The sequence below is a fragment of the Bubalus bubalis genome, chromosome 12, assembly GCF_019923935.1.
Source record: "Bubalus bubalis isolate 160015118507 breed Murrah chromosome 12, NDDB_SH_1, whole genome shotgun sequence".
NCBI lineage: Eukaryota > Metazoa > Chordata > Mammalia > Artiodactyla > Bovidae > Bubalus > Bubalus bubalis.
This window is the reverse complement of record NC_059168.1, coordinates 30,746,378-31,034,735: the sequence shown is the minus strand read 5'-3', so window position 1 is coordinate 31,034,735 and position 288,358 is coordinate 30,746,378. Positions and strand designations below refer to the sequence as shown.

General features: G+C 40.8%; 1 protein-coding gene and 1 non-coding gene across 8 annotated transcripts; one reads left to right on the top strand and one right to left on the bottom strand.

The window, feature by feature from the left end:
• Positions 1 to 80,731: 80,731 nt before the first annotated feature.
• FSHR (follicle stimulating hormone receptor) lies at positions 80,732 to 268,392 on the top strand. 7 transcript variants are annotated; one of them, XM_025260561.3, is made up of 10 exons: positions 80,733 to 81,065; positions 153,984 to 154,055; positions 200,866 to 200,940; positions 203,305 to 203,376; positions 240,646 to 240,717; positions 241,918 to 241,995; positions 247,577 to 247,645; positions 247,757 to 247,831; positions 262,415 to 262,600; positions 267,115 to 268,392. In XM_025260561.3, exons 1-10 carry the CDS (start codon positions 80,914 to 80,916, stop codon positions 268,346 to 268,348), a joined length of 2,085 nt encoding a protein of 694 aa, XP_025116346.2. In that variant the 5' UTR covers positions 80,733 to 80,913; the 3' UTR covers positions 268,349 to 268,392.
• Positions 206,147 to 206,229, bottom strand: TRNAS-GGA. Its single transcript has one exon. It is a non-coding gene; the product is annotated as a tRNA-Ser (tRNA).
• Positions 268,393 to 288,358: the final 19,966 nt, after the last annotated feature.

Sequence of the window (288,358 nt, the reverse complement as noted above, 5' to 3'; positions counted from 1 at the left end):
AGGTGGCCAAAGTACTAGAGCTTCAGCTCCAACATCAGTCCTTCCAATGAATATTCAGGGTTGATTTACATTAGGACTAACAAATTTGATCTCCTTGCTGTCCAAGGGACTCTGAAGAGTCTTCTCCAACATCACAGTTCAAAAGTATCAGTTCTTCAGTGCTCAGCCTTCTTTATGGTCCAACTCTCACATCCATACATGACCACTGGAAAAACCATAGTTTTGACTATATGGACCTTTGTTGGCAAAGTGATGTCTCTGCTCTTTAATATGCCATCTAGGTTGGTCATAGCTTTTCTTCCAAGAAGCGAGTGTCTTTTAATTTCATGGCTGCAGTCACCATCTGCAGTGATTTTGGAGCCCAAGAAAATAAAGCCTGTCACTGTCTCCATGGTTTCCCCATCTATTTGCCATGAAGTAAGGGACCAGATGCCATGATCTTAGCTTTTTCAATGCTGAGTTTTAAGCCAGCTTTTTAACTCTCTTCTTTCACCTTCATCAAGAGGCTCTTAAGTTCCTCTTCACTTTCTGCCATTAGGGTGGTGTCATCTGCATATCTGAGGTTACAATCTTGATTCCAGCTTGTGATTCATCCAGCCCAGCATTTCACATGATGTACTCTACATATGGGTTTCCCTAGTGGCTCAGATGGTAAAGAATCTGCCTGCAATTTAGGATAGATAGATTCAATCCCTTAGTTGGGACGATCCCCTGGAGAAGGGAATGGCAACCCACTCCAGTATTCTTGCCTGGAGAATTCCATGGACAGAGAAACCTAGCAGGCTACAGTCCATAGGGTCGCAAACAGTTGGACTGAGTGACTAACACACACACACATACTTTACATATAAGTTAATTAAGCAGGGTGACAATACACAGCCTTGATATACTCCTTTCCCAATTTGGAACCGGTTTGTTGTTCCATGTCCAGTTCTAACTGTTGTTTCTTGACCTGTATACAGGTTCCTCAGGAGGCAGGTAAGGTGGTTTGGTATTCCTATGTCTTTAAGCATTTTCCACAGTTTGTTGTGATCCACACAATCAAAGAAAGGCTTTAGCATAGTCAATGAAGCAGAAGTATATGTTTTTCTGGAACTCTCTTGCTTTTTCTATGATCCAACGAATATTAGCAATTTGATCTCTGGGTCCTCTGCCTTTTCTAAATCCAGCTTGAACATCTGGAAGTTCATGGTTCACATACTGTTGAAGCCTGGCTTAGAGAATTTTGAGCATTACCTTGCTATCATGTGAAATGAGTGCAATTGTGCAGTAGTTTGAACATTCTTTGGCATTGCTTTTCTTTGGGATTGGAATGAAAACTGACATTTTCCAGTTCCGTGGCCACTGCTGAGTTTTCCAAATTTACTGGTATATTTGGTGTAGCACTTTAACAGCAACACCTTTTAGGATTTGAAATAGTTCAGCTGGAATTCCACCACCTCTACTAGCTTTGTTCATAGTGATGCTTCCTAAGGCCCACTTGACTTCACACTCCAGGATGTCTGGCTCTAGGTCAGTGATCACATCATCATGGTTACCCAGGTCATAAAGATCTTTTTTGTGTAGTTCTTCTATGTATTCTTGCCACCTATTCTTAATATCTCCTGCTTCTGTTAGGTCCATACCATTTCTGTCCTTTGCGCGCCCATTTTTGCATGAAATGTCCCCTTGGTATCTCTAATTTTCTTGAAGAGATCGTTAGCCATTATGGTAGAAATTTTGAAAACTGTACTGTATACTTAATGAATCTTCAACTCAGGTTCACAAATTTTTTTTTCAGAAAACTATTAGGTATAAGAAGCTGCAAAGGTTAGACATATACATATCACTCAGACCCTCAGAAAGCCCTGCTATTCTGAGAGAAAAAAGAAGTATACCAATAACTATGAAATGAGACAGAAATTGTGAAGAGTAATCAGAAAGGTAACCAACAAGCTTCTTTATGATTAGAAGAAAGATAAATTACATCTGATTGGGCAAATAAAGAGAAGCACTAAGGCAGGGTTGGCATTTGTGATGATTCTGGAAGGATGAGTAAAATTTAAATAAGTGGATTAATGTGATGAGGTGATGAAGGAATTGATTAAAGAAAGTTCACAATGTAGGCATAAACCAAGGCAAAGGTAAGGATACAGAAAGCACAAAGTTGAGCAGGGACTGGTGAGTTTACCCACTGTGGTTGATGGATTCCTTGAGATGAACTAGGTTATGCTGTAGTAACAGATTAGGAGCTCAATGTAACAACACACCAACACATCAAAGGTTTACTTCTTGCTCGCAGCCCTACATATCTGTCAGAGATCCGTGGGGACACTCAGATGCCACAATTTTGTACTTGCATGATCTGAAATATGCAGCTTCCCCTGTTGCTTCCAGAGAATAAAGTATGGAGAACTCCCACCTGTTCTTCTACATTCTAGAACGGAAGCAACACGTGTCTTTTCTACTCCTAGCCAATAAACCAGGAATGGTCATTGGTCTTGGGGAACTGCAAAGAGCTCAAACATGTAAATGGAAAGTAGGTTGTCTGGTGAGCATTAGTATCCCTGTTATGGCTGGAATAAAAAATATGTACAACTGGGAGTAAGGCCTGAGATGGGAAATGTCCATCACTTTTAGCCATGAATGTCAGGGCGAGGAATTTGCTCTTCTCTTAAAAGGAACTGGGGAGATCATTGAAAGTGTATGATCAGCAGAGTGACCTAATGGGGTTTGATTAAATCCAGCTATTATCTGTAAGTTAGCCTCCTGGCTAGGGAAAGAATTAAACACTAAATTGGTACCATGGCCATGATAATGGAAAGAAGGGGGAATGAATAAGAAAATTATAATATACAAATTGATTTGATTTGACAATTAACTGGGACCAGAAGGAGTAGGAAGTAAAGGAGGGAGAGAGTCAGTGGCTTGGACAATGCAGGGCCACCCCACAGGTAGGCCAGCGGAGAAGTCACATTGGAGACCCCACATCTGGGAGATAAAGGTTATAATGATGAGAATCAAAGTGTTGAATAGAAGTACAGCAACTACAGTAGAAGCCAGAGAAGTGAGTCGGTCTAGTGGGCCCTGAAATGGATTCAAAAATTGTCTAAAGATTTCTAATCGGCTACTCTTCTGTCTCATCACCACCAATATTACAGCCACACACATCAGCTCTAAGACACCATGTATCTCATATATCAACAAATATTATAGTTAAAAAAATCAATACATTTCACCACTCATCATTCATTACTATTAATAATTATAAACATAACTCTAAAAGTTTTATTTATAGCATAATGGAATCAGAGTGCTCATGTTCTGCCTCTTGTATTAATACTAACTGGGTGCCAGACCTCAGGGAAATGATTTCATTACTCTCTATTTTTATGTTGTCATGGGATATGAGCTATTTAATCAAAAGTTATCTTCTCTGGGAGGTCACTTTCCTGGTCACTCTACATAAATTTCAATTGTCACCCTCCTGCCAACATTGCATATGCTTTATTTTTTTCTCTTTAACCACTAATATGCTGTTTTCCTTCTTTATTTTCGCTTATAGTCTGTCTCCCCAACTAGAATGTAAGCTCCATGACAACAACATATTTGTCTATTCTGGTCATAAATACTCAGTAATAGCAGGCTGTCTCTAAATGTTAATAATAAAAAGTAGAACTTATAATTACCATAGAAGAGCTTATAATTGGACTTGGCAATAAATGGAATACAGGAGCTGTTGTTCTAGACTTTTAGAACTCACATAAAGCCTATTTCCCTGACCTTCATTATATGGTTACATCATCTTTTGTAATATATGCATCACACTCCACTGCAGATGTCCCTTAAAGTTGTAATGCCATTTCCTCCAACTTTGAAATTTGGACTATCTTCTTACTGTGGACCACACTTTAATAAATATCATTACAAGTATAATTTTGCATCTTTCTCACATCACTTACTATATTCCTAAAAGAATTCTTGGGTAAAAGGATATGAACGGTTTAACAACTTTTGCAATTGAATTGGGTTTTGCCAAATTGCCTTCCAGAAAGGCATTATCAATTCATATCCCCCTTAAACAGAGATAACCTCACACTGATGAGTAAGATGATGGTCTCTGAGACAGACTTAAGGGTCCAGTCTTAGCTTAATGATCTCTGGTTGAAAATACTTGGCAACTTGCTAAATCCCTCTAGGTCTTAATTTCCATATGTGAAACATAACTAAAATAATGCTATTATTTTTTAGAGTTGTTCTGAAGATTAAATGTGAAAATTTAAAAATATAAAATGGAATCTTATAGACTAAATAAAATTTAACCACTGTTATTTCAGTGTACTGAAATAGGACTATCTTTCCTCCAGATCCTTACCAACACTGGGTATTTTTCTTTGCCAAGCTTAGTGTTTTTCTTACTGCTAATTGCATTAGATTTATTTCACTACTAGTTATGATGAACATTCTTTCTTATGGTTATCATTTCTTTTTTTCCATTGGGATTTTCATCGCTCACTGACCTATAAGATTTCCTTAAGTATTGAGGAAATTAATCTTCCATTTGTCAAATGTATTATAAATACTTATCCAGGCTGTGATTTGCCTTTTAATTTGGGTCTGTGGTTTTATTTGCTTTACCAAATTTAAAAATTTTATGTTATCTAGTCTATCAATATTTTCCCTTATGAGCTTTGTTTTGGGGACTTTGCATAGGCAATTCTTCTTTATCAAGTATAATTATTCACTTATTTCGTCTAGTTCTCTCAGGCTTCTGTTATTTATGTTTAAAATTTCAATCCATCTGGCATTTAGCATCTCAATTTTTTCACATGCTAATTCAATTGATTGGGTTTCCTGCTCATAACTTCTAGTCTTTGATTTTTTAACTGATGAGCTATTAATAAAACAGAACCAAAGGGACCAAGAAGAAAAAGTAAACCAGATTAATTAAACCCAGATCATTATTTTATGCAATAATTTAATTAATAGACTCTGGCTTGAATTCACTAAACTTATTAATGAAGTTAATACAATTTAATAAAGTGAATAAAGTTTAATAAAATGAATGGGCTTTGTAACAACTATTCTGATTGTGTTCCCTTTTTTGCTTCTGCCAAACCTGGTCCTAGGCTGAGGCTGCTATAAGGGGATAGGTAGTCATTTTCTTTTCCAGGAGATCTTCCCAACCCAGGGATCAAACCTGTCTCTCCTGCATCTCCTGCACTGACAGGTGGATTCTTTACCACTGAGCCACCAAGGCATTACCTTTGCAAAAATGGGCACTGATACCCCAAGCAGGAATGTTGGTCTCTCTGGGGAAAGCTGCAGACAGAATTACTAAATTTACATGAGACTACCCTGTAGATATAGTCAAATCAATTACTTCGAAAATTCAATTTTATTTCCCTAAGTCTCTCTTGTTATCTCAAGTAGTATAGGATGAATAGTCTCCTATAACTATTGGAAGTCAAAATTTGATATTTCAAAATATAATTGATCTTAGTCCTATGGCAGTTCTATTCCCAGTTTTTTAAGGAATCTGGGCATATAACCCAAAGAAACCAGAATTGAAAGAGACATATGTACCCCAACATTCATTGCAGCACTCTTTACAATAGCTAGGACATGGAAGCAACCTAGATTTCCATTGGCAGATGAATGGATCAGGAAGTTGTGGTATATATACACAATAGAATATTAAATCAGCTATAAAAAGGAACACATTTGAGTCAGTTCTAATGTGGTGAATGAACCTGGAGCCTATTATACAGTGAAGTCAGAAAGAGAAAGACAAATACTGCATATTAATGCATATATATGGAATCTAGAAAGATGGTACCAATGATCCTACATGCAGGGCAGCAAAGGAGACTCAGTGGGAGAAGGTGAGGGTGGGATGATTTGAGAGAACAGCATTAAAACTTATACATTACCTTATTTAAAATAGATGACCAGTGTGAGTTCGATGCATGAAGCAGGGCACCCAAAACTGGTACTCTGGGGCAACTCAGAGGGACAGGATGGGGAGGGAGGTGGAAAGGAGGTTCATGATGGCAGGGGCAGGAGCGGGGGGAAACATGTATACCTGTGGCCGATTCACGTTGATGTTAGGTAGAAAGTTAGACATGAGTAATGAGGGGAGGCCTGGCTGAAAGGGATGCAGTTCAGTTCAGTTCAGTCGCTCAGTCATGTCCGACTCTTTGTGACCCCATGAATTGCAGCTCGTCAGGCCTCCCTGTCCATCACCAACTCCCGGAGTTCACTCAGACTTACGTCCATCAAGTCAGTGATGCCATCCAGTCATCTCATCCTCTGTCGTCCCCTTCTCCTCCTGCCCCCAATCCCTCCCAGCATCAGAGTCTTTTCCAATAAGTCAACTATTTGCATGAGGTGGCCAAAGTACTGGAGTTTCAGCTTCAGCATCATTCCCTCCAAAGAAATCCCAGGGCTGATCTCCTTCAGAATGGACTGGTTGGATCTCCTTGCAGTCCAAGGGACTCTCAAGAGTCTTCTCCAACACCACAGTTCAAAAGCATCAATTCTTCAGTGCTCAGCCTTCTTCACAGTCCAACTCTCACATCCATACATAACCACAGGAAAAATCATAGCCTTGACTAGATGAACCTTTGTTGGCAAAGTAATGTCTCTGCTTTTGAATATGCTATCTAGGTTGGTCATAACTTTCCTTCCAAGGAGTAAGCGTCTTTTAATTTCATGGTGGCAATCACCATCTGCAGTAATTTTGGAGCCCAAAAAAATAAAGTCTGACACTGTTTCCCCATCTATTTCCCATGAACTGATGGGACCGAATGCCATGATCTTCATTTTCTGAATGTTGAGCTTTAAGCCAACTTTTTCACTCTCCACTTTCACTTTCATCAAGAGGCCTTTGAGTTCCTCTTCACTTTCTGCCATAAGGGTGCTGTCATCTGCATATCTGAGGTTATTGATATTTTTCCCAGCAATCTTGATTCCAGCTTGTGCTTCTTCCAGTCCAGCATTTCTCATGATGTACTCTGCATGTAAGTTAGATAAGCAGGGTAATAATATACAGCCTTGACATACTCCTTTTCCTATTTGGAACCAGTCTGTTGTTCCATGTCCAGTTCTAACTGTTGCTTCCTGACCTGCATACAGATTTCTCAAGACGCAGGTCAGGTGGTCTGGTATTCCCATCTCTTTCAGAATTTTCCACAGTTTATTGTGACCCACACAGTCAAAGGCTTTGGCATAGTCAATAAAGCAGAAATAGATGTGTTCTGGAACTCTCTTGCTTTTTCGATGATCCAGGAGATGTTGGCAATGTGATCTCTGGTTCCTCTGCCTTTTCTAAAACCAGCTTGAACATCAGGAAGTTCACGGTTCACGTATTGCTGAAGCCTGGTTTGGAGAATCTTGAGCATTACTTTGCTAGCATGTGAGATGAGTGCAATTGTGCAGTAGTTTGAGCATTCTTTGGCATTTCCTTTCTTTGGGATTGGAATGAAAACTGACCTTTAGGGATGCAAGCTGATCTCTAAACTTCAGCCCAGACACACCCAGGAGAGCACACAGATATGCAACAAAATAACCAGAGACTTTTCAACTCCTGCACATGCATTCTAGGCACACAGTGGATACAAAATAACTACAGGGGCTTCTCCAGGGGAGGCCTGGTTGATCTCTAACTTCCAACCTAATAATGTATGGCAAAACCCATCACAATATTGTAATTATCCTCCAATTAAAATAAATTAGTTTATTTTATATATATATAATGGATCTTAATTATGTTTTTCCTTCCAACCTATAAAGTCAAATCTTCCCAAAGATTCCTTTAAACATATTGGTATTAACAATTCAGCTAAAATCAAATAAGAAGACCTATTTAAATCCTCTTTCAGGTTTCATGATTCTTCAGGCTTAGTAAGCATCAGCTTTCTTCCTATGACAAGGATCTTAAGGGAACAGGACTGCAAAGTAGAATTTGATTATTGAAAGCTGTTACTTGCACTGATCTAAATGGCCTCCTGTCAATTCCCCCAACCCTCAGGCCTCTGAACCAGACTCCTGAATGTCCTCTGTTAGCTCATAGAAGCAAGCCCCGGTGACCAGCTGGTCTTAGAGGCAAAGGTTCAAGGCCCTCTTTTCTGAGCTTTCTCTAGACTCTGCTCTTGTTTGACCTCATCTCTTTGAACTCTTGATTCTCTAACTTGACTTTGACATCTGTTTCTGACCCTTGTTAGATTTGGTCCTTTCCTTTTCATTTGTTCTTTTGTACTTGAAGTGTTCTCACCATTTTCAGCTGAGCCTTGTTTGTCTAGGATCTCTGTCATCTTTCAGGAAGGTTCAGACATTTATACATTACATGAGCTACTGAGTTACTGTTTGGTATAGGTATTAAATGCATGACACCTTTTGGTGAGAAACTTTGCCATAGCTGCTTATGTATGTAGGAACTATAAACAAGATTTATAAATCACACTTTAATTAACATAGCCACCTCTCTTTTCATCATAGTTATTGTCTCCTCTACACTTTTATTCATTATGTTCCCTTCTCCTGAAATAGCTAAACTGTTTCCTGTTTTCTACTTTCAAATCTTAACATTCTTTCAGTCCCACTCAAATCCTGGATCCTCCATTAAGCCTCTCTAACCTGTTCTCTTCTTCTGATTTTCTTCTCTTTTTTGTGACTTCAACTTCTACTGACCTTTAAACGTGTACTTAACAACTTATAAGTGCATATTTTCTTGTCCAATGGCATAATATCTGGGTCTTGTTTATTCAGCTAGATTATGGTCCCCTTAAGAACAGAGGGATGTTCTAATTCCCACAATGGCCATCATAGTTTTCAGTGGCCTGTAAGTGCTCAGAAGTGTCAACTGGTGGCTGACCAGCTCCATTCCCATTGTGCTGTAGCCTAATGGAGTTTTTCTATTCTGATTAGCATTATCTCAAGGAGATAACATTTCCCTTGTGCTCTTTTTTGTGGATGCTTTTTGTTGATCTCCCTTAAAACTCACACTTCTTTAACATTCTTCCAGCCTTCATTATAATTTTATAGATGGCTATAGTGGATACACATCTATTTATTTTTTACTAAAAATATTTACTAGTTAAGATTTTAACATAAGTCCTCAAACTCATTATTTTGCAATTTTACAAGTGTTTTAACAATCCTGCAAATTAGACAAGGGAAACATTTATCCTCAATATGTTGAGGAGAAAATGGAGATATTAAATTTCTAAGTGGCTTCTCCAAGTTCATATATTTAGCAACGAGCATAGTCAAGACTAAAATAGTTCATCGGGCCTAGAACCGGTGATCTCCAGAATGAGACCAGGACCCATTCTACTAAGCTCCACTGCCCTTCAATTACGATAAGGCCGAATTCCAATTAAGAACTATTCCACTTGAAAATGTATATAAAATTTCAACAGTAGCAATGTCTCAAATCTTGTTAACGGTTACTCTATCATGCTTTACAAAAAAAAAAATAATAATAATGAAAGACACTTCTAGAATTCAAGGGTATGATTTATTCATCTATTTTACCTCCTATTCTTTCTCTCTCAGAACCAACTATTCCCTCAATTGAATCAGTCTTTAAACTAGAAAATACTTTCATTTTTTTCTGTCAGAGGTATTTCAGTTCCCTTTTAGTGAACTGGTTATGAGGATTGTGTCTGAAATTAGTTAGGGAGATACAGTGGCAATTGTGTACCACGGCTACTTGCAAAACGCAATTAAGCACTGGGATGCTGGCCAAAGCCCTGGCAGGCAAAGACCTGAAACCAAGGGAGGGATTATACTGGAGCCACATTAGTACCATCTAATTGCTGTTTTAACTTCCTCCTTTCAGCCATACTGGTTGTCCTGGCAGGGACTGGATGCTTCCAACACAAGAGCAAGAGCCAAAGTGAATTTATCATCAGATTGAATTTGTTTTGTTTGAGTTAGTCTGAGATTTGGCCATGAGACATCATTCCCTTTACTCCTATGATGTTGTTCCAGATGTTCCAGCTGCTTGTAGGTTGTCATGCTGCTGATTCAGCCCTGGCCCTGGGAAATGATAGCTGATCAACCGTTGGATGTCCATTCCCAAGTCAACTGTTAGTAGGTTTGTATGCATTCTAGAGATGGAAGCCTTAGGGAAAAAAATACTTAGATATTACATTGAGAGAGAAATAAGCATTTAAATTCCTTTTGGTGGTAAAGGAGATTTAAAGTGGATATAAACAGGGTATAAAATGCAGTGGTTATTTGGAGGAAGAAAATCCTCTCTCTCCCAAATATCTTATCCACTTTTACAATTCTTCTCCACTTTTGCAATTCTGTATTGGTTATAGTAGAAAGTATCATTCACTTCAGATTCTCTTTACAGCAAATTTCCTTAAAATGGGGAGCACGTCTGCTCTAACATGTCTGTGTGAATGAGCAGGGGAGCTGATGTCAGTCTGGATGAGGTAAATAGACAAAGAAGAAATCATACCGGCTGAAGCAAATTTTACATTGTATCTTCAGATATTTTTTTTCCAGAGTGGAAGTATTAATATGCAGCATCTTGAGACTTAAATACTTCTTGTGAAGGCAATATTCCTCAAAAAGTGTTGCTTTAACTGAGTTCACCAAATATATACCAAGATCTTAAATGCAATAAACAGATACCCAACTCAAAGAATATGTCCTTAGCTGAAATTAACTATGTTAAAATTCTCTCAGTATAAAGAAACTTATTTCCTTCAAGTTACTCTGCAAATGCCTGCTATCTCTTTATCTTACTATTTGCCCATCTATTTGCCAGAGGCTAGAATTACATGTATATCTTTATTCCGAGGGCTTGATCTAGTAGCCTCAAAAACCTCAGCATTTTGTTATATATGATAAATAAGTTCTGGATATCCATTATATAGCAAGCACCTATAGCTAACAATACTGTCCTGGATGCTTAAAATTTGTTAAGAAGGTAGATCTTATGTTAAGTGTTGCAATAATAATAATAGAGGTGGAAGGACATTTTGGGAGGTGATGAATACATTCATGACCTGGATGGTGGTGATGGTGATAGTGTCATGCGTGTATCTGATCACCAAATTCATCTGGTTGTATGCATTAAATATATACCTCTTTTTATATTTCAATCACATGTCAATAAAGTGGCTTTTAAAAAACAGCGTTGTGCTGTAGAATTTTGCCTATGCTGCAGAATCAGGAGGGGAAGAGTAACATCAGGTTTACAGTCCAATTCTCGTAGGTATTGTTCACATGGAAATATAGACACTGGGATAGGTATACTATAACAACCTAAATCATTTTCCACAAGTGTAACAAGTGTTTTGCTCTTTACCCACTTAACTTCCAAGTCATGTGAGCAACAGGAACAGAGTTGGAGGTGAAATAAAAAGGATTGCTTGCACTCCTCTATCACCTCCAATCTTTCCTGTATCAAGTGCCCACACCACGGGGCCTCCACCACAGATTCTGACATTGTCTTAAAGAGAGAAAAGCAAGCAAGAGGAGAAAAAGGAAAGTAGGGCTTTATTAAAAAGCGAAGCATGGAAAGACATTTGGTGCTCCACTGACATGCTGCTCTAAGCTTCTGGCCTTCTGCTGTCTATACTGTTCTTTCCTAGTAGACACCCTTTTCTCTCCACTGCCTTTAAAAACATCCCTCAAGTTCAGTCAGAATGAAAAAGGGCAGTGGACTGAGATTCAAGCAACCACCAATTCAGCTCCAACCCTTCAACTCATTTGCAATGAAAACTTAGGAAAGTCAAGCATCCAAATGCCATCTCTCCACCACCCAGAAAACAGGTAAGGTCATCTCCATGGCATGGCCTCCAGGCAGCCCCTGCCCTGCTATCTGACCATGTCTCCATTCATAGTACTCCAACAGGATCGAAGAGTTTTACAGAGATGATGTCTGATCATCATAGGTGTGTCCCTAGTGAAGACTTACTGAGAAATCTCTGTGGGAATTTTTCCTAGTTGGTGTTCTGCGTCGGTACAATAGGCAATGATTCACGTTTTGAATTTTGAAACGTGCTGCAGGTAGCAGTGCCTGAAATTTCACCATTAGAGCTTTTTCCTTTGGAGTAACTGTTTCTCTGTGTTTTTCCTTAAAATAAAAAGACCCATTTTTATATTTGGCAAAACTAATACAATTATGTAAAGTTTAAAAATAAAATAAAATTAAAAAAAAAAAAAAAAGACCCATAGTATGGATTAAAGCAATCAGTCCTCAACTCCCTCTCCCTAGCCCTTGAGAGCTGAAAGTCTGGTATACCACCATCACTGAGGCAGGCTGAATAACGCCTCCCCCTTCCCCAAAGATGTTCATGTCCTAACCCCACGAACATGAATGTGTTATCTTCTCTGTCAAAAGGGACTTTGCATATGTGATTAAGCGGAAGATCTCGTGATGCAAACATTACTTTGGATTGTCCAGAGGGACCCAGTGTAATCAAAAGGGTCCTTTTAAGAGAGAAGTAGAGTCAAAGGAAAAAGTTGGAAGGATACAACGCCGCTGACACTGAAGCTGTAGGATAGAATCAAGCCAAGCGATGCCAGCAGCCTGTAAAAACTAGCCAAGAAAGCATATCCTTTCCTAGGGACTTGAGAAAAAAAAATGCAGCCCTGCCAAAACTTTGATTTTAGAACTTCTGATATCCAGAGCCATAAGATTATAAATTTGTGTTGGTTTAAGCCAGTGCGTTTGTGGTAGTTACAGCGTCAAAGGAAACTAATACAGCCATCCAACTTATACTCTTTCATACAGATCTGTGCCGTGTTGGTCACTCCTTGCCCTTATTTCTAATCAGCATGACTTCATTCAAATTATTCACATTAACACATTATCCTATAACCAGCCATGCCTGGTGGAATAGGTTGTACTTCTAACATGGGAGATTACAAGGCAAAACTCCGGCTCCAAGGCCAGACAGACCTGGGTTTGAACCCCTTCCCTGAAATATTATAGCTCTGTCACCTTGAATAAGATATCCTTATCACTCTGAAGCTAGCTTCTAATAATGTTATACTAATTGCATAAGGTCAATGAGAGCATTAAATAAGATAATTAACATAAAAGAACTTAACAGAAGTCCTGGTACATAGTAGGCAGTCAACAAATAATAGCTATTTTTGTTACCAGAAGGGATGATTCATTGAACTAGAGTATTCAGCAAAGACTTGATGGATGAAGTACCATCTAAGTTGGGCCTTGAGGATCTAGGGAGATGCAGACAGGTCCTTTCAGAAGTGAAGGTATCATGTTGGGGATTACAAACTTTGGGGTAGAGGCTTGGGTTTGCAACTTACTAGCCATGTCATTTGGGAGAAGGCAATGGCACCCCACTCCAGTACTCTTGCCTGGAAAATCCCATGGATGGAGGAGCCTGGTGGGCTGCAGTCCATGGGATCACTGAGGGTTGGACACGACTGAGCAACTCACTTTCACTTTTCACTTTCATGCATTGGAGAAGGAAAAGGCAACCCACTCCAGTGTTCTTGCCTGGAGAATCCCAGGGACGGCGAGGCCTGGTGGGCTGCCGTCTATGGGGTCGCATAGAGTCGGACACGACTGAAGCAACTTAGCAGCAGCAGCAGCAGCAGCCATGTCATTTTAGGCAAGTTACTTCACTCCTGACCCCGAATCTCTTCAGCTAAAATATGTACAACAATATCCACCTCATAGGATCATGGTAAGGATTAAATAGGATTATATGTGAAGGCTTCCCTGGTAGCTCAGCTGGTGAAGAATCTGCCAGCAGTGCAGGAGATGAGGGTTCGATCCCTGGGTTAGGAAGATCTCCTGGGGAAGGAAATGGCAAACCACTCCAGTATTCTTGCCTGGAAAATCCCATGGATGGAGGATCTTGGGGGCTATAGACCCTGGGGCTGCAAGAGTCAGACTTAGTGACTAAACCACCACCACCATATGTGAAGCCTTAGGAAAAGTTTATCTCAGAATACCATCGGCAGAGTTAGGAGAGCAACAGGGGCAAAGCTGCAGGGCATGTTTTTGAAACAGATAAACTAGCAAACAGTTTCTAGTGGAGTCAGCAGACTGAAGGAGAAGAACCGACAACACTAGACAGTGGATGGAAACCAGGTTGCAGGGAGTCCTGAGTTTCTGGCTAAGATTTCTTGGACCAAAGGACTGAGTGACTTTTGTAAGAGAAGCTAGTCAATATAATCCACAGAGGGTTTTCTGAAACACTATACATTCTTGTCAGTTTGCCCATAATGCAAATGATGGAAGAGCTTATTGAGAGGTATTCAATATTTTCGGAGTTTCTTAGCATGAATTACACGTATTTTCTCAGCATGCATTACAATGTATTTCATTGTAAAAAGTAAGATATTAATGCAGAATCCCAATATATAAATCACAGAAGGGCTTTTTAAATATAAATTTGTATTAGACTTCAAATTTAAACATTCATTAGGTGGATATGTACCAACCATCTATCATTTAAACAGTTGGGAAAAAAGTAATGAGCAAAGAACCCAATCACTGTGTTTATAGAGCCTAGTTTCATGAAAGAGACCGAGTCTCTACATATGCATAGTATTTCATATGATATCACTTCAGTTCAGTTCAGTCACTCAGTCATGTCCGACTCTTTGTGACCCCATGAATAACGGCACGCCAGGCCTCCCTGACCATCACAAACTCCCTGAGTCCACCCAAACCCATGTCCATTGAGTAGGTGATGCCATCCAACCATCTCCTCTTCTGTCATCCCCTTCTCCTCCTGCCCCCAATCCCTCCCAGCATCAGGGTCTTTTCAAATGAGTCAACTCTTCCCATCAGGTGGCCAAAGTATTGGAGTTTCAGCTTCAGCATCCGTCCTTCTAATGAATGTCCAGGACTGATCTCCTTTAGGATGGACAGGTTGGATCTCCTTGCAGTCCAAGGGACTCTCAAGAATCTTCTCCAACACCACAATCCAAAAGAATCAATTCTTTGGTGCTCAGCCTACTTCACAGTCCAACTCTCACATCCATACATGACCACTGGAAAAACCATAGCCTTGACTAGACAGACCTTTATTGGCAAAGTAATGTCTCTGCTTTTGAATATGCTATCTAGGTTGGTCATAACTTTCCTTCCAAGGAGTAAGCTTCTTTTAATTTCATGGATGCAGTCACCATCTGCAGTGATTTTGGAGCCCCCCAAAATAAAGTCTGACACTGTTTCCACTGTTTCCCCATCTATTTCCCATGAACTGATGGGACCAGATGCCATGATCTTCATTTTCTGAATGTTGAGCTTTAAGCCAACTTTTTCACTTTCCTCTTTCACTTTCATCAAGAGGCTTTTTAGCTCCTCTTCACTTTCTGCCATAAAGGTGGTGTCATCTGCATAGCTGAGGTTATTGATATTTCTCCCAGAAATCTTGATTCCACCTTGTACTTCCTCCAGCCCAGTGTTTCTCATGATGTACTCTGCATATAAGTTAAATAAGCAGGGTGACTATATACAGCCTTGATGAACTCCTTTTCCTATTTGGAACCAGTCTGTTGTTCCATGGCCAGTTCTAACTGTTGCTTCCTAACCTGCATACAGGTTTCTCAAGAGGCAGGTCAGGTGGTCTGGTATTCCCATCTCTTTCAGAATTTTCCAAGTGATCCACACAGTCAAAGGCTTTGGCATAGTCAATAAAGCAGAAATAGATGTTTTTCTCGAACTCTCTTGCTTTTTTGATGATCCAGTAGATGTTGGCAATTTGATCTCTGCTTCCTCTGCCTTTTCTGAAGCCAGCTTAAACATCCGGAAGTTCACAGTTCACATATTGCTGAAGCCTGGCTTGGAGAATTTTGAGCATTACTTTACTAGCATGTGAGATGAGTGCAATTATGCGGTAGTTTGAGCATTCTTTGGCATTGCCTTTCTTTGGGATTGGAATGAAAACTGACCTTTCCCAGTCCTGTGGCCACTGCTGAGTTTTCCAAATCTGCTGGCATATTGAGTGCAGCACTTTCACAGCATCATTTTTCAGGATTTGAAATAGCTCAACTGGAATTCCATCACCTCCACTAGCTTTGTTCGTAGTGATGCTTCCTTAGGCCCACTTGACTTCACACTCCAGGATGTCTGGCTCTAAGTGAGTGATCACATCATCATGATTATCTGGGTCATGAAGATCTTTTTTTGTACAGTTCTTCTGTGTATTCTTGCTACCTCTTCTTAATATCTTCTACTTCTGTTAGGTCCATATAATTTCTGTCCTTTATTGTTCCCATCTTTGCATGAAATATAATATGCCTAGCCACTGTTAATGAGAAGGCAATGGCACCCCACTCCAATACTCTTGCCTGGAAAATCCCATGGACGGAGGGCCTGGTGGGCTGTAGTCCATGGGGTCGCTAAGAGTCGGACACGACTGAGCAACTTCACTTTCATTTCACTTTTGCATTAAATATTCCCTTGTTATCACTAATTTTCTTGAAGAGATCTCTAGTCTTTCCCATTCTATTGTTTTCCTCTATTTCTTTGCATTGATCGCTGAGGAAGGCTTTCTTATCTCTCCTTGATATTCTTTGGAACTCTGCATTCAAATGGGTATATCTTTCCTTTTCTCCTTTGCTTTTCACTTCCCTTCTTTTCACAGATATTTGTAAGGCCTCCTCAGACAGCCATTTTGCTCTTTTGCATTTCTTTTTCTTGGGGATGGTCTTCATTCCTGTCTCCTGTACAATGTCATGAACCTCCATCCATGGTTCATCAGGCACTCTGTCTATCAGATCTAGTGCCTTAAATCTATTTCTCACATCCACTGTATAGTCATAAGGGATTTGATTTAGGTCATACCTGAATGGTCTAGTAGTTTTCTCCACTTTCTTCAATTTCAGTCTAAATTTGGCAATAAGGAGTTCATGATCCCCGTAACAAATATTACAGAAGAAAGTAAAAAAAAATTAAAAGTTGAAACAGGGCCTGAAATAGTGTTAAGAACTGATTTCATCCCCCCCAAATTAAGACCTAATCCCCGATGTTATGGTATTTGAAGGTGAGGACCAGGGCAGGTAATTAGGTTTAGATGTCATCATGAGTAGGGCGCTAATGATGGGATCAATGACCTTACATAAGGAAATATACCAGAGACATTGCTCTCCACCATATGTGGCCATCTGCAAGCTAGTAGAGAGGCCTCACCAGACAGCCATTATGCTGGCACCCTGATCTTGGACTTACAGCATCAAAAATTGTGAAAAAATAAATGTCTCTTGTTTAGTGCACACACTCGATGGTATCTTGTTACAACAATCCAAGTTGACTAATAGCAGTCTGTTGTTGTTGAGTTGCTTGGTCATGTCCAACTCTTTGTGACCCCGTGGATAGCAGCATAGCAGGCTTCCCTGTCCTTCACTATCTCTGGTGTAAGTAAGTGTTAGTCGCTCAGTCGTGCCCAACTGCAGCCCACTAGGCTCCTCTGTCCATGAGATTTTCCAGGCAAGGATACTGGAGTGGGTGGCCATTTCCTTCTCACTATCTCTGGAGTTTGCTCAAATTCATGTCCTCTGAGTCAGTGATGCTATCTAACCATCTCATCCTCTGCTGCCCCTTTTCCCTTTTGCCTTCAAAATTTCCCAGCATTTAAGGAGTTTATATCCTTGACATCCATTCTTCTCTCCTCCCTGGGTAGATATTCAGAAGGTAGGGCAGGATTTGCTGTACTCATACGCTCTGGAATTGAACCCTGGTTATTGTAAGCTAGTTCAAAGCCAACTCTCCTCCAGCCTGGAGCGAGTGCCTCCTTGTCTCGCCTTCTAGTTTACCCACTGACTGCACTCTCCTTTGGCAATCATAATTCTCATCACCAGGTGGTTTTCATGTGTATATTGTTAATGATGGACATGATATCATCTCCTTAATCTTACAAGGATCATTTCTTCTCCTGGTCTGTACACAGTATAGACTGTGGTCATAATCTACATTTTGACTGGACTAGGATGACTGAGAATGTGAGAAGCCTCTTCTTTGAGCTGGAAGGAAGGAGAGTAAGTGTGGCATGAGATAATAAATATTGCTTGGAGGAATCAAGGAGGACTAGGAAAATAATAATAACAGCAATAACAAGAGGAAGGAGGAGGAGATGAAGTAAGAGAAGAGGCTATTGAACATCTAGGAGAAAAGACACCACTGTGAATTAAACTAGACACTGGCTTTGAAAATTTATTGAGTCAGCGATTCCCCAGAGAAAAGCTATTTGCCACTGTTGAGTTGATTCAATATCTCTAAACCAAAAGAAGAATAAGTGCTTCAGACAAATGGAAGGCAAAATTACTGGCTGTATTTTTATGATCTGCTAGTTTTGCCAAGTGAAAAGCCTGTGATATTTCCACCTGGTCTGTAACTAAAGCCTCCTAATTGTTTTTCATCTTTAGTCCATTCTCCACAAAGTAGCCAAAATAGCATTTATAAACATGATTTGGACCACTCTTTGCTTAAAACCAATCAGCAACTGCCTCTACATTGAAAATAAAATGTATTTATTTTCATACATAAGTTCTTTATCATAACTTCCAAGGTACTGACAGTGATCCCTGACCACCTCTCTGTGCTTGGTCACTCAGTCATGTCCAATTCCTTTGTGACCCTATGGACCATAGCCCACCAGGCTCCTCTTTCCATGGAATTCTCCAGGCAAGAATACTGGAGCAGGTAGCCATTCCCAGGGGATCTTCCCAACCCAGGGGTCAAACCTGGGTCTCCTGCATTGCAGGAGCCTGTCTGAGCCACCAGGGAAGCCCAGCCACCTCTCCTACCCTATAAAATTGCCACCCTCACTCCCAATGCACCTGCCAAACTGGCCTTGTTTTCATTTTCTTTATACATGCTAATTTCACTCTCCCCTGCATCCCTCTGAAAGCTGAACGCTGAGCTAGCAATGCTCCTCTTTCACTTCTTCACTGGTCTGCCTCCTTCTGAGGCATCAGGTTTCAAGCATGAATGTCATCTCCTAAGAAAGGCCTTTTAATATGTATCCTGTCAAGTAACTCTTTACTATTTTCCTCACTAGTACTTTGCAACATATAAATCTTCCCATGAGGGGCAGGGCTTACTCTTCTGTTCAAATATATTGATAAGGCCCAACCCATTATCCTGCATGCAGTAGGCAGTCAGGTATATGTTGAATAAATTAATGAGTGAGTGAATGGATGGACGGTAGCAGTGTAGTGTCTCTGGGGAAAAGGATGCGTCGGTCAGACATCAATTTTAAGAGGAGTCAGATCTTTTTAATTTAAACTTTAGACTCTTTGAGAAATCAAAATCTGCCTCTATTTGGGCAAGTGCAAATTTCCCCAAACATTGTACTTTTCCCTTCTTCTTTATGGAATCATCAAATTTTAGAAGTCTGTACACTACATCTAGCCACCTCCTCAACTATTTAATGTCTTTTGTCTTCTTTTGTATGAGTTCATTCACTGCTTTATCTTTAGCCTCTAAACCTCTCTGCCCAGTATCCAGTAGGTACTTACTAAATATTTGTTGACTGAACAAGAGTAGAAATTCTTGATGACAAGAACCATGCCAAACACCTTGTAGACCTTTTTAAAAATTAAGCAACATGTCAACTAATGAGTTGACATTAGTGGAATGAGGTGCTAATATTTAGAAAAATAAACATATTAAAAATCTTTCTGAAATATTAGATGCATACTTTGCCTGATTATATATGGGGCACTGAACACAATTTGACATTTTCTTGATGTCTCAGGGTTATTAATATGACCATCAATTATTGTTTGCTTCTGTTTCTAAGGATGTAGTTTGGTCCAATATTTGCAGGAAGGAAAGGAGGCGCATGAGCAAATATGGTCCCTCATATTAAGTTCCCTTAAACCATCTATGCCAAGTGGCCTGGAGCACTCAAGACAGAAATTTCAAGATAACTAAGCAAACAGTTTCCATGGGAAAGAAAAACTGATCCAATCGCAATCTCTCTAAAGGCAGTAACAAGCATTTCATTTCTACTGCAGGATGGCTCTCTCATTTTCTCTTTCACCATACATACACTTAAGGAAGTAAGTTGCCAATTCTATCTTTGGGGCTTCTCATCTTAAATTCCAGAATAATTTTGAGAAACTGTGATGAAACAGCACTCACTTTAGAGTCAGACAAAGCTGAGCCTGAATCGCAGCTCTGCCCCTTCTAGCCATGAAGAGAGATATGAGGATGGTTATCTGATGGACATGTGACACTTTACACGGCATCTGACACACAAATAAATGCCTTATTCATGAGGTGTTCTGCCACCCTATGCAGTCTGTCCTCTGTTCTTCCAGTGCCCTAACTGCCTGGTGGCCCTTACTATCCATCCACTTGCCTGGGAAGACCCTTGGCTTACTGCTGTCCACATTTTGCCATCTATCAAGAGATTTCCTATGGAAAGAATCTGACTAATTTACCCAAAGGTATATAGTTCTGAAAATTACTTACATGTTTTTCCTTCTGGAAGCATTTACATCTGGAAAGGGGACATGATTCACCCACAGCAGTGACTCTTAGAATAACTGGCATCCTAGTCAAACTGGAAATAGAGTTCGCCTAAGGTGTTGGTTTGTCACTTGCTCTCCGTATCTACCACTTGGGTGATACTGCCTCCGCCCTTGTGCAGGGCAAAGTCTCATAGCAAATATTTCATGTGTGTATTTAAAACTTGTGTGCTTATATCTCAGATATCTGAGATTTATATAAAAACTTTATTCTTCAAATGTAATATGGTACAGCATAGCCAAGACATTTTCTACCTGGAAAGTAACGTAACTGCTGAGTCTTTATATAGCTGCATCTCATTCTGACTTATGGAAGGATTTTAACTTTTCATAGAGAGGGTTTCAACGAAGCCACTTTAAGCCCCTTTAGATTTCAAATGATAAAAGCACTGGCAGGACTCCTGAGAGAGAGCACAGGGTTGCGATGTGAGCATCTTTAATAGCAGAAACCTGCCCCTATTCAAACAGAACACTTTGTTATTTATCAGGATTTAAGGAAGAGAGCGAAGTGCGAGCATGATGCAATGTTGAAAGATCCCACTAAAAGTAGACATTTCCACACCCTCTGGAAATGGGAACTGGTTTATCTGAAAGTCTGCAGGTGGCACATTTTTCATTTCTGTGGCCATTAAAGGATGTATTCCAGAGTGGAGGTTGAGTTGAAGATCCTGAAGCTCTCTTTGTAACTAAAGAAAATCTTTCAAACTGGTAAGAGCTAAGGTGATTCATTTATGTGGTGATCTTACACAACATACAAGTGAAAATTAATAATGTATTAATTGCAGTCTCAAGAAATAAGTGTATAACCCAGGGAGAAAGCAAGGTGAGTCAACTTGTTTGGCTACCTTTTTCTATTGCTAATAAGTTTATATATGCAGTCACCAAAACCAAAATAATTAGGCTGTCTCTACACTACATAAAAGCCCAACTTTCATCAATATTTTACTAGGCTCTGAAGCAGAAATCAAGAAAGGCACTGTTTCTTTAGGAAAGCAATGTGTTTGACACCTTCTGAAGTGGTTCTAAATGACCCCCACCTCCCAGGATTCACATGCTTGTATATTCCCTCTCCATTTGTTTGTGGACTGGATGTAGTACCTTACTTCTACCAAACGTAAAAAAGTGATGGGCTGCCCCTGCCAAGATTAGGTATAAAAGACTATGTTTTAGGACTTCCTTTGCGGTTCATTAGTTAAGAATCTGCCTGCAAATGCAGGGGACACAGGTTTGAGCCCTGGTCTGGGAACTAAGATTTCCACATGCCTCGAGACAACAAAGCCTGTGAGCCACAACTTCTGAGCCTGTGGCGCTGCAACTAAGGAAGCCCAGGCGCCTAGCGTCTGTGCTCTACAACAAGAGAGGCCACTGCAATGAGAAACCCATGCACTGCGACTAGAGAGTAGTCCCCACTCACCTCAGCTAGAGAAGGCCCGCACTCAGCAACAAACACCCAGTGCAGCCAAACAAAAATAAATTTATATATATATATATATATATATATAGTCTCAGAAATAGCCAGCATACCATGCTGTGAGCTCGTCTGATGAGAATCCAAACAACCATTATGTGTTGGCAGATCATCTGCTAGTTGAACCTTCAAATGAAGCCAAAACACCCACCAACACTGTGTGGTCTTGAGAGAGATTCTGAGACAGATGACTTAGCTAAGCCACACCAGGTTCCTGACCTGCAGAAACCATGGGATAACAAGCTTTGGCTTAAGCCACTAAGTCTTGAGGGACTTTGTTATGCTAACAGTACAACAGACAATTAATTCAAGAACACTTAAATATATAACATACAATTGAACAGTAACGTGTGGTACATTCAAGCCATGTGATATAGGATAAGGTTAAAGACTATTTGATTACCCAGGGATAATATCCATGTAGTTACATCTACAACCTCCAAGTAAGAGTAGTGTCTTAAGAAGGGCAAGAGTAGAGAAACCAGAGTATCAGACAAATATCCAGAAATTACAGAACAGTTCACTAAAAGACAAGAAAATCCTGATTGTAATTTTAAGGGATTCTGTTCTTTATCAGCCAGTACCCAGGGAGGTAAACAGAAATCAATCTTTATAGCCTACAGAGAGAGAGAGAGAGACACAGATAGTCAATACAAAAAATTAGGTAGAAAAGTGTTGAAAGTTCTAGGGGGACGAGGGCAAATGAGGGAGGGTGATATTGACCAGAGACCAAGGAGCAGCCAGTGCCCTTGTAAGATCCCAAGGGACTATACTCGCTGTTGGTACCACCCAATCCTGAATAAGAGCCATGAACTTCCTGCTATCCATGCTGGTTCTTCAATCTACACTTAAGCAGAAGCAGAATGGCTTCTCCTGCCCTCCTGACCCTAATTCTCCTAGAAGGTCTCCCATTGACAAAACCTCCTTTGAGCCCAAAGTGTGTCTGGGAAATGTAACACCAGTTCAGTTCAGTTCAGTTCAGTTGCTCAGTCGTGTCTGACTCTTTGCGACCCAATGAATCACAGCATGCCAGTCCTCCCTATCCATCACCAACTGCAGGAGTTTACCCAAACTCATGTCCATCGAGTCGGTGATGCCATCCAGCCATCTCATCCTCTGTCGTCCCCTTCTCCTCCTGCCCCCAATCCCTCCTAGCATCAGGGTCTTTTCCAATGAGTCAACCCTTCGCATGAGGTGGCCAAAGTACTGGAGTTTCATTCTCAGCATCAGTCCTTCCAATGAACACCCAGGACTGGTCTCCTTTAAGATGGACTGGTTGGATCTCCTTGCACTCCAAAGGACTCTCAAGAGTCTTCTCCAACACCAATTCTTCAGTGCTCAGCTTTCTTCACAGTCCAACTCTCACATCCATACATGACCACTGGAAAAACCATAGCCTTGACTAGACAGACCTTTTTGGCAAAGTAATGTCTCTGCTTTTTAATATGCTGTCTAGGTTGGTCATAACTTTCCTTCCAAGGAGAAAGCGTCTTTTAATTTCATGGCTGCAATCACCATCCGCAGTGATTTTGGAGCCCAAAAAAGTAAAGTCTGACACTGTTTCCACTGTTTCCCTATCTATTTGCCAGGAAGTGATGGGACCAGATGCCATGATCTTTGTTTTCTGAATGTTGATCTTTAAGCTAACTTTTTCACTCTCCTCTTTCACTTTCATCAAGAAGCTTTTTAGTTCCTTTTTACTTTCTGCCATAAGGGTGGTGTCATCTGCATATCTGAGGTTATTGATATTTCTCCTGGCAATCTTGATTCCAGCTTGTGCTTCTTCCAGCCCAGTGTTTCTCATGATGTGCTCTGCATATAAGTTAAATAAGCAGGGTGATAATATACAGCCTTGATGTACTCCTTTTCCTATTTGGAACCAGTCTGTTGTTCCATGTCCAGTTCTAACTGTTGCTTCCTGACCTGCATATAGGTTTCTCAAGAGGCAGGTCAGATGGTCTGGTATTCCTATCTCTTTCAGAATTTTCCACCAGTAGAGGGTGGTATATAGCTATCTGCCAGTAAACGGTATCTGCCACACATATTAAAACAGCTTAAATATTTCCCTTTGAGTGATGGCATATATTTTTCAAGACTAGAACTATCACAAAAGAATACACGGTACAAAATTCCTTGAGTATTTTATACTAGTTTTAAAAATTAAGTCCCAGACTACCACTGTATTCACATAATGATAAGATAACTAGATGAAACTAAGGGATTCTGGGTTTTAACATGTCACTCAAACCTAAATAGGAATGGGTTTTTCACTGAGCAACTTGGTTAATCTAGTTAAAACAGTCTATTCAGAAATGCTTTGTATACAATATTTATGAGCCTATGATACCCAGATCTATAGCCTCATTTCACTGAGAAAAAGAAGAAAAAAATGTGGAAGTTAGACATAAGTACTTTAAGATCTAATGTTTTCCTTGCACTTGTTCTTTCACAAAATTTTGAGGGAATTTATACATGCAGCCCTGACATCTCCAGGCACATCAGACAATATTTAATGCCTTGGCTATTTTGCACAACATTTTATCAAGCAATTATATCCTTTCCCCTTAACTTGATCAAGTTTTTCAGGCACTCAGGGGAAGAGAGACAGGTTAGTAATAAATTGTCACCAGACTGTCACTCTAGTTTTCAGACCTACCTCTTTTTTTTTTCTTCTATGCATGCTAACTAAATACATTTGCCTCACTATCTAGAGAACATACTATTTGAAAACAAGGTCCATGTTTTCACTTTAACAAGTATTTATCAAGAACCAAATATCCCAAGCGCTGTGAGAAGTGTGACACACGTCTCTTTTTAGTTTCAACTGCATAAGAGTAACACTGTGCCTGGCCTGAAGCTAGTGCCTAGTGAGTAGCCTTCTAATAACTGAGCAGCCCAAGAACAAGTACCGATTCAAGGGAACTAGGGTTTTCCCATTAAACCACAGTCTGCCACCTATTACTGTTACAGTAACTATCTGCCTTCAGAATCCATGGTAACCTGTCAATGGCATGGTTACTTCTGAGGAGAAAAAAAAACCCTGGACGTCTTGCTTATGTGCTCAGATTTACACAGGTAATTGGATTTTTTTCTTCTTGAGGGAATACAATTAGAAAGACTCATCTCTGGTTCTCTTTCTGCAAGAGCTTGGAGAATACTCAGCCACAATTTCCACACTTGTTGGAGGATCCTTTGCCAAACCGAGCTAAGCGGTAGCATTGCAGCTGCTTCTGAAGGTTATTGTTGGGGAGGAAATGAGGGTGTTGATATTTGCATCTGGAAATCCATACTCCACACCAGTGTATTCTAGAAGGCCCTGGAGTATGCAAAGGTCTTGTGTATTGCTCTTACCCTTCATCTTTATTTGTTCATCTGAATGAGCAACTCAAGTGAATGCCTACATTGATGGAGTAGAGCCTGAAAGGACAACATGCCTGGATCAATAATGCAACTGGATCAGGTGCGAGCGAAAGACGGCAGACGGCAGAGCGAGCTAGTGTTTACCTCTGCTCCCCTTCAACATCTACTGAGAAGATAGAAAAGCAGTTTTTTCAAGTTTTTCTCAGAGACAAGAGAGGAGGCAACATCAACAACACAGAGACAGTTGGGAAGCAGATGCACAAGGGCAAACCCCAGAAGTTGAATCTTGAATGAAGTAGGGAATGCTGAGAAGCAACTTAACTCATGAACCTCATGGAAGGCTCAGAAAGGGGCATTGCCTGCCCTCTCTGGATGTGGGAAAGGTGGGGCTGCAAATAGGAGTCAGTTTGAAATCTGTTTACAGACTTCTGTTTACAATCCTCAGGTGGACCTGAAGATCATCTTCTTGATTTACTGAACACTTCTACTCCATCAGAAGACTAGAGATGTATTCTCCCAAGAAGAAAACAGGGAGTCTTTGATCTGGAGGGCAGAAAGCCCTGGTGAGAGTAGGGCTGTGATATTATACCAAGAAAGGGGAGAAAATGTGAAAGCCTGCATATAGAATCTTGAGATACCCACTCCCAACCCCCACCACCAGCAGCTCTCTTTCCTTACCACAACTTCAGAATGCTATTACACTTGGAAATTTAACCAGCTCTACAGAAAATGCCTATACAACATTGACGAACCCCCCACCCATAACACCGTGTAATGAAGCCCACAGCTATACTACTCCAAGCAAACAGAACTGCCATTATTTCAAATATGACCCAGAAATCAGCAGAAACCTAAGAAAAAAAATCTACTTGAAGACCAAAAAACCATAATAGAGAAAGCAACTTGGGAGAAAAAAACAAAAAAAACACAAATAGATCACTGATCTCTTCATAAAAGTAGTAACAATATTTGCAGTTAGCAGAAGGGAACTCTAAAGGTGCTCATGTCCTAATACCTGGAATCTGAGAATATATGTATTACATGGAAAGAGAAACTTTGCAAATGTAATTAAGAAACAGACTCACAGACTTAGAGAACAAACTTATGAGGTAGGGACGGGTAAGGAGAGGGATAGTTAGGGAGTTTGGGATGGAGGTGTACACACTGCTATATTTAAAATTAATAACAAACAAGAATGTGGCACGCACACATATGCATAACTGAATCACCTTACTGTACACCTGAAACTTAGCATAACATTGTTAATCTACTGTGCGTGCAAAATCACTTCAGTCATGTCCAACTCTCTGCTATCCCATGGACTGTAGCTCACCAGACTCTTTTGTCCATGGGATTCTCCAAGCAAGAATATTGGAGTGGGTTGCCATTTCCTTCTCCAGAGGATCTTCCTGACCCAGGGATCAAACCACATCTCTTATGTCTCCTGGATTTGCAGGTGGGTGTTCTTTACCACTAGCAACACCTGGGAAGCCCCAATCTACTATAATCCAATATTAAATAAAAATATTAAGGAAAGATTACTAATCTTAAAATAGGGAGATTTTTCTGGATTATCAAGGTGGCCAAATCTAATCACATAGGCCTTAGAAGCAGAGAGCTGCCTCTGGCTGGAGGCAAGAGAGAAGTGGTCTGAGGGAAAGTCAGAGACATTGGAATCAGGAAAGGGGCTCATCCTGCCATGTGTAGGAGGACCACTTGCAAAACATAAAGAAGCAAGCAAGGAGCCTCCTGTCTTGTTGAAGCTCAGCAGAGGACCTGGTCATGCCCATCCAGACTTCTGACCAACTAATTACTAAGTTTGTCTAAATACTAGCGCAGCATAGAAAACTAACATGCTGTACAACAGGTCATACTTCTAGTAAAGTCACATCTGACTCAGAATGGGTAATCTGATCCACCAGACCCAGCATATTTTCAGAAATTTTACAACATAAAAACAGTATATTGTAGCAGCTTGTGTTTGAAAAGGGGACTTTTATGTGGAAAATTCTTCAAGAGATGAGAATACCAGACCACCTGACCTGCCTCTTGAGAAACCTACATGCAAGTCAGGAAGCAACAGTTAGAACTGGACATGGAACAACAGACTGCTTCCAAATAGGAAAAGGAGTATGTCAAGGCTGTATATTGTCACCCTGCTTATTTAACTTCTATGCAGAGTACATCATGAGAAATGCTGGGCTGGAAGAAGCACAAGCTGGAATCAAGATTGCTGGGAGAAATATCAATAACCTCAGATACGCAGATGACACCACCCTTATGGCAGAAAGTGAAGAGGAACTAAAAAGCCTCCTGATGAAAGTGAAAGAGAGTGAAAAAGTTAGCTTAAAGCTCAACATTCAGAAAACGAAGATCATGGCATCCGGTCCCATCACTTCATGGGAAATAGATGGGGAAACAGTGTCAGACTTTATTTTGGGGGGCTCCAAAATCACTACAGATGGTGACTGCAGCCATGAAATTAAAAGACGCTTACTCCTTGGAAGGAAAGTTATGACCAACTTAGATAGCATATTCAAAAGCAGAGACATTACTTTGCCAACAAAGGTTCGTCTAGTCAAGGCTATGGTTTTTCCTGTGGTCATGTACGGATGTGAGAGTTGGACTGTGAAGAAGGTTTAGCACCGAAGAATTGATGCTTTTGAACTGTGGTGTTGGAGAAGACTCTTGAGAGTTCCTTGGACTGCAAGGAGATCCAACCAGTGAGTCAGTTCTTCGCATGAGGTGGCCAAAGTATTGGAGTTTCAGCCTCAGCATCAATCCTTCCAATGAACACCCAGGACTGATCTCCTTTAGGATAGACTAGTTGGATCTCCTTGCAGTCCAAGGAGAGATGGCTGGATGGCATCACTGACTCGATGCACATGAGTTTGGGTAAACTCCGGGAGTTGGTGATGGACAGGGAGGCCTGGCGTGCTGTGATTCATTGGGTCGCAAAGAGTCAGACATGACTGAGTGACTGAACTGAACTGATGACACAAATACTAAGTACTTTCATCTTCAGGACATCAATAAGGCTGTACAGAAACTACATGCTTCTGCATATAAGATGGGTTCCAATAGCTGGATAAGAAGCCAGAAACCCATGATATTTCTCAGTACTAACTGCCTTTCAAAGGTGATTTGGTCATTCAGTAACTTTACAATGAGCTAAAGATGCTAATATACACCACTAACTGTAACTTGACTTTTTTTTTCTGTTACTGCTATTATATTATTTTTTAGCCTGCATTAAAAAGCAGTAAAATACATTATAGAAGATTACATAATTCATATCTTAAAAAAGAGAGTTTATATTGCTTTTTTCTATTGAAGTGTAGTTGATTTACAATGTTGTGCCAATCTCTGCTGTACAGCAAAGTGACGCAGTTTTACACATATAAACATTCTTTGTAAAATATTCTTTTCCATTATGGTTTATCCCAGGAGACTGTATATAGTTCCCTGTGCTATACAGGAGGACCTTGCTGTTCATCCATCCTAAAAGCAATAGTTTGCATATATCAACCTCAAATTCTCAGTCCATCCCTCTCCTTCTGTCCCCTTCCCCCTTGGCAACCACAAGTCTAATCTCTGTGTCTGTGAGTCTGTTTCTGTTTGGTAGATAGGTTTGTTTGTACCATATTTTAGATTGCACATGTACATTGTATCATATTTGCCTTTCTCTCTCTGACTTACTTCACTTAGTATGGTAATCTATAGTTGTATCCAATGTTGCTACAAATGGCATTATTTTATTCTTTGAAATGAAAGTTTAAGTATAAAATGAATTAACATAATGTGTTGAGTTTTGTGAATTAAGACCTTGTCAATTATGATATCGGAGAAGGCAATGGCAAGCCACTCCAGTACTCTTGCCTAGAAAATCCCATGGACGGAGGAGCCTGGTAGGCTGCAGTCCATGGGGTTGCTACGAGTCAGACGCGACTGAGCGACTTCACTTTCACTTTTCACTTTCACGCAATGGAGAAGGAAATGGCAACCCACTCCAGTGTTCTTGCCTGGAGAATCCCAGGGACGGCAGAGCCTGGTGGGCTGCCGTCTACGGGGTCGCACAGAGTCGGACACGACTGAAGCGACTTAGCAGCAGCAGCAGCAGCAGCAATTATGATATATTACAGAACCTTGTAAAATGCCCATATTCTTGGAAAGGTACCTGGGTTAAAGGGAACAACAACAAAAAAGATATGTCCCAAGCAAAGTCTTGGGGCCGAGTGTAAATTGCAGACAATGAAAATTACGGATGGTCAATTAGATAAGACTAAAAAAGATAACATACAGTATTTGTCTTACTCTCTCTGACTTATTTCACTAAGCATGATACCCTCCAAGTCCAAGGGCTCTGGAAGAGGGCTACAACAGTGTCATTCATTGTTGTTGAAGCTCCTCATATCCCCCACAAGACCAGACAGGTCATTAAAAATCCCCAAACCCACAGATAACTTCTACCTCATGATTAAGTGACAAGACAGCATCCAGGACACTATGAGAGACTGCTTTATGACCTTGCAGATCAAGGGAAAGCTCAGCTCTTCACTATTCCTAATAACTTGGGAGATGACATAGGATATTCATAGGAGCATGGCTTTCTGGAAGACTATGTGCAAGAGTCCATGGGCTGATTTCAAGATTATAAGAAGATTCCCTGGGATCTGGTATTGAATCCTTTTGCCCAGGTGGCAATCAGGGTGAAGAATCACAGGTGTAGAAATATGAGAGTATAGGGCATGTACAAGATTAGGTGAACAGTCTGCTGTGGCAGAAACAAAGAACTGACTGGAGAGAAGGTGAAGGAATGGACGTGAGGAAGGGTCAGAATGGAGGTGAGGAAGGTTCAGACTGTAGGCCAGGGTTTCACCTGTGGACCAAATCTGGTCTGTCATTTGCTTGATATGGCCCATGTACTGAGAATGATTTTAACATTTTTAGTTTTTGAAAAAAAATCAAAAGAAAGGTACTATTTCATGTGTCCTTCTAATGAAGGATACTATCTCATGCAAATTATATGATATTCAAATATTAGTGTCTATAAATAAGATTTTATTGGTACACATCAACACTTAACTGTTTATGTATTATTTATGGCTGCTTTTGCACTAAAGTGGCAAATCTGAATAGTTATGACAGAGACTTTATTGTGAAGCCTAAAATATTTACTGACTTTTTATGGGAAAAAGTTTGCTAACTCCTGATACAGGTCCTCATATGCCATGATTACATAGTTGAACATTTCTGTTATGAACACTTAAAATAAAAATAATCAAATAAAATCATAATTGTAACTCTGACAGCAGTGTAGAGGATGCATTAGATGAATAAACATCTGTATCCAGATCAATCACTTAGAAATTATTGCAAGAACCCAAATTACAAATGAAAAGAGAATGCACTTGGAGAAGAGGGTGGTGACGGTGAAGAGAAGGCTTGTGTTGTGAAACATTTACCAGGTAGGATTGACATTTGGTCGAAAAGGGGGAGATAGAAGAGAAGAGAGGAAAAAATCGCTGTTAGTTCTCTTGGCTAGAATGACACTATTTGAAGAGGACAAAAAGAGAAGCAACATTTTTGGTAAGAAAAATCTTATCAAAAGATTTTGGTAATGTATACCTGTGGCGGATTCATTTCGATATTTGGCAAAACTAATACAATATTGTAAAGTTTAGGTTCGATGCACGATACTGGATGCTTGGGGCTGGTGCACTGGGACGACCCAGAGGGATGGTATGGGGAGGGAGGAGGGAGGAGGGTTCAGGATGGGGAACACATGTATACCTGTGGCGGATTCATTTTGATGTTTGGCAAAACTAATACAATTATGTAAAGTTTAAAAATAAAATAAAATTAAAAAAAAATAAAAATAAAATAAAAATTTTTTTAAATCAGTTAAAAAAAAAAAAAGAAAAGCAACATAAAAGTATATGAGTTTGGCACTGGGCATGAAAAATGTGGCATGCCTGCAAAATAGCTAGACACTCCTTGTCTCTGAGCATTTATAACACACCCCATGTCATTTTTTTGCACAAGACATTGTATTGTGTTTTGTATATAACTAATCTTAGTGTATTGTGATCACTCAAGGAAACAGCCCACATTTTTCATTTAATACCTTGGCATAATGTGTAATGGGTATTAAAGGTAATCCACACAGATTCTTGAATGGATTAGACTGTAAACTCCCTAAGGGAAGGAATATGTCTTGAACAACTCCAGAGCTACTCAGCACCCAAGACATTGAAGAGAAGATAGTAGTCATGAATGAGTAGCTTGTGACAGATGTCAAGAGGGTGAACCTTCCAACCTTCAGGAGAAGAATGCATTGAAATGCCATCAGACTGTCCCTTTATCTTTAACTAGCCAAGGTTGTATAAGACTGCTTTAAATGGGGATGTGATCTGGTCAAGAATTCTCTCAGCAGCTGCATGCTGTAGAAGCAGAAAACTCACTTTTTAACATTTCTATCCTCAGGAGACACAGAAAGGCAATAGGGTGTTATTTAAAAGACAGGTTATTGGCAAAGCTGATGGTTCAGATGAATGGGAGAGCACTTTGGCAGTGAAAAGAATAAACACTGGGGCATTAAGAGGGCCATCAGGAGATGCCATCCCCAGAGGCTGAATAAACCAATCTGCCAGTGACATTATTCAAAACCACAGTCCAAGCTGCAATTGTTTGGCAAATAGACTTTCACATCATTAGATGAAAACGATAGGTAGTGTCCAGGTAAAATTGGACAAAAGGTACCCTGTTCTGTATAGTGTATGCCTGAGGGTCATTTTTGAGTGTGTAGATTACCATTTGAGATCAAATCACTCACCAGTAGTTGCCAGAAAATAAATAAATAAATAAATAAAAGGGATGCTAGGTGAAGGCCAGATAGATGTGGCTTCTGCTAAATCACCTAATGAGGCAAATGGCAGTCACACATGTGGCCAGAGCCACAAAGGGGAAGGTCAGCAAACAGAACAGAGGAGAGAAGGCTATAACTCAAGATAATTTTGGTCTCATGGTGAACACCCGCTAACATGGACCTTTTCTCCTTATCTCTTTATCTCACAGCCACTACCATCTCATTACAAATTATGGTGCATTTTCAATGTATGGTAGTTAATGGGTTCTTGGGTAGCCTGAAGAGAATAAAAGTATACTCCTTCCTTTTCCCCATCTAATATCTATAGACACTCACCCAAAACCACCTTCTCACAAGCTTTCCATACCACTTAGAATCCTAAATTATACTCACTCTGGGATTAAAGATGTTAGGCCTCTAACACACCCTTATTTTAAAAAAATTATTGGGGTACAGTTGCTTTACAATGTTGTGTTAGTTTCTGCTGTACAGCAAAGTGAATCAGCTATATGTACACATGTACCACCCCTTTTTTGGATTTCTTTTCCATCTAGGTCACCATAGAGCATTGAGTAGTGTTCCTTGTGCTATACTGTAGGTTCTCATTGGTTATCTATTTTATACATACTAATATGTATATACATATATATATATATACACACACATATATATATGTCAGTCCCAATCTCCCATTTCATCCCACCCCCTCTTACCCCCCTTAGTAGCCATATATTTGTTCTCTATGTCTGTCTCTATTTCTGCTTTGCAAATAGGTTCATCGGTACTATTTTCTAGATTCCACATATATGCATCTAACAGCACTCCTGTTGAATAAATTTACCCTATAACAGTGGCATTAACAAGTTTTGGGGGCTACATCACCATAACGTGTCACAAGGGGCATCTCATCTAATAAAGAGAACTGAGCAAGCCCAGAGGGAAAATCGCCAGGCTCAGTAAGAGAAATGTCTGAGAGACAGAGGAAACTGACACTAGAAAAAGAGAACCTCTTGGGTTGACCAAAGCCCACTGTAGGTACCCAAGTCATTGTATCTATGCACTGTCCAGAAGAGTTGTTGTACAGTGTTGTGTTCAGGCAGGGAGCAACTCTTCACATCAGTCTGGTCTATGATGGACCCTGACCCCATTTCTGTTCCTGCCTATCATCATGCAGAACTCACCCACTGAAAAATAAGATGAATCGCTCTTCATATTTCAAGAGTAACTTTTAACTGAAGAGTTCCAAGCACCAGCCAAATTTCTCACATCTTTCTCTAGAGAGCCAAAGCATATGGCATTATTTGTAACCTAGGAATTTTTTAAATGATTGTGAACCATTAGAAAATAGAGTCTGTGAGATGGATTATCCTTGGAAATAGATCATTGAAGTAAGCAAGGTTCATAGAGACTTCCTATGGAAGACTTAGCCATCAATCAAGCAGAACATTGTGATTGATCATATACTGTGGCCAAAGATGGGTAAAGGTTGGTGGAAATAAAAGAAAAAAGACTATCTCTGCCTCAAGGAGCACGATATGGAGAAAAGAGAAAGGAGATACACAAGCTTTTGAGTTAGGTAGATCTATATTTGAATATTCCTTAACTGCCTTCTGTGTGATCTTCAGCAAATATTTTAACCTCTCAGAGTCTTCCCTGGTGGCTCCCTCCTGACTTCCCTGGTGGCTCAGACTGTAAGGCATCTGCCTACAGTGCAGGAGACCTGGGTTCAATCCCTGGGTCAGGAGGATATCCTGGAGAAGGAAATGGCAACCCACTCCAGTATTCTTGCCTGGAAAATCCCTTGGACAGAGGAACCTGGTAGGCTACAGTGCATGGGGTTGCAAAGAGTCGGACATGACTGAGAGACTTCACTTTCACTTAATTGCCTTCCGTGTGATCTTGGGCAAATATTTTAACCTCTCAGAGCCTTAGTGTCCTCGTTTATAAGAATAAGTATGATACAATATCTCACAGGTTATTTGTCACAAATGCAGTTGGTACATGACACCTGCCACATGATAATGCTTCCCTCCCAACTTTGATCTCCCAGCTCAAACTGGGCAGACAAGGCTTACAGAGAAGGATAGCAATTTGCTAGAGGCAGCTTGATTTAACAGACGGAGTGGGAAGGGGTCAGAGAACTTATCTCCTAGACATAGCTCTGCCACTTTAAGAATAACAACTATTTCTACAGCAATTTCCAGTTTATAAACATTAACATATATTCCCAGTGGATGGTCTGAAGTCAGTAAGAATATGTCACTGAATCTCAGTTGTATAATCTGAAAAATTGAAGGGAGGTGTAAGTGTCCTTCCAACTCTCTGATAGTATGTTTCTAATCTTCTCAATCTTATAACTAAACTGCATAAAACAATTAACATTTGAAAATGGAGTGCAATGAACACTGAAAGATTCTGGTGAACTTGGGAACCTGAAAAGTTTCACAGATCATTATAATTTCATGTCCCCTCCCAAAGCATGGATAGGATATGAACAGATGAAGGAAAGAGGAAAGAATATCCCTAAGTGAGGGTGACAGCTGGAACAAAGGCAGGGAGTCACAAGATCAAGGGAGAATAGCCAAAATGAAACAAGAGTACTGAAATATAACATGAAGAAAGACCTGAAAGACCAAGGTCAGCATTTAGATACACTACAAAGCCAAAAAAATATATCAGTTCCAGCAGAAAACAAGAGCAATTCAAGTCCTGTGTAATATAGAGTCTTTCCTCACAGTTATCACCATAATGAATGACCAACATCTCTTTGTGTGTTTCCAGTCTTTTGTCTTTCCAGGTAAATGCCTCCAGGGCTCATACCACAACTTACACTTGTCTCATAGAAGGCAGAGAGTAAACACCCAGCTGTATATATAGATTAGCCAACTGGTTAAGCCAAATATAATGCTTATGGTATTGTGATCCATGTGGTTTCACACCAGAATGGTACCATAGTCAAAGAATATGGTCCATGCAAGCAAAATAATATGAAAATAATTCAGCTCCAATTATTTTTAATTGGAGAATGGTTGCTTTACAATGTTGTGTTGGTTTCTGCTATACAACAACTTGAATCACCCATAATTTTATATACATATATATAGAGAGAGGACATATATGTATCTGTATATATACACATAAAATCTCCCCTCTCTCGAGCCCCCTCCCCTCTCCTATTACCACTCTAGGTCATCACAGACCATCATGCTGGGCTCCCTGTTTTATGCAGCAACTTCCCACTAGCTATCAGTTTTACACAATAGTGCAGATGTGTCAATGCTACTTTCCCAAATCGTTGCAATCTCTCCTTCCCCAACTGTGTCCACAAGTCGGTTCTCTATGTCTGTGTTTCCATTCTTTCCCTGCAAATGGATTCATCAGTACTATTTTTCCTGGGCTCCATATATATATACATATATATGTGTGTGTGTGTGTGTGTGTGTTAGTAAACAATATTTGCTTTGTTTTTCTAATTTACTTCACTCTGAATAACAAGCTCTACCTGTTCATCTACCTCACTACAACTGACTCAAATTCATTCTTTTTTATGTCAGCTCCAATTCTCACCTGTTCTCTAACACCTCACACCATGAAAAGGACTTTAGTCAAGAGCAACACTCGTTAATGTCTCTTTCTTTTGTGTTTGAATTTCACCTACTCTTGGGCCTCTCCTCCAAATCACCTAAAGCCACCCCTCAAAACCTTCTTGTTATCTCCCTCTGGTCCTCCTCCCCGACAACCACCAATTCATTATCCCCTAAGTCCTAGGATGAATCCAGGGAGGAAGCAGAGACAGAGACATACTGAATAAACCCACTTAGAATTTTTGATAACCAGCAGGAGGAGGGAGATTCTGTAGCCATTCTCACATTCATCATTCTCACATAAATTCCAATATCTCTATGTTGAACCAAATGTGATCAAGTATGTCCAATATTGTGTATCTCATCTAGATTATACTGGAGATGAGCTTCAAAGAGCCAAATTTCATAGACTTAACAGAGCCTGATGGGCTGCCATCTATGGGGTCACACAGAGTTGGACATGACTGAAGCAACTTAGCAGCAGCAGCAGCAACAAGAGAGAAGAGACATACCTCTTGGAGTGGCAGAGTCAGCTCTGGAGAGCTGAGTATACGTGTTGTATCTAGGCTGGCTGTGGAGTTAGGGAAATGCCTGAGAGTAGGATCTGACTAGAAAGAAAGAAAAGAAGGTCATTTGGGCAGCCCAAATATCAATATAATACACAGACTCCAAAGTTTCTCAGTGGACCTTTGAGTTTCTGTCTTGTCTAATCTTAAGGAAACTACAGGGTACCCTTGAACAACATGGGTTTGAACAGGGCAGGTCCACTTTACATGGATTTTTTTCCAATAAACACACAGTCAGCCGTCCATATCCTCATGTTCCACCACCTCATATCCTTAGATTCTCTTTTGGCATATTCAACCAAACACAGATGGCAAACCCAGTACACGATCTGCAGTTGGTTGAGTCTGTGGATGAGGAACTTGTGGATTAGGAGAACCCACTGTGGAACTCAAACACCCACAGATATTAGTATCCATGGTGGGTCTTAGAACCAACCCCGTGTAGACACCAAGAGAGGACCCCAATCTTCTCAGGAAGAAGTTAACTTTCCCCAGTTGCTAACAGTGAAATCCCTCTATCAAGCCTCTAAACACCACATGCCTCTTCTGTTCTGACTGAACATGAGTGACAAGTTCCCTGTTTTTCTAAAGTTTGCTTTATACCATCTCACTACACAGTACCTACTTTTGCTAAACTCCGATTTTCATTTTTAAAAACAGGCAAAAAGTGAAGATAAATATTCACTGTTTTGCTGAGAGCGGAGCCATGATAGAGGCATTGGGCATCCTGAGTAGCAAGAGTAGCCCTGCCAAGCTGCCTTCCCAGAAGTAGACTCTGCATCAAGCTGCCACGGCTCTGAACTATGTCTGTGAGCATCTGTGCTCTATCTCAACCTATTGTGTACATTCTGTTAGCAAGATGTGTCCTAAGGTAATTATTTCTTTGCTCTATGCCATTTCAGTTTAGAAAGGTTTCATAGGACAATCCACTTTTCAGATAGCTGGGGAGACCTGTAACTATCATCACAAAGAGTTAAGGAGACCTGCTCTGGAGTCTTGGGCAGAATTCCTGCAATTCTTCAAAGAGCCCCAGGAGAAACCAATAGCAAAACTTAACTCTCCAGGGTAGACAAGGATTCAATATATTCTTCCAATATCTCTTTCCCTTCCTCTCTGCTTAGCTCACAAGTCCCTTCCAATTAACTGAGGGCAGCTTGGGCCCAATTTACATATTTCCACATTACCAAATCCTCATCTACTTTTTATGAGGAGCCTACAAACCTCTCCCAAAGTGTATGATGAAACATCTAATTCCTGGGAGCTGCGTTTCTACAAGTCAGAAAGATGCCCTACATACTTTTTTAACTGATCAGTCTAAAAACAGCTTCAGCCAATTTAAACCACTTTTTATAAAATATCATTTGCATCAGGTTTGACAGCCCGCCTGCCACTTTTCCTCCCCATTATGATTCGAAACAGCTGAGCTACCAACTCTGGGCGAAACTTTCTGCTGGAAACTGCAAGTCGACAGGAATAATGGTCAGAAGCCTGGAAGCCAGTCTTAGCCCACATTGTGGGGCTCAGCTTGGGAAATTTAGGAAAAATTAAATCAGTCTGAAGGAGAGGGGGAAGGAACTAATTTTTCTGTGTTATATAAGGGGAGAAAGAGATGCTGTCAGCTCTGCCCTCAGTGTGGTCTCAGTTAATCTGACCAGTGCTCCTTCGAGCTCTTTAGGGGCTCTGTGGGGGGACAGAGCTTCCTTCACCAGGAAACAACAAAAGGCCAGCCTGCCGAATGAGCCCCCACCAGCCCCAGGAAACAGTCATTAACTAGAAAACACCGTTTAAAAGTTCCCCAGAACTATTGTGGAGATTCCTTAAAAAACTGGAAATAGACCTGCCTTATGATCCAGCAATCCCACTGCTGGGCATACACACTGAGGAAACCAGAAGGGAAAGAGACACGTGTACCCCAATGTTCATCGCAGCACTGTTTATAATAGCCAGGACATGGAAGCAACCTAGATGTCCATCAGCAGATGAATGGATAAGAAAGCTATGGTACATATACACAATGGAGTATTATTCAGCCATTAAAAAGAATACATTTGAATCAGTTCTAATGAGGTGGATGAAACTGGAGCCTATTATACAGAGTGAAGTAAGCCAGAAAGAAAAACACCAATACAGTATACTAATGCATATATATGGAATTTAGAAAGATGGTAACAATAACCCTGTATAAGAGACAGCAAAAGAGACACTGATGTATAGAACAGTCTTATGGACTCTGTGGGAGAGGGAGAGGGTGGGAAGATTTGGGAGAATGGCATTGAAACATGTAAAATATCATGTATGAAACGAGTTGCCAGTCCAGGTTCGATGCACGATACTGGATGCTTGGGGCTGGTGCACTGGGACGACCCAGAGGGATGGAATGGGGAGAGATGAGGGAGGAGGGTTCAGGATGGGGAACACATGTATACCTGTGGCAGATTCATTTTGATATTTGGCAAAACTAATACAGTTATGTAAAGTTTAAAAATAAAATAAAATTAAAAAAAAAAAAAAAAAGTTCCCCAGAACTAAACAATTGCGGCCCAGGTCTGCAGTATGTTTAGCTATGCTAGACGGCACATCCCAACCCTGAAGGGCGTGGTGAGCTGTATGGTTTAGACAACTACATCCAGGCAGGGCAGGCGTGCTCTCTGCTGCTGCTGCTGCTAAGTCACGTCAGTCGTGCTACCTCTCCCCAGATAGGCTGGCAGATGCTTCTGTTCAGAAGCTGGAACCCACTTTTGGGGGCAGAAATCCATAGTCTTAATTGTTCTTGGATTAAGGGTGTCATGTACCTGGATGTATCCCTGTCTAGTTGCAACAAGAGGGCTTTGTTCAAGCAACCAGCTCTTTCTGCCCCCAGTCAGTGGGCTGACTTATTCAGAAGAACTGAGACCTTATTCAGGAGCAGACCTAGGTTTGTGGAAAGGCTCTGAGAGCTGTTCTAGACACTAGTCACTCACTTCCGGTTCTGTGCTTGAGCTGGTCTTGTTCTCCTGAGTGCCCTTCATCCTGGTACTCCCTCGATCGCTTGCTCTACCTTTGCTTACTCTCATTTTGCTCTGACCTTGACTGCCCCCCTCACCCTATTCAAAACAGATTAGGATTCAGATTATTCTCCCAGATCCTAACCACTCCTTGAGGGTTTATAATCTCTTCTTACTATCAGCACATTCTAACTCTGCCTCCCTTCATGACCAATATAGAGCAGCATTCATTCATTCATTCATTCAACAGTGTTTCTGGCGCACTTGATATGTGTCAGGCACTGTTCTAGGGCTTGGAATACAGCCCTCAAGAGACTAAACAAAAATCTCTCCCTTCTTGAAGCTGATGTTCTGATACGAAGGAGTTAGACACTGGTTTTAGATCTTTTAAAAATGTCACTTAATCTGTTCCCCTTCATCTCTCATTTTAGCCAGCAGCACCCCTCCTACCCGACCCTTTTTACTATTTCTATTCCCTCACAATAAAAATAAAAGTCATATTTTATGTAAGTATGATACTGGATACTTTTCTAGGTGTTTTCAAATATGTTGGTAGAAGTTCCTTAAACAGCATCATGAGGTACATCATTTTTTTAAACTTTTGATTCTGACATAATTATAGATTTTCAGAAAAGTTGTAAAGATAGTTCAGAGAATTCATGCAGCCCCTTTACCTCACTTCTCCCAATGTTAACATCTTACATAACCAAGGTACATTTGTCAAAACTAAGGAATTGATTTTGGTTCAATATTTTTAACTAAACTACAATTTAGATATCACAAAAACTTCCTCTAATATCTAATAATCCTTTCTCTGATTTCCTTTCCAAGAGCCCACATAGCATTAACCCTCTTTAAACAGTTCCAGTACGTGACAGTTCAGAGGCTTTTATTTTTTATGATGGGGACACATTTGAAGAATGCTAGCTAGATATTTGCAGTTTGGGTTTGTTTGATGTTTTTTCATGATTAGGCTGCAGTTATGAGTTCTGCGGGGAAAATACCAAAGACGCAATGTGCCCTTTTCTTTGCATTATATGAGGTACCTGATGTCAACATAATTGTTTTTGGTGGTGTTAACCTTGGTCATGTGATTAAGATAGGGTCTGCCAGGGCAAAGTGGTATTTTTTCCTTTCTGTATTCTCTTAGAAGTAGTCTGAGTTCAACCGACATTCAAGGAGAGGAGAATTAGCCCCATTTCCTAAAAAGAGGAATATTAAATAATTTGTAGATGTGTTAAAACCACCATAGTGATTGATAAATATTTTGGGATTTGGGGGAGATACTTGGTGGCAGTGCAAATATGCTGTTTCTCCTTTAAGTCTTATCCAGTTTTTAGCATTTACTGTGGATCTTGCCTGCAGCAATTATCTAAAGGTGATTTTATTTCCATAATTCATTCCACATGTATTTTCTGAATTCTTCCGATTTGCTCCTTTCCTCTTATTTATTTGACCATTTATTTCAGAATTTATGCTGCTAGATCATCTTGTAATTGTGGGGTACGGATTTTAATCCCCATTCCACAAATAAAGAATTTGAGATACATAGCATTTTCATGACTCACCAAGGATCATACAGTCCGTTGCAAAATAAGACCTACAATTCAAATTTCCCCACTCTCAGCTTGACGCTGCCTCTAATATCATCTGGTTCACAACTTTCTACATAGCATGAGTTTAAAATACTTGATGAACAAACAAATAAAAAAAAGAATGAATAAATGAAATAGTAAACTTACAAATTCATTTGATTATGACGGTTGACAGTAAGAGAAACAGGAAATGTGTAGCAGGGAGATATGAATGTCAACCCCTCTGAAGAAACTTTATTCAACAGTAAAAAAGTTGCATCCTCTTCACAATGTGATTCTGTAGCTTTGGCATTTGTCTACGTGTTCAGAATATATGATAGTTTCCTTTGGCTTGATTTTAGGAAAGAATGAAAACATAATTCCTGAAGAGGGAAATCCAGCATCTTTTCTTGATAATATACAATGATCCCAATATACTGACTTAACACTATTCCCAGGAATCGATCAACTCCCCAAAGTCAGAAGTCCCATCTAATTTGCATGTGGGCACTCAGTTAATGCTGCTGAATGTGCATCTCCTTTTTTGGGGTACCTCTTGGGGGTGAGATCACATAGGCTGGAACTTTCTCATTGAACTGCCATAGACTTAGGGCTCTGAGTTATAGTTTTAAATGACAACTTTAAATCAATAAATAAACTGCATTATTAACAAATCATATCCTGGAAACCCTAGGACCAGTAGAAATGTCTGGCACCTTGCCCAATTTCTGGTACTCAATAGGTGCTAAAGAAATATCTGCAACATAAATGCAAGAAGAATGGAATGAGAGGGCTGGAGTAGTTGGAGAAGTCCTTCTGCAGGAGGTGAAGCTTGAACAGGACCAAAAAGTATGCTGATGGCAGGTGGAAAGAATTTATTATACTAATACTGATCTCTGTTCCTTTTGTAGCTTTAGTAATGTCAGCTGGTAATAAGACTCTTCTCTTAGTAGAATCCCTCAATGACCATAACAGGAAGCCAACACCTTCTCCTATCCCTATCTTAGTCTTCCAAGCTCTTAAAAGCTCTCTTGGTATGTGCAATTGATCTACAACCCAAGAGATGACAAGAAAACATTATGTAACAATAATTACATTGTCAGTGAGATTACAATAATTCCATTTTCCCAGGCCAGATGAAAGCAATTTTATTAACCACACTGTACCTGAAATCAACCAATTCTGAATTCTGATGCCTGATATTTGCAATGCTCTACTTCCAGTGATTAATGTCTGTTTTTCAGAAATCTCTACATATGTAAAGGAAACTGAGTATGAACTTGCTTGCACCAAAAGGAGCTTATGGTCCCATTAAACTGAATGAGCTCCCAGAAACAAGAGTATAGCTAAGAAGACAACAGCAGCTCTGGGACCATCGAGAATCAAAACAAGGAGTTGACACAGATACAATCTTCTCCTTATTCATCCAACTCTCAATTCTGACTCAGATTTCATTCTCTCCTGCTGTAGACAATGATCTCCTTAAGGCAGGAGCATCAAACCTCAGCTCATACTTTTCCTAGTTCATGAACTCAGAGGTAGGGCCCCCTTCCCTCTTTGGTTCAACCAGGCATGATGGATACAAGAAAAGATATGTAAACTGCTGGTCTTGATCACATGTCCATCCCAATGGCTAGTGAGGCTAGGTGCTATGACAGGAAGGCCCACCAGGATCATGGAATATAGTGGAAACAGTTTTCCCAGGGGGAAAAAAAAAAAGCATCAGTGCAGGCCAACCCCCAACAAAAGCCCACAGCTTTGCTGAGCTGGACAGGGCCGACATGGACAGACATAGATATCCAGTGTCCACAATCTTAACATATGACATGTTTATCATTATGGGACTCCCAGATGCCTATTATCTGACTCTAAAGACTCACAGCCCAAATTCTTTATGAATTAGACACAGAAGGAAGAGCAATGAAAGTGAATTTTAAAATAATCATTTGAGAGCTAGCAGATGAAGAAGAGAAGTAATGATCTCTCCTTACTAAGACCAACTTCCTGCTAGTATTCTGCTTGGAGTATTAAGACATGACCAAACTAACAGCAAGTATACAATCTATCTCTGAGTTGGAAGATGAGAACCATAGACTGGCATTTCTGGGTAATCTTCCTAGCTCAGATGGCTGGCCCCCATGGTATATGAGTAAGGCAAGCAAGAGAGCTAGTTAACTCTAGTTTAAAAGCTGCCATGACCTAATTCTCTAAAACCTGAAGCCATATGTCAGAAGGTCAGTGGGAAGCTGTATTGGGTCATAAGGTACGGTGAGTGTGTTTGGTTGGGTCTACACTGGAACCAGAGGAATGAGAGACCACAGCTTTAGAAGGTTCCAAACACATGTGTTGTATCACAGCATGGGGGGATGAGGACAAGGAGGCAAATGGGGGGCACAGTGAGTAGACCATCCTGGTGAATGTGAGGAAGTTTATCTTCTGTAAAAATAGGAGAGGAACCTATAAAGGAACTAGATCCTCTGTAGGCACAAAAAGATACATTAGAGAAGCTTTTGAAGGTGTCAAAATTTGAGTAGAAGATAGCGATCGACCCCCACTGCAGGAGTTCATCTGGTACAAATGTTCCATCTATTCTAGCTAGGTCTACTGTGCCTCCTTGGTTACTAACGCCATGAATTTTCACTGTGACTCGCACGCTACTTGCTTACTTACTATCTATAATTAGTCTTGTCTCCACCTTATGCATTTCTTTTATTTTCTGTGAAACAGAATTGAATTTTCCTTAAATAAAAGGGAAAAACTAAACTCATAGTGGCTTCTGGGATATCTTCCTACTGGAAGCATGAAAGGAAGAAAAGAAAGGCAGGATAAGAGAATAGCATCTCTTCTGTTCTGTCCCCAGGAGCCAGGATACCCACTGCCAAAATATCTATCTCACCACTGAGATATTCCTGAGGCTCAGTGAACCTCTGACTATTGACACCCAGGTAAATGATCAGAGTTATTCTTCCTTAAAAGCAGCTCTGAAGATTGAAATTCCCCAGTTATAAATCTGGGGATCACTTATATAGCCTCAACCACCTCCATTTCCCTCAAACTAAAACCTGGGAAATCATTCTTTTTTCTTATGTTTCATTTATCTATTTGTTTAGGGCTGTGCTTAGTCTCTGTTGCTGCGTGAGAGCTTCCTCTGGTTGTGGCAAGTGAGGGCAAGCTTTCTCTAGTTGTGATGCAAGGGCTTCTCACTGTGGTTGTTTCTCGTTGTGGAACTCAGGATCTAGGGCACACGGGTTTCAGTAGGTATAGCACATGGGCTTAGTTGCTCCATGGCATGTGGGATCTTCCTAGACCAGGGATAGAACCGGTGTCCCTTGCATTGGCAGATGGCTTTTTATCCACTGAAACACCAGGGAAGCCCCCTGGGAAATCATTCTTAAATGAGTTCAACTGCCACAAGGTGAGAACACAGGGCTTGCTCAGCACACAGCTTTGTCACTTGGACCTGACCACACTGACCGTGAAGCACAGAGAAACACCCAGGAGTCAAGCTGACAAGCACGAAGTAGGAGAATAAAAGAAAGCATTTTCCAAAAATCTAACCATGTGTTAACTATGCATAGATTTAGCCCCTGACCTTCCTTTTTAGGAGGGGCTGCTAGGAAGAAAACCAGTCCCTCCTATATTTCGGGAACAAATAAGTGGACACACGGAGATAAAGGGAGAGGGAGAGAGCGAGATTTTTTTTTTCTTCTTTGCAGTTTGGAAATGCCAAGGTTTCTGGCCAGAAGGTTTCTCACTTTATGAGAACTGGATGGCTTTCTAACAGTTGTGTAGAGGCATCGTGGACAATGCCTGGTCTGCAGGACTAGAAATACTGTCGGCAGTTTAGCCACAGCAGGGGTTTCTGTTGTGCGCCTCCTCCAGACAGTGTCAAAGTACCAGCACATCACCACAGAACTGTCCGACTCCTGCTGGCCTCCCGTTATGTGTGTGACTGCCACAGTACATCCATCCAGCTTCTCTTCTCTCCTTCCAGACAGACAAGCTCCTGCCTCACTTCAGCTGGAGCATCCCCGAGAACTCAGTGGGGGAGGCCAAGGAAGATGCATGAAATTGATCCTAAGCCAGTAACACTTCTCAGGCGACTGACACAAACAAAAGAAACCCCAGCCTATGAAGACATATTCTCAATTCACATCACACAGGGATTTCTACAGAAAAACACTCCAAAATGAGGTTACAATCCCAAATTCCAAAATAAATGTTAACAATGTATAATGAATGAATCAGCAAAAATAGAATCAGACCCTCTCAAAACTTCAAATAATTGAGAGATCAAATATAAATTAAAAAAAGTATTTTCAAAAAAAATATAGAAATAAAAGAAAGAATAAAATATGAGAAAAGAATATGACAGATTTGGAAAAAAGCAAAATTTGTAAATGCAGTGATAGAAATTAAGATTGCCACAACGTAAAGAATCCTTAGTTTCTCTGTGTTCCTTTAAGGTCAATGCCTAATTACAAGATTATCTGCTATTAAGTGTTTTACTTTTTCATCTTTACCTCCTTCTATAGTCTTCAAGCAGAGAAGGCAATGGCACCCCACTCCAGTACTCTTACCTGGAAAATCCCATGGACGGAGGAGCCTGGTAGGCTGCAGTCCATGGGGTCGCTAAAAGTTGAACATGACTGAGCGACTTCACTTTCACTTTTCACTTCCATGCATTGAAGAAAGAAATGGCAACCCACTCCAGTGTTCTTGCCTGGAGATTCCCAGGGATGGTGGAGCCTGATGGGCTGCCATCTATGGGGTCACACAGAGTCGGACACGACTGAAGCGACTTAGCAGCAGCAGCAGCAGCAGCACAGTCTTCAAGGGCTTCTTAGGTGACGCAGTGGTAAACAATCCATCTACATCTCTTGCAAGAGACTCAGGTTCTATCCCTGGGTTGGGAAGATCCCCTGGTATAGGAAATGCAACTTGCTCCAGTAGTCTTGCTTGGAAAATTCCATGGACAGGAGCCTGCTGGGTTACAGTCTATGGGGATGCAAAGAGTCCGAAACTACTGAGTGACGGAGCACAAACACAGCACATGGTCTTCAAAGTTGTAAACTTTATTACTGTTATACCTTGGAGCAGGAGAATTGGAACCAATTTTTGTTGGTTTGAACACATTGGTGCTTCCTGGGTGAAATCTAAAGCTGGCCTCCATATGTGGAGGGCCAAGAAAAACTCCAAAGGGAGAGACAGATGACTCCAGACTGGTAGGTGGCAGGTTTAATAAGCAAGGGAACTTACATAGGAGACTTGTCTTGGGTACCACAGGACGAGTAAATCTCCACACCTACCTGCCACAATTTTAAAAGTTTATATAGAAGACTTAACTGGTTTCAGTAACATTACTCTCCCCAGGCTGTGTCCTTAAAACAACTCCTAGTGTGGGAATGGTGGGTGGAATATATTAATACATTCCAAGGACAGAGGAGAGGTGAACAACTTTCAATTGTCTGAGTCCAGCTCACAGTCAACCTGTGGTCACATCCTCTAGATGACCTCATCCAACAATCTTTTCAGGAGCTCAGTAAATAAAATGCAGATCCGTTTTCTAATACAGTGATAATAGCTGGACTAAGCTAACACTCTTTGTTTGCTTTTCTTTATGTGGGTTTTCTAAAGATTATAGCTCTGCCTTGAACATCTGCTCTTGAAGACAATTCTCAGACAATTTAGACACAGGATGTGGCTTCTATTCTGCCTGTATCTCTGGATCATTCTGGTAATTAGTATCTGGAAAAGGCTATCAAGAAAGATTGTTCCACAGTTTTGTTTCCGACAACATATCAGGAATCCTACAACATACTGTTACAAAAAAATCTTAGAGTGTTAGTCAAAATATTTTAAAATGACCTTTATAATTTGATGAGTGAAACAAGAATAAAGTAAATGAATTCCTCTAACTTCAAAAAAAAAAGAAAAAAATGAGACTGTGAGTGTGGGGAGATGAACCAGCATGCAGCTGTTGCGTATCAAGGCACATCCAGGGATCCATTTGGGCCAAAGCATCAGCAGATGCTTTTTTTCCTTTTCAATCAGAAAAAACCCAAAATGTTATCATTTTAATTTAAAATAAACCTGGTTCTGTAGTGCACCCTTAGATGTGCCTGAAGAATCAAAAACACATCCCTCAGAGGAACACACCTCACATAGGTCTCTTATAGTCTAACAATGAAAGTCAGTAGAAATACAAATAAAAGAAATCAGATGTACAGAGACCTCACATGTAAGAAATAAAAAAGGAAATAAAATAAGAATAAAGAGCAGGAGACAATCAAAAAGGAACAAACTAGTTTGATAAAGATTCAGATAAACTTTTAAGATTAAAGAAAATGATCACCAAATAATTTTTAAAAATGCAATTGAAGGGTTAAGCATTAAAAAGACATGCTTAAAGAGAGGCTATGTAACCAGAAGATAGATATGATGCAACTGAACAGGATGAAGCACAGAGAGACGAAAAAAAAAATGAAAATAGGAGAGGTTAAGAACATGGGGAATGGAGCAACACACATCTAAGTATAGCAGTGCAGGGAAATAAAAGAGAAAATGGGGAATTAATAATATTCAGAGATACTGTCCAGAATTTCCCAGCCTCTATGAAAGACTTGAACATTCAAATCAAGGAATTCATTAAACCCCAAGAAGTATAATACTAAAAATCCATTTTTAGGTAGAGCACAATCAATTACAGCAAAAGTAAAGAGAACATTTTAAGAATAACTACAGAGAACAGATAGACTACATACCAAGAACAGTATTTAGACTGACAGCTAACTTTCTGATAAAGAAAAGCCAGAAAGTTGAGGAAGAGTATCTTCCAATATTTTCAAATTATGAAAGAACTGTCATTTCTGTCCCATCTCAAATCTATATTTGCATCCTATTAAAAACTGTCTTTCAATAATAAGAATGAAAAAATATATACTCATATAGACAGTAAATGAAAAAGTTTGCAACCTACAGACCTACACTAAAGCTTATACAGAATATTATTGAAGAAAAAAGAAAAGAAAAATGACCCTAAGGACATATAGTGGGTAAGGAAAATGCTAAGCACGTCGATTAAACAAACAATTCTTATACAGAATAAGAAAGTAATTAAAAATAGTGAAATCAATATTATTTTAAAAATAATAAAAATAATTGGTGAGGTTAAAAACAAATAAGAGCATTAAAAAACTAAGCAATTAATTTTACATATGGTAGTGTACAAGTTTCCATGCTACTCTCTCCATTCATCCCACCCTCTCCTACTTCCCCCCTCCAGCACCCTAGCTTGTGTCCATAAGTCTGTTCTCTATGTCTACGTCTCCATTGCTGCCCTGTAAATAGGTTCATCAGTATCATCTCTCTACATAGCCAATGGGAATTAGCTGTATGACTAAGGGAACTCGAACAGGGGCTCTGTAACACCTCTGTAACAACCTAGAGGGGTGGGAAGTGGGAGGAAGGTTCAAGAGAGAGGGGACATATGTATACCTATGGCTGATTCATGTTGCTGTATGGCAGAAACCAACGCAATATTGTAAAGCAATGATCCTTCAATTAAAATTAAATAAATTTTAAAAAACTAAGCAATTATATCCATAAGTCAGGAGTGTGTGTTTGCAATTGAAGCATTTGTTCATTCAACAATACTTGATGAGAGCTAACTCTAAGCAGGAACTCTCTGACCCACTGAGTAGACAAAAGTGAATAAAAGAGTTGAAAATTCTTGTCCTTGTGAAATCCACATGTTAGTATAGAAATGCTGGCAATAAACAAATGGATAAAATCAGAGGATAATAAATTCTCTAGAGGAAAATAGAGGACAGCGAGCAAGTGAGCTGAGGGGCATTCTCATTCCATCTATCACACAGTCCATGGATTCTTCCTATTTATTTATCTCATGATAAACAGAAAAGTATTCTAGGGCTTTATGGTTTTGAAGCACAGTAAAAAATCTGTGAACTTTAGACTTAAGTATATAAAGTGTGAATGTTAAATTTTTTATAATGAGAAACAGAATTAGAGTAAATATCTTCCAAATAGTTCTAAGAAGAGTAGAGAATAGAATTGGTTGGGGGAGTGGGGGGGAGGTGGGGAGGGGGTGTGGATTCGGTCAATTCAAAAGAAAACAAGAAAGGAGGAAACTCCAAGACAGGAAGAGTGAGACAAACAGAGAGCTTAAAAATAAGCTGATATAAGTAAATCAAAATATTTCAGAAATTATAGTAAATGAGGATGGACTGAGCTCTCTGGGGAAATGTCATGAATGATCAGACTTGATTGCAAAGAAATTAAGTATTATGTACCCTTTAGATGAAGCAAGCCTCACATAGAAATATCAAGTATAAAGAGGTGAAATAAACATACTAAGTGAACATTAACTGAAGATTTCTGGTCTTTAGTACAACTGTACCATTCCAGTCAAAATAGGTTTTTACATATATAAAACTATGAAGAAGTTCACACCACAGTGAAAAAAGTTTTCCTGGGTGATGTAATAATTCTAAATTTGTATTGCCCCAAGACCTTGAAACAAGTAGAGCAAAACTGAAACAACTATGAGGGGGAAAAAATGACAAACCTACCATTCTGTGGGCGGTATTAAATCCGTTCTTAGTGATTCACAGATCAAGCAGAACAAAAATCAGCAAGCATAAAGATATGAATATTACTATTCCCAAGCTTCAGTAATGAATATGGGGAGCATGTTGTCCCAAACACTTGACTTTCAGACACACATGGAATATTTACAGATATTAACAGAGACTACCACTGCATGGAGCGTATATTCTCTTGAAAGAAGATAGGCATTAGATAAGTAAATAAATTATATAGTATATTCAGTTCAGTTAAGTTCAGTAGCTCAGTCGTGTCCGACTCTTTGCGACCCCATGAATCTCAGCACGCCAGGCCTCCCTGTCCATCACCAACTCCCGGAGTTCACTCAAACTCACGTCCATCGAGTCGGTGATGCCCTCCAGCCATCTCATCCTCTGTCGTCTCCTTCTCCTCCTGCTCCCAATCCCTCCCAGCATCAGGGTCTTTTCCAATGAGTCAACTCTTCGCATGAGGTGGCCAAAGTATTGGAGTTTCAGCCTCAGCATCAGTCCTTCCAATGAACACCCAGGACTGATCTCCTTTAGGATGGACTGGTTGGATCTCCTTGCAGTCCAAGGGACTCTCAAGAGTATTCTCCAACACCACAGTTCAAAAGCATCATGTATACCTGTGGCGGATTCATTTTGATATTTGGCAAAACTAATACAATTATGTAAAGTTTAAAAATAAAATAAAATTTAAAAAAATTAAAAAAAAAAAAGCATCAATTCTTCGGCGCTCAGCCTTCTTCACAGTCCAACTCTAACTTCATACATGACCACAGGAAAAACCATAGCCTTGACTAGATGGACCTTTGTTGGCAAAGTAATGTCTCTGCTTTTGAATATGCTATCTAGGTTGGTCATAACTTTCCTTCCAAGGAGTAAGCGTCTTTTAATTTCATGGCTGCAATATGATAAATAATGAGAAAAATAAAACTAGAAATGAGGAAAGAGAATAGAGGGGAAGAGTGTATCAATTCTAGGTAGGTTGGCCATGGCAAACCTCAGTGAGAAAGAAACATTTGAGTACAGACCAGGAGGTAATGGAGGAGACAATGTATCTGAAGGGAAAACATTCCAGGCAGATGGAACAGGAAGCGAAAAAGGCCTGAAGCTGACAAATGCCTAGATTGTTCTAATAAGGTGGACCAGTGTGGCTGGAGCCTAGAGCAGAATAAACCTGAGGGAGAGTAGTAGGAGATCAGTTCAGAGAGATAAAGGATACCAGACAGGGTGGGGCTTCCTAGCTATTGCAAGAAATGCTGGCTTCTATTATGAGTGAGAAATGACAATATTAGAAGATTTGATCTGATCTGTGTTTTAATAATAACACTCTATTATGCTGTGAATAGACTGCAGGGGCAAAACAGACAAGTGAGGAGGTTACTACAATAATTGAGAAATCACAGTGGCTTGGAACTTGGTAGTTCTAAAAACTGATGAGAAAAGGCCAGATTCTGGATTTATTTCAAGGGAAAACCTAGGGGATGTGCTGATAGATTGGATGCAGAGTATGAGAATCCAGCAAGGTGCCAAGGCGTCTGAACAACTGGTAGGATGGAATTATTATTTCCTAAAGGGGCGTGTACGGCAAGCATGGAGAAAAAGAGTGTAAGCCAAGGCATTCAGACCAAGAAAAGATTTATTATTGGAAGAGAGAAAGAAAGTGACTGGCTTTAGAGAGAAACCAGTGCTCACCCTTTACAGCCAATCCTTCTTATACCCTATCGCTGGGAAATTGTGCCCTCAAAGGGAGAGGGCCTTAGTTTATCTTTAGCCTGCAGCTGGGTCTTGTGATCACGTAGTCGAAGGCGTCTCACAGTTGGGTGGTCATACAATCTTGAGAAACAGCAGGGAAAAACAGGTTATCACCTTAAGAAGAAAACAGGATCCCCACCAGGGCAATGTGGCCACTGTGACTTCAACCCTTGTTTGTCAGGTCACCACAATGGGCCATTTTTAAACTATATGCCAGGAGCCCCTTGTGAACCCTAACAGGGAGAGCAGTGGGAGGAGTAGATGTTCAGATTTAGAAACATCAACCTTTAGATGTCCAGTGGGCATCCAGGGGAGAAATCCAATAGGCGGTCAGACATGAGTCTGGAGTTGAGAGGAATGGTGCAGGGGAGAGCTAAGCACTTGACAGGGTCAGTAAATGGATGGTTTTTAAAGCCATGAGACTAGAAGAGATCACCAAGAGGGTAAGTGTAGACAGAAAAGAGAAGAGAAGGGTTGAGTATGGGGGTCAACTCACATTGTGAGTGAGGAATCTAAGGAGGAGCTAACAATGCTGACTGAAGAGTGACCAGGCATGAAAGAACAAACCCAGAGTGACCAATGGCATCAAATTCAGTTGATAGGTTAAGCGGAATAAGGACTAAATATAGGTACAAAAGCTTTAAAGAGTAACTGCAAATTATATTCAGCAGTGGCATACACACCGAGGAAACCAGAATTGAAAGAGACACGTGTACCCCAATGTTCATCGCAGCACTGTTTATAATACAGTTTATAATACAGCCAGGACACGGAAACAACCTAGATGTCCATCAGCAGACAAATCGATAAGAAAGCTGTGGTACATATACACAATGGAATATTACTCAGCCATTTAAAAGAATACATTTGAATCAGTTCTAATGAGTTGGATGAAACTGGAGTCTATTGTACAGGGTGAAGTAAGCCAGAAAGAAAAACACCAATACAGTATACTAACGCATATATATGGAATTTAGAAAGATGGCAATGATAACCCTGTATGCGAGACAGCAAAAGAGACACAGATGTATAGAACAGTCTTTTGGACTCTGTGGGAAAGGGCAAGGGTGGGATGACTTGGGAGAATGGCATTGGAACACGTATAATATCATATGTGAAACAAATCACCAGTCTAGGTTCGATGCATGATACAGGATGCTTGGGGCTGGTGCACTGAGATGACCCAGAGGGATGGTACGGGGAGGGAGGCAGGAGGGGGTTCAGGATGGGGAACACGTGTACACTCATGGCAGATTCATGTTGATGTATGGCAAAACCAGTACAATATTGTAAAGTAATTAGCCTCCAATTAAAATAAATAAATTTATATTTTAAAAAAAGAAAACAGGAAAAAGTAAAAATAAAAATGAAACCATAAAATGATCAAGACTAATATTTCATTAGAAAATTTGTGAGGATGTTTATCATATTAGCATTAAAAGACAAAAATCAAGTGATCACATTAAGGGTGCAGACAGGTATTCAGTTTATAATAAGTGTTTCCAGCAAACTGGCAGAAGACTGAAAATCTCTTAACTCAATTAAAGGTGTCCACTTAAAAATCTGGGCTTTCCAGGTGGCTCAGTGGTAAAGAATCTTCCTGCCAAGGCAGGAGACACAGGTTCGATTCCTGATCCAGGAAGATCTCCTGGAGAAGGAAATGGCAACCCACTCCAGTATTCTTGCCTGGGAAATCCCATGGATAGAGAAGCCTGGTGAGTTACAGTCCATGGGTTGCAAAGAGTCGGACATGACTTGGCGACTAAACAACAACTAAAAAATCTACTGCCATGATCCACTGGATATTCAAATAGCAGAACTATCTTTTAAAAGCAAAAAATAAGGCAATGGTCATCACTAGTCAATATATTCTATTAAGCACTGTATTGAAGATTTTAATGATCTTAGTGAGAATAAAATATCAAATGTATAAGAAGTGGCATAGAAGAAACACATATTATCTTTCAAGAATTATTATATAACTGTCTACAATGAAAACCAAAAGAAGTCTACAGATAAAATGTTAGCACTTATAAGAGTTTTGAAATATAATTAGGTAAGAGATTGATATATAATTACATTTGACTGAAGCGACTTAGCAGCAGCAGCAGCATACAATAAAAACAATGAGAAAATGTAATTTTCAAAAAAACACTTTTGTATATTAACAACAGAAATGTAATACATGTATTTTATCTAAGAATATGATTAACAAACAATGTGAAAATAATTGTAAAAGGCAATTATAGGACTTGATTAAAGAACTAAATAAATGATCTCTGAGTTCAATGATGTACAATGATTTTGGATTGGAAGACTAAATATCATGAATATATATAAATTATCCCTAAGTTGACCCATTGTTCAAATACAATTTCATCAAAATCTGAAGAAGTTTTTTTTTTTTTTTAGCATTTCCTTTTAGTTTTATTTTAATAGGGTCTATAAAGTTATCTGAACATTTAAAATTAGTAAAGGAACATTGAATTGAAGTATTTTTCTTCAGCAGAGCCAAGTTAGAAATGCTTTTCTTTCAATCTCTTTTTTTTTTTTTCTAATAGACCAAATCCAAGATGAGTCAATACTCATAAGAAAGGGAGGCCTTACTCAACCAGAGAAAAAATTCATCATAAATCTGCAATTATATAATAAGAACTGTCTCAATGATAGACAAATACAATAGAACAGAAAAAAGAATCCATAAACAACATTACATGTATGTGATTTGCTTATATTGATAGATATGAGGAAATGAGAAACTGTTTAATTAGTGATGCTAAGAAAATTGGCTATCCATATGGAAAACTTGACATTTTACTTCCAAGGTCATATTACACACAGAAATCAATTTCTATTGGATTGAGACTTAGATATAAAAGACATCATTTTGAAACAATTCTATGACTTCAGGACAGAGAAACAAAAATTGACCATTGAAAGAAAATATTTTAGTAGATATTTTAAAAATTCAATGCCTGCATTAAGAATTTTTTATTCACCAAAAGATTCCAATAAGAAAATAAAAATACAAGCCATAATTTGTAAGAAAGAATAGAACAAAGATTATATTTTAAATGCCTTTAAATAATCAACAAGTGCAAACATACGAATCTTCAAAAGATATTGACAAGCCATTTCCCAGAAGAAGAAAAATAAATGACTAATAAATAGGTGAGGGAAATATTCACACTAAATAGTAATCAGAGTAATCAAAATAAGACAATGAAATGTGATTTACAATCACCAATCTGACAAACATTTCAAAAATCTGACAATACCAATTATGACAAAAATGTGGAACAAAGAAGGAACACACACTTAGGATGTAAATTCAAATTAGTGTCACCACTTGTAAGTCCAATTGACATCATCTTGTAAAGCTGATGAGCATAACCCTATGACCCAGAAATTCCTCTCCTAAGAATACCCTAATTATACCCTATAGTAGCACTGTCCAACAGAAATTTAATGTAAGTCACATATAATGTAATATAATTTGTTCCAACAGCCACATCAAAAATAGTTTTCAAAAAAGGTAAACTTATTCTTAACAATGGATTTAATATATTTTAACACAATATATCAGTTCAACATGAAACTAATATAAAAAATGTTAACTAAATATTTTATATTTTTTTGTACTAAATCCTAAGCCATACATCAACTAAGACTAGCCACATGGCAAGTGCCCAGTGGCCAAGAGGATAGTGCTTACCGTATTGGACAGCATAACTCAGGGAGTCAAAGTAACATGTACATTGCCATTGCCGGTTAGTCACTAGGCCATGTCCAACTCTGCAACCACATGAACTCCAGCCCACCAGGCTCCTCTCTTCATGGGATTACCCAGGCAAGAATACTGGAATGGGTTGCCATTCCCTTCTCCAGGGGATCTTCCTGACCCAGGGATTGAACCCAAGTCTCCGTGGCAGGCAGATTCTTTACTGCTGAGCCACCAGCGAAGCCCATATAAACATATACAGCTATAAATTTTACCCTTAGCACTGCTTTTATTGTGTCTTATTACTTTGGGTATACCATAATTTTTAAATTATTTACTCAATTCCATTCAACATGAAATTGAATTAGTAATTTAAAAATCCCCAATAAACAAAAGTCCAGGACTAGATGGCTTCACCAGTGAATTCTAGCAAACATATAGAGATGAGTTAACACTATACTTCTTAAACTATGCCCAAAAACTGCAGAGAAAGGAACACTTCCCAGCTCATTCTATGAGGCTAGCACCATCATGACACCAAAATCACACACACACACACACACACATTACAGGCCAATATCACTGATGAATATGGATGTAAAAATCCTCAACAGAATACTAGCAAACTGAATCCAAAAAAATATTAAAAGGATCATAGGACATGATCAAGAGGGATTTATCCCAGGGATGCAAGGATTTTTCAATATTCACAAATCAATCAATGCGATGCACCACATAAACAAATGAACAAATCCCAGCTCCCTGCTTCTCCTTCCTGGGGCCAGAAGGAGGTGAACCACACATCTAGTGTTTCTACATTTCTGGGAGCTGCCCAATGGACTAACTACTATTGCACCTATTTCAGAGCACTGACAGATTCTGGAATACTTAGATGGCTGGGGCCACTAGGACTGAAGACAGAGGTTTAAACTAGCCTGAATGTTTGAAAGGTTACCCAAAGTCTCTGGCTGGACTGATCAGCAAGGATCTCCTCCTGTATGAGGCCAGTCTGTGAAGACTGGAAGTGGCTGTTTTTCCCACTGTGAAGATTTCAATACAAAACGTCAAGAAAAATGAAGAAACAGGGAAATAAGTCCCAAAGGAACAAGTTAAATCTCCAGAAACCAACCCTAATGATACAGGTATGTGATTTACTTGACAGAATTCAACCCAACCATTGTAATGTTGCTTATTCAGGTCAGAAGAAATGCATGAATTGCAGCCAAAGATAGAAAAGTAAACACATACAGCAATGTTTATATTCATAGCAGCATTGTTCTCAAAAACAAAACAAAACAAAACATTGAAATAGTACAAATACCCATTGACAAAAGAATGGATAATTTAGTTACAGAGTGTTCAGATAATGGAATACTATGCAGCAATAAAAATGAAAAATAGCAGCCATATGAATGAATTGTAGAAAAAATGCTAAATGAGAAAAGCAAGTTTCACAGGACTGTGTACAGTATTATATCCTTTTCATAAAGCCCCAAAGAAAACAAAACTAGACAAAAAGGAATATAAGGAAATAAAAACATACAGCCAAATACAGTAGTTACCTTTGAGGAAAAGCAGGGAAATACAATCAGGAAAATTCATAGTGTTGGGTTGGCCAAAAAGTTTGTTCCATAACATCTTATAGAAAAACCTGAATGAACTTCCTGGACAACCCAATAGGGTCAAGGGTTTAGGTAAATTTTGATTTTTCATGGTGTTAGTATTCTGATTCATATCTCATGTATGTTATATTTATTATTGTGTATGTATTAAATTCTTCATAATAAAATGAGGGGGAAAAAATAACAAGATTGTTCTGGAAAACACCAGATCACTTTGCCTCTTCCCCTTCACACATTTTTCAACATTTCTCTGTATCTTGGATAAAGGACAGAATGGCCAGGGTTCACGCATTTAAGTTGCAAAAACAAATATTTATCAATGTCAAGCACTGAACTAAAGACTTTTTATCCAGCATCTTATCTGATGATCACAAAAACAAATTGGTTTTTGGGTTGGTACTTTTATGGTTCCCATGTCACACATGAGGTAATAAAGCTTAAAGAGATGAGAACACTCACCGATGAAATATATTGCCCAAAGTCACATGGTCAAGAAGCCAAGACAGGATTTGAACTCAAATCCGACAAACATCAGAGTCTGCACTCTTAACATGTGATTTCTGGACTGGCTATAACTGCTGGAACCTGAGGCTAAAATATCATGAACTTAGATTATGTATAGCAAGTAACTGCCACTGATTAAGTAAATTACACCATTATTTAAGTACTTCCTTTTGGTGCTGAGTATACATCAGATCTTTAAATTTCACCTTGTTGCTAGATCTTCTCTGGCAGATAAGGAAACTGAGGCTCCAAAAGTTACATTATTGACAGAAAGAAAGCTCATACATTTAGGTAACCACAATGCCAGAAAGCAAACTCAAGCCGTGGGCGCTTCCTAAATATGAAAAAAACTAAAGACATGCAGGTAGATGGTTAACACCTCAGTCTGTACAATTTGTAGCTGGGCTGACATTGTGTGAAAGAGATTACATCTTGCCACTTATGATCATGAAGGTCTTTAAAATGAAAATGATGACATTTACATGGAACATGGCTGTATGTGTAAACCACACCCTTGGGCAGGATATGCCTGAGGCAAGACAGGATGAGGTTCCGGGTTGAGGGGAAGGTAGGAAGGGGAACCAAACCAGCACAACAAGATGATAGGAAAGAAGGTAGGTAATGATTCTGAAGATGACCAGCCAGTTAATGACAGTGAAGACAGAGGCAAAGCCTTGGATGGTTTAGGCAGTTTTACTTTTTAAAAAGTATACTTTGAAGCCTGATGCTATATATAGTGAATAATTCATGCTCTCTGGGATCACAGAAAGGCTTTGAGATGCTCTAGGAAAAAGAAGGAGGAGGAAAAAAAACCTGTCCAGAGGGGTTTGTGGGTTTGGGAAGACAGAGGTATGTGTGCTACATGTTAATGTAACTCTAGCCAGGTGTCCTGATTAGCGAATCTTGCTATAGATCACGTGATAAGGACTCAGGCTATCTCTCTTCTGGGAGTTCAAGCAGCTTTGCAAATGGTTTTTAAAAAATCATCATACAGCAAACATTCCGTGTGGTCTGCAAGGCTGAAACCGCCTGGCTTTTTTCTTCTCCTCCATAATCCTTATAGGTTTCTGCCTCCTTTCTCTCCAGGTCAGCTTAACCCATTGGTGTTTACCTCACCTTTCTGCTTTGCAGAGCAGTAGCTCTGGGGTATCTGGACCAAATCCGAAAAACTTGTGACCTAACAACTGCAGGGGGAGCTGGAGTTGGGAAGACCCCACTGGATCACCAATCAGGGTCTTGGACTCATAGATATACTTCAATAAACCTGCAGACACTGAAGGAGAACAGTGGAAGAAGATAACTGATGCTATGAAATGTTCCCACCAGCCACCTCACACCCACAGAAAGTCTCTGGTTTCCCCAATTAGGATCCGGGGGAACTCACAGTGGACGACAACTGCAGGGGCCCCAGACAGCCCAAGAGGTGAGGCTGGGTGTCCCGTGAATGGTCACAACAAACACGCTCTGAATAGAATCGAGAGCCAAAACCAGAAAAACTACATAATGGGTCAGATGCTAGGTGTGACAGTGAGAGCACAGGACAGGTCAAGAAAGTTCAGGAAGCAACAAAGCTAAAACAGGGACTGAACTATGGTTTTCTTCCTCAAAGGTGAACCAGACTCTAGGGTTGTTTGAGAGGGTAGGACCTCCAAGCAATAAGGTCTCACAAGACCGATAGCTTCAGCTGCTCCCAGAAGTAGTGGTCATATCAGGCTGCTACTTGAGTGAAAGCTACTTCCTCTGGGAGTTACTGAGCCTGCTTCAGCCCATGACTCCTTAAGGCATCAGCTTTGTTGACAGTAATGGTTCATAACAGCTGCTCCCACGGCCACTCTTATCTCCCTCCTCTAACTGGGTCTGCCATCCCTGGGGCCCTTCAAATGGAAGTTTTAAAAAATAATCATAATGATGATGATAATGACTAACTTTTTCTAAGCACTTACTATATGCTAAAGATCCTATACTGAGAAGCTATTATTTCATTTATTCCTCACAGTAACCCCCATGATGAAGTATTTTTATTATTATGCCTTTTTACTAAACCAGGGGAAAACAATTCAGTTAAATAATATGCTCAAGTTTACAGTTTTTAAGTGACAGAGCACAGATTTGAACCCAGGTCTCTCTCTCTGATTGTGAATGCTGTGCTCTTAACTGCTGCAACGATGTCTCCTAAATTTGAAGGATGCACAAAGCCCTCTAAAGAAAAAAAAAAAAATCTTGTGCACTTCTAGTATTGACTTAAATTACTTTTATTACAATTTTATTAAAATGTAAACAAATATAAAACTAAGTTCTAAACTCATTCTAAAATAATGAAGCCAAAACCAAACATATATATTAGAAACATTTAATAACTAAACTATAAGCCCCATAACACTCCAATTAAAAACATTAATTCAATGTGGTGAAGGGTGTTCTTCTGCTGAAACTAGGTTGTCAGTGTGGGTTTTAATAGAAGAGGGATGAGCCTCAGGTCAGGTTCTGCATTTAATACATTTTTTGAATGTATTTTGGCTTCAGTTAATTCAGATAATGCCTGTTGGCATAAGTATGTTGTTAATTATTTCAAGGCTTTGCTTGCTAGTTCACAATAAATAGACCTCAGATATTTCTGAAACACTGCCAACAAACAATCTTCAAGTGTCAATTTTAATTAAGTGTCATTTGATAACTCTGTAATGCTGTCTTGTTTACTTGAAAAGAGGGTTATGATGGCAGCATTACTGAAATTTTCATTAAATAAACCCTGATTGCCAGAAGCAGGTCTCATTTCATGTGTCTGGTCATGCTTAAAGTGAATGAGTATGGACAGTCTGGCTTGTTCAGTGATGGATTCTGTGCTGGGCATCTGTGTCATTGGGGGAGTACTGCCCAGGAGTAGCCTGCTTTGACAGTGAGGTGCATGTAAGCCCCTGCACTCCCTGATGGCTCCGTTCTCCCTTTATGTTTCTTTATGATATTGGGCTGGCCAAAAAGTTTTGTCAGGTTGAATTTTTTGGCCAACCCCATAGTTTTATTAGTGCATCACTCCCTGAAGTCAATCTTCACTTAGTCAAAACGGAATTTCTATAACATATACAAATATCCACATGGACATTATGTGGCAGTTCTTGGAATGCACAATCTTAAAATAATTCAGAGTATGCCTGTTAATTTATTAATTATCTTTGACATGCCACACCAACTTTCAAAACTTGTTTTCTGAGACAGTGGCCCGTGGGTTCCACTCTGAGAAACTTGCACCAAAGTTGCTGATTTCCCAGCATTCAGTGCACAGAGAGGGACACAGCTCTTTGAAGGATTCTCTGCTATTAAAAAGTCTTGATCTTAGAGTCACCTTTCAAATATATGCAGAGGCTCCATTCTCAGCCCCTTTCTACTGAACCCTAAACGCAGTCCCACATTCCTGTTTCTATAAGGCTCACCCTCAGACAAAGAAACTCCCATTTCTCAGCGCTCAGGGCTCCCCAGGGGAGGCACACTGGTAAAGAGAGCAATGGCCTTGAGCCCTACATGGATTTCTTTGGCTTTTCCTTGTAGGGAGACAAGCCTCATCGCCCTCTTTAGATTGATGAAGAAACTATAGCAGAAAGACCTGACTTGTTTGACATCACTGAAGGAAGTTATAGAACCAGAATGTGAACCTATGATTCCGGGGTTCCTGTTTCCTGCTGTTCTCAGTAAAACATATGGGCTCATCTGACTAATAGACCTACCCACTTTGCAGCAGCAGGGTCCCCTGCATTATTAATAGAACTACAGGAGACCCCAGTTCAATTCCTGGGTCAGAAAGATCCACTGGAGAAGGGATAGGCTACCCACTCCAGTATTCTTGGGATTCCCCTTGTGACTCAGCTGGTAAAGAATCCACCTGCAATGCAAGAGACCTGGGTTTGATCCCTGGCTTAGGAAGATCCCCTGGAGAAGGGAAAGGCTACCCACTCCAGTATTCTGGCCTGGCTAACTTCATGGACTGTATAGTCCATGGGGTCACAAAGAGTCCGACAAGACTCAGCAACTTTCACTTTCACTAGAGAGGAAGGAGGGTGCACAGGAACAAGGGAAGAATCAATAGCCTTTATGGGGGTGTGGGAGAGGTGGAGCAGATGTTTGGGACTAGAAGATGCAAACTAGTATATATAGAATGGATAAACAACAAAATCCTACTGTATAGCACAGAGAACTATATTCAATATCCTGTGATAAATCACAATGGAAAAGAATATGAAAAATAACATATATGTATAACTGAGTCACTATACTGAATGACAGAAATCAATACAACATTGCAAATCCACTATACTTCAATAAAATATTTTTTTAAAAGGAGCCATTATGCACTTCTATAAGATATAATACTGGAATATCTTATTTTACAAATAGTAACAAAAACAATACTGTTTATGATGCAGAATTTTAAATTAACTTCTCTGACTATTCCCATTCACTCTCTTTGCCATTGGTTTGAGATGTAATTATGAACAATAATTTTTTTGTATCATAGGACTCTAAAATCCTTTTTATTTTTTTTATTTTTTGGTAGTGTCAGGTGGCTTGCAGGATTTTAGTTCCCTGACCAGGGATTGAACTCCTGCCCATGTCAATGAAAGCACTGAGTTCTAACCATTGGACTATCAGGGAATTCCCTAAAATGTATTTATTAGTTCAACAAATACAAATGTAAAAGGGTACCCGTAAAAACAAACTTTAAATGTTTTAATGTTATTTTAATTGGGAAAACTTCTATTTGGGAATTTTTAGAATCTTTTGACACAGCCTTCCTTGGTTTGGGAGAAATCAACAGGATAGACTCTTCAGTTGCACATTGACAATACACAATTGTCAATGCGAACAATTGTTCTCAGAGAAAACTGGTTTCCCTACATGTGTGAATGCAGATGATGTAGGCTGAAGTTTGCATATTTTTGATTGGGTAAATTGAGTACATTCATTGTAAAGCAGACCAGGCCCTAAAGATTTAGATAATTATTTTAAAGTAAGATTAATAATTAATGTTTCTTAAGTGGTATCACTTAAATTAGGATATCTCAGACTTGAACAAATATATCATTGACTGTTTTCACTGCCTTTTCTAGAGTTCCCCTGAAACTAATGGGTATTTGTATTAGAGAGATGAATAAAACCCTCTTCAGGCTCAGGTATTGAGGGGTGGGGATAGGTGGGGTCCCAGGAGTGACCACTATTTATAACAGTATATATTAAACTTGGAGAAATCTATAAATGAGGCAATTCTTAGCTGTGCTGTTGAAGATCTAATGGAGGAGGCAATGTTCACCCTTAGTGGAGGGAGAGCAGCAGCCTGGAGAAGGGAATTATAAGATAATGTGATAACATGGCAGGTGAGGGCAGCCTACTTTGGAACTGAATTGGTGGACCAAGTAACCAGCAACTACCAACATTAGTGTGAGGGACATGTAAACATTCATTGGAGTCCTCCTTGATAGAGAAACTTGGAAGAAAGATTAGCATTTCTAAAATTGAGATCATGAAACAGACTATTTTGTACCCATTTCCAGAGCAAAATAAATGAGACCTTCCAGTTACATTTATCATTCACAAGAGACACACTAGGTAGAACTGGAGATACAAAGGCAAACAAAGCAGGGTCTCAGCCTTTAAAGCTCTTAATATCTAGAATTAGGAAAGACTAGAGATCTCTTCAAAAAATTAGAGATACCAAGGGAACATTTCATGCAAAGAGGGGCTCAATAAAGAACAGAAATGATACGGACCTAACAGAAGCAGAAGATATTAAGAAGAGGTGGCAAGAATATACAGAAGAACTGTACAAAAAAGATCTTCATGACCAAGATAATCACAATGGTGTGATCACTCACACTCCATGGAGCCAGACATCCTAGAATGTGAAGTCAAGTGGGCCTTAGGAAGCATCACTACGAACAAAGCCAGTGGAGGTGATGGAATTCCAGTTGAGCTATTTCAAATCCTGAAAGATGATGCTGTAAAAGTGCTGCACTCAATATGCCAGCAAATTTGGAAAACTCAGCAGTGGCCACAGGACTGGAAAAGGTCAGTTTTCATTCCAATCCCAAAGAAAGGCAATGCCAAAGAATGCTCAAACTATCACACAATTGCACTCATCTCACATGCTAGCAAAGTAATGCTCAAAATTCTCCAAGCCAGGCTTCAGCAATATGTGAACCGCGAACTTCCAGATGTTCAAGCTGGTTTTAGAAAAGGCAGAGGAACCAGAGATCAAATTGCCAACATCCGCTGGATCATCGGAAAAGCACAGAAAAACATCTATTTCTGGGTTATTGACTATGCCAAAGCCTTTGACTGTGTGGATCACAGTAAACTGTGGAAAATTCTGAAAGAGATGGGAATACCAGACCACCCTGACCTGCCTCTTGAGAAACCCGTATGCAGGTCAGGACATGGACATGGAACAACAGACTGGTTCCAAATAGGAAAATGAGTACCTCAAGGCTGTATATTGTCACCCTGCTTATTTAACTTATATGCAGAGTACATCATGAGAAATGCTGGGCTGGAGGAAGCACAAGCTGGAATCAAGATTGCCAGAAGAAATATCAATAACCTCAGATATGCCAGATGACACCACCCTTATGGCAGAAAGTGAAGAACTAAAGAGCCTCTTGATGAAGGTGAAAGAGAAGAGTGAAAAAGTTGGCTTAAAGCTCAACATTCAGAAAACAAAGATCATGGCATCCAGTCCCATCACTTCATGGCAAATAAATGGGGAAACAGTGGCTGACTTTATTTTTTGGGGCTCCAAAATCACTGCAGATGGTGACTGCAGCCATGAAATTAAAAGACGCTTACTACTTGGAAGGAAAGTTATGACCAACCTAGATAGCATATTAAAATGCAGAGACATTACTTTGCCAACAAAGGTCCATCTAGTCAAGGTTATGGTTTTTCCAGTTGTCGTGTATGGATGTAAGAATTGAACTATAAAGAAAGCTGAGCACTGAAGAATTGATGCTTTTGAACTGTGGTGTTGGAGAAGACTCTTGAGAGTCCCTTGGACTGCAAGGAGATCCAACCAGTCTATCCTAAAGGAGATCAGTCCTGGGTGTTCATTGGAAGGACTGATGTTGAAGCTGAAACTCCAATACTTTGGCCACCAGATGCGAAGAGCTGACTCATTGGAAAAGACCCTGATGCTGGGAAAGATTGAGGGCAGGAGGAGAAGGGGATGATAGAGGATGAGATGGTTGGATGGCATCACTGACTCAATGGACATGGGTTTGGGTAGACTCCGGCAGCTGGTGATGGACAGAGACACCTGGTGTGCTGTAGTTCATGGGGTCTCAAAGAGTCAGATATGACTGAGTTGAACTGAAATATCTAGTGGGTGGTCATCTGTGTGTGTATATTGGGAGAGTGAGGGGCTGATAGGCAGGTTGGGAGGGTTACCTTTTAACAATAGGAGGTCACAGTAAGAAAAGTCATTTCCAGGTTTGTAATCTATCTGTATAAAAGGAAAAAATTTGGTGCCTCAAAATATTCCTTCTCTGTAAAAAGCCCTAGCTAACCTGGAGCAATGACTCCTCAGTCACAGCCCCTGGGAGGCAGGAATTGCCCATGGGGACTATGGTTCATCCCACTCTTTATAAAGTAAATGAATAGATTTAACAAAAGAAGAAAATAGCATTTTAAAAAACATCTGGAGAACAGAAAGGAAAAAAAAATTAATCTCTGTGAGCTGAATGCCAAAAGGAGCAAAGACAGTCAATGAAAGTGAAAGTCACTCAGTCATGTCCAACTTTGCGACTCTATAGTCCATGGAATTCTCCAGGCCAGAATACTGGAGTGGGTAGCCTTTCCCTTCTCCATGGGATCTTCCCAACTCAGGGGTCAAACCCAGGTCTCTTGCACTGCAGGCGGATTCTTTACCAGCTGAGCTATAAGGAAAGCCCAAGAATACTGGAGTGGGTAGCCTATCCCTTCTCCAGCAGATCCTCCCAACCCAGGAATCAAACCAGAGTCTCCTGCATTGCAGGAAGATTCTTTACCAACTGAGCTATCAAGGAAGCCCAGAGATAGTAAGAGATATAATTAACTTACAGTTAATGTATAATCTGCTAATAAGGAAGAAGAAGATTGTACTGTGGGTTTCAGGCACATAGTGAAGTAGCTTTAACTTCCTCCTCAGGTCACCTGGGCTACACTAGAAATTGATGGATAATCACTTCATGCACTTTGTCTTACAAAGAAAGATGATGTCTTAGAGAATCTAAAAATGTGTTTTCTAATTGAAGAGGGAAAAACAAAGCAAGTGTCAAATTTAGTAAAAGCCATCTCATTTCCCATCTCTCTCCCATCATCATCTAAGTTATTGAAAAGTTATTAACAAGTTTGAAATGGTCTATCGTTCACAAGAATCAAAATTGACTTTTCAGAGGGATAGTGGGGGGAGGTGGCTTCTAAGACCTTGATCAGCACATTTGCTCTTACTTGTGGTTGAGCCAGACTCTGTGAACCAGGGAAATTAACTGATCACTGGGGCTAAGACTGCTTTGTTCCCTTAATTTCAGAAGTTCACTATACACATAACACAATTCTCTCAAGAGATTCTGTGTCCAGCAAGCTAGTAAAAAAAATAATAAAACAAATATAAATTGGACCTATGCTACCTCATGGTTACCAATAATGTATATATGGTTAAAAGGCCGGGGGGGGGGGGTGGGGGGCAATGTCCTGTCCTTCCAATCTCTTTATCCTGTTGACCACTTCCCTCTCAGTGTCCTCCCCTCCTTTGCTCCCACTATTTTCTGATTATCCTACAACCTCTCTGATCCTTCCTCATCAGCTTTTTTCACAAATATCTTCCCTCAGCCCATTATAGATCTAGGTACCCTCTTCCTGTGGGAGCATCAACGAGCCCAACTTGTTCTGTTACATTTTTGTTGTAATGTGTTCTGATGCAACTGTCTCCTTGGTCCTCTTGCCTTTAGACTTTCTTCTGTCCAATACAGCTTCTGTGTAACTGCCAGAGAAATTTTCCAAAGTAAATCTCACCAAACTTTTCCTTGTTTAAAAACACTCCAACATTTCCCATTATCCACAAACTCAGAAGCTGTGGCCAGGCACAAAATGATTTTACAATGTGGATCTTACCTAATCTCTCCAAATATACCACCTACCACACACCTCTCAAGTGTGTCTTATGATCCAGAATTACTTGCAGCTCCAAAATGTCCATGCCATTTCTATGCAATGCCCTTTTTCTACTTTGCCTGGCCAGCCCCACCCAGGTAGGCCTCCCCTGATCATGCCTGCAGCACCGCCTGATCTAGTTAAGAGGCTACTCCTTTCTGATCTTCCTTGGTGCTCACTACTTTCCTTCATTATAGCATCCTCTTGTAGTGGTTTGCACAGCATTTGGACAGGAAAGCGTGTATACTGTAAGTATTATAAAAATAAGAGCTTTAGTATAGGAGTTAGACTTTACACAGATATGCAAGGAACTGGAGATGAGATGATCTGGTAGGGGAAGTCAAAAAAACAGTCATTAGCCAGGCTCCCTGCAGCAAAGCTGTGGGGACATGAGGAGAAATCGAAGAAGCCACCAAAGTGGGATCACAAAAGGAAGAGTTGATGGGGAAGTTTCTGAAGACTGCCCCCCTCTGCAGAAGAAGTCACCTCTGCACAACTGCTGGCTTGATATGTCACTAGCCAAGCACCCGGTGGTGAGCCTGGAGCCACTTACTTAAGACAAGCTGAATGATGAATGGAGAAGCCCACCAGTACTTATGCCTCTGTCCATCGCTGTTTGTGCCTGAAAGCAATGGATTTGGCTCCATTTCTGATGGCCAAATCATACACGCAATTTTTTTTTTCTTTTGGAAAAGGAGTCAGGCAAGGTTTTCCTGGGAAACTTAGATCCCAGATTTGGCTAAGCTGACCTCGCATGGTCCAGCACACCTTACCTGCCTGTCTCTACTCTGGACCATAACATCAGAAGACAAGGAGTATGTTTCAACCCACTTTCAATTATTCAACATCAACCATGGGGCTTAAGAGAGACTCAGCAGAGGTCTGGACAATGAATGAAGGGCACTAATATAGCCAAGAAGGCATGTGTGCATGCTAAGTCACTTCAGTCGTGCCTGACTCTTTGAGATCCCATGGACTGAAGCCCACCAGGCTCCTCTGTTAAGTCCAATTATTCTCAGAGCAGATGGTGGGAATGGTACTAGCTTGCTGGGCTTCTCTGTCGGTGGAATTTTCCAGGCAAGAATACTGGAGTGGGTTGCCATTTCCTGCTCTAGGGGATCTTCCTGACCCAGGGACTGAACCCTCACCTCTTGCATCTCCTGTGTTGGTAGGAGGATTCTTCACCACTAGGGTCACCACAAAGTCCGAGTACTAGCCATTCTTGGAATCAAATCTCTCTTGTGATATGACTGAACTCTAGAGACTAAAGAACTACATAAGGAGTCTACTGCGGAAGATAAATTTTATTATCTACATCAACACATGTACTTAAAAGGTAAAGAAAATGGGGAACTATTTTCTAAAATCAAATTGATATTTTTCCCCTGTATTGTTAGCAACATCTTCAGTGTTTATGGCTTTGTTTTGGTTTTAGGGATGTCATTCATTTTTTGTTTGCCTGTTCTTGTTTTTAGGATACTGACAGTAATGTATAGGGAAGGACTATATATTATGCCATCAGATTTATCCTGAGGTTAATAGTGTTCTTATTAAAATATCAAAAGAATTTGAAAATATATCTGTTTTTTAAGTCTATTCCAAGAATACCAAAGTACATACCCATTTGTTCTTCCCTCAGAAAGGACAAATACATCTCCATCAAAAAAAGAGAGAGAGGGAAAATTCAGAGTTAAAGTCTGAATTTTCGACTTTATTTTAATCCTACTATGCCCTGAAATTCCAAATTATAAATTCTACTTCTGATTAAAAAAAACAGCAACAACAACGAACTGTTTATGGGTAATAAAGTCATGCCCCTAGAGAAGAGAGGCACTGAGGGTTTTATTTGGTTGGCACCAAAATCGTGTTATGCTATTTCTCTCCATGTTTCCTTTCCTTGGCTCCTCGCAGGTCAATATTGTGTGCAATAACATGGTCAGGGTAACTTGTTTATCTGGTACTGTATTTCTGACCTTCTGAAAAATTTTGGGGAAAAATGTTTTGTTATCAAATTAATATGTCCAGTTTTTATTTGACTTTCACAGGTAAAACTCTAGATCTTTGACTCCAAAAATAATCAACCCCTCCCTACCCTCAGTTCTGTGGGGAGGTTTCATTAATCCTCATTCTTACAATGGAGGATGTGGTCTTATGTCAGGGATAATGTGAAACTGCAGAACAAAAATGGCACATCTTTGCATATAATGTTTATTAAAGATATTTTGACAAATTCTATAGCAAACATGGCTATGTTATAAAATGGAATGTAATACTTGCATACTTTTATAATGTAAATGGGGGGTTTCCTAGTGGCTCAGATGGTAAAGAATCTGCCTGCAGTGTAGGAGACATGAGTTTGATCCCTGGGTCGGGATGATCCCCTGGAGAAGGAAATGGCTACCCGCTCCAGTATTCTTGCCTGGAGAATTCCAAGGACAGAGGAGTCTAGTGGGCCACTGTTCATAGGGTAGCAAAAAGTTGGACATGACTGAATGACTAAAGCTACTACTGCTACTATAAAATAAGAGACTCAAAGCAATGTTGACTTTATTAGGAATCTCTTTAGAGACTCAACTCTCCCTCTATTAGGAGTAATTTCATAGAAATTCTTTTGAGGAGCCTAGTCTCTGAGCAAGCATTATTTGGGGGCATTAGTGATGAAAAGCACTCATGTTTTGGACAAAAGGAATTTTCTGTCATCCTCAGAAAGATTTAGGACTAGACGCTACCATCTAAATGGATACTGTCAAGTTAATCGGAAAAGCATTTTTATGTTTCTTTATTACCAGACATGATATGAGACAACATGTCATTTGATCAATGATGCTGTCATGAATCAACATCCATCTGTCAGCCCAAAGAGAACAAATGACAAGAGGCTTGGGGATTGAAAAGAGGAGGAGCCTGGGATAGAAGTCCACTGTCACAAGATATTCCTGGATGTTTTTGGCTGAAAGCCATCTAACCTCTGCTCCCTCCCTTCCCTCCTCCTATCTTCCCCCGCTGCCCCCTCTCCATGCCTCATCTCCCCTCCTTTAGAGTCCCAGACCAGCAATATGCAATATGTTCCAGATTCTTGCAATGCTTTTGGTTAGATGATCTATTAAGGAAACCCCAGCAACTCTTGTTACTCTCTAATTTATACATTTAAGCAAAAATGTTCAAAGATCTTCAAGAATAAGAAGTTCTTTAATTCCTGTAAGTTAGAACAATCCAGATTCACTAAGTTTGGCAGGAAGCAAGAGACCTCCTCATAACAATGTCACTCAGACATGGTAAATCAGTGCTGCCTTGACTTGGTCCAGGGTAGGTGAGGGTTGAGGGACTTAAGATGTCCAAATTCATGCCCTAACATCAGACAGAGGATCACATTGCTATGGTAGAAGAAGCTTACTTCCATTTGACTGTTCCCTATCCTGAAGATGTTCCTGTCTGAATAATATAGATCTTATTTCCATGGTAACTATATCCCTTGATCCCATTTTGGTAGGGTGATCATAAACCCTGGGCACCCAAGATACCCCTGGCAGAACTACTAACTGAGTTCCCTTTCACTCTTAAAATTGTCCTAATTTACATGACAAATAAAATGATTTCTTTTAAAAAACCTCACTCTAAAAGCTGCCATTAAATCCGAGCTATTTCCAGCTAACTGAGAGCCACAATAAGCAAAAATAGAGCGTTAATGTAGGTAAGCTGGCCACAGTGTGGTTAGAATGATTCAGCAGGACTATAGGGCAGAAACAAATGAAGGTCCATGCCTTTCAGGGTCACCAAGGAACAACAGAGGGAGGGGCTCCTCTACCCTGGAAGGTGGCTGAGCCCAGCCTAGCAGAGGAGCTGCCTGCCAACCAGCCCTGCCTGCTGCTTCTGGTCCCCTCTCCTGGGCCGCCTTGCTTTCCAAGGCAGTGCAGCACCTAAGCAGAGGTGCGCTGACTTCCAAGGGATGCCATTTACATTCCCATTCTGGGCTGATCAGCTACCAGCTGTGGGACCCAGGGCAGATACACCTAACCTTTCTAAGCTTCAGTTTTTCCATCCTCAAAATGAGAATAATCAGAGCTGCCTGGCAGGGTTGGTAGAAAGATCAGAGATTATGTAAGTATTTATCTTGGGGTCTAGGGCAAAGTTAGCGCAAAGTAAACAGAAGCTGTGTTCTGCATTCTGCACTATTTAGTATAGGATTCCCCATCTTAGAAATGGATCTCGATTTTTAAATGCCCAGCTCCCATCAATCCTGTTTGTCAGCCATCCCTCAAGAACAACCTCTCTACATTCTACCTTAGCTTGGCTCACAACACCCATTGTTCCAGAAGGCAAGGCATGAAGCAGGCCTTCAATACACTCCTGATCAATTCATAAGTTGCCTCCCAAGTCCAGTGAATATTGACAGCTAAGGTCTACCAGTTCCTCCTCTCACCCTTCCAGGTCTGCCCAAGGTATTGACAGGGAAGGGGACATCGTTGTGAGGCAAAGGCCCAGGGCCCTGAATGGAATCAAAATAAACTATCCTCTGAAAGCAGTGAAATTTCATTACCTCTCTTTTCTCTAACCATGTTCACAAATAATGGAATGTCAGTATTACCTTTTTTCATTCCAACAAATAAAAACAGAAATACAGACCTTAGTTTTTTAGCCTGCAGTACTATGTTGCTGGCAATTGACACTCATGCTTTCATAAACAGCAGAACCTTCTCTGCCATGCCATTATTTTGAATATGTCTATATATTGGCATATACATTCATATTTAAAATATTTTGTTTAACTAGGGCTTTAGTTGAGACATCTAATTGGGTGTGCAAACCAGCTATGTTAGAAAATTGCCAAAAATTATTTATCCTCACTGCTATGGAGACTCAGCTCAAAATCAGTGTTTCCTGGAATACTGCAGCCTACATGTTACATGCATGCTAAGTCGCTTCTGTCATGTCCAACTCTGCAACCCTATGGACTGTAGCATGCCAGGCTCCTCTGTCCATGGGATTCTCCAGGCAAGAATACTGGAGTGGGTTGCCATGCCCTCCTCCACGGGGTCTTCCCAGTCCAGGGATCAAACCCAAGTCTCTTGTGTCTCCTGCACTGGCAGGTGGGTTCTTTACCACTAGCACCACCTGGGAGGCTGACCTACTTTGTAATTAGGTATAACACAATACTTTAATTTTTGGTTATAGTCCTGCTAAGTAAAGAACATAATGTGTTGTATAGTCCTGTCATTATAAACAAATGTTTAAACTCCTTGAGGCAAAGGGAAGGATCCTAGACTTTGGTATGCACTGGCTCCTGGGGCTAAACTTTTTGAAAGATACCAGATATAAATGTATATTAACACTGGTTTCTCTCTAAGTATTCCTGAAAACATTCATTGGCCTTGAATTTTTTATGAAACCTCCCACAATCAAACCAGGAACTAGATGTAGCCACCACCCTCCTTACCACCAGTCCCTGCCTGGTATCTGAACATATGATATATGTGACCCTCATATCAATGCACCCCAAATCTTAAGTGCTCCCTTGCAATTTCCACTTCCTCTGAAGTCTAGAAATGTTGAGAGTCAAAATACTGACCCAAAGATCACTTTCAATGTCTAAGATGTGATTTGAATCCTCTTTACTGTGTTTTTAAAAGAGCCTGTGACTTTGTCTATGAGAAATTAAACTAATACAAGAATTTAAACTCCACTTTGTTCAAAAGCAGCACCGATTGGCCATCAAGCTTACAAAAAAAAACCCCTCCCTCATTTCTCATTAGTATTCATTGTAACATTTTTGTTTTGACTGTATATTTCATTTGTTATCCAATCAGTCAAGGACAAGTCAGGAGGCTATATCATCTTTCTGCCCACAACAGGTTGGCCTTGAACTCCCCAAGTCATAAGTGGAAGAAAGGGTCCAAGAAGGGGAGATAAGGGTCAATGTTGCCAATAGCATAATTGTGATGCCTGGCGAGGCAAGGTCAGTGGCACACAGGTTTAAACAATTGTGCAACCAGAGTTGTTGGTCTACCACTTCACCAGATAAACCAAATGGAAAATCATCATGAAAGGGACTCACTCTTTCTGTGATGAGATGTTTATCTTTCCTTTTTACTAAAACAGCCACAAGGAGAAGAAAATCACACACTGACACCAGACTCTGACACGGTGCTTTCACGTGTGCATTGCATTCTGGGCTGTCTTCACAACAACCATGCAAGTGTTTATACTCACACTTTGGAGGAGAAGAAACTGACTTCCAGATGATTAAAAATCTCTGGGGCTTATAGTTGCCACTGGAGGAAAGCTTGGGGAGAAGGGATAGTTAGGGAGTTTGGGATCAACATATACACACTGCTATATTTAAAATGGATAACCAACAAGGTCCTAGTATATAGCACAGGGAACTCTGCTCAACATTATATGGCAGCCTGGCTGGGCGGGGAGTTTGGGGGAGAATGGATACATGTATATGCATGGTTGAGTCCCCTTGCTGTCCACCTGAAACTACCACAATATTGTTAATCAGCTATTTTCCAATATAAAAAAGAAAAGTTTTTTAAAAAATCTCTGGGGCTGCAACAGGAATAACAGTTATGCACAGAGCCTGGGTCTCTCAATTCCAGTGTCTACTTCTTCCTCTGTTGACCTTAGGAATAAATAATGCAGATGATCAACTGCATGGTGTCCTATAGGATGCTCCTCTGGACCAGCACCCAGGCACTTTGAGTACTCTGTCACAATGCCTGTCCTCAGCCTCCATAAGCTTACCCTCACCAGATCAAGCATCCAGCACTGACATCCATCCTGAGTCCCCAGCACAGGGCTGTCAGGCACAGTTGTACAGGTTGTGCACTGCTCAACCCGAGGAGGGTCATTAACACTGTGGCCTACATGACTGTTCTATCTCAACATGCAAAACACGTGTTATGGCCCATCAGGCCAGGTATGACTGGCTGTGCAACTGGTGTGCCAGGCTCCTATGTAATGCCCTACAAGGTTTACATAACCCCATCTAATTCTTACTATAAATTATATGACAGAGTAACAAAAAGTCAATAAAGAAAGCTTGTTGTATAAAAAATAACTAATAGGAACCATGTTTATGACTATAAATTGAGAATAATGCTTCCCAGGTGGCTCAGTGGTAAAGAATTCGTCTGCAATGCAGGAGACATGGGTTTGATTGCTGGGTCAGAAATATCCCTTGGAGAAGGAAATAGCAACCTACTCCAGTATTCTTACCTGGAGAATCCCAAGGATAGAGGAGCATAGTGGGCAACAGTCCATAGGGTCACAAAAGAGTCAGACATGACTTAGTGACTAAACAACAAATTATAATAATGTGGATTCAAGGATGCTACTTGAAAGATTTCATGTCCAAATATCATGTTTTACTGAATATTTATAAACTATACCTTTATGCTCTGGTCATATCACAAGAAATTTTTACCCCTGCCGTAAGTCACACAGCATACTTCACTAAGGCCACCAGTGTTAGCAAAACTGCATTATATTCATAGAAACAAATGATATTACAGCATGAAAATGTAAAAAAAAAAAGAGAGAGAAAAGCAAATTTTAAAAATAAATGTAAATCTACCAAATATAAACAGAGAATAAATATCTTTGGTCATTTTAAAACACCATAGAATTCAAAAAATGATACTGCCTTTCTTAGGGTAGCAATATATTTAAGTTAATAATTGAACAAACTACTAAAGGCTGAAAATGAATATTCAACATTACCATCACCAGTGTCTCTATTAGTTGGCCTAACTTGTACTTTGGAAAACATTAAGCAAAACTAGCAAAAATTAAGCATAAACAATGATGTCCTCTTTAAATGCTTGGATAGCTGTAGTAATACTGGCAGAAGTGGCTGCAATTATTCTCCTTCCGTGGGCCCACCAATTTGCCATCCCTTTGTGTTCCTTTCAACACGAGTAGGACTCTATTTCCCCAGCCTTTGAAACTGATCTAGCTTTGTGACTTAGCATGATCAACAGATTGCAACAGAAGTTCTCTCCATCAATAAGAGAGATCTCTTTCCAACAAGCAGACACACAGACATTCTCCCAGTGGCCCTATCTCCACATGACTATCTGAAAACAAAAAGAAAATTAGTTTCAATTTTCCAGATTTATTTATAAGCCATTTTGAATTTCCAACCTGTTGACAAACATTCCTTGGTGAAGAACTGTACAGAGTTTTGTGAGATCATCAGAAAATCTGCCTGTAGCAACTGTATTAAGTCCTCCAGTCAAATGGTACAGACAGGCTACTATCTCATCTGTGAGATTCAAGATCTTTGTAACCTGAGAAACTTTAATTTATGAAATCAGGAAGCTAAAAGAGACCTTGACTTCCTAAGAGATAGATTTCTAAGAGAACGTTCTTTAGACAACCATAATCATAACCACTATCATGTGATGTCTGCATAGTTCTTTAGCAAATCTACAGAGAAATCTGAGCAACCTGTTGGCAGTGTTGAATACAAGGCGTCCTCTGATGCAAGGAAGAACAGGGAAATGACCTCAAGAGAAAGCTCTTCTCGAAATAGAATAAGTGAAAGAAAAGGCAAAGGGAAGCTAACGACAGCTAATGACAGGATAAAAAGAATGCTGAGGGTCATGTGGGAGATTTACAAGAGTAAAAAAAAAAAAAAAATCTGTATCCCACAGAATTTTTCAAGACTGAACACTCAGTAATAAGGCATTTAATTCAGACTTATTACCACTAATCTCCTGGTAAGCTGTTAGGGTCTCATTTTCTACATTTTAGATTCCATTTTATGTTAGAGAAGGATTTTTTCCTTCTGTATCCAGTACCAGAGCCAAACACTGCTGCCGCAATAGCTATGCCTGATTCTCTGATTATGGTAGAAGGAGCCATTTCTTTTCATTTGAGGAGAAGAATCAAATCCATACAGTGGCTTCCAAGAGCATGCCTATATGTTCACACTTCACAATACTTTCCATCTAGCCTGACTCTTGCTAACTTCTTAGAACTCATGATGATGTTGAACAACCCCAAGAAGCACAGCAGGCTTTGGCACCTGAGATAAAGCAACTCACGTTGGAGATTATTCCAAAGTGAAGTTCCAATAAAACTATTGCACACTCAAAGCTATGAAGCTGGAGATCATCTAAACAAGTAAGATGGTTCAAGAAGAACAAAATATCCAGTGGTATGCTAGGACCAGATCTCACCAGCTTATAAAAGCAGATTGACAAATGTTGAAAATTCTGTAAGCTGGTTGACATTACACTGTTAGCTTGATAGAAGCTATGGTAGGCAAATTCATTCCAAGGAAGTTAACAAATGCTACAAATAAAGATTTCCCCCCCTCCCCCGAAAAGCTGGTTGTTAAACATTTCCTAGCATATCCCTGAAAATAGCTGTCTTCCATTATTTTGAGGCTTATCTTTGGAAAGAGATTATATTTGATAACAGGCAAAGCTTCTCAAAGCTTTCCAGTGCCGTACTGACAAAGGCAAATGAGAGTACAAACTCCTCGGAGATCCAGTTACATTCCAAAGTGGCAGAGAATCTAAATAAATATTGAATGCATAAAATAATGAGGATGTATAATAATGACTGAACTAAAATACCAGATAACAAAAAACACATTATATCTGGCTAGTGTGTAGGCTTAAAAATTTAAAGTCTGTGCATCTTTTAGGAGGGGATTTTGAACACTGTAAAATTAAATTTTTAAAATAAGAGGTATAAGCTAAAAGTATATGGTAAAAATTTGAGAGTAACCATTAAAATTAATGAGAGTATGTGCTGTGTCCTTAGTCGCTCAGTCGTGTCCGACTCTTTGTGATCCTATGGACTGTACCAGGCTCCTCTGTCCATGGGGAGTCTCCAGGCAAGAATACTGAAGTGGGTTTCCATGCCCTCCTCCAGGGAATCTTCCAAACCCAGGGATCGAACCCAGGTCCCCCACATTGTAGGCAGATTCTTTACCATCTGAGCCAGTAAGGAGAGTATATAACATCCAAAACAGTAGATGGAACAAAACAGAATAAGAAAACAAAACAAAGCAATAAAAGAAACAAACACACAAAAATTCAACAAATAAAAGATAAAAAGGTGAAAAATGGAACATGTAAAACTAGAACAAAGTAGACAGCAAATGGCATGGTAGAAAAAAAAATTCATGTGGATCAATAATTAGAATAAATGTAAATTATTAAGGTCATCTGTTAAAAGAGATTATAAGAATGTATTAAAACAAAAAATTCGGCAGAGTGGTTATAAAATTCTACCAGTGGTTATAAAAGACATGCCTAAAACAAAGACACAGAAAGGTAGAAAGGACAAAGTGAGAAAAAAATACTAGAAAAATATTTATTAAATGAATATCAGACAAAGTAAATTTTAAGATAAAAGACAGTATTATGGGTACAGTAAGATGCTACAAAATTAGAGAAAGTTTGATTCACCATGTATGTATTCCATTCTAACTTGTATGCCCAAGTAACATTGATCTGTAAAGAAAATTATAAGGACAAGATTGAAATGCTGTATCAACTGTATCATTCTGATCATGTGAAATTTCAACAGAAATCCCCTCAAAATGTTAGCAAATATATAGACATTTTAGGAAAATAATAATATGCTGGATTGATGGAACAAATACAGAAGTTGTCACTATTGATTGATTCTTCACAAGCTCACATTGAATATTTACAAAAATTAACCATACTAAGCCTTAAAACATATATCAACATGGTTGGGGGGAAAATCAATACAGACCATACTCTGTATTATATTAACAAAGAGATAAATTTAAATATCTCTATTTTGTGGATTTCAAAACTGTACATCTCCATTATCTGTGAGTACAGGAAAAAATAACAGAAAATTGAGAAATACTTAGAACTCAGCTATACCAAGAAATTTACCTATCAATATTTGTTGGATAGAGCTAAGGCACAGATTTTGGGAGATTCGGAAAGGAAGATGGGCTGAAGAACTAGTTAACTGACACCCAAATAAGAGGTTAAAAGAAAACAGAACAAAAATAAAAATAGGAGAAAATAAGAGCAAAAATGTGGAAAGTTAAAATAAAGATAGAACATGATCAGCAAGGCAAAATCAGGCCTTCAGTGTGCAGTTAAATTGAAAATAATCTGGCAAGGTTGGCTAATACAAAGAAAATGGACAGAAAGAAACAATATTAGAAATAGTTTTTAATAGATTTAAAAGGTGAATACCAAAAAACATTATGACAATACACTTAAAATCTTGAATGAAATGGAAAATCCCTAGAAAAATTATCAGAGATCAGATCAGAAAAATTATAGTGTAAAACTTTAAGAAATAGGAAGCTTGAATAGCCGGAAAATGAAGAAAGCTGAATGAATATTTTTAATCTACACACACACACAAAATACCAGGCTAGGATGGTTTACAGGCAAGTAAAGACACACTTTTTCAAGGAATAGATGAAAACAATCTAAAACAGTCCTGTTCCAAGAGCAAACTAAGAGGGATTATTGCCCAACTCATTCTATGAGGCAAATGCATCCTCAATACCAAACCATAGAAGGATAACAAGAGAAAGGAAATGAGAAATTACATTATTTGTTACTAAATTACAAGTTGCTTATGAGATAGATGCCAAAATTCTAAATAAAATATTAGGTAGTCAAATCTCTTTGTGTATAAAACAATAGTAACTCATAAACAACATTGCTAATCCTAGGGATATGAGTAGCTTAGTAGTATATAATTATCACTGTAAGGGTAAGGGTGAAACAAATGCAGAAAAGGCATTTGACAATATTCATTTCTATTCATGGTAGAAAAAAAATCCTTAGAAAACTTTTCTAAGAACTCTACCTTGAAATCTAACCTCATGGGTATCAAAAGCCTATAACAAATATCATTTTCATGATGAAAAATTAGAAAACAATTTCTTTAAAGTCAGGAACATGACAAAAATGCTCACCACTTTTGTGAGCATTGTCCTAGGTATCCAGCCCAGAGAAGAAAAAGAAAGGAAGAGACAGAGAAGAAGGAAGAGAGAATGGGGCAGAGGGACGGAGAGAGTGAGAAGAAAAGAAGAGGAAGGGATAAATTAGGAAAGAAGAAATTGTCTTATCACATGTCAAGACTATTTTAAAATTCTAATAATTAAGACAGTATAGTATTGGTACAGATAAAAAAAGGACAATAGGCTATAAAAGAGCTTAAACACAAAACTAAGCAAAATAGTAGTTACTTGAGATGTGATAAAGATAATTTTACAAAAGAGAGAGAAAAAGAGGGTCTATTCAATAAATGGTTCTGGGACAAATGTTTATCCATGTGGATAAAAACCATAAGCCACTGAATAAAACTGAACTTGAGTTCCTGACACACACCACACATAAGTACTAATATCTAATAAAGATTTAAATGTGCAGAGCAAAATTATAAATTATAAAACTTGCAGAAGGAAACACAGAAGAATATTTTATGGCCTTAGAATAAAGAAAGATCATAGGAGAATAAAAAAAAATGGCAATATATTTACACAATGGAATATTATATAGCAGGGAACTGTAACAAACTATGGATACACAGAGAAATATGGATGGTTCTCTAAAATGTTGTTAGTGCAAAATATAATAGAAAGTAATAAAAAAGGCTGGTTAGGGCAATACAATTTGTATAAAACCCAAAATCAAATAGTATACTGTTTGAAGATATATACTTAGATGATACAATTTGAAAAAAAAAAACCAAAGGAATAACAAAATCACAATTCAGATCACTTCTAGGAGTAGGAACAGAGAAAGGAGGGATGACAAACAGAGGCCAATGGCATTGGCATCTCTTTCTTTAGTCTATAACTGTTTTGTGATTTTGCTTAATAATTTGCATGTAGGTTAGCCATGTTATCTATCAGTTGTAAATAAGCAATAGTTTTAAAGTCAAAATCTCAGTTAAAAATTTTCTTATTATACGAGGACTAATTTAGTCATAACTGGAACTTTCCAAAATCTCAGTGGGGATTTGTGGGGTGGGGGTATATGTGAGAGGTTCAACTGGTAATGAGTTTTTGGTCACTTGGAGTTATTCAAGAAGAGGTTAAGTCGACCCCTTTAAATTAATGTGGACATTTTAAAGCAAACTTACACATTAGCTGAATGATTGAATTAAATCCCTTCTCCATCTAAATGATTATGATTCCACAGGTCAATTGCTGAATGAAATAATTTACTGTTCATGTTGCTGCTACTGCTGCTAAGTCACTTCAGTCGTGTCCGACTCTGTGCAACCCCATAGACGGCAGCCCACCAGGCTCTCCCGTCCCTGGGATTCTCCAGGCAAGAACACTGGAGTGGGTTGTTAGCCAAAACTGTAACAACATAGAGTCCATATAGATACTGCCCTGATCTTCTAGTCCTGGAGTTAGAATGAAGCAGTTGCTCCCAGAAGCATCCAGGGAACAATTTTATTCTAAGATTCACTTGCTTCTGTTATTCCCTTAATGATTATTTAATCCATTTCTTCTATGACATTATTTCTTGGCTAGGTACAGGAGAGGAAGAAAGGAGGGGAGACCGATATATACTTGTTTAGCAGTTCCACATAACTCAATTTTGTGCAACTAATTACCCAAAGATAGTGTTAAAACTAATTTGAGCAAGTAGTAAGTTATAGGCAGAATCTTAGAGAATATTCTGCCTTTTGCCTTTTAAACTTCATAGGTTCTGAAGTTGAAAGTAGATGGCCCCTTGACCGAAAGTATGGCCAAACGTTCCTCAGATCCCTCACCATCAAGAAGATGGGAGTACCCACAAAAGTGCCAGGGTCGTCACCTACAGAGAACATTCAAAACTAAACTAAAAGCATAGGTTAAGTAAATTCATTTGTGCCAGCTTCCAAAAGGCAAGGGCAATCTTCAGAGACTGGAAATGAGAGGAGCCAGAAAGGACATGCGACAGACGGTGGGACAGTTGGTGTCCACTAAACCCAGTGAAAACCCAGCCCGACCTGTTGGTCACTCAGCTGAGTCAGTTATCTCTGCAGACTACTCTCTTAAAAGTGCCTCCTACCTACCAGTATCTGTCCAGGGGCTCACTAACCCACTGCCTGTCCTCTGAGCTACACCATGTTTGGTTGTTAATTCCAGCAAGAAAGAAAATCAGTGACTTTGACTCAGAAGTTCTGGTTTTGTATCAAGTAGCCTGGAGGAAGACATTGACACCAAGATTGGAAACAGGTCCCTGCCCTTCACTGGGGAACTCTCTTAATGATGTTTCACACTGTAGATTGCATCTGTTTTGGAGAAAGTCGAGCGTGTCACTCTGTTTTGAGAAAAAAATAGTAAGCCATGGGGACAGTCTTACAGCGAATTTAATATAAGCTATTCTAGACATGCATCAAGTTTCAATTTCCAAACCCAACCAAAAAAGGTAAAGGGACAGCGTATCTTGCCACGCCCTCTACCTCTCCCACCCCACCCCCACCAAAGTCACTGCTGTCCCTCAGAAATTCTGCTATTTGTCTGGAAGTGACCGATAAAAAAGAAAAAAAGGAAAGCGGCCCTGGGTGGGTCACGTGACCCTACCAGCTCCCAACGCAGACCTCTTCTCATAAGGGCTCAGTGTGGAGCCTCTGAAATCTGTGCAGGATTTTCTCTGCAGAGGCAGAAGAAAGCAGGTGGATGGATAAGTAAACATGGCCTTGCTCCTGGTGGCCTTGCTCGCATTCCTGAGCCTGGGCTCAGGATGCCATCATCGACTCTGTCACTGCTCTAACGGAGTTTTCCTCTGCCAGGAGAGCAAGGTGACAGAGATTCCCTCCGACCTCCCCAGGGATGCGGTGGAACTGTAAGTATCTGAGTCAGTGGGAACAACAGCGTGGCTGGTATTTGTGCATTGCGTGCTATTATTATTTTCCCACTAGGCTGATAACTGCTGGGCTGAAATATTCTACCCTGACTGAAGGCTTAAGTAAAACAAACCCCCCCGGCCCAACACTCCTGCCCTGTGGTTCTCTAACGATCTTAGTGAGAGTTTGTCTCGGAATGCCGGGGAAGGGCAGCATGGAAAGCTTCATCTAAAGGTGAAAGGAGGACTTTTTAGTGTTTTTGACACATTCGTTCTTGGGTGCTGTACTCTCTTTGGTGGAACTAAGAGAAGGCTAAGGAAAATGTAGAAACGTAGAAGAGCTCGGATTGAAGCCAGAAAGATGGCTTTGATTGACATGGAAGGCATGATGTGTGCTTTTGAGGATACTGAATTCAAGAAGGCAAGAGTCATTGCTGCTCTGGAGGCACCAGCAAGGAATTGTCGAACTGAGACTCTGCTTCCTGGGGGAAGAGGAGTCACAAGAGAGGGAAGGGGTGTGAAGAAAGGGAGAAAGAAAAAAAGGTGGCAAAGAAGGAAGGAGATGATCTTTCATACTACTGAAAAAAGGTGATTCCCAACTTTAGATTTTTACTGAACTACTTTAAAAGGAAATAGACAGACTTTTAGAACTTGACAAGATCTTAAGACATCATTCCACTTCCATCTGTTTATTTTGCAGTTGAGAAATCTGGGGTCTGGAGAGTAGAAAATTTCCTAACCTCTCACGATGAGTAGAGGCGGAGCCAAACTAGAAATCAGGCCTTTTGACTCACAGATCGCTGTCTTTCCCTTAAAGTCCCACATCTATTGCATTAAAGCAAGAGGAAGGCAGGACTGTTTCATAGTCCAATGACCACCCCTCCCCACCTCCCCACCCCTCCCTACCATCCGAGAGCTGGCTCAGAGATCATAAATATCCTCAGTCGTTTTATCCCAAGGATTTTAAACAGAAGCTGCTATTCTGGAAGCGTCCTTTAATCTTGGTTCCCCAAAGCTATGCATGATCTTATTTAATGGCAGAAGGTGGTCATCTTTTCATTTACCAGTTACCATTACCTATGCTCAAAGATGATGGGGCTGCATTTCAGATTTTCACTCAGGGACAAACAGCTGCAAGGCTGAATTGGTTCTGCCTGCTTCTTTTTCCCCTGACATCACAAGTTCTCCATTCCTTCCCAGAGGTAGCGGTGGGGAAAATAGGTGGCCAACACTGTGTTTTGGCGACACCGCCTTAATGAGACAGTTACTCCTGATTGCAGGGAAGAATGCACCTATGCAGTCTGCTTTGTTAGATGATTATAAACACAAGAGAAGACTGATGTACCTGAGCTCCTCTAAGAAGTCAGTCACTCCTAAGCTACTTTGAACAATTCCTTAACTTCTTTTGAGCCTCAAGTTCCTAACTTCTAGAGGTTTAATACAATCTGCTTGGTGGGATGGCTGTGAACACCAAAAGATACAGCCCCTCAATGCACACACTCAACACACACACACACATTTCTACCTCTCCCAGTCCTTCTCTTTTTCCAGTGTTTTCCCAGGGACCAAGCAGTGTCAACCAGTTACTAAAAGAGACAGCCTCTTACAAGGCTTAATTTTAGAGTGATACCCTCTTTTCAAAACTCCCTACTAAATTAGGCTGTCAGCTTTCTGGTATTTCTTCACCAGAAGGGAGATTTTTTTCACTCTGTATAGAAAAATGGAGCAACCAGATGTGGGCCATAGTCTGTGGAATGCCCACTTCTGATTTAGACCATAGCTAAAAGTAGTTAAATATTTCTGGCTTCAGGCAAACTCCAGCAGATAGAGAAGGACAGGGATGCTTGGAGTGCTGCAGTCCATGGGGTTGCAAACAGTTGGATACTACTGAAAGACCGAACAACAACAACAAAGGGTTTAGGTGGCCTGAGACAACACAGCATCATGGAGAAAGTACTCAACTTGCTGAGCAGGGTCAAGAATAGAGGGAGTTCTAAAGTAACATTCACAGGTGGGCCTTTAACTGTTTATCACAAGTCAGAGACGGAAGAGTATGGACTCTAGAATCTAAGAGACCTGTGTTCTAACCCAGACTATGACTGTTTCTTGCTTCAGCATGTGGGCTTTTGGGTGTATCATGGAAATTGTAATGTGTACCTTTTTCAGAGTTGCCATGGGCATTAAATGTAGGATTAAAACATTCAGCACAATGCCTCTCAAGTGTGGGGGTTGGGGATTGTTGTTCATCTGTAAAGTACTAGAGGAAAAAACACCACAGAGGGCATTCAGGATGATCAAATCAATCAATGGAAATGAGAAGGCTTTGAAAAACTGATGTAAAATTTTTGTAGCTCCGAGATAGTTTATAGTATCCCACTGATTTAAGAATAATCTCTTTCTCCTCCCAGTGGCTGGAGCACTTCCTCTCTGAATAAGAAATGGTGTTCCCTTTGGGCTTTCAATATTTGGCAAGAACTCAGGGAACAGGTTTCATTCTGATGATAGGCAAAGGATTTTTTTGATTTCAGACTTACTCTAGAAACTCAGCTTCACATAGAGGCAGTCAATGAATCTAGAAAGGACCCTTTGATCTTTCGTTATTCTTCCTGGAGTTAGAATTTTTAAGAATGTGGACACCCATTCAAAACCTGAAACTTTAAGTCTCAGTGATGTTATTGGATACAGATTGTTTTCTTTAGCAGGGTCAGATGACCACAATACTAGACGAAGAGAGTCCATTGATGGGCACTCTTGGCACAGGGAGAACTGTATTGAGATCATGCTATAGGCTGCCTGTGTTGACCCCTCTCTTCACAGCAAGCTCCTGTATCTCATTGCCATCTCAAGTATCTTTCTGAGATGTAGAAAGGAATGGATTACAAAACTACTAAAGCCACTGTTGATTTCTTCATGTGTCGAATGCTGTAGTTTAATTCACCTCATCATGTAGGTTTCGTGTTCCCAAAAGCCCACATCTAACTATTTACATAAACTCCCTTCATACTGCTACAAGCAATAATTCTCTTTTTTTATTGCCATTATCTTTGCTGGGAATCTGAACATCTACACACTGGATTAAATAATTGTCTTAATTTATCTCCTTGCTATCAATCTCTGTCTTCTCCAAACCAGCCCGAACACCGTCATTCCATTTTCCTTCATAAAACACCATGGCCACCGTGATTCTCCAGTTCAAAATCATCTGGTGGCTCGTCTTTCTGACGTTACCTCTTACCTAGCTCCAATAGGCGCCATCTGCTCCACAAGCCTGAAAAAGACTTGCTCTCAAGCTCAGTCTGTATCCCAGGGTGTTACTACTGTTACACATCTTGCTTCTATAATCTTCAAGTTCTTCTTTGTCTCTTGAAATCCAAACTATTTACTATAAGCTGGCTCAAAGTTTGCCTCTTCGATAAAGACTCTCCTGACCATTCCATCTTCATGTAATCTGAACCCTGGTGCAGTTCATTTTACAATCTTGCTTTGCCCTCAATTTTTCATGTGTGTCTTATTTCCTCAACTGCAGTGAACATGTTCTTGGTAGTCATTGTGCCTGGCTCAATGCAATGTAGGTTCTGGGCCCTCATTTACATATAGAATAAATGACACAATAAATAAGGGGGAATTACAGCTGTTTATTTGCTCTGCTCCTCAGTATCAAAGAAAAGATTCTTATAAAAAATACTTATTGCTCCCCCTGTGGTGAACTGCTACAGGATTTGATAGTTCCCTTGCTTTCTTTGCTTTTTTATGTGTTTGTTTTAAAGAAAATGCCTGTATATCATTCTGGAATCCATTAATTTATTCAGAAAGAGAGACACATAGACTTGAAACAAAGTCTACTAAGTTACAAGTTGAATATTCTTTCAGGCATGCCACTCAGTTCTCTTGATTTAAGTAATAATACCTGCTTCTCTATTGTTAACAAGAATATTGAAAGGATGAGTGAAATTGACTTAAACAAAATCACTTTAAACCAGGCAAAACTGTTCAAATACAATTTTCGCCAACTGAGGTCAGATTCCAAACCCTGAATGTTAGGTTTCCTGTTTCCCAGATGTGCTTTGATGACTGTAGTCTGTCCAGATGTCAGAACCAAACACCCCACTGTGCAGACTGCTCTGGGTTCATCTATCTGGAGACTCCTACCGCCTTGTTTAGATATTTCTTTGAAAGAAACAAACAGCACAGATGTCATGCTAATGCATAATCTTTCCTCTCAAAACCAAATCCTGCACCTTCTTTAGTGAGAAATGATATGTCTATGTCCAACATTTAGAATTTAATCAGGCTGGGGCAAGGAAGGTTTATATTTCCTGCATAAGAATCAGAAAAAGGAATCGCTATAGAATGCAGTATCTTCAAAGGGAAAAAGTAAAAATTATATTGCAGAGGAAAAAATTCTTTAAAGTTAACTGATGAACTCTACTCTGAGAATTGGCTAAGAGCTGTAATTTGCAGAGTCATTATCAGCTGTTGAAGAGTAAGGGTTTGATAGCATAGAGCTGCACTTCTTGATGATGATAACATCTTCTTGTTTACCTAAAGGTCAGTGCTCTCCTTCCTCACCCAAGCCCTCTACCAAACAAGCCTAAGGTTCAGAAGCAGAAAATCTTGGCAGCAAGTGGGAAATTCATTTAATGTTTGATTATCCTTCTCCAAAACCACTAATTGGGTTATCCAGTCACTGTGGTTTATTGGACTATCTTTTTTTTTTTTTTTTGAGCTGTTAGATTTAAGATCTCCAATTTAGTTTTATTTAGACTAGATGCTAACTTTTATATCCCATAAGGTCACCTAGCAAAGAGAGTAATTATTTTTAATTGCTTAAGATCTGATTATAATGAGATATGGATGTTTCTTCTTAATCTGACCTCTTCCTGAAGTATCTTGAGCATCTTTTATGTCTCTGACATGAACACACCATAACCTTTTTCTTTCATATGGAATATGCCAACTGATCTGAAAGTCTTCAAGGGATGTGCAAAAAAAATTTTTTTTGAGTAAAGCAACCAAACCTGTGCCATAGACCTGAACTCAATTATATTTTTAGTCTCAGGAGTAGCTAATGTCCACTCTCTTTCATACCCTCTCCCAGACCTTTTTCAGCAAGAGTCAACACACAGTCATCATGGAATCCTGTATCACAAATACTAGAAAATGTACAGCATAAGCCAATTTTTGTATCTCAGTAATGCTAAGATTGATGAAAATCTTTAAGAAATAGGGGCCCTAAGAGTTCAGCTATTTCAGTGAAATAGATGGTTGAGGATATGGGAGAGAAAATTCATCAGTAAATTGGTGAAGGGCAGAAGTAAAATAGTGCTGAGATTTTTTTCAATTCTAAAATGCTTTGATTTTTACAAATATCTTCAGGTACCAAACTTCCCCATACCAATAGGTTTCTTCTAGGCCTCCAGAGTCTAACACAGATCATTGTAATTCCTAAATTTCTGTGATTTCAGTTGTGGGATTTTGAAGAGTGTGGTTCTTAGGCTTAATAGACAGTTCTGTGAACTTGTGTTACTTACAAATGCAACGTGGAAAACCTCCCCATAGATACCTGTCTCTGCTTTCAGTTTGGTGAGGGGTTTTAAACAAAGAGTTTTTGAGGGATCCCAGCTCCAGCAATGACTTTGTAACTAGATAAACAAAGGCTGGCTGGAAATCATCCTAGAATAGAAGGGCATGGAAGAGAAGGGCCAGAGCCTTGAGCAGTAGAATTCAGGACTGGGTCCAATTTAAAATAGCTTGTCCCTTCTAAGAAAGTCTAGCAAATTTGGTTCAGGAGATAGGATCACATCCCTGGAAGACAGAGGTGCCTTCCCTTGTGCTTTACTCATCATCTCAGGGTAATAGCTTGTGAATCCGCCCCTTGCGCCTTCGGCTTTCTCCCCTCCCAACCCTCTGCTCTGAGTTCTGGCTCTGGTTTAATTCCCCTATAGGAACAAACAGCCAGATTCAGGACAAAAGTCCAAAGTCTTCAGTTTGACATTAAGCTCCTCCATATTTTATCCTCAAATTAACTCTCCTGTCTTCCCCTCATATCTTCCATCCTCTACACATTTTTTCTGTGGACTATTTCCTAATTCCCAGCTCCCAAACATACCTTATATTCCCCTACCTAAATAATATTATTTTCTCCAACCTAAAATGAATTCTTCTACTTTAATATATTCAGCTTTGGAGACCAAGCAAAAAGGCTCATTTTTCATGAAGGTTTCTTTCAACATCAAATATTTATTGATTATATTTGTGCAGGGCACTACTCTGGGCACTTGGGAGAGGAGGATCAAAAGGGGAGGCACGGGGCTGCTCTCATGGAGTTGCTAAAAGAAGAGCGTCCAACAGTAACAACAATCATGCTTTTTCTCACTTTTACCCACAACAACAAAAATCCCCCTGGGAACCCAGAACAGTCATTATCTAAACTACCCATTTGACAATTAATTGCAAGTTGCCTTGTGCAATCTGAAATCACAGACTGTGAGAGCTGGAAGAAACAGATGCTGAGTGAAAGTCAATGAGGAGATGCCTGCCTTTTGACATTTGACAAGCACCTGGCTGTCCTGTCTAACTTTGCTCTTTTGACCAGCTAGGGCAGATTTAAGAAGCTGTGCAGGGCCACTTTCAGAACACCCTTTTATGTAAAAGGTCAGAAGATCCTTGCTTTATTTTACAAGGAAAACACAGACCTCAAGTAAAAATAGAATGATAAATGAACACCAGCAAATTCATGATAAGGCTTAACCAGCAGATGTTTAAATATTTAAGTTTGACTAGGATTCCCTGGTAGCTCAGCTGGTAAAGAATCTGACTGCAATGCAGGAGACCACGGTTCGATTCCTGGGTCAGGAAAATTCCCTTGGAGAAGTGATAGGCTACCCCCTCCAGTATTCTTGGGCTTCCCTGGTGGCTCAGATGGTAAAGAGTCTCCCTGCAGTGCGGGAGACCTAGGTTGGATCCCTGGATTGGGACGATCCCCTAGAGAAGGAAATCGCAACCCACTCCAGTATTCTTGCCTGGAAAATCCCATGGGTGGAGGAGCCTGGCAGGCTATAGTGAATGGGGTAGCAAAGAGTCAGACATGACTGAGCAACTTTCACTTTCAGTAATTTTCAAGTTGGGCAAATACAAGGGTCTGGATGCTTTGAGCTGGGCTGGAGGAGAATGGTACAGAAGATGGAAAACAGCATCAAAAGTGGAAGTTTAGGCTGCACTGTTTTCTTTCCTAAACTCATAATTTTTTTCCCAAAACTGCTTGTGTTCCTGAATATTACTAAGTAGACACTGGGAGAGAATAGGTAAAAGGAGTTTACATGTCAAAAGACTGTGTATGACAGCTTCCCTTCAAAGCAGCTGAATGTCATCTATGAAATCTGGTAACCACCCGAGCTCACAAAGACCAGATGTCTCTTCTGAAAGTGACACACCTTAAAATGTCTACTTTGGCATAAGTGGGACACAAACAAGGAATTCTTGAATGTTTTTAAATTTATGAGCAATTTCTCTTCTAAATTCCAAACTACTTTGTATGGCTGTGTTTAGAATAGGAAAATGAATTGAAAACAAAAGAATGATCACTAGCCATCATCAGATCATAGCAAGTATAGAGAGTCAGACTTAAACCCTTGCCATTGCCATATGCCCACCAAGGCTAATTTCTGCTCAGGGCAGGAAGGAATGAATCCTTCATCTAATTGGTGTTTGTTTTATGGGTAAGGAGTGTAGACATTCTGTAAGTAAATATACCAGGTTGGGAGGGGCAGCAGAAAATACTAGAAACACTCTTTTAATTTAGAAAACAAACTGGAAAGGCAACGAAAAGCAAACATGAGATTTACGGTGACCAGCAAGGAGGTCATCTGGAAGCCTGCACACAGTAGCAAAATTGCTTATCGGGTCCCTGGCTGCGAAAATCTGCTGAGTTCCTTCAATAAGAACATGGAGTCTTAGAATGGCATCTGACTCCCTCAAACAAATACTAGAGATGAGAGGAAAGAGAACAAAGAGTTATGATAACCAGATAGGAAAATTACAAAGTAGCTCTGAAAGCAGAGCTGTAGGGTAAGAAGAAGCAAAACAACAACCACAGCAGTATAAATAAAGGAAAAGACTGGGCCACTGAGCTGAGGGATCACTGTGCCAATATCTCAATCTTGCCTCTTGGACTGGGCAAAACCCCTCAAGAAGATTCTTCCAAGCCCCTACCTGGAGGGTGAAGCCCTAACTGCCAGCATTCTGGTGGCTAGGAAAGAGGACTGGAGGTCTCAGCACCCAGCATCCATAAGTGGTCCCTGGTGTCTCCAGTTCAGACATTCTCTGCTCCCTTCAAAGAATAAACCTTGGGATTCCCCTGGTGGGCCAGTGGTTAAGAATCTGCCTGCCAGTGCAGGGGACACAGGTTCAATCCCTAGTCAGGAGATCCCACATGCCGCTAAGTAACTAAGGCCCCGTATCACAACTACCAGATCCACACTCTAGAGCCCACGAGCCATAACTACTGAAACCCACGCACCTAGAGCCAGTGTTCCGCAGCAAGAGAAGACACTGGACGAGAAGCCTGTGCACAGCAACTAGAGAAAACCTGTGTGCAGCACAAAGGCCCAGCACAGCCAAACAAATAAATAAACCTAGTGTTTTTGCTCGGCTCTGAGGGAACACTGGCCTGGTTGCTCCAGGTGGGTAGTATGGCTGCTTTTTAAACAACTTTTCTACCAGCCCTCTTTATTTTGGCCACCTCAACCCTCTTCACCCTCCAGTCCTGCTTCTGGGGACACCAGTGCTTCCAGTTCCTGAGTGTTTTCAGGGATCATGTGGCATAAATGTCACTGGCTTGGGATTTCATTTTAGAGTCTTCCAAGTCAGGACTTCTCCAACTTTAAATATGCAAGCCAATCAGAGGACTATACTGGGAAAATGTAGATTCCGACTCAGTAAGTTTGGGGAGGAGCCTGAGCTTCTGCATTTCCAATCACCTCCAAGAGATTCTGGTTGTAGTAGTACCAGATCCACATTCCTCCATGGTCTTTACAATATTCTGTTGCTCTTGTTTCTCTGCCCTTATGGCTTTAAAAGAAAGAAAAAAAGTCCCCTTCTTGTCTTCTCAGTGGTGTTTCAAGAGGAAACCAATAGTTAGTTAGTTGTTTGTTTATTCTGCCTTCTCTTCTCTGCAATCCCCATTCATTATTCAATCCACTCAATGCCCACTGTTGCATTAAAAATTATCTTGTCACTGGTACCGATAAACTTTATTTTTGGTATGTTTTACTTAGTAGTTATAATATTCTTCAAATAAAAACCCGAATATTAGATGACCACAGGTAACCATCCTCCTGCTTGAAACACTTTTCTCCCTTGACCGCCAGCTTCTGTGACATCACACTAGTTTTCCTCTTACATCTCACACCAGACCTTGACCTTCTCTGTTACCAAGTCTCTAAGTGATGAAGTGCCCCAGGCTCCTCCAGACCCTCTTCTCTCATGAATCTGTATTCTCTCTACAGTAATCTCATCAGCCCCATGGCTTTAAATACTAGCTATATTCAAAATCTATGTGTCATATCTGACCTCTTCATTGAGCCCCAAACAAGTAATACCCAGGTGAAACCTTGACATCTCACTGAATCTCTTGCCAGCACCTCAAAACCAGCAAGCAGAAAATAGTACATTTAATCACCCTCCCCTTAACCCCTCAGAATCTTCTCTCCCAGGCTTCATCATCTGTGTTAACGCCTATATCACCAACTTCTTGCCGTAAATCTAATCCAAGTGCTGGGGATTAGACACCCAAAACCTAACTCAAATGTCTCCACTTCTCACCTTCCTTACCACCACCCCAGCTCAAACCACCACCAGAACTCACCTGGGCTAGTACAAGAGTCCCCAGCGTTTCTATCCCCTGCTGCTGCTACTGCTGCTAAGTCGCTTCAGTCGTGTCCAACTCTGTGCAGCCCCATAGACAGCAGTCCGTTAGGCTCCTCTGTCCCTGGGGTTCTCTAAGCAAGAATACTGGAGTGGGTTGCCATTTCCTTCTCCAATGCATGAAAGTGAAAAGTGAAACTGAAGTCACTCAGTCGTGCCCGACTCTTAGCAACCCCATGGACTGCAGCCTACCAGGCTCCTCCATCCATGGGATCAGTTCCACTTAAATCCATTCCCACACAGCAGCTAGAAAGACTTTGAAAAAGAAGATGGCATACAATTACTTAGAATTTCACTCAGAATAAACTTTTTTCAATCCATGTTTCATGACTATCTACCATAACAGGCACTGCTCTAGGTGTCAGAGGTCCAGCAGTGAGCAAAACAAATAGTCTCTTCCCTTGTGGTGCTTACATGCTTTGTTGTGGCTACAAGATACTCTGATCTGACCCCTGCCTGCTTTCCCACAGGCATAGTGCACGTCATGTATCACTTGCCCATCGCCACTATGCTCTGGACCTTTTTCTGCTCTCCAAACACACCAGACTCTTATCTACCTGAAAAGTTTCCCTTGCTTTTCTTTCCCTCTAAAATGTTTTCCTCTCTCCTCTTCAGTCTCTCCCCAAATGCCAACCCCTTGGGGAGGTCGTCCTTGACCACCCCACTATAGTAGCACCCCAACTGCTGCAGTATATGATCTCTTTCTTCCATAAACTTACTGTAATGTGAATGTTTTTATCTATGTGTTGCCCCTCGACTAGAAATCAGAACTAATGCTTCATGGTAGCAAGGATTCTCATGTGTAGAATAGCTCCTAGTACAGAGCAGGTGCTCAATACCTTCACGAATTAAATGAATAAATGAAAGGCCCCTTCAACAAATGAGAACCACAAGGAGAGACTGAATGTAACAGACACCTATTAATTCTACTCTATCATCATGCTGTGTGCCTCTTACAGTACCTCACCCAACAGTCTTGCACAGCAGCTATTACTGTCCCCATTTTAGGAAATAAGATAAATGGAATCAATCAATGCTGAATGTCAGGACTGAAATTGAGATTCCTGATATATCTGATTAGGCAATGTCCAATCTTTGTATTAATCATGAAAAAAAGAGAGAGAGGGGACCCCCTAGTCCTCTGAACTCAATCCCTAAAGAAAAACAATCCAAACTTATCATCAGAGCTGAAATACATACAATGCTGGAGTCATCTATAACACCAAACTTATGTAATATCTTGCCACTTAAAAACAGAAAAACTCTCTGAGGGCTAGCATTGCACCCCTGGCCTGCACTCAGCATGGTTGGTGCCTCAGTAGCTAATCAATAAGGAGGGCAAAGACAGAAAATGAATGTGTGGGATCACGAAAACATAGGAGGAGGACTGAAAAGTAGATGTCACTGGCCGTCGCAGTGATAAGCTGCAACATAACCAGAAGTTGTGCAATAAGGTCCTAAACACTGGGCCATAAAGGAAGCCCAAAATCAGAGGATGTTTTGCTAGATGAATTTAAGAGAGCATATACTTCCTCCTTCCCCTTACTGGTTCTAGGTATGAGAAATGAAGCTTAGTAAAATGATTTGTCTTAATCCTCAATTTCCAAGCTTCTTTGTCAGGCTTAGTGATAAAACATTCCTCTCTACTCCCACAGAGAACAGTTAACTCCCCAGCACATTCACTTCTTTTCCTTCACATTCAAGGAGGTATAAACATCAGAATTCCACCACGATTTTCTTTTTACCTTTGCTTGCTTTTCAAAAACAGCTTTCTTGAGACATCACACACAGTATACAATCTACTCAAAGTTTACATTTCAATGGTATTTCGTATATTCACAGATATGTTCAACCATCGTCATAGTCAATTTTAAAACATGTTTATCACCTAACCCTTTAACTGTCACTCCTCTGCCTACCTATGCTACACCCAGACCTAAGAAACCACTAATCTACTGTCTTTTCAGATTTTTCTATTCTAAACTTTCATATAAATGGAATTATATAAGATCTTTGTGACTAACTTCTTTCGTTTCGCATACTTTCAAAGGTTTATTCAAGGTATCAATAAGCTTTTCATAGTCAAAAAATATTTCTTTGTATAAGTAAACCACATTTTGTTAATCCATTCATCTGTTGATGGACATTGGATTATTCAGTTTTTGACTATTAATGATGTTTGCTTTAAATATTTATGTGTAAGGTTTTGTGTGGGCATGTTATCCCAGAACCACCTCTGGTCTCCATTGTTTCTGACAAAACGTGGGTTGTTAACCTTATTGAGGGTTCTTTGTAACTAATGAGTCATTCTTCTCTTGCTTTCAAGATTTTCTCCTTGTCTTTTATTTTCAGTGTTTTTACTACAATGTGTCTGTTTATGGGTCTCTTTGTGAATATTCTACTCTAATAATATTGAGCTTACTAGATGCTTTCAGTAAATCTAGAAGATTTTCAGCCATTATTTTTTCAAATAATTTTTTACTCCTTTATCTTTCTATTTTTTTCTGGGAACATTTCAGACAATCCATTGCAGCATTCTGGGTACTGGTTCCACTTGCATGACTTACTAGCATTATTGGTTAGTTTGCTGGTTAGTGGCTACTAGCTAGATTATTTTGTTGAAAGCCTCTGATGTTGATTCTCAGGAAGGCACAACTTTGAAGATGCCCATGGTCACCCTGGGAAGACAAGGTATTAGCAGGGCTGTCATCTATTATTCCCCTGACCACACCCAGATATTAAACTTTACTACTTGCAGTCAGACTATGCTACCATTTTCAAAAATTCCCTGGGGCAGAAATTCCTTTATAAACTAATCCAATCAAACTGTGTGGCTCCTTCAAATAAATCATTGATGAAGTCAATGTTTTGATATTCATTCTGACCCCAGGGGGCTCCTTCCAGCTGTTTTATTTCCCCTGGTTCTCCCCTACAAACTAATTGTACTACATTATATGTCTTTTAGATCCATGAATACCCCAACTGCCTTTACCATAGCTTCACTGTTGAAAGGGCTTTCAGGCTTAAACTTCTCCACCCTCTGTTGCAAATAGTCAGTTCTTTGGGAAGAGAATACCAGATATGTGTTTCACAGTCTGCTTTTCACTTTATGCAAAATCTCAGCCAGGGCTCTGGAGCCAGGAGTGGATTCAAAGGTAAACTTCTGAGACCCTCATACAGGAGTTAAACACGTGAAGGAAGGTAGGGTAGCAACCAATCAAGCTTGACTTGGAGCCACCACCTCATGAGCCCTGGCAAGAGACTTGGATTCCTAGCATTTCCAGCAGGCTGTACCCAAGACAGCCTCTGAGGCACAAGTGTGCCTTGGTATAAAGGAAGGAGCCCCCACTTCCCAACCACACCTGCCTACCATTCAACCTCAGCAACAGGCCGCTGGAGGCAAAGTAAGAAAAGCTGAAGTCCTGCTTCTCCTGGATGAAAGCCTTCCATCTTGAAGCTGGGAGGAGAGGTAACCCTGTGTTCTTGACCGTAGCACTCTGAAGTACCAGCATCTCCACTTCTATGAAGTGGGAGGCGCAAGAGAGGCAGTACTTTAGATTTAAGTGACACACTCTTGCCTTTTTTTAACTGGATTTTCACAGATATTCTTGAATAGATGTTTTTATTTAATTTGTTACAATATTGCTTCTGTTTTATGTTTTTGTTTTTCTGGCCATGAGGCATGTAGAATCTTAGCTCCCTGACCAGTCCCTAATATGTATGTATTAGAGACTTCCCCAGTGGTTAAGACTTTGCCGTCCAATGCAAGGGGTGTGGCTTCCATCCCTGGTCAGAGAGCTAAGATCCTATATATACATATATTTTGCTGCTCTGGGTCTTAATTGTGGCATGAGGGATATCTCGTTTGTGGCTTGCAAACTTCTGAGTTGTGACATGTGGGATCTAGTTCCCTGACTAGAGACTGTATTGGGAGCACAGAGACTTAGCTACTGGACCACCAGGAAAGTCTCACCCGTCTACGTCCTTGATCAAGCAACGCAAAGGGGGAGCAGGTTGTGGCTGAAAGCAGAAAAACAGTGAGGTACCCAGGATTATCATCTCTGAGGTTCTCAGTGTGCCCTTGAACAAAGAATAGTTGGGCATGCCAGGAGGAAATGGATGTTTTCACCCTGAAGTTTTTCATCCCGTTTTTAACTTTAATGTCTTTTACATGCATTATTAGCTTTAAATAATTTAGTACCCATGTCCTAAAGTTGGTCTGGTGAATAGTAATGGTTCTATCATCCACCAAATAAGGCCACTAATTGCTCTTCTTGACAGCTGTAACAGTTTCTTAAACATTGTGATATGGTGAGCAAAACAGGTGGAAATGGAATTACAACGGAAAGGATGCTTTCCAGAGTTGCTTTGGTTTGTTAGATCAAAAGAGAAAAACCGGATTTTTTTTTTTTCTCCTGAGCAGGCTAGAGACAAAATTACCTTCTCCCTGTGTATTGACAGTCCTGACCATTTGACAGAAGTAATTTCAGCAACAGGGAGCATGCAGTTGTATCAAATGGCAAACAAGCCAAAAGTATATCAAAATCCTGAGTTCAGCATCTTCCCCCCAAAAAAATAACTGAGACACTAAACAAAGCAGTACATCACCACAACCTGCTACTTCTGGCATCACATCTTTATTGAACACTTACTGTGTGTACAGCCATTTGCTGGGATATAAGAGTCAACCTTGCAGCCCTGACAGACAGACTCTCTTCATGGATCTGAAGCAAGTAGACACACACACACAGACATAGAAAAAGTGAGCAAGGCTTTTCAACTGATCATGTGATAACATGATAAGGACAGGAAACGCAAGACAACATGTAACTACTGTAGAAATTCCTTGAAGGGAGAGGTACCTGTGCTTGTAATAAACAAACAAGGCCACTTCCTTGAAGAGGTCAGACATGCGCTGGACATAAAGAAAAGATTTAAATATGCAACAGTGAGGGAAGATTCTTAGTAGGTAGAAGGAACATCTGCAGAGCTAATCCAACAGCAGTAAATCAAAGAAAAAGCTTTTTCTCCTGAAGGATATAGTATTGTTTCTGAATTATCAATTTCCTTTTTCAAAAATGTGCCAAGCACAGCACTTGGGTGCGAGTGGGGGGAATTGGAGCATTTGCATTCCAAATCTCCAAATTCAAGAATCTAGTAGGGGGAGAAATGAAGTTCTGTTTTAATAGATAGTGGAGATTTGGGTAGAAAGGACCAAGGCATGGTTCAGAGAAACTTAGTGGAGTGTATTCAATGGTTTTAAAAATCTTTTGACTTAATGCAGAACAAATTAGACCCAGCTTTATTTTGCAGTTAAGAAATACAAATTATTTAACTTATTAGAAGTCTTTTCAAATAGAATCAGTTTTTATTCAATTTTTTCAATTGGCTGGAATAGGGACAAGCTGAGGTCACAGGCGATCTTTGGATCTAAAACTACGTTTCTAAAATAAATAATTCCTTTAGACAAACTTAAACATTGGACTCTTTCACACAGTAAGCAAATAGACCTCAATTAGGTCTAGATAACTTTCCCTAGAATGGACAGAGGAGCCTGGAGGGCTATAGTCCTTGGGGTTGCAAAGAGTCAGACATGACTAAGCGATTAAAACCAACAACAACCTGAAATTAGCTGTTTTGTTTGTTGATCCCCAACCCACTTTGCTTTTCAAAAACAAAAGGCGGGGGGAGGGATAAATAACTGAGCGTAAAACAAGAAATATCAAGAAAATCTTCCAAATAGTCTGCCTCCCCATCTCTTATATTTTTCCTTTTTTTCTATTTTTATAACATTTTATATAACTCATAAAAAAACAGTGCTTGTATAAAAATTCACACAAAATTGCTAGAGAGCATACAATTTCCAAAACTGTCCTGGGTTTTTGTTACATTCAGTTTTCTTATTGTATTTTTCTAACTCTGCCTTGAAGGCGAGCAGTCAAGATCAGCTGACTTGACCGACACGTGGGCCAACTCCTTTTGTTTTTGCATCACTCTGTTAAGCTGTCTCCCTTCCAATAATCATTATGGTGTAAGTGACACTCCAGGGGAAATCAATTCCTTTTGACTAAATAGAAAAGCTTGGCCTACCTCCCTCAAATCATAACTGGGGCTTTGTTTATTTTGCTGTTGTCTGAATCCTGCAACAGCCACATCTTGTTTCCACCAAAGTTGAATCGCTTGTCTACTGCAGCCTCCAGGGAAGATTTGCCAGCCTTTAGGAACCGCCCGCCTGGAGGAGGGAATAATTAGAACCACTTAGATATTAGAATTGCATTTCCTAGTGACTGACTCCATGTTGCTTCCCCTCAAGATTGTTTAAAGGAAAACTCCTTTAAACCCCTAAGGGGATGGAGTCTGTCTCATTTTCTTTCCACTTAGAAAGATGTGAAGCTACTGAAGCCTTTATATTTGTAAGATTCTCAAAACCAAGGATTCCCATGCCTCATTTCTAGCTGTCTTAGGTCTGTAAAGTATCAAGCATGTCTTAGACCTCAAGAGATATTTCTGAATAAATGAAATGAATGACTTTCGCTAAGTTAGACTGATGAGTTAAATTGAATTGGATTGGACTGGATTGAAATGAATTGGGCTTCTCTGCAGTGACAGAGTAGCTATCAAGAAAGCAGAAGGGAGGTCAGTGTATGCCATTCACTAGCTGATCAAGGCCAGCTATTTGGAATAATCAGGGAGTCCAAGCCCTCCTGGCTGCTGAGGATCAGAGGTTAAATGATATTCCAAGGACAGATAGCAAAAATGAGAGCAGAGACTCCAGACATAATAACAATAAAGACAAATAACTAGGCTTATGTGTATGTGTATATAGGATGTCAGGCATGGCTCTCACTGTCTCACTATATCATAATCTTTTTTAGTCCTCATAGCAACCCTTTGGGGCAGGCTCTACTATTATCCACACTTTCAGATAAAGCAACTAGGCATTAAGCAATTAAGTCATTTGCCCAAGTGGCACATCCAGGATAGGGACTCAGGAAGAAAGACCCCAAGACACTGCTGTTAACCATTTCAAGACATCATGGACAGGGGAGAAAAAGAGTTTATAACACAGCTTAAATAAAGGTTTTAAGAAAGGAAAATGACAGCAGTGGAAGGAAAAGGAGAAAGAAAAAAAAAAAGAAAAGAAAAGAAAGAAACAATTCTTCCCCTCTTGAAGACTTGCAATTATAAACCAGTTCTAATCTCCTAAACTTAAACATTTTAAGACATCCAGATTTCGCATTACTGAACTTCCTGAAGTCTGACCCTGATAGGATCTGCCCAGTCACACTGTACAGAGCCTTGTAGGTATTTCAGGGTTCTAATACCCAGGAATGTCATAAAATAAAGGTTTTCTAATAATACATCATCTCATGTTTATATTTACCTATCCTTTACAATCAAAAACACAGACCCATAATGTTTAAAATGTTCAAATAAGATTTGTCTTGGGACACGGCAGCCCTAGTCAGTGCCGAACACCATATTCATTCTCCCAGAATGACCAGGAGTCCTGACCTGGAGGTGTCTCCCTGCCCTGTGTGCACCCAAAGGCCTGTCTGCTGCTGAATCTTCTGCTCACATCAGCAAGGCATGACTGAGTGCCTCCACTGAACCCTGCACATAGGTATTTAAACAAACACATGTTTAAATCATCCTATCAAAGCAGAACTACACCCATGATTCTAACTACTGACTATTCTAGTTCTGAAGATCTGAGTTCTTCCAAGCGTGAGCCTTCCCTTCCATGAGTTTGCCCAAACCTCCCCTTAGCTACTCACCCTTTTTCTGCCACCTTGACAGAAGCTGACAATCTTTCTCTCTCATGAGTTCAGGAAGCAGGGAGAAGATGTGGATGCCTCCCTGTGGGGCAGGCCTATAGGCCATCCCTGAAACTCTCGCATTCTACCTCCTGAGAGGTGTATTACAGGGCAAGGAGGCCAAACAGTGTCACGGGATGATCCCAGGACCAGCATTGAGAAGAATCTGGGTCTAGTCCCAAGAGCACCTCATTATTCAACCTAGGAAAATCATCTAACATTTCAGGGCCTTAGTTTACCTCTTATAAAGTCAGAGAGCTGAACATGAGGATTCCTGAAGTCACTTCCCTCCCCACTAAACAGAAGGAAAACTTGAGCCTGAGAATGAACTCTGACTTAAGCCAATCAACTTTTTATTTTATTTTATTTTTAAACTTTACATAATTGTATTAGTTTTGCCAAACATCAAAATGAATCCGCCACAGGTATTCATGTGTTCCACATCCTGAACCCTCCTCCCTCCTCCCTCCCCATACCATCCCTCTGGGTCGTCCCAGTGCACCAGCCCCAAGCATCCAGTATCGTGCATCAACTTTTTAACAATCAAGCCAGCTTCATAACACGGTCACTGTTCCTCCCAGCCTACACGTGCAGAGACCCTGACAGCTTTGTCACATGTGATGCTAGGAATCGCACCTGTGCAGTCAAAGTCCTGCATTTTCTGCCAGCCTCTTTCTTCAGGTCTGTCATGACTAAATGGCAGCAGGAAAAAGCTAAAGGACCTGGTATCTTTTTATTGACAGCTTGCCTGTAGACCCTGCCCTGGGAGGAGGAGGAGGACGACGACTCAACCAAGTCCATCAGCCATCTGTGGTTTCCCAGGCTTTAGGTCTGTTAGCAACTGACATTTCATCCACATCATTATAGCAAGTGGCACAACCAGGGAGTTAGGGCCATTTCTGTGTGTGTTTGCATGTGTTCATTCCTGGCATTCCATTTTTAAGTCCAATATTTAAAATCAAGAGCCCTGCAAATTTGAGGCAGTAGATAGCCTTAAAATTCCTCAAGTAGTTGCATGTTATTTACTAAGGAAAAAAGAAAAATTGGTGAGCAACAATTCATTCATTCACTCAAAAATACTTACTGATTGCCTCCCATGCACCAGATAATGTTCTATATGCTAGAGATACAGCAGAGAACAAAATGGATTACAAGAAGAGATGATAAGCTCTTAAGGAGCTTATATTCTACAATAGATGACTAATAATGAGCATGAAAAATAAGATATATAGGAAAGGGATCTAGAAGATCAGAAGCAGTGTGTACACTGGCCAGGAAACCCTGTGGAGAAGCAATCAATTGAGTAAAGGACTAAAGATGGTGAAGGACTGAGTCACACGGACATCTGGGGGAAGACGGTTCCAGAAAAGGCCAAGTGAGAGACTGAGACAGGGACATATCTGCATGTAAAAGGAACAGCAAAGTCAGGGTGGCTGAGTGGATGACTGCAGAGGGCATAGCACAGGTAAATTCAGAGGGTCACAAAGATATTTGCATGTAAGGAATTTGCATGTAAACCCTTGTAGGGACATGGGATTCTGTTTAGGGTGAGATAGGAAGCCAGGGGAGAGAGTGATCTGATTTAAGCTTTAACAGAATTAATGTTAAGAATACACTGAAGCATGTCAAGGCAGAAGCTGAAAGACAGGTTGAGAGGCTATTATAATAATTTGTTTGAGAGGTGACGAGGATTCACATGAAAGGGTGAACAGTGGAGATGATGAGAGGCAGTCAGATTCTGGGCACATTTTGGAGGTACAGACAATAAAGATTGCTGACAAATTAAATATGGGGTGTGAAGGAAAACAGTGTCAAAGATGGCTACAGGTTATACACCTGAACAGCTAGAAAAAAATGGAATCATCTTTTCAGATTGGGGAAAGAAGCAGAGAAACTGGGCTGAAGGCTGGGGTGGTGAAGGGGTGGAGGGGAGGCACAGTAAAGATTATGAGAGAGACATAACCCTAACGAAAACTGCATTCTTGTTTTCTGATGCTGCCCAGGTTAAACTCACGCCTATCCACTGCTCCTGGAATGTTACGTTAAAAACTTATACTTAAAAAAAAATGCTTCTGAATAACTACATTATACATCAGGATTAGCTTTTTTAAAATGCCTCCTAAGGAAATGGGAATTCCCTGCAGTATTCTTCCTTGGGACACCCTATGGACAGAGGAGGCTGGTGGGCTACAGTCCATGGGGTCACAGGTCAGACATGACTTAGCAATTAAACAACAATAAAATAGCTGAACAAGTTCCCTCTGGCTACAGACATAAACCAAATACCCTCTTTTTTAATGATGATGCAGGGAGGACCCTCACTCCCATGCAGAAAACCGCTGCATCTGCTCATTTTATCATCAATACTCTTCCCTTTTCTGGCCCCTTGCCAAAGTCCCAGTGTTTCTATCCAACCCCCCGTCTCCATCTCTGACCCCTGCCCCAGAAAACAAGTCTGGGTGGAGCTCCCAGACATCTGAACTTTGCTTGGAGGGCATGAGCCCTTTCCAAAGAGACTTTACAGACATAATATAGAAGATCGAGTTTATATAAATCAAGTAAGTAGGTCACTTAAACTTCTCATGTCTTGAATGTTTCTATCTCAAACCAAAATGTGGATAAAAGGAGGAAAGAAGGGAAGAAGGGAGAGATGAGGGGAGGGAGGCGCTGGGGTAAATGAGGAGAAAGAAACACTACAGTTCTTAGAGCAAAGGCAGATAGACCCCAACATAGCTACTACATCCTTTATTTATTTTTTTTTAAGTAAGTGTTGGTTTTATGGCAAAATTATAATATATAGGCAGTGTGAGAAGTTATTTCAGATGACAGATTTAATTCTTTTCCTTACAAGTAAAAGCTGCAATTACCACATTAGAACTTCAATGCAGAATATCTAATACATATACAGGTTCAGTCTCAGGCCTTGAGAAGCTGTGAATGAAAGTTACCACACCGTTGGAGTCTGTGGATATCAGTATATCGTCCTTTCCCTTCCACCATTCCATCTTTCCAGTTTCCAGTGTAGACAAATTCCATTAGGAGTGGTACGAATACCTACTCCATTTCTTGCAAAGATTCCAGAAGATGTTCTTGTACCATCCCCGTCTGACACACAGGGGAGATTTTCTGGACTCTGCAGTTTCCTCTAGACCACCAGCTTTGTCTACCTCCTTCATGTTATAAATATCGAAGGTCAGATTCCAGAGGTGTGAGGCGACCTTCCCAAAGACTCAGAGCCAGAATCTGGCAAAACCAAGAATGGAACCCAAGATTTTGGACCTTGATCTTCAGCAGAACCGAGACCTCTTCTCCAGGAGGGACTTTGAAAGTGAGCCAGAGGATCATCAGTTTAGTTGAACAGGCAACAGAAAGCTGTTGTAGTCCTGGGAGCAGGAGTGTGAAGTCATGCTTTTGAAGCTTTGGTTTGAAAGTAAATGTTCAAGACAAATTGGGAAAGAGAGAAAGGAACTGGTGAAATGGAGACACAAGCAAAGGCCATTACAGTTATTCAGTCATGAGGTGAACAAGGCTCTGGACCAGATTATTACTAGAAATGGATAAGAAAGGGTGGATCCAAGAGAATTTTCCAAGGAAGAAGCAATCAGACTTTGGAGTAATGAAGGTTGAGAGCAAGAAGCAAAGACAAACCCGACTGTTGTAACCGTGGAAGCCAGCTCACTGTTTCGCAAGCTTGCAGTCACTCGGTGGCCCCATCCTGAGAGAAAGCCAGGCCCATCCCCGATCCTGTGTTAGGAGGATGACAGTTCTGTCAGCAGCATCAGAAAGCCACCAGCTTATTCCTGGGCCAGCCAAGAACATGCCCATGTGGGTCTGTCAGTCTGTTTCTAGCTCTTTCTTTCCATCATGAAGGTACAAAGGAAAATGCTCAGAGCATGCTTTAGGCAAAGCATATTTTATCCCAAAGCTGAGAAAGGGAAAAGTTCACCTCTCATACCATCAATGCCAGGGTTTTGAAAGCACCAAGAAATGGATGAAAGAAAACAAGCTGCAGCAAGGGTGCTGATGCTTTAGTTAGGAGCCATCTGAAGTGGCATGCATGCCGCCTGGTGGAGCAGGCACCAGGGAGGGAAATACAAAAGGAGATTTGATTGAGGTGCTTTGGATGACAATTTTCTCAAATAAATAACTGGATAAGCATCCCATTCAAGAGAAAGTGGGCTCCTTTTTTGTCCTGAACATACACACACATCATGAAACAGTGAGGCAGAGAAGAGATGTTATCTTGTGGACATTTTTCTTAAGGGAAAAAAAAGACGTTTGTTATTAAAAATGAAACACTTGGGTATTCTGATGTGGTGGTCCTCAGTCTTCCTGTGATGGACTGAGATGTTGGAGTTTAGATTGCTATGCGTGTCACTCTGCCCTGAACTACATTTTTCATATGCACTGAGGCTCTCAGAATGACAACTTGAAGGCAAAGGAAGTTAGAGAAGAGGCTACCACTGATGCCCAGGACTCCAGTCACTTGTGTGCAAAAGCCTTCACTGAATATCTAGAATAGAGGAGAAACCATCCCCAAAGATTAGCCCCTTCCTGTACTGCTCTCAACTATAGTGATGAGCAGGGCTACAGGCTTTTAGACATCAAAATAGCCCAGATTTCTGTTCCCAATGGTTCTTTTAATTCATAACTATAGCTAACATTTACAGAGTACTTGATAGTTTACAAAAGCACTTAGACAGGCATTATCTCATTTGATTCTCACAATGTGCAAGCAGTTTAGTCCATTTAGGCTGCTGTAACAAAATACCATAGATGCAGTGACTTAAAACAGCAGAGATTTATGTCTCACCGTGTTGGAGGCTAGAAAGTTCAAGATCAAGGTGCTGGCAGATTCAGTATGTGATGGGAACCTACTTCTTGGTTCATAGCACCTTCTCGCTGCATCCTCATGTAGCAGGAGTGAGGGATTTTCTGGGGTCTCTTTTATAAGGGCAGTGATCCCATTCATGAGGGCTCCAGCCTCATAACCTAATCATCTTACAAAGGCCCCAACCTCCTAACACCATCACTTTGGGTATTAGAATTTTAGCATGCTAATTTAGAGGGTCACAAACATTCAGATCATAGCAGTAACATAGAGGCTATTATTCTGTACTGATGAGGGAATGGAGGGTCAGAGAGGTATACTGATTTGCCCAAAAGTACACAATTTAAAGGGGCTTCCCAGGTGGCTGCTGTGCTGTGCTTAGTTGCTCAGTTGTGTCCAACTCTTTGTGACCTCATGGACTGTGGCCTGTCAGGATCCTCTGTCCATGGAGATCCTCCAGGCAAGAATGAAGTGAGTTGCCATGCCCTCCTCCAGGGGATCTTCATAACCCAGGGATCAAATCCAGGTCTCTGACATTGCAGGCAGATTATTTACCATCTGAGCTATCAGGTAAGCTCTGGTGGCATTAATGGTAAAGAACCCACCTGCCAACGCAGGAGACATGAGAGACGCAGATTTGATCACTGGGTCTGGAAGATTCTCCTGGAGGAGGGCACAGCAGCCCACTCAGGTATTCTTGCCTAGGGAATCCCATGAACAGAGGACCCTGCAGGCTATATAGTCCGTAGGGTTGCAAAGAGTCGGACATGACTGAAGTGACTTAGCACCCACAGCATATACACTTAAAAACAAAAACAGAATCTGAATTCAAGGTTGTTGTGAAGGTCAAAAGTATTTATATAAGTTACTCAGTCCAGTGTTTGTCACAGTTGCCACTCAGTAAATAGTACCACCCATGTACCACAACACACAAGAACTCCACCAAAGCAGCTTGTTAAATATTTTAACAATTCTTCCTTCAAAGGATGGCCATGCAAACAAAGGAGAATAATTTGGTTCATTATTATTTTCTGTCTAGACGTCTCAAAAGAATTTCTAATTCCTGCTAATTTATTAAGCAAAGAAGGAAAGCTCAAACTCACCAATGTCTTTCCTGGAACATTACAATGCATTTTACTCTCATATTCTAGTTTTCAGTTAATGTATACTGAATATAACAGTATAGAACTTAAAAGGCGAAAACACAATGGAAAAGAAACCAAGATTTACCCAGCACCTATAATACAGGTTAGCAAGAGTGATTAAGCTTACAAAACAACCTTGCAAGACAGCTGGCCTCTTGGTACAGAAGAGAGCAAGGCCTAGGAAGCTTGTAAAATTTGTCCATGGTGTGACTAGTGCATCACTGAGCCAGAATTTGACCTCAGAAAGTGTCTGCCTCATACTATTTCAACTATAGCACAGACCCCTTGATTCTAGAGATTGCTAGAATTCTATTGAGTGCTATTTGTAAGTAAAGTGAAAGGAAGTGTTAATCACTCACTTGTGTCCGATTCTTTGTGACCCCATGAACTGTAGCCCCTTAACCCCACCAAATTCCCTAGCTCTTTCAAGGACCTAATGTTACAGCATCTGTATATTTCAAAGTGCAGCATTCCCTGCTGACTTATACTGAAGTGTCAGGTAACTGCAAAAGGCCACTGTGTCCAAGGACAGAAACCAGAATTCTCTAGTATTATCTTCAGGGGGCCACAGTGCATTTCCTCCCAGTGTTGATTCACAGTGGATTCCACTATCATCCTGACCTCGAAGATGGAATTTCGTACCTCGAGCACAGCACTGTAAGGGACTCCTCCTTCCCTGAACCTCTGTATGTGCTGCCGCAGCTGGGTGCTGTGATCACATACTCTCATTTAACCCTCACAGTAGCCCTATGATGTAGAAAGTGTTAGCCCCAGTTTGCAGATGGGGAAACTGAGGCTTAGAGTGGTTATACAACATGCTGCCTCACACAGCTCCAAGTGTGATAGGGGTCACAAACCCTGAGGCTGGGCTCTTTGCTGACTTTTTACTTATATCCACTTATTTTATGTTGAACATCATCTCTTACGATCGTAACAGCTGCAAAGGGAGAGTGTTTAAGGGCCATGTGTGCTACCTGGGATTTCAGTGACGATCTACTATTAAAGTCTGCATAATATTTGCACAAGGATCTGGGAAGAAATTCAGTGCCATCAGGTTTGGTCAAATAAAACAAACCAACCCAGTGATTTTAAATGTGTCAATGTGAAAACTGAGGAAACTGTGCTGGTGTGAGTTAGGTTAGAAGCGATGGGTGAGAAAGGGAAATTAAGGGGACAATTTAGGTTTATAACATGAAACTTACCAGAAAAAAGAAGGTGACAGAAATGATAAAAACAAACAAAAACCCCAAATCAGAGAATGCTTCTTATCTGAATGTTTGACCAAACTACCACAATATTTGCCTATGGAACATTATTTAATATATTTAACCTAAACTTCCTCAAATTCTACCAGCATAGTAGAAACAAATCATAGTGTAGTAGTAACGGTAAATTATAAAGTATCTTATTTCTTGCCCAACCCCCTCACTTCCTTTATAAAGTCAGCTTTCGCTTCACCTGCGAAGGCTCCCTGAGTTATACTGGCAATTTCTGGGGGTAGATCACACGCGGTCAGACACGGTCCTCTGGTTCCAACCAACTTGCCAATGTCTACTGCCTATGAAGCCACTCCCTAAGACGCCTCTCCAGCCCCACTGCTGCCACCATGAGAGACCAGGGGTGAGGATCCACCATCTCTCACAGGCAGTAGCTCATTAGTTGGACTGAGAAGAGAGAACTCTTACCTTACTAGGTCCCACTCAGCAAGTCATGAACCAAAACCTCCTGCATTGGCTGCTGTCCTTGACACATCCCAAGCCCGCCTTCATCTCCCCCAACTCCTCCACTTCCCCTGCACTCCTCACTCCTTCTGTGGAAACAAGTCCCTTGACTTCTGCCTGGAGCCCCTCCCTGCAGGGTGTTCATCACCATCCACAGCCTTGGGAGAGGTTAAAGAGCTTCCTAATCCTTCCTTGAACTGACTGCTTTCAAGTACTCCACACACAAATTGTTTCCAGAGGCATCCTGTCCCCACTCAACCATCCATCAAATCAACAATTTTAAAGAGATGCTCCATTCTGACTGGCATGAAATGGTACCTCATTGTGGTTTTGATTTGCATTTCTCTGATAATGAGCGATGTTGAGCATCTTTTCATGTGTTTGTTAGCCATCTGTATGTCTTCTTTGGAGAAATGTCTATTTAGTTCTTTGGCCCATTTTTTGATTGGGTCGTTTATTTTTCTGGAATTGAGCTGCGGGAGTTGCTTATATATTTTTGAGATTAGTTATTTGTCAGTTACTTCATTTGCTATTATTTTCTCCCATTCTGAAGGCTGTCTTTTCACCTTGCTTATAGTTTCTTTTGTTGTGCAGAAGCTTTTAATTTTAATTAGGTCCCATTTGTTTATTTTTGCTTTTATTTCCAATATTCTGAGAGGTGGGTCATAGAGGAGTGTACACCCGTGGTGGATTCATGTTGATGTATGGCAAAACCAATACAATATTGTAAAGTAATTAGCCTCCAATTAAAATAAATAAATTTAAATTAAAAAAAATTAAAGAGATGCTCCAAAGCTACTGGCCATATCTTACCCATCACTAAGCTCAAACACTTCTAAATCCTTAAATGCTAAAATCACCTGGATCCCATACATCTATATGTCACCCTAGTTCTTCGTCCAGGGCCCAGCAATATTTGCTAAATGAATAATTTACAGGACCACTTAATAGGTTCCTAAAATAATTCCATACCTCTCCTTTGCATTGGGTTTTCTTCTCTTTGCTATAATGGGTGAGCACTGCTATGATACACAATGGAGCCCATTGGAGTCATAAATAAAATAACATGAGATCAAGTGAAAAAGTTAGGATGAAATCATTCCCTTCCAAGAATGGTCAAGCAAAATAAACAGTGAAGGTGGTGATAGGGGCACATGTACAAAGGAATTAGAAGACCAGAAAGAGAGCTGTGGTGAAAAGGTTGAACTATTTCTCCTTGGCACTATACTCAATCCAACTCACTGGTACACATTTATCAAGTTCTTAATATCACTGAACCTTTTTCCTTCCTGTTGGTCTCATTGCCCAGTGTTTCCAATAAGGATGCCCCAGTTATCTGGAATAAAACTCTACTCTTTTAGTCTTTAGCATAGATAAACAGGAGCAGCTGCTACTTTGTATGAATCAGACTGAATTTCAGAGAAGGGAAAACTAAATGATTATCCACATTTAAACCAATTTTTCTTTGCTTTTACTTTGTTGTCCATGAACTATCATTAAGCAGATACTCAGCAGAGCCAGAAAAAGCCAAATCAAATGAAAGGTGTTGGCTGGTATGTCCCATTCAATATAGAAGTTCCTTTGATGGCACCAAGGACATACCAGAGATACGAAATGGTGTGTGTGGTGAGGAAAGAGGTTGCTCTGATTTGGAAAAAGCAACCTGGTAGCCTGGAAGAGTGAGTATAAACATGGACACTGCATATTCCAGGGTTGCCCTCAGTGATTTTTAATCTAAAACTGAAGTAGATCTCTCTTGTGAACTTTTTTCTTGGCCTAATTTGGGGTAAGCAGCCTCCAAACTCTGACCAAGCCAAAGATAACAATCCTTGTTGTTCAGTCACTAAGTCTTGTCTGACTCCTTGTGACCCCATGGACTGCAGCACGCCAGGCTTCCCTGTATTTCACCATCTTCTGGAGCTTGCTCAAACTCATGTCCATTAAGTCAATGATGCCATCCAACCATCTCATCCTCTTTCTCCCCCTTCTTCTGCCTTCAATCTATCCCAGCATTAGGGTCTTTTCCAATGAATTGGCTCTTTGGATCAGGTGGCCACAGTATTGGAGCTTCAGCATCCAATGAATATTCAGGGCTGATTTCCTTTCAGACTGACTGGTTTGATCTCCTTGTTGTTCAAGGGACTCTCAAGAGTTTTCCAGCACCACAATTCAAAGGCATCAATTCTTGGCACCCAACCTTCTTTATGGTCCAATTCTCACATCCATATAGGACTATTAGAAAAACCACAAATTTGACTATATGGACCTTTGTCAGCAAAGTGATGTCTGTGCTTTTTAATATGCTGTTTAGGTCTACTCATAGCTTTTCTTTGAAGGAGCAAGCATCTTTTAATTTCATGGCTGCAGTCACCATCTGCACTGATTTTGGAGTTCAAAAAAATAAAATCTGCCACTGTTTCCGTAACAATCCTAGCTAACACCAATCAAGTGTTCACAAAGGACCAGCGCCATGTTAACACAGCAGTAGATGTAAATGGAATGACTCGAGTATCCCTCTGCAAGCTCTCCTTTCCCCTGTGTTTTCCTTACTCTTATAGCCAGCTGAAAATGCTTCCACCTTTATCAGTCTGACAAAAATATTACAGGGCAGGGTGACTGTTCCTTTGTTCACTTTTTAGATTCTAATTGAAGTCAACAAAGCAGGTTTTGGGGAAGGAGGCAGGAATTTTTAAGAACATTACTCTAAGAAGTATGGTAGCAAAATGTGGGCACATAAAAAGCTATTAATGACATAATTGGAGGTTATGAAAAAACTCTAGCTTGCTTTTTCAACTACTGTTTATCAAGTACTTAACGAAGCATTAGGTACTGTGCTAGAGAACGTTACGTGCATTCACATTATCTCATTTAATCTTCACAACATCCTTGTTAGGAAGCACTATTTTTATCCTCATTTTACTGAGAGAAAAACTGAAATTCAGAGGACACGTGGAATATGGGTAGCACAGCAAAGGCTGAGCCTCTGATCTGTCTGATGCTAAAGCCCTGCCCTTAAACTCACAGGGCTTCTTCCAGGCCCTGTATTTGCTGGAGCCTGCAAACTCATCATGGCATCTTGCCTCACTCTCATCCTCCCACCATCACCACAGAGCAGCAGAGGGGGTGTCCAAAACTCAAGTCTGATCATCTCACACCCCTGCAGAAACCCTCTCAGAGCTCCTGGAATTCCCTAAGTTCCCCAGTGTGGCCTAGCAAGAGCCTTCCTGACTTGACTTTGGCTCACATAAAGACTCAGTTTTTGTACATTCCTCACTCTTCTGCCTAACTCATGATAATTTTTCTACAATTCCTGGGAAATGCCAACTTTTCTCTTCTTTGCACATCTTGGTACAAAATGTTCCCCCTAACAAAATAGAGGGGGAACCCTATTAAAATAGGTAAACTCCCGATTACCTATTTTAACACAAATAGGTAATTTTAACACCTACAAGATGTGGCACAGTCACCTCTTCTCAGAAGTCTTCAAGACTCCACAGACTCCTTGAGCTGCCAGTCCTGAATCTGTGTGATTGTGCTCATCACACCCAGTCACTCTTCTCTCTGACCTCTAGATTGGGTTCTTAAGAGCAACAACTGTACTTTATTCACTGCCTCAATCCCTGAGCTCGACACCATGCCTGACACCGACTAGGCTTTCTATTCATCAGCAGAGTGAGTGCTGAAACCTTGGTGCTAAAAGCCAACTCTTACTAATGATGCAACCAGGGCAGGAGATCCTGAGAGCATGGTCTTGTTACCCTTTTCATGATATATTACAGCATGATGGAAGGGGACTGTGTCTCCAGCTGTGTGTCCTACTGGAATACATGTGGCCTCTTAGTTTCAAGTCCGAGCTGCTCCCCTAAGTGAGCCCTCATCAAGAAGAGCTTTTCCTTATCATTTTCCTCTCATCTTCTCTGCAACAATCCCATTTTCATATTCACCCCAGCACTTTCCTCAAATTATAATCATCGCATTTCTCTAGATGTCACAGTCCACTTCAAAAGGGACCACTGTCAACCCCGTTCTTCCCTCTTTCCACTAACTTGGAACACTGTCTGGCACATAGAAGATGGTCAGTAAATATGTGTCAAGTGAATGAATGATTTACCTCTTTGAACTTGGTGTGAGGTAATAACAAATATCACAGGTTGATTGCCTTGTATGAGGTACTGTGTTAAAAGTTGGTGTTCAAAACGTGTCTGCAGGTATTGTGCATTCAGACACAAGGAGGTGCCTTCACCTGGAAGGATCTCTCTGTTTTCATTCTTCCAGATGTTCTGGTTGGTCCCCGTGAAGGGCTGTGTTATGGCCAAGTCTTTTATCCCCCTGCCCTTCTCCCTGTAAGCCAGGTGTTCTCCACTCACCACTTTGGGGTTGGAGGGAGTCAGCTGCTTTCTGTCTACCTCCTGCCCCCTAGAACCAGGCTTTCACTAGATCATCCTTTAAGAGCAGGAAGGAGGCCAAACAAACTTTTCATCCAAATGACTTAAATCAAATTTTAGTCCTTTATCTTTTAGCATAGGGTAAAAATACTTTTTCTGAATATCTTTCAAGGAATCCTTATTCCTTCCTGTGATAATGTTTTTATGACAACCAAAGGCATGTTTGATCACTGTAACAACATTCAGCTCTGAGCCTAGTATATTTTTAACACTTCCTCCCCCATAAAATTTCTGCTTTCATTGGAATTCAGGGTATCTCAACCTCTCCAAGGCAGAGTGAAACACCACCCCAACTCTTACTTCCTCAATATTATAAAATTGTAATGATCGCTACTATAATACTTATTACCCTTTCTGAGATATCTTCACAAATACTGTCTCTTTTGAGTACTGCTGAAGCTTCTTATTCCTTAGTGCTTAGAGTTATGGCAATCGAGACTCAGAAATAGTAATTCACTTGCCCAAGGTCACATAGCTGTAAGTACTGGAGTCAAAGTTTAAACATGGGACACCAAGCTAATATGGGAACCTTCTTGTTGACTCACTTTTTTCCTCTGAAGACTTCTCTGAAGGCAAGACTGTGGTTCATAAACAAAGGAAAATAGAGCAGTCTGGTTGTGACACATTATGTCAAAACGATGCATTAAGAGAACGTTGTCTTGGTTGACAATGAATGTAAGAGTCCACAGAGGCTCCCAGGATGCAGAACTGATTGCTCCTCAATCACCATGTTTAGCATTCAGATAACACTCAGCCCCATGAAGTGAGACTTGGCAAAGCTTCCATCAGTGCAGGTGGCTGTAACTGGCAATGTGCTGATGCTGGGGTTCCAGGGTTATTTGTCTGTACAAATGGGGTCTTTGGGTCTCTGATAACCAAAGAGGGAAGTAAAAAAGATGGATTGCTGGAAAGCAAGTCTGCAGTGAAGCAACATGACAGCATTACCATCCTGCTGACTGGAACAGCACTGTACTTTGTTGCCATGATCTGGGATCTGGGGAAATGAGCTCGACTAATTCTGCCATGTCTTGAAGCCCACAAATAGCTGTGAAAAGAAGAGAAGCCAAAAGCAAAGGAGAAAAGGAAAGATATAAGCATCTGGATGCAGAGTTCCAAAGAATAGCAAGGAGAGATAAGAAAGCCTTCCTCAGTGATCAATCCAAAGAAATAGAGGAAAACAACAGAATGGGAAAGACTAGAGATCTCTTCAAGAAAATTAGAGATACCAAGGGAACATTCCATGCAAATATGGGCTTGATAAAGGACAGAAATGGTATGGACCTAACAGAAGCAGAAGATATTAAAAAGAGGTGGCAAGAATGCACAGAAGAACTGTACAAAAAAGATCTTCAACCAAGATAATCATGATGGTGTGATCACTCACCTAGAGCCAGATATCCTGGAATGTGAAGTCAAGTGGGCCTACGAACAAAGCTAGTGGAGCAGATGGAATTCTGGTTGAGCTATTTCAAATCCTGAAAGATGATGCTGTGAAAGTGCTGCACTCAATATGCCAGCAAATTTGGAAAACTCAGCAGTGGCCACAGGACTGGAAAAGGTCGGTTTTCATTCCAATCCCTAAGAAAGGCAATGCCAAAGAATGCTCAAACTACCACACAATTGGACTCATCTCACACGCTAGTAAAGTAATGCTCAAAATTCTCCAAGCCAGGCTTCAGCAACACATGAACCATGAACTTCCATATGTTCAAGCTGGTTTTAGAAAAGGCAGAGGAACCAGAGATCAAATTGCCAACATCTGCTGGATCATAGAAAAAGCAAGAGAGTTCCAGAAGACCATCTATTTCTGCTTTATTGACTATGCCAAAGCCTTTGACTGTGTGGATCACAATAAACTGTGGAAAATTCTGAAAGAGATGGGAATACCAGACCACCTGACCTGCCTCTTGAGAAACCTATATGCAGATCAGGAAGCAATAGTTAGAACTGGACATGGAACAACAGACTGGTTCCAAATGGGAAAAGGAGTACGTCAAGGCTGTATATTGTCACCCTGCTTATTTAACTTCTATGCAGAGTACATCATGAGAAACGCTGGGCTGGAAGAAGCACAAGATGGAATCAAGATTGCCGAGAGAAATATTAATAACCTCAGATATGCAGATGACACCACCCTTATGGCAGAAAGTGAAGAGGAACTAAAAAGCCTCTTGATGAAAGTGAAAGAGGAGAGTGAAAAAGTTGGCTTAAAGCTCAACATTCAGAAAACGAAGATCATGGCATCCGGTCCCATCACTTCATGAGAAATAGATGGGGAAACTGTGGAAATAGTGTCAGACTTTGTTTTGGGGGGCTCCAAAATCACTGCAGATGATGATTGCAGCCATGAAATTAAAAGACGCTTACTCCTTGGAAGGAAAGTTATGACCAACCTAGATAGCATATTCAAAAGCAGAGACATTACTTTGCCAACAAAGGCCCGTCTAGTCAAGGCTATGGGTTTTCCAGTAGTCATGTATGGATGTGAGAGTGGGACTGTGAAGAAACCTGAGCACTGAAGAACTGATGCTTTTGAACTGTTGTTCTGAAGAAGACTCTTGAGAGTCCCTTGGACTGCAAGGAGATCCAGCCAATCCATCCTAAAGGAGATCAGTCCTGGGTGTTCTTTGGAAGGAATGATGCTAAAGCTGAAACTCCAATACTTTGGCCACCTCACACAAAGAGCTGACTCATTGGAAAAGACTGTGATGCTGGGAGGGATTGGGGGCACGAGGAGAAGGGGACGACAGAGGTTGAGATGGCTGGATGGCATCACTGACTCAATGGACGTGAGTTTGAGTGAACTCTGGGAATTGGTGATGGACAGGGAGGCCTGGCGTGCTGCGATTCATGGGGTTGCAAAGAGTCGGACACGACTGAGCGATTGAACTGAACTGAACCGAAACGGGAATAATAAGTCTTCCTGAGACAACTCCCAGGTCACTTGAGAATGACAGGAGATAAATAGTGTAAAACATTTAAGGCACTTTGGATATAGTCAAGGGAAAGGTAGGGTTTGCTGCCCAAAACCCTGGCATCTGTGTTGGGGCCCATATACCTGAACTCAAGGCCTTCCTCAGTGTGTCCTTTACTGCACAGGTTTAGTTCAGAAACCACCTCCCACAAAATGTAACTGTCAATACAGGAAACCAACATCCAGGTTTCTAATGAAACTCTTCAATTAAAACAAGCTGTTGGGGGTTGTGGGGAGGGGAGGCAGTATATGAACAACCTCATGTTCTCACAGGCCCTACTCTGTTTTCCTCCAGTTAAAGGGGGAAACATACATTTGTGAAAAAGGAAAACAAATTTGCAAAAGGCTTGAATGGTTTTCAATTTAAATCTCTCCTAACCTGCTGAGCTAACATCAGTTCTCTCTCCATCTGTGTGAATCCACAGCTCCCCCGAACATAAGACGGAGATGGTATGGGATGAACTGTTTTCACAAACATCCTTTTCAATCCTGCTGCTGAGAAGATAAGAACTCATAAGAACCCAGAACGTAGGCTTCTCAGGGTTCAGCCTCTTCTTGTCCCACCATCCCCCACCCCTCATGCCTTCTGGACCTGCACCGACCCACAGAAAGGCCATCCACGGATTTCCAACCCATGCCCTGCCAGCAGAATAAACAATGGGTTAACGGCTTAGCCCTATCAGGCAGAACTAGCTCCAGGAGCTGCCAGCTTCACAGGCCTGGAGACGCAGGTGTGCCCTCAAGGCCACCAGTAGCTAAGCCTGGCACTGAAGGGCACCCTGCCCAGCAGCATATCTGTCCCCGCCTCTTACATCACAGCTCCCAGGATGCCATCCCACCTCCCTCCTTCCTGCTGTTCAAACATGACCTATCTACCAACCGATCTTCCCCTCATCTTCTCCTCTCACATTCCTGGGGGCTTTTCTTTTCCCCTCCAATTGCCTTCTCACAACAGGGCATATTTAGGATTTGTCTGAAGAATAAAAGCTCTCAGGAATGGATCCCTAATGGCCCATAAGGCATTAATGCACCTTCAAACATACAGCATGACCACCAGCTCATCCAAACACTTGGTGCAACTTGAAAACCCAAACAAAGTATTGTTCTTAACAACAAAGGCTTATAGGAACAAGAAAGACATCTCCTTCACTTGGTTACTATTGGGAAGTTACCCTCCCCAAAATAAAAACACAGTGGCAGTCAACATTTGGTCCTAGTGGCTTATGGAGACCTCTCATTTGGTGCTCTCTTGTATATCTTCACCAAGGGGTCTGCTACTTCTATTTAAAGATTCCAAAGAAGGGGCTTCTCCACCCTATCAATGCATCTATGCAGAAAGTAACAAATAACCCTAGCATCCCTAAGACTCTGCTTCAGTGGAATATTCAGGGTTGATTTCCTTTAGGACTGACTGATTTGATCTCCTTGGTGTCCAAGGAACTCAAGAGCCTTCTCCAGCACCACAATTCAAAAGCATCAATTCTTCTATATTCCCTGTGCTGTGCTTAGTCACTCAGTCATATCTGACTCTTTGTGACCCCATGGACTATAGCTTGCCAGTCCTCTGTCCTTGGGGGTTCTCCAGGTAAGCATACTGGAGTAGGTTGGCATGCCTTCTTCCAGGGCAACATCCCCTAATTCCTCCCTGAATCATCCTCTACCCATGTTGTTTTAAAGAAAATTCCAGACCATTAATATTCTTGTCTGTATTTTACTTTCAAAAGTGGCATTTCTCTTACTCAACTTCACCTTCCTACTATAAAACTATACATTATCCCAAAGTACCTTGGGCACACAGATTTGCAGTTTTGTGAATGGAAATGTAATGATTAGAATGGGATTTTTCTCTTTGTTAGACTTGAGGACTCCAGTGGAAGGAGGCTCACACACAACCCAAACCTTCATCTCCTTTTCTATGAGAAGTGACACCATGAAGTGAAGAGACTGCATAAGAGATTCTAGGTGCTCTCTGGATCCCTATCAGAGGCTGTGTTATCCTCTGCTTCCTCCTACAGAGGAAGTTGGGGGGTAAGAGAAACCTGCTTCACTTACTGCACCAGGATGTGAGAATCCCATGGGGTGACCCACGTGGACTCACTTTGCAAAGACAATGTACTATTCATGTGTAAGAAATAACTCTTAAGGAGAAAAAGAAAGACACATTGCAGCAGCAGAGCTCAGTGGGAGTGTGTAAAGAACACGGAGATTTCCCTGTCAGCTCTCTTGTTTTGGCTCCTGGAGCCTTCTCTGCAGGCTCATAATGGACACTTGCTGAGGCGCCGTGGGGAGCACCAGCTGCCAAACTGTGTCAGGAGAGGCCTCCTCAGTGACGATCTCAATCAGTAAACCTGCCGCCCGGGCCGTGGCTGCCTCCTCCTCCACTGTGCGGAGTGTTCAGACACAAAAGACACCAGAGAAAGTGCATTTTTCACCTTCTTTGGAGATCTGAATGGAGGAACAAATCACTGCTCTTTCCTCTCAGAGAGAAGAGAAATCGTCTAATAATAATACTTTCCCTGGCCAGCCGGAGAGACGAAGTGACCAGCTGAGCAGCAAGGAGATGATGATTCTTTCAACAGAAACTATGATCTGGCTGCATTCAAAGACCAAAGGCATTTTAAAGGCAAAAATACCTGGGGAGAAGAATGGTCAGAGGATTTAAAACAAAAATTCACCTCATCCGGTTTCTTCACAGGGCCAGTCAAAAAAGCACGGGAGCAGGACAGGCACTGAGAAGGATGATGTAATGGTTGACTACACAATGGCCCTTTGTCAGAGAAGCGTTCTGGGGGTGCCGTTCTCACTGGCACTCAGATCAGGGGCTCTCCTGTCTTCTAATGATTGGATGATGACAAGATACCAACAAATAACCAATCAGGACAAAAACAAGTCCCTGGACGTGGGGGGGTTCTGCTTACATGGCCCAAAGCCTTATATGATGTAGATTAAGAGTCCCATTTTCTTTCTTTTCTTTTTCTAGTTATAGAAATCACTGTGTTTTCATAAAGGTAGGCTCAACTGCTGATATCAAGCAAAAGTACCTGGGGAGAAGAATGGTCAATGGATTAAAACAAAAATTCCCCTCAACTGGTTTCTTCACAGTGCCAGCCAAAAAAAGTTTCTGATATCAACCTCCCCAAATCACAACAGCTTAACATGACAAAAACGTATCTAGCAAGGTCTCTGGCTGGGTGGCTCTGTCACTAAGTTCCACGTCCAGAACTCTGTACAGCCCCACCAGGATGTGCAGGTCTGGACATGTTGTTCCTGGCTGGGCAGCCATTTCTCGGCAACCACTCCAGGCCATGGGCGGGTGGCACAAGCTGGGGGCGCTGGTGATTCTGACAAACCCTGGGATGGTTGGAAACTGAACAGAACTGTTAAATTACCAGGGATGGGGGGAACTGACGGGTAGGTGTTTGTGATCACCTGCTTTGTGCAAAGATCTAAACCACATGTTGTAAGGGAGATCAAGGGAGAAAATAGGACCTCTGATCCTCAAAGAGACTTAAAACCAATGAGGGTAACAAATGTGCAACTGGCGAACAACAAATTAGATGATAAACCCCCTCCCATTCTATTTTCCTTGAATTGTGTCAGCTAATTGACTTTTATGGAATATTGATGAACATCATGTACGGGCTTATAGATAAATGATTTATAAGACAAGTCCTCATCACAAAAATGTATACTGAAGACATTAATGAGCAGAAGCAGTATATGAACTGGTTAAGGATCAGCATTAGGGCAGACAGCCTGTGTTCAAGTGTTGAGTCTGCTACTTCCAAAAATGGATCTGTGCTTTGTTTTCTCACCCATAAAACGGAGGCTGTCCCTATCTCCTGGTTTATTGAAAGGATTAGATGGATTATAAAGGTAAAACACTTAAACCATGCCTTGTAGGAAGTGATCACCAAGTAAATCTTGGCTGTTGTTACTGAGTAATGCTGTATAAAATGTAAAGGGTGTAGACCACAGGTAAACATGAGAAATCTTGAATGACTCAGTTCACAACATGTAAGTCCCGTTCCCAAATGCACTCTTGCTGGCCTCCTCTTGCAACTGTCCTGGCCTGCATTTCAGGCACTCCTGTGTGTTTTGCCCTCATCCTACAGCGTTTCTATTCTGTACTCCTTGCCTCTAGCCCCATCTGAACAGATTTGTCCTGATTTCCTAGGAGAAGTGGAAGTATCTTATTCATTTATTTATTACTGGAGGATATTTTATCCTTTTCCTAATTTGACGGTTTAGTTTCATTTTCCTAATATGGCAGAGTGGCTTCCCATATCCCCATCAAGGGATATAGGAAGGAGTAAGCCCTCAATTTCCAAGGGATCAGAAAAAGTGATACTGAGCTGTCAAGATTGTGGCAGGTGCAGGAAACTTTCCATAGCTGGTGGTTTTCTCTTTCTTTGACCAGCTTGCGGTATGTCTGGTCTACACATTCAAAACTAGGCTCAGCCCCTTCCCCCAGCTCTCCTAATTGTTCCTTTGCTCCTAACTGCTCCTCTGTTTCCCACCTGGCACATGTTAGGCTATAAATGTTTACAGACTAAATGAATGAATGTCCTACATCTATTTAAGCATTTAACCTTTTTGAGGTTAATTTGAACTTTTATTTGCAAGTATAACTTAACTATGCTGCTGCTAAGTCCCTTCAGTCGTGTCCGACTCTGTGCGGCCCCACAGACGGCAGCCCACCAGGCTCCCCCGTCCCTGGGATTCTCCAGGCAAGAACACTGGAGTGGGTTGCCATCTCCTTCTCCAATGCATGAAAGTGAAAAGTGAAAGTGCAGTTGCTCGGTTGTGTCCGACTTTTAGCAATCCCATGAATTATAGCCTACCAGGCTCCTCCATCCATGGGATTCTCCAGGCAAGAGTACTGGAGTGGGTTGCCAATAGATGCTTGCAAACTTTTTTGACCTGCAATTTACATCACAATCCAACACACACATGGGTATATGAGTATATACGTGTGTGTGTGTATGTATACACACACTCACCTGAAACAAACGTTTTGCCAAAAATGTCTACCCTAACACTGAGTGTTCTTTTTAAAACTTTTTTTTTTTGTCAGTTTCAGGTTTCTAAAAAAAATTGACAGGAAGGTACAGGAATTTTCCATATGCCCTCTCCCCATGTCTAGCTTCTGACTCTTAACTATCTCTAACGTCTATCTTCTCATCATTGTTCACTATGACAATCACCTTCACCTTTAGGTCACGATTTCACTTCCATGCAAGCCCAGGCTGTGTTCTCAAAAGCACCCCAAACAGTAACTATGCAGGTCTCCTTACACTCTTCTATGGCATACCTTGCTCTGTTCCGCTTTCATTTCTGAAATCCCCGTGCTTAGCTTCTACACAATAGATTCTCGGCAGGAGAATTATAGATGGGACACAGTCAACACTTAATGCGCCTCCTCAGCCCTCCTGCCTGCTTTATGACCAGTTCCAAAGGTGACAAAGTTCTAGGCTGGATTTGGCCAAACACAGCAGATCAAGGGGTATGGGGAGCAAAATGCATGTGAGACGCGGAAAGCAAACACACTTAGGTATTGATAGGTACTGATGTGTCCAGATAAGGAATGTGTACTCAACATATATTTCAATGTGCATTTTAGAGTCACAATGGGAGAAAAAAAAAGAACTCCATCTTTGAAGTCAGAAAGGCCTTGCCTGAAACATCTCTGCTGCTAAATAATTTTGTAAACTTGGCAAAGTCACCTAATCTCTCTCAACCTCATTTTCCTTACCTGGAAAATTGGAGAGAGTTGTTTTTACATTGTAGGACTGCAAAGTAGGCACATAAAACTCTCCACACTGTTTACCTGTCACATAGTCCATTTCCAATAAAAGTTAGTGATCACTAGGAAGAATTTTGTGATTTACTATTGTCAATCAGCTCTCATTTGAATATCAAAGTTTCTCTTGTAATGTCATCGATGGATAAATTATTCCCCAATAAGTACTTATTAAACACCTATTATTTTCAAGATGTAAGATAACTGAAACACAGAGCCTGCCCTCCTGGAACTAATTATAATGAAGTGAAACAGTTAGGTCCACAAATGAACAGGGCAGTAAGGTAAGTGCTGTGAGGTGGCATGAGCAAGGCTGTGTGAGAACTTCAGAAGAAAGGTTTAGCAGAGCCTAAGGATTCCAGAGACCAGAGATACCTGCCCAGAGGAAGTGACAGTGGAGACAAATTTCACAAGAAGGGAGGAAATACCCATGAGAACTAGGAAGGAATGCCATCCTGAGCAGAGGAAACAGCATGTGCAGAAAGCAGAAATAAGAGTAGCATGATGCATTCAGGGAACAGGAGCAGGCTGCAGGCGACCAGAATGCAGGCTTGGGAGGTAAAGCAGGAGCAGATCACACAGGGCTCATTCACAGCTGTCCTGCTGAAGAATCTGAACTTTATCCTCTGGGTAATAAGGAGTTACTGAAAGATGGGGTAGGGTTTGCATTTAGAACGTTTTCTTTAGATATTGTAGAACATAGCTATACAGATGCTTTCCAACTGTTTTCACATCACAGCACACACAGACTCAGGTAATAAAGGGATGGTTCACTAGGTCAATGCCAGGACTGCCTAAGGTGAGAGGCAGCCCTGGCCCCACACAGCTGGCCAGGGGGTGGAAAGGGTTTGTACATGTGTGGCCTCCTCGTAGCCCAGCAGTGTGCTATAGCACTTGGGTTAGGAAGCACTGGATTAGAGGAGAAAATTAAATGTAGGAATGTCCTGGGAAATGAACTACACAGAGGTTGTCTGGGTGAGTCCTATCTCATGAGCAAAATGTGGGTAATGGTCAGGGGCATAGAATGATGCTATGAATGTTGTTCCATGCCAGTGGGCCTAGGGGGTGATGGAATTTAATAAAATGCCACTTTCCATGGCATCAAACCTCCAAAAGAGCTGGATGGGATAAAATATATCTTCTTATTCTTTAATAAGTTCAATCTGTATCTCTGAAGAAGAGCACTGAATGGCTGGATCAGCCCCCCCACCAAACTGTAAAATAAGTGGGATTTATCCCAGGAATCTTGTCTTCCCATCTCCATCCTTCCCTATGTACCCACAGCCCACTTGCAAGAGCTGGCCCACTTACTCTCTCTTTCCCTCCTCCTATCACACCTGGCTCTGCACCTCTGATGCAGTCACTTATCCAGAGGCATAAATGTATCACTGCACATCTTCTCCCTGGAGTATGTGCATGTCAAGTGGCATCTCACTGTTAAACACGGAGACTGGCTTCCTTCTCAAGGTATTCAGGCTTTTCAGGCCAAGGAAGAAAAAGTGGGCAGATAGAGAGCCTTATCTTTGCATTCCTGAAATCACACTAGGAAGGTGTCTCTAAAAACACCTGTGTGGTATTTGATAGTTACCAAATATTCCTTCATTTGGCCTTCCTAAAATCTTGATCAGAAGGTAGAGCAGAAGGGGATATGCCCATTTTGCAGAGGAGAAAACTGAGGTGTGGAGCGGTTCCAAGTCCTTTGCTTAAGGCCACATAGTTTACTCTTGGAGTAAATTCTAGCTTGCCAAATGGTTGGGAAGAGGAGTACTCTCAGCTTGCCATGAAACTCTTCTGAATCAGTGCTCTTCAATTACATTTCCCTTGCGAAGCAGACAAAACCAGTCAGCCCCACACAGTGAATCGAGGTCAATACATCCAGACAAACCTCCTCAGAGTTTTGTTTGTCCACTTGGTGGCCTTGGGTCCAGCAGCTTCCAGCCAGCTGGCAGGGGAACACAGCTCACAAGGACAGAGGGGCTTTGTCCTGAAAGGCTGAATGTATCAGTGTTGAGACTGAGATGGAGAGCCTGGGGAGTGGGAACCAAAAAGCACATTGTTGAGATCGGCTTGTTCAGCCTGATCTTTTTGAGAAAGCAGAAACTTTGTTTTTCTCATTTAAATCTTTTCCATTTATTTTTTTCTTGGCCTCCTGACTTTTGAAGTTTAATTGCTAGTTTCTGTTTTTCAAAAACACAAGGGAAGATGTCTGGCCTTCTAATGTGTGAGGTGACCTTAAGTGAGCTTTCTTGGGACCAAAGCCCTTTCACTGAACTTGGGAAATAAGCCATCCAGTCTCAGGTGGCGGAAAAGTGAAGGAGGGGAGTTTCCAACACAACACGATTGAGATTCTAAATACCAACAGCTCCCCCCACCCAGGACACAGAGGCAAAGAGGACACTGCCCCAGCTCGTTCAATACTGGCTTCCTTTTTTGCTTTTCAAGGCCATTTCTGACAGTCACATAAACCAGACTACATCGGTGAAAATACACTCAGTCTGAAGCACAAAGTATGACTCATGCCTGCCCTTATCCTGTCTGGGATTGATGGCATGAGACCTTTTCCCCAAAGTCTTTGAATCTGTTCTGCTCAAAACAGATATTTTTACTTGGATTCACTAAACGTTAATTCTGTAGCCCCACTTCCAAACCCTTCTCACCTTCCATACACCCAGGTATAATAGTTTTGGAAGGCTGGTCTCCTCTCCACCACCAATGCACTCCATCTTTCCCTGCTGCCTGTACCTTGGGGGCAAGCACAGCTGGACCAGCTGGACTGCCTGGGTGGGATGGGGTGACCGCTCCCTTTTCTCTACCTTGCTCCTTTGAGGGCAATAGTCAGAGGTGGACAGGAACCAAAAAAAGACGCACTGAAGCAACCCCCCATATTGCTGATGTTCATGGCATTCTCTGGTCTCCTCACACCATGCCACACACCCTCTGGAACACAATGCCTTTCTGAAACCCATTTTTCCTTTGTAACTCTGCAAATCAACTTGCTTCCGTCAAGGCTACAGCTTGCAAAGAATGCAAAGACAAGACTGAACATAAACATTTTCTCTTTCTTAAACTTTTCCTTTTTTCCTATGTCAAAGAAAATGTGATGGATGATGAAAAGATAATGGGAGCAGAATGGTTCTCAGAGTGACTTTCCATGGAGGATTGCTTTGAACTCTGACCAGGCAGAGTTCCCTCCATGTTTCTGCCCTTTCTCTCCTTCACAGAGTTCTGGCTCAGGGGGCCTCTCCACAGCACCACCTGCTCCTACTCAATGGGTACCAGTCCTCTGTTGTGTGTGCGTGCATGAAAAGTCACTTCAGTCATGTCCAACTCTTGGCGACCCTATGGACTGTAGCCCCCCAGGCTCCTCTGTCCATGGGATTCTCCAGGCAAGAATACTGGAGTGGGTTGCTATTCCCTTCTCCAGGGGATCTTCCCAACCCCGGGATAGAATCTTCATCTCTTAGGTCTCCTGCATTGGCAGGCGGGTTCTTTACCACTAACGCCACCTGATGATGAGAAAATCAAAGTGGGCCTAGTGGTCTGATCAGCCTCCTGGGACTCTGAAGAAAGCAATTTGCCAGCTTCCAGGCTCACCCCTTTCTCCAAGAGGTCACAGGGCACAGGCTCAGCATTTTGTAAAGATTAAATCTACTCTAATTTTCTTCCATGTAATGGTTTGCTAGGTAACAACCTTTTCTAGTGTCAAAAGAAAATTCAGAGAGCTTTACTTAATATGAGTATTTTATCGAGTAAGAAACAAACTGTTCATGAGCAGGGACACTGAGAACCTAAAACTGGTATGACTCTCAGAAGCAGGATGTTACAGATGGCTTGTAAAGTGAAAATGAGGACCCTTACCATGGTTGGCTATTATAATGGGGATCTCCAGACAGCAGGGGAGGTTGAAAGTTGTTATATTATTGCATATCATTTTATTTCATTGATTATTACCAGAGGCATTTGTAAAAAAAAAAAAGCCCAAATTAAATATTTCTTATATTCATGAAATATGCAAGATGGCTTTACTTCTGTGGCTTAACCAGTTTTGTCCACTTAAGGGATCTTCCACCCTGACTGGTCTCCACTTTTTTATTTTAGTAATTCTTCCCTTTTGGTCGTTCTTTTCACAAGCTCAGGATGTGACCAAATAGTACAGCATTACTCTCAATACCACTGTTAATCTAGTTGCTGGGACAGAAAGTCATATAGTCGCTGTTTCCAATAGTTGTACTGCCATCCTAGACATGGGCAGTCAGACGATTGAGTTCTTTGAGCTGTCTAATTCTGATGGATATCATTTGATGTGTGAGTGGCTTCTGAAACAAATTTAAACCCTTGAAGAGGACACAATGCATCCGGGAGGTTAATATCGTGACTATGAGAAGAATAATAGTGAAGGACTGAAAAACTCCCCAGACCCAGATATTCCTACGAGCTCAGATATAACCAACTAAAACAATCAAGTTACAATCAGAGTCAAGTTTAATTTTTCAGAGCCAATTTGTGTTTTTTAGATAATGTGTAATTAGGTTTCCATTTTTCTGAGTTATATACATTGACACAACATGCCCTATTAGCAATAATATATAGCCTTTCTCATTCAGCCAGTAATTGGTCCAAGGTTATGCAATTGTCAAATAAAACTCTGACTAAAGATTTATAGAATTTATAAATTCTTTCTGTAATTGAAGATGAGAAGATAAGGCCTCTTTTAAGGAGGTTTAAAAGCAGTCTTTCATCAGTGATGTTTCCAATAAACTAAGACTCCTGGTTCTAATGTATGGGACATATTGTCTTCTTCTGAAAGCAGATCATAGAAGTCCTTTTAGACTTGATGGAAATAAGTCTTTGAATACTGTGTTAGTGCCTTACGTTACTGAAGAGTGAAAGCGTTAGTCACTCAGTAGTGTCCTACTGTTCGTGACCCCGTGGATTGTAGCCCTCAAGGTTCCTCTGTACATGTAATTCTCCAGGCAAGAATATTGGAGTGGGTAGCCATTTTTTCTCAGGGAATCTTCCCAAGTCAGGGATCAAAGCCAGGTCTCCTGCATTGCAGGTGGACTCTTTACTGTCTGAGTCACCACTGAACTATGTCATAATTATTTAGGGCAGAATAAACATGGAGATGTTTCATTTTAGGAGGTAGTGCTGTAGGCAAGCTTCTATCTGGGTTAGAACTCAATTTGTGTGAGGAATCAGGTATTATAAAAGAGGGATTTCTATAGAAAGAAAAGTGTAATATTTGGAGCAAATTATAAACTGCTTCCAAGTCTAGAGAGCAGTCAGTGAAGAAGTTTTTTAGATTTGAGCTCAAAACATCTTTAGATAGTGAATGGGAATGGCAGCTTCAATCTGACGGGTTTTCTTGGTTTCCAATTTGACTGTCCTTGGGTTTCTGTTGAACTCTCTGAGCAGCCCACACTGAAGTACAACCACACAGAATGTTGTACATACTTGATCAGTAGTGATTTCCTGGAAGTTTACAAGTAGATAATAAAACCTCAACAACAATGATCACAAAAAGAATCTGGTAACAGGAGCACTTACTGTCGTTGTTCAGTTGCTCAGTCGTGTCCAGCTGTTTGCGACCCCATGGACTGCAGCACGCCAGCCTTCCCTTTCCTTCACTCTCTCTCAGAGTTTGCTCAAACTCATGTCTACTGAGTCCTTGGTGCCATCCAACCATCTCATCCTCTGTCACCCCCTTCCTTCTCCTGCTCTCTATCTTTCCCAGCATCAGGGTCTTTTCCAATGGTCAGTTTTCATTCCAATCATAAAGAAGGGCAATGCCAAAGAACATTCAAACTACCACACAATTGCGCTCATTTCACATGCTAGCAAGGTAATGCTCAAAATCCTTCAAGCTAGGCTTCAACAGTATGTGAATCGAGAACTTCCAGATGTACAAGTTGGATTTAGAAAAGGCAGACAAACCAGAGATCAAATTGCCAACATCCGTTGGAGCATCAAAAAAAGCAAAGGAATTCCAGAAAAACATCTACTTCTGCTTCATTGACTATGCTAAAGATTTTGACTGTGCAGATCACAACAAACTGTGGAAAATTCTTAAAGAGATGAGAGTACCAGACAACCTTACCTGCCTCCTAAGAAACCTATGTAGGTAAAAAAAAAACAAAACAAAACAAAAAAAAAAAACAGTTAGAACCAGACATAGACCAATGAACTGGTTCAAAACTGGAAAAGGAGTATGTATGTCAAGGCTGTATACTGTCACCCTGCTTATTTAACTTATATGCAGAGTACATTATGCAAAATGTCAGGCTGGATGAAGCACAAGCTAGAACCAAGATGGCCAGAAGAAATATCAATAACCTCAGGTATACAGATGACACCACCCTAATGATAGAAAGCAAAGAGGAACAAAAGCCTCTTGATGAAGGAGCAATTACAGTTTTCTACTATTCTTTTCAATTGTTTACTATTCTGTAGTCATCTCATTTTTAATCAAAGACAATCACAGTAAGACTAATTTATTTGTAAACAAATCTAGTATCATTACATTTGACCTGATTATTTACATAGTGCAGCAAGAATAGTGAGTGTACGCATATTATCAAATACGATATTCCAGTCAAAGTGTTGTTAATATCCAAGGGGCTTTCCTGGCTCCATAAAGTCAACCTTAGTTCTTTAAAACTGTCTGGTAATAAGGAATCTAAGATATCTTTAAAAGTCTCTTTAGGCTAAGAAGCTAATGACTTGCCCAATTTTATCTTGTTATAAGGAATACAAATTCTTGTTAAACTTAGCTAAATTGCCATGAAATCTATATTGCCATGAAAATAAGAATACTCAGTGAGAATAGTCTGGAGGGATCAGGCAAGGAGAAAAAGATAAGTATTTTATATTGTTTATAAAAATGTATTTTATGGGATGAAGTGAGAGGTTGAAGGAAAGTTCAACAGGGAGGGGACATATGTATACCTATGGCAGATTCATGTTGCTGTATGACAGAAATTAACACAATATTGTAAAGCAATTATCCTCCAATTAATAATAATTTTTTTTTAAAGTACATTTTACCAAACAGGTATAAGTTATGGCTAGGAAACAGAAAGGGAGACAGAGATTTAAGATTGAGGGGATAGAGTGGGCAGGTTTGTTAAAGCTAGAAAACAGATCACTGAAGAACCAGTAATGTTTCAAACAGTCATAAAAATTATAATCACCTCTAATAGTTTATTCAGTTCCATGTAACTAATTCTTGTTTTGCTTGATTAGTAGTTTTAAGAATCAACTGTTATTTCCAGTAGAATTTTAGAAATCCTTACCCAGGTCACTGTTATAATCTAAAAATTATCAGAAACCTCTATGTTAGAGTACTTTTCAGGGTCTTTCCATTAATCTCTTGCAATTTTGTATCATAGATGCAAAAGCTTTCAGGAAATCATGAAAGTGAAACAGTAACATTAACTGGGCTATAATTATAATGGCCATGGATAAAGATCCAGTGAGAGTTCATGATAATGCAATTGAAAAAGGAATTTGGTTATTTTTGTGACATATAATATTTGAAGATAGCAACCTGAATTATGGCTGATTATCTGGACTTAAGGACAATGACAAATTTTACAGAATTTTGTAGTTTGGGGAATATTAGTAATACATACCCATGCACATACAACCTAGACAAGATTAATCATCACTTTTATTTGACAATGTTTCCAATGTAACTGCACATATCAAATAACCCTATTCATTTAATATTTCTCTTTTTCTAAGAGAATACATCTTTTGAGAGCTTCCAGGGACCCTATGGAAAAACCCAAGAAAGACTTTATTCAGAATTTATTTGAAGAAGTCTGTCAAAAACGTCAAAAGACTTAAAACACTTATCAAATAGGATCATAGGTCACTGTAAAGGAACAGTCATTCTATCAAAGTGACAATTAAAAGATTTCAAAAGCATACAGAAAATCACATAATTATTTTTTAACCTCTTTTAACAGTGAAAAGACTCAGTTTTCTCAATAATCAAAGATCTGATAAAGACAATGTGCACAGGAAATTGTTTTTGATAAACCAAAGAATCACTGTTTCCTAGGTAGTTCACAAGAAGAAAACTTTTTATAATCTCTTAATAAGAGCAGAGCAATAATTCAAGAAATTTTCTCATTTTAATAGAAAATTAAACTCTAGGTATTTTATGAGTATATTGTAGAGCACATTTTAAAAACTCATAAATAATTCCATTAACTTCAATTAGCCTTGACCTTACAATAAATAATATCCTTTCTACAAACCTGCTGCAACTTCCTATATATATCCATTTATATTTTTCCCTATTTCTTTTTTTCTTTTTCATTCTGGAGCAACCAGGTATTTTACTTTAGGAAAGCACTCTTCTTTAAAAACACATCCATCTTTTCTGCCATTCTTTATATACAAAGCTGTTTCCCTTCATTCTTACTGTTTCTGTTTACTTTTACATATTGATTATAAATTTTAGCTATCAGTAACCTCTATTTTCCAGTGAAAACTAAGAAGCAGGCAATTAAGAACTGTCTATCATATATCAACATCTTGTAGTAGATTAGCAAACTAATATATAATTATAAAAATCTATAATTTTCAACACATCTTTTTTTATGTTATAATTTTTAATGTGGCAAAAGATCTATTTTTCAATAGACCCAGATATTTTTTGTCCTTAAAAATTAACAATCCAAAGATAGATAAATTTATGTTTAGTAGTTAATATTTTAGTATGGAAATAACCTATAATCAATGAATATCCTCAAAATGCCAGCAAATTTGGAAAACTCAGCAGTGGCCACAGGACTGGAAAAAGTCAGTTTTTATTCCAATCCCAAAGAAAGGCAATGCCAAAGAATGCTCAAACTACTGCACAATTGCACTCATCTCACACGCTAGTAAAGTAATGCTCAAAATTCACCAAGCCAGGCTTCAGCAATATGTGAACCATGAACTTCCTGATGTTCAAGCTGGTTTTAGAAAAGGCAGAGGAACCAGAGATCAAATTGCCAACATCCGCTGGATCATCAAAAAAGCAAAATAGTTCCAGAAAAACATCGATTTCTGCTTTATTGACTATGCCAAAGCCTTTGACTGTGTGGATCACACAGTCTAAAAGAGATGGGAATACCAGACCATCTGACCTTCCTCTTGAGAAACCTATATGCAGGTCAGGAAGCAACAGTTAGAACTGGACATGGAACAACAGACTGCTTCCAAATCGGGAAAGGAATCTGTCAAGACTGTATATTGTCACCCTGCTTATTTAACTTCTATGCAGAGTACATCATGAGAAACGCTGGGCTGGAAGAAGCACAAGCTGGAATCAAGATTGCTGGGAGAAATATCAATAACCTCATATGCAGATGACACCACCCTTATGGCAGAAAGTGAAGAGGAACTCAAAGGCCTCTTGGTGAAAGTGAAAGAGGAGAGTGAAGAAGTTGGCTTAAAGCTCAACATTCAGAAAACGAAGATCATGGCATCCGGTCCCATCACTTCATGGGAAATAGATGGGGAAACAGTGGAAACGGTGTCAGACTTAATTTTTTTGGGCTCCAAAATCACTGCAGATGGTGACTGCAGCCATGAAATTAAAAGACGCTTACTCCTTGGAAGGAAAGTTATGACCAACCTAGATAGCATATTCAAAAGCAGAGACATTGCTTTGCCAACAAAGGTCTGTCTAGTCAAGGCTATGGTTTTTCCAGTGGTCATGTATGGATGTGAGAGTTGGACTGTGAAGAAAGCTGAGAGCCGAAGAATTGATGCTTTTGAACTGTAGTGTTGGAGAAGACTCTTGAGAGTCCCTTGGACTGCAAGGAGATCCAACCAGTCCATTCTGAAGGAGATCAGTCCTTGGTGTTCTTTGGAAGGACTGATGCTAAAGCTGAAACTCCAGTACTTTGGCCACCTCATGCGAAGAGTTGACTCATTGGAAAAGACTCTGATGCTGGGAGGGATTGGGGGCAGGAGGAGAAGGGGACAACAGAGGATGAGATGGCTGGATGGCATCACTGACTCAATGGACGTGAGTCTCAGTGAACTCCGGGAGTTGGTGATGGACAGGGAGGCCTGGTGTGCTGCGATTCATGCAGTTGCAAAGAGTCAGACATGACTGAGCAACTGAACTGAACTGAACTTAGTGTAAACTTTTATCTTATTTACATCTATTTAAATTACTTGTTTTTCAAAACAAGTATGCTTAGATTAGACATTAAACAGCTAACCATCATCTTATTTTTCTTGCTGATGAATTTTGTAACATAGAGATAACATGAGCTATAAGACTAGTAAATCTAGGTAGAAAAAGCAATATGTTTGAGTTATATTTTACATTGCCAACTCTGAGGATATGCCTGCTTTAACTAAGCCAACAACTTAAGCTAGATTTTATTTGTCAAATATTATCCTATGAGCTTGGAAAACTTTGGTTTAATCTCTACAATTTTGAGAGTTTTAAGAATACTTTACATAATACCTAATCCCGGATAGCTCAGCTGGTAAAGAATCCGCCTGCAGTGTGGGAGACCTGGGTTCAACCCCTGGGTTGGCAAGATCTCCTGGAGAAAGGAAAGACTATCCACTTCAGTATTCTGGCCTATAGAATTCCATGGACTGTATAGCCCATGGCGTCACAAAGAGTTGGACAGGACTGAGTGAATTTCACTTTCAAGGAACACTTAATTGGCTTATCTTTTAAACTAAATAAAGCTTTTAAAAAATATCACATAAACATAATGTACACACATTTACAGATGTACATAACATATAGACAGACACAGAGATCTTATAGCTTTCATTTTTAGCTATGTATCAGGCATAATAATACAAAACCCAGAAGAAAAGCTGGACCCAAATTGTGTTTCTAGCATATAGAATAAGTTAGTTACCTGCTAAGATGGCAAAAGTTTTTACCAAAGAGTTTTCTTTTACATGCTACAAGGACTCCTAGAGAAGTTGCTTTTGAAAATCATTTTTCTGCCTACCAATCAAAGAATGCATTCTATTGCCTGAAAGGTTAGGAATCTTCTTTTTTTGTTATTTATTTTAAAGGATAATTGAAGGATAATTGCTTTAGAGTATTGTGTTGGTTTCTGTTGTACATCAATATGAATCAGTCATAGGCATGTTTTCTTTTCAAAAGCACCCCTAAGGTAGACTATCTTATTTAAGTGAAAGATTCCTCTAAAAGCCACTTCAATTCCAGACTATCCAAAAGTTCATCTATTTTCTACAGAGTTCAACATCCTGGTCAAGAGCTTAAACACAGACTATTAGGAATTATCAGGAGGAATTATTTTCAGTATTCAAAAGCATGTCATCTGGGAAAATAGATAGTTTTACTTCTTTTTCAGTCTGGAAGCCTCTTATTTATTCTTCTTACCCAGTTTTTCTGGTTAGAACCTCCAGTATTATTAAACTGAAATTGTAAGTGGACATCTTTGTCTTGTACCTGATCTTGGTGATAAGATTTCGGTCTTATACCATTAAGTATGCTGTTAGCTATGAGGTATTCATAGCAGCCTTGTATCAAAGAAGCCTGCTTTTATTCCTAGTTTGTTGAGTAATTTTTTCCTAGTTTGTTCCGTGTTGGATTTTGTCAAATGCTTTTTCTGTACCTCTTGGGGTGATATCATTTTTGTCCTCTATCCTAGTACTCTTGCCTGTAAAATCTCATGGACGGAGGAGCCTGGTAGGCTGGTCCATGGGGTCACAAAGAGTCGGACACTTACTGAGCGACTTCACTTTCACTTTTCACTTTCCTGCATGGAAGAAGGAAATGGCAACCCACTCCAGTGTTCTTGCCTGAAGAATACCAGGGATGGAGGAGCCTGGTGGGCTGCCATCTGTGGGGTCGCACAGAGTTGGACACGACTGAAGTGACTTAGCAGCAGCAGCAATGTATTCATATTTGTATATTAAAACAACCATGTATTTGTGGTGTAAATTCCACTTGATCATGATGTACAATCTATTTTATATTTTATAGGATTTTATTTGCTTATATTTTGTTGAGGATATTTGCATCTGTATTCATAAGGATTATTGGTATGTAATTTTATTTTCTTGTGATGCCTTTGATTTTGGTATTAGAGTAATACTTGTCTCATGGAGTAGGTTAGAAACTCTTCATTTATCTTCTATATTTTACAAAATTTTGTGAAGGATTTAAATTTTTTAATTTTGTGAAAAAGGGGTTAATTCTTTGTCAAACAACTGACAGATTTCACCAATGAAGATATCTGGTCTTGGGCTTTTCTTTGTGAAAAGTTTTCTTGTGTACTAATTCAGTCTCTCAATTTATTATGTAGATTCAGATTTTCTGTTTATTCTTGGGTTAATTTTGGTAGTTGGCATCTTCCTAGGAACTTGTCCATTTAGCTTAGGTTATCTAATTTGTTGACATCCCATAAGCTTTGGCATGCTGTATTTTTCTTTTCACTCATGAAACAACACTTTAAAATTCTAAAAGAAAAGAACTTTCAACCTAGTGTTCTGTTTTATGAAAATAGCCTTAAAGAATACAGATAAAATAAAACATTTTCAAAAGAAAGGAATTCTAGAGAATTTGTTGCTAGAATTTGCTGCTCTAAAAGAAATTCTGAAGAAGGTTCTTCAGTTTGAAGGAAAATTATCTCAAAAGTAAACAGAATATTAATGGTTAATAATATATAATAAATAATATATAAAATAGAGACTATTATAATAATAAAATATCAAAAATATATTGACAAATATAATAAACTATTCTTTCCGCTCAAGTTCTTTAAACATATATAACAGTTGAAAAAAATTAGAACTTTATCTAATGGGTTTTTCAATATATGTAGATGAAATGCATACGACAGTTACAACATGAAAGGAAGTTAAAAGGACTATGATATGGTAAGGTTTCCACATTCATCTTGAAATCATAAAATATTAATTCTAAGAGGATTCTAAAATTTTAAGTGTGAATATTTCAATCCCTAGAGCAACTACTTAATAATTTATGTAAAGATATATGGTCAAATATAATTTGAAAAAATTTAAATAAGCCAAAAAAGGAAAGAAAGGGATAACAGAATAACAAAAAGTAGAAAAAACAAACAAATTAGAAAATGATAGACCTAAGTCTAAACATATTAATAATGTACCTTATGTATAAATAATTTAAGCACACCAATTAAAATAAAGACATTCAACTATACACTGAAGGAAATCTACTTCAAATATAATGCTATAGGAAGGTTGTAAACAAAGGATCAATAAAGATATGTCATGCAAACACTGACCAAAAAAATGTAGGAGTGGCTACATTAATATTAAACATCAGAACAAAGAAATAGTAGACTTCAGAGCAAAAACTACTAAGAATAAAAAGACTCATTTCATAATGACAAAGGGTCAAGAAGACTTCGCAATTTTAAATGTGTATGTACATAACAACATTGCTTAACTAATACAATTATGTAAAGTTTAAAAATAAAATAAAATTAAAAATAAAGAAAGAAAGAAAAAAAGAAAAAAACAAAATAAATGAAGCAAAACTTGATAGAGCTGAAATGAAAAATGGGAAAATCTACAACTATATTTGGAGGCTTCAATATTCCTTTCTCAGTAAATAAAAGAACAAGTAGGTAGAACATCAGTAAGGATCCAGAAGATTGAACAACGTCATCAGCCAAGTCAATCCAACTGACATTTCCCAACTCATTTTATGAGGCCAGCATTACTCTGATACCTAAACTAGACAGAAGGAAATGAAACAGTAATATTCCTTATGAACACAGATGAAAAATCTTTGACAACATATAAACAAATGAAATCCAGCAACATATAATAAGAATTACACACAATGACCAAGTGGGGTTTATCCTAGAAATGCAAACCTTTTAATATTTGAAAATCAAGCAATGCAACATATAGACTGAAATTAAAAGATAAAAGAACCTGTGGTGGATTCGTTTTGATGTTTGGCAAAACTAATACAGTGTTTCAGGTTTAAAAATAAAATTAAATTAAAAAAAAAAGAACACATACAACAACCTTATATAAATTAATGTAGAAGAAGCATTTGAATACAATCTGATATTCACTCTTGGTAAAAACACCCAGCAAAGTTAGAATAGAAGAAAACTTACTAACTTGATCAAGAGCACCAAGAAAAACAGGTACCACATTATCATACTTAATCATGACAGATGAAAGACTTTTCCCCTAAGATCAGGAATAAAGCAAGAATGTCCACTTACCACTTGCATTCAACAAAGTACCGGAAACCTATCCAATGTAATATAGAAAGGAAGATAAATAAAAGGCATTCAGGTTGGAAAATAAGAAGTAAAATTGTTTCTAATGGTGACACATGCGTGTGTAATCATGTCCAACTCTTTGTGACCCCATGGACTCTAGCCCTCCAGACTTCTCTGTCCATGGGATTTCCCAGGCAAGAATACTGGAGTGGGTTGCCATTTCCTTCTTCAGGGGATATTCCCAACCCAGGGATCGAACTGTTGGGATATTCCCAACCCAGGATCTCTTATGTCTCCTGAATAACAGACATAAGGAGGGTTCTTTACCAGCTGAGGCAGTGGGGAAGCCCTATTAATAGATGATATAATTGTCTATTAGAAAGTCCATGCAATTTCAATGAAAAATGGTCCTAGAAGCAATAAGTGAATTTAGGAAAGTTACAAGATACAAGTAAAAATCATTCTTATATTTAAATTAACATTATTAATGAACTAATTAATGAACAATTAGAAAACAAAAATAAAATCCAATGCCATTTATAATCACTCAAAAATGAAATTCTTAGTTATAAACTTTATCAAATAAAGGATCTGTATCCTGATAGATACAAAACGCAGTTGAAAGAAACCAAAGAAAACCTAAAAAGATATACTCTGTTTTGTTCATCATTGGGGAAAGTAATATGGCTAAGATATCAATTCTCCCTAAACTGATCTGTAGATTAACACAATTTCAATCAAAATCACAGCAGGATTTTTGTAGATACAGATTAGTCAATTTTAAAATTTATATGAAAAGGCAAATGAATTAAAATAAAAACAATTCTAAAAAAGAATTCACATTATGAAGTTTCAAGACTTACTATCAGTTCAGTTCAGTTCAGTCACTCAGTCGTGTCCAACTCCTTGCAACCTCATGAACTGCAGCACGCCAGGCCTCCCTGTCCATCACCACCTCCCAGAGTTTACTCAAACTCACGTCCATTGAGTCAGTGATGCCATCCAACCATCTCATCCTCTATTGTCCCCTTCTCCTCCTGCCTTCAATTTTTCCCAGCATCAGGGTCTTTTCAAATGAGTCAGTTTTTCGCATCAGGTGGCCAAAGTATTGGAGTTTCAGCTTCAGCATCAGTCCTTCCAATGAATATCCAGGACTGATTTCCTTTAGGATGGACTGCTTGGATCTCCTTGAAGCCCAAGGGACTCTCAAGAGCTCTCCAACACCACAGTTCAAAAGCATCAGTTGTTTCATGCTCAGCTTTCTTTATAGTCCAACTCACATCCATACATGACCACTGGAAAAACCATAGCTTTGACTAGACGGACCTTTGTTGGCAAAGTAATGTCTCTGCTTTTTAATATGCTGTCTAGATTGGTCATAACTTTTCTTCTAAGGAGCAAATGTCTTTTAATTTCATGGCTGCAGTCACCATCTGCAGTGATCTTGGAGCCCAAGAAACTAAGTCTGTCACTGCCTCTACTGTTTCCCCATCTATTTGCCATGAAGTGATGGGACCGGATGCCATGATCTTCGTTTTCTGAATGTTAAGTTTCAAGCCAACTTTTTCACTCTCCTCTTTCACTTCATCAAGAGGCTCTTTAGTTCTTCACTTTCTGCCATAAGGGTGGTGTCATCTGTATATCTGAGGTTATTGATATTTCTCCCAGCAATCTCGATTCCAGCTTGTGCTTCATCTAGCCCAGCATTGCTCATGATGTACTCTGCATAGAAGTTAAATAAGCAGGGTGACAATATACAGTCTTGACAGATTCCTTTCCCGATTTGGAAGCAGTCTGTTGTTCCATGTCCAGTTCTAACTGTTGCTTCTTGACATGCATAAAGATTTCTCAGGAGGCAGGTCAGGTGGTCTGGTATTCCCATGTCTTTAAGGATTTTCCACAGTTTATTGTGATCCACACAGTCAAAGGCTTTGGCATAGTCAATAAAGCAGAAGTAGATATTTTTCTGGAACTCTATTGCTTTTTCGATGATCCAGCAGATAGATGTTGGCAATTTGATCTCTGGTTCCTCTGCCTTTTCTAAATCCAGCTTGAACATCTGGAAGTTCACGGTTCATGCACTGTTGAAGCCTGGCTTGGAGAATTTTGAGCATTACTTTACTAGTGTGTGAGATGAGTGCAATTGTGCGGTAGTTTGAGCATTCTTTGGCATTGCCTTTCTTTGGGATTGGAATGAAAACTGACCTTTTCCAGTCCTGTGGCCACTGCTGGGTTTTCCAAATTTGCTGGCATATTGAGTGCAGCACTTTCACAGCATCATCTTTTAGGATTTGAAATAGCTCAACTGGAATTCCATCACCTCTACTAGCTTTGTTCGTAGTGATGCTTCCTAAGGCCCACTTGACTTCACATTCCAGGATGTCTGGCTCTAGGTTGGTGATCACACCATCATGATTATCTGGGTCATGAAGATCTATTTTGTATAAGACTTACTATGAAACTGCAGTAATCAAGAAAGTACGGCACTGGCAAAGGGATAGACTCAGATCAATGTAACAGAATACAGAGTCTAGAAATCAACTCACACAATTAGGGCTGACTGATTTTTGAGAAAGGAGAAAAAGTAATTCAACAGCAAAAGGTTAACCTTTCTTAAACATATAGTTTTGGAGACTATGACAAAAAAAGAAGCTTGACCTAAACCTCACACAAAAATTAACCTGAAATCCAAAATGGATCGTAAATCTAAATGTAAAACATAAAATTAAAAAATTATTAGAAAACACTGGAGAAAATCTCTGTCACCTGGAGCTCAGCAGTGTTCTTAGATATAACATTAAAAGCATTACCCATAAAAGAAACAACTAATAAGCTGGACTTTATCAAAATGTTTGTGCTGCATAAGATATTATCAAGAGAATGAAAAAGAAACCACAGATTGGGAGAAAGTATTTGTAATTCACATCTCTAAGAAGGAACATGTATCCAGATTACCTTTTTAAAAAGGAAAACTCTTAGAACTCAACAGAAAGGAATCAACAGCAAAAAAGTCAGGGTACTTCACCAAAGAAGTACCTCCCACTGGTCAGAATGGCCATCATCATTGTGTGTGTGTGTGTGTGTGTGTGTGTGTGGTGGTTTTATTCCCAGTTTTTTAAGGAATCGTCATACCATCTTCATTTGTGGCTATGTCAATTTACATTCCCACCAGCAGGGCAAGAGCATCCCCTTTTCTCCACACCCTCTCCAGCATTTATTGTTTGTAGACTTTTTGATGATGGCCATTTTGACCACTGTGAGGTGATAGGCACTTCACCAAAGAAGATATAAGAATGTCAGATAAGCACATGAATAGATGCTCGACCTCAGTGGCCATTAAGAAAAAAAAAAATCTCAATGTGATAAAACCACACATCTATTAGAGCAGCTGAAAACAAAACTGACACTGCCGAGGGCTGACGAGGACGCAGCACACTGGGAGCTCTCACATGTAAGCAGTGAGACTGCACAATTGTAAAGCTGTTGTGCAAAACAATGTGGCAGTTTCTCAATGCACTGGAGGAGGCAATGGCAGCCCACTCCAGTGCTCTTGCCTGGAGAATCCCAGGGACAGGGGAGCCTGGTGGGCTGCCGTCTCTGGGGTCGCACAGGGTCGGACATGACTGAAGTGACTTAGCAGCAGCAGCAGCATAGTTAAATTTATATTTACCATATAACCCAGCAATTTCACTCAAAGATATTTATCCTAGAAAAGTGAAAATGTATATTCCTACAAAACCCTGAACATCAGTGTTTACAGTAGCTCTATTCCTGATTGCTCAAAAATGGCAACAACCCAAACGTCTTTTAGGTGAATGGGTAAACCAATTGTGGTATATATACAATGTGTGTGTGTGTGTGTGTGTGTGTGTATAATGTATAAATACATTATATATAAATTTATAAATACATTATATATAAATATATATGTGTATAAATACATTATATATACACACATATGCATATACATACACATACACAATGAAAAACCACTTAGTGACAAAAAGAAACAAACTACTGATAAAGAAAACAAAATAGATGAAGCTTAACTGAAATCACTGATGGAAAAAAAGCTAGTCTCAAAAGGTAATATACTGGGTAGTACCATTTATATAATAGTTGAGAAAGGCAAAAGTATAGCACCAGAACACATATCAGTGGTTACCAGGGTTTAAAGTGTTGGAAGGGTATCAGTGTGACTTCAAAGGGATAGCACAGGGAGTTATATGGCAATGGAACTGTTCTGCATCCTGAATGTGGTGGTAAGGGTTATATGAATCCATGCACCTGCTCTGCCACTCAGTCATGCCCCACTCCTGGCGACCCCATGGACTCTAGCCCTCCAGGCTCCTCTGTCCATGGGATTCTCCAGGCAAGAATACTGGAGTGGGTTGCCATTTCCTTCTCCAGGGCATCTTCCCGATCCAAAGATCGAACCTGAGTCTCCTACGTTGGCAGGTGGATTCTTTACCTCTGCACCCCCTGGGAAGCCCTATATGAATCTATCCATGTGTTAAAACTCTCGGAACTACACATATATGCTCAACCTGTACATTAGTTTGGGGAAAAAATTTTACTTGTCACACTGCAGTGAGAACTAAAAAGTGAGAGCATGTGGTAAACAGCCTTGAACAATGGCTGTACACAGTAAGTCTGCTCCAAATGTTAGTTCAGTCCCCCAATTTTTCTCCCTTTCAGCCAAGACTAAGCCCCTTTCCAGTGGTCAATGTCCCCATGAGCTAGAACTTGTGCACTTTTCACAGTTCAGAATTGAAAAAGTCTGGTGGAGATCGCATCCTACCAGCGGTGACCCAGCTCCTCACCACCATGTTTTAGCCTTTAGCTAGTGCAAAGACTCCGCTTAACAGGAACATTTATTTCTTAGATCAATGGGTGTTTTCAAAACAGGAAATGTCAAGAGTCAAGATAGAGATTTCATTCCTAGAGTAAAATGAAATATAGCCCATGTTCAGAAAATTGGAGACATGACCCTCTTTGTTAAATGTAAGGTATCAATATTATTACATTTTTGTTTTCAAACCTGCTAGTGTGTCACACACAGTTAATCTAGAAATGATCATTTATAGATTGTAACATTTTTAATGAAGGAAAGAGTCCTTGTATTTCTACTGACCATTGCTATTTTATTTCTACCAGTTAAGTACCATAGACAAATAATGCTTTGCTTGTACTACAATGTAGGAACTATCTATTCAGGATCGCTCTGTGCTAGCAGTTAGTATCAAGAGAAGAATAATGTGGGCTTAATGCTTGTTTTATGTTCTTCTGATGCAAAGCAGAAGTATTTATCTTGATTTTTGGCAAAATCTCTGGTCCATATTCAAAAGAAACAATGCCAAATAATGCTTTCTTCTTATCCTCACAGAGGAAATTAAATTTTTCAGGGAATCTTTCTCTCTGTCAAAATACATGTTGCTCTTAAGGATTAGGTACAGATATCATCAGATTATTGCCTTAAAGATTAAACAAATCAGCCTTTAAAATCCTGTAATAAATAACATACTTATCCAAGGAGTGATTTTTGATCCAGTTTTGCATTCTGAGCACTGTCTTACTTGCTTTACTCCAAATCTATTTTAGATAGTTGTATGCATTTGTTCTTGTCTCTAACAGGGTTCATTTGAACATTTGATATTTGCATTTTACATAGTCAGTAAAAGATAATTATTCAATGCATATGCTTTCTGATTAAATGTGTGAAACTCCTAAATAGAAGACGGAAATTAGTTTTAAGTGCATTATGAAAGACTTGAATTTATCTTTGGTTCATGGTGCAGCAATGAGGTTTTTTTGTTGCTGTTCTTGTGGTTTCATCTTCAGTGATTGTCACAGTCAAGTGGCACCCATAGATTCCAGAAGGAAGTTTATCCCTATTTAATCCTCCTATACCTGAACAGAAGTCGCCCCAAACTGACCTTTATGTGACAGTCGTCTTTCATTATTGCATCTTGAGCTGAATGTTGTCAATAAAAAATCACAGTTAAACCATGTTGACATTAACCAAGGGGACTGAAAGAGACGCTTTAGAGGCATAATATATTTGCCATTTTATCAGATGCTGTCTGAGACCCTGGTGAGTCATTAAAGTGGAATTCTGTTTATTCACACTGACAGAGTAAGAGTAGTCCTGAATTCTATCTAGACTAAGACCCTGAATTCTATTCCAAACCCAATTCTCAATTATTATAATTCTTTGATAATTCAAAACCAATTCTGAATTATTAATAATAATTTAATAAGACTGACCTTCAGGGGAATTTCTGGTAACATCTCTCCTTTCACCTTCTTGAGGCATCTTTGTGTTTTCCCAAATTTCCAGCACAATCTCAAATGACTGATGGTCCCACCTCCCCTTTGAATTAATTTACTTGGTACTGCTTTTTAAAGGGACATCTAAGTTCCTGATATATTTTATCCTCATTCATTCCACTTGCCCCCATGAAAATCTTACTAGCTCTCATTCCAATCTCTTATCCCTCTGATTATATGTGTGTATGTGTGTGTGTGTGTGTGTGTGTGTGTGTGTGTGTGTATGAATTTACATGTACATATGTGAGCATGGGCTTTGGGGACCAGACTGAGTTTGAAAATCAGATCTGCCACTGTCCTTGATCAAGTTACTACACCACTCTTAACTCAATGCTCTCATCTATAAATGGACACAAATAGTAGTTACTTACTTCATAAGGCGGTTTTGAAGATTATATTAGATAATACAGTTGAAGCATTTAGCATAGTGCCTGACACAGCAGGCACTAAAAATTGTCATTGTCATCATCACCATACACTCTGTACTATAATTATTAGATTATATATATCACAATAGAATTAAAATCGGTAAGGCAATAAATGTATCTTGCTTACCATTGATTTTCCCAGAAATTTAATGTGTGTTATGTAGTAGTTGATCAATAAAAAATTTATAAATCAATAACTGTATATGGTGGGCTTCCCTGGTAGCTCAGATGGTAAAGAACTCACCTGCAATGCAGGAGACCTGGATTTGATCCCTGGGCTGGAAAGATCCCCTGGAGGAGGGCATGGCAACCCACTCCAGTATTCTTGCCTGAAAAATCCCCACGGACAGAGGAGTCTGGCGGGCTACAGTCCATAGGGTTGCAAAGAGTTGGACATGACTGAGCAACTAAGCACAGCATTGCACAACTTTGTGAAAATCTTCCCCATCATGCCAACTCCTTAACTACTGATCAAGGCAGCTTGCTGCTGGTTCTTTTTGTTTTCCCTCTAAAGCAAGAGTTCTCAGTCTTCACTATGCCTGAGAATCACCTGGGGAACTTTTATAGTAAGGATGCCTGGTTGCACCTGCCCCCTCCCCACAACATGGGTGTGGCTCAGGCACTTGTAGTACGTAAAAAACAACAACAAAAACAGCCTTAAGTGATTCTCATATGCACCCAAGGTTGAGAACCTTTGGATTCTAAAACATTCAAACCCATTCAGACTAGCTTTTCAAGAACCAGAAATCCCAAACACAAAGCCTTAAGACACAAGACAGGAGAACAGACCAGCATGAATGAAATCTGACCAACCATGTCAGCCATCACTCAACTGTAGCCAATTATACTTTTGTGGGAATGGAGCCCAGTGTTGCAAGATCTTCTAAGTCTTCTAGCGAAGCCACAGATCTGCAGTTTTAGATGAACTTTCACAATGTGAAGGAAGAGCTGGCAACCAATTCAAACTTCTTTAAAATACTGTGTGGGCTGAACAAAACATGTCTTGTGCTGGATTCCGTTCATGGGCCAATAATTTGCAGTTTTTACTTTCTACCAACTGCTCTCCCATATCCTAAGAAACCCTTTCTATATTCTTCACCAAGTCTGTGTTAAATTCCTAGAAAGTTAAATTCCTTTTTCATCATTCATGAAATGATGAATGATGAAAATGATGTGTGCTCCAAGTATTATTTTGAACAAAACTGATTGGTATGATTGGCATAATTTTAAAGGGCAAACAATTCTGTGATTTAAAGTATGAGATGCTCAAATCCCTAAAACTTAAGAGTAACTGGCATCATAAACAATATCCCCCATCTACTAACATGCATTAATATGGGAAATATGCAAAGCTCTGCTGAGATGAGGCCCTTTGGAATACAGACAAGTGGCATGGTTCCTGTTCTATGGCACCATTCCATATACTTAGGGAGACTAAGACACACACCCATGGGATTTTAACACATATACAACACAAGCCATGTGGGGGCCTGGGTAGTTTGAGTTTCTATGCAGGAAGTAGAACATGTCTCTGAAAGGCAAGTGGAGGCGGAATGTGGAATGCCTCAAATGGATGAAAAATGAGTTAAGATTCCTAGAGGGGCTAGTGAGCAATTGAAGGGGCTTTGAGTGCCTTTAATCTTTGTTGACTTTTTTTTTCTTTTGTTTTGTCTTGTTTTTCAGTAGAAGAGTATCCAGAGCAGTGTTCAGAGGAACACACTGGTCTTAGATGAGATAGATTGGACAGTGGAGACCAGAGGAGGAAATTCTGTTAGAAGGTCACAGTCAAGGCTGCAGACATGAGTGGATGAGGCTCTGGGCTGAGTGGTGCCAGAGGGATGGGAAGGAAAGGGCAGGTTCAAGTGATTTTAACCTTGACCTGATAAAAAGGAGGGCTAGCTATCATTCAGTAATCCCCTACAATGGGCTTTATCCTGTGATGAACGCTTAACGTAAAGTGATTCCTTTTGCTTTACACAGAATATGACTGAAATAGGAGAGCATTTGAAGAGGATTCCGCTATATAACCACAGTGTGAAATCTATCTTCTAGGGCTTTAGAGATCATTGGGCCCAACTCCCTCACTTTATTGATTGGAGTTGACTTTTCTCAGTTATTTGCATACTTTGTAGCACAGCCAGAATAGAACCCAGATTTCTAACTTTTATCCTTAGCGATCTTTTCTTTTCATCATGTTGCTTCTTCATCCTGAGCTCTAATATAAATGAGTTATCAATCAAGCATTAGATTCAGGTAAAAGATGATAAAAGTGAACAGCTGAAAAAATGAAAGCGAACAGGTGATAAAATGTGGTGTAGAGTGTAATTTCAAAGCCACTTGGTGCAAATAAGGGGTTGGGTGGGGGGTGAGTCAGGAAAAGAAGTCTCTGCAACCTTGATGTAAAGGTTATACAAGGGAGGAGATAAAGTCAGCAATGATATACAGTTAGCAGGAAAGCCTCATCCTCTTTATCAGTCCAGCACAGATGCTGAGATAAGGGGACATAAATGGAAATAAAAGGAAAGCAGATTCAAAACAGCTATTAGAAATTCCTGTTCACTGGAAGATGATAAAAGTGAAGAATCACCACTCTCAGAGGTTGATGATGGGAAATATCTGAGACCTGGTGGACAGTGAGGTGTCACTGGAGTTGGGTTTGGAGTGGCACCCACCCCGTGAGTGTCTATCCTACAACTATACTTTCTCTCCCAAAGAAAACATCCTGGTTTTGTGAGTTGACACAATGGCACATGGCAGTGTCTACATGAGACAGGTTGAGTTCAGTTTAGTCACTCAGTCAAGTCTGACTCTTTGTGACTCCATGGCCTACAGCACGCTGGGCTTCCCTGTCCATCACCAATGCCCGGAGATTGCTCAAGCTCATGTCCATCAAGTCGGTGATGCCATCCAACCATCTCATCCTCGGTCATCCCCTCTCCTCCTGCCTTCAGTCTTTCCCAGCATCAGGGTCTTTTCTAATGAGTCTCTTCACATCCAGTAGCCAAAGTATTGGAATTTCACCTTCAGCATCAGTCCTTCCAATGAATATTCAGAACTGATTTCCTTTAGTTTTGACTGGTTGGATCTCCTTGCAGTCCAAGGGACTCTCAAGAGTCTTCTCCAACACCATGGTTCAAAAGCATCAATTCTTTGGTGCTCAGCTTTCTTTATAGTCCAACTCTCACATCCATACATGACTACTGGAAAAATCATAGCTTTAATTAGATGGACCTTGAGATGGATTATCTGGAAGTTAAACTGAATAGAAGGTCAATGGGAACTGAACATCTGGGCAAGCGCACTTTGCCTCCTTTAGCCAGCCTTTTGGCTAATATGCAGATAATCGCCGTGGCTGGGGCTCTGATTTGCAAATTTTTCTTCTATCTCAAACTACACCAAAAGGAAAAGCCAAATTATCCTCTCTGTCCTAAATTGCTCACTGTCAGCTTGTGCAGTGAGAACTAAATAACGGGGGAGAAAACAGGAACAAGAATGTTTTATATTCCTTCTCCCATTTAAGCTCAGAATACATTTCTCTCATGGATAAAGGTCTACAGAGAAAGATTTGGGGAAGACACAGAAACCATAACATACTGATCAGAATGGATTCAGTAGGGTACAACAAGAAGGACCTCTCTTCTTTACTGCCACTGCCAGGCAAACCTGCTCCACTGACTTGTCTTCCCCATCCCAGATGAAATTCAGGGCAGGTGCCATAGCTGTGGTACTCTCATAAATGTCATGCAAGTCCAGTGTCGACTGTTATTCAAGGTCCCCTCTTTCATCCTATTTAAAGCCTCCCTATTCCACTGCTCAGAGTAGTTCTGTGGGAGCAGTTCCTTCCTCCTACTGGCTTCTGGAAGTCCACTCCAGACAGGTTTTCTTTTGGGGTCTGGTCACTCTTCAGGCAAGTCCATTCTTTTCAGGATAAGAGGCCAGTTCCTTTTGGCTGGGTACAGGCCTAGCTTCTGGGAAACCCACACCTTTGTCACACCTCTCTCCCAAAGCAGCTGGCCATTTCTCACCTTTAGAGGCCAGACTTTAGTCATAAGCCAGGCTCTATATCACCCAGATGTGCAGGAAATGAGAGACAAACTCCTTAATTAGTTCTCCTAATACCTCCCACATTTGGCTAAAGGTGAAGAACAAGCATCTCCTGCACACCAGGAAAGAAAAGTACAAAGAACACTGACACCTCTATCCCAAGAAACCTCCATGACAGCCTTTGCAATCCCAATGAATAGTTGGCATTTTCACACACAGCCTGAAGGTGGGTAAAGGGCTAAAGCCAGCTGAACCAATTTCTCTGTATTTTACAGAACATCTCACATTACACATGATATAGCACCCCACATCTAGGCAGTTAAGACATGCCAGGATGTGGAGAATTTTTTTTTTTTTTTAAGTCCAGTTATATAAGGAAGCCAGCTCTTCCTACCTTCCCACCTCTTCCTTCCTGCTATTCACTGCCCACTGGTTTCATGACTCATGTGGTAAAGTGAAAAATACACCCAATTAGATGCCCAAATGATTTTGCCAGTGAGATAGTCATCTCCTGGGTCATGGTAAAGAGCCAAATCAAGTTAGCTATACTCTTTTTTTTTTTTTTTTCCAGATTATTTCCTCATTTAATTCAATCCATCCCCTTGGATAGTTTTCCTAAACACATTCCCAGAAAGTTAATTAGGGTAGCAGTCTGACCTAAAGACTGTGAAACACAAAAACTCTTGGCATTTCAAGGTTAGGATGATGATCAATTTCTTTTTGTATACCCTGTGCCAAGCTGTTCTCACTTTAATTTTTTAAACTCATGTGAAATTCAAAGAACACAGAGAGCAGTGTCATTTACACCTTGGGCTATCATAAAAAGGCAGCTTCCTCAAAAAGAATATTGGCTGTTTTCCAAACTGCCAGAAAGCTTTTTATGGGCTCTTTTAAACTATTCTCCTTTAATCCACAAAGAGGAATTAAATTTGGCCAAGGGTGAATCGACCACCCAAGAAATTGTTTCTAACAGAGACAGTTCAAGGGAATCCTAAAGCTTCCCCATTTCAGAAAAGTAAAAAATGAAAATAAACCCCACCCATCCCATTTATCATGGAAGAGACATGAAATAACTTGCAATACAGTGAAGAAAATTTTCTTTTTGGAGTCATATTGATGAATTGTATATCTTTACAGAAATTGTTCAGGCAACTTTATGCCCCCTTACAGAGTGTGAAAGTTGCCATCTGACATGAAGGGTATGATGATATTTTTAAATAGCTCTCTCTGTTTAAAAACAGGTGTAAATAAATGATGCTGGGGATATGGCCTGGTGAGAATTTTAATCTTGAAAAACTAATTATGAAATATTTCAAGTATGAAGCATAAAAAATGATTTCATAAACACTCATAAAGTACCACTCAGCTTTCCCAAATCTTAACATTTGGTCAAAATGGTTCAGATCTTTTTGAAAAACACAAAATACTTTAGAGTTGTGTTTCACTCCTTTTCCTTGTCACAGAGGTAAACATGGTGCCGATTTTGGTGTTGTCATTCTCAGAAGTTTCCTTTTGATAAATCTGTATGCATCTCTAAACATATTTTGAAATATGGACCTTATTATTATTCAAATATGGTGACAATATGAGCCGCTCAGTCGTGTCTCTTAGAGACCCCATGGGCCATCAGGCTCCTCTGTCCATGGAATTCTCCAGGCAAGAATACTGGAGTGAGTTGCCATTGCCTCCTCTAGGGGATCTTCCCAACCCAGGGATTGAACCTGGGTCTCCTGCATTGCAGGCAGATTCTTTATCGTCTGAACCACCAGGGAAGCCATGGGTCTTATTATTATTCGAGTATGGTGAAGCCATGTTATATTCACAATTCCCAAGAGAAAGGGGGCCTGTGAGGAAGCACCAGGGTTTGTCATGTGACAAATGGAGCTGGGGGAAAATAGGCAAGAGCTATTGTGGCTCCCAAGGGGAAAAAAAAAACGGGGTAAATAGGTTTAGGATTGGCTAGTTTCAACAACTTCAGGGGACTCTGCAGTGTAGGAGCTTCCCTAGGATGATTAGGGTAGAGAAACAGAGGCTTAGAGTGTAAGGGCCCCTAAAAGGAAGTGGTGTGTGTTGGGGGTGGGGTGGGGCAAGGGGGTGGATTAGTTGGTTTGCATTAAGAAACACACACTCTGAGGCCAGTAGTTTGCTGTCTCTAGGAATTAGCCCTGGGAGCAGCAGTCCTCCAGAATCAACAAACCACAAGTTCTCAAAACACCAAAAATACAGAATGAAAAAAACACGATTCATACAAAACAATAAACGGGTTTATTTTGCATGTTGTTAACCTTTATGAAAATCATATCATACTGTACATATTGCACATATAATTCACTTTTTTCCTCAACATTCTGCTTTCGGAATTCATCCAGATTTTTTAATGCAGCTCCAGCTAGTTTGTTCCTTTTCACTGCTTTGTAATTTGGCTTTGCATCGGTATATCACAATTGATTATCATATATTCATTCTCTTGTTTATGAGCATTTGTCTCCAGTTTTATTTATTTTTTTTTTTTTAACAAATGATGTTGCAGTGGTTAATCTTTTACCCGTCTCCAAGTGCATATGTGGCCAGGAGATGAAATAAGTGGATCCAAAGGCATTTGTTTCTTTGACTTTAATACATTTTGCCTAGTGGCTACTGAAAATACTGGTAGCAAATTACCCTTCCAGCAAGAGTGTAGAAAATGTCCTAATATTCCACTGCCTCACTAGCACTGCTGCTGTGAAGTAGTGCTTACAGCGTTTGGCAATATGATGGTATTTAAAGGCATCTGATTATTGTTTAAATTTGCATTTTCTCAATCACTAGTGAAGTTGAGCATCTCTTATATGAATTGCCTGTTCTTATCTTTTGCCAATTTTTCTATTGGGTTGTTTGTATTTTTCTCATTATTTTGTCAAGTTCTTTGTATTTTGGATGCTAACCCTTGTTAGTTGTATGTGTTGCAAATATCTTTTCCCAGTCTGTTTCCCCATTTTATCTTTGTTTTTGAGAAATTTTAAGTTTACTATAGTCAAATCTATTAGCTTTACAATTTTGGTGTACAATTTTCATATCTTTTTTTTTTTTTTAGTTTTTCTTTTTAGTTTTTTTTTTTTTTATTTTATTTTTAAACTTTACATAATTGTATTAGTTTTGCCAAATATCCAAATGAATCCGCCACAGGTATACATGTGTTCCCCATCCTGAACCCTCCTCCCTCCTCCCTCCCCATTCCATCCCTCTGGGTCCTCCCAGTGCACCAGCCCCAAGCATCCAGTATCGTGCATCGAACCTGGACTGGCAACTCGTTTCATACATGATATTTTACATGTTTCAATGCCATTCTCCAAAATCTTCCCACCTTCTCCCTCTGCAACACAGTCCATAAGACTGTTCTATACATCAGTGTCTCTTTTGCTGTCTCGTACACAGGGTTATTGTTACCATCTTTCTAAATTCCATATATATGCATTAGTATACTGTATTGGTGTTTTTCTTTCTGGCTTACTTCACTCTGTATAATAGGCTCCAGTTTCATCCACCTCATTAGAACTGATTCAAATGTATTCTTATTAATGGCTGAGTAATACTCCATTGTGTATATGTACCATAGCTTTCTTATCCATTCATCTGCTGATGGACATCTAGGTTGCTTCCATGTCCTGGCTATTATAAACAGTGCTGCGATGAACATTGGGGTACACGTGTCTCTTTCCCTTCTGGTTTCCTCAGTGTGTATGCCCAGCAGTGGGATTGCTGGATCATAAGGCAGTTCTATTTCCAGTTTTGTAAGGAGTCTCCACACTGTTCTCCATAGTGGCTGTACTAGTTTACATTCCCACCAACAGTGTAAGAGGGCTCCCTTTTCTCCACACCCTCTCCAGCATTTATTACTTGTAGACTTTTGGATCGCAGCCATTCTGACTGGCGTGAAATGGTACCTCATAGTGGTTTTGATTTGCATTTCTCTGATAAGGAGTGATGTTGAGCATCTTTTCATGTGTTTGTTAGCCATCTGTATGTCTTCTTTGGAGAAATGTCTATTTAGTTCTTTGGCCCATTTTTTGATTGGGTCATTTATTTTTCTGGAGTTGAGCTGTAGGAGTTGCTTGTATATTCTCGAGATTAGTTGTTTGTCAGTTGCTTCATTTGCTATTATCTTCTCCCATTCTGAAGGCTGTCTTTTCACCTTGCTAATAGTTTCCTTTGATGTGCAGAAGCTTTTAAGGTTAATTAGGTCCCATTTGTTTATTTTTGCTTTTATTTCCAATATTCTGGGAGGTGGGTCATAGAGGATCCTGCTGTGATGTATGTCAGAGAGTGTTTTGCCTATGTTCTCCTCTAGGAGTTTTATAGTTTCTGGTCTTACGTTGAGATCTTTAATCCATTTTGAGTTTATTTTTGTGTATGGTGTTAGAAAGTGTTCTAGTTTCATTCTTTTACAAGTGGTTGACCAGATTTCCCAGCACCACTTGTTAAAGAGATTGTCTTTAATCCATTGTATATTCTTGCCTCCTTTGTCAAAGATAAGGTGTCCATATGTGCGTGGATTTATCTCTGGGCTTTCTATTTTATTCCATTGATCTATATTTCTGTCTTTGTGCCAGTACCATACTGTCTTGATAACTGTGGCTTTGTAGTAGAGCCTGAAGTCAGGTAGGTTGATTGTTACACTTCATTTAAAAGTTTTTAAGTATTGATTTTTCCCATTTAGATTTTTAATAAACCTGGAATTGAGATATTAATATGATGATAAAGATTTTATTTTTATCCACAAGGATAATCAATAGTTTACACATTTATTGATTAATCCACATCTTCCTCCATAGATTTTTAATGCTACTCTCTCACATGTCATTTTCTTTTGTTTAATTGTCTATTCTATATTTGTTTTCTTTTCCACTGGTCTACTATTTAATCTCTGTCAATACCACAGCATTTTAATCACTATAGTTTTATAAAAATCATATCACCTATTATGCCAATTCTCCCAATCTTGTTTTACTTCTTCAAAATTGTTTTGGCTATTCTTCAAACTGCTCTTCCATATGAATATTAACCAGCTAGTCAATTTCCATTCACATGTATCAAAAGAAACAACAAAAACTATTATGTCTTATATGGGTCTTGCATTTCTGTGTTAATGTGGATTAAAACTGATATTTTTACAACAGTGTGATTTCCCTTAAACATAAGTTTTATGGCCATTGATAGCGATATACTTTAAAATAATATAAGAATGAAAATTAAGTGTGTTAATTATACAGTCTGCTACTCAACTAGACTTTCTTATTAGTTCTACTACTGACCTCTTAGGTTAGAGTTTGCTTTATAGACAATTATGTTATCTATAGACAATGACAGTTTTTCATCAATAATCTTTTATATTACTGTATAGGCTAGAGTGCCTAGTGCAATACTGAGTGGAAGATGCAACAGCAGGCATCCTTGTCTCATTTCTAATTGTAAAAGGAATACATTTCATCACTGGGTATGATGTATTTATTGTAGTGGTAGATAGATTTTACTCCTTATCAGATTAAGAATATTCTTCCTTTTTCTTGTGTGTCAAAATGTTTATCATAAATGGACTTGGTCAGTATTTTTTTTAGTGTTCCTTATTAAATAGGTGAGCTTTCCAACCATTTAAACCTACCTAGTCAATAAGGTGGAGAAGGCAATGGCACCCCACTCCAGGACTCTTGCCTGGAAAATCCTGTGGACAGAGGAGCCTGGTGGGCTGCAGTCCATGGGGTCACTAAGAGTCGGGCACAACTGAGCGACTTCACTTTCACTTTTCACTTTCATGCATTGGAGAAGGAAATGGCAACCCACTCCAGTGTTTTTGTCTGGAGAATCCCAGGGATGGGGGAGCCTGGTGGGCTGCCATCTATGGGGTCACACAGAGTCGGACACAACTGAAGCGACTTAGCAGTCAATAAGGACTACTAATTTCTTTGTTCACTATTCCTTCTTGTTTTTGAGCCTTCCTACTGGATTAAATTATTTTCTAAGGGAATTTTTTTGCTAAAACTTTGTTAAGGGTGAATTAAACTTTTCTAAAAGTCTTTTTATTTTACCCCCACATTTGAATGACTACTTCTGGGAATGGGACTCTAAACTGGCAGTTATTTTCTCTAATAATTTTGAAGATATTTTTACCAAGCTTTCTAATTGTATTTTTTTTTCCTTTGAAAATAATGACATTTTTTCTTCTGTTTGCATTTTTAAAAAATTCTTTTTTGGCTCTACAGTTTTAATTCACAGGTATCTGACAATGGATTTATCTGTTTCCCTTCCTGAGACTTGTTGAGGTTTCTGAATCTGAGCATTTATGTCTTTCATAAATTATGGAAATGCTCCAGATGTTATTTCATTGAAAATTGATGTTCTCCACTTTCTTTCTATAAAGCACATATGATAGACAGGTAGATAGATAGGCAGGTAGATGGACAATGACACACATAAATAAATCTTTGCATTCCAACTTCCATATTTCATCTCATGGGATCAAAACACAAATGCTTTGTCTACCAAGTCCAGATACCCCTCTCCCAACTCCTTTCCTTTATCCCCTCCTTCCCATGACACCCCCAGGATACACTGACTTCAATTTACCTTCTTAAAATTCTCTTTGTATTCATGACTCCAGTTTCCATCTGGTATTCAGTTATTTTACTCTAGGTCCCTAGACATTTCTTATACTTTTTTATAAGCTCAGCTATGCAACTGAAACAATATTGGCTATGTTTTACATAAGACTTCTGGGTGATCTTTAGTGGATCTAATTTATAGCCTTTCAGGAGATGGAAGACTTTAAATCTTCAATAAGATTTAATTTTATTAATTAGTTTGAACCACTTAATACAGGAATTAGACATTGAAAATTTTAGAATATGTGCTTGATACTAAAGTTGAATCAAAAAGAACTATCTAGTTGACTCATTATCAAGTAAAGTCAATTATACAAGATTCCACTCTTTGCATGTCTTACTAACTAGTATTTACCTTAGTATTTCAACTCCCTTGAAGTTTTAGAATAAATACTTTAAGGCAATTTTATTCTTTGCTTTTACCAGTTTGTTTTCATAATTTTTCTGTCTTGTAATAAATAGGAACAAAAGGAATTTGTCTATTTTAACTAAGATTAAGTGAGTACATTAAGAGAATATGAACTGACCTTGCTTCTTTTTAGATGAGCATTCAATAAGTTACATTGTTCCAGAACCATTACACTCAACCCTAAATTAGATCAAATACTCTCATAGAGACTATGCTTTTAGCATAATATGATCTGATAGTTTTGAGACCCAGGCTCAAGCTCACACACTCCTTCCAACCTCCCTCATATTTATTTATTTATGTACTATGGGAGTTTTACATTTTAATTCTTGTATAACATTTATAGTTGTTACATCAACTGTATCCCACATCTGTTTTCTTGTGATTCCAAAGCTTCTATTTTTTGCCTTCCCATGTATATAAAATCCTCCAGAGCAAGATCAGTACACAGAATTCTCTCTCATGATTCCTCACCCTGGAACTGGTGAGGACATGGCAACGAAAGGGAAACAAACAAACAAAGTGGAAGAAAAGAACTGCTTGCCTGAACAATAACTTTCTGAAATAGGAATTTCACTAATATCAATTTAAAAAAATAGGAGACTAATGTAAAGGAGGTTTGTGAAACTATTCAAGTCCACACTGAATTCCCACTAACAGACTGCCTTTCAGAAGGAAGGATTATAGTAGGGGGAAAACCAAATCCCTATTAACCAATTGCAAAGCAAGGAAAGAGAGGGAGCAGAAACAGTATTCCTGTTATAGATTCCCAAAGAGTCACTTGTAATTCTACCCTCAAACCTAGAACTCTCAGACTTCAATAGCCATTCAAGAAACATTTTTCTGAATATGTGTCATACACCATTCACTGTTCCAGGCATTTGGTATACAGCAGTAGGCAAATCAGACAAAAATCCCTGCCTTCACAGAGCCTGCATTCTAGTTTGGGGTAAAAGATAAGTAAGTATATTAATATATAAGTAGATAAATAAATAGAAGATTAAACATATCAGAAGTACTATGAAGAAAGCTAAGGCTAATGGTCTAAGTTAGGGAGGCTGTCATTTTAAATAGGGTACTTAGGGAAAGCTTTACTGAGAAAGTGACATTTGGGCAAGCAGCTGGCTGAGGGAGCAAGCCAGAAAAATATGAGAGAATTCTCCAGGAAAAGAGAACTGCAAATGCAGAAATATTAGGAAAGAAGGAACCTGGCCTGTACAAAGAATAGTAAGAGATTACTGTGAAGAGAATGAAATAATCGTGGTGTGAGGTGTCAAAATTGAAGTTAGAGGATCTATGGGAAAGGAGAGTGGGAAGATCCTGTAGGATCCTGAAGGCCATTATATACTATCTATTTTTTTTTTTTCTCCTAAGATGAGAAGCCATTGGAAAGAATATTGAGGCAAGCATGAGACAAATTTTTCCAGCAGAAGGAAATGGCAAAAGCTGAAGATGGATGAGGTTAAGATTTTTCTAAGATGGGAGAAATTAAGGCATGTTAGTATACTGATGGGCAGGATCCAATAAAGAAGAAAAAGTAGGTGAATGAAATGTATGAAAGAAGGGGGAAACTGCTGTAGTGGCTACCTTCACAAGGCAAGAAGAAAGATATGATGCGGATCAGAGGAGCTGTGTTTTAGTCAGGACCCTGGACAGCTCACCCATAGTAACAGGAAGTGGGCCAGGGTGTATAATAAGCCTAAGTGCCAGTGAGAGGTTAACTGGGAGCCATGTGAGAGCATGAAGACATTCTCTTCTGCTGGTTTCATTTTTTTCTGAAGAAAAGTCAGCTGAGGACAACAGGGAGGAGGTATTGAAGTTGGAATAGAGAAAAAGAAGGAGACTCACATAGGGCTAGTGGAGGCAACATGGAGTAGTGATGAATAGAAGGCTCATATCCTAACTCTGCCACATATTAGCCATCTGACCCTGGGTAAGTTTTTTAACCCTCCCTAAACCTCAGTCTCCTCTTATGCAAAAGAGGGATAACAATAGTGCCCATATCACTGCTTTGTGATATGGGTGAAAAGAGTTCATGAGGAAGCAATTATAACCACTACCAAATGGCAAGCACATAATATGCATTAGCTGTTTGTTATCTGCTCTTATACCTTAGGCACTCGATGACTAGTCAATGAATGGATAGGTTGTGATATTTTATGTCCACTCTCTTTTCAGGAGGTTTGTTCTCACCAAGCTTCGAGTCATCCCAAAAGGAGCCTTTTCAGGATTTGGAGACCTGGAGAAAATGTATGTACCCGAGGAGTGTGGGGGTGCTTTGAATGGCTATAGGCAGCAACCTCAGATCACATCTAGCATGATTCTTTATGCTTAGGAACTAGAATGACACACCAAGCAAAGGTTTTGCACCTAGTCCAATTGAGTTTCCTTTCCATATTTCCTACACTTGTGGAATCTTTCAGCATGTGGCCACTGAAATAGGCGTAAGTTCAATCCAAAAAATTCTCACTTTTTTGGTGCAAAATTTGGCTTCCCTGGTGGCTCAGATGGTAAAAAATCTGCCTGCAATGCAGGAGACATGGGTTTGATCCCTGGGTCAGAAAAGATCCCCTGGAGAAGAGAATGGCATCCACTTTAGTGGATTCTTACCTGGAGAATCCCATGGACAGAGGAGCTTGGCAGGCTACAGTCCATGGGGTTGCAAAGAGTCAGACTGGGCTACTAACACCTTCACTTTCTTTCTTTTGTTCCCAAAGTACCTGTGAGTGGAATTTTTATAAACCAAAGCCTATTTTCTCTGCTGACATTCATTATTTTTAAAGAAACTCTCTATTATTACTGATTAACTTTTAATTAACAGCAGGGACTACCATTTGGGCTTTAGAGATTTTGTGGACTTCTTGTCCCTAAGCCATGCTGACAAGTGGTAAATGACAGATAAACATTCAGAAGTATTGGGAAAGTTTAGAGCACTGAAGACGATTTCCTTTGAAAAGAGAAGACTTTGTTAATGTAAATATTTGTGGGTTTTTTTTTTAAGATCTTCAACATTTGAGTTTTATTGGACTAGCTTAATGTATGGGTCTCCTCAAATAAGCTTTTATCAAACTGGGGTACAAAGTAACAACAAAAGAAAAAGCAGCAAATTCTTTCATGCTTACGGTAACCCACTCTGCTTTTGAAGGTATTTGATCCCATCCCCCAGGCTTTAAGAAATGGAAAAAGTATTTTTCACCATAGTAGCAGCCAGAATGGAGAAGGCAATGGCACCCCACTCCAGTACTCTTGCCTGGAAAGTCCCGTGGACGGAGGAGCCTGGTAGGCTGCAGTCCATGGGGTCTCTGGGAATCAGACACGACTGAGTGACTTCACTTTCACTTTTCACTTTCATGCATTGGAGAAGGAAATGGCAACCCACTCCAGTGTTCCTGCCTGGAGAATCCCAGGGATGGGGGAGCCTGGTGGGCTGCCATCTATGGGGTCACACAGAGTCAGACACGACTGAAGTGACTTAGCAGCAGCCAGAATCCAGAACTTAAGTGCCAGTAAGTACACCAATAGATTAGATGGATTACACAGAAGGGAACATTTTTTTCATTATAAGAATAAGTAATACCCCTCCCTCAGTTATATATGTTTTTCCTTCTTTAAGCCAGTAAATTTTTATCTTGATTCTTTCACCTGCCTTTTATTTTTTTTTTTAATTTTATTTTATTTTTAAACTTTACATAACTGTATCACCTGCCTTTTAGAAAGAACACTTGCCCAGGTCTGAGGAAGTGAGAAAGAAATCCATTAATGAAAGAAACACAAAGCAGAGAGAGTAGCAACGTATTTCAGTGGTTAAGTCACTTGCTTAGAAGAGGTTGGTCAGAATCCTATGTTTGAGTGTTAGTTTTAATATAAACTTAACTGTGTCACTTTGATTAAATCAGTTTATCTCTGAGAGCTGTGGTTTCCTCATCTGTATATCAAGGGAGGCGTTTCTATAGTGTGGGATGGCTTATGTGATCTATATGCAAGCGTCTTCCTATTGGATGGGAGCCCAGTTTAAGACTTGTGGTCTTCAGGGTTTACCTTCTTGAAGACATTTAGCACACACAGGAATTGCAAGATGGGGCACTCATCTGAGCAAAGTTCACCAAGGAAAACAGGAAAGGAATAGTGTAGGAGAGTTTTTGGCTCAACGTGTATTCCTGGATGGATCAGCCATTACCCTGCCTGGAATTAACAGAGATTTGATGATGATTGGGTAGGTCTTGGCCCTTCAACCAGTCTGTAAAATTGCATAGAAATCATTCTAAAGACAGCAATACCAGGTACAAAATATTCACTTTTAATATAATTAAATCCAGAAAATGTGACTGAGCCCTCATTGGGAGCTCAGCCTCCCATGAGAACGTCCTCTGATGACAGAAGGTTGATCCGAGCTGACATAGCAATAATCCCAGAGACAGAGCAGCTGGTTTTGAAACTCAGCTTCCTCAGTCACAGCATGTCCATTTCTACCACGTGCTTTTATGAACCAGCCTGTACTGACACAGATGCCAAAATAAATAAATAAATAAATCTTATTTTTGCAGTACTTTTCATGTCCTAAGAAAGCATTCCTGAGCAGAGGAGCCAACACTGAACCAAACTCTGAACAAACGTCTGAAGCGACTTAGCAGCAGCAGCAGCAGCAGCAGCAGCAGGCCTATGCTCACCTTCATCCTTTGTCTCACCTCCTCATCTTGGTCCCTGATGAGTTCAGATCAGATCTTTCCAGATCTCTCTTCTTCATTTATTTTATTCTTCCAGTTTTTAACCAGTTTCCTGAACTTAATAACTACTGGCTTCCTTTTCAATATCTCCCTCTCCACAAATCACAAAATCCCTTTCATTCATTCTGCACGTGTAGCCTAGTTTCACATACGCTTATTAAAAAGAAGAGGGAAAAGCTTTCTGGATAAATCCTGCCTTCTTTCTCTTCCCCCTTCCTATCTTTTCCTCATCACTACCACTCCTCTGAAAAAGCAGCCTGCATTCTGTTCAGCCTTTCTGTTCAGTCTCTCCTCACTCCTGTCCAATTGCTCTTTGACCACAAATTCTCTAACACTGTTACATTATTCTATCAAAGGTCCCAAATAACAGCCAAACTGCCAGAACTGATGACTTCTACTTTGTCCTCTTAGCACCTGACAGGTAGCTTCTGATTACACTGACCATTCATGCCATCCTTCTCATTACTCTTTCCCCTTTTGCTTCAGTGACACCTCACCCTTCTGCCCGCCTGCTGAACACCCCAAACTACGCCATAACCAGTTCTGTCTCCTTTCTTATTCCTCAGCTGCCCCTCAAAAGTTCAGGTATTCTGGGGCCCCATTTTTTGGCCAGTTTCTTTCTTTATACTCATACCTTCAAATCATTATTTATTAAATAATGTCTTACTACCGGGGCTCCTAAATCTGCATCTGCCTAAACTCACCTCTCCTCTGAGGCCATACTTTTTGCTTTGAAATGGAGAGATTCCTCAAGATCTACCCCTAAGTGAACCGCAAGTGCCTCATATTCAGACAAATTCCTTATCTCTATCCTTAAATTTCTGATCTTCTCATATTGCCCATATTGGTATAACATCACCATCTGCTCAGATTCCCAAGCAAGAAAATCCTGTGACTCACATGCCTTCTCTCTCCCTGCTATGCAGGTGCTCTTCCAGTCCTGTTGACCACCCCTCACAAATACCTCTGGAGCCCTATTATCTCATCTTCCTTCTGCAGCTATGAGGTTCAAAGTCACTTGCACAGCCTACTGCATAAGGCTACTCTGTCCCAGGTCCAGCCTTCTACCAGTCTGCTTCCAGACCTGTCTTGCTCAAAGTCCCTTGCAGAAGAACTTCTAAGAACCATAAGCCTCCGACACAGAAATCAAAGCTCATATCTCCCACCACACACAGTGTAGCCCACACTTTCAGGCAGGAAGATTTGCCATTTCCCAAGCACTGCCATTCCCAGATATCATATTGCTTATTTAGAATGTGACGGCTGGTTCATTGGATAATGCCTGGCACATAGAGAGACCAAAAAATAGGTACAGGTAAATGTATAAATGAACAAGTGAACAAATATATTTTCACTGCTCTTGTATAGATGCTGTCCTTCTACCTAAAATTCCACTTGGTAGAATCCTGCTTGTCCTCCAGGAGCTGGATCAAATGTTTACTCCCCTCCCCCACTGTAAGAGTAGAGCCTTTCCAGAACTCTATCAGTGCTTCCAAACCATAATCTTGTGCTTGTGGTAGCAACAGCATATTTATCAGATTGTATTCAGAATTTACAGGTTTCTTCCACATCCCTGAATTACTATTTAAGAGCAAAGCCAGAGTGTAACTTAACTTTGTATTAAGTACAACACCAAGTCCTGTTGTTTTTAATCTCCTGATTATACTTCTGAGCTGTCTACCCATCTCCTTCTCCAGCTACCATTGTCTTTCCCTGGAAAACTGCACCAGGCTTCTTCTTGTGCTGCCCCATCTATCTTCTACATGACAACCAGAGTGATATTTTCTAAATTTATACCTAATCATGTGTATACCTGTACACATACACACATACACACACACACTACATACTTAACTGCTGCTCTGAACATAAAAAAGAAATTAACATGAAAGCAACCTAGATGTCCATCGACTGATGAATGGATAAAGAAGTTGTGGTACACATACCCAAAGGAATGTTATTCATCCCTAAAAAGGAACGCATTTGACTCTGTTCTAATGAGGCGGATGAACCGAGAGCCTATTATACAGAGTGAAATAACTCAGAGAAAGAAAAACAAGTATCATATGCTAACGCATATATATGGAATCTAGAAAGATGGTACTGATGAACCTATCTGCAGGGCAGCAATGGAGACACAGGCATAGAGAAGAGACTTGTGGACACAGTGGGGGAAGGAGAGGGGGGATGAATTGAGAGAGCAGCACGGAAGCATATACATTACCATATGCAAAATTAGGTAACCAGTGGGAATTTGCCATTTGACACAGGGAGCTCAAATTCAGTGTTCTGTGACAATCTAGAGGGGTGGGAGGTGGGAGGGAGGTTCAAGAGGGAGGGGACATATGTATAACTATGGCTGACTCATGTTGCGATTTGGCAGAAACCAACACAATAATGTAATTATCCTCCAATTAAAAATAAATAAATTTAAATTAAAAAGAGAGAGAGAGAGAAGCAACTAGAACAGACCTCTCACATTTTCTCCTTTGCTCTGCTAATCCCTTTTTCAGTTCAGTTCGGTGGACCATGCTACACTGCCCACCATGGGCCTTGCCTGGCATGTGCTCTTCCTTCTGACAAGAACTTCTGTCTACTCTGTCCTCTTAATTTAGTCAGTTCCTTCTCCTGCTTCAGATTCCCACACCAGTGTCACTTGCCTAGGAAGGCCTTCCCTGACCTCCTCAACCAGGACAAACCCTCCCTACTAATGTAAAACACTCTCCTATCATTAGTCTCTATGTGGTGACTGCCACTTTAGCACTCTAGCACTTTTTTATGCCATAGTTTAGTTCATCTCTGATTCCCCTAAGCTCCATGAGCACAAGGACAGGACTGCTTTCACCCATTACTGGATCCACAGCGTCTCTCTGCCCCAATCTGTGCTACAATAAATGTCTGATAAATGCATGAATAAAAATGACAAACAAATATAATTAGTTGGAGAGAGAAACTACCTAGATACAAAAAAAAAAAAATACTAATGGAATGACAGGAATGATAGGATAAATAACAGGAATATTTATCACAGGAATGATCATAATAAAAAACATAGGAGTTGATAGACATGTAAACACTGGCTGAGACTCTACTATGATCTAGGCATTTGTATAGCTATAGTTTAAAATATGACCCAGGACACAAAGGCACAAGATAATATGTGCAAAATAAGCGATACAAACATTGTATTTGTTTGGGCTGTTTCTGTTGTGTGAGGTCAAAGAAAATAAACCTCAACTGGCTTAAGGAAAAGAAGGGAGTTTAATGGCTCATTTAACCTGACATTCGGCAAGAAGGAATGACTTTAGAAACAGCTCTATTCAGGTTCAATGTCCTTAGGACTCAGCTTCTCCCCCTCTCTCTGGTCTCCCTTCACTATGGTCATTCCAGCCCTGAGTTCCACCCTTGGTGAGAAAAAAGCAGTAGCAGTCCTGCCTTCAGACACTGTCTCAGGTTCTACTCAGGGTGAAAGCACTGCCCTTTTTCCTGCTCAATCCCACAAAAGTCTTAAGATTTAAGTCTGACTTGTTTAAATCACACAACCATCCCTGGACCAACCACAGCAGCTAAGAAAATGTGATGTTCAAATTGGCTGTGACTTGAGTAATGGGCTCCATTCCTAGAGCTGAAAATATCTACCCCAGCCACGGGGATTTGAAAGTGAGGAGGGAGATTCACAAACAAAACTGAGTCTATTGTTGGAAAAAAAATAAATAAATAAGTGAAGTCTAGATCCTGGTAGTTGAGCAAACGATGAATGTCAAAAAAGAAAACTACTCTTCTTCTCGTCGTAAAGAGAGAAGGCTCTGTAGCCTTGGTGGTTGTGGATTTGCTGAGTTTGATTTGTCCCCCTTCCACCTCCTAGAATCACTGAAAGAATCCAGTAACTCTGCCCCAATCTGTGCTAATCCATTTGTTCATTAAACCAGTTTAACCCACCCCTTCTGCTTCTTCTATAAGAAGTCAAGAGGGAACCGAGTCTTTTCGCAGAAGTGGAGCAGGAGCTTCTCTGTTAGAAGTGAACTGATCACTGTCACACCTTAGCTTTTTTCATCAGCATCACTATCTCAAACCTCCTGACTCTTCACTGCTTTGGGACTGGCTGGGGGAAAAGGAAATCATTAAACTCTCTGCAGTGTGAAGTGGCTTTGCAAAGTGCACTGTAAACTGTTTACATTGTTTTTAATTACTTTGGAACCATATGTCAGCTTGGTATAAAGTGTGAAGATCACACTAAATGGGGGTGGGGGGAGGAGGTGACAATGTGGTGATTTATGGTAACCAGAAAATTTGTGTATGGAAATGAGTGCTATTTAAAAACACATCTATGTGGTATTATAACACTGGAGGGGGAAGAAAAGCCAGTGTATAACAAAATATCTTTGAAAATAGGAGCATGATGAATATGTAAATGAGACCAATCAACATCAGCTGAGATATGGTATATGCAGATGAGACGGCAATGAGCCAAAATGTGAAATAGCTCCCAAACCATAAATATGAACCATATAAAATTCGTTTGAAATATTCATCATAACATAAGGACAAAAAATATAATCAAGTGATTTATTTGCATATAAAAATGAGAACACTAGTCTGACACTCCAGCCTCCACTCCCAGATCACTGGGGGAAGAAAAGTTAACAGAGGGGCTTTTAGAGGGAGAGATTTATTGAATGAAAACTGTTACAAGCATACTAAAAAAGCTGAAGATCCTCCCAATTCTATATTCCTCAGCCTCACTCAGCACAGATAAAGAGAAAGGGGAAAAGCCTGGTAACTAAAATACTAATGGCACCGGGGCTAGAAAATTTGGGTTCCAATCTGCTTTGCCTCCCTAAGCACTTCCTTGTTAGATAACTTAGGCCTCCTCTTACTCTGATCTGTGATTCTGAGAGTTAATGAGCAAAGAAGCCTTGAGTCCCACTTACTGAAATAAAGCAAGAAGGAAAGACTGATGATTCTACAAGCTCCTGGTAAGAAACTGGTGGCCAGTGTTGGAGTAGCTGGACCTCTGAATAGAAAGAGGGAATCTGAATCCCCGGGGGGCAGGGGTGGGGGAGAGTGGTCATGAGGTTCAGGTTGTACTGCACTTTACAAACCCCTGGGGAAATTTTAAAGTAATCTAGAAACTTAACTGTCACTTACAGGGACTTTTCATGCTATTTTTCTAGGGTAGGGCCAAGCACTGATCATTTTTTAAAACTCCCTTGATGATTTTAATATACATCCACAGTTGAAACCCACTGAGATGGATGATATTTAAGTCTGAATCCAATTTGTAGAAAGAGTATTCATCACAAATGTATAGTGTGTCTATGTGGTGTGGCTTATGGAGCATCAACAAAGGGGACATGGCAGGAGATAAGATCAGAGAAGAACCTGGGATAAGGTCATGGAGAAACTTGTAGGCCATGAGGACAAGTTTGAGTATCACAGTGAGTGTGATGGAAATTACATGGGTTATTTTGAGCAACTAAATAAAACTATCTGACTTAGATTTGTCAAAATCCATTTATGTTCACAGGTTTTGATTTACTAATATTTTGTTAAGAATTTGTGTGTCTATATTTGTAGAGATGTTAGTCTGTATATTTATTTTCTTGTGATTGCTTTTTTTGGCTTTGTTTTAGTGATGCTACAGAATGAGTTGGGAAATGATCCCTCATCCTCTATATCTTGAAAGAGTTGATTACTATAAGGAAAATAATAGTTTTTTTTCCACAAATGGTGGTGAAGCAACTCGGTATTCATATAGGAAACAAAAAATACAACTCAACCCTTACCTCATGTCATACACAAAATTTATCTCTAAACCGATCATAGACTTAAATGTAAAAGCTAAAACTTCAAAACTTTTGACTTCATCAAAATAAAATCTCTGCTCTTCAAAAGTACAGCTATCAGGAAAATGAAAAGCCAAGCCACAGGCAGGGACTAAAATATTTCCAAAACACGCTCTGAAAAAGGACTTGTAAAAAGAAGATATAAAGAACTCTTAAAAGGGAAAAAATGAGTAGATGAACAATCTAATTAAAAATGGGCCAAAGATGAACAACAGAAATGAACAATAATGATGTTCAACATCAATGGTCATTACAGATATGCAATGTAAAACCTTAAATACCACTGTATACTCACTAGAATGGCTAGAATTAAAGACTGATAGAGCAGGCACGGGTGAAGCCGTGGAATGAATGAAATGATCCAACGTATCTGGTAATACTGCACAATAGTACAACCCCTTTGGGAAACAGTTTGACAGCTTCTTATAAACTATTTATCCAAAAGAAGTGAAAACATATGTCCACACAAAGCCTTGGTCAAGAATATTCAAAACAGATTTATTCATAATAGCCCAAAACTAAAAACAATTCAAATATTCATCATCAAGTTACTGGATAAACAAATTGTGTTCTATTCACACAACACAGTATGAATAATAAATAAAAAGGAATAAACTACTAACGCAGTGACATGGCTGGGTCTCAGGCATTATACTAAGGCAAAGAAGCAAACACAAGAGAATACACCATACATCAAATAACTTTATTTATAAAAAAAAAACTTGAAGAAATAATATACCCAATCTATGGTGACAGGAAGCAAGCACATCAGTACTTGCTGGGGTAAAGGGTGATGGTGGGGATTGTCTGGGAAGGGGCACCAAAGAAACTTTTAGGCTGGTGAACATGTTCTATATCTTGACTAAGGTGGCTGTTACAAAATACATGAATTTGCAAAAACTCCTCAAACAGCTGAAATGAGCACATAGAATTATTTAAGTTACACTTCAATAAAGTTGATTTTCTAAAGCCAACAATTTCTCAGCACCTATTTGGGGCCAGGTGTTTCAAACAACACAACTCAGTGAATCTGCACTTTACAAACAGGGAAACTGACATTCAGAAAAGGTAAGCAATCAACCAGCCTCAGAGTTCTTTTGTGGTAAAGCTAGAATTTGAACCCAAGGTAATCTGGCCCTTTCTGCTGCACAAGACTTGCTTTTTGTTGGTGTCTACCTTTTCCCAGAATCATGCTACCTTACTAAAGTAACAAGTGACCAAGGGGAGGATTAAGGCTGTAAAAGCTCCCTGTGATGTTCTTTATAAGTAGAAGAGAGGATTTCTACTGCAAGAGAGACACAAGAGTGCCTAAGCACTTGAAATTTCCATAAACCAGAACCTAGAGTCACTTTCTACTGGGACAGTTATAGAGGAGAAGAAACCTCTTCTTGGAGCATTTTCTTCACCTTCAAGTTTCCACATGCCAACTCATTTCTGGGTAAAGATCCTGCTGAGATTGGCTTTAGTTCACCATTCTGCAAACCCAGCCGCCTGTTAAGTCACAAATTAACTTAGTCAGCAGTTGGGAAATCTAAGAGCTGGGCCAATTAAGTTGTCATTATTGACCTGGGTCAAACATGAGTTAGTGTCTAAGAGGTGAAAGTCCTTATCTCATTTCCTGTTCTCCATAAATATTCTGAAAATAGGTATTTTTGTTGTATTTACTGCTTCAACCAAGAACACAAGAAGCTGTTTTCTTGTCACTTTCGGGGTTGGTATGGTTTTAGTGTTTCCATTAAGTCTCCTTATTGTCAACTGTTTCTAGGTGGGGCCTCAAAATAGACTCTACAGTATCTAATAGCTGCCCAGATCAGAAAGAGAATAATTTATTACCTTTGTATTTATAAGTTTGGCTTTGTCTTTTTGCTAATTTATTTTCACTTTGATGTCTTTCTGTGTATCAGGAGTCTGATAAAGGAAACAAGAGTTCCTGAGATCTAGTCATTTTATGGATGCCCTTTATATTCATTATAACCATCCACATCTCAGTCCTTTTTGCTTTATCCATGAAGGTAGTGTAGGGTTTCCTTTGCTGGAAGGGATTCCAAAGAAGGGAATACTGAAAGAACATATTCATAGATGAGAGCCCTGTTGTCTTAACTGGTTCAGGCTTCTGTAATATTGAATACAATACTGCACTAGGTGACTTAAACAACAAATATTTAAATCTCACAGTTCTGTGAGTCCAAGATTAGATACCAGACTGGTCAGGTTCTGGTGTGAACCTACCCCTGCTTTTGCTCTATATCACCACATGGTTGAGAGCGAGCTCTGGTCTCTCTATCCCCTGCTGTGGATACCAATCCCATCACGAGAGGTCCACCCCTATGACCTTATCCAATCATTTCCCAAAGTCCTCATCTCCAAATTCAACCCACCCATATGTTTAGGGGATTGGGGCCTAAATATACGAATTTGGGGTGGTGGGGAGAGAGACGCAACCAATCCACAGCACCCACTGTGAAGTAGCAAGCTTTGGTACTAAAGAAGCATGCTGGAGATGCTTGCTAGCTTGGGAAAGCACAGACACACCCTCATTCACATGTTCAGTCTCTAGAATCCCCCAGTCTCTTGGCTACTGGATGCTCTAAGGCATCCAAGGTCCTGCTGACCTCTGCTCAGTGCCTTTAATTCAGCAGCTAAAACTTACAGGCGGCAAAACTTGACAAGGTTACTCAAGCCAGGCTTTTTTGGCTTGGCATCACATACCAATCTTCTTCCATTTTCTAATCAACAGCCAGGCAACATCATCTTCTCTATCTTTTAAGACTTCTGCTTCAGCCCTGCTTGCCCTTCTGACCTTTCTTGACAAGACAAGCTGTGGGAAAGACCTGTGGACATATTGTGTTTGTTAGGGCTCACAGATACACCAGAAAATGAACTGGCCTTTTTGTTCTCTCTGCCAGTAACTCAATGTTTGTGCCTACTCAGAGAAGATACAATTAAGGCAGCATAATACTCGAGTTAAAAATAGCCTCCTGGCTCTGCCCTACAGACTCTTGCTAGGTTTTCTTTTTTTAATAGAGTGATATTAAACTTAAAAAGATGCAATCTAAATACAAGCTCCAATCGATGCACAAACTATTTATTTTTATTTCCTCATTTAGCCCATGCCCATCACAACCACATCCATCTGGGCTGTTTATGACTTAATAAAATGCTTTAAACAGTAAAACACTCAAATAGGATATGGACCTACTTGCCTGCCCATCCCCCAACAACAACAACAAAAACTTACCTGAATCTTATACTTCATAAACTTCCTCTGTGCTACTCAGATCCACTCTGGCTAGCTTACACAGAAACGGAATGATCAGACATGGGTTTTTATAATTCAGACCATTCCAGGGGTTAAACAGGCAGAGGAAAAGTGGAAGGGTGAAGGATACATGCCAGAAGAGCCTAAATGAATAAAGTGGAAGTTAACCACCCCAATGGGTCTGAGATTCTGAGAGAGCCTAGGCATAGAGATAGCAATTGTCGATGCCAAATGTTTTATAAACATGTAATTTGCACTTGGATATGAGCGTGCTTTGAAAAGTTAAAAGTGCATACAAATGCAAGGTATGGATTATTAAGAGAGCACATGTGCTCTGCTTCCCATCCGTGGCATCTCAGCTCAACTACAAACGGGTTACAGATTTTGCCTTTCTCTTTTTTCATATTCCTCTCCAAAGCACGTAGCCCAGGACTGGGCACACTGGAAACATAATGTCAGGCCAAGTTTGTGAATTTGTTATCTCTGCCTCATGGATCCCTTGCCAGCCTTTCAGAACCTCTTCCCCAAATCAGGCTCTCAAAATTTCCTTTTAAATCCTGTTCTTTGTTATTCTTTCCCAGTGATGATAACATCGGAATAATGTAATGGCATTGAAATTCTAAGGAGCTGCTGAATGAGATCCTCCAAGACAACGTGCCTTTTTAAAAAGACATGAAGTAGGTAATGCCAGCTCCGAAGGACTGAATTGCTAACAGTGGGATTTTAGTCAATATGGCACGTGTGCTTGAGGAGGTTTGCTTTAATACCTGAAAAATCATATTTAGAATTACTTGTTTGGACTGCAAAGCCCATGTGTACCTGGACAGAAACTTGAGGAAACAGTGTTTCCTGTAATCAGAGATATCAATGCCTTCAAGGGTCTATCTCCCAAGGATGGGCCCCCTTACTGTCTGACAGACCACGTGGAGAACTCAGACTGGTGTTTGTTCGGCTTTGCTTTTCCTTTACTGAATGTTAAAAATTGGGGTTCCAGTCTTCACGTCTTTGTTTACAATGTACCCCCTTCTGTGCTAAGTCACTTCCAGTCATGTCTGACTCTTTGTGACCCTATGGACTGCAACCTTCCAGGTTTCTCTGTCTGTGGGATCCTCCAGACAAGAATACTGGAGTGGGTTGCCATGCCCTCCTTCAGGGGAACTTCTCAACCCAGGAATTGAACCTGCAGCTCCTGCGCCTCCTTCATTGCAGGTGGATTCTTTACCACTGAGCCACCAGGAAACCTCATACCCCCTTATACTTTCCCTTATATATCCTTCCCTGCGTTTCTTCATATAACTTCTCACTCCCATCAGGCAAGACACTTAAGATGTGACTTTTCTTTGAGTAAAGCAGATGATCACTTTGGGAGAGAAAGGATCGTTGCTTACAGCAGCACCAAGACCCATAACCCCATCCCCCACAAAAAAGTCTTGCAAAAAAGGGTAAGTTCTAAACTAACTTCAAGAAAACGAGGCCAAATCAAAAATTACTGGTTGGAGTGTTTTAAGAAGAAGAGATTTATAGATTTCAGTCAAGTCCTCAAGATAAGTGCAGCCAGATGGATGACACCAGCTAATCCATCAAGTGATTGATCAGGGTTCACTGAGTAAATGATTATGGCTTCCATCACCCCCTGAGCACCTGTGAGGATGAGGCTTGTAGAGCTAATATACTTCCTCAAGCCAGGGCCGCCGCCTCTGACTGCTGTATGTGCTGCTGCGTTTGCTCTGTTCTATTTGTGAGCAACTCAGAGAGAGACCAGGTAAACTCAGAGAAGCATTATCCACCCATCAGTCAAGAATTCCACCAATGCTTCTTGAGTCACAAAATATATTAATTAGATGAGGAATGATTTGATGAGGCTTATGTGCCAACCACTGCTAGGTGTTCTGAGCAATAAGATGAAGATACCAAGTCTCTGCTCTCAAGGAGTTCTCAAGGGGAACAGCAACCATTGGCTGTCATTTGCTGAGTGATTATTTTGGCAGAAACTGAGATAAGCCACTTTACATGCATTATCGTACTTAATTATCATAACCTCGTCGTCCAAGTTTTATAGTGAAGAGACTGAAGTCAAATGGGGTTATGTGACTTGCTCAATGTCACACTCTAAAGGAGTGGTAGGGCCAGGACTGGAAACCAGGCTTTCTGACTCCGGTGCCCACAGAGTAATCTATTATTCTGTAATATCTATGAATGCAAAGAAAGTAGTCCAGGGAATAAATGATACAGGAGGGTGCTAATCTTGCTGTAGGAGTCACATGCTTCCTACCTCATACCTATCAGCTCATTTAATCTCACACACCCACCTTTCAGAGTCAGCTGGGGCAAGAATTTGAGCCCATTGCATGGGTGAGAAAATGGAAGTCAGAGAAGTTTGGTGACTGGTTAGGGATCAACATCTATGAAGTGATGGAGGTGGGCTTCTCAGATGCCACATGCAGTGCATTTTTCCATAGAATGCTTTGCTTTCTGCAATGCTGTCTCTCATTTACTAAAGAGAAATTACATCTTGAGATCTTTACAGTCATATAAGTACAGGATAGTAATAGATTGTCCAAGTCAGAAGAAACAAGTAACCCTTGTATTTCTGCCAAGTACATAAACTTCATATTCAGGTACTCAGCACTTCTCATAGTTTCTACTCAGTCTTGAGCACTTAGCAGCGGGGGAAGAAAAAGATGTCCTAGGAGTAGATGGATGTCTGATCCAAGAAATGACAATCCAAGCCAGCCTTTTCCATGCCAAAGAGGAAACGCTGCAATAGGTTGTGTCCATTAGCAAAAACTGGTCCACACTATTTCATCAAAGCATCAGTTATGAACCAAAATTTCCTAAGTCAGCTGTATTTATTGGCCTTTCTTCTTCCTGTTTTTGCCTACTCCCCTTTTGCCTCTCCTTGGAATTAACATTCTAGTAACACATAGATTCAACTACAGCTTCTTAGTCAACATATAGAATTTCATCTCTGCAAGGGAGGATTTTTTCTTTTAGTTACATGCATGAGCATCTTATGAGTTTCTACTAAGTGTCTCTTATATTGGGGTATCTCAAATCTCAATGTGCATTCAAATCACCTGGGGAAATAACTAACACAGAGAGTCTGACTAAGGAGATCTGGGTGGGACCTGAGATTCTGCAGTGCTAACCAGCTTCCAGGTGACGCCAATACTGCTGGTCCACGGTCCAGAAGGAACAATATGATCTAAAAAATACTAGTCCTGGGTAAGGAGCTGTATGGTGGAGGCCCACAGCCCCTGTTCAAGTGTGGTGAACAGGTTCGATAAAGTACATATGAGACAAAGAAAAGTTCAGACCAAGTGCGTAAACATGTGCTCGCTTGTTTTAACCAAATGATAGATCAAGGGGAAAGATTTTCTTATTCTCTTTGTCATTGTCAGATCACATTTATAGTAAAAATAGTCCTCCTCTTTTCTCAGTAAAACTAGTCACTTAGATAAGGGCTTCCCACGTGGCTCAGTAGTAAAGAATCCACTTGCCAAGCAGGAGACTTGGGTTCGATCCCTGGTTGGGAAGATCCCCTGGAGAAGAGATGACATGGACAAAGGAGACTGGTCTCAAGTTAGCAACTGAACAGCAGCAGCATTCACTTAGGAAAACACTGTCTCAGTCTCTGAAAGCCCCTCTATCGGTACCCTGGAAACAAAACTGGGCACTGAAAATTGCCATTCACTTACAACTATTTCAGGAGCAAACCCGTTATATGGCTCATCTGGGCAAATTCAGCCTCAGCACTCTTTCTTGTGACAGGATATCTGTATCTCAGGCAAAAAGTAGGAGACTGAATATAGGCGATTCTGTCCCTGCAGTCTGAAGTACACAAAGGTCAAGGGGGAAGTGCAGGTCAAGGCAGCACATGTTTCATCCAGATCAAATGCATCGAGAGTCGTGAGTGAGATGGGTTGAGGAAAGAGAGATACAGGGAGGTGGTGGGAATGCTGGAAAGAAACAAAGAGACCTTCTTTGTTGCTTACCCTTCAAGCCAGCTGTGCTAAGTCACTTCAATTGTGTCCGACTCTTTTCGACCCTATGGACTATAACCCGCCAGGCTCCTCTATCCATGGGGATTCTCCAGGCAAGAATACTGGAGTGGGTTGCCATGCCCTCCTCCAGGGGCTCTTTCCAACCCAGTGATCAAACCCATGTCTCTTATGTCTCCTGAATTGGCAGCCTGGTTCTCTACCACTAGCACCACCTAGGAAACCCTCCCAGCCAAGACCCAGAAAAATTTCAGGCACAATCAATGAAGCTCACAGGAAACCTAGAGCAGAATGAAAGGGATGCTGATCTGCATGAGCTCCAAGGGAGGATTGCTGCACAGCTAATCACTGGACTGAGAGTGCCATTTAATGCCCTTCCTCCACAAGCCATTCATCAAGTTTATAGTAGCAACAAGAGTTCATTACCATGTTCCTGCTTTGCACATTCTTGAACAAGGTTATGCCTCCAATTTTAAGTATGGTATATAAAAGGAATGAGGAAAGGTGGGAGGGTGAGGTTTCTGAAGGGAAAGGTAATAAACAGAATAGGTGATCCTCACCAACTAGAAATGTGAATCTCCCTACCTGCTTACAACTTTGTGCAATCAGAGAGAACACTTCACAAGCTGAGATTCATTCTTAGAAGTTCCTAAGCTCCTCTTATCAACCTATCTATCCATTCATTTCTCAGTCAGTTTTCCAAATTAGAAGCTGAAAGAGAAGATAGGATTTGGTTCTAGGTTCCAAGAAAGTTGTGATGTAGTTAGAGAAATAAGAGGAATTCATGTGAAACAGAGGTTACAAAACAGAACAGAAGCAAGTTCCATGTTGCTGTCCAAATCTTGGGTGCTGAAGGCAGTTCGAAAAAGTGGCATTTCGATCCACTTCTTGGTAGTGAAGAGAACCCAGAAAAAGTTTTGTGAAGACTGTTGGGCTTCCATAATCAAAGGGGAAAGTGCAAAGTGTGGCAGTGTGGCAGATATTAACGAAACAAATTCAAAGTCATAATGGGGATCTGAGGTCTCCCTAAGGAGAACAGCAGGCTCCCACAGTCCTTACCTTTTGATCACATTATGAACAATGGACTCCCACTGAGCTTGGAAAGTTTGAACAGGAGTAGAAGGAAAGAAGCTCCATGCACTGGGAAACTGTATCTGAATTCACCAGAACATTGACTCTTTTAATGCCCCACCTGTGATTCTGTAGTCAGGATGCTGGGAGCTTGCTCATCAATATCTAGGCAGTGTAATGGTTGGTGGACAATGTTGTTTAGTTGGTCAGTTGTGCCTGACTCTTTTTGTGAACCCCATGGACTGCAGACCTGCCAGGCTCCTCTGCTTATGGGATTTCCCAGGCAAGAGTACTGGAGCAGGTAGCCATTTCCTTCTCCAGGGGATCTTTCTGACCCGGGGATCAAACCAACATCTCCTGCATTATAAGTGGATTCTTTACCACTGAGACACCACAGAAACCCTTCAGTGTACAACAGACAGACTGAAATTATATCTGAAACTTTTTAGTCTCATTGATTTGGCAGAACTGTTGTCAGTCAGCTCTCCATATAGAGTTGTCTCTTAGGCTATCGCTAAAATTCCTCAGTGCTCTCTAAAGGAGAGCACTGGAGGGCAGCAAGGAGGTCAGAAAGAGAAATATTCTGCTCCTGCCTAAACACAAGAGTTTTCCTGATCTCTTCTGGAGAAAGCCAAGTGAATGCTCACTACTCCCAAGCCTAGTTTTCTCCAATACATAAATAAGAGAAGGTCTTATTTGGTGTACTTTATAAAATGCCCTAAGATCTGCTACATTCTGCTTTCTTTTCCCATAAACTGTTGTCAACATCAAGACAAAAAGCAGGCTCTGCTGATCAGTGAGTTCAGGGGTGACATATGCTATATAGCTAGTCCCTACCTTTTGGCAATCCTCTACATGAACAATGCAAATGGTAGGATTTGACTGAACTAAATAAGCCACTTCCTTCCTCATTAACTCTGTCTTTTAGTCCAAACCAACTCCTGTGCTTACTGCAGGAGTTCAGGGTTGAACACTCCTAGAAATACATTTGGTTCTTTAGAACTTAATATGCCACTTTTAGAGCTTTTATTTAAAAAAAGAAATTGCTGTTCCAACATTCACTAATGTATGACTTAAAAGCAAAACCATATCTTTGAAAAACTTCAGAAGATGCTTCAACAAACACATATGTGGGTTCTGTAGCCATCTGATATAGAGGATAAATTTTTTCAGCTCTTTATCAAGAGCACTGATGAATTTTGACAACCATCCTTGGTCACATTGCCAGAGCCTCCCCTGCACACTTACCACACTGCTCTGACCACCCTATTTTCAGGTTCGGTGTTTCTCCGCTCTTGTTCTATCATACCTTCTTTGGCATTCAAAATCTCTTCACTCCCATGTCAACATCTAATCTGTCCTGATTCTCACTCCAAATAATTCTTAAACACAAAAGTAGATGCTCACCTTTAAGCCACAGCTTAAATGCCCCAGAACCAGGTCACTGGGCAAGCTCTGGGGAGGTAAAGTTTCAAAAGCATCAGCTCTAGATTTTATAGTATAAAATAGGATTTAGAAGAATGTGCACTTGCCTTGCCTATATCTCTGGAAACATTTCCAAAATGAACTGCTATGTATATGGAGGAAGATAGTGAAGGTGCTGTAAGTCATGATCATTGCATCACTTCTTGCTCTTTACTTCTCAAAGGTAAATAAATGTTTGATGATGAGACAGGAAGAAGCTTCCTATTGAGCTGAGAGAATTTATTCCCTTCCCTTCAGGCAAGCATATGGGGGTAGATTCAAGGAAACAATCCATTTCCTTATCTAAAGCTCCTCAGACCAGTGAAAAAGTAAAAGTGTTAATTACTCAATTGTGTCTGACTCTTTGAGACACTATGGACTGTAGGCTGTCAGGCTCCTCTGTCCATGGAGTTCTCCAGGCAAGAATACTGGAGTAGGTAGCCACTCTCTTTTCCAGAAGATTTTCCCGACCCAGAGATTGCACCCAGGTCTCCCAGATTGCAGGCAGATTCTTTACCATCTGAGCCACCAAGAAGACCAGATTCCCTTTCAATTCTAGACTATTCCATTGCATTGTTTCCCAGCAACACCTATTTTGAGTCTTCTTTAGAATAATCTAGGAATATTTGTTCAAATAAAATCTGCTAGGGCCATAAATCAAAGATAACATGAGGACGGAAATAATTTTTCATGCAGCTTGGATATCTTATAAGAGATATGCACATTTCTGGAAAGGAGACAGGATCTCAGTTCTGCCCATTCTAATTGCAATTTCCATTTTCTAGTACAACTCAGGATTTCTGCATGACAGGAAGAGCTCCCTGACATGTCGCCCTCAGAAGCTGGACTAAGCAAAAAGGCATGCTGTCTCTTTTCAGAAAGAGCAGAGGCATGCTCACTGTAGCATGTAAACATTTTATACTGAGTGAATTCCATTTCTATCTATACTCATCACAAATGAGCACCACCAAAATGTTCAAATACATATTCACAATGTGCCTCTCAAATGCACTGGATGAAAAAAATCAGAGCTAAGCATGAGGCACAGATCCATTTCATTTAATTAGAGTTTCAGAGAAGCCTAAAGAAAAAGGTCTGTATCTCCCTAAGTGTTCTCTTTCTCTATGACTATAGCTATCTTGCATTGTCAGGTCGTTTGAATTGAAAATGATTCCAAACGCAAAGCCTTTAAACCCTGAATGTTTGACTCGGGTAATATTATCACAGACAGACAATAAAAGAAACCATCTCGCCCATTCCTATTCCAGATTTTGTACCAGTGTCCACTTTCCCTTTATAGGAAATCAGAGAGAGAGACTATTTCCTCTGGATCAATGCCAGAGCCCCGAATTACTGTCATATTAGAAAACCCTGCATTGCTCTCAGAACATGCCCCGAGTATGCCCACTCCTGATTCTCATTCTCTCCTGTTTTATTTCCAAGTCCCTTTAATAATTTCACCCCACCCCAACCATCCAACATAGCTACCACTTACCTCCAAGGACCCTCCATGCCAACCAAGTCAGGCTCCTCATAGCCCCATCTCCATGCTGTTCCTTTTCTTGTCTTCTCATCTCTATTCATGCTGTTCCCCTACCTTCAGGGCTACTATGCTTCCTGCCATATGCATAACCATTTAGCATGTATTCCTCCCGTCCACATGTATTTGCTGAGCACCTACTATGTGCTATAGTAGAGAGAGACAACAGTGACTAAGGCAAGATCACTGCCAGCACGGATTTTAGATTTTTTGAGCAAGAGACAGAAAATGGACAATAAACCATTTTTAAAAAGATCGAGTAACACATAGAGATGCTAACCTCTGAGTAGTGGGGGGTGCAGGAAAATTAGAGCAGGGGAAGGAAATCAATCCTGAATATTTATTGCAAGGACTGATGCTGAAGTGGAAGTTCCAATATTTTGGCCACCTGATGCAAAGAGATGACTCATTGGAAAAGACCCTGATACTGGGAAAGATTGAGGGCAGGAGCAGAAGGGGGGGCGACAGAGGATGAGATGGTTGAATGGCATCACTGACTCAATGAACATGAGTTTGAGCAAGTTCCAGGAGATGGTGAAGGACAGGGAAGCCTGGCATGCTGCAGTCCATGGAGTCGCAAAGGGTCGGACACAATTGAGTGACTGATCAACAACCATAAAGCAGGGATCAGGAGTGCCTCCCTTAAGACTTACCCACTGGTCTCTACCTTATGAGTGGCTCACAAGATACTCAAATTCCACATTGATTTTCCATGCCATAGTATGTTTGTGGCCACCTCTGTAGTACTTCTGTGAGACTATTCCTATGATGAACCTAACAGCCACTGAACAGGAAATAAAAGTAGGCAATAACATATTTTTTTCAAGTAGCTCCCAAACCACAACATGGGTAGTGCATGCTTACATACTGCCTGCCTGCCCCTAGCAACCCATAGGTTGTGGAACCAGGAATTCTGTCCCTGATGGCAATGGTTTTGGTTTTTACAATTAAGATAGGATTTTTTTTTATGATTATAAAAATAATACATGCTCTAGAAAAAAACAACGCAGAAAGAATGATAAATCCACATAATTTTATAATAATATATCTACTGTTAATATTTTAGTGAGAAGAAGCCTTTCACATTTTTTTCTCTGCTGACACACATTTTTTTAAATTAAAATGTGACACTATGAAGGTTCTTTTCTAACTTTTTTCATGAAATTGTATGTTGACAGTATACTTTAGAGGAAAATGATGGATGTTAAAGTGTTAAAAGACAAGGGTAAGAATCCTTAATTCAGGAAAATCAGAACTCATTTATGACTATGATAACTGGAAGAGCTCAGCTTGGAAAAAAGTAGGAGCTACAGGGAAAATGTCAGCACTAGTTTGATTAAAAAGCTGTGCAGAATGCAGGAAAAAATACTGAAGAGTCATATATGCAAGAACAGTCCTTTTTATGTTAATCATTTTGGAAAGATGAGAAAACAGACCATTTGTGTGTGTGTGTGTGTGTGTGTGTGTGTGTGTGTACTGCCCTGTGCCCTCCTCCATGAAGGCTGAGGTTGGAAAGCCCTGTAGATAGAAATCTCTCTAAAAGGGATATGTTATCTCTATAACATGGTGGTGAGTGGATGGTGAATATCATTAGATGGAAATCAGTGTAAAAGACGTCAGCTCTCCAGGAAACAAGCCTGGCAACATAAGAAAAAAGGACTCTGGACTCCCTCAAAAATTGACCAGAAAACAAGGATGTAAAATGGCCCCTGGAGGCACCTGCAGCCTGGTTTCTCAGAGATAAAGAATCAGTTGGCTGCAGCAACATGTACAATTGTTATTTTCTACACCAGAGTACCAAGGAAAAATTACCATTCTGAGCTTATGCCTTGTTAAAACTTTGCTTTAGATTTACAATTAGGATATGTACTGGGCTTCCTGGAACTAGATTTGTGAGCTATACAATGACCTTTGGCATCCAGCACATGTGCACATATATTCCGTGCCATGCTAAGTCATTTTAGTTGTGTCCAACTCTTTGCGACCCTATGGACCGTACCCCATCAGGCTCCTCTGTCCATGGGATTCTCCAGGCAAGAAGATGAGTAGGTTGCTGTGCCCTCCTCCAGAGGATCTTCGTGACCTAGGAATTGAACCCACGTCTACTGTGGCTCCTGCATGGTAGGCGGATTCTTTTCCATTGAGCCACCAGGGAAGCCCCATGCACTGTATACACATCCAATAATAAAACCTTTTCTGTTAGTGCTTGAAATGTCACCATAACAATTTCTTTGGTCTCTTCTTTTTCCTCTCTACTATTCTAGAAGTTATATGTTCTATTTTATAGACAACTTATCATTTTTAAAACATATTTAGCAAACCCCCAAATTAATTAGCATCACTTTGTTTGACCTGAATAACACAGCATTTGAGTGCTTTAATTCTGGTTTCCCCCTTGCAATTTTCCACATCATTTCTATACAGCACTTTAGTTCTATCTTGTCTTCAAATAGCCCCAAATTAGTGCCACTTTTAATTGAATACTTGATCAATATTACTATCATTTTGCCATGGATTTTGCTCTTAAACTCCACTTGTTTCTTCTGGGTCAATTTTCTTCTTGTTGATAAAAACTATTCTTCATAATATAATTGTTCTTTATAATTTTATCCACTGTTTGTTTTTTTCCACAACAAGCCTGTACTGCTTTAATCATAAAAATGTCCTATTTCAATTGTGAAAAACAAAATCAAATTGTCCATGTATGAGTATTAAGCTCTCTTCAGTCTTAGTATATCTAAAAATGTCACCTATGCTCCCTCTTGACCCGTTAATAGTAGTTTACATGAAGTTATAAACCTGAGTTGACCAGAATTTTCACTCTCGGCAAGCAACTCTATTAATCTTCAGTATCTACTGTTGCTTGTGTGAAGGCTGCTGTTTGTCTAATTTTTGGTACTCTATCTTTCCTCTCTGATAGGTTTTAAGATTTTCTTTTCCTTTGTCTATACTTTCACTACTGAGTATCGATTTGCTTTTATTTTTATGCCTGTGGCTTAGTGGTTTCCTTGAACTAAGGCCGTCTTTCTTCAACTATAGAAAAGTTTTTGTTAGTATTTCTACCCTCTTCTCTCCTGGATCTGCTATTAGCTCTGTATTGGAACTTCTTCTGCTGTTGTATTGCAAGTGATTTGCCATATCTACTTTATAATTCATTTATTTTGTTTTTATTATATCTAGTCCATTATGAAATCCAATAACATTTTTGATTCCCTAACTGTTTGTTCTTACATCAGTATTTCTCATTAATTCTTTTCACACATCTATCCTTTTTCACACTGTCCTCTTTTATCTTGTGATTTCTATACCTTCCTTTATCTCTTTGAACATTTAAAAATAATTAGTTTTAAATCTCTTTCAGTCTTATTCTAATCCTCAGTCAAGGAGGTATAACTATTTTCTCTCATGTGGTATTTCTTTTTATGATTTGTAACATATACTCTCAGCCCACCCATCTTGGGAAGGATGAAGTATGGTCAGTGCAAGTCTCATGCTCTAGGATAGAACTATCTTAAGTTTCTCATTTGCTGCTGTTGAGCAGTCTTGTTTTCTCCAGTTGGGGATAATTTTTAAGTTTTTTTTTTTTCGCTTGAAGTCACTGTTATTTTCATTCAACATAATGTTGTGTCACTGATCTAGTATTATAAACACTTGCAGTTGACTATTTCTACTCAGGCTGCTTCCTTGAGCTTTTCCATAGTCACTAGGTAGAATTCTAGAGTCCTCCACTTCACTAATCTACAGTCTTTCTGACTCTTGATTTTATGCAGGTAGGTTCATTCTGACTCCTCTCAGACAAAGACAAATCTGCAATTTGGGCTCATCTTCCCAGTGGGTTTTGAAACTCCAAGACCAGCCATTAACCTAATTAGAATTTTTCCTTTGCTCTTTGGCTTCACCATTCTGACCGGGTTGGGGATGGTATTATTTACATAGTTTCTTAATTGGCTGTTTGACCTTTACCCAGTATTTCTATGTGTCTGTACAGAGAGACGGAGAAGGCAATGGCACCCTACTCCAGTACTTTTGCCTGGAAAATCCCGTGGATGGAGGAGCCTGGTAGGCTGCAGTCCATGGGGTCGCTAGAGTCGGACACGACTGAGCGACTTCACTTTCATGCATTGGAAAAGGAAATGGCAACCCACTCCAGTGTTCTTGCCTGGAGAATCCCATGGACGGGGGAGCCTGGTGGGCTGCCGTCTATGGGGTCGCACCGAGTCGGACACGACTGAAGCGACTTAGCAGCAGCAGCAGCAGTACATAGAGAGGCCCTCAGCCCAGACTTCCATTATCAGCCGAGACTCCCAACATCACCGTTTCATGCTTTGTTGTAATAAATCACCTTCCTCTGGCTCTCCTCTGAAGATAGGAAGATGTCAGAAGGAGGGAACCAACATCTTAGTGGAAAATACAGTTTAGATTACCTTCTGCCTTGACAAACTAGGGCTGCCTGATGGTGCTGAGCATCTTGAGGAAGAAGGAGAAGAAGTTGTAGAAACAGGATGCTGAGAACATCAAAGGCAACTTCTCTCTCTCTCTCTCACACACACACACACAGTTGTGAGGTCAAAACCTGCATATAAACAATATCCAAACATGAAAGAATGTATTTAGCAACAGAAACTGAACATGCTAAATCATATCATTCACATGTGAGAACAGCTGAGAATCTAAAACAAATAAAACAACATCTGAAAACTGTGGAATGAGAAGTTGGGGTTGCGATAATAGATCTAAGAATGATACCTGAGTGAGCCCAGTCACAAACTGGGCAATTCATGTTACCATAGCAACTCCTAGCTGGTTATCATTATGCCTACATTAGTTATATACTTTGCCTTTCAAAAATATAGATAACTTTTCAAAGGTCTTTCCTACCTATCTTTGATTTAGCCTTTCAGCACATGTTGCTAAGCTGATTCTCACATTATACTAGAAAAGTGATGAAATAGGTATTATCATCTTCACATAAATCACAGGAATACACATACCCTATTTTAAGTTAGTAGTCAACAGGCCAATAGCTAGTTAGTAGAAAAGTAGGTTAAGAACCATCACTGACTTCTAGCCCTTACCCTGTCTAGCACAGGGCATTAAATTGACTTTACCAGTTTACATAGGGGCACCACTGAAGAGAAGTTGACCCAGAGATTGGACAGAAGCATTCTCGGCAAATTGTTGCTCCCCTTCTAATCATGACTTTCAGGTTGCTACTGCCCTTCCCCAGTACCAAGCCTGCTCCAGTTTTCCTTTCCCACTCATTCCAAGTGGTTATAGTTATGAGGCCTTTGTGTTTTCGGACAAGCACAAGTAAGAATCATATTTTAAACTTCCCAAATCATAATAGAATCTGAAATTCCAATGTTTAACCAGGTGTTTTGAGAAGCTAAAGTATCAAAGTAAAATAATGTTGAACTGATGGCTGGATGCAGGAATACTTAGGAAGAGACTCTACGCAAATCTTTTTGAAGAAATCTTTGGGGGACATTCAAAGCTTCAAAATGGTACAATGTTTAAGTGAAGGGTAGAGACTGAACACACAGAAAACAATGAACATAAAGGATGATTGAAGATGATGAAACAGAGATCAAAGATAACAAATCTCTTCTTGGTGGTAATAAATTTTAGAGCTTCAGAGGAAAAGAAAATAATTTTCTTAAGCAGCAAGTTATCAAGCACAGTTTCCCTCATGACAATTTCTGGGAGTGGTTCTGGTAGGTAATGTGAACAATAATTAATCTTCTTGTTCCTCCATGTAGCATAAATACCATGGTTAAAGATGTTGATAACCTAAAACATATGGTAACCTTTCTATTCAGTTCAGTTCAGTCATTCAGTTGTGTCCAACTCTGCGACCCCATGAATCGCAGCACACCAGGCCTCCCTGTCCATCACCAACTCCTGAAGTTCACTCAGACTCATGTCCATTGAGGCAGTGATGCCATCCAGCCATCTCATCCTCTGTCATCCCCTTCTCCTCCTGCCCCCAATCCCTCCCAGCATCAGAGTCTTTTCCAATGAGTCAACTCTTCGCATGAGGTGGCCAAAGTATTGGAGTTTCAGCTTTAGCATCATTCCTTCCAAAGAAATCCCAGGGCTGATCTCCTTCAGAATGGACTGGTTGGATCTCCTTGCAGTCCAAAATCTAGCATATGTAGTATCTATAACTACCTGTCCACAAATTCATTATGGATAATGGAGAAAGAGAACGCAAGAGAAATAAGTGTTGTTCAACCTTTAAAATGAAAGCTACATGCTATGAAAAACAGTATGGAGGTTCCTTAGAAAACTAAAAATAGAGCTACTGGGATATACCCAGAGAAAATCATGATTCAGAAGATGCACCGCAGTGTTCACTGCAGCACTATTTACAGTAGCCAGGACATAGAAGCAACCTACATGGCTATCAATAGAGCAATGGAGAACAAAGATGTGGTACACATAAGGAATGAAATATTACTGAGTCATAAGAAAGTGGGTCATTAGTAGAGACATGGATGGACCTAGAGCATGAATAAGAGTGAAATAAATCATACAGAGTAAAATAAGTCAAAAAGAGAATGTCAGATATCATATATTAACACATATACGTGAAATCTAGAAAAGTGGTATTGATGATCTTATTTGCAAAACAGAAATAGACACAGATGTAAAAAGCAAACATAAGGACACTAAAGGGGGAAAGGGGGAGCTGGGATGAATTGGGAGATTGGGATTGACATATACACACTGCTGGTACTACGTATAAAATAGATAACTAAAGAGAACCTACTGCATAGCTCAGGGAACCCTACTCAGCGCTCTGTGATACCCAAATGGAAAGGAAATCCAAAAAAGGGGATATATGTATCCATAGAGCTGATGCACTTTGTTATACAGCAGAAACTAACATGACATTGTGAAGCAACTATACTCCAATAAAAAATAATGTAAAAAGATAAAAATAAATTGCACAAAAAATAAGATAAAATAAAAGCTATATGCTTGAGCTTGCTGGTGATATTCACCTCAAGCAGAACATATCAAGTTCTACATTTTGTGATCTAAGGGCTATTAAAATGAACTGCTTTCTCAAATCTCTCCTACTGGCCTGCCAGTGTGCTTGGAACTCTCATCTTGCTCATAGTTTAAAGACTGCAGTCCTTCATGAAAATGCAAAACTGATGACTGGAAATATAAACTATCAGCACTCATGCAAGTCTTGAGCAGCTAGGAAACAGTCATCCTCTTGGGGCTCTAGATTACTAAGAAAGTTGGAAATAAATGATCTCTTGGATCCTCTAATTAGGATTTATTCTGTAGTTCTAAAATTCCATCATGTGATAAACTCACAGGCAGAGAAGTTTTGAAAGAAGACTAGGAGTCAGGGTAGATTCACATTCTGAAATGCCACTTGGCAGAGGTGTAATGAAGGGTGATTAAAACTAATATAGGCTTCACAATGTAGTGCTCTGATCCAAAATGCCTCCCTGGAGGGAGGCAGCAGAGAGGATACTGACAAAGAGCTAACACTCCCCAGCTTTGCTCCTTAGATGGGCACGCGTTCATGTATATAAAATGTTCACGGTCCTTGTTCCCTTCTGTCACTGGTAAAGACCCTTTGACAATGGAAAGCAGTGTGAAATCCAACAAAGCACTTGAGAAAACTATGCCAAAAGGGGAAAGCTGCACACAGGGACCTCCTTAGACGTTGTTAGGATTTCTGTCCTCTCCCCTCTCTTGCAGTTTGTGACTTGTCTTTCCAGCAGTATATAGGAATACAGTTTGTCTTTACATAGTCATCCCATGTTCTACAAGAGCAACACTTTGTATAAAGTATAAAGCCTAGAAAGACCAGCACTGATGTTTAAAGATACACATGTCAAATATGACAGCGGGGAGCCTGTGTCATTAGAATCTGCTGCGTTTTGTGAGGGGCACTGGAAGAGGCCATTCCCACAAAGTAGAATTTTTAAATAAAACACTTTCTCCGATTTATCCCTAATGCCTAAACTCCATTTCCCAACAGCATTTTATGTTTTAAATGTCACCCTCTATCTAACCTCTCTATCTTTTCTCTGGAGGAGAGAAACGCTAGGGTACACTAATGGTTCTTAGAGTGAATTTATCGAGCTGGTTCTGAGTTATGGGTTTTATCTCAAAAACCAGTGTCTGGAGGAAAAGCATAATGAGAAGGAGGGAAAGGAGTACAGAATGGGGTAGGGAGTGGGGGGTCCCCTCAAAGCAAGATAACAGTCACAACAGCCCTGATAATGATCACTGTAATTGTTCCAAAGATGTGTTCTTGTGTTTAATGCGTTATAGTTTGCCAAATGCTTTCACAGACATCATTTAATTTTGATTTTGACTGCATGAAGTAGTTAGGAGGAGTGTTTATTCACTTTACACATGAGACTTGGAGACTAAAGAGCCTGTTCGCAGGTCACACAACTGATAAGCAAGTGGAAAACTAAAACTTAGCCCCCAGCTGTGAGTCCTGCACCTACCACCTCGCTCTTAAGTGCCTCAGAGACTCTCTGCTAAGAGGAGAGGGGGGGAGTGGTAACCACGGGGTTAACAGGTTGCCTTTCCTTAACCATGCAGGATCTTCTCAGGGGTCAGGAGATACTCTGATAACCCAAGGCTTAACCTCACCACCTTCCAAGGGCTCCAGCTTTCATCCTTCCCAGGTTACAACTGGCTTCCTTCCACTCAATCTGTAGGCTGAGAATAGCTTGGGAAGGGGAGAGGGAGATGAGGAGGATCGGGCCAGAAGTCTGTTACCCTTGTCTCTCCTGCCAGAAGGCAAACATATAAGCCCTCCTGAAGCTGGGTCTGGTCTCCTCCACACAAATGCTCCTGGGGTGTGTGGGTTCTTGCTTTCTGTGGTGGTGTTTTATGTCTGAGAAGTGTCTATGATTCTGTCACTAGAACAATCACCTCGTTTCATCAAGTGGGTAAGGACCTGATGCTCATATTTTAAGCCAGCCTGCTATGAATTCATGGTAGGACACAGATGTGAATTTGAGGAGCTCCAGAAAGGTGCCAGAAGTATTTCTACTATCGTTTCTACTATCTGCTTGGTCATAATGACTTTTCTGCTTAAACTATACTCCTTACTAAAATGCAATGAGTTTTTCTTCTTTAAAGCAGACACTAGTACAGGGAGGGAGGAGAGGAAGCCATGAAAAGGGGCTTAGATGATGCCAGGTTCAAGGCCAGTGACACTTCCATGATGCCTGGAGCTTCCCCCGATCACACAGCCCCCTCCAGGCAAATCTGGCTGTGGACCATCCTATTTCCTCTCAAACACCCTGGTTCCCTCTCTGGGCTGAAAACAGCTGCTCTGGTTTGCCTCTTCATTAACTCCCGCTTCAGCTACTGTTTGGGCTTCCCTGGTGGCTCAGCTTCTAAAGAATCCACCTAAAATGTGGGAGACCTGTGTTCGATCTCTGGGTTGGGAAGATCCCCTGAAGAAGGGACCAGCTATGCACTCCAGTATTCTGGCCTGGACAATTCCATGGACTATATAGTCCATGGGGTTGCAAAGAGTCAGATACGACTAAGCGACTTTCACTTTTCAGCTGCTGCTTATCCTCACTTTCAAGTTGGTAATTTTCCGTCTTTAGTTTTGTTAAGTGTTTGGGGACCAGAATAAAAGATAACTAAAACAACTAAACCTCTCTCGGCCTCCATCCCTCCAGCTCTTGTTGGCAGGTTTGAAACTGTTGCTTCTGTGAGACATCTTAGGTTATGCAAGCAGCAACAATAAAGAGCTCATACTCAACACTGGGGAGAGATTTTTCCAATCGTTTTCTCATTTCCTCATGGTCCCTGTACTTCCCCAGCTCTCTTTAAACACTGTGGGGCTTACTCTGTCACTGACCTTGTCTAATCGTATTGATTGTCAGCATTTGCAGTCTAATTGGAAAGCAAGTTGCTATGGTAATTCCTGTGTCTTATGTCTTACATTTAAAGACACAATGATCCTAAATAGAGGAAAATGGCTTGTGGTTGGTGACAGAGGAAAACATAATTAGATACACAAATTGTGAAATAAATATATTCAAATGAATTCTTAAATCTAAATCTGGATTTGATGTATTAAATTGGTACCAGAATTTCTACTACAGGCATATTTGGTCAGAATGTTTTTCTTTTCTTCTAAATATTTATATTTTTTAGGGGAAAAAAAAAGGGAAAAGGTATCCTAGACAAGCCAGAGAAGGTAGCTGCTCATAATTTAAAATTAGGTGCGAGATCCAGGATACTGCACTGTGCTTAAAAGAACATCAGCACAGGAGTTGGCAAGACCAGGTTTCATTTCTCTTTAACTTGCTGTGTGGCCTGAGGTAAATCACCTAACCTTTCTGTGCTTAATCCTTCATCACTGATCATCACTAAAGGACTTCAAATGCTGCAAATGTCGTCCGTCCCCGCACGCATTCCTGGTGCACCTGTTGCAGGAACAGGTGACAAAACACGGGCATAACCAAGTGCTTGACCCGAAGGGATCTTAGTCACTAGATGAGACTCGAGGGGAAAATAAAAATGATGAGAATAAATACCATTTCTCTTAACACTTATTAAAGCTTTAAATATTTAACACGTAATTATTTAATATTTAATCCCCACAAAGTTTTGGGAGATAAATACCATCGTCCCCATTTCAGATATGAGGAAACTGAGACTTGGAGAGGTTAGGTAACTTTGCTAGCTTCACACTGCTTGAATGGGTCTACAATGCTAGCTCTATGCATGCGTGCTAAGTCCCTTTAGTAGCGTCAGACTCTTTACAACCCTATGGACCGTAGCCTACCAGGCTCCTCTGTCCATGGGATTCTCCAGGCAAGAATACTAGAGTGGGTTGCCATGCACTCCTTCAGGGGATCTTCCCAACCCAGGGGTCAAACCCAAGTCTTTTACATCTCCTGCACTGGCAGGGGTTTCTTTACCAATAGCTCCACCTGTAAAGCCCACTAACTCTATGAGGTCTGGCTCATAACAGATATCCCCTCTCCTGGAACTCAGTCTTTACATTGTTTCTACAGCTCCAGCAAGGAGACCCTTATAATGGATGAGTAAATGAATGAAAATATACTCATCATCAGAGGTGAAGAGCATCTTAACCTAGACAACCAGTTATTAATTAACCATGTAATTATAGCTTCTTGTGCCTTGTTTATTTTATCTGTTTGAGGAAAGGGGAGAGATGACACATGTGTGTGGTGGTGGTGGTTTAGCCACTCAGTCGTGCCCAACTCTTGCGACCCCATGGATTATAGCCCACCAGGCTCCTCTGTCCACGGGATTCTCCAGGCAAGAATGCTGGAATAGGTTGCCATTCTCTTCTCCAGGGGATCTTCCCAACCCAGGTATTGAACTCAGGTCTCCTGCACTGCAGGAAATTCTTTACCGACTGAGCTTTGAGGGAAGCCTGTGTGTGTAGGAAAATAAATTTTTAAGATAACTACAGATGATGTTTCCTTCCTTGGCTAATACCTTGAAATTCTCATTTCAGTGCCATTGCCAAAACAAAACAAAAAACTTTTCTTGAAAGATGCCTTCCTAACAGGATCTGCATTATCTGAAATTACATTGGCATAGGACCAATGCATATTTCACAATTAAATGACACACGTATAGGAGAATGAAGGGCCCCTCAGAAGCTGCTGAAGTGAGGAAGGAGACGTGGGTTGTCTTCTTCTGCCCCACATAGCCATCTTTAATGGGAACAATTCCCTCATTGTTTTGCTCTTCTCTAAGCTTTTGCTTAAACAAAGGTTTCCAAGGTACAGAAGAGGCTTGGACATATACTGAACTAGGCTCATGGTTCCCAACATCTTGAGTGGCCTTAACCAGCTGAACCAAACACTCATCTTGGGAAAGAATCCACCTCCCCACTTTCTAGAATGATGACATATTTCTCCAGGCACTGGCAAAGTTTCATAAAATATGAAGCACTTTTTTAAAACTTCCTTTCTTTTTATTGACCGCATAGGTGTCTTCACTGTAAAAATAAAGATACTTTCAGGACCAACATGAGGCAAAGAAGGCCCTGGAGTAAGGCCTTTGACTACCATTTTGGATGGGATGGAGAAATCTACTGCTCAGAAATGGATGTAAAATCAATTAAATACGAAGTTGGTAAAAATAAGCCCCTGAATTTCTAAATTCGAATAAATTCAGAGAAGGTAGCAAAGGGCAGAATCGATAACAGCTTTGCATGAGGGGTGTTTATGAAGGCACTAGACTCAAGCCATTCCAAAGAGACAATGAAAGCAACTCAAATTCAGAAGTGGCCAAATGTGAGTTCCTTGTAGTTCCTTCACTGCAGCCCATAAACGAGGCACTTTTGTGCCAGGAATAAGAGTTAATGAGGTGGAAAATGGAGGGCATAAAAGAGAGCGTAATTATGAATTGAAGAGTGAAAACGGAGGCTGGGAAGAGGATGAAAGCCACTGTCTCCAGGAGAAGGATGGCTCAGGTGAGGGCACTTCCTCACCTGTGCAGGACTCAGGAAGGATGGCCATTGGGGTTACCCTCCTGCGCCTGCCCAGGACCTGCTCTTAAGGGAACAAGTGCAGTACCATAATCAAGATGCTTCATGGAGCCCTTGCCTTTATCCCAGCTTGTTAGAAATGGAAGCTGGCTATCTCAGAGGCCTGCCAAGGATGTGGCTGGCTGCCTTTTAATAACAGAATCACAGAAATAATTAAAAGCACTGAATTCTCGGGCTAGAAGGGACCCACGAGATCATCTGGATCAACTGTGTTGTTTTATAGATGAGGAACAAAGGCCCAGAGAAGGTAACTGATTTGGCTCAAGGAAAGTGGTTAATTAGTGTAAAAGTCAGGACTAGAACCAAGGTCTCCCAACTCCAATGAAGTAATAAAAATAATGGTAAGCAACATGACCTTTGCATAACACTGTGCTTTTTTCCCTCCTGCGTGACATGCATTATTCATATGATCTTCAATAGCCCAGACAACTACAAAGGATCGGGTGTAAAATGTACTGAGGGACAGAGGGCCTTAGCAATGTCTTACAGAGGAAATGGATCTCGGAGCACTCGGGCGATTTGCCAAAGTGATGAAGGACTCCCTTTGGCCCACATGAGAGATTTCGCCTCCGCGTTGGTGGAGATGACAGAGCTGGGGGCTCAAATTGCTTAACCCGAACACCCTTGCAGAGTCTGTGTGCTAATGGATTTAGTAGTCCCCATTGTTAGAAAGTTGCTCTTTCTAGGATGCTAGGGTGTTTTTTTGTTCCGATGAAATAAATGAAAAAGGGAGAAAAAAACCAAGGGCCCAATAATTCAATAAGGAGCAGCCAGCTGGTGTGCTCACTGCAAGAGGCCAAGCAACTCAATCACAGGTAGTAAATACGGTGTCACCAAGGAACAGAAGTCTCTGGCTAAATGAGGTCACATACAGACCTAGTTTTGAGGAGGGATTTTGTTGTTGTTGTTTCCTCCCAATTTGGCCAAGCGATATTCCTCATGACTCCTCCTTAGCCAACCAACAAAAAGGTACTCAACACTTACTGCAGACGCCCATTTATCAGCAGATGGTAGATGCAAAGTTCATACCTGCCCCGATGCGAGGAGCATTTGATGAATAAATACTAGGTAGGATGCAGGATGCTAGAATCCCACTGTGGGTATCAGAATGGTTTGATCACAATGAACTCCTGAATATCAGGGACCTTACGAACGCGTTTCTTTTTCATGTAGTAGTCCCCGTGGTGCTTCTCAGCTCTTGATTTAGAACACAGGATGCCACCAGCTTCTTCATTTTCAATCCTGGCTCCCAAGGTTGCCCTGGCACCTCCAGCCAGGAGGTGGGAGGGAGATAGAGCACAGAGGAGCACATGAGGGCTACAGCTCATGTGACTTCTACTCATATTCCTGGGGAGAACCTTCTCCCTGCAAGTCTATACCTAACAGCAAGATTGCCAGGAAACATGGTTGAGTTGAGCTCCCAGAAAACAGAGGGGGCAAACAGATTCTGGTGGCACAGAAATCCCTTCTGTGCCATAGATCAGATCCCTAATTTTCATAAAACCCTAAAAGGTAGTTATTATTACTCCCATTGAAATAAATACCATGCAAGTTAGCTGACCTGTCTAAGGTCACACAACTAGCCAGGCAAAGATGAAGCTAGCATTTGAATCCAGGCCTGACTGGCTTCCAGGTTCATGCACCACTCACACATGCATATGAACTAAGACAGACACAAGTGCGAAGGGCCCTAAGAAGACAAGGCTGTTAGATTGCCCGTGTAGAGCATTTATTAATAGTTCTATGCCTGCCTCACAATAACTGTCTAATAAAGGTTAATTATCACCAGCATCAGTATTCCTGCAGTCTTGAGTTACACAGCTCAGACTCGCCAGGCTCCCTAACCTACAGACAATTTACCTGTCCTTGTGGATCAGAGGCCCCTCCAGTCTCCCCGCCCCCCTTTCTTTGGCCTCTGCTACAGCTGGCAGCCCACACTGAAGCCAAGTGACCCAATCAATGCCCTTCCCTTACTACCTTCCTGACCTCTTATCTCCCATCACTTGGAACTTAAAGAATTACTGTTTAAATAATTTCTGACAGGCATACAGAAATGATCTACCTTTTCTAACTCCTACTCTAATCTATCTCCAGAAAATCTCCTTCCCTTAACCTCTTGTTCTTTCTCCCTTCTTCACTTTTTATTGCCTACTTTTAACTCTATTTACCTTCCCAAATTACACTCCTGCTCATGGCTCCCAAGTACAAATACTGGTGACACGCCTGTATCCAGGCAGAGTTATATATCCTTGAATCTTCCAGATTTTTTAGCAAATCATTGGGACATTTAATTTGTTTGAAAGAGATGACTCGTGACCCACATCAGACCCAAATCCCAAGTCATCACATGACTGTTACAAACTGCTGGTCCAGTGGAAATTGCATGGAGCCATAATCACAATAACGATGGTGAGAAATGAAGAGATGTTTGCAAGAAATACTAAGACAAAAGTAATTGGGAGGATTTAGAATCTGTTACATGTTGAAGAGGAGTCAGAGATGACTCTAAGATTTAAAGTTTGGGTTGGTCCAATGGACCAATAGGGATGAAAGTGGAGCTGTTTTCTAGGGTTGTAATGGGGCAGGAGAGAGTTGGAAGAGGAAAGTAATGAGCCCGCCAGACTAGTTGTTGATCACAGGTGTGTGGAGTATGTGGTTGAACATGGCTTTGGCAGTTGGTAGACATAGGGCTCTGGTCTAAGAGGGAAACTTGTTCTGATGACAAGTGAGGCATCAGCAGAGAGGTTCTAATAGGGAAATCTTGAAGGATCCTAACAGCTGGAGAAATGCTGACATTTAGCAAGGATGTGAGAGAAAAATATAGTATATGGGGGAAAATCAAATGTGTTGAATGCCACCGTTTACCCTTCTCCATGCTGGACACTTGTCCTTCCTCTCTTATGTAACTCTGCTTCTCCTGACTTTGCACTCCCAACTGCTCATGCACGTTGCTTCTATTCAACTAAACTGCAGATTCTTAGAAGACAGGGGCACTGCTTTTTAATGTCTTACATGCTTTACCGTCGTGTAGAGAATACCCCCAAAAAGTGCTTTTCCTATGAGTCACTGCTTGGGACTTTGGTTTATCTGTGGAAGGTGAATTTTTATGTTGACTTATATGTTGCCTTGTCAGAACTAAGTACTGTACAGTATGGAGGAAGAGGGTAGTATTCAGGTTTTTCATTTTGCTGTGCCAAAATTTTCTACTCTATTTGAAATTAAAACAATAACAACAGAATCTTCTGAAGTGGAAACAGTTCTCTGAGTCACCAGAGGTATGGCCTATCTGACTTCTGCCATCTTTTTGAGGCCCCATGAGTGATAGGTTCACACCCCAGGTCAATTTCTCTCACTAGCTGTGCAGCACTGGGGAAATTATTTAACTTCTGTATACCTCATTCTTGCATTCTGTATAGGGATCAAGGATGGCACTTACCTCTTAGGGTTTTGAGGATTAAACAACTTAATAAATGTAAAGCACAGAAAAATTGCTTGGCACAGTATAAGTGCATAGTAAACAACAGTTGCCAAGAAACATCAGTAGCCAACAAAGGTCTGTCTAGTCAAAGCTATGGTTTTTCCAGTGGTCATGTATGGATGTGAGGGTTTGACTATAAAGAAAGCTGAATGCTGAAGAATTGATGCTTTTGAACTGTGGCATTGGAGAAGACTCTTGAGAGTCCCTTGGACTGCAAGAAGATCCAACCAGTCCATCCTAAGGGAAATCAGTCCTGAATACTCATTGGGATGACTGATGTTGAAGCTGAAACTCCAATATTTTGGCCTCCTGATGCAAAGAACTGACTCATTGGAAAAGGCCTTGATGCTGGGAAAGATTGAAGGCGGGAGGAGAGGGGGACGACAGAGGATGAGATGGTTGGATGTCATCACTGATTCAATGGACATTAGTCTGAGTAAACTCTGGGAGTTGGTGATGGACAGGGAGGTCGGGTGTGCTGCAGTCCATGGGGTTGCAAAGAGTCGGACATGACTGAGCAACTGAACTGAACTGAAACATCAGTTATTATGTCTGTGATTTTTAGTTCCTTTCTTCATCTGCTGAGGAAAGCAAGGGAAATATTCCAACATATAGATTATTACTTAACATTTTAAATTAAGACAAAACTAACAATGAACATAAGTTTGTTGTTGATGTATTTAAAAGTGAGGGAGTTGAATTCAGACGTCTGAATTAGATCGAGTCATTGAGGGTGCCTTTATTTCTGTCTCGTTTGGGGATATCCTTAGAGCACCTTTAGCAAAGATGCACTTTGCCCAGGGAGAAGGAAGCAGGCGGGACATGTGGAGAAAGGAAGGCACCTACCAGCTGCCACCTGTGGAGAGGAGAGGCACCTGTTGGCTCACCCTGACAACATGGCCCCCTCTGTACTGACCCTCTCTCGAAGGGATCAGCATCCTTTTCAGATTATGACTTCAGTGATGCAGGCATCTTTGTTGGGGTATCCACATGCTGTGCCTAGTCTCCTTTGTTGGGCAACAGACCAGATAGAAGATCTCACTGTGGGTAAGCCTCAGAATGATGTTTGGGATAATGTCATAGTCTGGCTTAAGAATTTAAATGATCTATGGGTTAAGAGAAGTGTTCCTAGGACACTTGCTAGCACTATTTTTTCCAGCCAGTGGTTGGCTAGCCCAGTATCTCCCAGCTGCAGAAGAGTCCAGTCCTAAATACCACAAAGAGATGGCAGCCTTTACATTGATATTTGAAGTTTACCCCACAAGGAACATTGTGCTTTCACACATACCATCTTATTTAATGCCTCTGACATCCCTGTGTGGAATCAATTATTCCCATTTTGCAGATAAGGAAATTGAAACTCATAGAGACTCTAACTTGCCCACAGTTATACAGCTAGTAAGAAACAGAGGCAGAATTTGACCTCAGGTTTCTAATGCAAAGTCACCAGACCTGATCCCATGGGAATTCTAAATGAGGGCAGGAGTATATATTTAGAGAGATGTATGACATTTTCTGCTTCCCTTGTGCCTCAGATAGTAAAGAATCTGCCTGCACTGCAGGAGACCCGGGTTTGATTCCTGGGTTGGGAAGATCCCCTGGAGAAGAGAATGGCTACCTAGTCCACTATTCTTGCCTGGAGAATTCCATGGACAGAGGAGCCTGGCAGGCTATAGTTCATTGGGTCGTAAAGAGTCAGACATGACTGAATGAGTAACACTTTCACTTTTATGACATTTTCTCAGATGCATTTTGACAGGAATTTTCACCTGAACATTATGTATTTACATAAGTCATATGGCACATTTCTAGAAGAATTAAGGGAATAGACAAGACATAAAGTAGGAATATATACCTGTGTGTATATATAATATATAATCATATATATAATTCTTAATATATAATACATATATAATTATATATTATATATAATTATACATTATATATGAAAGTATATTATTTTAATATCTGTAGTTATATTCAAATGCAGCATACCAACAATCTATTTTCTCTTTTCTAGGAACTGCTATATAGCCCACCAAATAAAGATAACAACCAGCTATCTAAGGCAGGCCTAGAATACTAGACTCCCTGAGTTAAAGATGATTGATAAAAACCAGGACCCAATTTATTCACTGTTAGAGCCCAACACAGACCTAGTACCTGAAATACAAAAGCTGCTTGATCAAAATTTGTTGAACATTCGTTGAATTACTTCTTCACTCTTCTAAAGATTCACTCCTAGGCTCTGGGACACCAGATGCTTTTTTCCTGTGCTAATACACATTCTGATTTGCAAATACTCCGTTTCCTGCAGGTTTTCAAGAACACAGCTTTATTGTGCAAGACCAAACAGAGAAAATCTTTTATAATCTTTCAAAGATAATTCAGTCATTCAGTAAACACTTGGCTAGAAGCAGAAATACCAAGAAGAAAGGCAATGTCACCATTCTCCAGGAGTTCTTTGTCTGGTGAAGGAGACAAGACAGAATGCAAATCCAGTGCAGTCTCTGAGGGCTATGACAGTGAGCGTGAGGGGTCCCACAGGGGGACTCAGGGGAGAGAAGCAGTCAACATTTGAGGTTATTAAATAGGAAAAAAAAAAGAAATTTGACTCATTGGGTATTAAAAATATTTTAATGTAATTGAATGTCCAGTTATGGAGAGGTAGGTTGGATTTATTAAAAGAAAATACTCTATGGAAGGTCAGAGGAGGAAGGAAAAGACAGGGGAAACCTAAGTGCAGACTATCTCCTATATCAAAAAGAAAGCGAAGACAATGAGTGTTTGATTTCTTATTACACTCTGTTCTCCAATTCATAGATGTTCTTTAAATTTCTTCAGTTTTTCCCTATCCTACAAACCTATAGCAACTTTTTGCCTAGTGAAACCAGCATTTGGAAAAGGAGTGTCGGGTGAAATGGTAGACAAATGAATATTAGTCCAAGACTAAAATTTTATGCTAGATCTAGCTGAATGCTACATGCTCATTCACTCCTAAGTCCATCCTACTGATACCTCACCCCAATACATGTACTTAAATGAATACTAACCCTTTTGTTGGCCAGAGGAATGAAAACCTGGAGAATCTAATTCTCACTCTGAAACTCCAGAGAGAATGTCTTGATAACCTCCAGCACCTCATTCAAGCACATCTCCACTTCCTTCAAAGAAACATAGAATTCTGTGCACAAAAGAGACCTAACATTAGACCAAAGGCTTTAAGAACTCCTATAGTTACACCAGTCATCTCTCCTGTTTTCACCTCTATGGGTGTTTGGTCAATTCAATGACTTCACCTGTGAGCCAGAGAGGACCTGGGAAACTCCACGACGCATAGGGGCATCCAGACGCTATTAGCACAGCAGATCAAATCCATGCATGTGTCCCTTCCACGCTATGTATTAATTGTAGAAAAATTCCTGGGACAAAAATCTAGCTCATAGACAAGCTAGGCTTGATTGTTACAAATCATATGTTGGCTACAGAAGAGGGGTGAAAGACTACAGAAGACAAACTTCATCTCCTTCACAGTTTTGCAGATACTGTTTCTGAACCTAAGGACTATTTTTCTTCCATCTACACATCCTCCCAATAAACATTTATTGAGTACTTATCATGCTTCAACTTAGCACTTGGTGCTAGAGATACAAAGATAAATGGATAAAATACCATCTAGGAACTCAAAGTCAGGTTGGAGAATTAGGCAATGACCACCGCCCCACCACCAAAAAATTAGCAATAACAAAACAAAGTAGCAAGTGCTTTAACTGAGGAAGAACTATTGTGACAATCTAGAGAACAGGAAAACTTCAATAAGAGAGTAAGGGAGGGGGTTTCCAGAAGATAAAAGATTTTTTAAATCAAGAACTTCACTCCTCCTCTATCATGCTTTTCATATCCACCCCTGTGTATGTTGGGGAGAAAGGCCTGGTAGGACGTCACTACCATTCTTCAGAAGAACCCTGCAATCCAAATGTGGTCTCAAGATCAGCAACATACCCATCACCCAAGGTATTAGAAAGGCAGAACCTTGGACCCTCTCAAGATCTTCCCATAGAGAATCTGCATTTTAACAAGATCCCCAGGTGATTTCTATGTGAATCATGAGAACCACTCACTGCCTGGGAAGATGAGAAGAGTCTCAACTCTGGAAACAAGCTTTCCACAGAATCAAGAACCCTTACCCAACGACAGAATTCAGCCTACATTGGATAGTTCCCCAATTTTTTATCATTTGTCATTCTAGAAATTAAAACTGGGAAATATTCTGTCAGTCTATTTTTTAAAAGTAATACATTTCTACATACTAATATAAATAACATGTGTTATGCAAAATAATATTTAAAAAATGTTAGATGGAAGAGTACCAGTTTGGTTTTTTTTTTACGTATTTCCAAAACATTTCAGCATCTTGCTTAATAGAAGAGAGATGAACTCTCACATCTTCTTCTGCATCCACACATCAATGAGCCCCAGACGGATACTGAAGCTGAAGCTCCAATACTTTGGCCACCCGATGAAAAGAGCTGACTCATTGGAAAAGACCCTGATACAGGGCAAGATTGAAGGCAGAAGGAGAAGAGAATGACAGAGGGTGAGATAGTTGGATGGCATCACTAACTTGATGGACACGGGTTTAAGCAAACTCCAGGAGATAGTGAAGGAGAGGGAAGCCTGCTGTGCTGCAGTCCATGGGGTTGCAAAGAGTTGAACATGACTGAGCAACTGAATAACAATAAAATATAAGATGCTTTTGCATATTTTCCACAATATCCCTTGTTACACATTGAACATTTGAAATGTTGACCTCTTGATTAAATCTTATGAAAAATCAAAACTAACTATTCAATATTACCTCTTATATTTTATTCCCACTTCCAGGTTCTGTCTCCAGGTTTCTCTTACTACTATTTTATCTCATTTTTATTTCCTTTTGTGCTCCAAGAACTTTATTTCTCCAATTTGTTGTCCTAGCAGAACAAGGTAAATTGGCCCTTGCTCCTGAAGCAAACCTTCTGTAAGATGGAAAGCACAGGTCTAAACAGGAACTTAATATCATCTGGACCAGTAGTTTTCAATCCTTTATGCACATTGGAACCACCATTGTTTGGAGAATTAAAGAACAAGGGAAAAAAAAATAATGCCAGAGTCTCACCCCAGACTAAATAAATCCAATTCTCAGATATGAACCCAGGCTTTGGAATTTTTTTTTTCTCTTTTATTTTTTATTTATTTATTTATTTATTTATTTTAAATTTTATTTTTAAACTTTACATAATTGTATTAGTTTTGCCAAACATCAAAATGAATCCACCACAGGTATACATGTGTGGAATTTTTTTTAAAAATCCACCAGAAGGTTCTAGAGTGCAGTCAGAGTTGAGAAACTCTGATTCTTTGACCTAGTTCAGCTATTCATTTCATAGATTTCAGTGAAGGGTTGAGGAGCTGCAGGGGAGACAGTCAGGAGGGGAAGGAACCTTATCTATAGTCTCCAGGATTGCACTAGGATTTGATAGAACTTTCAGAACCACTTTCAGACCAGACAACATTTTTCCAATAGCTCTCTCAATTCAGAGTTCTCAAGACATAAACAGAATGGAATTTACTCTCCTTCCTCTGAATAAAAAGTATTGCTATACAACTGTATTAAGGTATGTTTCATATACACTAAAATACATGCATTCACTTTAAACCTAAAGTTCAAAGTTAGATAAACTTATGTTACCACTTCCCCAATCTTGAAAGAGAACATTTCCATCATACCAGAAAGTACCTGCTGCCTCTCCCGTTAGCAAACTCCATCCCAGGCCCCAAGTGACAATTACTCTAATTTTTATCACTGTAGATTCGTTTTTCTTCTTCTAGACCCTCATATAAATAGTCTGCATTCTTTCACTCAGCGTAATTTCTTAAGATTCAACTATGTTGGAACAGCAGTTTGTTCCACTTTATGGATGAATAATATCCCATTGTATGAATATGTTACAGTTTATCCAATTAAGCTGCTATAAGTATCTGTGCACAAGTCTTTGGGAGGGCATGAATTTTCCTTTCCCTTGAGTAAATATATAGGAGTGGAAATATTAGACCCAACATGGCTTGGGAGGCAAGGCATGTAGAAGAAAGTGTTCCAGCCATGCAGTCAGCCAGAGCTGTTCTGCATACAGATAGGGCTGTTTATTAACATGGAGATTAAAATACCAGCTTCACAGGCATGCTAAAGGGATTGAGGAGAATGCATATACAGGGCTGGTAGATAGTAGATACCTAGTCAATGGTAACAGAAATAACTAGAGGCAGAACTGGTTTGAAATGGAGCAAGAGCCCTCAATCTCCCAGTAAGGCATTTTCTCACTACTGTATGCTGCTCACCTCCCCTCAGCCCTCCTCCAGCCAAAGGCTTTCTCTACCACATTTCAAGCCTAACACCCCCTCCTGCCTCTGCAGCTGAAGCCATAAAATATGAACTACCTTCTGAAATAATTAATTTAGAAGTGTTTCTTGGCTTATTTGTCTTAATAATTTTTAGTTCTCTTTGGCAAAAAAAATCCACATAAGAGAATGTGGATAGGATGAATTCAGGACATGAATTCAGGAAAGGAAAAATATCTATCTTCTAGGCAGTATTAGGCTGAGATACTACAAGGGGATGGCATGTGAACCTGTAAATACAATAGCTTTTGGATGATGCGGGCTCATTTGCATTTAAACCCTCTCTGTCATCCAGTGCTTCCCTCCATGCATATTTTCTACCTGTGCAGCTCTTTCACTTGACTCCTTAAAGTCTTCAAAAAATGTCCCCTTTTTTGAAGTCTCCCATTCCTTTCCTGTGGGCTTCCCTCATAGCTCAGCTGGTAAAGAATCCGCCTACCATACAGGAGACACCAGTTCGAGTCCTGGGTAAGGAAGATCCCTTGGAGAAGGGATAGGCTACCACTCCAGTATTCTTGGGCTTCCCTGGTGGCTCAGCTGGTATAGAATCCATCTGCAATGTGGGAGACCCTGGGTTCAATCCTTGGGTTGGGAAGATCCCCTAGAGAAGGGAATGGCTACCCACTCCAGTATTCTGGCCTGGAGAATTCCATGGACTGTATAGTCCATGGGGTTGCAAAGAGTCAGACACAAGTGAGCGACTTTCAATTCACTCACTCCTTTCCTACTCCTCTCATTCCTATACCACCCAGCACTCTTCCCACTGGAAGGGCAGAGAAGCAAATAAACACCCAATGGCCAGCACATCCTCTTAAAACATGCATGCACACACCACCCTTATTTATGTTCAACTGTGAAAAGTATGAAGGCAGTTAAATTTACCAAATGAATCATGAAGGAAGCTACAATAGTATTAGAGGTGCCCTTCTCTCAAAAACATAGAAGACTCTACACATAGACATCACCAGATGGTCAATACTGAAATTAGATTGATTATGTTCTTTGCAGCCCAAAATGGAGAAGCTCTATACAGTCAGCAAAAACACCACCAGGAACTGACTGAGGCTCAGATCATGAACTCCTTTTTGCCAAATTCAGACTTAAATTGTAGAAAGTAAGGAAAACCACTAAACCATTCAGGTATGACCTAAATCAAATCCCTTACAATTACATGGTAGAAGTGACAAATAGATTCAAGGGATTAGATCTGATAGACAGAGTGCCTGAAGAATTATGAAAGGAGGTTCATGACATTGTACAGAAGGCAGGGATCAAGACCATTCCCAAGAGAAAGAAGTGCAAAAGGGCAAAATGGTTGTCTGAGGAGGCCTTACAAATAGCTGTTGAAAGAAGAGATGCTAAAGGCAAAGGAGAAAAGGAAAGATATACCCATTTCAACACAGCGTTCCAAAGAATAGCAAGGAGAGATAAAGGCTTCTTCTGTGATCAATACAAAGAAATAGAGGAAAGCAATAGAATGGGAAAGACTAGAGATCTCTTCAAGAAAATTAGAGATACCAAGGGAACATTTCATGCAAAGATGGGCACAATAAAGAACAGAAATGGACCTAACAGAAGCAGAAGATATAAAGAAGAGGTGGGAAGAATATACAGAAGAACTATACAAAAAAGATCTTCATGACCCAGATAACCATGATGGCGTGATCACTCACCTAGAACCAGACATCCTGGAATGCAAACTCAAGTGGGCCTTAGGAACCATCACTCTGAACAAAGCTAGTGGAAGTGATAGAATTCCAGTTGAGCTATTTCAAATCCTAAAAGATGATGCTGTGAAAGTGCTGCACTCAATATGCCAGCAAATTTGGAAAACTCAGCAGTGGCCACAGGACTGGAAAAGGTCAGTTTTCATTCCAATCCCAAAGAAAGGCAATGCCAAGGAATGCTCAAACTACTGCACAATTGCACTCATCTCACACGCTAGCAAAATAATGCTCAAAATTCTCCAAACCAGCCTTCAACAGCATGTGAACCATGAACTTTCAGATGTTCAAGCTGGATTTAGAAAAGGCAGGGGAACCAGAGATTAAATTGCCAACATCCACTGGGTTAACAAAAAAGCAAGAGAATACCAGAAAAACATCTACTGCTTTATTGATTATGCCAAAGCCTTTTACTGTGTAGATCACAACAAACTCTGGAAAATTCTTCAAGAGATGGGAATACCAGACCCCCTGACATGCCTCCCAAGAAATCTGTATGTAGGTCAAGAAGCAATAGTTAGAACTGAACATGGAACAACAGACTGGTTCCAAACAGGGAAAGGAGTACATCAAGGCTGTATATTATCATCCTGCTTATTTAACTTATATGCAGAGTACATCATGTGAAATGCCAAGTGGATGAAGCACAAGCTGGAATCAAGACTGCAGGGAGAAATATCAATAACCTCAGATATGCAGATGATAACACTCTTTTGGCAAAAAGCGAAGAAGAACTAAAGAGCCTCATGATTTAAGTGAAAGAGGAGAATGGAAAAGCTGGATTAAAACTTAACATTCAAAAAATGAAGATCATGGCATCCAGTCCCATCACTTCATGGCAAATAGATGGGGAAACAATGGAAACAGTGACAGACTATATTTTCTTGTGCTCCAAAATCACTGCAGACAGCGACTGCAGCCATGAAATTAAAAGATACTTGCCAGTCCAGGTTCAATGCACGATACTGGATGCTTGGGGCTGGTGCACTGGGACGACCCAGAGTGGTATGGGAAGGGAGGAGGGAGGAGGGTTCAGGATGGGGAACACATGTATACCTGTAGGAGATTCATTTTGATATATGGCAAAACCAATACATTATTATAAAGTTAAATAAAATTAAATTTAAAAAATATATATATATAAATAAAAATCTTTAGGACAAGAAATTAAAATAGAACTCACAAAGTCCCCTCAATAAAGTGTATTAATTTTACTACAAAAAAAAAAAAAGACACTTGCTTCTTGGAAGAAAGCTATGACCAACCTAAACAGCATATTAAAAACCAGAGACATTACTCTGCCAACAAAGGTCTGTCTAGTCAAAGCTATGGTCTTTCCAGTAGTCATGTATGGATGTGAGAGTTGAACTATAAAGAAAGCTGAGCGCTGAAGAATTGATGCTTTTGAACTATGGTGTTGAAGAAAACTTTTGAGAGTCCCTTGGACTGCAAGGAGATCAAACTAGTCCATCCTAAGGGAAATCAGTCCTGAATGTTCATTGGAAGGACTGATGCTGAGGCTGAAACTCCAGTACTTTGGCCTCCTGATGCAAAGAACTGACTCCTTGGAAAAGACCCTAATGCTAGGAAAGATTGAAGACAGGAGGAGAAGGGGACAACAGTGGATGAGATGGTTGGATGGCATCACCAACTCGATGGACATGAGTTTGAGCAAGTTCTGGGAGTTGGTGATGGACACGGAAGTCTGGCATGCTGCAGTCCATGGGGTCTCAAACACTCGGACACGACTGAGTGCCTGAACTGAACTTCTCTCACAAAATGTCTCCTTGCTAATGGGGGAGTGAGAAAAAGGATCCGGCCACCACTGAACTGACAGCTCCCCACCCACCCCCTGCTCCCCCTCCATGTTGCCAGCCCCTGTGCTCACAGTCATACTTCCCCTCCCCCGACAGGCCTTTTCCCTGTCCTGCTCTCCAGGCCTTTCCCTTGATCAAGAGTGTTTCTAGAGCTTCTCAGCAAAATCTCAGGCCAGCAGACAGTGCCTTGCCTGAGCCAATTTGAATGCACACTGCCTATGAGATTTTCTGAAACTCTCTCAGCTGCCACATTAAAACTACATGAGAGTCTTCCTCAGGAGGCCTAGTAATAGCATGTTTCATCTTTGAGCCACTTTATAAACATTAACTGATTAAGTCGCCCTTCTCGCCCTTCTCTCCTCATAAGCTCTGGGCTTCTGCAGAGTGGACTTCATCGTCCACTCCCTTCCAATTACTCCAGGAGCAAACAGGCTGGGACCTGAAGGATCCTTCCTGGGTATTTTTGGCCAAGCAACAGTAATGTTAAAGGTCTTGCAGTAACAAACTCTACCTGGGTAACAGCATGGATGTGTATTTAAAAGAGACTGAGTTGAGGTTCTCATTTTCCAAAGCAGCATAGCAGAGAGAACTTGCCTCCATGGTCTAGGGCGGGATCACCAAACTATCGCCCATAACACCAAATCCAGCTTGCCATCTGTTTTTATGGATAAAGTTTTACTGGAACACAGGCATGCTCATTCATTTACATGATATCTATGCCTACTTTTATGCAACAACATCAACTGAGTAGTTGCAACAGAGACCAAATGATTCATAAAGCCAAAAAATAAAAATTTTACTACATGGTCCTCTAGAAGAAGTTTGCTGATCCTGGTCTATTTAAAGTTTTTTTTCACCCTGTATATTCCCTAAATACTTTTAATCAAGTCTCTTTCCCTCTCTGGGCCTCTGTGGCTACACCTATAGACTGAATAATTTCTGACCAGACTCACTGCCTTGGGTTCATTCTCTCATTGTTCTATAAGTCTTAGCATCTTATGTTAGCTTCGCCTCATCATTACAGCTGACTTCTTTGTGAGCAGGAGTAGAGTTCTGTGTGTCTCATGAATCACTACAGGCACAAGGCTCCAGGCTGAGCCCTAAATCCATTATGGACTGTAGCTGAACTTACTTGAATTATATTTCTTTCTTTGCAGAGAGATCTCACAGAATGATGTCTTGGAAGTGATAGAGGCAAACGTGTTCTCCAACCTGCCCAAACTACATGAAATGTAAGCAAGACTCTATGGGGGTTTGCTCATGCCTGCTTTTGGTAGTAGCCTTAAAGTTCACTTATATTCCTGGGAGGCCCTGGCTCTGCTCTGTCCTCAGACTCCTAGAATTTCATTTTAGGCTGTCAAAGTCAGTCCAATAGGTGCTGCCATGTATCTCTGCCTGGTGACTCAGGTACCAGTTCAGAGCTTAGTCTTATTCTGCTTCTTCCTTCTCAGGGTTTTTTTGCATAGTAAACTCAAGAACCTAGCTCTGTGACTGCACGTATTAATACTTCCAGCTCATCCTCTCATTCAAATTTGTTCCACAGTCAAAGCCCAAAATTCCTCATGATGTAGTTGAAGATGGGCAGTTTTAGTTTGACTGCTAGCCTATGCCACATACTCACCATGGAACCTTGGTCAAGATGCAAAATCATGCTAAGACTTAGCTTTCTTTCTGTAAAGTGGGAATAATAAAATTGCATGCCTCATAGGATCACTGTGATGAACAAATGAGATGATAAATGTTATGTAGATCTAACACATAAACTGGCATACAGTAAGTTATCATAACAATCCTTGGCTTCTTTACTACTCCAACCAAATGTATTTTCTCTTGTTGACATTCTAGTTTTATATACATGCCAGTACTCACACAGATACACCTCTGTTGCATACCAGTCTAAAGTTACTATAAATTATCAAAGCCAGATGAGACTTTGGAGACAGGTCCAAATTTTTCCAAAGTGTATTCTGTGTATCATTAAACAGAAAATTATCATTACAAAAAAGGAAAAAGATTCTATGGTCAAATAAGTTAGACAGACTCACCTACTGTAGGAAAACTCAGAATCTGTAATATGCAAATATACACTTGGAATCTCCAAGAAGGATATTGTATTAAGAGTTTCTCAACTAGTGTCATTGGAAAGGTTCCTCTGTGGAGCACTGATGAATATCTTACAAAATTCTCAGAGAACACAGTTAGGAAAGCCACTGAACCACTTTCCTAATTTTACAGATGAGGAATGAAAGACAGAGAGAAGTTGTGAAGCTTGTCTAGTCACCCAGCCAAATCCACAGCAGGATAAGGACTTGAACATAAATCTCTTGACTCTTTTGTATCTTTTTAAAAACTCCTTAGCGTTTGCCAAGTATATATACACATATGCATAATTCATATACGCATACATACATATATATGAATTTGTTTAGGAATGACAGTCTGTCCATTATGACAGACTCTGCCCTCCCTTTCCTTTTCTACCTCCCACTCTCATTCTTCTTCACTGTCATTAAGCCTCTGCAACTGATGCCGTCCCTCTCTCTCTGCTTGGCCTCTCCTTACCCTAGCTGGGAAAAGAGATCTGACCAGGGTCTCAGAACCCACAGAGAGTATCAGAGAAGTGAACCAAAGGGCAGCCAGCCCTCTGGGCAAGGTCAAGTAGATGTCCTTCTGTGCAGCTCAACGGGCAGTGGAGCTAATGGGATGGCTCTTTCATCTCTCCCCCACATGGAGAGGTGCTCACCTCCATGTAACACTGCCTGTATTTAAAATGATTAATTACCTGGTACTTGGATCTGCGTAGCTACAGGTTACTGCAACATTAAAGCTAATGAAATAGGGAGGAAGTAATTAACACAGAGCATCTCTGCAAATATACATTGATCCAGCCAGATGAGGAAAGGGCAGCCTCTCTGTCGGAATCCAAATGTGAACATGCCCACCTCCAGACTATTGATCAGGACGTGGCGCAGGTCAGCCCAGGGCAGAAGCCATCACTTTCCACGAGCTGTGAGAGAGCAGCCTCCATTGCAGTATGAGGGACTCACTGGCACTTTGCCAGCTGCTGTCTGCCGGGACTGTGAAAACTAGCTGCTGTGAAAGCCAGAGATGTTCACTGCTTATCCCCTAATCTTCATTTTCCTTTGACCTTTCACTTTACTTTTCTCCAATCTCCTTTGACTCTTCACCCTCTTTGTTGCTGTCCATCCCCTTCCCTCCTCTCCCAATCAGAAAAAAAAACACTCATTTCCCCCGTTAGCCTCATCCCTGCCTTCCTCAGACCCTGGGAGATCCTTATTGGTTAAACACTCAACTGAGTTCAGGGTGAAATGACTCACCCAGCTGTGCTTTGTTTGTCTCTGATGAATAGATTCCAGGAAGACTTCAGTGATGAGAGTTATATAAGACAGGGTTAATATTTTGTTAGCACAGTTTAGTATAGTAAAAGACACCACATGCATGCCCAATCTTTGTGGAAATGATGGATGGACACAGGGTGAATAACTGATTAACATACTCTTTGCATAATAATGAAAAATACCATAGCACTCCTTACCAGTAAGGTCATGTGCACGTTCTTTTCTCTTTCACAGTAGAATTGAAAAGGCCAACAACCTGCTATACATCGACCCTGATGCCTTCCAGAACCTTCCTAACCTCCGATATCTGTAAGAACTTCTGTATTCTGGTGCCCCTTCTATCATCAAATTGTGTACTCGTATTTTAGCAAAATATCCATTTGCAACTCTGGGGAGCAACGGCTTGTAATCAAAGATGTGGGGCAGAAGAGGAAGTGAGGAGACACTTGCTGGTGGGTTTTAGTTTAGCTTAATGAGTAAATTCCACTGACATAATTGCATTTGATTTTCATTTACAAAAGCAGACATCATAAGGAATGCCATTTGCATTAATGGGATTGTCACACAGACCTCTTGCAGAACTCAGTCATAATTTAGTGTTAATGAGATACAGCCAAAATTTCTGCTAGCATTTAGCTTGTGACCTTGACCTCAAAGGCATCGTCTCTCCTGTTCTGCGTGTAAGCATTTTTTCCTTTGATAGATTACAATGTTTTATATTAAAGTTTTGGTTAATAATAGACATGGTATTTTTATCAGCAGAGAGATTCTTGGTGTTTGAGCTCCATCCCTTGGGCCTGACTCAATCTGCAAAAACATTGCTTCTTCCACTCAGCTTTCAAATTAGCTAAGGGCTTAACAGAACCCTGAGTGCTACAATGGGACCGTACAAAATAACAGATAAGAACTCGACCTATAGAGTCACACTTTCCAGAACCATTTATTAACTACTGATCACAGGCATGAATGTAACCTCTCAAAGCTTGTTTCCTTGGAAATAATAATGGATGTGTGTCTGTTATCTATTAATTTAATAAGAATGCATACTTACTTACCTCCAAAAGACAGTTTTTAAGCAAAAATTATGTGTCATTTCTTACCTATCTGTGAGTTGATTAGTGAAATCCATTGGCCGAGCTGGACTCTGTTGGCCTGACCTCAGCTCAGCTCACTCATGTATCTGAAGTTAGCTGGCAGGTGAAGTGGGTGCTGGCTGCCCTGGATGGTCTCGGTTTGGGATGACAGCTCTCCAACAAGTGGTACTCATTTCTAGCCAACTCGCACAGGCTTGTTCTCACAGCAGACCTGGGGTTCCGAAAGAAAGAGGAAGCTTGTAAGCCTCTTGAGACTTAAACCCTGAATTTACACACCATTTCCTCTGTTGCATTTTATCATTCTTGGGACCAACCCAGATTTAAGAGGTGGAGAAATAGAATCCACTAATTGATGTGAAAAGCCGCAAAGTCACCAAGACAAGGTATAGTGATACAGGGAAGGATAAAGATGGAAATCACTCAAGTATTCTTTCCCGGATAATTTCATGGACAGAGGAGCCTGGCAGACTACAGTCAAGCCAAGAGTCAGACATGAATGAGTGACTAACACACTTGCAATCAATTCAAAGCACATAAAATGTTTTGCACAGTGCCTGCGACATAATAAATGTTCAATAAACAGTAGCTACTAGTGATATCTTGACTCTGTCCCTAACTGTTGATCTATGAGAACTGGAGTTAGCAATTAATATAATAAGGAACATCGTGGCTTAGCTCTCTGATGGAGGGAATAAAAGATTTAACAGAACAAAGTCCATATGACCTGGGACTTCAGCTCTCTGATAGGAGCCCCAGAAACAATCTGAGAAAGAAACCCAGTCTTCCACTCCTGAGTCATGTCAGGCAGGACCAGCGTCACTGGCATTCTAACAGGGCTCCATGCTCAAAAGGGTCCCACCGTCAGAGGGCCTCATTCCAGGCTTAATACTCTGCTGTCACCATCTTGAAATGCTTTAACAGTTTTGAACAGAGAGCCCTACACCTCACAAGTTATGTATTCAGTCATGCTGAGAGGTCAGGGCTATGATCAACTCAGGAGTCCTGGCTCTTTAAATGGACTTCGCTATACTCTGCAGAATCTAACACAGGTTAGGCCCACCACAGTGGAGGAAATCCGAGGTAACAGAAAAGGCATAGGCCTTAGGATAAAAAAAATCTAGAGCCTCATCCTGACTCTACCATTCATTCTTGGACCAATCACTAGACCTCTGAGATGTGCATAGCTTATAGGACTTTCAAGTGAGGTTCATGTATGAAAATTTACTGTAAATTACAAAAACATTAATAAATATACTAAGTGTTTGTAGGATGGTTATTTCTAGCCAACCAGTCAAAGTCCATAAGTCTAACCTCAAAAAAAGTCCAGTAAGGGTTTAATAGAGAGTTATGGTGACTACTAAGACCTTCAGCTTTCACCTAGGGTGCTTAGCATGGATTCAACAAAAAAGAACTTTGGGACATGCCTTTACATTTAATGGAGCAGTATAGAAAAGAAAAAAACAAAAACAAAAAACTATACATGACATCAGAAGGACTGGGTTCCAGATAGGATGCTGCTATTTATTAGCTAGATAAACTTTACCTTCTCTAAACCTCAGTTTCTTTATCTATAAATTGGGTGGTTATAAAAACTAAGTAAGATTATGCCTGTAAAAACATTTTACAAATTGTTTTTAGCATATAAACCATAAATAACTATATAAATATAAAATTATTAGTGTCTATTACCTAGGTGGTTTCCTTCATTCCTTCTTTTTTTCTCTCCCTCCCAATTACTATCCCTCCCTTTCTCCTCTCTCCTTCCTCTTAGAAAAAGTCTGAGTGGAATAGGGGTGGCCACAGAGCCTTCAATATAGCAGAACAAAAGAGAGCTGGGATATGCAAAGTGAAAGTGAAAGTGAACTCGCTCAGTCCTGTCCGATTCTTTGCGACCCCATGGACTGTAGCCTACCAGGCTCCTCCCTCCATTGGATTCTCCAGGCAAGAGTACTGGAGTGGGTTTCCATTTCCTTCTCCAGGGGATCTTCCCTGGATCTTCCCGACCCAGGGATCGAACCTGGGTCTCCCGCATTCCAGGCAGACACTTTAACCTCTGAGCCACCAGGGATGGTGGGATATGCAAAGGGACACCCCTCTTCACAGACTGTCACATGTGGCTCATGAGAAGCACCCTGCAGAGGAGAGATTCAGGAAGAAACAACCCTCTCATACACACACATGTCACAGCCCATGATGATAATAGCAGGTCTGCAAATGGGGAACTGGGAAAATCCAAGGGATGGGGAGTCACTGCAAAGTTAAGAGCTCCAGCGTTTAATATTAGCCTGTACTTTGTGGCCAGTGCCATTCATTCTTATTAGCAAGAAACCCTCAGCCTTGTTTCTAGGGAGTAAGGGCACAGGAGGAATTTAGGAGTGTGTATGTGTGGAAGGCATGGCCCTAGACTGAAGGGGGAACTCTGGCAGAACAGAGAGGATGAAGCTCTGACTTTGACTCTGGAAGAGCTGAAACCTCTGCCATCTGTCATTAAGTCCAGACTCCTCCTTGTATCCTTTTCTCACTTTGAGGTGTTAAGTAATCCTCAGTCTTACCCAACTACTCTGTCAAGTCCAGACAAAACTGGAGGTGACCAATTCCAGCCACATCTGTTCATGAGAGGAGGTTATCGTTCTCAGAGTATCTGAAACATGCTTTCTAACTGGAAAAAGAAAAGAACTTGTACTTAGTTTAGAGGAATTGTGTCACTGTCAAATGATCCTCCCGGATGGCTCTGAAAAGTATATATACTCACATAATTCCTCAGAGTATAAAGTTCTTTCACAACCACTGCCACGCTGATCCCCATCAGGAAGTTGGAATGAACAGCTGATCCTCTCAAGCCTTTGAACTTACTGCCCAGGGCAGACTTTTCTCAGCTGCACATTGCTCCCAGGTTGCAGCCCAAGGTGACCCTGAGAACTAGAGCAGCTCTACACTCCAAAAACAGTACCAGCAAAGCATCATTCAGGCTTTTCAGACTGTGGTCCTTTGAAAATATTTTTTAAATTGCTGAGAGGAATCACCCAAATTTAGAGGTGGTCCTCTAACCTAATTATGTCATGGAAACAAAGCCCAGTGAAGTTTCCCTCTTCTCCCACACTTATTTGTGTCTGGGCAGCGGTCATGAACAGCTTTGCAATCCAGCAGCCAAGTAGGGGTGGGTGGCAATGATTTCAGGTATTTTGGGGAATGATGAACTACCTGCTTCAAGGCAAAGAAGAAACATAAAATGGATGAAGGGATCCAGAGAGGACCAGCAGGATGGAGTAGTTGTTTATTTCCTTAAGCCAGGATAAATGTTTATCAACACAGCCAGCAAAGCTGGAAACTACAAAGAGTAGGGGTGAGTTGTCATTTGACTTCGGAACACTAAATGCTGCATACACACACTTAGAAATGTTGCTCTGAAATTCTCAAACTTGATTCCACTTTATACCGATCATTTGATGGCATAGAATTCAAAATAACTAGAAATCAGTCTTCTTCATTACTCCCTTCATACTTCACTAAGGAACCTGAAATGGTTAGGGAAAGAAAAAAATTCATGAATAAAGAAATGTAGTTTGACTAGAAGAGTATATATCAAAGGATTCATCTGGGTGGATTTTTTTCAAGTCAATATTGTATTTAAGAGCAATATTTCTTTCTTTACTGCTCTGCCTTCCTGAAGCTGACCTTTTGTGTATGAAAGATTATCTATTGATCTGTAAATAAGGTTTACACAATATTCTCTTGCCTTTGCATCCTGTCGGCATAATTCTCAGGCAGCTGGATGTTGCTCTTTGCTACTCAGTAAACCATAATTTAATCTTAACAAACCCTTTACACAGCTGGGTGGGCCTCCACCCCCAACTGACAGCCATCTTCCTTTCACATGGGGACCTGTTAGAGCTTCTTAGGAGGTTGTTAAGAGCAGCTATGCCATCTGCTTCCTCCAGCCAAAGATGATTCCAGGAGAGTCTTCACTGCAACTCACCTTAGTGATTCCAGATTTTTCTTCCCCACCCCTCCCCTAAGTCTCTCTCCCTGTTTTCTGCTTTCCTCTCTTTCATTTGTTTTGGTAGGAGTGATGAAAGTAGCTTCTTGGACTATAAAAGTTAAGCCATTTGCTGGACATTGCAACAGAGACCAGGGATCCAAGAGTGGCACAGAGTTATGGAGAAGCAGAGGCTCCAGGGCCCCCTGCTTGGGCTCAGGTCTCGGCTCCTGCCCTTCTTAGTTGTGTGGCCTTGGGTAATCAGCTTAACAACTCTAGGTCTGTTTTCCTTTCTGTAAATGAGGGATAACATTGCCTGCCTCCTTGCATCATATTGAATGAAGTACTGAGAAGAATGACTGACATTTAGAAAATTCTCAGCATGTTGCTGTTCAGTTGCTCAGTTGTGTCTGACCCCCATGGAGTGCAGCACGCCAGGCTTCCCTGTCCTTCACTATCTGCTGGAGTTTGCTCAAAGTCTGTCCATTGAGACGATGATGCCATCCAACCATCTTATCCTCTGTTGCCCCGTCTCCTCCGGCCCTCAGTCTTTCCTAGCATCACAGTCTTTTCCAAAAAGCTGGCTCTTCACATCAGGTGGTCAAAGTATTGGAGCTTCAGCTTCAATATCAGTCCTTCCAATGAATAGTCAGGGTTGATTTCCAGGGTTGTTGATCTCCTGGCTGTCCAAGGGACTCTCAAGAGTCTTCTCCAGCACCACAGTTGGAAAGCATGAATTCTTAGGTGCTCAGTCTTCTCAGTAAAAAGTAGCAATTCTTATTAAATTCCTGACCCTGTCATTGACTAGCTAAGGGAGTCTGTGTGAGGGACTCCACCTCTATGTACCTCAGTTCTCTCTTCTCCTTTAAAAAAAAAAAGAATACCTATCTCTGAGAGTCTTGCAAGGATTAATTTGATGATGATGATGATGATGTGTTGCTGGTGATTATATTGTTTTTCTCTTTCAATATTTCTAAGGTTTGGAAGGCATCTTTAACTGCTTCTTATAGACAGAATCCACTGACCAGCATTCAAACATGAAAATATATCATTTGTGTTTCTCAAAGGAAAAAGGCATCCTTCTCACCAAACTCCTGACAAATCCAAAAAGTTCCCTCTGAACAAGCAAAATTAAATAATCCTACATGATCTCAACCCCTTCTTTGTTCATTTCCAACACTGTGTGTGTATGTGTGTGTGCACATGCGTGCACATGCACGCTCAGTAACGTCTGACTCTTTGTGACCGCATGGGCTGTAGCCCTCCAGACTCCCCTGTTCATGGAATTTTTGGCCCACAATACCATGCCATCCCCAACCACAAACTGCTTGGATAATGTTTCCTATTTTTATGTTGATTTATAAATTTAGCTCTTTTTATCATACTTCATTGCATTTGAATCTCACAACAATCCAAGGAGAGCAGTACAAATACAAGCATTTGACAGAATTCAGCTGGCCTTGCTTGTACTCCCTGGGTACAGAGCTCTTCTGACAGAAATGTGCAATGTCCCTGTGGACTGGGCTATTCTGATAATTTTGATGTTCAACAATGTTTAGTTCTCTGTGGTGGTGGGAAAAGAGCTATATCAGGGTTAATTTTTCAAAGTTCCTGCACAATGGAAAGGATCAGGGCCTTCCCATTTCTCCTCCAACATTTTGAATGTGAACTAGCCAGTCAGTGAGAACTCATTCATTCAGTCAACCCTTCAACAATCATTTATTGAGGCCATATTATATCCTAGGCTTTGTTGTGGCTACTTCTTGGTCATAAAAAAGATGACAATACAGATGATGCCTCTGCCCTTATGGAGCTTATATTCTAATTAAAGAGACAATGTTGGATAATGTCAGGTGGTAATAGTGATGTGAAGAAAAATAAAGCAGAGAAAGTAGAGTTATGGTTTAGAAAGGGTGGTCTAGAAAGGATAACGGAGAAGGCAATGGCACCCCACTCCAGTACTCTTGCCTGGAAAATCCCATGGACGGAGGAGACTGGTAGGCTGCAGTCCATGGGGTCACTAAGGGTCGGACACGACTGAGCGACTTCACTTTCACTTTTCACTTTCATGCGTTGGAGAAGGAAATGGCAACCCACTCCAGTGTTCTTGCCTGGAGAATCCCAGGGACCGGGGAGCCTGGTGGGCTGCCGTCTATGGGGTCGCACAGAGTCGGACACGACTGAAGCGACTTAGCAGCAGCAGCAGAAAGAATAAAGAGGGTGACCTTGTGAGAGATCCAGGTGACGTCAATGGACAGCTCTCAAGACAAAGGGTTCAGCCTTTGAGGAAGAAAAGGCTATTTTCATTCATTAAGCCCTGAAAATAACACATCTGCCAAGCTGTGTGGCACTGGCCATAGATAAGAGGACTGATTCAATGCCTTGGCTGGGCTAGTGAAGGAAAGCTTCTTGGGAAGTGGGCAGAATTTAGCTGCAACTTGAAGAATGAATAAAATTTAGAAAGACAAAAAAGAAGGAATTTTCTGTGAAAGAAAGAGGGGATCAAACCCATAGAACAAAAAAGCATCATGGAGTAGGCAGAGGATGGGGAGATACTGAGTCTCAACTAAAAAGAAGGCATATGCTGAGGAGTTTGACTATATGAAGATGGGCTGGCTGTGGAAGATTGGAAAACTAAATTAAGGCAAAGAGCTTAAGCTTCAACACAGTAGTAGAAGGATAAGTTACAAGACAGTCTTACCAACAAAGACCAACTGTATAACACAGGGGACTATACTCAATATTTTGTAATAATCTATACATTAGGAAAAGAATCTGAAAAAGAATATGTATGTGTGTGTGTGTGTATATATATATATGTACAATTGAGTCACTTTGCTGTATACACCTGAAGCTAACATAACATTATAAATCAACTACAATTTTTTAAAGAAGGGCTTCTTCAGTAAAATGACAGGTTGACAATGATTTGGACTGTAGCTTGATGGGGAACAGGGTACAGATATATACTCAAGGGAGAACTGCTAAGGGCCAGTGGCCATAATCCAAGGGTACAGTAATAATGGCCCCTGGAGGAATAGAAAGGCTTGGTTCAATGGGGAACAGGGGACACATTTCTAAAACAGAACCTCCACCATATTATTTCCCTTCAGGTCAGACAAGGACCCAAGTGACTAGTGATTTTTGCCCACTCACTTCTAGTAACCCTCAAAGCCTCCCTTTCCTGAGTGACCCCCACACAGAATCACCCTGCAGTCAGCATCCTTCAAGAATTCAGCCAGGCCAGAATTCATCTTACATGGTAGCTGTGATTATTGGGAAGAAACTAGCCATCTCCCCATCTGTCAGTGTTGTAAGTCTCTAAGGATGTTGTCATGACTACAGGGATATTTGGGCACAATGGAAATTATACAGTTGTTTCTTTTATCAGCAATCTGTCTAGCAGAGCCACTTTGCCTGATATTGTCAACTCCAGGGAAAGACAGCAAGATTTTCCTTGTGGACCACTGAGGTTCAGGATGAGATTTCAGCCTGGGCACATCAGCCCCAGGAGAGCAAGAACTTCCTCTCATCTCAGGGCACGATTGTAATGATGGTGATGTTTTCATGCTGCTCACCTCTCCTCCTCCTTCCTCTGACCTGCTCAGTAATTTCTCCTGCAAGAAGTCCAGGCCTTCTCCATCAAGACAATCATGGCATCTATCAATTCACATCAGTATGTTCAGATCTTGATATTATTCTTTCCAAAGGAGGTGGCATATTTTTTAAAAAGGAGCCTGGAAAAGGCAATGTGAAACCCAAGAATCAATCATGATAGATTCTTGGCCATGGGGGCTTCTGAGAGGGTAATTCCAACAGGATCTACTCAAATAGCACATAACTAACCATCCATTCCATCCACTTGCAGTCTCTTGATTACATTTTCACAGGATATACTTTCTTATGAGGTAGGTACTTCCTCACCTCATTAATTTTGAAATAAGACCTGTCTCTGCCATCATCAGAAATCAGATGTGAAGACAAGTCCAGAGGGGGTTCAGAGAGAAACAAGTCCCAGATGAGCTGCATGAAGTCAGCCCTGACCCCTTTCCTCATTGCGAGTATTACCCCTACTTCCCCCCATCCCCACAGTGATGGACTGATCTTTTCAAGTTTCAGTTTCCTCATCTGCAAAATGTAAATAATAAAATATGCTTCAAGAATATGAAAGCATATGAAAGAGGGAAATGAGTTTTATGTCCTCCAAGACCTCTTCCTTTCCTCAAGTGCTTGGTGTATAATTGTGACTTCAAGAATCTGGGGATCCCAGCATCACTATCTGTCCTGAGTTCAGCATATTCAGACCAACACAAAGGGTCCTGTATGGAAGGAGAAAGCCCCTCTAAAAGATAGGAAAATCCAGCCTCCTGCAGACCACTCTTGTTTCCCAGATCAGGCTCCTCTTCACCAGGATTCAGAGAGACCCTCTAAATGCTGAGATCCTTCAGATGCATCAACAACTTAAACCAGTTGTAAATTAGTCTTAAGTACAGCAGAAACTCAGCTTCTTAAGCTAAAGGAGAATCACAGAATGAGCTCTGTCACTTCGGCCCCTCACAAATGAGCCCAGCTGGCCTCAGAGGAGCCTGAGAGGCACTGGATGTGGGCTCAGGCTTAAGAGGCAAACAGCATCCAGTAGCCACTGGAGCTGGCCTGGGAGGAGGGCTGGCCCCAGGCACAGACAGAAAGAGAGACAGCTTAGCCAGTGAGAATCTGAATAGCATCAAGTGAAGCCCCATTTCTGTGGAAAATAAACTGCTGCCTCTTCTTCTACCATCGCAGCCTCAATGTTGGGAGGTTTAAAGGCTATTTTGGTCCTTCCAGACCCTTGTAGATTTACAGTTATCCCCAGGAGAGGCCACATGTTAAGGTGTTGGAGCTAACACAAGAACTGCCGGCTACCTTCTCTGCAGAGATGAGGCAGTCCCAGGGAAGCAGAGATGGGTCAGAGGAGGCTGGGCTCTACCGCGGACAACAGGGGCAGGCAGGATAATGAAAGAGGGAGGGCACCATGCAGTCTACTCTGGTGACCTGACTCTGTGCTCCTCCAGGATGGGGACTAGGTTGTCTTCATGGCTGTAACCCAGTGAATGGCACCAAAAATAAGGCGCTTAGCTACTTAATTGTCCTTTTAGAGAATCCTGGCTGTGATCCCGCTCTCACACACCTGGTTCCCAGCTCACTCTGTAACGCTTGTTGAGGGACCCATATGTTCTTGCTGCCCTCGTTCATCTCATCCTCTTTGGCTTTCACAGTGTGTGCTCTTAGGCTGTGAGCTAAGAACACAGGCCTGATGGCCCTGCTGCTCCCAAACCCTTGGCTTGTCCATCTGGGAAGAGGTTGTCTTCCTGTGGGCATGGCTATAGGAGAAATGCATTCCCGGGGCACCTCAGCCCGCCAGATCAGCTGGTTCAAGTCCAGGGAGCAATACGTTGCAGGAGAGGTCATCACCTGATTCAGTCGAGCTCTAATTCAGAACGACTGTGTGCAGCTTATCTCCACAGAGGGCAGGGTCCACACACAGTAGGTCCTTGATGAAAATGTGGGCCTGGGCTTGAATCTGTCTGGGTAGTAGAAGAGAAGCAACTGCTGTTTTTAGAGAAATATCTTGGGGCCTCGCAGAGTGTGAACACTGCATTGACAGATGCTTTAAGGAAGAATACTTTCCTTTTCAGCAGACATTACAAAAGTGTTCTGCTGCAGTTTAATCATCAGTTCACCCACAGCAAACACCCTGCAAATAATGTCTAGTTCAACAGGGAGTGAGCTCCTCCTCCACCAGTTTGGTACTCAAAGATAGAAGTGCTGAGAAGAGGGAGCAGGGTGTTTGGGAGATGTGCCAGGGAAGAAATTAGGAGGCCTCCCTCACAAAGCTCACCCACTGTGCTCTCTCTGGTCAAGGAGCCACCCAGGCACAGATTCACTCAGCAATACACAGACTGAGCCGCACGCCCAGTCTTCAGCCATGGTCCTATTTGTGTAAGCAAGTAACAAGACCTTTCCGAGCCTCATGTAAAACAGAGAGGAAAAGGACAGCCCATCTCCTTCAAAAGGCTGTAAGGAGAGAAAGGAAGGGGGAAGATGAGACAAGGTGCAGAGTCGCCTTGAAAGTCTGAAAGAGCAAACAGTGCGAGCACCGCTAACTGGACAGATCACTGCTGGCAGCACGGGGGGCGGGGGGTGGGCGGGACACAGGGATCACAAATTAGAAAGCATTTTCACTTCAGATCCACTAACACAGTCTTACAAAAGCCCTCTGACACATTTACTGATGGTTCCACTTTACAGATAGAAAATTTGAGGTTCAGAGATGCTGACTGAATCACCCAAACTCACAAAACAAGATTAACAAAGGATCTTGGTTCTATGAAGACCTACAAGACCTTCTAAAACACCCAAAAAAGATGTCCTTTTCATTACAGGGGACTGGAATGCAAAAATAGGAACTCAAGGGATACCTGGGGTAACAGACAAACTTGGCCTTGGAGTACAGAATGAAGCAGGGCAAAGGCTAATAGAGTTTTGCCAAGAGAACGCACTGGTCATAGCAAACACCCTCTTCCAACAACATAAGAGAAGACTCTACACATGGACATCACCAGATGGTCAATACCAAAATCAGACTAATTATATTCTTTGCAGCCAAAGATGGAGAAGCTCTATACAGTCAGCAAAAACAAGACTGGGAGCTGACTGTGGCTCAGATAATGAAATCCTTATTGCCAAATTCAGACTTAAATTGAAGAAAGTAGGGAAAACCACTAGACCATTCAGGTATGACCTAAATCAAATCTCTTATGATTAGACAGTGGAAGTGACAAATAGATAAAGAGATTAGATTCGATAGACAGAGTACCTGAAGAATTATGGACAGAGGTTCGTGACATTGTAAAGGAGACAGGGATCAAGACCATCCCCAAGAAAAAGAAATGCAAAAACGCAAAATGTTTGTCTGAGGAGGACTTACAAATAGCTGTGAAAAGAATAAAAGTGAAAGACAAAGGAGAAAAGGAAAGATATACTCATTGGAATGCAGAGTTCCAAAGAAGAGCAAGGAGAAATAAGAAAGCCTTCCTCAGTGATCAATGCAAAGAAATAGAGGAAAACAACAGAATGGGAAAGACTAGGGATCTCTTCAAGAAAATTAGAGATACCAAGGGAACATTTCATGCAAAAATGGGCATAGAAATGGTATGGACCTAACAGAAGCAGAAGATATTAAGAAGAGGTGACAAGAATACACGGAAGAACTATACAAAAAAAGATCTTTATGACCCAGATAATCATGATGGTGTGTTCACTCACATAGAGCCAGACATCCTGGAATGCAAACTCAAGTGGGCCGTAGGAAGCATCACTACGAACAAAGCTAGTGGAGGTGATGGAATTCCAGTTAAGCTATTTCAAATCCTAAAAGATGATGCTGTGAAAGTGCTGCACTCAATATGCCAGCAAATTTGGAAAACTCAGCAGTGGCCTCAGGACTGGGAAAGGTCAGTTTTTATTCCAATCCCAAAGAAAGACAATGCCAAAGAATGCTCAAACTACCGCACAATTGCACTCATCTCACACGCTAGCAAAGTAATGCTCAAAATTCTCCAAGCCAGGCTTCAGCAATACATGAACCATGAACTTCCAGATGTTCAAACTGGATTTAGAAAGGCCAGAGGAACCAGAGATCAAATTGCCAACATCCATTAGACCATCAAAAAAGCAAGAGAGCTCCAGAAAAACATCTATTTCTGCTTTATTGACTATGCCAAAGCCTTTGACTGTGTAGATCACAACAAACTCTGGAAAATTCTGAAAGAGATGGGAATATCAGACCACCTGACCTGCCTCCTGAGAAATCCGTATGCAGGTCAGGAAGCAACAGTTAGAACTGGATATGGAACAACAGACTGGCTCCAAATCAGGAAAGGAGTATGTCAAGGCTGCATATTGTCAGCCTGCTTATTTAACTTGTATGCAGAACACATCATGAGAAACACTGGGCTGGATGAAGCACAAGCTGGAATCAAGATTGCTGGGAGAAATATTAATAACCTCAGATATGCAGATGACACCACCCTCGTGGCAGAAAGCAAAGAAGAACTAAAGAGTTTCTTGATGAAAGTGAAAGAGGGGAGTAAAAAAGTTGGCTTAAAACTCAACATTCAGAAAACTAAGATCATGGCATCTGGTCTCATCACTTCATGGCAAATAGATGGGGAAACAATGGAAGCAGTGACATTTATGTTTTGGGGCTCCAAAATCACTGCAGATGGTAACTGCAGCCATGAAATTAAAAGACACTTGCTCCTTGGAAGAAAAGTTATGACCAACCTAGACAGCATATTAAAAACCAGAGACATTACTTTGCCAACAAAGGTCCATCTAGTCAAAGCTATAGTTTTTTCAGTAGTCATGTATGGATGTGAGAGTTGGACTATAAAGAAAGCTGAGTGCCAAAGAATTGATGCTTTTGAACTGTGGTGTTGGAGGAGACTCTTGAGAGTTCCTTGGACTGCAAGGAGATTTAACGAGTCCATCCTAAAGGAAATCAGTCCTGAATATTCATTGGAAGGACTGATGTTGAAGCTGAAACTCCAATACTTTGACCACCTGATGTGAAGAACTGACTCATTTGAAAAGACCCTGATGCTGGAAAAGATTGACAGCGGGAGGAGAAGGGGACCACAGAGGATGAGATGGTTGGATGGCATCACTGACTCAATGGACATGAGTTTGAGTAAACTCCAGGAGTTGGTGATGGACAGAGAGGCCTGGCATGCTGCAGTCCACAGGGTCTCAAAGAGTTGGACACGACTGAGCGACTGAACTGAACTTGGAGCAGGAGAGAAGAATACTGATACTAATTGTCCATCTACTAGATGGCAGACCCTCAACTAAGTATTTTGGTCTCACAGGTCATCTTCCCATCTTTCAAAACAGTGAGGCATGTATTTTCCCCAATTTACAAGGAGAAATTTGAAACACAGAGGTTCTGTAGCTGGCAGCACTAAGAACTGAGTGCAGCAGTGTCTGACTCCATCCCCATTCATCCCCCTTTCCAGCATGTCATGACTGGAAAGGTGCAGAGTATGGGTGAAGACAATGTCAATATACCCAGTGTTCTGAGCGCAAGAGTGACACCAGATTACTGTTTGCCATTTGGAACTTGTGATCATCTACGTGGGCTAAGTTTAAGTGTACCTAAGAAATAGCTTTCTAAATAATTAATGCTAGAAATGAGTTGTGGGGAAGGGTGTGCAAACTGTTTAAAATATTAACTCTTTTGCGGCTCCCCTATGTAATTTAAAAGTAACTGCTTGCTGCAAATTGGTACTTTGATGAAAGTTATTTGTACACTGGCATCCAAGAAGGTCCCCAAAGATTACCTCTTGGCAACACTCTGTTAGTAGTGAATCTACTAACTTGGAGAGAGCTTTAGGTTTTCAAAGTCCTTATGTAACCAATAAGGTATCATGGGACAAAGATTACCAAGAGCATGGAAGCCTGAGAGCCCAGTTTCAGGTCCCATTTTTTCCATTTGCTAGAAGGAAAGTTAACTGAAACTCTAAGCCTCAGTTTCATTATCTCAAAAATGGAGCCAATTTTAGCATCTTCTTCGTGGATCTGTGGGCAGAAATAAATGACTCTGTACAGGCAAGGCCTTTATAACGCCTGCATGTGGAAAATCCCATGGACAGAGCAGCCTAGAAGGCTACAGTCCATGGGGTAGCGAAGAGTCAGACATGACTGAGCACACACGCACGCCATGTGATAAGGGAATTGATAAGCATTAACTATGATTCTGGTTCAAGCTTAGAAATCTGGGTGATCCACTGACCCTCTGTGAGCAGTGCCTCCCTTATCTGTAAGATGAGAACCATAATTATGTTCATCTAAGAAACTCACAGTGAATTTAAATGAAGTGCATGTGTCAGTTGGCCAGTCATATCCAAGTCTTTGTGAGGTCATGGACTGTATCCCGCCAGTCTCCTCTTTCCATGTACTTTTCCAGGCAAGAATACTAGAGTGGATAGCCATTTCCTTCTCCAGGGGTCTTCCCAACCCAGGGATCAAACCCAAGTCTCCTGCATTGCAGGCAGATCTTTTACTGTCTGAGTCACCAGGGAAGCCCCAAAGTCAAATGAGAGAATATGAAAGACCTGTGTCAGTCACATGTGGCTGAACATAAGGCAGGCCTATTTTCCAGTCTTTTCTTCCCAGAAGTCTGGGTTAGAGATGTGACCTGTATAACCAGTTCCTAGTACTTCAGTTATTTCCCAAACACCTGGCCTCTGGTCTATTGCAGCCTCTAGCCTGGGCCCAAGTCAGACACCGGTCACTCTGTTCCCCAAGCAGGAGGAAACAGCAATGAAAGTTGTCACGTGGTCTTCTGAAAGTCCTCCTCTCAACCTAAGTGACACAATAAACAGCCCCCACCCTGCCACATGGTGAGGGGCTGGGAAGGACAGATTCATGGCTGTCTGGAGGAACCCTTCTCCCGAGGCTCCTGCACCATTCTCATGCCCACTGTGCATGAGAGGTTAAGAGCTGTGTTAACTAGCTTCTAGAAACTTGGCATATAGCATGTCTCACACCTCAGCATCTCAGGAAAAGTCCACCTCTGACATCTTGTTATGCTGAGACCTGCTCTAGCCATGAAGGCATCATATGTGCTCCAAATTGAAAAGACAAATAACATCAAATTGAGAGCTGCTCAGTAGCCCGTCACAAACTTTTTATTTCTAATTCAGCCTATGTTGTCAAAGATTTATCTTCAGTTTAGTCTTCCTTTGATTCATTTTTGTCATGAGAACATGATTTCTTCCTATCCAGACATGGTGTGTAGAGAGGTTAATTGTTGGGCTAGGGGGAGTAGGAATCTTATCCTGTGACTGATGGACTCTGTGAAGCTGCAGCGGAGTTATTCAGTCTCTTGCCTTCCCTCTTTAGGTGGTACTCTGAAGGGGCCCATCTGGAAATGCCTGAAGATGCAGGTAGAAACTCCATCAAAGTTCACCAGACACAATGTGCCCTTTCAGCAACGTGACTCCGTAAACTTTGTGATTTATATCATGGTAGAGGAGTAGAGGCGGAGAAGGCGATGGCACCCCACTCCAGTACTCTTGCCTGGAAAACCCCATGGATGGAGGAGCCTGGTGGGCCGCAGTCCATGGGGTCGCGAAGAGTCGGACACGACTGAGCGACTTCACTTTCACTTTTCACTTTCGTGCATTGGAGAAGGAAATGGCAACCCACTCCAGTGTTCTTGCCTGGAGAATCCCAGGGACGGGGAAGCCTGGTGGGCTGCCGTCTATGGGGTCGCACAGAGTCGGACACGACTGAAGTGACTCAGCAGCAGCAGAGGAGTTGAGGAGGCTGACTAACAGAACGCTCAGAGAGAGTTTGTCAGCCACGTCCTACAGGGTGACAGCATTTTCAGAGAATCGGTGTCGATTCTCTAGCTTCTAGCAGGGCTTCAAAGGTTGAACTAGGCAACACCAAACTCAGGAGATACTCTACAATAAAGGAGGAATCCAAGGTCAATGTGTTTGGGGAAAGCCAGCACTCTACTTCCTGCTCTTGGGCATTTATAATGAATAATATTGTGGTTAAGGATCTGAGAACCCTGTAGGAAAGAAATGCTTAGCCTTATTAACCCAGCATTTCCTAGACTTATTTGGTGATTGTAGCCTTTCAATTGTAAGCAAAGCACTTACAACGTTTAAAAATAGCATTTTTGGGGAAATCCTCAAAGTTTCCAAGTTGAAAAGCATCTTAGGGGCCACAGAGTTCAGCTCCCCTTTCCAGCTCTATACCCAGTTCCAAAGTGTGGAGTTTCTCCTCACACATCCAAGCAATTCTCAGACATCAGTTGGGTGCTCTACAATTCAACTCAATTTTGACACTGTCTACCTGGATACAGCATAAGATCCCAATGATCTATGGTTTGGTCCTATAAAATTGCCCCCCATAAAATACCAATTGCAAGTCCAGGTTGTCACCTGTGCTTCTGACCAACCAGCTATAGAATGGAGGTTCTAATAACCCTTCCTTGAGTTTGGTTACTTTGCAAGAGCAGCTCACTGAACTCAGGGAAACATTTTGCTTACTCGATAACTAGCTTATTATATTAAGGATACAATGTAGGAACAGCCAAAAGGAAGATATGCAGAAAGTGAGGTATGGGGAAAGGATTCTGAGCTTCTGTGCCCTTTCCAAGCACACCACACTCCCCACACAGAAATTCTGTGCCAGGAAGGGGAACAGAGACCAAATACACATTTCTTATAATAAATAACAATATCACACCCCTCATGAAGAATCCCAGGCACACAGACATTTCCAGAGGTAGGGAACCAGGTGCTTCAAAGTACAATTAATCCTTCTATTGGGCAACTGTCATAATGAATGAGAATCAGTCCTTATGAGAATGGATGAGAATCAGCCTGATCATGGTAGGAGCACAAACTTTAGAGTCAGAAAGATGTGGGTTCGACCTCCAGCTCTGCCCTCTCTTATGTGTGGCTTTGTGAAAGTGCCTGAACCTCTCAGCTCTGCCTCCTCCACTCTGATATGAGGATGGTAATGTTACCTGTCTCTTAAGGTAGAGGAGAGGAATAAATAAAATAATCAATGTTAAGTGCTTGGTGTGGTACCTAGTACATAGGAAGTGTTCAATAAATGTTGACCATTATTATTATTGGTCCTATATCTACCTTCCTAAGCAGCACAGCATAAATTTATTATTATTTCCACCTGGCAGCTCTTCAGAAACACAATCTTCTCTTCCCAAGCAAAATATCTTATGTAGTAGACAATATGGTCTTGAATTCCTCACCCCACCAGCAAAAAAAAAAAAAAAAAAACCCTATGTCCCCAAATAAGTTTACTTATAGATCTATATACAATTATAGTATTAATGTATGGTTATATTACAAAATATACACACAAATGATATTTTAAAGTATGAAATAAAGATGAATAAAAAATGTGCTTTTACATATACACCCTGCCTTAATATGTACTATTTTACATGGCACAATAGGCCTATTTTGATCTCACTAAATATAATAACAATATTTTAGAGGAAGCAGTATCATAGGATGCACTTCATTATTTTTTAGTTAATTTTATTGAAGGGTAATTGCATTACAGAATTTTGCTATTTTCTGTCAAACCTCAACATGAATCAGTCACAGGTATACATATATCCCCTCCTTTTTGAACCTAGCTCCCATCTTCCTCCCCATCCCACCCCTCTAGTTTGATACCAAACCCCTGTTTCAGTTTCCTGAGACATACAGCAAATTCCCATTGGCTATGTATTTTACATATGGTAATGTAAGTTTCCATGTTACTCTTTCCATACATCTCACCTTTTCCTCCCCTCTCCCCATGTCCATAAGTCTATTCTCTATGTCTGTTTCTCCATTGCTGCCCTGTAAATAAATTCCTCAGTACCGTTTTTCTAGATTCCGTATATATGTGTTAAAATATGATATTTATCTTTCTGACTTACTTCACTTTGTAAAATAGGTTCTATGTTCATCCACCTCATTAGAACTGACTCAACTGCATTACTTTTTATGGCTGAGTAATATTCTATTGTGCATATATATAACAACTTCTTTATCCATTCATCTGTTGATGGACATCTAGGTTGCTTCCATGTTCTAGCTACTGTAAATAGTGTTGCAATAAACAATGGGATACATGTGTATTTTTCAACCCTGGTTACCTCAGGGTATATGCCTAGGAGTGGGACTGCTGGGTCATATGGTGCTTTTATTCCTAGTTTTTTAAGGAATCGCCATACCATCTTCCACAGTGGCTGTATCAATTTACATTCCCACCAACAGTGCAAGAGCATTCCCTTTTCTCCACACCCTCTCCAGCATTTATTGTTTGTAGGCCTTTTGATGAGGGCCATTCTGATCAGTGCGAGGTGATATCTCATTGTAGTTTTGATTTGCATTTCTCTAATAATGAGCGATGTTGAGCATCTTTTCGTGTGTTTGTTAGCCATCTGTATGCCTTCTTTGGAGAAATGTCTGTTTAGGTCTTTTTCCCACTTTTTTATTGGGTTGTTTGTTTTTCTGGCATTGAGTTGTATGAGCTGTTGTATATTTTGGAAATTAACCCTTTGTCAGTTGTTTCATTTGCTATTATTTTCTCCCATTCTGAAGGTTGTCTTTTCACCTTGCTTGTAGCTTCCTTTGCTGTGCATTTAAGTTTAATCAAGTCCTTGTTTACTTTGGTTTTTATTTCCATTACTCGAGGAGGTGGGTCATAGAGGATCTTGCCTTGATTTATGTCATCAAGTGTTCTGCCTATGTTTTCCTCTAAGAATTTTATAGTTTCTGGTCTTACATTTAGGTCTTTAATCCATTTTGAGTTTATCTTCGTGTATGGTATTAGGAAGTATTCTAATTTCATTCTTTTACATGTAGCTGTCCAGTTTTCCCAGCACCATTTATTGAAGAGGCTGTCTTTGCTCCATTATATATTCTTGCCTCCTTTGTCAAAAATAAGGTAACCATAGGTGCATGGGTTTATTTCTGAGCTTTTTATCCTTGTTCCGTTGGTCTATATTTCGGTTTTTGTGCCAGTACCATACTGTCTTGATGACTGTAGCTTTGTAGTATAACCTGAAGTTAGGGAGCTTGATTCCTCCAGCTCCATTTTTCTTTCTCAAGACTGCTTTGGCTATTCGGGGTCTTTTGTGTTTCCATATGAATTGTAAAAAATTTTGTTCTAGTTCTGTGAAATATGCCATTTGTAATTTGATAGGGATCACATTGAATCTGTAGGTTGCATTTGGTAGTATAGTCATTTTCACAATATTGACTCCTCCTCCCCAGGAACATGGAATATCTCTCCATCTGTTTATGTCATCTTTTATTTCTTTCATTAGTGTCTTTTAATTTTCCATGTACAGTTCTTTTGTATCCTTAAATAAGTATATTCCTAGATATTTAATTCTTTTTGTTGCAATGGTGAAGGTGAAGAATGGTGAAGAAATGATTGATTTCTTAACTTCTCTTTCTGATTTTTCATTGTTAGTATATGGAAATGCAAGTGATTTCTGTGTATTTATTTTGTACCCTGCAATTTTGCTAAATTCACTGATTAGCTCTAGTAATTTTCTGATACTATCTTTAGGGTTTTCTGTGTACAATATCATGTCACCTGCAAACAGTGAGAGCTTTACTTCTTTTCCAATTTGGATTCCTTTTCTTTTTCTTCTCTGAATGCTGTAGCTAGGACTTCCAGAACTATGTTGAAAAACAATGGTGAAAGTAGACACCCTTGTTTTATTCCTGATCTTAAGTGGAATGCTTTGAGGTTTTCACCACTGAGAATAATGTTTGCCGTAGGCTTATCATATATGGCCTTTACTATGTTGAGGTAGGCTCCTTCTATGCCCATTTTTCGAAGTTTTAATCATAAATGGGTGCTTAATTTTGTCAAAGGCTTTTTCTGCATCTATTGAGATTATCATATGGTTTTTATCTTTCAATTTGTTAAGATGGTCTATCACACTGATTGATTTGCCTATATTAAAGAATCCTTGCATCCCTGGAATAAACCAAACTTGATCATGGTATATGAGCTTTTTGATGTGTTATTGAATTCTGTTTGCTAAAACTTTGTTGAGGATTTTTGTATCTATGTTCATCAATAATATTGGCCTGTAGTTTTCTTTTTTTGTGTTGTCTTTGTCTGGTTTTGGTATCATGGTGATGGTGGCCTCGTAGAATGAGTTTGGAAGTGTTCCTTCCTCTGAAATTATTTGAGAGTTTTAGAAGGATAGGCATTAGCTCTTCTCTAAATGTTTGATAGAATTCTCCTGTGAAGCCATCTGGTCCTGGGCTTTTGTTTTGGGGGAAATTTTTTGATGACAATTTTAATTTCAGTGCCTGTGATTGGGTTGTTCATAATTTTTATTTCTTCCTGGTTCAGTCTTGAAACTGAATTTTTCTAAGAATCTGTCCATTTCTTCCAGGTTATCTATTTTATAGCCATATAGTTGTTCATAATACTGTCTTACAATCCTTTGTATTTCTGCATTGTTTGTTGTAACCTCTCCTTTTTCATTTCTTATTTATTGATTTGATTCTTCTCTCTTTTTTTCTTGATGAGTCTGGCTAAAGTTTTGTCAATTTAGTTTATCTTCTCAAAGAACCAGCTTTTATTTTTATTAATCTTTACTATTGTTTCTTTCATTGTTTTTTTCATTATTTCTGCTTGGATCTTTATAATTTCTTTCCTTCTACTAATCTTGGGGGGTTCTTTGGTTCTTCTTTCTCCAGTTGTTTTAGGTGTAAAGTCAGGTTGTCTATTTGATGTTTTTCTTGTTTCTTGAGATAGGACTGTATTGCTATAAACTTTCCTCTTAGAACTCCTTTTGCTGCATCCAATAGGTTTTGAGTTGTCATGTTTTCACTGTCATTTGTTCCTAGAAATTTTTTTATTTCCCTTTTGATTTCTTCAGCAACCTGTTGGTTATTTAGAAACGTGTTGTTTAATCTCCATGTGTTTGTGTTTCTTACAGTTTTTTTCTCATAATTTATATCTAGTCTCATAGCATTGTGGTCAGAGAAGATGCTTGATATGACTTCAATTTTCTTAAATGTACTGAGGTTTGATTTGTGACCCAAGATGTGGTCTATCCTGAAGAATGTTTCATGTGCCTTTGAGAAGAAGGTGTATTTTTCTGCATTTGGATGGAATGTCCTGAAAACATCAATGAGATCCATCTCATCTAATATATCATTTAAGATTTGTGTTTCCTTATTACTTTTCTGTTTTGATGACCTGTCCATTGGTGTGAGTGGGGTGTTAAAGTCTCCCTACTATTATTGTATTACTGTCAATTTCTTTTTTTCTGTCTGTTAGTGTTTGTCTTATGTATTGAGGTGCTATGTTGGGTGCATAGATATTTACAATTGTTATGTCTTCCTCTTGGATTGATCCCTTGATCATTATGCAGTGTCCTTCCTTATCTCTTGTAATATTCTTTAAGGTCTATTTTGTCTGATATAAGGATTGCTACTCCAGCTTTCTTTTGCTTCTCATTTGCATGGAATATATTTTTCCATCCTCTCACTTTCAGTCTATATGTGTCTTTAGGTCTGAAGTGGGTTTCTTGTAGACAGCACATATATGGTTCTTGTTTTTGTATCCATTCAGCCAGTCTGTGTCTTTTGGTTGGACCATTTAATCCATTTACATTTAAAGTAATTATTGATATATCTGTTCCTATTGACATTTTTCATAGTGGTTTGGGGTTGATTTTGTAGATATTTTTTCTTCTTTTGTATTTATTGACTATATAAGTCCCTTTAACATTTGTTGTAAAACTGGTTTGGTGGTACTGAATTCTCTTAACTTTTGCTTGTCTGAAAAGCTTTTTATTTCTCCATCACTTTTGAATGAGATCCTTGTCAGGTACAGTAATCTTGGTTGTAGATTTTTCCCTTTCAGTACTTTAAATATATCCTGCCATTCCCTTCTGAACTGTAGAGTTTCTGCTGAAAGATCAGCTATTAAGCATATGCGGTTTCCCTTGTATATTACTTGTTGCTTCCCCCTTGCTGCTTTTAATATTCTTTCTTTGTGTTTAGTCTTTATTAGTTTGATTATTATGTGTCTTGGCATGTTTCTTGTTGAATTTATCCTTTATGGAACTCTTTGTGCCTCTTGAACTTGATTGACTATTTCCTTTTCCATGCTGGGGAAATTTTTAATTATAATCTCCAAAATTTTTCTCATACCCTTTCTTTTTCTCTTCTTATTCTGGGACCCTATAATTCTAATGTTGGTGTGTTTGATATTGTCCCAGAGGTCTCCGAGACTATCCTCAGTTCTTTTCATTCTTTTTACTTTATTGTGCTCTTCAGAAGTTATTTCCACCATTTTATCTTCCAGCTCACTGATTCATCCTTCTGCTTCAAATGTTCTGCTATTGATTCCCTCTAGAGTATTTTTAATTTCAGTAATTGTGTTGTTTGTCTCTGTATATTTATTCTTTAATTCTTCTAGGTCTTTGTTAATTGATTCTTTCATTTCTCCATTTTGTTTTCAAGGTTTTTGATCATCTTTACTATCATTATTCTAAATTCTTTTTCAGATAGTTTGCTTATTTCCTTTTCATTTATTTGCACTTCTGTGTTTCTAGTTTGTGCCTTCATTTGTGTAGTACTTCTCTGCCTTTTTATTTATTTTTTTTTTTTAATTTATTATGTTTGAGGTCTCCTTTTCCCAGGCTTCAAGGGAAGTTGAATTTTTTCCCTGAAGAAAGTTGAATTCATTCTTACTTTTGGTTTCTGCCCTCATAAGGTTGGTCCAGTGGTTTGTGTGAGCTTCGTTTAGGGTGAGATTTGTGCTGAGTTTTTGTTTGTTTTTCCTCTGATGGGCAAGGCTGAAAGTGAAGAGTGAAGTCGTCACTCAGTCATGTCTGACTCTTTGCAACCCTGTGGACTCTGTCCATGGGATTTTCCAGGCAAGAGTACTGCAGTGGGTTGCCATTTCCTTCTCCAGGGGATCTTCCCAACCCAGGAATCAAATCCAGGTCTCCTGCATTTTAGGCAGATGCTTCACCGTCTGAGCCACCAGGGAAGTCTGAGTGAGGTGGTAATCCTGTCTGCTGATGATTGGCTTTGTATTTTTGTTTTATTTGTTGTGTAGATGAGGCATCCTGCACAAGGTGCCACTGGTGCTTGGGTGATGCTTGGTCTTATATTCAAGTGGTTTCCTCCGTGTGAGTTCTCACTATTTGATACTCCCTAGGGTTAGTTCTCTGGTAATCTATGGTCTTGGAGTCAGTGCACCCACTCCAAAGGCTCAGGGTTTGATCTCTGGCCTGGAACAAAGATTCCACAAGTGGTCTCTTATGGCATTAAGTGAGATTAAAACAAATATCCAAAAATTGAGAAACCAAAGATGAACCCCAGACTAATGGCAGTTACGGAGTCAGGCAAATAATAAATAAAATAATGGAATATACACATATATATCCATGGGCAAAGTAAAAACAGTCCAACAAAAATAAAGTACAGTAGATTGACCTGGTGAACAAAGGAAATCAAAAATTATATTTACTAGTTAAGAACAAAACTAACTAAAACACAATCTGGCAAACAAAACTAAAACAAGATGCCAACTGGGGAATAAAGCAATGAAAACAAAAGTAATTAATAAGTTGAGAGGAAAGGAAAGAAAGAAAAGAAAGACTAGATATGCAAAGTTAAATAGAGGTAGATGGAGAAGATTTATATATATTAAAGTTAACTGCAAGGAGAAAAGAACAGTAGGAAAGGCAAACAAAGGAATAAATGTAGAAAAATATAATAGGTTTTTAAAAATTAAAATTATTAAGAAGAGGAAAGAAAAAAATGGAAGAAATAAAAAAGAAAAAAAAGGAAAACTCCACAGAACTGCAAAAGCCCAGCATAGAGGCAGAGGTTTATAACAACAAAAAAAACTGACTGAATATACACATATACAAATACACCCATAAGCAAAATAAAAACAGTCCAACAAAAATAAAGTACAGGAGATTGATCCAGTGAACAAAGGAAACCAAAAATTATATCAACCAGAACAAAACTAACTAAAGCACAAACTGGAAAACAAAACTAAAGAAAGGTGCCAATTGGGGAATAAAACAATGAAAATAAAACTAACAAACATTTTGAGAGGAAAGGAAAGACAGAATACATATGCAAAGTTACATAGAGGTAGATAAAGAATATTTACATATATTAAAGATTAACTGCTAGGGGAAAAGAACAGTAGGAAAAGCAAAGAAAGGAATATATGTATAAAAAATAATAATAGATTAAACAAATTCAAAATTTAAAAAAAAAAAGAAAAACTCCTCAGCACTGCAAAATCCCAACATAGAGGCAGAGGTTTATAACAACAATAAAAAATGTGACTGAGGAAAAAGAAAAAAAAAAAGCTCAAAAGCTTAATTGGATTTCACAGTGCCAATAAAATCGACAACTACAACAGGCGGGGTGGGGAGAAAAAAAAATTCGAAAAGAACAAGTGAAAACATAAGAATACTAATTTTTTTCTTGAGTCACTGCTGTCAGTCCTTTCCCTCACTGGAGTCACACAGTCCGCCTCTCCTCCCTAGGATGCCCTCCAGCACTGTGCTGGTCTCTGGACCTGCTGTGGGGGCAGCTCAGATTCGAATCTGGCCCTACGCCTGTGTGTTCTTGCCTCTAATGTCCACAGCTATCAGAACTAGTGCGTTTTCTTTTGAGGGAGCTCTCAACAACCTTGTATATATTCCATAGACACAGAGTCTGCCTAGTCAATTGTGTGGATTTATCTTCAGCTTGTACAGCTGGTGGGAAGGTTTTGGGTCTTCCTCCTTAGCCACACTGCCCCTGGGTTTCGATTATGGCTTTATTTCCACCTCTACATGTGGGTTGTCCACTGGGATTGCTCCTGAGTCTGCCCTGGAGGACTTGGGTTTGCCCCTGTGAGGGCCAGGTGTGGAGGTGCTGCAGCTGTTTGGGTCGCAGGGGTTCTGGCAGCACCAGGTTCTCAGGGGAATTGGCGGCTAGGGAAGCAAGAAATACAGTGCTCTAGAAGGGTAGTGCAACCAGTATTGGCCAATACGCTCCAGTATTCTTGCTGGAGAACCCCACTCCCTGACAGAGAAGCCTGACAGGCCACAGTCTTACAGGGTCACAAAGAGTCAGACATGATTGAAGCGACCCTGTGCGCATAGACACAAGACTTTTTTTTTTTTTTTTTTGGCCTGAGGCAGCTCTGCCCCAGTGAGAGTTGAGCGTGAAGGTGGCGCAGCTGGCTGGCTTCCAGGGACCCTGGCGGTGCCTAGTGTGCAGGGATACGGAAGGCCTCCACTGCAGGAGTTACGTTCCTATCAGAATCTTTTTTCAATCTTGTAGCTGGCTATCAGAAGGCCTCTTTGGCCAGTCTTTCTCCCAAGCTCCGCCTGTTGCGGCACTTAGAGGACTTCCTTGCCTGGAGGCCTTTTGTGTTGTTCAGTGCGTCAGGCACATAGAGGACCCCCCTCCCCGCCCCGCCCCACCCCCACCCCCGGCTGGGGTCCTACTCTGTAGATTAGCACATCAGGCACTTAAAGGAACACCCTGGGTGGGGTCCTACTCTGTAGTTCAGGGCGTCAGGTGTTTGATGGGCCAGCCTCTCTATTGTTCAGCTGCCCATGCTGGCGTGTGAGCAGAGAGAGGCTATGGTGATTGCTCCACCCCCTACATGTGACTCAGCAGTATCCCCTTGCTTCCATGGCTGCCTGGCTTTCCTCCACCGGCATTTCCCACCACGATCCCCTCCCTCACATCCCCTTTATCCATCTCTCCTCAATCACCAACAACCATCACCCTAGGATTGCTCCACAATCCCTACACTCCAGTTCCCAGTCGCTGCACTTTCCAGGGGACCAGCATTCCTGTCTGGGGCATGTATGGCTCTGGCAAGGACTGTCTGATTCTCATTCCATTTACGCTGCCACAAATCAGCTGTTTCACTCTCAGCCTTAGATGTTTCTCCTCTGACTCAGATATTGCCCCGATGGTGGGGATCAGACCCCTGCTTCAGTTCCTCCACCAGGTGAGGGCAAGTCCAGTCTTACTAACACTCCTGTTTTTCCCCCTAGTTCCTTTGTCCTACCAAGTTTTGCATGGTTCTATATATTATTTTCCGCTGGTCAGGTACTCCTGTGCACTCTCAGCTGGTACTCTGCACACACTTCTGTGTCTGAAGGTGTATTCCTGATGTATCCGTGGAGAGAGATGTACTCCACGTCCACCTACTCCCCCACCATCTTGTTCCTCCCACACTTTATTATTTTTTAATCCTTAGTTTAACATTCAGAAAAGCAATTCATGGGTCATATCAATACTAGATTTTAATGGCTGTCAAAGATGAGAACAAAACTTCACTGAAACAAGTAGCTCCAATGGAAGACAAGCCTATGGCTACACTCCCTGAGTCATCCAGGCTTCACATTCAATCCAATTCTTTCAAGCAAACATTTTTATGAAATTCAGCTAGTCAATTTTCTTCCCTAATGTCAATCATATGTTCTTACAAACTACCTGAAAGATGTTGCATTTTTATGTTCTAATCAAAGGGTTCAAAACCCAGTGAAAAATCTTTAGCATCAGAAAGTTGCATATCCTTGTTTTTAAAATACACACTGTGAGTTTTTATAAATGAAACCATGCATCATTTTCAGCAATAAATTTCCATTTCCCCCCCAAATTCTTTCCTTTGAAATGCCGTTGTATTCCTCCTCATTAATACATCACCTTTCCCTTAAAGAGATAAATGTGTTGAATTTAAAAATATCTGCTTTGTAGCGTTATTTCTTATAGTCATTTGTTATCACAGAAGAAGACAAATAATTTGGATCACTTGTATTTTTTTTTAATTGGTACGTCATCTTCAATTTTTTCAAGGCTTTGCAGTAATTTTCATTGAGATGACCAACAAGCCTCTAGGTGATAGCATGATCAAGACCCAAAGACTAAACAGAATCAGACAGGCAAGAAGGTCAATCCAGGCAGGTTTGTCAAAAGAAGCAGGAGGAAATTAGAGAAAAGGGGCAGGAGGAATCTGGGAAGTTCAGCTGTGGCTTCCAGTGGTTGCAAACTAGAGGAAAGCAAGTCATGGCTCAGGTTCTAGGGAAACCAGGAAATCAGACAAGTTCTCAGTGAGGGCAAAGGAATATAGGTCTGGACCATGATCAATGGACTTCCCAGGTGGTGCTAGTGATAAAGAATCCACCTCCTAATGCAGAAGACATAAGAGACTCAGGTTCAATCCCTAGGTCAGGAAGATCCCCTGGAGGAGGGCATGGCAACCCACTCCAGTATTCTTGCCTGGAGAATCCCCATGGACAGAGGAGCCTGGAGTGCTACAGTCCATGACGTCACAGAGAGTCAGATGTGACTGAAGCAACTTAGCACGCACAGCATGCATGATCAATAACAGTGTCTGGACATAGTGCTAACGCTTCATTTTGAATAATCTTATTTCCCTGGGTGAAAGATAAAAGATTTGAGTCCTATAGACTTCAACTAACTCCTTAAGGCCATACATCTTAAAAAGCAGTACAGTCAGAACTTAAATCCAGATCCTAGCAGTGTTCTTGCCTGGAGAATCCCAGGGACAGGGGAGCCTGGTGGGCTGCCGTCTGTGGGGTCGCGCAGAGTTGGACACGACTGAAGCGACTTAGCAGTAGCAGCAGCAGATTTGATCTCTGAGTCGGGAAGATTCCATGGAGGACGGCATGGCAACCCACTCCAGTCTCCAGTATTCTTGCCTGAAGAATCCAATGGACAGAGGAGCTAAGGGGTTACAGTCCATGGGGGTCACAAGGAGTTGGACACGACTGAAGTTACTTAGCACACGTGCACCTCTACTATCAGAGCTACTAGTTTGACGCTATGCTACACTTCCCATCTGAGAATAAGACCAGAGCCTGATTGCTAAACCAGAATATTAGGTCAAAACAGAATCCAGGACCTCCCTGGTGGCACAGTGGATAAGAATCCACCTGGCATTGCAGGGGACACAGGTTCAATCCCTGGTCTGGAAAGATTTCACATGCCAAGGAGCAACTAAGCCCATACATTGCAACTACTGAGCCTATGTGCCACAACTACTGAAAACCACACCCTAGAGCCTGGGCTCTGCAACAAGAGAAGCCACTGAATGAGAAACCCGGGCACCAAAACAGACAGTAGCCCTTGCTCACTGCAACTAGAGAAAGCCCGTGCAAAGCAATGGAGACTCAGTGCAGCCAAAAATAAATAAATTAAAAAAAAAAAAAACCAGAATCTGGCCTTCCCTAGTGGTCTTGTTGTTAAGAATCCACCTGCCAATGCTGGGGACAGGAAGATTCCACATGTCATGGAGCAACTAATCCCATGGACCACAACTACTGAGCCAGAGTTCTAAAGCCCAGGAGCCAAAACTACTGAATCATGTGCACCTAGAGCCCATCCTCCATAAGGGAAGTCACCACAATGAGAAGCCTGCACGCTGCAACTAGAGAGCAGCCCCCACTCGCTGTAACTAGAGAAAGCCCTCACACAGCAACAAAGACCAGCACAGCCAAAAAATCAATGATAAATAAATCCTAACACACACACACACACACACACACACACACACACAGAATCTGCAGCCAGGCTAATAAGGCTGAGATCTTCAGAACCCTGCTTTGGGGCTTATTAAATTCCCACCGATTGCTACAGAGTCAGGTTTCCATGGAGACCAAGGCCAGTTTGAGCTGAATAGGAGTTAAATATTTCTAACTTTGAAAGCATGAGACTGGAAAGGCAAGAAAACAGGCTCTCCTACTGTCTCAGGTAAATGGCGTATACAAGATCATTTTACAGAAGGAGAAACTGAGGATCTGAAAAGGTAAATGAACTGCTTAACACCATCCAGCTTGTGAGAAAGCGCTTAAATCCAGGGTTCCTAGTCTTAAGTCTAATGCCTTTTTCACTGAACGACAGCTTATTACACACACTCCCACCTAACTCCAAATTTATGTGATTCTATACTTAATCAAATCTTTATTTAATGATTTGGAAAGTACATGTTAGCATCTTTTCTAATAGTGTATGTAGAGACACAAACTCTCAGTCAACAACAACCTACATTTAATAGAAATCTTAGTATCAGTGAGCCTGAAGAGGTAAAGAGTCTTCTCTTTTATTAATTAACTATAGTACACTCCTCTCCTTCTTATGAATCAGTGGATAACTAACTTCTCCCAGAGTGGTCAGGAGGAAGAAGTACACTTTATCTAAGAGACAGAAAAATGCACTTTACAATGTAAAAACAATAAGGAAGAAACAGTCTTAAATTAGGTGCAAACAAATATATCATGATAAACCAATCAGAAGACAAGAAAAGGAGGTCAAGTTCAAACCCTTGATCTTGGCTTCTAGGAAATGTGCTTTGGCAAAAATAATAAACCCCTAACCTAGACACACAACTAACAGCATCCCATTTTTATATCAAATTTGCCTAAAATATCTCAAGTCAGTTCAGTCGCTCAGTCGTGTCTGACTCTATGCAACCCCATGGACTGCAGCACGCCAGGCCTCCCTGTTCATCACCAACTTCCGGAGTCCACCCAAACCCATCTCCATTGAGTCAGTGATGCCATTCAACCATCTCATCCTCTGTCATCCCCTTCTCCTCCTGCCCTCAATCTTTCCCAGCATCAGGGTCTCTTCCAATGAGTCAGCTCTTCGCATCAGGTGGCCAAAGTATTGGAGTTTCAGCTTCAACATCAGTCCTTCCAATGAACATTTAGGACTGATCTCCTCTAGGGTGGACTGGTTGGATCTCCCTGCAGTCCAAGGGACTCTCAAGAGTCTTCTCCAACACCACAGTTCAAAAGCATCAAGTCTTTGGTGCTCAGCTTTCTTTAAAATATCTCAAGAGGCCATTAAGGCCATGGTATGAACTCTGCTTCTGCCTCAGTTCACAAACTAAAAGAAAACTGGTTCACACAGTCTCAGAATTGATCATTCCCTGCCATGGTGGATTTTGGGTAGAATAGAAAAAATTGCATTCTTGGCTAGCACATGTGATGAAGAGTGATGTCTTGTTCTCCTGACATTTTTCAGTTCATTGGATTATGTACTGCTGCTGCTAAGTCACTTCAGTCATGTCTGACTCTGTGTGACCCCATAGACGGCAGCTCACCAGGCTCCCCCGTCCCTGGGATTCTCCAGGCAAGAACACTGGAGTGGGTTGCCATTTCCTTCTCCAATGCATGAAAGTGAAAAGTGAAAGTGAAGTCACTCAGTCATGTCTGACCCTCAGCGACCCCATGGACTGCAGTCTTCCAGGCTCCTCCATCCATGGGATTTTCCAGGCAAGAGTACTGGAGTGGGGTGCCATTGCCTTCTCTGCATGCTTCTCTACCTAGTTTTAAAAGTTGTTGAGATACTGCCTTCTCTTTCCCTTCCCTTTCCATTCCATTCCCCTCTGTGCCCCATCTCTCCAACCCCTCTTATGGTTTAAGCTATACACACTCATTTCCCTAGTTCAGGCCAGTAAACTCTATACTGTCTTAAAATCTGATTTCCTCTCCTTCCTGCAAGAGCTCCTCCATGAGTAATCCATCTCACATTGCTCTCCCCTTTCCTGAGTCTTAAGACACTCACCATCAACAACATATATCTTAGCACTAGACCCATCTGAGTATTTCCTCTATACTAACCTTAACTCCTCAATTCACCTGCGCATTCCCTGAAAACAAGGGTATGGTCTTTGGCATCCTCTTTTGGATAGGATGGACATTGTATGGAAGGAAGATGTATAGCCCAAAGCAAGAAAAGTGAGCCCCAAACACTGCAAGTTTAATTAAAAACACACATCAGCACTGTTGAAGGTTCATGAAATCACTAACGATGTTCAGAACAATGAGCCTTAGAGCTGTGGGGTCAGTTGTTCTTGGAAGCAAATATATTATTTAGTGAGATGGCATGACATAGTGGAATTGGTTCCCATCAACTGAAGGGACTTCACTAAGTTCATCCTGGCAACAGAAGGATCCATTTTCATCACTGTAATCAATACTGGGGACAGTCAGGCATGAAAGATGTTAACACCAGTTGAGAATGTAAAGCCGGCTGTTGAGAAGGGACAACTATGAGCAGTTACCTTGCTTTAGAAAATCCATTTGCAGAACTTAAATTTGCTGGCATTTTACCCTCAGGCCTTTACCTGTTTCTGAAGATTAACTACGGTTGAGTGAATCAAAATAATTTCACAGCAAACAGTCATTTGACCAAACCAAACCCATTGAGACATAGAGCTCCAAGCTGATTACCCACTTCCAGGCTCCATCAGACATGAATTTATTGATCAAAGGGGAAAAATGAAATGAAAAGTAAGTGTTCATCCAAACCCCATTTCCTGAGTTATCTTGGGGTTATGAAGAGTTTCAGCTATAGAGTTATCATCAATAATCCATCTCACTAGATAGTCACTAGATCTTTTTAAGTGTCTAAAACTCAAAACTACTGGAATAATCTTAGCCGTTTTTGCTGTGTGTTTTCTATAAAGACCAAAGATTTCAATGTGCATCTACAGACATTCATAGATGTCCCCTAAGTATAAGTGATTTTGGGAGTGCATATTATTGATATTAAATAATGTACTTGCACTCTTCTTGTTGACAATAAGAAATCTTTTTCTCCTTCAATTATATAAAATTCTTACTCATTTACTAAGAGACAGCCAGGTTGTTATACATTAGATAATGGACAATTTAACCTAATATTAAATCCATTAGGTATGAAACATAGCTAGTGAGTGATTCCTTTTTTGTGTTCATCTCTGACAACACATAACACATTGCCTGGCCTGGTACATACACTAGCACGTGACATGTGTCATCCACTGTGTCAACATTGAGTTTTCAGGAAAAAACATGATTTCTGTCATCGGAAGAATATTGAAGATGTTCAATCTGGTTGAAGACACAGATGTTGAATAGGACATAAACACAAAATCATATACAGCTGAGAATTTTGCTGAGCAGTAGTAAGGGAAAATTGCTAAAAAGAATATGATTATACTGGGAAAAATCAAAAACCTTAAGTTAGCTTGGCAATCAGGGAGCTCTTCTCTCAGAAAATGACATTTGTAACTGAACCCTGAAGGATGAGTTGAGGTTGGCCAGGTAAGGCGTGGATGGCAAGCCTTCCAGATAGAGCATAAGCAAATGTGTAACTTAGTGTATCTGAAAAATTGAAGGAAAGCAGTGGTGCTGAAGTGAATTGGGGAAATGACATAGATGAGGGTGCAAGAGTAGGCAGTAAAGAGTAGAAATTTTACTATGGGAAATAACTAAAGAAAAGCAGAGAACTAATGCCATCTGATTTACATTTTTAAAATGAATGCTCTGTGCTGAATGGAGAATGGGTTTGAAAAGGACAGGATTAAACGTCAGGAAAGCAGTAGACTATGACAGAAATCTTGAAAGATGACGGCGGTTTGCTCTTGAATGGTGTTGACAGAGATGGAAGAAATTATATGGAATCAAGAAATATTTTGGAAATGGAATCTAAGAGGACTTTGAGATGGACTGAATTCTGGGCGATGAGGGTGAAGAAGCCAAGTTTACTGTCACATTTCTAACAACTGATAGATGGGAATGCTATTTATGAGGAAGAACTAAGAAAGAGCAGTTTTGTGAAGGTAATAGTGGGGGAACTAGTTTAGTTCACTATGCCAATAAGACATCCAGAACAGGATATATGAAGTAAACTTTAGGGACACACTGGAGAGGTCAGAAGTCAACTATAAATCTAGGAGTGGTCATCATATCGACACTATTTGAAGCCATGGGAAATGAGAACTTCCCAGCAAAATGAGAGAAAAAGGGCAGAAGGCTCAGAGTACAGATAGAGGCAATGTGCCATGTACTTACTGCTCTGTCATGTCCGACTCTTTGCAACCTCTTGGACTGTAGCCCACCAAGCTACTCTGTCCATGGCGGGCTCTGCAGGCAAGAATACTGGAGTGGGTTGCCATGACCTCCTCCAGGGGATCTTCCCAACCCAGGGATCAAACCCAGGTCAGCCTCATTGCAGGCTGATTCTTTATCAGCTGAGCCACCAAGAAAGCCCAGAGATAGTGGGGGCATCAACAATAAAAAAAGGTCAAAGGGAGTAACAAAGATGTGGAATAATAGAAAAGTTCGACTGGACAGAAACTAATAAAAGAGAGAGACTTGGCAGAGAATACTGAATTCTGAAAGGCATAAACAAAAAATGAGAATTTAAAGTGACCATTAGATTTATTGTTCATGGGTTAGTAGACATGGGGCATGAGAAAAGTGGATTCAGTGGAGAGATATAGCATGAAAAAAATTGGAGCATCCTCAACAAGTTGAAGAGGAATAGAACATAGAAAATGAAGACAGCATTCACAGACAACCCTTTCTAGAAACTTTACTGTAAAATAAGGAAGAGAAACAAAGCTGGGCTGCAACTGGAGACAAATTTGGAGTAAAGACAGATGATAACCATCAGTGAGTCCATGAAAATGTGAAACTTGGTACAAGCTAGTATTCTCTCTTAGTCTAGGTGATCCAAACTATGTCTGAACAAGGACTCAACAAATAAGCAGTTTCTTTTACATTCAAACTGGAGGAGAGGGGTTAGACGACTAAGAAGAAGAAAAGAAGGAATCAGGGAAGCTAACTCAGAAATATCTTATCAGCTGACTGCCACCAGGAAATCAAGGCCTAATTATGCTAGAATCCATCTAAGGTGTCCTTTAGAGTATATTCAGAATTGTTCACCCAAGGGATGGAAGAGTTCACCACTAGAAAAGTTGTCCTATGACACGGCAACCTCCTAGTACTTCCCAATCTGCCCCCTGCCTCAAAATACTTGAGCAGATTCTTACAAGTGTCCCACCCAGAGATGGTAGAGGAGCCTAGGGTAGAAAATGAGAGAGACCCAGTATAATTGAGGCCAGTGTCTGCTAAGTTAAATCTGTATGTAGCTGGCTGCTATGGTAACCACTAGAGTAAAAGATGGAACAAAAGAATGTGAAGCAGGGTAGAGCAGTGTCTGATATAATGTCTACCTTGATATTCACACATTCCGTGTCCTTTCCAATCTGGAAAGATGAAATGGCTTGTGTCAAGTTCTTAACATGTTCATCCTCCTGATTCCTGGCCTCCAGACCTCCCTTTCCCTGTTTAAGATGAATTACTCCAAGTAGCCATGATACCTGACAAGTAAATTAACGGAATAAGGGTTTTAATAAATTCTGGTGACAGAAGCAAGAAATGTTTTAGAAACATCAACCAATTAACCTAGTATTTTATGAGCACATACTGTATTCCCAATCTGCATGTAGTAGTGTAGATTGTCAAAGAATATTAAGTGTGGTCTTTGCTTTGATGTCTCATTAAAAGAATATTCCATAGACCCATGGGAAGTGATCTAAAAATAGTAGAAGGCTGGATATGATTAAATAACAAATGTAGAATAGGAGTGTGTCAAGCTAGCAGATATTTAGTTATGGCAATGTTTCTGTTGATATTTCTCTGAGTAGCATCTCAGAGGTGATGGAGAGCAATCATGAAAGCTATTTGTTTGGGTTAGAAATTTCAAACTCCAAATGTTAACAGAAGCTATCTCTGGGTAGTGAATCTACAGGTGATTTTTACTGTCATCTGTAGATGTTTCCATAAGTCTCACAATAAATATATATTATTTTTATATTCAAAGAATATATCTTTTTAAAAAACCAAAGGATACAGAGCTGCTAGAATTCTCATATATTGCTAGCTGGAATACAAAATGGTACAGTCACTTTGAGAAACAGTTTGGCAGTTTCTAATACAGTTAAACACACACTCACCATCGACCTAGCAATCCCACTCATAGACATTTACCCAAGGAAAGTAGAAATGGTCTCTCTTTTTCTCCCTCTGTCAGTCTTAGTCTCTCTCACTCAAACACGCACACACATAATACACAAATGTTTAAAGCAGTATTTTTTTATAATCACAAAAGCTGGAAACAACCTGGGTGTTCTTTTACCGATGAATGAACAAATGATGATATACCCATTTAAAGGAAGACTAACCAGCAATAAAGAACAGTGAACTACTGACACATACAGCAACATGGAAGAATCTCAAATGCCTTATACTGTATGAAAGAAGTTCCATAATGTATGGTTGCACTGGTATGACATTCTGGAAAAGGCAAAATTACGTAAATAGAAACTGATCAGCGGTTGGTAGGAATAGGAAGTAAAAGGAGAGGTGACTATTGTACAAAGGGGCAACACAGCATAATTTGAAGGCTGGTGGCACTGGGTTTTATCTTGAGCGTGCTGGCTGATAGACAGCTGTATATGCTTGTGTTAACTCAGGTCTCTACACAAAACAGTTTATATTTCAGTGGGAAAAAATTTTAAAGTAAATAACACAATGAAGTCGTAATAAAACCATGGTAACAGCCATTTTCCACAAATGAAAAACAAAGGGAGACCATCTCAAGGGCTGTCAAAATAATCAAAAGAAGAACTGATGAAGATGTGTTCTGTGTGGATCACTGAGAACCAAGCAGGAGCAAAACATCTGAGAACCATTACAGAGAATCCATAGGCAGAATTTATGGGCTCTCTGAATACAGAAGCAAAGAGCAGGACACCAAAGTCTAGTCTAGAATCATAAACCCCAGACACACATGCTCTTTCACAATGATGAGCGTACTGGTGCAGGTTCTTTAGCTTGCCAGCAAAAAGACCAACTGTATGTAAGACACACAGAGAAAATGGAAATGGGAGCGGGGAGGTACTGGGAGGATTTTGAGTATCTCACAGGAGCCTGAGAAATGCTGAAAAACAGTATGCCAGACAACTCTCATTGTCAATTGAAAATCTTCTTTACCACTTCTGTGGAAGCCAGTTCCACTCAAATTTCAACCGGCTTAATTTCAGCTGGACAACACCTACTCTGACCTTGTGTTCCTCTCATTTCTAGTCCCAGGGCAGCTTCTACACCAATGTAAGAGATGCCCAGAGGGAAGTCTCTGAGCACCCACAAGTGTACAAGTCAGAGTGGAGAGTTAACATCATGGGGATGCCGTCAACCAACAGGAAATAGTAGTCTATGAATAAATGCTTCCCTTTCTTCCTCATTCAGAGCAACAGTTTTGATACCCATTTTGAAAATATCCTACGTGAAGTCCTTTGCATTAAAGACCAGTCACAAGTAGTGCTGGCCAACTCAACTCATATTGATTATCTTTCCCCCATCTCTGTTTCATTTCCCCTGTCCCAACTCACTGAAGTCACATTATCAAATATACTATCTATAAGGCAGTCTTTATCTCAGGCTTGGCTTCCTGGGGAACCCAGGCCAAGACATGAAAGCCTTGGGAAGGATCCAATATAGCTCTGGAAATCTCAGCTCTAGAAATATAGGGACCATCTCATGAGCATGATGGCATCAGTGGACTCTGCGCTAACCAACTTCCAACTTCTTCCCAGGAGAGAGTTTGATGGGCCCACATGCATCCTCTGAGGTCAAAGGGTATGGAATTCATGCCCTAATAGCGACAGAATCATTTGGAGAGGAGAAGAGGCAATTCTTTAGAGTATGTAGAGGTTGGAAGTAGGGGATCATTTAGGTAAATTCTGTTGTCCAGTTGCAAATTACTTTTGGGATTATGTTGATTTCTTCTTTTTTAGCAAAAGTGTGCATTGTGTCCATCTTTGTGTCTGAGTGTAAGTTTCTTTTCTCTAAGGTATCAGCAGCTTCCTAAACCCTGATTAGAGCCTTAAAATAGAAAACATAAACATGATTCACGTGTATTATGGGATTTTCGGGTAGTTTTTCTGAAAGCTTAATATGGATATTTTGTATTTTGAAAGCCTAGACGGTGCCAATTGTTAAAACAGCCAGCTTCATTTTTCACTCACTCTTATTTTGTCTCTCTCTAGGTTAATATCCAACACAGGTATTAAGCACTTGCCAGCTGTTCACAAGATTCAGTCTCTCCAAAAGGTTTTACTGTAAGTTTGAAGAGCGGTCACCAACTCTTTACTCATAGCTGTTCTGCCCAACAGCCTCTGGGCCTGTAAAAAGCATTTTGTACTCTACATCCTCCATACGTGTTGCTCTGGGTGAGCAGGGGTAGGAAGGTAAACAGCAAGCATCCCAGCTTTACCTAAAGACCAGCTAATCTCAACTTAGTCAGCAGGCTGAGTCAGCAGGCTCCTCAGTCAGACAGCTGTCAACAGAGCCAGCTTGCAGCAAATCAGGAAGTCTCTCCTTTCTTCACTGTTGAGGGCTTTTCACGCCTCCCTCCTGTAACTCCCCTTGTCTTCCACCAGCCTCCCCTCCTCCTTCCAGAATGCCCAGGCTGCCCCAGGCATAAAGAAATCACTTGACTGAAGTGTTAATGACAATGTATTTACCTTTTCCCAAGGTATCTATTTTGAAAGAGCAACAGAAAAGGCAACATATAATAGCAAGTTTATTTTCAATAGTGAAATGGTAAGAATCTGGACAGATGCAAAGGGAAGAGGTAGGAAAGGGATGTAGTGAGCAAAGGGAAGGAAGGAGGGAGGGAGGGAGGGAGGGAGAAAGAAAAACAGAGAATCCCCTCTAGTTCCTCAAATTGTCCCAGTTTACTCCTTTTACATTTAAATGTTAGGTCAGACTCAACAGGGAAGCTTCAGAGGATGAGAGGTACAAACAGAAAAATGAGAATTTCTTCAGCCTTTTAGTCAGGAAGAGGAAAACCAATGATCAAACTTTTCTGTGACTCAAAAGAGGTCAGAGGAAGAAAACTAGCTTCAAGAAGTAGATTGAAATGGAGGAAGATGAAGGCCCAGCTAAGGTGAATGGAGAGGTTTGGTAGAAATGAAAGGTCAGCTTAAGTGACTTTGTCATATTGAGCAGGTACCAACTGTGGAGGCAAGGATAATAAATGAGTATGGTAGAACCTCACACAGTTGAATTAGCCTAGAAAACTTTCAGAGATGTAACAGACTGCATGTCTGCAATTGCACTTTTAAGAAGAACTGATATACTAGAGATAAATTAGATGTCATCAATTTCCCAAACGTTGAGCTCCTCATTCTTCAGAACAATAACTACTCAAGCATTACCTCAGTTAAAGACTACACCATCCCAAGTAGACTACATGTGGGGAGGTGACACAGGATGGAGCTGATATAAACATCTAATCTGTCTGTACTTTTTTCTAGAGATATTCAAGATAATATAAACATCCACACAGTTGAAAGAAATTCTTTCATGGGGCTAAGTTTTGAAAGTATGATTGTGTAAGTAAAGAAAAAAAAATCCAATGGAGTAACATTTGGCTTTTCATGTAATGCTTTCTTTGTCATAATGGTATGTTCCTTTTTTTGCAGGGCCGGGGGGTGGGGTATAACTTTGGCATTTCTCCATTCCAATTTCTCTCTCGTTCTGTGTTTTTCTCTCTTCCCAACTTTACATTTCCAAATCACAGCATGGAGCCATGTTAATAATTTATGATTCTGTGGTGCGATTCAAGTTTAAAATTGCTCTTTGAATGATGGTCTCCTGTGATGCAACATCTGTTCTGAGGGACAGAATAACCCATGCATCAATAAAGTTAGTTATTGCCTGGAAAGGCTTTTGTTGCCCAAAGAAAAAGATCGAGGAGGAGTCTGAATCAGGAAGACATGGATATTCCCTCATAACCATGCCAAGCAGCTCCTGTTCAACCCCACACTGGGCATATAAGATGACTTCACATTTGCTTAGGACAATCACGTTTTTTTAATGAGCTTGAGTTACTCTCTCTGATTTTTGGGAAAGTTTATAAATGTACTCTACATTGTTAATGAACTATCTTTTAATCGTTTGTGCCAGTAGCCTGTGTAGCAGTTTATCCACTCCCCAAGATGGCCAGGAAATAGGGCACTCAGGCTACCCAAGTGCTTATGGGATCCTTGGAAGTTAAATGCACAGAATGACATTTGGGGGACTGGTAATTGCAATTACATATGTAAGAAAAGTATTTCTCTTTACATTTCACAAATTGCTGTGGTTCTTTAAAATATACTGTGTGTGTTTCAATATGCGGTATGTACAAAAAGCAAGTTCTACTCCAGAAAGAATGTGGGTTCTTTTCAAAGCAGTAATATGATCCAGAGATCCATCTATATGAAAAACAAACAAACAAAAACAATAAAAGAGAAGGGGAGGGAACAGAGGTAAATAGTAGGTAGAGAGGACATATTGAAGAATAAAGCTAAACACAGTATTTGACGTAAATTTATTACAGTGAAAATCACTCAGTTGTGTCCGACTCTTCACGACTCCATGGACTATAGAGTCCGTGGAATTCTCCAGGCCAGAATACTGTAGTGGGTAGCCTTTCCTTTCTCCAGGGGCTCTCCCCAACCCAGGGATCAAGCCCAGGTTTCCCTCATTGCAGGCGGATTCTTCACCAGCTGAGCCACAAGGGGAGACCAAAAAATTTATTACAGAGAACCAACAGAAAAATTTGAAAGGGACTAGGAGAGAAATAGGATGTATGAAGGAAAATATAAAATCAAAGGCATGGATTCAGAGTACACAGCAGTAGGACAAAATTGTAGATAATACCTAATCCTTCCACTTAATATTGCTCATGATATTTGAAATGTGTGTGTGTGTGTGTGTGTTGGAATGAGTTGATGAGGTGTGAGAAGCATGAGAGAACAAGAAAGCAAAAGAAATAAGCAGTAGGAAATATGTGCAAAATAAAAGTAATTGTTCTAAGCATAAAGGAGAAATAATACAATTTGACATAAGAGTTGAAGGAAGAGTTAAGTGAGAGAAGGAAGGCCTTAAAAGATGAGTCGAATTTAGCCACAGCATTGGCAAAGGAGGAGCAGAGGAAACTGAATCTCCAAAGCCAAGAAGGTTAAAACAAAAAGGTAAAAGGGAACTTCTGGAAAATGGTGAGTATCTGAGTACCACTGGCCTACTGTATTACAGCAAAGGGATTCTTGGCTGGCATAATAGAGGGAGGAGCTTAGTGATCAACGGAATCAGAACTACCTGGATGCTTGAGCTGTTTTAAATGTTGCTGTAAATATACATGTCATTTTTAAATATTGTGATTCAAATATATGTATTCAAAATAAGTTCATGTAGCAAGTTTATTAATACAGTTCTTTTTATTTTTTTGGCTGCACCGAGGCCTGTGGGATCTCAGTTACCCAATCATGGCCTGAACCTGGGCCGTGGGCAATGAAAGCGTCAAGTCCTAACCACCAGACCACCAGGGAACTGAGTATTTTTATAGAAAACATAAAAGTGGGAACCTGAAATTAATATAATGTCAGATGTCAATTATCTCACTTTTTAAAAACTGGTATGTACTAATAACATTCTCACAGTTTTGTGCACTGATATGCATCATTTCAGAGAAGGCAATGGCACCCCACTCCAGTACTCTTGCCTGGAAAATCCCATGAACGCAGGAGCCTGGTGGGCTGCAGTCCATGGGGTCGCTAAGAGTCGGACACAACTGAGCGACTTAACTTTCACTCTTCACGTTCATGCATTGGAGAAGGAACTGGCAACCCACTCCAGTGTTCTTGCCTTGAGAATCCCAGGGACGGTGGAGCCTGGTGGGCTGCCGTCTATAGGGCACGCAGAGTCGGACATGACTGAAGCGACTTAGCAGCAGCAGCAGCATGCATCCTTTTTATCCAGAACATCAGACAGAAAGCAAGCTCTCCTGACCTACCTAGTCTTAACTCTTCCCAAGTGGAGGAAAAGAACTTAAGGAAATAAGAACTTGAGACACCATCTCAGAAACCCGAGACTACAAAAAATAAAAAATAGAGATCATAGCTGCTCTTCACTGACTCCTGTCCATGGATACTATGTGGATCCCCAGAACTGAGAACCTACTTTCCTAGTGAGGACAGTTTTCATAAGAATCAACACTTCTCAAACATGTCTCCAAAGGACCAATTCACATTTGTGAGAAAAGTTTTTCTTTTTTTTTTCCCCTTAACCTTGGATGGCCCTTAATCCATATATAACAGAATCAGAAGGTCCACACTCCACAGTTTAAGTCTTCAGTTGTTCTTTGGGCCCTACTTTGGGCTATAGGGACACTTTCTGCCTCTAGGGACACCCAAGGGTACTCAGGGAAAAAAAAAAACCTGGCAAAGTAGCTCTGATGATGGCAAAAGCTCTCTTTGCATCTTTCAAAATCCTAAACCCCTTTTCTACATACATATAAGTAAATATATTTTTAAAATAGTCCAACAATGAAGGATTATCAGACACTTGGCTAGCAGCTCAGGGGGAAATGAAGAGTAAAAGCCCACCACAAGGAGGCCCTGGAGCCCTTCCCCACCTCTCCACTGACCATGCAACCAGAAAGTCTGAACAGGGAAGCACCTAGCTACGGCCTTACTCCACATGCATTTCCTCCCTTCCTCAACTGGCTTCCGTCTTCCTGCCCCTCAGTGAGCTTCCTGCCCCTCACGTCCTCCCACACCTTCATTCTTTAGAAAGAGGACAGACTCTGCTTCTGGGGCTTCCTGAGCCTTCAATGACTGAACATACTGGGGAAAGGACAAAAAAAAGCCTAAGGAAAACCATGCTTCAGTTATTCCTTAGCTGATGTTCTGCCATATTTGTCGTCACCATCATCATGAGGCTGGTTTTAAAACCAGCGCTACCTCTCTTAAGAGACTAGGCATGTATTTGACAATTACCAGCTTCTCTGGTAATAGTTTGAGAGTTCTACTGCCTAACATAACCCCCTAGGCAGGAATTCTGGACATAGTTTATTGTGTGATAATCCATTATTGACATCAAAAAATGCTACCTCCTCTATTGATTAAGAAAATCAGTAAAGAAAAAGGGCTACTTTGAATACAATAATTATCTTAAATTAGTCTGCATTTTACATAGCCACATCTATTTCTATTCATGAAAAAAAGTATTAATTATCTAGCCTATAGAAAAAAGATAAGTGGCAGTCATATGGATTTGCTCACCACTTTTGCTGGATTAAGGGTCAGCCAATTACAGCCCATGGGCCAAATCTAGTCCTTAATCTAGGACTTGTTTCTATAAATCAAGATTTTGATGATAAGGAACATGAATGCTGAACCTAAATGAAGCAAAATAGTACTCCAAATAAAAGAAAAAAATCCATTATTTTCAATAGTAGACCTATATTACCAAAAAAAATTGTACTTAATTATTACTATTATACTTTGGTAACTTTGGTCAATAAAAATCTCATGGAAATTGTTTTTTAATTACCTATATAAAGTACCTGGTGACTTTCCTGGTGGCTCAGATGGTAAAGAATCTGCCTGCAATGCGGGAAAGGACAATGTGGGTTCAATCCCAGGGTTGGAAGATCCCTGGAGGAGCGTACGGCCACCCACTCCAGTATTCTTGCCTGGAGACTCCCATGGACAGAGGAGCCTGGTGGACTGCAGCCCAGGGGGTCGCAGGGTCGGACACAACTGAGTGACTAACACAAAGTACCTATGTAATATTCTCATTTTGCCTCTTGGCCCACAAAACCTAAAATATATTACTGGGCTCCTCATAGAAAAAGCTTGTTGACTCCTTTGTCTGGTCCAAAGCCCCTAGGATCCACCTCCCACCGGTTAGGGACAGCTGCAGCCAACTGGCTGACAAATCAGTCAGGAAGGCTGGATGTGCTGGGTACACTTGGGAAGGTGTGGGGCAGGCAGGATTGGGGGTGCACAGCTACTTCTTGGCCATCAGAATCCACCAGTTTGTTGCTAATGTTCTGAAAGACCTGCATTGCTCCTGTGTGGATTTTCAGCTAACTAGCTTTCAGGGGGAAGAAAAACACACACAGTGTCCTCCTCTGATTTTAAGCTTGTTGGGCTCCGCACTGCAGCAACAGACACTCTCAACATCCTGGACACATGGGAGTGTCCCTGGGTCAGCTTTGGCAACAGTGCTATTTGCAAACCCACCAAACCGACAAGGACGAGGACCTGACGGCAAATCAAGAACAAGTGATCCCGGGCTCCCTGGGCTAAGCGTTCTCATACTTGGGTTTCTGTTTTTGTTTTCAGACCATCCAGGAGCACAGCAGTGCAGATCTGTCAGCCCAAGGTGCCCTTGGGCTCCCCTGTCCAGGCAAACCTGCTCACTGACCTTCTTTGCACAATTTGGATGACGATTCCCCATCCCGTCCCACCTCCCCCAGAGCCTCCTCCCTCTCCTGCTCACACCATCTCACCCTGCCACAGCCCACAGCCTCTATAATTGATTTCTCTTCCTTTCTGGCTTAACCCAGAGCCACCTCCACAAACCTCCAATAGCCAGGTCCTTTATGGGTCATGGGAGATGTTCAGGTTGTCTGACAGTTTAATTAGATCACTTTTTGATGACAGCCAGGCCCGCTGCTGTGAATGAGCATGAGTGAGAGGCTTAAGGCAATAGAGAAAGGGGATACAATATGTTCTTTCTCTGTCTAACAGACACTTGTTCAATAACAGTATGATCTCTGTCCTTCAGGATGGGAAAGATCTTTGTCTGCTCCTCCCATGGCATCATTTCTACACACAAATGATATGTGCAAAGACCTTATGGAATCCAGGCTGCTATGCCTAAGTGTGCCTTCTGAAAATTAAATTTCATTGATTTCTCTGAATAAGTAATACATGCACATAATGCAAACTTCCAGCATTACAAAAGGTTATACAGTGATAAATCAGTCTCCCTTCCACCCTGCTCCCTGAGTCTTAGGGTGGTATTTTATTTATGCCACTAACCTGTGCTGTCTGACCTTGCCCCAGTGCTTCCAATTATGAAACTCGTGTACTGTTTGCATCTGACATTATTGGTTTTTTAATGGGTCTTTTATTTCAGATGGCTGAGTAAGAATGGGATTCAAGAAATACACAACTGTGCATTCAATGGAACCCAACTCGATGAGCTGTAAGTAGCCCCGACTATTCTTCCAGGCCATTTAGAGGGAAATGGCTCTTTTAACAGTGATGTTTATGTGGCTTTGTGTTTCCCTCCTTCTTTTCTCAACTCCATCCCCAGGAATCTAAATGATAACAGTAATTTGGAAGAACTACCTAATGATGTTTTCCAGGGAGCCTCTGGACCAGTCATTCTGTGAGTAGCCTCCCTTGCTTCCAAGTGAAAAACATCAGCATCTGTAAGTTAGCAGTCAACTTTCTCCCATTCAGGGATGCTTACAGGACAGGGCTGGCAATTAAGATCAGATTTTATCAGCATCATCTGCAAAGGTGTATAGGACAATTTAGGGCTGATCTACACTCTAAATATCAATACAGTAATAACAATAACAACAACTACTTAATGAGCACTTATCAAGTCCCAGAGAGTATTTCAAAAATGTAAGAGGCATTTTCTAATTTAATCCTTATAATAACCTCTGTGGTAGGAGCTATTTGGTCCCATTTTAGAGAAAGGAAGACTGGCTTCCCTGGAGGGGTCAACTCACCCAAGGTCACAGAAATTTTAGAGTGCAGATGTTACACCAAACTGGTCTGACTCCTAGAGCACTCTGAACCACTCTGCTATACATCTCTTCCTTGAAAGGAAAAGCACAGTTCTTCATCTTCACCCTCAGGGTCCAGGAGTTTTGTTCAAACCAGTGAGAAATACACACATTTATGTTTGGATCCTCTTTGCCTTAATTCCAGATCTCTTGGGATGCCTCCAGTGCCTCATGCCCCTGTATCAGCACCTCTCCTTCTATTGTTGCTTGCTCATCTTCATTTCTACCACCAGGAGTGACTTTCCTCTGTTTTTATTTGCCCCTACTCTTCCCTTCCACATGGGCCACTCCAACCCCCAGCTCTTCATTGACAATCTCTGCTAACAGTAAATTCCTCCTCCTGCAACTCTCACAGCCTTTATGGCTGAAGGGCCCAGATCTGCAAGACCTTCTTTAAAATGTATTTCCCCAGGCTCTAAGCAAGACCCACTACATCTATGGACAAATGTACTACAGGAAGAAGAAAGGTATCCAGAGGAAGGAGTCAGATACAAGAAGAAATAGTAAGCAAAGAAACAGATAAACATGTGAACAGATGTAAAGGTTTGCAGAATGACTGTTGCATTCTGAGGTCAGTTCAGGCACTTGCGAGCCACTAGCTTGTACCTCTTACTTGGCAGTCAGTACACAGGTTATTTACTTACCTACCTACCATCTATCAACATCACTTTCATTTTCACCAAAAAGCTTTCCAGTTCACCCTTGAACAACACAGGTTTGAACTGCATGAGTCTACTTATATATGGATATTTTTCAATAAATATGTACTGTCTGCAGTTGGTTGAATCCTTGATGCAGAATTATGGATAAGAAAGGCAATGCCATGGGACTTGAGCATCTATGGATTGTGGTGTCTGCAGTGGGTCCTGGAACCAATTCCCCACAGACACCAGGGGGCAGCTGCATTCTCCTTCAGGTTGGAACCTGTGCATCTCTAGAATGAGATCCTGTGTGGTAGAGCAGAAATTCTATTAATGATTATTAACGATGATAAAGGATCTGTTGTAACTTTTATATGGGACTCTGTCTCTTTAAATAAGTTCAAAGATCATTCCAGAATGCCTGGTTTCAGAGAGGCAACCTGTACGAAAGAAGGGATGTTTGCATGATTAAAGCAGAGATGCCAGAGAAGACTACTTAGGTTTAAAACCAGTTCTCTCACCTCTCTAAACCTCAGTTTCCTCACCTAAAACAATGACAGGAACAATAATATCCATGTCCTAATACTGTTTGAAGCTTAATAATAATATATATGTAAGTGTATGTGTATATACATATATATATAGAGAGAGAGAGAGAGAGAGTGAATATACATATATTCACTCATTGAACAGATAGATTTTTAAGCACCAGCCCTATGCTATGCACTGTATATAGTGCAAGGAACAGAAGTTCTTCCTCACAGAAGGCTTATACTCTTATAAAGGAGAGTCAGATAACAGAACTAAATATGCAGCTTAATATATTGAACTATCATGTATATGCTATGAAGTGTCAAGTAGGACCTGCGGGTAACAAATGGGGAGTGCCAGGCATACAGTCCCTGTGCTTCAATACACAAAGTCTTTAGAACCAGTAGGGCCTCCCTGGTGGCTCAGCTGGTAAAGAATCTGCCTGCAATGCAGGAGATGTGGGTTCGATCCCTAGGTCAGGAAGATCTCCGGAGGAGGGCATGGCAACCCACTCCAGTATTCTTGCCTGGAGAATCCCATGAACAGAGGGGCCTGGGAGGTTACTGTGCATGGGATCGCCAAGAGTCGGACATGACTGAGTGACTAACACACTTAGAGCTTGCAATGCTTAGTCAATGTTTCTTATTCTTAGAGTACCTGGGAGGCAAACAGAAAGTGTATTTGATGTCTTCGACCAGGAGAACAACTGTGTTAATTTCACTTAGTGAACAGTCCTAAAGGTTTTGAACATGCCTAAACCAGCACCCCTATCTTTCATGGCAGAACATGTCTGTGATGGGGTAGGTTTCCACGTGTGACCTGCACCAGGTACACTATGACATCGCAGCAGCTTAACTACTGTCTGCTACTGGGAACATTCAAGCTGGACAGGATCTCGTCTAGCTCATCACCCAGCTGGGGACACCAGAGCCAGAAATGGGAAGTAACCTGCTAACCCTCGCACTGCTGCACTAAGTGGCAGAGCCTGGACCAGAAACTAGGTCTCCTGCCTCATATCCTATGCATTCCCCCCACACCTTGTCACCTAAAGTACTTCAATAGGTCCAACTGAACATCTAAAAGGGACCCTCAATTTACTGTGAACTAAAATGGGGGGAAAAACTATCAACACGAGACCCCGCCCCCAGCCCAAGAACACTAGTAAAAGGTACACACACACAGCAAAGAAGAACGTCCCTTGATGTTGACAAGTAGGTCCCAGGCTGAGGCACTGCACAGTATGTCTGACCAGAGTCTCCAGTGGAAAACACCAACACAGACCCCCAATCAGCCCTGCCATGAATGCCAGCAAGAGGAGGAATAATATCATCACCAGCAGTTTTGCAGAGTCCTCAAGTTACAGGCCCATTTTCTACACTTTCACCACAGAAACAGTGGGTAAAATTTACAGAAAATCCAAAGCAATTAGGAAGCATTTGCCATGACTTAAAAAGGTAGAGGGGCTTCCTGCATGGCACTAGTCATTAAGAACCCACCTGCCAATGCAGGAGACATAAGAGACACAGATTTGATCCCTGGGTCAGGAAGATCCCCTGGAGAAGGGCATGGAAACCCACTCCAGTATTCTTGACTGGAGAATCCCATGGACAGAGGAGCCTGGTGGACTATAGCCCACAGGGGGCCACACAGAGTCGAACATGACTGAAATGACTTAGCAAGCACGCAAAAAGGTAGAGAGGGGTAATACATTTCTACATCTTTTCATTTCAATGCATGAGGATATATGTGTAAGATCCTGGCCTACATCCCAGTCTCTAACTGCTGATCGCCTCCTCCTTCTCCCCTTAGAGGCAAGAAGGTTGGTCAGCTTAACGTCGAGCCTCCTTTTCTGGGGCTTTCAGGTTAGTCTGTCTAGATGTCTTCCCAGCCTCTCTGGATGCTAACCTGGGGCTTTAGGACCTAGTCTATCCTTTATTTCCAGCCTTATGTGCCAATCCCAGGTAAACCCTGGCCTGAAGGCTGTTTGCTTAGTGTGTGTGCAGAGTACAAGCCCATGCTGGCACTGTGGGTTCATGGGTAGGAGAAGAAGTGTGTGTAGACCGCTCAGCCCACCGTAGGCGCAGCTCAGGCCAGGGCTGTGACTGTGGCTTGGGTCAGATTCCTCTCACTGAACATCAGACTGTGATGTGGGTATTTGCATGCAGAAGGCTTCCTGGAGAGTGCTCTTGGAGCCTGTGGGGAGTACTTGATGCAAGCAGAATCAGGCTAAGAGGGAAGTTGAACTACAATGCATTTGCAACAGAAGCTTCAGCTGATTCTAGGGGGAGCTCTGGAGTTAGAATGGCCCTTCAGAGTTGACTGAAGTAACGCAAGGGGCAGATCCTCTTCATCAACAGGCACTGAGTGCAGGCAGGCCCAGGGGAGACGTCAAGTCTTGGGTAAGTCAGGTGAGGGCAAATCCCAGAGAACTCAGCAATGGGCCACCTCAGTGGCAAGTGGTCCTCAAATGGCCTTAAGCCATAGTTCTAAATTTGACCATGCATCAGAATCACCCAGCATGCTTGTAAAACTCTAGATGGCTAATCCCACTCCCAGTAGGTTTGATTTAATAGGTCAGGGGTGGGCCTGAGAACCTACATCTCTAATAACTTGAAGGTGAAGCTGATGTTGCTGGTCCAGAAAGCGCACCAAGAATCACAGCCCCTGAACTGAAGCTGGGAGTTGGGAAGCTTGGCCCGGTCTCCATATCTCCTCCAAGAGCCAACAGTGGCGTATTTTCCTCCCAGCAGGCTCAGTGCTTTGCCCCAGTACATATATTCAAGGGATTCTAAGGGAGTCAAGGGGAGGGCACCCAAACCAATCATAACTCCTTTCCTGACGGCAAAAATTTTAGCTGAGTGAAAAGCAGGGAGCCCTTGAACAGCTGAGGGTGCAAGTATGAGATGTTCCACTGCAAAGAGAAAGAGATGCAGAGAAAGCCAGGGGTACACAGACAAGCTCCAATGAGTTTCCAAGAGCAGTCTAGCATCCCAATTTCCCCCTCATGAGTCTTGACCTTGAGCATCAGCAGCCATCTGAGTTTTCACCTTATATTCTAAACTCACTCAAGTTTTCTTTTTTTTTTTTTTTTAAGCAATCAAGCAATTGCTGTTTCCTTGGGAAACCGTTTCCTGTGGGGAAAATTTAATGCATTGCTTTTGCAGGCTGGAGCCAGTACAATCATATTCTGATGGTTTATCAAATTGATTTGGCTATAGCTCAGATTCATTTGATAGTTCAGATTCAAACACTGAGTTATTTGTATAAGAATGATTCTCTTCCATTACCAGTATACCCACAGTCCTATAGATAGTAAATTGCCTTTTTATTCCACCTGGGATCATGAAAGAGAGGTCTTCTAGCCATCTGTCAGTGTAGTGTACACCAGAAATGTGCTCTCACTTATGGAAATGATTGACCTGTAATAACATCTTTGCTGGGAAAAATAGAAATTGTTCAAATCAAATTTGTGGCACTGGCTATAATGCACTTTATTAAACAGGGCACAGAACACAATTTAACGCCTGCCTCTCCTGACTCAGCATCTTATTACTGACTGCCGTTTCCCTTTCTGCTTTGTAGCTCAAAATCAAGAATGCTAACAATGTTGAAACAGTTCAGGATTGCTAAGTCCTGCCAGCCATTGTCTTATGATGTCTCCTGTTGGGACTACTTTTCAGGATTTCAGTTTTCAAAACCAGTCACTTCCAGAATGGAGCACGGGTTGAAATGTTAACCAAAGTGGGACCTTATAAAGAAAGGCTGCCATCATGAGACCAGCCTGAAAGACAAGGATTAAAAACACCTGCCCATTATTACCCCTTCTGTCCAGCCCACCAGCCCTAAGAACAGTCAGTAATAAAGCAGACATCCTCACTCATTCACTGAACATAGCAGGGCTTACATGTCATGTATTTGGTAGCTGTTGATTGAGCATCTATTCAATGTGTGTCTGGTACTCTACTAGATGTGAGGGATGTTCACTGCTTTCAGTCACCAAGTCATGTCCTACTCTTCATGACCCCATGGACTGCAGCATGCCAGGATTCTCTGTCCATCACCAACTCCCGGAGTTTACTTAAACTCATGTCCATTGAGTTGCTGATGCCATACAACCATCTCATCCTCTGCCGTCCCCTTCTCCTCCTGCCTTCTGTCTTTCCCAGCATCAGGGTCTTTTCCAATGAGTCAGTTCTTCGCATCAGGTGGCCAAAGTATTGGAGCTTCAGCTTCAGCATCAATTCTTCCAAAGAGTATTCAGAGTTGATTTTCTTTAATATTGACTGGTTTGATCTCCTTCTTTCCAAGGGACTCTCAAGAGTCTTCTCCAGCACCACAATCAGAAAGCATCAGTTCTTTGGCACTCTGTCTTCTTTACTGTCTAGCTCTCACATCCATACATGACAACTGGAAAGACCGTAGCCTTGTCTATACAGACCTTTGTCAGCAAAGTTATGTCTTTCTTTTTAACACACTGTCTAGGTTTGTCATAACTTTCCTGCCAAGAAGCAACTGTCTTCCAATTTCATGGCTGCAGTCACTATTCGCAGTAATTTTAGAGCCCAAACAGAGGAAATCTACCTTTTACCCTTCCACCTTTACTCTTTTATTTGCCATGAAGTGATGGGACTGGATGCCATGATCTTTGCTTTTTTAATATTGAGTTTAAAGCCGGCTTTTTCACTCCCTTTTTTCACTCTCATCAAGAGGCTCTCTAGTTCCTCTTTGCTTTCTGTAATTAGAGTGGTATCATCTACATGTCTGAGGTTGTTGATATTTCTCCCAGCAATCTTGACGCCAGCTTGTAACTCATCCAACCCGGCATTTTGCATGATGTGCTCTGAGTATAAGTTAAATAAACGGGGTGACAATAAATAGCCTTGTCATTCAGTTCAGTCGCTCAGTCGTGTGCAACTCTTTGTGACCCCATGAATCACAGCACGCCAGGCCTCCCTGTCCATCACCAACTCCCGGAGTTCACTCAACCTCATGTCCATCGAGTCAGTGATGCCATCCAGCCATCTCATCCCCTGTCATCCCCTTCTCCTCCTGCCCCCAATCCCTCCCAGCATCAGGGTCTTTTCCAATGAGTCAACTCTTCACATAAGGTGGCCAAAGTATTGGAGTTTCAGCCTCAACACCAGTCCTTCCAATGAACACCCAGGACTGTTCTCCTTCAGGATGGACTGGTTGGATATGCTTGCAGTTCAAGGGACTCTCAAGAGTCTTCTCCAACACCACAGTTCAAAAGCATCAATTCTTCGGTGCTCAGCTTTCTTCACAGTCCAACTCTCACATCCATACATGACCACTGGAAAAACCATAGCCTTGACTAGACAGACATTTGTTGGCAAAGTAATATCTCTGCTTTTCAATATACTATCTAGGTTGGTCATAACTTTCCTTCCAAGGAGTAAGCGTCTTTTAATTTAATGGCTGCAATCACCATCTGCAGTAATTTCGGAGCCTTCCTTTTAAATCCTGAGCCAGTCAGTTGTTCCATTCAGGGTTCTAACTGTTGCTTCTTGACTCACATACAGATTTCTCAGGAGACAGGTAAGATGGCCTGGTATCCCCATCTCTTTAAGAGTTTCCCACAGTTTGTTAGGATGCACACAAAGGCTTTATTATAGTCAATGAAACAGAGGTAGATGTTTTTCTGAAATTTTCTTGCCTTCTCTGTGATCCAACAAATGTTGGCAATTTGATCTCTGGTTCCTCTGCCTTTTCTAGACCCAGATGGAACATCCAGAAGTTCTCAGTTTATGTAATATAAAGTTTATCTTGGAGAATTTTGAGAATAACCTTACTAGCATGGGAGATGAGTGCAATTGTCCAGTGGTTTGAACATTCTTTAGTACTGTACTTCCTGGGAATTGGGATGACGATTGATCTCCAGTCCTGTGGCCACTGCTGGGTTTTCCAAATTAACTGACAAATTGAGTGCAGCACTTTTAGAGCGCTCTGCTGGAAGTCCATCACCTCCACAAGCTTTATTGGCAGCAGTGATTCCTAAGGCCCGCTTGACTTCACACCGCAGAATGTCTGACTCTGACTGAGAGACTACACCGTCGTGATGGTCCAGGTTATTAAGACATTTTTTGTGCAGTTCTTCTGTGTATTCTTTCCATCTCTTCTTGATCTCTTCTGCTTCTGTTAAGTCTTTGTCATTTCTGTCCTTTATTGTGCCCATCTTTGGATGGATATGATGGGTATAGAGACTCAAAAACAAACAGTACCAGCCCCAAGTTATCTCATTCTGGTAGGGGGGCAAAAGCTACTGGGCAGAACTATAATCTCTGCAGAAATTCACAGGAGGTTTTAGTAACAGAGCAGACACCCAATACATCTTTGCCATGTGATACAGTGACTTGACAAATGAGGCAACAGTGTGAGGAGGTAAGCTCTCACCTCATGTCCACCTGTGTAACAGCCATCCCATCCCCTTCCTATCGTCAATCCTTTCTCCTTCCAGTCACTTAATAATGAATGAACACCTATTGTGTGCCCTGTTTAAGGCTCTCAAGACTAATCTAATAAAATCACAGCATTCAATAAGTCATTCTTCTGCTCAAAGAAACTCTAAACTCTTCCACCTGGCTTTCAAGGCTCAGAGATCAAATCCCATTCTGAGGTTCCCTTAATTACTCAAAATATGGTTGCTCAGAATCACCCTCTGAACACCCCTCGCTGCTTTGCTTTCTGTTCTGGGATTCTCTCCAAGCCTACCCTTAGCCGGTAGTCGCAACAAACCCACTTCCATGAAGATGTGAATAACTGATAATGCCTTGTTTTGCTATTCCCCCTGGGGATATTTGCATCCTAAGAGTGGAATATGCTTTTACAAAGGAATTAAAATATAACGTTAGATTTCCAGGCCACGTGGAAGGAACTGTCAGTGACTAGACTCTGTATATCTGTGTATTTATGTTAGCGGAACAGAGCAAAAGTGGGAATATTTGCAGTTTAAGTCTCACTCCAAGCCGAACAGTATCTACTTATCCCCTTTGTCCCTACTGATATAAATGTTTATAGATTTTTCTTAATCTGTGGAGGTACCAGAGAAACATTTTTCTGTCAGTCCAAAATAAGGAAGTCTTATGATAGTTTCCTTGTTTGATTGCCCTAGCAAGTGTCCAGTATGCTTGAAATAAACACTTCTACAAACACTTTTACTACCCAGGAACTATTTCTGCTAAAGAATTGGCATTACCAAACTCTAAGTGACTCTGCATCTCTCTCCTACCAACCACTCTCTCCTTTCAACATCCACCAGCAGATCTGGATCCTGAGATACCGACAAGATACCACAGTCTTCCACAAGTGGAGCCACCTAGTGCAAATGACAGCAACTCACATATTTTGCAGCTGCGATAAGCAGTCCGCAATATAAGCTAGCTCCAGAACACTGAACAGAGAGACAGGCACCAATGCTTCCCAAGCAGACCTCCCCATTCAACGCCTAGTCACTGAACCACACACAGGTCAATCCATTCAGCACATTATTCTACTGACTCTTTAATCTGTGTCTATCTCCTTGTAAACGTTGCACAAGGATGCTCCCTTCCTCGGTTCCTTTGACACTCTCAGTCACAAATAATTGCCTGCCACAGAAGCACCGTTAAGCTGAGCTCCTTTTAAATCCAGATTTTCTCTCTCAGTTTGCCTTGCACACTTCTCCCTTTAGAATTGCTCTCCTGTAAGACGTCCTTCAACGTCTCACCTTCTAGGAATACTGAGGCATCTCTGCTAATCAGACAACTCTCCACTGAGTAGATTTCTTGAGCCCAGCCCTGTGCCAAATGCCAGGTAGAATGTGAAAGTATCTTAGTAATTCCTGTTCTCAGAGCATCTAAAATCTAGCTGAGGAGACAAAACAAATATACGTGAAAAGTTGAACAGTATGAAACAATAGAAGAGCCAATACAAGGTACCAGACCTTTGTAAGTACAAGAGGTCAGAAGACATCACAGCTGGCTGGGGCGATCTATTTCCTTTCCTAGTCCTCCATCAGGGCCACTCCTTAGCCTGTCTTTGAACAAAGCAACAGTTTTCTGGGAGCTTACTATGCAGAAGGCACTGCTGAGAATGCAAGGAGTCCTCTGCCCTACAAGAGAGAGGAAATGCAAATACAAAGAGCTAGTATACAAAGAAAAAGATGGTAAGTGAGAGAGGCAGAAAGGTATAGACTATAGTGCTATTTGCACTCTTAATGGCTTTCAAGGAAAAATGCTTCTACAGCTGTTAAAAGCGATGGAGATGATGGGAGTCAACGCGAATCTGTTTGAGTTCTGCATTTCTACATAAAAGCTATCCTTAAACTCAGTGGTTTAAAGCAATTGTTCCATTTTGCCCACGGTCTTGTTTCAGAAGTTTGGGTAGCTTGTCTTGTCTCTGATCCACGTGATGTCAGCTCAGGTGGCTAGGTCTGGGGGATGTACTGCAAGTTGTCCTCTTCACTCAAGTATCTGGTTCTCCTTGGTACCTCTCTACACACAGACACACATACACACATGGCATCTTATCCTCCAGACCCTCTGTACCTGGCTTAGACTTTTTCTAGCATGGCACTAGCAGGGCATTCCGAGTTCTCGCATGGCAGCTTAGGGCTCTATAAGATTTAGAAGCTATCAGTGCTCTTAGAAGCAAAGTCCAGAACTGGCAGAGTAACACTTTCACCATACTCTACTGTAGTCCAAAGACATCACCAGGATTCACGGGAAGGGCAAATAGACCCTCTGTGGAAGAGCATGAAGAAATTGCAGTCATCTTTAATCAACTTACAGAGTCAATGAGAAAATATGATGGCATTGCATGCAATATAAAAATTTATTTGGGGAAATCTTCATTAATGTGGTTTTTGTATATTCTAAAATTAAGAGGTGAAGCCAATACTAAGAAAAAGTCTTCTGTTTTGTATCACTTGATTTTAGAAATATTAAAAATGTTAATGATAAGTAATAAATAATCCCCCTGGCTTAAATTACTCCTGAAGGACTTTGTTTATGCCTTCATCTCAGTCCCCGTAGGAAGCCTTGAACTATTTTAGACAAAACATGCAATCTTTGCTCCCTTCCATATTTGAGGGAAAAAATGAGAGCCCATGCACCAGGCAAAATAAAAACTTGGTCCCAGGGACCAAAATTTGAGTGTCAGTAGCAGAACTGATCAGAGAAGCAATTGCCTGAAGAGAGAAACTGGCGAGAATTTTTTTAGGGCAGAAAAGAAAGTTGAGAATCTCTGCAGCAATAGAAAGGCTAAGTGTTGAACAGGCTAGGACAGCTGGATCTTTCAGCATCAGGGAGTGAAGACTCACCACAGGGATCAAGGTTCATGGATCAGACTCTTAATTCCAGGGACCCCCAGCTCCACAGAATTAGAATACACAGGCAAGAACTAGAAAAGAGACCTTGGAACACCAAGAACATTTCTCCTATGGTGATAGCAATGAATGTTGTGAGAACCAGTTAAATTCCAGATACATGTGGAAGGTAACACCAAGTTATTTTGCTGAGGGTGGGTATACAGGGTATGAGAGAAAGAAGAGTCAAGGCTGACTTCCAAGTTTTTGCATGAACAACAGGAAAGGCTGCAAGTAGAGAAGGTTTGGGGTAAGATCGGGAGCTCAATGTTTAATATCTAAAGCTTCATCTGCCTATTAGACATACAAATAGAGATAATAAGGAAACAGGAGTGATGGAACGAGCAAGCAAAAGTCAGCAAGCACTCTGAAGTATTTGAACAATAGCATTGACAAATTTGATCTGTTGGGTATCTAACAAGGAGGGGAACTAAGTAAAATACACAGAGGTATTACATCAAGATAATTATTAACTCTGAAAATGTAAATTTCCCTTAGTATCAAGCAGGGAATTAGCAGTCCAGGGATTAGCAATAGTAGATAATTGCTACTAATCCTAGGCTGTAAGGGCAAGTGAGGATGTGATCTAATTGAAGCACAGAACTGGGATGGCTGGTAGCTGCTGGGTCCTCCACAGATCTGCGTGATAGAGCTGGAGTCACAGAGGAGCCGCTGCCCGAGGCAGAGGAGGGATGAGAAATGCCCGCGCTTCACCCTTCCTCCCACCTGCCAATCCCACAGGTGCCAGGTGTGCGACACAACTGAAGGCTGAGTGACACGGTGGCACCTGGGAGATGGGGACTTTAGAGGCCGTCTCTCCTGCAAGACACAGTGGAACACAGCAAAGGGCACAGAATGGAAGTGAGCGAGATCAGGCAAAGACCAGCACATCATATTCAGTGCTTTGTACCTCACTGGAAGTGCAATGGAGAATCACTGACTAGTTATAAGCAGAAAGTCACAATCTAATTGGGACTTCTAAACTATCACCCAGTCTGCAGTGTAACAATTGCATTAGAGCCAGATGGCCAGGATGATTAATTAAAATCATTAATTAAGTTAAATTAATAATTTAAATTAAGTAAATTAATTAAAATTAATTAAAATCTACTTGACTGGGCCATGAGATGCCCAGATAGCTGATAAAATATTATTCTTGAGTGCATCTGTGAGAGTGTTTTCATAAGATATTAGCACCAGATTCAATAGACTGAGTAAAGAAGATTCACCCTCCCCAGTGTGGGAGCATCATCTAATCAGTTGAGGGCCCTCATAGAACAAAAAGGCAGAAGGAAGGCAAGTGTGTTTCCTTTCTTGAGCTGAAATATCCATCTTCTGGCACTGGACATCAGAACTCCTGGTTCTTGGGTCTTCCAACTCTGAGACTTAAACCAGTGGCCTCCTTGGTTCTCAGGCTTTTGTCTCTGACTGAATTATACCACAAACGTTCCTGGTTCTCCAGCTTGCAGATGGTATATCATGAGACTTCTCAGCCTCCAAAATCATGTGAGTCAAATTCCATAATAAATATCCTCTTATATATCTCTACATATCCTATCAGTTCTGTTTCTCTGGAGAACCTTAATACAATGATCACAAGAAGAACAGTTATTGAGACTGTTGTCTCTCTAGGCAGAGATTATGGTGACTTAGACTAAAGTTGTGGCCAAGAAAAGTGGACCAATTTGAAACAAATGTAAAAGTTAGGCTTGCAAAAACAAGAAATTGAGTCCAAGGGAGGGAGAGGGAGGAGTCAAGGGTAACTGCCAGGTTTCTAGCCTGAACAGCACAGGGAAATGGAGGAGTCATTTCCTGAAATAAGGAAAACAAAAGGAGTAACATACTTAAAAAGAAGATGGTAAATTCAGTGTTGATACTTGCAAGTCATCAAAAGGGTGGGATCTGATGGACAATGGATTATCTGGATTTGGGGTTCAGAACTAGGATCTAAACTGGGATATATACAGAGAAGCCATCAGCATATACTTGGTATCTGAAATCAAAGTAGTAAGATCACCTGGGAAGATTATGTACAGTCAGAAAGGGGCCTGAGTTTAGAGGAACTCCAATAGATAGAGGAGAAAAAACAAAATCAGAAATAAGCCAAAGTAGATGTCAGAAGAAATTTAAAAGAATGTGATGCCAAGAAAAATGGAGACATGTTTTACACATGAAATGTAATTGAGAAATCAAGAAGGTTAGAACTAAGATGTGACCTTAATGAGTACTGTTTCTCTAGGGGTTGGGAAGAAACTGAGTTGGATTAGGAAATGAGAAAATAGTGACATCAAGTATGGACAACTAGTATAAGAAGTTTGCTTGGAAAAGGAAGAGACAAACAGGGCAGCAGTTATGCGTGGGTTTTACTGGACAATAGGAAGTGTTATAAATTTTTGAGCAAGAGAATAAATGACCCTATGAAAACAAGACTTTGAGAAAGTAATTTTCACCAGACTGGGAGAACATCTGGGGTAGCAGATATATATTCACACCCAGAAGTTTCATTCCTCCGAGGGCCTACTGTTTTGACTTAGAGGAAATGCAGACATTAGAAGATTCTCCTTTACCAAGTATACCCAAGGATGCTTGAAATGAGTCCATCTGGTCATCAGTACCTCCCCCTTCAGAAGCACTGATTCATGGCCAGCCTACTGACCCCAAAGTCTAAGCTGGTACCATTTAAATCTCCTTGCACCTACCAGCTGGTCACAGTTGTTTTGAAGGTTGAAGCTGCCAACAGTGCTGCCAGAAAGTTGCCCATGTCACTGGTGCTGCTGCCAGCGAGGATGGGACTCTGGAGCCCTCCAGGGACAGGAACCTGGTTAAAATGTTCATTTACATTTTAGACCTTGGGTCACCGAGGCATAGAGTCTCCAACAAAGCAAGAACAACTTGCGTGTGTGTGAGGTTTTCTGACGACAGCTGCCTGTCGAGTGCTGTCTGTTGGTCAGGAGGTTTTCTATGTACTTTAGCTTGTTTAATTCTCACAACCACCCTCTGAGGTAGGTATGATTATTACCATTCCTGTTGTACAACTGAGGGAACTGACACGTGGAGAAGTGAGGCAACTTGACCAAGGTCACCAATCTAACAGGTAGCGGGGCAGGGCACTCACGCGGACGAGTCTGTCCATGGATACCACAGTCATCGCCACCGCTCCCCTGACACTTGGACTTCGGGCTGAGGGTACCTCTGTTGCCCACCTCATATTCCTTCCTCTTTGCATCCTTTTCTGAAATGTAGCCACCGATTCCACCCCAGGTCAAGAAGTATATTTTTACATCTGGTTTTATGGTGGGGAGGAAGTGGTCTCACTTCCTCGATCCTAGTGATTTACTGAGTGTCTATTCTAAACAGACACTGTGAAAGGGGAAAGGGCTACAGTTAAGCCCCAGATCAGCCAGTGTGCTAGTACATCCAGGATACAGAGCAGCCTGTTATCCATATCCTCCTACCATGAACACAAGGGCCAAATGTCCCTTTAGACAAATATTTATGTGACTCAGGTATGTTGGATGAACAAGAGTGTCCCTCCTCCCTCATGTAAAAACAGGTCTACTATGACTGCTATTTTGACTGCTAACACAGCAGAAACATTTGGACTCACAGTAATCAGGTATGTTTGCCTCTTCTCCTTATAGAGATATTTCAAGAACCAGGATCCGTTCCCTGCCTAGCTATGGCTTAGAAAATCTTAAGAAGCTGCGGGCCAAGTCAACTTACCGCTTAAAAAAGCTTCCCAGTCTGGAAAAATTTGTCACACTCGTGGAGGCCAGCCTCACCTACCCCAGCCACTGCTGTGCCTTTGCAAACTGGAGGCGGCAAACGTGAGTTTTCTCTGTCCAGCCCTTGAGCCCTGTTTGGGCATTTCTCCAATGGAGTACTTGGTCCACAACTTCTGCATCCATGATGAAATCCCTTAGGCAAGTTCTAGATCAAAGCCTTAGTGTTTTTTTTTGAAAATGGGTTCACAGGAGAGAGCTACCCACATGGTAGGCTACCTACCAAATATTAAATGCTGCTGCTGCTGCTAAGTCACTTCAGTCGTGTCTGACCCTGTGCGACCCCATAGACGGTAGCCCACCAGGCTCCTCTGTCCCTGGGATTCTCCGGGCAAGAGAAATGGAGTGGGTTGCCATTTCCTTCTCCAATGCATGCATGCATGCTAAGTCACTTCAGTTGTGTCCGACTTTGTGTGACTCTATGGACAGCAGCCCACCAGGCTCCTCTGTCCACAGGATTCTCTAGGCAAGAATACTGGAGTGGGTTGCCATTTCCTCCTCCACCACACTAAACCTCCCTTACTCATCTTTGGAGCTTAGCACCTCACAGGGAGAACAAAGATTATGACATCTGTTCACTTTGGCTTTCAAGGCTGGTCAGGTTCCAGGAATCCCAGGTTAAAGAGGGTAATCCTAATAAAGCCAAGTTCTAGTGGGTGGCTAAAAAGTTGAGGTTGTGGAAAGGGAGTACTTTGAAGTTTACATGTTCCAGATATTTAAAGGATCCACCAGGGATACAGGTACTTCCCAGGTGGTTTTGTGGTTAAAAAAAAAAACCCACCTGCCAAGTAGCAGAAGCAGGTTCAATCCCTGGGTCAGGAAGATCCCCTGGAGAAGGAAATGGCAATCCACTCTAGTATTCTTGCATGGGAAATCCTATGGCAGGCTACAGTCCATGAGGTTGCAAAAGAGCAGGACACAATTTAGTGACTAAACAACAACAATAGGAGATATAATCTATTGGGTATCAGGAATTCTCCAAGTTTCTGCCTCTCCTGAGCTCACTGACACAACCCATTCCATGCAGTTGCACTCAGTCAGATGATGCCTGGTTCCTACTCTTTCACAGTAGCCCAGCATGAACACAGCTTCTGTGATACTGTTTTACTGCTTAACGTAGCCACTTCTATTATTCAACCTTAACATGCAGACATATACCCTACTCTAAAAACAAAACAACCAAATAATATACACCCTAAAATGTTTTGAACAGGCAGCAGTCCACACTCAGACCCATGTAAAGGGTCTGCAGAAAAGGGGCTACTCTTCAGAATTTGCACACATCATTAGGGAACTCCCCAGAATCAGACACTCCCCACAAGTTAGCTCAAGAGCTAGGGAATTTCTTCTTAAGGACTAGAATTTTTAAGAGCTTGGGCTGAAGCAGAAGGCCTGCCTCTTTTATAGTCCAGAAAGAGATATTCACAGCCAGGTCAGTGAAATTGGTATTTCACTGCCAAAATCCTGGAACTAAATACCCACCAGGAGAAATCTCAGAGGATGTTAAGACCACTGAAGGAGCTGCACATCACATGCTGTCAGTACCCAACACCATAGGAATATATTCTCTTACTCAGTTGCCCAGACTCCTCTGGTCTCTCCACCCCCTGGTAGTATAGATGTAGCGTCAGGGATCACCCAACTGGAAATCTCCAGGTCTGTCTTACATTGTACCATGGTTTGAAGGGTTTCCTTGTCCCTCTGGACCACTGGGCTCTCACCTTCTCTAGGTCCCTATTTTAAATTACATCAGGGCTTCTCAGGTGTGGCAAAGGAGAGGCCCACAGCTCTTCAAAGAACACGTGCCAAGACAGAATACAGAAATCACAATGATGTTTGGTCTTTCTATTTAGCAAATTCACAAGCCCACAACAATATGGTTATGCTATTCAGAAGATAATAAACACGGGATTTGTGTTTTAATTGTGTCACTTCATGCTATACCATAGTAGGTGTAGCACCGTTAGGTAATGAAATTTGAGTTTAAAGTTGCATGATGAAACTGCCCCTCCAGTCTTCACTTGGAAATAATGCCCAAAGTGTAAATCTTGGGCCCTGTGACTGTGAGATTTTGGCCGATGGCCCTTCTGAACTCTCATGGAAAAATCTTACAATCCACTCCTCTCCCTCATTTGTCATTGAACTGGTTATGTCCTTGTCATAGTTCTATACTCAGCTAACATTGCTATTTTGTCCTTGTTTTGTTATTTCTTGTTTTCAGGTGCTTTCTTTCCAGCTAGATTTTAAACTGATGCACTTGGCATATTCATTAAGTACCCACATAGGGCATGACCCCAATATGAACTCAGTACATAACCACCATCCTCTGTCTTCATATTGCTGATACCTGCCTAGTACTCACTGCCAGGCATATTAAAACTTTGTACCTTTATCTCATTTAAGTTTCACAAAAGTAACAGCACTATTCTCTTCTCACAAAGGCAGAAACTGAGACTCAGAGACTGTAAACAACTTGACTGACGCCAGTCGGACTCAAACTCTCTGGTCTGTCTATCTTCAAAACTCAGACTCTGGGCCACTCTGCCATGCACTTCCCAAGTAACTGTACATTGATTTATTGGGGGTCCAGGAGTACCACTTTTTAACTCCACCCCAAACTGAATTGTCAATTTCTTATAATACTTAGGATTTGCTGAGGCATTGCAGCGGCAAGACTTTATTTCCCTGGCTTCCATTTTTCTTTCTAGTCTTCTCCCATAGACATACATTGTTTACCATTTCCCCACTCATTTAGGTGACTTCCATTTCAGGAAAGGAAAGCATCAATACTTAACATATACCAGTAGCAGTATTAACAAAAAGCATCATCACAGCAGTCAACATAAGCCCCAGGAAGTGAAGGCTGTGTCTAGATGGTTAGTCAGATCCATTCCGGTGAATCGAATCACAGTCTGCAAGTGCCAGGTTACTTACTTCCTGTTTTTAGAACTGGGCTGCCACCGATTCAATGACTGGAAAAACACAGTGATTCTCTTGTTCCCTCTTTGCCAGTCTCTGAGCTTGCCTTACTTTTTTTTTTTTGCAAGATCTCTGGCTAAACCAAAAGATTTTGTGCACATTTTCAATTCCATATATGTTATTAACTGTTTAACCTCCTTAGTTTCAACTATGACTGACGTAAGTAAGAAGCTCTATCAGTCTCTAAAACAAAACAAAATGACACAGTCTCCAGGGGGAAAAAAAAAAGAGTCTGTAGGCCCAAGGGAAAAATGACTTCCTAGCAATTCAATTCACTTTCTGGAAGGGAGAGAAGGGAGGAATGGGTTCTCACTAACAGTCCCTTCTCCTAGAGGGTCATGGGGAAAGTTCAGTCCAGCCCGTGTCCACTGCAGACTTGACCAGCCCCCATTGTTCAGCACCTAATGGAATCTTTACCTCTTCCACACCCCATCCACTCTCTCCTTCTTATGGTTGGGGGTGGGAGGGCAGTCTTTGAAGAGTTTTAACACTCACCTCCCCACTCACTTCTGAGATTTTGTTAAGGCTTGAGACAAATGCAGTCACTCAACATTGCTGTGAGCTTGTCCCTCAGGGAGGGAGGAAATGAACAGGGTATGTGTGTATGTTTCCATTCGAAAGAAGACCCAGTGTGAAACATCCCCATTCCTTAAGACTTTGCTTCAAAACTATTCAGAACTACTACCCCCATCTCTACTTGTACTATCCACTTGTCTGGATAGAACATTTGTCATCTGGCTTTCATTCAAATCCCTTCTGGAAGTGCCTATATTCTGTTGGCAAGGCCTCTTGTATGTTGGGGTTCAAAGGGGGGAGACTAAGACAGAAAAAGTGACCCCGAAAAGATCCAGCTCCCTAGGGCATGAGTTACAATCCCTCACAACCTGCATTCTCAGGTTGAGATCCTTTTGGGATCTCACTAGCAAACTGCTGAAAATGAGAGAGTCAGGCTTACCTTGCAGACAATGCCTGAGGCCTACTGTGGCCCTTGAGGAGTGAAATAATAAAGAATACACCCCTCAGTAACATTTCAGGCAAGTTAGCAGACCTCCTAGTAGCACAAGTACCAAAGAGCTGGATAAGAGTTGGCTTCGAACAAACTAAAGACTCTGATCTTCCAAACTATGCAGACAAACTCCCACTTGAGTCAGAGGACAGTCCAGAGCTTCTAGGACTGGGGTTTAGTGTAGAGAAAATGGAATATATATTACTCAGGCATATGAAGGGAGGGCTGAATAGAAATGGGGAAGGGAGAGGATGGAGTTGATATCAAGTCTGTAAATTATCTGCACTTAACAGTAAGACTTAGCTAGTCCCAGGCGCCTTCCTCCCCACATTCAGTTTGTGGCCAGATGGTTTCCCGAGTGGGCCATCCAACTCGAGGAATATATACACAAGTTGTTCTGTTCATTTACAGTAAGAAGCATTAACCCTTGAGCTTAGTCTCAAGGGCAGACAAACTGTTAGAAGAAAAAAAAATCTCAAGAAGAAATCCCATTCTCTACCCTGTGTAAAGACAGTGATATATTTGCCATTCTGGATCCAACATGTTGACTCTGTTCCTTTTTGTATTTTTCTAGCTCTGACCTTCATCCAATTTGCAACAAATCTATGTTAAGGCAAGAAGTTGATGACATGACTCAGGCTAGGGGTCAGAGAGTCTCTTTGGCAGAAGATGATGAGCCCAGCTATGCCAAAGGATTTGACGTGATGTACAGTGAATTTGACTATGACTTATGCAATGAAGTGGTTGATGTGACTTGCTCCCCTGAGCCAGACGCATTTAATCCATGTGAAGATATCATGGGGGATGATATTCTCAGAGTCTTGATATGGTTTATTAGCATCCTGGCCATCACTGGGAACATCCTAGTGCTGGTGATCCTGATCACCAGCCAGTATAAACTCACAGTCCCCCGGTTCCTCATGTGCAATCTGGCCTTTGCCGATCTCTGCATTGGAATCTACCTGCTGCTCATAGCCTCAGTTGATGTCCACACCAAAAGCCAGTACCACAACTATGCCATCGACTGGCAAACTGGAGCAGGCTGTGATGCTGCCGGCTTTTTCACTGTCTTTGCCAGTGAGCTCTCAGTCTACACTCTGACCGCCATCACGCTGGAAAGGTGGCATACCATCACCCATGCCATGCAGCTCGAATGCAAAGTGCAGCTCCGCCATGCTGCCAGTGTCATGCTGGTGGGCTGGATCTTTGCTTTTGCAGTTGCCCTCTTTCCCATCTTTGGCATCAGCAGCTACATGAAGGTGAGCATCTGCCTGCCCATGGACATTGACAGCCCCTTGTCACAGCTCTATGTTATGTCCCTCCTTGTGCTCAATGTCCTGGCCTTTGTGGTCATCTGTGGCTGCTACGCTCACATCTACCTCACGGTGAGGAACCCCAACATCACATCCTCTTCTAGTGACACCAAGATAGCCAAGCGCATGGCCATGCTCATCTTCACCGACTTCCTCTGCATGGCACCCATCTCCTTCTTTGCCATCTCTGCCTCCCTCAAGGTGCCCCTCATCACTGTGTCCAAGTCAAAGATCCTCCTGGTCCTGTTCTACCCCATCAACTCCTGTGCCAACCCCTTCCTCTATGCCATCTTCACCAAGAACTTCCGCAGGGATTTCTTCATTCTGCTGAGCAAGTTTGGCTGCTATGAAGTGCAAGCCCAGACCTATAGGTCAGAAACCTCATCCACTGCCCACAACTTTCATCCAAGGAATGGTCACTGCCCCCCAGCTCCCAGGGTTACCAGTGGTTCCAATTACACACTTATCCCCCTAAGACATTTAGCCAAGAACTAAAACACAATGTACAAATGTTTCTGAGTGTTGAATGACAGATAAGTCTTGCCTTTGAAGAATATGCCATGGAAGAGCTGACAGAGCACTTCCACATACTTCATCTAATTTAATCCCCCTGACACATCCATAAGGTAAATTGGTCAGAAACTATTAACTCCATGTGATTCATTAGGAAACTGAAGACTTCATAACAACATTAATAATTAAAATAATGTAGTACTGCATCACATTTGTTCTATCCTTTATAGCGTTCAAAGTGCTCTTGTTCAGATCATCTCAACTGATCCCTATAAAAGTCCTATTAAGCAGGCAGAACAGGAATTATGCTTGGAGTTTTATAGATGAGGAACTCAAAACTTGAAGGGTTAAGTGACTTGTTCAAAATTGCTCAACTTATAAGAAGCAAAGCCAAAATTAAATGTTCTGACTCCCAGAGAACTTGCAAGAGAAGCAGTGCAATATTTATTCACTCATTCATTCCCTCAATGAATATTTACTGAATATCTATGTGATCCTTTGAAATATGTCAACCTGAGTAGGCTGAACTACATTTCCCAGAATTCCCTTTTCTTAAATCTTTCCCATGAAGGTAGGCCACATGAAAGATTTTCCTGAAAACAGGAGGATGGAAGGGAAGCTGCAGCCATTTTGTCACTCACACTTTGTTGCTCATCTGTTGATTCAGCTCACTGCTGTGAGTATGCAATGGGTCCACCATACCCTGGAACCTTCCTCGGGTTCTCTGCCTCTTAAGTCAAGTATATGTGTTTAGCTCCATGTTGAAGAACACCCATGTTTAGCAGAACACTTTTATCACCAAGGTCAGAAGCAACAAGAACAGAAATAGATTTTAGTTTGACCTTGTGGAGTCTGTCTTGAACTTATGGCTTCAAGCATGCTTGTGATCTTCCCTTTATGACTGCCTGCCCTATACACTAGCATCAGATGTAGAGACAACATTCTTACATAGCCCACTTTATCAACCTCCACAATTGTGTAAGTCAAATCCCTGTAACAAATCCCTGCCATATATATATGTATATATACACATATATATATGTACATGACTGCTTCTGCTTCTTCAGTCAAACCCTGACTGAAGTATACAACCCATATGGCGTGCCTATGGATTATATTGTTAAGAACACAGCAGCTTTGAAATTGGAGCTGAGATTTCATTCTTACTCCACAATAAGGCAGGACTTCTCCCTATCTCAGTGTCTTCCTCTGCAATGGGAGTTGGTTATAGTATCTAACTATTGGGCTGATTATAACAATTAGAAAAGAAAGTGGGTTTAAGGTACCTATTGTTATAACAGTCTTGATGAACAAGTTCACTTCTCTCCTCCCAGATCAATGCCTGAACTTGCACCTAGTTCTCCTAACTGGGATCTAGAACTCATTCCATCACATATTATTCCTAATAAATAACTACACTTCCCCTGCCTGCTTTCACAAATGACCCCATTTAGATGATCTGATCATCAGCTCAGTTCAGTCGCTCAGTCGTGTCCAAATTTTTGCAACCCCACGGGCTGCAGCAACCCAGGCCTCTCTGTTCGTCACCAACTCCCAGAGCCAACTCAAACTCATGTCCATTGCGTCGGTGATGCCATCCAACCATCTCATCCTCTGTTGTCCCCTTCTCCTCCTGCCTTCAGTCTTTCTCACCATCAGGGTCTTTTCCAATGAGTCAGTTCTTCGTATCAGGTGGCCACAGTACTGGAGTTTCAGCCTCAGCATCAGTCCTTCTAATGAATATTCAGGACTGATCTCCTTTAAGATCGACTGGTTGGATCTCCTTGCAGTGCAAGGGACTCAGGAGTCTTCTCCAACACCACAGTTGGAAAGCATCAATTTTTCAGTGCTCAGCTTTTTTATACTCCAACTCTCACATCCATGCATGACTACTGGAAAAACCATAGCTTTGACTAGATGGATCTCATCAGTTCAGTTCAGTTCAGTCGCTCAGTCGTGTCCGACTCTTTGCAACCCCATGAATCGCAGCATGCCAGGCCTCCCTGTCCAACACCAACTCCTGGAGTTCACTGAGACTCACATCCATCGGGTCAGTGATGCCATCCAGCCATCTCATCCTCTGTCGTCCCCTTCTCCTCCTGCCCCCAATCCCTCCCAGCATCAGAGTCTTTTCCAATGAGTCAACACTTTGCATGAGGTGGCCAAAGTACTGGAGTTTCAGCTTTAGCATCATTCCTTCCAAAGAAATCCCAGGGCTGATCTCCTTCAGAATGGACTGCTTGGATCTCCTTGCAGTCCATGGGACTCTCAAGAGTCTTCTCCAACACCACCGTTCAAAAGCATCAATTCTTCGGCGCTCAGCTTTCTTCACAGTCCAACTCTCACATCCATACATGACCACAGGAAAAACCATAGCCTTGACTGGACGGACCTTTGTTGGCAAAGTAATGTCTCTGCTTTTCGATATGCTATCTAGGTCGGTCATAACTTTCCTTCCAAGGAGTAAGCATCTTTGAATTTCATGGCTGCAGTCACCATCTGCAGTGATTTTGGAGCCCCCCAAAATAAAGTCTGACACTGTTTCCACTGTTTCCCCATCTATTTCCCATGAAGTGATGGGACTGAATGCCATGATCTTCGTTTTCTGAATGTTGAGGTTTAAGCCAACTTTTTCACTCTCCATTTTCACTTTCATCAAGAGGCTTTTGAGTTCCTCTTCACTTTCTGCCATAAGGGTGGTGTCATCTGCATATCTGAGGTGATTGATATTTCTCCTGGCAATCTTGATTTCAGCCTGTGTTTCTTCCAGTCCAGCGCCTCTCATGATGTACTCTGCACATAAGTTAAATAAGCAGGGTGACAATATACAGCCTTGACGAACTCCTTTTCCTATTTGGAACCAGTCTGTTGTTCCATGTCCAGTTCTAACTGTTGCTTCCTGACCTGCATACAGATTTCTCAAGAGGCAGGTCAGGTGGTCTGGTATTCCCATCTCTTTCAGAATTTTCCACAGTTTATTGTGATCCACACAGTCAAAGGCTTTGGCATAGTCAATAAAGCAGAAATAGATGCTTTTCTGGAACTCTCTTGCTTTTTCCATGATCCAGTGGATGTTGGCAATTTGATCTCTGGTTCCTCTGCTTTTCTAAAACCAGTTTGAACATCTGGAAGTTCACGGTTCACATATTGCTGAAGCCTGGCTTGGAGAATAAATAACCACAAATCCCCACAACCAGCCCACAAAGCTCCAAGTCTCCTCTGAGAGTATCCTTGTTCCATGTCAAAGCCAATCCTTCCTTCTCTTAGCCCATGGCAAACATTTCAAAAGTTGGTCCCAAATGAATTAACAAGAGCTGAAGAAAAACCAGAGATATTACTTTGCCAACAAAGGTGCATCTAGTCAAGGCTACGGTTTTTCCAGTGGTCATGTATGGATGTGAGAGTTGGACTGTGAAGAAAGCCGAGTGCCAAAGAATTGATGCTTTTGAACTGTGGTGTTGGAGAAGACTCTTGAGAGTCCCTTGGACTGCAAGGAGATCCAACCAGTCCATCCTAAAGGAGATCAGTCCTGGGTGTTCATTGGAAGGACTGATGCTAAAGCTGAAACTCCAATACTTTAGCCACCTCATGCAAAGAGTTGACTCATTGGAAAAGACCCTGATGCTGGGAGAGATTGGGGGCAGGAGGAGAAGGGGATGACAGAGGATGAGATGGCAGGATGGCATCACCGACTCGATGGACATGAGTTAGAGTGAACTCTGGGAGTTGGTGATGGACAGGGAGGCCTGGTGTGCTGCAATTCATGGGGGTCACAAAGAGTCAGACACGACTGAGTGACTGAACTGAACTGAAGAAAAACCAACCATCTCTGCAGATGTGACCTGGCATCCCCTGATCTATTATTAACGTGGAGTGAAGAATGGAATACGTAGCCACAGGAATAGTCTCGAGCTGAGCAGGTCAGTGCAGTAGCCAGTAGCCACATGTGGCCATTGAGTATTTGAAATCCAGCAGCCTGAACTGGGACCTACTATGAGTAAAAGACACAATGGGTTTCAAATATTTAGTGCAAAGAAAAAAGAATTACAATATCTCAATAATTTTGATAATGATTACATCTTGGAACAAGTATTATTTTGGACAGCCTGAGAAAAATACATTTAAAAATTAATCTCACCTATTTCTTTTTACATTTGTTAATGTGGCTGCTAGAATATTTAAAATTACCTAAGTGAATCGTTTTCTATTCCGTTTCTATTCTATTTCCAATAGAATCGTATTTCTATTGGAGAGCATGGCTCTAGAGTTATATGAAAATAAAGCATTTTCATTTAGTATTTTCCCCCCTAGGACTCCACTGCCGCACTGTTGGGCTCTCCCAACTCCATCTGCAATCATTTTTCTTCATTGTTTGTCACCAGAGGGGAGTATTTCTGAATTTGGACTAAAAAGCAAGTAGCATCTAAATTAAAAATAGGATACAGTATTAATTATTTCACAGCATAGCTGTTGATGAGACAATGATTTAACAGATAGTGGTTCTGAGAGTCAAGAATATATTCAAAGATAAACATACACCAAGAGAACCTCAGAAGGCTTTCATTCAGTTACTCTGTCATACACTTCCTGGTAAGAGATAAAACTTTCCTCAAACCAGCAAATATATTTATAGGCAACTACATCAAGCATTTTGAAACCCTTTAGACAAATCCTAAAAGGAAAACACTTTCTCTATTTCCTGTATTTGAATTAAAAAAAAAAAAAAACGAATCCAGTGTATCAGTTACTCTCCCTCCTAAACAGTGATTATACAGGTAACACCTCTAGTCTGCATCTTCCAGAATGATGCTTCAGGATGCATGGTGACCCAGGGAAAGGGGGGAAGAGGGGAAGAGGGGAAGGCAAAGGGGGAGGAAGAAGGAAAAGGAACAGAAAAAGAAAAAGAAACACAACCAAAAGAAATGTCAAAATGTTATCCCAAGTTGCTCTTTTTCTAAAATTTCTATTCATAATCTTGAATACCATAAAGAGGGCCAGTGTCTCCCAAGGATTTCTTAAAGTACCCATATCTCCAGAGGTGATATTCAAAATACTAACAACTGGCCTGGTACAGCCCAGGGACTGATCTCAGAATGAACCCTGGTGGTGAGCAATCAATTGGGCCATCATAATACAAACAGGGTGAATGCCAGCCCTGCATGCATACCTCCCAGCCCCCTAACCTGAACCCAGACCTGTTCCCAGATACCTTTCCTCAAGCTTTAATCCACCATACCCTCCTTCAGTCCCATCCTGGCCAGCCTCTCTTATCACCTTCTGCCTCAACCCTCCTTTCCTCCAGATCCTCCTTCACTGAATCCTAAGAAGCTGACAGATAATATAGGATCCTCCTTGGAGGGGTCAGAACAAAGAGACCAAATGAGTAAATCCAGAAGCTCTTAGGGAACAGAGTGAAATGATGAGCTGGCTTTACAGATTAATAAACAATTTTTATCTTGCCACACACAGAAGCAATAATGCAAAGAGGGCTGATGGCACCAGAAACTGTATTTCACTACAAGTCTCCACTCATTAAATACAAAATACCCTTCAGACCTTGTTTCTGGAAAAGATACACCGAGGGAAGGATAAGACAAGAGGAAAGACCCCTCTCGCTCTTGTATCAGCAAAATATAACAGATCTTACCAGAAGTGATATTCTGCCTTATTTAGGCCAGTATATTTTAGCACCCATTAGAAAGCAGAAAAAGATCAATGAAACTGATTTTTTTTTTTTAATTCTGGTGTGAGAGCTGTAAACTTTGGGCTTATGAAGAATTTCATTTTAATAGGAAAATTTATAGAAACAAGCAAAGAATGAAGTTTCTGATTCTGGATAGTAATCCAAATAGAGACAGAAGACAGCAGTAGAGAAAGAGGACAAATATATAGAAAACTTTAACTGTTTAATATATGACACTAAAGAAACTAAAAGTCAGCACAAAATAAAGCCCAACCATGAGGTCATGCTTGCTTGTTCTCATCAAAATGCTTTCTTTCAGCTGCAAATAGCAGAAACTCCAAGTAAAAAAAAATGCCTTAAATATGAAGGCCAATTATATAAGATGCTCCAAACTTGGGTGAGCAGCTCAGTGGTCTCAAGGACACAGGACCTTTCTGTGTCTTTGCCCCACCATACTTGGAGTGTTCCACCATGCCTTCCTCATGGTAGCAAGGCTGCTGCCGCAGTTCCAGACACCACAGGTAGGCAGGAATGAACCCAGAAAAAAGAGAGGTCTTTCCTTCATGCATCGCATTTTCAAGGGGAGAAAATTTCTCCCCAAAGACCGTCAGCAAATGTTCCTTCCTACCCATTATGGAAGATTACTGTCCTGCCTGTAAGGGAGGTGTGAAAATGAAGCTCTGCCACACTGAGCCTCTAGGTTGGAAGGCTGGCTCTCCCAGTCACAGAGGCAGAGGGGGAGCTGCAGTGGGAGGGACACTGGCAATCTCATCCTTGCCCTGAGTCGATTCAAATCCTCTCCCATGGGATGAAGACCGTGAGGCTCAAGGTCAGGACACATATGGCACCTAACAACTCACATCCTGTGTCATCACACCTCCCCTGTCTCTCTCTCCACCTCGTCCAGCTCTTCTCCCCAAGTTAGTCTCATCTACTTTTCCCTGGAACAAACTTTAGAAGTTTCTTAGATCTGAAAGCAACTGCTCGAGTCAGACATTGCCCAAGAAAAGGAAAAGGAGAAAGAGAGTAGGGGAAAAAAAGAGAAAAGAAACAAACAAACACACACATGCACACACACAGACACTTGGATAGGAAGAATGGAGATGTGAGGAGGAGGAGAAAGAGGACAGGGCAGGACAAGTTAAACAAAGGAGTACTGTGGAGAGGAGCCAGGCCCGGACTCTAGTACTTGCCCATCTCAGGCTTAAAACACTTTCAACTCATTGCAAAGACTTCAACTCAAAACACTGAATGGCCTCAGTCTTAGATCACAGTAGAAAGGTCCACCCTTCATTCCATGATGTTTAGACTTCCCAGGGCTCCATGTACCATGATCTGCATTCCCAAGATCCAGTTTAAAGGATGAGTAATGGGAAAATATTTTTGAAGGTCTTCAAAGCCTCTTCACTTCATATGTCAATATAAAGACAGTTCAGTCCTTTCCAGGAGCCCAGGTCTTCTCTCCAATTGCATTACCCACAGCCCCTAAGTGTTCTGTTCTGGGATAGGAAAGTCTCAAAAATGCACTAAATCCCAAAGTTTTTCAGAGTGTCATCTGTGTGCTCTTGCTTCCTTTTCTTCTGTTTACTTTACAACACAGGATTCCTTGAATTTTGATATCTTCTTTAGAGACAAATACAAAGAGAGAATATCATAAAAGTCATCTTATTTTTAGTGATAGTTTCCACATAATAAGATGCAAAGAGCATTCTTGGCTCTGCATTTAGAGAATTCTCGGGCAATTTCCCCCCCACGTATCATTAGCTAGGGTCCTTTAAACTTCCAGGTATTAATGAGGTGCATAAAGAAGAGGCTTGGGTAGAAAAGGTTTTAAGTTGTTTCATAAACAGCAGAAGCTGTACCACAGGGTTCCTGTCTTCCAAAAATCAATCTAGCAAATTGTTATACGTTTCTGTTTCCCTTTAGGTGGGGGCGAGGGGGAGGAAGAGAAAGAAGGAGATGAAGCAAGAAAACCTGAAAAATACCAGTAAGAATAAATTGCCTCTGTCTATAGAGATGGAAACCCTTCACAGGCCACATCCCTACAGAAACCCTGACAAATTCTCCTCTCCATCTATTCCACATACAGCATGAGCTGCTTCCAGTCCAGGCTCCCAGTATCACAGGCCAGGGTAGTGCTTCCTCAGGAAACAGCCCTGGAAGACCCCCATCCAACATAAGCTAACAGAACATTGGATGTGGGTCAGTCGGGCTGGTGTGTTAATCCTCTTTCCTAGGATGTCTGGCGTGCTTCAGGCAGCTTAGTTGTCTATGTATTTCAGTGAACAGCTTTAGATCAAAATTCAAGAGCCAATTTACTTGTGGAAGGGAGTCTAATCAAAAGACATAATGGTGAAGCATTTGGGATTGTGTAAATATTTGGTGTTGGGATAAATTTTATCACTGGTGGCTACCTCTAGAAATCAAAAACTCACTCTGAAGAAGCCCACAGAGTTCTGTTTTCCACTCATTCATTCTCTCATTTAACGAATATTTATTGAGTGCCTAGTGTAACCCACTCAACACTGTGCTGTTGGAGAAGACTCTTGAGAGTCCCTTGGACTGCAAGGAGATTCAACCAGTCCATCCTAAAGGAAATCAGTCCTGAATATTGATTGGAAGGACTGATGCTGAAGCTGAAACTCCAATTCTTTGGCCACCTGATGAGACATGACTCATTGGAAAAGACCCTGATGCTGGGAAAGATTGAAGGCAGGAGGAGAAGGGGACGACAGAGGATAAGATGGTTGGATGGCATCACCAATGCTACGGACATGAGTTTGAGTAGGTTCTGGGAGTTGGTAATAGGCAGGGAAGCCTGGCATGCTGCAGTCCATGGGGTCACAAAAAGTCTTACACGACTGAGCAACTCAACTAGTGTAACCCAAGCACTATTCCAGTCACTGGAAAAACAGCGGTAAATAATCCAGTGAAAATTCTACCTTCAGGGAATTTACATTCTAGTAAAGGGAGCAGAAGACACACAAGTTAAATAAGTAAAATATATGGAGTGCTGGACACTGGTAGGTTCCCATAACAAAGCACAAAGCAGGGAAGCAGGATGTAATATAAACTGTCAGGGAATAATTAAAGGCCTCCCTAAAAAGATGACTTTAGACTAAAAACAGAAGGGAAGTGGAAAGTGAGACATGTGGATATTGAGGGAAGGTTGGTTTGGGCAGAGGAAAGAACAAGTACAAAAGCCCTTAGGCTAGGCTAATTTTTTTGTGTTCTAGAAAAATAAGGTCTGTATGGCTGGAGCAGAGAAAAAGGGGGTGGGAGAGAGGGACAAGGACAAAAAATACAGCTGGCCGGGTTACTGTTATAGCTTTACTTCTAAATAGGTGAAGTGGCAGAAAAATATTGGGAAGGTTGTAGTAACTATTAATTGAGTCATTGTGTGTTGATGGCCTGGCCTAGCGTTAAACACTAGGAGATCCTGAATTCAGCCACTTTTCATTGCCTCTAACAGCTTGCTCCACCTCATCCTCCTCAGCCCCCACCCTTCCAGTTTCCCCAGCCTCCACTTCACACCCCCCACCCCCACCATTCTCCACCCTCTCTACAGCAAAGCTGCTCTCCTGCAGAGTTGTCACTTTGTAAAGAAGATGATAAATGGCTCACACCATAGAGATAATAATCTCTGAAATTTCAATGGGCTTTACACATTCTAGAAGACATTGACTTGCATTGGCTCATTAGATCCTCAAAACATTTCTGTGAGATAGGAAGGGTTCTTTTATTATAAAAGAAGAAATCACCATTCTGAAGTTCAGAATGTAGCCCATCTAGAGTCTTACAGCTAAGGGAAGGCAGAGTAAGACTAGAATTCAAGCCTCCTGCTGTCCCCTTCCTAGTTATAGAAGTAAAGATATTGGCTTCCCTGATGGCTCAGTGGTAAAGAACCTGCCTGCAATGCAGGAGACACAGGTTCAATCCCTGAGTCCAGAAGATCCCCTGGAAGAGGGCATGGCAACCCACTCTAGTATTCTTGCCTGGAGAATTTCATGGACAGAAGAACCTGGAGGGCTACAGTCCAGGTCACAGAGAGTCGGACACGACTGAATGATAACACACAGAGATACTGGAAACACCACTCTCAGCATGAACGAAGGGCAATGGCCTAAATCAGACACTTCCAGCAGCAAGACTAAACCAGGAGCTGACCATGTTCTCTCACAACTGGTGTTTGGTCACAGTGGAGCCTTGATGGCATGGATTTAGTTCAATCAACAGGGAAAACAGAATCACAAAGCAAAGTCAAGCATGCAGGTAAGCAGGATTTTATATTTTTTTGCTAATTCCCTGTAACATTTCTCCTCCTAATCCCAGGCACAGTGTCCCCCTAACTGGCAGGCAGCTGAGCTCAGCAGAAGCCAAGAGGGAAACTCACTGAAGTCCATGAAGTGTACACTAACCCAGGATGTGTAACTAATCACAGGCCAAACTCGGCTGTGGGTTGAAGTAGTTGAGGAGTTTGAAAACTCTAAATTATTTCCTTAAGAAGGGAATAAATGTGAAGTATATTTTTGTTCATCCCTGAAAGAGCCCATTGTTTGAAGAGGATAAAACCATGGCATGGCCTGGGCCCTTTTCTCTGCTACAATCAATCACTTAACAAAGCAACATAAAGGCAGAAGTGCCCAGAGACCTCGGCCAGGTCTGTGGTAATTAACATCTGCAGTAATCAGTTTGCTACAGTGCAGCGGCCCTGCTCTAGCCATGCTCCAGCACAGCCAAGGGGGCGAGGAGTCCACAAGGCCAAGGGGACATGACCACCCAAGCCTGCACTGAATGTGCTGATACTTGGGGCCCCCAGACCTCCTGCCCAAATAATCAGGGCCTACTTTGTCCTCCCTATGGTGAACCACAGCCCCAGGGCATACCACAAGGCCTGAGGATCACTGTTCTGGGGTGTGGACAGAGCTGACAGATGCAGGTGGTGCCACACAGGATGGAATCAGGATGGGCGGAGAAGAGAGTAACTATGAGTCAATACTTCCATGGGCACTGTGAACCGATTACCACAGATGTTAATGATGGGTCTGCATGAAGAAATGGAGATGGACTGATGCCCTCTCATCCCTACGACTGAGAAAACTACTCAAGGTTTCCAAGACTTTTTTTCCCTCCCTAAGATATTTTTTATTTTTAGACAAAGTATTTTAATATAGAAATTCTTTAACATACAAACTGCCATCACAACACCATTCACATAGTAATGAAGGAATGGGATATAGCAGGAAGCAAGGGAAAGGGAAGGAAGGTTTTCAGCATCCTTACTGCTTCCTCTGCCTACAATCACTCTATGGCCTGTGAGGACAGATCAGGGCAGCCAGAGGAGCACTGATGCTGAGACTGAGACAAACCAACCTAGGGGGAAGAGCAGGTTCCCCTCAACATGCCACGTCCCCACTGAGCAGTCTCCAGGTAAAGCCAGATTCAGTTAGGAGGTAAGAGGGAAGTAGATTTGAGAGGAGGATCAACCATCATTCCACAGCATCCTTCTGATCTCACCTTTGAGAACAGAGTTTTCCAGGGGCTGCTCAATTGACAAGACTTAAAAATTGTCCTAGTTCTTCATAGCTGGCGGGTCAGTATAGTTACCTTCACTGGGACCCACATCCATATTGACCCTACTCTGCCCTTCAGAGAACTTCACCACATTTATCAAAACTCTTGATACCTTATTCTGTCTCCATATTCTTCCCAGTCCTGCACCTTTCTGGTGACTTCAGCACCTTTATGGATCCCCCAGGTTGGATCTCAGCTTCACAATACTTTAACTTACTTACTTGCAGTGCCTTACACCGTCATCGACTTTAGCCACATGTGGCCACAAGTCTGACCTCTTAATTTCCAGAAACAGCCTCCATCCCTCTGAAGTCTTCCCCCTCAGAAGTCTGCTCCCAGACTCCCTCACCATCTACTACCTTTCTCAAATTTCTTCCTGAAACTGGCCTCGTCCTTCAGGCTGCCATGATTTACACATGTTATGCTCCTGCTAGAAGATCCTCCTCGTATCTGTCTGCCTGATATACCCACCCAATCTGTAAAAACTTGGCTCAAACATCATTTTTTCTAAATTCGACATACACTGATTAAGGGCTTCCCTGGTAGCTCAGCTGGTAAAGAATCTACCTGCAATGCTGGAGACCCCTGTTCGATTCCTGGGTTGGGAAGATTCCCTGGAGAAAGGAACAGCTACCTACTCCAGTATTCTGGCCTGGAGAATTCCACGGACAGAGGAGCCTAGCAGGCTACAGTCCATAGGATTGCAAAAAGTTGGACACAATTGAGCAGCTTTCACTTTCACATTGATTGAGCACCTACTAGGAAGCACTCAATGTGCTAAGCAGGAGGATTACAAAAATGAGTAGAATGTCTTCCTTTCCCTTCACAGAGTAGCTCAGAAAACAGACAAGGGAACATAAAATTCCAATCCATGTGGGAGCTCATTACTAGACTTGCCTTACAAGAAACGCTAAAAGACATTCTTCAAGAAGACATAAAAAGATGTTAATTAACATCATAAAAACGCATGATTGCATGTGTAAAACTCTGGTAATGTAAATATATAGTCAAAGTCATTTTCCTAATATTGTGATGGTGATGCATAATTCACCTACAATTAATCTAAAAGTTAAAAAATAAATATAGAAGACTCTTGAGAGTCCCTTGGACTGCAAGGAGAAGATCCAGCCAGTCCATTCTGAAGGAGATCAGCCCTGGGATTTCTTTGGAAGGAATGATGCTAAAGCTGAAACTCCTGTACTTTGGCCACCTCATGCGAAGAGTTGACTCATTGGAAAAGACTCTGATGCTGGGAGGGATTGGGGGCAGGATGAGAAGGGGACGACAGAGAGTGAGATGGCTGGATGGCATCACTGACTCGATGGACGTGAGTCTGAGTGAACTCCGGGAGTTGGTGATGGACAGGGAGGCCTGGCGTGCTGCGATTCATGGGGTCGCAAAGAGTCGGACACGACTGAGCGACTGATCTGATCTGATATTAAAATTAATAACTTACACATTGGACACACAATATAAAAAATTGTAAGGTATAACATCAATAACCTAAAGTGTGAGGGGGAGAAGTAGAGTTGATCCTTGAACAACACAGGGGTTAATCAACATATAACTTTAGTCATCCCTCCATATCTACAATTCCTCTGCATCTGCAGATTCAGCCAACCACAGACCTCATAGCACCATAGTATCTACCACTATTGAAATATATCTGCATATAAGTAGACCCTCAACTCAAACCCATGTTTCTACATGCTAAAAAAATTAGTTTGTTATCATCTTAAAATAGCAAGTTACAAATATAAGATATTTATGTAAGCCTCATTGCAACCACAAAAGAAAACCTGCAGTAGATATAAAACAGATTGAGAAAGAAATCAGAGTATGTGTACTTGCTAAGTCACTTCACTAATGTCCGACTCTCTGTGATCCTATGGACCATAGCCCACCAGGCTCCTCTATCCATGGGATTCTCCAGACAAGATTAGTGGAGTGAGTTGCCATGCCCTCCCCCAAGGGATCGTCACAACCCAGGGATCGAACCCAGGTCTGCCGCATCACAGGTGGATTCTTTACCATTTAAGCCACCAGGGAAGCCCATGAATACTAGAATGGCTAGCCTATCCCTTCTCCAGGAGATTGTCCCAACCAAGAATCGAACTGGGGTCTCCTGCATTGCAGGCAGATTCTTTACCAGCTAAGATAGCAGGAAACGAAGATCATGGCATCTGGTCCCATCACTTCATGGGAAATAGATGGGGAAAGAGTGGAAACAGTGTCAGACTTTATTTTGGGGGGCTCCAAAATCACTGCAGATGGTGACTGCAGCCATGAAATTAAAAGATGCTTACTCCTTGGAAGGAAAGTTATGACCAACCTAGATAGCATATTCAAAAGCAGAGACATTACTTTGCCAACAAAGGTCCATCTAGTCAAGGCTATGGTTTTTCCTGTGATCATGTATGGATGTGAGAGTTGGACTGTGAAGAAAGCTGAGCGCCAAAGAATTGATGCTTTTCAACTGTGGTGTTGGAGAAGACTCTTGAGAGTCCCTTGGACTGCAAGGAGATCCAACCAGTGCATTCTGAAGGAGATCAGCCCTGGGATTTCTTTGGAAGGAATGATGCTAAAGCTGAAACTCCAGTACTTTGGCCACCTCATACGAAGAGTTGACTCATTGGAAAAGACTCTGATGCTGGGAGGGATTGGGGGCAGGAGGAGAAGGAGACGACAGAGGGTGAGATGGCTGGATGGCATCACCGACTCGATGCACATGAGTTAGAGTGAACTCCGGGAGTTGGTGATGGACAGGGAGGCCTGGCGTGCTGTGATTCATGGGGTCGCAAAGAGTCGGACATGACTGAGCGACTGAACTGAACTGAACTGAAGATAGCAGGTAAGCCCTAGTAAGTCCTTCAGTTCAGTTCAGTTCAGTCGCTCAGTCGTGTCCGACTCTTTGCGATCCCATGAATCGCAGCATGCCAGGCGTCCCTGTGTCCATCTCCATCTCCTGGAGTTCACTAAGACTCATGTCCATCGAGTCAGTGATGCCATCCAGCCATCTCACCCTCTGTCATCCCCTTCTCCTCCTGCCCCCAATCCCTCCCAGCATCAGGGTCTTTTCCAATGAGTCAACTCTTAGCATGAGGTGGCCAAAGTACAGGAGTTTCAGCTTTAGCATCAGTCCTTCCAATGAACACCCTTACCTATCAATAATCAGTTTAATGGAAATGTATTCAATTCTCCAAACAAAAGTCATAGACAAAATATCTGCCTCTCCATTGCTATTCTGCAAGCAAGTTCATCAGTACCATCTTTCTAGATTCCATATATATATGTGTGTTAATATACAGTATTTTTCTCTTTCTGACTCACTTCCCTTTGTATAATTGGCTCTAGGTTCATCTATCTCATTAGAACTAATTCAAGTGCATTCCTTTTTTATCCTCTAATTAAAAATAAATTTTAAAAAAGAAAGTCACAGAAGACAAAATAGACTTTAAGCTAAAAATTATCAAAAGAGACAAAAAAAGGCCATTGTGTAATGATAAAGGGGTCATTCCATCAATAAAATATAACAACTGTAAATATTTATGTACCCAGCACCATAGGACCAAAATATATAAAGCAAATACTAACAGAACTTAAAGGAGAAATAAACAGCAGTACAAGAACACTGGGGGTCTCTAATACTCAACTGTTAACAATGGATAGGTCATACAGACAGAGAATCAATAAGGAAACAGTGGATTTGAACACTTTAGACAAAATAAACCTAACACATACAGAACATGCCATCCAACAGTAGCAGAATACACATTTTTCTCAAGCACACATGGAATGCTATTTAGGATAGATTATATACTAGGCCACAAAAAGAAATTTCAACAAATTTAAGGGAAGAATTTTATCAAACATATTTGCTGACCACAATTCTTTGAAATTGAAAGTCAATAACATGAGAAAACCTGGAAAATTCAAAAATACACTGAATATAAAAACCCTCCTGAACATCTAATGGATTAAAGAAGAAATCAAAAAGAAATAAATATCTTGAGACAAATGAAAATGAAAATTCAACATTCAAAAACTTGTGAGATGCAGCAAAAGCAGTTACAAGAGGGAAGTTTATGGTGATAAATGCCTACATTAAAAAAAAGAAAACTCTCAAACAACCTAATCTTATACCTCCAGGAAGTGAAAACAAGAACTAGCCCAAAGTTAGCAGAAGGAAGGAAATAAAGATCAGAGCAGATAAGTGAAAGAATACTAAATAATAGAAAAGAATACCAAAACTAAGAGTTGGTTCTTTGAAAATTGACAAATGTTTAGCTAAACTAAGGGGAAAAAAAAACAGAGAGAGAGAGAGAAGGACAGGAAGGGGATGGATGTTTTCTGAGACAGGATGATAGATCTGTCTGGTCGCAAAGCACAGCTCTTTCCATGACCCCCTTCCGTCCCTTTAGTGAATCACTACAGTCTATGTGACAGTCCACTTTTGTTCCACACATTCAAAAACCAACTTCAAGTCTAGAAGATGTTTGCAAAACTTAACATTGCCAATGACTCTTTTCCTAAGATGTTGCAGAATTCATAAAACTCTTCTCACCATCAACAGAATAAAAAGGAGATCTGTGCCTATATCCATGCATGAGCAAAGAGGAAGGATCATAAGGAAATTCATTATTAGTGTATGCTTTGCTGGTTATGCATAATTAGGACAGTATAAACGGCAGGCTGCCTGTGTAGGCAGGAGAGGCTCCCACATGATGTGATTTGAAGGAAATTGAAGTTCATTCACCTCTTCCCCTCATCACCACCACTCCCTCTCCAACCAAATCCAGAGTCTCATCCAAACCAGTGTCCTGCACTACCCAAGATCTCCACTCTCAATCAGATGCTTTATGGTATAAGAGCAAAGAATATGTCCAAAGACCTAGTTTGAAATTTAACATTTTTGCTGGTTTTGTGACCTTCAGGAAATCACTAGGATTCTCAATTTCTGCATCTGTAAATAGGGGGAATATCCTATTTCTGCAAAGAATATAACAGTCAAAATGTGTGAGAGAATGTTGAAAACTGCCTGAACATCATGAATATAGATCCAGTTGAAGTGCAGAAGCTTCTCAGGAAAGGTGTCTGACGCAGAGTAACTTAATTAGCTGAGTTCCTGCTGCCTCTTACTGCTTTCCTCTTAGAGAATGGGGCTCACAAGGGCTTGTTTGATAGAGGGAGAGAGGATGCCAGGGAGACAGGATGGACCCAGGTGAAATGAGAGCCTACTGGGCAACCAGATGGGCAGCATGAGAACTTTGGAGAGAGAATTAACCGAGCTCAAGACCTTCATACACCCTCAGAGAGATAAGCAAACTCGAGGTATCCTGGAGGAGAAGAAATAGCTGAAAGGATATGAAAGAGAGTTGAAAGACAACCCAATCCATGTCACATGACTCAGACTACTCCATCACCAGGACATAGCCCAGAGGATGGTTAAGGCCCAGCATGGGAGAGTCAGTCACAAAGGACCAACCAGGAATGCATGATTATCAAACAGAAATCAATACCCAGTAAAACTTGGCTGTAGTTTCGAAATGTACAACTCCATACTCATTCTGTGAACACTGCTCAAGTATGAGGACAAAGCAGGCTTTCCCAACTACAATGACTGTGAGAGCTGTTCATTGCAAATCTATGAGGAAAAGTAAATCCATGGGGAAATCGGGGGCATAAGAAGCAATGGTAAGCACAGAAACACCATGTATGAGTCAGTGTCATCAACTATTGACTCTCCTAAGAACAATTGTTTTTTCATTCCTTAAAAATCAATACCAAGATGTTCACACTGTATAGAGTACTAAAGCCTATGTCTTAGATAAAGAAAGGGATAAAATAACTTTAGATGGAGGAAAAAAAAATTAGTTAAGAATGTATGCTTACCAGCTTCAATCCTCATAACCCTCAGTGGTCCACCACGGGGATGGCAGCAATAAAATACCTTGCCACCAAAAACAACAACAACAAAAAAAAACACAACAGTGTATGCTTAAAATAAAAGGATAATCACTTAATAAAAACACAACAAAATAAATATGGAAATACAACTTTTAGCTTGTAAAAGCTAAAACTATAAAACTGTTAGATAAAGCACAGAAAATTATCTTCATGACCTTAAAGTCAGCCAAGATTTCTTAGAATCCTAAAAGTACTCCATGGAATTCTCCAGAATACTGGACTGGGTAGCCTTTCCCTTCTCCAAGGGATCTTCCCAACCCAGTGACTGAACCCAGCTCTCCCTCATTGCAGGTGGATTCTTTACCAGCTGAGCCACAAGGGAAGCCCCAAAATATTGGAATGGGCAGCCTATCCCTTCTTCAATGGATCTTCCCAACCCAGGAATCAAACTGGGATCTCCTGTACTGCAGGTGGATTCTTTACCAATTGAGCTATCAGGGAAGCCCTAATTATTAAAAAATGATAATCTGGATTTGATAAAAATTAAATATTTCTGCTCAAAGACACATCAAGAAAATTAAAATGTGAGCCAAAGGCTGAGAAACAAAATATTCTCAAAACATTTTTCTGACAAAGGATTCATATCCAGAACACATTTTTAAAAAAATCTTACAATGAAAAGGTAATCTAACATATAAGAGAATGACAAACACATCTACCATATGTCCCAACAATTCCATCCAAAAAGAGATATGTACATAGCAGCCTTATTCATAAAACCAAAAACATTTTCAAACCCAAATGTCCATCAAAAGGTGAATGGATAAATTTTGGTTTAAACAGTGACATGTTACTCAGCAATAAAAATGAATAAATTACTGATATATACTGCATACTGATAAATCTCTAAGACATTATGTGAAGAGAGTGAAGGCAGACACAAAGGTGTGAATATTGTGTGATTCCATTTATATAAAGCTTAGTGAAGTTGCTCAGTCGTATCCGACTCTTTGCTACCCCATGGACTGTAGCCCACCAGGCTCCTCTGTCCATGGGATTTTCCAGGCAAGAATACTGGAATGGGTAGCCATTTCCTTCTCCTGAGGATCTTCCCAACCCAGGGCTGGAACCCAGGTCTCCTGCATTGCAGGCAGATGCTTTAACCTCTGAGCCACCAGGGAAGTCCGCATATAAAGCTTAAGAACAGGCCAAACTAACATGTGGTAACAGACGTCTATAGTGATCCTCTTGGGCTGGGGCCTTGACTGGGACAAGGAACATTCTATGATGATGGATTTAGTCTATGGTTTGTGTGGGTGGTTATACAGATGCAAGCAATTATCACACCTACCAAGCTAAACACTTAAGATCTGTGCATTTTGTCATGTATAAACTATACTTCATTTTTTTTAAATAATCCACCAAAGAGGTCTCATTGTGTTCCTTTAGTAACAATCAGAAAACATAGTAGAGGAGGAAAAAAGAGTCCTCATGATAGCAATGGAACCTATAAAGAGTAGGAGGAAATATAAGGAAAAAAGTAAGACTTTCACAAAGAACATTATAAAACTTATTGAGAATAGCCCTAAGTGAAGATAAAATAATGTTCACCAATATGAACATTTAATATTATAAAGTATTATCCCCCTCCCCCTAAAAGACTGTATAAATTCAATGCAGTTCCAATGTAATTCCAGCTTTGGTTCATAGGTAGGGATTCATGGACTTTTAGAAATCAATTTGGTTGTATTAAGTAAAGATGCACACATCATGATACTCTGAATTTTGACTTCTAGGAATATGCTCCAAGGGAAAGTCTTATCCTTATGCACAGAAATGACCACTGCACCATTTTTTTTAAATCACCAATAAACACACAGTTGCTTTTCAATTATTTCTAAACTGTTTCTTCATAGTTTCAGAACTTGTCTGAACGAAGTTGATTGTTTAGAATTTAATGATAAAAAAATGAAACTGGGCCACAAAGGATTTAAGTAATTTTTTAAGCTATTTTTTTAAGTAATCTTTTTTACCCAAAATGATGTGCATTCTGTGTTGTTCATTACTTATTTACCTTTCTCCCTGGATTTAACTGCTTCCTCCCAGATTCACTTCACTTCTAGCTGGAATACATCCTTAACTTCTTCCAGTGTGAACCTTGGTAGTAATTACTATGAGATACTGTATGCCCCAAAATATCTGTATTCCAACCTCACATTTAAATAGTAATTTTGCTCATTATAAAATTCTAGTATTACTGCCTTTTCTTCAATACTTTGAAGATATTAATTCACTGCTCTCCCATGTCTGGCAGAGCTGCTGATTATACATATATTCATACAGAGCATATAAATATGATCATATAAAGTATGATTATAATCTGGTTTTTTTGCTCCTTTGGGGTTAATGTGTTTTCTGTCTTTGGAAGCTTTTAGAGTTTTCTCTTTTTCTTTATATTCTTGACTGTCACTGTGGAATGTTTCCACGTGAGGTCACCTCTCCTCTTCTGCATGCTGTGTCTGGTCAGCTCAGGATCTTTTCTGTGATCCTGTAGAAGCGAATTGCCACTTCTACTTCAATCCTTCATCTCTCTCAAACTGCCACCTCTTCATCCTTTTCCAACGCCTTCTGAGAAAACTCAGTCCAAAATTTCAGCCTACTAAAACGTTCTTTGGCTATATCCATTCCCACATGCAGCCCATCCACTGAGTTCTTTATTCCAACAATTATATTTAGGTACCTAATATTTCCCATTGGCTTCTCTTTCTAACTGCTTCTTGCTTTATTTTTTCAATAGTCTCCTTTATCTCTAAGGATAATTACTATGC

Bases quoted from the DNA above. Each gene is read 5' to 3' on its own strand.
- FSHR (XM_025260561.3), top strand. From the start codon at position 80,914: ATGGCCTTGCTCCTGGTGGCCTTGCTCGCATTCCTGAGCCTGGGCTCA. The intron at 247,832-262,414 runs GTGAGTAGCCTC...TTCTCCTTATAG, and splicing joins GCCTCTGGACCAGTCATTCT to AGATATTTCAAGAACCAGGA. The intron at 262,601-267,114 runs GTGAGTTTTCTC...GTATTTTTCTAG, and splicing joins GCAAACTGGAGGCGGCAAAC to CTCTGACCTTCATCCAATTT.